A 288,358-nucleotide genomic window follows, 5' to 3' on the forward strand; every position below is an offset into this window, starting at 1 on the left:
TTACTCTTTGCTTCTGCATTCTGCAGAGAAGGATGGAGTCTCTAGGGAAAATAATAGAATTAACTGTGAAAATGCAATAATCATAATATGTGTTCCTTGACTTCCTTTAGGTTATTGAGTGGAAAAGTCCATGCCTCAGTTTTTTTAGTGACTGTGAGCAGGAGCTGACCCATACAAGTTAGAATAGACCATAGTCCTGGATTCCATCCAGGAGTGAACATTCACAGTTCAAAAAGTCCAAAGTGTCCTCAGAATATTAGGAAAACAGAATGAACAAAGATAGAATCGTAGAATTGTTAAGGTTGGAAAAGGTTAGAAGATATCTCTAAGATTTTCAAATCCAACTGTCAACTGCAAATCCAACTGCAAAGAAGCGTGGATAAAGAGGTAGCATGAGACTGGAGAAAAAGAAACTTAGTTACATTTTTTGGAACAAGCAATCCTGCCAATTGTTTTAAATTTTCAGTATCTATAGAATTGCAAACATCTTTTACAGCTCTAAACTGGGAGAGAAATAGAAATATTTAAGGAAAAACAGGTCCTTGGCTAGTTGATAGCATAAAATTACAAAAAATTCATGGTTAGTTTCTTAAAAATTGCATTTGAAGGTATTTTTCTGGTTATAAATTTAAAAGTTGCTGTGTGCTCAACATTTTTCAAATTAAGAGTCTTTGTTTTGATTTCCTAAAATAGGAATTTCAAAACCTTACTTTAGTTTCCTGATTATAAAATTCCTTGCTTGCATTGCCACACAAATCTGATTTACGTTCTTCGCTGCGTAGGAAAGCTCAAAAAGTAACCTAGAAAAATATTTGGTGTCACCTATTGCAGTTAAGTATTCTGGGTGGGGGGAAATCTGCATTTCTCTTTTTAGTTCCTTCAAAATTAAATGAAAGGGCAGGGAAAATAGCCATGTGATTCAAGGGAATTTTTAGAGCGTTACTGGATTTAAAGCACAGACCTTCATTCTGCATCTTCTAAATTTTCAGAGAAATAAAATCAAGACCTTTATGAAGTGTGTAGGTGACAGTAAAGAGAAATTATATGTACAGTAGTGCCAGTGGTACTTGAATATTGAATTAAAAAGGATTTATATACACTTGGGCAGAAAATGAAGTAACACTTGGGAGGAATAGAAAGAAATACATGTGAGGTGTCAGTCACAAGGAGTCCTTCTCTCTGGCATCTAATGATTGTGACATGTTTATGAAATAAAAAGATTATATTTAAGGACTACTGGAGCAGAGCAGAGCATTAAGAAAGTAGGCTATAAAGTACATTTAAATTAGGATTAAATATTAGATAATTTCTTCTACTGCAAAAAAAGAAGGCTGATTTCATTCATATAATTTAGAACCTGAAAAATAGGATTGCCAGAAATCTGAAAGCCGACTTTTCTGTGAGTAGTCTCACATTGCTGGTGGTGGTAATGGTGGTGAAGGTCTGCTTCACCCACCTTGCAGGGCCTTCAGTCAAGGAGACAGTTTGTTTCAGTGCTTCACTGTTCATAAAATTAGAGAGCTTATCCTAATGTTTAACCCAAATCTTCCTTGCTGTTGTTTAAGCCCATTCAGTCTTATCTACACTTCACAGGCACAGAAAATAACTTCTTCCTTTCCTCTTTACAGCAGTCTATTAGATAACTAGGCTGTCATTTGTGTCTCTTGCTTTTTCATTGTTTAAGCTAAAGAATGCTAATATTCATCCTGTTTTTATAGATCATGTTTTCCAGCCTCTTATTGTTTTCATTGATCTTCTGTGGACTCCCTCCAGTTAGTTCAAATCCTTTCTTCTGTTCAGTTCCCAAGAGTGAATGTGTTGTCTCAGCTGGGCTCGAGCGGACAGGTGGGACTGGTCTGCATACCTCAGAGGCTAAAACTGTGCCCTGTGTCCCAGGTTAGTGTTTGGTTCATCCATGGCCTATATGACTTGGGTTCAGTTTGGTCCCAGTAACCCCTGCATCCTTCCCAGTAAAACTGCTTCTAGCTGCTTCTTCCCTGTACTGTATTAGAAGAATTATTTCTAAGTGTAAAATATTCTGTTTATCAGTGCTTAGTGATATCTTAAGATTTTAAACCATAAGCTGAACTTGTCCAAATCATCTCAAATTCCAATCTTATCTGTCAACAAGATTACAGTTTTTCCTAGGGAGTTATCATCTGCAAATTCAGAAAAGAGGACCACACTATCCCAGGATAATTCCCATTGAAGGGCCCTCATTAGGTCATCGAGCCCAGTGTTCCACTCAGAACTCACTGCCCCATTACTCATCTCATTAGCTAAAATGCTGGAAAGAACTGGAACCATGCCAGAATGGACTCTTCTGTGGTCACTGCTATGTGAGAATGGTTTTCCACCCACTTTGACTGACTGGGTAACAGTTTTGCCTAGACCATATTTTTCCAGTTTACTTATGAAAATATCATGAAAGTAATGATAAAAATGTTACTGAAATCGAAATGTGAGATCTGCTGCTCCTCAGTCCACGTTGCCTGTTACTTTTTCATGGAGGGAAGTTAGACTGGGCTGACCCAGCTTCTTCTTGGCTGTGTTCACCATAACTGGTTTATTGTTCACCTCTGAGGGTACTTATAAACCAATGAATTGTGCTAACAATTTTCTGGAGAATGAAATGAAGCTGGTGATACTAATTCCCTTCACTCCTTCTTTTTTTGAAATCTAGGTGGTTATGATGTTCATCCTTCCCCAGCTTTTCCTGCATCACCCAGTGTTACCAGTTATGGAAGATAACTAGCCCTGTGATTGAATCAGCCACTGCTTCAAGCACTACTCAGTGATGGCTGTGATGCTCATGTCAGTTTAAAATATATAGCTCATAGATGTTCTCTCTAACCTATTTAAGACTGTGTACCCTTTTCTCTCTGGTGCCAATTTCGTTAATTATCTGATTATAGTCAACATTTTTAGGGATGGTTTTCCCTCACCACTAATTAACTGACCACCTGGCACCTTGACGTACCTCTTACTGCTGACGTACATCAAGAGTGACTGATTTTTGGGTTTTTTAATGTCTTTTGATGGTCAAGCTAAATTTTTTGCTTGGCCTTTCTGATTTCACCATTACGTGCTTGTACTATAGGTTATCACTTCTGTGTACTACCTTTCCTCAAGGAAAGAAGTGCTCATGAAGAGGAAGCATTATTAAAAGTTGTCCTCTGGCTATACTTCTCACTTCTCTGCAGTAAAAACTGACTTACTTCTTCAAAACCTTGTTTGAACTGAAAAAGAAACACAAGAAAATGTGTTACAATCCAAGCCCATAAAGTAATTTTAAGCTAAATATTAAAATACCTCCAACCATTTTTGAGAATTTCTAAAAAATTAAAGAGAAAATGGATTTCATGATGAATACTTCAAGATGGATTTCAAGAGATGAACTGTGACACTAAGATCATAAAGAAAAATTATGAAGAAAACAGTGTTTTCACAAAGCATATGTTTCTATCAAGCTAAAGCTAGTCCTGAAACAAAAAGAGGGGCCAGTACTGAACATCAGAAAATGAACTGCAATACTAAAGAAAAATTGTAACATAATAATGAGCATGACGTCTGTTTGATTTAAAACATGAAGAGCCTAATAGATTAAATCCCTTTTAGACACCATAAAAAAATAATTTCAAAGGACAAATTCACCCATCATAAACACTAAATTAAAATTAGCTGCACTTTCTCACTTTGCTGCTAATTTTGCAGAATTTAGTATTTTTTCACTGATTTTCTGTATACCAGCTATATAACTGGTAGTTATGTGCTCCAGTATTAAGATGTGCAAATGGGTACTAGTTCACTATTGCAGGATTTAAAATCAATTTAATGTTTGTTTTAACAGCGAAAAGATCTCTCTCACTTGTCAAGGAGCAAGAATCTATTTTCTCTAATATTAATATATGGCTTTGGGCCTCCTCATGCCAGAGGCATTACATGTGCATGAAGTAAACACTCTGTTTTGAGGGACAGTCTTGTTCAAAGCACGCACACAGACAAGAAAGAAAATCACTGGCATTATTTATGTTTGGATTTTTTTTTCTTAAAATAGATTGAGATTTGTTTGGAACTGGCAGAAGGACCTCAAATTTGAATATCCAACCAAAGTGCAGCAAAACCCCCACTGTGGCTGCTGCTATCAGTCCACTGCAGTGATGCCCCCCTGTCACTTTGCCAAGAAGCAGCTGTTGCAGAAAAGAAATAAATTCTCTAGTATTCTACCAAGCAGGACAGGTCTCAGCCTTGGCAGATGCAAGACTAAGAAAGAAATAAATGCTAATCAGACATTTAGAAAGGTAAACACTCCTTGTTTGTGCCTCACAAATAATCTCTGCTGCTTGATGCAAAATGTTATTAAAGAATATGCAGTTCACACACATGGAATTTCTTCTATCGAAGATCAATATAGAGAAGTAGGTTTATTATTGCTTAAATTATACAGTTTTATTAAAAGAGTACTTGGTATTACACAATAACCTTTTCTTATATTTCAAAATAATTATTATTTAGTTGTCTGTCTGCTTACACTCTTATTTTATATTTTACACTCATCTTCCTACTAAGAGGGACGTGAATTTGCCATATTCACTCTGAAGCAATGGGGAATGCAGATGAGTTATTCAGCACAAGCACATAAAGTGTCCCAAAGTACATGGGTGCTGTAATCATTATTACTTCTTAATTACATATACATTTGGTATGTCATGCATATGAATTATATCCTTAGTGCATAGTTTATCTACCAAAGATTTTTTCTGCTGAACATTATTACCCTAGTAGACAGGAGGACCTCATCCTAGGGTCATTATGGACAGCAGGCCATACTGACCAAGCTACTGAGTTATCTGTGTCTGGGAATGGTTGTGAGCTCCAAGGCCAATTGGCAGAGCCAGCACTGGGACTTCCCTGGAATGGAGCTTCTTGGCACTGTCCAGAACTGCAGCAGAGAATATTCCTACAGTGTATTAGTAGGCATGATTGTGTTTAAATGCTGACAAAATTCTTGGACACTTCTTTGTTTACAATCATAGGTGCAGCCAAGGTGTCCGTCAAGATGCAGAGGATTTATTTCCTGTACATGAGTTGCATAGGAAATGTGTGAAGGCACAAGCACCACAAGGAGTTTAAGATGCACCACTTTTAACCAGGTGTATCTCAGTCATCAGTAAATGTGATGGATCCTGGGCATACCAGAATCACTGCATGTGGACTACTTTTACCTTGACAAACTTTTACCTTGAAAATCTCAGGCAGTAATGTGGTAACTGAGAGTGAGGCTGAGCCTGTGCAAAGAGTTGTTTCAGCCTTTTGGTCTTACACTTTCTTCTGTCGTTTGCTACTGTGCTTTGCTGAAAAGCTATTAAGTGTTAGATTAACATAGTTGCAGATTTTATTCGTGATTTCCTTATGGTTGTGTTTCTCAGAGTTTTTTCTCATTCAGCTGCTTAGCACACTTATGTTCTCAAGAGGAAAATACAGATGTGGCTTGCTTATACTGTTGGGCTCAGCACTGCACATCTATCACCTCAACTTTATTTCAGTGTAATCTGGTTCTTTACTTCTCTCTAAAAATGACATGTTAGTCAATTGTTCTTCTGAAAGCCATAATTTGAATCACAGAAGGCAGAAAGAAAAATTAAGAACTCTAATAGAGAAAAGAATTCCTTTTTCCAGTATTTACAAGACATTTTGAAATTTTCATTGTCTTCTGCAAAATCTCAGTATTGTAATTTTCCTAGAGGCAAGAACATTCACAGTGTCAACACTCTCACTTTTTCATGATCTCTCCTCTGCCTCAGAAGTATAACTTTTCTCCAGTTCCTCTTCTAATCCTCTGATTGTCTCTTCCATACCTACTTTCCTTCTCATTTTACTGCTCTGACTTGTCCAGTGGTGCTGTGTCTGCTGTCTTTTCTCTAATTCTTTCAGTTCCTTGGAATTTACTTGCTCAGTACTTGTTGGCTGCCAACAAGTATAGACAAGTCTTTTAGACAAGTCCTCATTTCCAAGTGGTGTTTTTCTACGAAGGATAGTGGAGGCCCAGTTCAATGTGTCTTAAGATGAAGCATGATTTTTTTATGCATCCACAAGTCTAAAGATCTGCTTGGGAGAATCCCATGGGATACAGCCTTGGACAAAAGAAGGATCCAGGAGACCTGGCTGATTTTCAAGGACAACTTACTCTGACCTCAAGAAACTCCCATCCCTATAAATAGGTAATCAAGCAAAGCCAGCAGGAGGTTTGCATGAATGAACAAGGAACTCCTCTATTTTTGAACAGGGTCTTATCCTTTTTTTCTAATTTTGTCTAACACAAGGACTCTCCTTTTCTTGTATGTTTATTTTGGGCTGTTCACTGTATTCTGGTCTCTGAATTTAACTCCTTAGTATATGACAGTATGTAAAATCCACATACCAGCTTTGTTTGTTTTCTGTTTCCACAGTGTTGTATCCACAGAACTGTCACATGGAAAAATAGAGAAAATGGAGAGGAAAATTTCCTGCTAAGTCTAAACGGAAACTTTATTATAATAAAATAGTAAGAAAAAATTACTCTTGTAATTATTAGTTATTAATATTTACAAGTCATAATAGTATTATTAATTGTTATTATCTTCTTCTATTTTTCACTATTTATTTTTGAATATCCTTCTTTTCTTTGCTTCTTGATTACAAACTGAGAAAAACCCCAAAACTGTTTATGCAATATCACAAATCCTAACATTATACTTCTTATTCTTGCTTCATGTAAGCTGTGTGAAAACACAGTCCCACCACTTTCTGCTCACAGAACATGCAGTGAAGAATGGAGAAGGAAGGTTCCATCAATGAACATCCTGTTCATACCATCTCTGGCTTTCCTCAGGATTCTGTTATTCAAGTATATGAAGCAATGGAGTAGCTGGCCTGAGTACTAACTGATCTATCAATCTTGGTGGCCAAGATTTACGTCTGAATTATTGGTTCCTAAAACACCTGATGAGGGCATTTGATGAGCAGAATTTCAAAGTGTGTTTAGTATGCTGGAGAGGTAACTGTGGGTAGAGCCTAGATGACATTTCCAGTAAAAATCATCCATTTGAACACAGTATATACTATATTCAAGCGAAATAAGCCTGAATAATGATTCTAAAAAATGTGTTTGCATAGGATTTCATTGGTAAAAGCGAAAATCAATCCACAGTTCAGAGATCTGTGGATTCCAATAAAACTTACTGTAAAGTAACAACAAAGCACAGAAATCTAAGACTGAATGAATTTAACTTAAAATTCCTTTAGCCATTTAGCTGTAATTGCTCGTAAATCTAGTTCTGCCTCTTCTGATACAAAGTGCTGAATAAGACAAGTGTCTGCAAAAATTTCTTCCTCTTTTCGATGCTTTTTTATTGATTGGGAGGGATGACTGGACTCAAGGAAGTTATTTAACTGAAGGTGCAGATGTATAAAGCAACCCTTTGTAGGACTAATCACCTGTTTTTCTCTAGTCCACGCTAAGGAATGTAACTTTGGCTTCTCAAATCTATTAAGAAATTTGGATTTTGGATTTCGGGATAAAAAATCTTTTCAAAATCAGAAGGTATCTTGGTGGAGTTCTGACCTCATCAAGAAATATCCAAAAGGAGAAAAGTATTCTATTAGGCTATAATATTTTATGCATTCTTTTTCATTATGTTAATGATCTATACAAACCTAATATGGGTTAGTATTTAATTAAATAAAGAAAAAAGTGGACAGATATTCTGGGAAGAAAATGCTAATTCTTTACATTTTATTTGAAATATTTGACTGACTACATTTCCCCATTATTTAAATACATACTACACTTTGATATGTAATTAATGCTATCTTTATTTTGTCTTTCCTAAGAATAATACTGAACTTTCAAAAATATAATTTGACTTCCAGGAAACTATAGTTTCACCACAGTTTGTGTACTTATGCTGTCTATGAAAAGCAATTTATATTTTTCTCATGACAACTAAGCAACAATACATAGAATATTGGTCCAAGGTAAAATTTGCAAACACACAGACGGAGTTAAAAATTTATTACTCTTCCATGGGTAGTCATCAAATTTAATAGACTGAGTTTAACAAATTATTGTGGGGGGTTTTTTTTGGCAATAGACAATTCTGTTTAGATTTAAATTGGAATGTAGAGATGGCATTAGCTCTTTCTTTGGTTTTCATGCATCTGCTACTAAAATCCACCAATTCCGCTGCCCAAAACGAAGCAATAATGTTGAAAATTTGTTTAGAAATTGCCAAATAGCTGTAAAATCATTTTAAAACTAGAAAAGCTGGAGATAAAAGACTCTGAAGGTTCTTAGTATCTAAATATTGAAGGGAGTTAAAGAAGTGACTTGAATATGGATTATTAATAGCTCACTCTATTTGTTGAAGGTGAGCAATTTAAAATTATGTTTTTAATAATGAGAGAAAACTCATGAATGGTAAAGAGGTCCTGAAGCATCAAGGGTTGTGGCGGATTCTCCATCACCCATCGTACGTTTATAAGTCAAGCTTGACAGGACGTTTTACTAGATATTTTCTATTTCAACAACTGCAACTGAAGAGACACAAGTATCATGGGCAAAACAGTCTCGGAGGAATTTTTAATTGATTTTATTTATTGTCAATTAGTACCATCTTCTGATTCAGGTATTTGGTGGGGGGTGTTATGAATGAGAAAATAAACACTTAATCCTTCTTCTTTCCCAGGCTTATCTTAAAGCAAACAGCTCTCCTCTTATTAGTGTCATCTTGCCTTGGTTTTGCTGTGGATTACACTCAGTCCCTCCTGATTCATTTTGTGAGTACACAGGCAGGTCCTGCACATAATTGTTTCTTTCTGTTGTTCCTTGACCATTTTCCCCCTGCTCCAGGGAGGCCCACCCATGTCCACAGTGCCTCAGGGCAACCCAGGCTGCAGTCCCTTGAGGTTGTTTCCTCTCCGACATGGGTCACCTCTACGGCCCAGAATGTCTCCTTCCCTTGGGCTCCTCATGCATCTGCCCAAGATCATCTCCCCATGTGCCCCCTCACCTTTGTGGCTGCTGCCTTTTCTGAAGGGCATTTGAGCAGAGGAACCACATGCCCCTTCAACACCGAAGTTTTGGCAGGCAATGGATTGCTCACAGCAGTTTCAGAGCTGGATGGATGTACCTGTTACCTGCTCAGGGCAACTCGTGACCTTCTCCCAAGCAGCCCCCAGCTACCCAAATGCTGCCTGTTATGCTCAATGCAATAGATTAGCTTTTATTTTTCATATGTCAGTGCAGCTCAGGCTTTAATCAAACCATGGTCCAGCCTGTGCCTTAAGCAAGGTGGAACATATGCCATTTGTAGGGTTCCAAAACAGCTCATATTATGTGGCTTATTCTGCCTAATACTTCCTGTTACCACTGAATAAAGTCCTGTTTGGAAGTACCATATTCTTATGAATTTATGAGAATTATTTTCAGCTACTTTATCATCTTGTTCTATAATGACAAGAAAGCATATCCCATTATGTCCAAAAAATGAATGTAAAAATGTGTATTTTCTCTGAAACTAAAGGCAACCTTTCCATTTGACTTCTATTGTTCCCTATTTGGCCTAATCTCAGTAATTCAGAAACTCTTTGCTCGGTCCTGAAAACTTAGCTGATAAAATCACACACATAAAACCAGTTCCATTTCAGCAACACAGTTATGTCAGTGTATAACTATAAGCACATGCATTTAAGTCAGTCCTTTTCTTATCAGAAAAGCCCTTTTAAATGTTTAAACATTAAGTAGAAATTACATTCTTTCAGTGTCTGAAAAAAGCTCTTTTTTGAAACTCAAATATTGCTACCCTTTTGCAATCAACACTCCCACTGAGTACCATTAGGTGTCAAGATTTGGCCTTGGAACATAATCTTTTATTGGATTTTAACAAACAGAACTGTGAGGGCAGTCTGAATATGAGAGAATGAAACCTACCAGTGACATTTGTTACTGATGGTGTGGGGACCTGACAGATGATTCAATTTGAGAGTGCAAATTCAATTCCTGACCCACATGTCACTACACAGAAGGTTTATGTAATTATCATTAGTGTGTTGTTATTTATCCATGTGTACATCCTGCTGACTTTTTATTACTTGCTGCTGATGTTGTCATTAAAAATGCATGCCAATTAACATAATTTTAAAATGAGACATGAAAAATACCTAATTTTGCTTTAAGTTTCAATTCTTTCTTTGATTTATTTTACTTTCTTCAGCAATTTCAAAATAACAGTGTGGGTAGACAGTGGATAGGTAAACAGTATCCAAGTTTAGTAATTCTCTTACCTCTACAGGTAAAGGTGACAAGCTTCTCATTTGACAAGCTATCACCAATCTTCAGCCAGTCAGCTATTTTTATTTAAAAAAAAATCAAACCCTAGCACAAAATGTCATATTTTGTTGCAACATGGCAGTTTCAGGCCCTTCATGAATCACTTGAGTAGGTAAAACAGCATCTGTCAATTTTATTACATGGGATTTATTGAAACCAGGAAATTAGTATCATGTAAGTATGTATTAGTCTCTATTTGACACTTAATTGCAGTACTCAGTTATCCAAGATGGCAAATTCAGATCCGTTTACTGAAACATGGAGGTATATTTTTCTTTCCTCCTTTACTTGACTGAGGCGGCTTAATGATCACAATTTTATAAGCCTCTGTTTCTTATGACAGTAAAAGCCTTGGCATTTCTTTTTAGATCAACTTTTTGGAGCCTTATAAAGAGCACAGGTTTCACCTAAGCTTCAAGATGAAGATGGAAAGTAGGGAGTGATCTTAGCAGGGAGCTAAAACCAACAATTTCAGCACTAGAAGATGCTCACTTTTATCAGGAGAAACCCATTCCCTGGAACTGCTGCTGTCTCTCCTTTTCTGCCAGGAGGGCTCAGTCCCAAGGGCCTCCCAGATGTCAGAGAGAGTTAAGGACCAAATGTTAGAAATGCTGGAATGAACTCGTGGCTGGTGATTGGATCCCTCAGGCGAGACAGTGGGTTGCCTAAGTCTAAGTTTCTTGCTGAAGGACCGTATCTATGTACAGCTCTTTCAGTAACAGTAGTCACTTGTGCTTAACATATATAGCACCTTTGGTTAATGCTATCTTCTCTATTTTGCATTTGGTTTTAAGCAGATGGGAAATCAGAGCAAGCAAGGTCACAGGGTTGTTTTTTTTTTTCCAAAATGCACACTCTTGATTCATTAACAAGAATATAAATTGAATTTGAGAGTAAACATTTTTATACTCTTTCCTTGATTCTTTTGATTATTTGAATAGAACATGCTGAGTTGGAAGGCACCCATCAGGATCATCGAGTCCACCTCCTATACTTACTATAAGTTTGAAATACATTTGTGATTTTTGATTTGAACAGAGTAAAACAGTGAACACTGCTAATGCTAGAATATGCATCTTGTCAGATCCCGCAAACAGCGCTCCACCAAAATCCAATCTTTTATCTGGCCACTTGGGTCTTGTAAAGGCCTGGTATTTCACCTGATGTTGCTGTCTGGTGAAGTACACATCATGTTGCAGCTTCAATTGCTGTTCCATTTTTTCTGGTAGCTGAACCACATTGTGTATTATAAAGGAAGAGAGACTTGGATCTTCCATCCATAAACTCTTCAGTGTTTGGTCTTTTATTTCTTTTAGGATCCATTTCAGCAGTTCCATCTGTAAAGCCTTCCAGCATTTCCACTTTCTTTGCTGGTTTCCACAGTAAATGTCCCAGAACTGAAGCCATAGCAATCTCTGCCCTGATAGAGAACAAGATCCCAAAACATGATCTCAACCATATGGAACAGAAGTGAAACATGGTATTGATGGAGGTCACTTGTGCAATGGAGGAAAGAAAATGCTGACACAGTGAATATTTTTTTGTTTGTTTTTATCTATGCTAAGCTCTTGAATGACTTGATAGGAAAGTTTTGTCATGTATTTCAGTACAAGACACTCAGTGTTGGAAACTGGCTTTTACAAATGTCACTGGAAAAGGAACATTCAGCTTATTAAGTGGATACATAACAAGCTTCTCCTCTAAGTGGAAGCTCCTGTACTGTTCTGTTTTCCTGCTTTCTCCCTTTCTCTTTCTCCTTTTTTTTTTTAATTTTTAATATGTATTCTCCTACCAGGACTTAGTAGCAGATCAAGTGATATTTACTAGCAGTAGACCCATAATGTTTGCTGAAGCACAGTGACATTAGCCCAAGATATATAATATACTGTAATATACTATTTGATACTAAAATTTTAGTTCTTTTGACAGCACACTCAGGGCTTTGAATCATTATTCTCCTCAGTATGAGGAAGGCTAAGACAAAGATAGTGATGAAATGGAAGATGCTCCATTACAGCAATAGCAGAATATCAAAAGATGGTGATGTGTGGCTAGTGGATGCACACTGAGGTGTTCCTGGGAAAAGGGAACCTGTCTCCCAACCAGGTTTTAGGGGCAGGCTGCTGAGAAGTTGAATCAGAAGAGAAAAACTGAAATAAGGTGAGGACTGTCAAAAGTTCAATCATTTTTAACATTCCTTTTATATTATTTTTCACGATGGGGACCAAGTGACTTCAAAAAATCATATTGATTACAATTTAATTAGGCATATTTATCATGGAATGAAAAGCATTTATGAGAAGCGGAACAATGATAAGTATATATAGTGATCAATCAAATTCTAATTATAACTGTGTTAGCTTACTATTTCAAAAGTCAAATACTAGAAAAAAACTGTTATTTTGTATGAAATACATTCACTGATAGAAAAGTCCGTGAGTTTTAGTGGTTCATCTTACGCTTTCTTTTATTTCACAGCTTTAAATAAAGATCAGAAACAGCAGCTTCATAAGAGAGCTCTATGGGAGTAGGTTTATATGTTAATTTACAAAATTATCCATGAATAATTTAGAACAAGCATTAGATTAGAGAAGTGGAGCTTTATCTTCCAATAATAAAATTAAAGAAAAATTAAGAAACAGGTAAGTGTATTTCTAGAACCAGTGAAGCAATATTTGCCTGATGGATTAGTCCTATTTAATCAGAACAGCGAGCAGCTGGATAAATCCTAGCTAGGAGAATATTAGGTCATTTGTTAGCCCTTCAGCCAATTACAGCTGCAGCTGCTCTATGCTATCTTTTCCTTCTCATCATTGAGCTTCTTTTTTTTCCTTGAAAACACTAGATGATGAGCCCTCAATAGATAAGAATGTAGGGCAGAGAGATCTTAGAGCATCAGGGTGCTGGTGGATAAAATATGGTCCCTCTCATCGCCAATGGAGCGTCAGTGAAATTTGTTCGTGGAACTGAAGAGCAGCAGGACCAGGATCTAGTCCTCACTTGACAAGACAGATGAAGTACCTTTTTCTCTTCTGCCAAAGGAACTTCTTTTTCTTTTTCTTTTTTCTTTCTTCTCTGTCCTGAACAGAGCAGCACTGCTATGGATAATGTGCACAAAAACCTGCTCATGCAGCATGAGAAACCCAATAACGTGAAGTCATACAAATCTATGATTCTGGACTTGTTGCTCCAGCTGGATGTGCATAAATCTATGGGATCTTATGGGATTCATCCCAGGTTTCTGAAAGAGCTGTCTGGTGTCATGTCATCACAGAATCTCTCTACACTATTTTTCAACAGTCTTGGGAATCTGAAGGGGTCTAATTTGACTGGAAGCTGGGAAATGTTGTCCCAGTTTTCAAGAGGGGTAAGAAGGAAGGCCCTGGTAGTTACAGGCCTTTCAGTCTCACTTCAGTGATTGGTAAAGTTATGGAGAAGGTTATTCTGAGAGTTATTGAAAAACACTGGAGAGACAATGCAAGTCCTTAGTCACAGCCAGCACAGGTTCACGAGGGGAAAGTCCTGCTTAACAAACTTAACTCCCTTTTGTGACAAGTTCACCTATCTGACTGACCAAAGGAAGTTGTGGTGGTTTGTGGTTTTAGCAAAGTTTTTGATACTGTCTTTTACAGTACCCATCTGGATAACCTGTCTACCACACAGCTGGATAAACACATTGTGCAATGGGTGAGCAACTGGCTCACAGGTTGGGCACAAAAGGACAGAGTAAATGGGGTTATATTATACTGGTGGCCAGTCACCAGTGAGGTTCCCCAGGGTTCCATCTTAGGCCCAGTGTTCTTTAGTGTTTTTAGAAATTATATGGGTGCAAGAATCCAATGTACATTAAGTAAGTTTGCTGATGATACTAAACTAGAAGAAGCTGTGGACTCCCTCAAGGGTAGAGAGGCCTTACAGAGAGATCTGGATAGACTAGAGAGCTGGGCAATCAGCAACCACATGAAATTTAACAAGCAATTTCTTCAGCTGAGATAGGCTAATCCTGGTTATACACACAAACTGGAGGACAAGACGCTGAAGAGCAACCCCATGAAAAGAGATCTGGGGGGCTGGGTCGATGGCAAGTTGAGTAAGAGTCAACAGTGTGCCATGGCAGCCAGGAGGGCCAACCGTGTCCTGGGGAACATCAAGAACAGCATCACCAGCCGGTTGAGGGAGTGATTGTTGTGTTCTGCACTGGTGCAGCCTCACCTTGAATATTGTGTGCTGTTATGGGCACCACAATATAAGAAGAAAATAATGTTGTTAGAGTATGTTCAGAAGAGGGCGACCAAGAAGGCAAAATGTCTCGAGGACAAGACGTAGGAGGAATGTTGAGGCCACTTGGTTAGTTCACTTTGGAGAAGAGATAGCTGAGGGACATCTACAACTTCCACAAGGAGAGCAACAGAGGGGGAGGTGCTGATCTCCTCACTGGTGGCCAGTGATAGGACACAAAGAAATGGAATGAAGCTGCATCAGAAGTTAAGGTTGGACATTAGAAAAAGTTTCTTCACTGAGAGGGTGGTCAGTGGCTGGAACAGGCTCCTGAGGGAAGTGGTCATGGCACCAAGCCTACCAGAGTTTAAGGAGCATTCTGATGATGTCCTTAGTCATATGGTTTAATTTTAGGTAGCCCTGCAAGGAGCAGGGAGTTGAACTCAGTGATCCTTATGGGTCCCTTCCAACTTGAGATATTCTATGATTCTGTGAAGAGTTTGGACCATACTTTGGGGTTTAATCAGTTGTGCAAGGTAGGTAGGAGTCTGTTTCTTTAGTGTGCTGTAGAGGAAAGAGAGAGGTATTTTGGTGCCCTGAGCATCCCTTTGCCCCAGGCACTGTCCTCAGCTGCAGCTACAGCTCCTCCTCCTGGGCAGCCCCAGCTTGATCAGCCATATTTTATACCCTCTCTCACTTCCCCTCCTGTGATTTGCAGGGAGCTACTGGTAGTAGCTCAAGAACAGACTATAGCTTTGTAGCAGCCAGCATCATTTGGAGTTTATGGAATATTTAGTGGCAAATTATACCTTGCATTTTATTGACTAGTTCTGTCTTGTATGCCAGTTTTGTGCTGCAGTGCATCCCCCAGGTTACTCCACGTGGTAATAACAGTATGTGCTCTGCCTTGTACACGTTAATTTTAAATTATGTTTACACAGTTCATGATGTGAATCAATTGAAGCTTGACATTCTTATTTCAGGGTAGAAATAGCTAGTCAATATCAACTGATATTATTGATTGGGCTTTTTGCATGTCTGTTATGCAAACTATACAGGTAATGAATATCAATGTACAAGAGTCTGCTGAAATGTTTTATACTCAAAAGCATGGAGGCTGAACATGGAAGGCAGTCTCCCATGTTGGAAAGCATTTGCCAGTATTTTGGTACAATAGATTCATCTGTAATCTAAAGTATATATAAAAAATGAAATGTGAAATACTCTGTCTTAAAGGGAAAACATGAACATATGTTTCATAGTACACTTCTGACATGTGGTGTCTCACACTCCAGAGCGACTTTTTTTAACATGGGATGCAGAGCTGGTGTTAGAGCTACGGAGTTTCCAGGCAGAAGCAGAGGCACAGTGAAGTCTCTCTTCTAGCTCTACTCTACTGTCTTGCACTGCTACCTCCTCCAAATTTGGCAGACCTTCTGCCCTGTCCTTAGTCATTTGAGACCCTAAGCGCTTGCTCTGGTTCTTATCTTTAAAACTTGATCTAATCAGGTACATATTTCAAGGAGACAAGATTGAATAGTAATTGGAAATGGACAATATGTCATTACTGTAAATCAGGATTACTAAGCATTATCATAATGTCACATCATCATAATGACGCTATTTGTAGAAGAAGAGACCAAATCTATGGCTAGTAGGAGAAAATTAAGATTAATCATAAGCCAACTGTTGGCTTTATAACAGGGCCCCTGCAGCAGTCGTGGAGTACAGCTGGGCTGTCTTGGGAGCAGAGCGGGGACAGAGCAGTGACTCTGGAAGATGACATGTGGCTCCATACTCCCTGAAACATGGCATGGAAGAATTAGTTGGTACTTCCTGACTAACAGTAGATTGACTGTGCTGAGCGGTGTGCCGGCCGTGATTGCAGCACAGGCACCAAATCTATTGTTTTTAATGTAAAACCCCTCTGTTTTGCTTCTCTTATTTTGTTAACAGCCTGTAAATATGTCTATACATGTCCCAAGCAGATGTGAACTTACTTCACTGATGCTACAGCCTTACCTGAAGCTACATATCCATGCTAATGTGTCAACAACCTACAGCAACAAAAAAAATTGATTCTCAGCAAAGCTTATTAGCTTGGGCCCAGCTCAATGCAAGCATGGCAGTTTAGCTTTCATTCAGATCTTCTAGCTCTAGCTAACTCCAAGTGTGGGCAGAATATGATAATGAAGTATAGAAAATGCCATGTAGACATAACTTAGTTTCTCATGATCTTTAGAAACATAATATTCTTTTAACACTTCGATTTGAGAGTGGGTAACAAAAGGAAGCAAACAGATGAATCAGCTCTCCTGTTTAGAATGGGATTCCTCCTAGAAAAGTTGTGTGGTTTATATTTTAGGGTTCCTCATATGAAATCAGGCATGCCCATGCTGTCACTTCTTTGGAACCTAGAATGGCATTCTATGGTCTTGAGATAAACTTCCCATTGCTTGTAAATAGAGAAGCTAATAAGGTTCCAGGCACAGGGTACCAGGAGACCGATTTTTCTGTCTTGATGGCAATATGGGAAGAATAATATTGAAATGTTACATACACATTAAGCTACAAGTGACTGTAGCACAGTTTACATTGTAAAATAAGAAGTACCTCCATGGGAATAAAAAGCTTTTGCTTCCATCCACAAGGGGATAGAACCTTGCCCCTGTGAAGCATATTTGGGATTGCTGACATAAGGGCCACCAGCCTTTATTTTTGTCTCTCATAAATAAATGAAGTTAGAAATGGAGAATGGTGGTGTATCTAAATTTGGAGACATGAACACTAGTATTGTTCCGCATTGCCTACATTGCTTCTTAATCCTTTATGGAAGATTAAAGAACAGGAATTTTGATTTTTATTCAATGTTCTATGATGAATTTGAAGAATATTGAAAAAAAAATTTGAATTCTCCCTTGACACTATTTCATCTAACTGAATCCCAATGATTTTTTTATTTAAATACTGAACTTCAATTTCTTTTCTACTTTTAATCTGTCTCATGAATGCCATTCATTTTACCTATGCTATGATTTTCTGGAATGATCATATTGTAGAATTATTAAATATAAAGACCTTTGCCTTATCAGGCTTATCAACAGTTATTGGAGGGTGAGTTTTTTAATCTTTCTTGAAGAAAACAGAATGCTTTTAAAGTTGGGTAGTTTAGGGGTAAATGTATTGGTTTTAAGGTGAGGTGGTATTCCAATTAGTGACAGACTGTTACAGTTACTAGTTACCCTCTACCAAATACATTTCTTTGTTTACCAAAAACGCCAGCATGTAAGAAAAAAAACAAACCATCTGAAGTGCCTGCACCTGGAAGGTGTTGACTGCTTCGACAAAATGCTTCCTATGGGCTTGGTGTAGTTGGTCCATGTACCTTCAGGATCATGTCATTAGATATCCCTTAATGATTACAGTATTCTGGGGTATTTTCTCTTTCCAAATGATAGTCCTATGAATACTTTAGGTGACATGTCATTAGAAAATGTTGTTAAGTTTTAAGACACAACCTTCTCAAAGCACCAAACCAATAAGGAAGATGCTAGTAATGCTAGTAACATTTTTCTAACATTTCACTTTCTCCTCATTCTCCTTCTTCTTCTCCTTCTCTTTATTCTCCTCCTTCTCTTTCTTTTTATGAACTGAGTTTGCAGGTGACAATTTGGAAGACTGTATTTGTGTGTTTCAAGTAATTCTGCATTTGTCATCCAAGAATCTAACAAGAGAGAAAAGAAGGTGTCCGATGGCTTTTGGTGTAAAAAAATGGCCATTGGTAGGTTAAATTCAGACTTGTATGCCTCTCTTCTGTCACTGGACCAACAGAAAGGAATATTGTATGAAGTGCTTACTCGGCTGGCAACCTCTTTGGGAAAAAAATCATAATCAGTCATTCAATTGTACTATGCATAAATCCAGACTTATGAGGCACCACTTATTTTCAATTATTTGGCTAAAAAAGAGGTATCCTATACTTCGTAGGACATTCAGAGTTGCAGTTATCTAAACAAATAGATTAGAGGAGATGAAACCTGTGTTTCCACCAATCCCGCTGCTTGGGTATTCAAGGAAGATGAGCTGCTGTCTTCAAACTGGCAGTTCCCCAAGAGCCGTTATTTGGAACTCTGAATAGAAGAAACAGACTTGGGTTTACTTGGTATATTCATGTGTTTAAGTCATCTCTGTCATGTTTATCTTGTGCAGATTGCGTTGAAGGCAGTTGCTGCTCGCGTATGTGTTGCTTTTTTTCCTCCATTATGTATGCAATATGTGCATGAGAAGAGTTTTGGAGAACAGGTGGGAATGACACAGCCATGTGTTGAAAGTATATTCATAGATTACAGAGCCAAGAAGGAAGGCTGAAACAGTCTTATTTGACTTCTTGCATAATGCTCCTCTGTACTTGCATAAAATAGTTTGAGGGGAAACATCCCATTTTGATTTAGCCATTTATTTCCTTAGCTGTTATTCAGTAGCCATCACTACCAAGGGCCTCATTTCTCCTGAGGAGAAATGTTGAAACAGGAAGATGGTGGTAGGATGTTGAATTTAAAAAAAAACAAACGCACCCCATCAATGACTGTATTCCTCTCCAGGCCCACGCACCTGTCCTTGCCCTCTTTGTAGTCTGGGCAATTGAAAGTCTATACTTCAAATTTCTTGCCATTCTTTTTAAATTTTCTTCAGCTGTTTTGTAGCAGACCCCTTGCATTTTACTTACATTTTCTTTTACCCTGTGAGCTGACAATCCAGTCTCTGTTCCTCCAACGATTTGGCTTCTGCCTCTAGTTTTCAGTGGTAATTCTGTTTCCTCTCTCTCTACTGTTTGTGCCCAACCTCTATTTCTGCCTTCCCCATCTCAGCCTTGATTTTGTATATCAAAGGAGGAAAAAAATTGTCTTTTATATCTGTGTTTCTTTAAATAGTTCACAGCTTTGGCCATTTTCATGTGTCTCCCTCTTTCAGTGATGCAGCTTAGTCACTGTTTTCTTGCATTAATTTCTAATTCTTTTTCTTTTAATGACTTTTCTTGCATTTGCAGATACATATTTTCTGATCCAGACCTGCCAATAATCCTGAAGGTAACATGGGCCAACAATATCAAGCCCACATGAAGTATTTTGTCGAAACAGCCACCACCTTTCAAGTGCAACTGCTTCAGATGAAATTGTTTTTACTTGTAGAACATAGAATCATAGAATAGATAAAAATGAAGTACTCTAGAATCATATAATAGACAAAAAGAGCCTCACTAGTGAATTTTTCTTCTACCAAATGTGGGAGGGAGACTGCCCCATCTGGTTTTGTCATCTCTCTTTTTCTTCTGTGTTCCTGAATCTACTGATTTAAATATCTCTCCAACCTATTTCTGCTTCTCAGGTGTACCTGTTTTTTCCCCACTTGCTAAGATGGAAACCACCCCTCTTCTCAGACTCTAATGAACAAACCTCATCCCAGAACTCTCCTTCAGCTCCAGTTCTCGTGGGTGTTTTGTAATCAGTATTTTGAATTCAATTACTTCCCTTTTCCTGATTTTTTAAAACACTTTTTTTTCTTTCCCTGGCCTTATGCAGGAGAGACGAGTCTATTCAGCACCATGAATTGATAAACTTACTTTGGCTTGTTACAGGTAGTGGAGAGCTTAAAGCATATTCAAAATTTATCCTAGAAGACACTCAAACAGTAATGTGTGTCAAAAAAAGAGGAAGTTTTCTTGATACTTTTTTTTCATGCCTCCTGAGAAATACAGAGCATGAATCTTGTCTGACAGTTGTTGCTCCCCTAGAAGGAATAAAGAAAATATCCTGCACTCTGGATATATTTGTGAGAGTATCCCAAAACCTTTCTGCAACAGGGAGCTGGGACCAGCCACTAGAAGGCAACATGATCCCACAAACAGCCAAAGGTAGTATTCCCTCAGAGCTACTTAAATTGAAACCTGAACTTCTACTCAACAAAATCACTTTTGTCATTTGTATGTATAATTAGTAGGGGATCTATTAAAAATGCAGCATTTTTCTTGGGCAGTGATTGCAGCACTGCAGCATTTGAGAGGCACATCATGAGGAGGGGCAATGGTCACTGGTGGCACACAGGTGTTCAGTCTTGTGCTTTATCAGCATTTACTGTATTTATAATCAGCTGTGTTTGCAAAGCAGGCTGATGACATTTTATTGGAAAATAGTTAAATACTGAAAATAGTCTCTTGATCATTCACAGTTTCTTAGACCTGAAGTTCTGTAGTACTTTGTGAAGGGGATTTGCTGTGCCAGCTTGCTTTTCTGAGCTATCAGTAGCAAATAACTTGTCCCTGTCAGGAATTTAATGATACCAAAGCATAGTTAATATATCCCTATGTCTGGGTCGATATACAGCTAGAAAATAGATGCAGCACTCCTGCTTCACCTTTTCCTTTTCATCTGTCTTGTAGCTGAGAGACCCAACAGATGGTCCTTTCTGTGTCTGTGTGTTAAGTGTAGTGTAAGAGACGCCACTAAGTATTTTCTGCCATTTAATTTTGAAGAAAACATGTAAATGGAAGAAATCTTATTCTATGGATCTAAAGAAGAAAACCCAATTAGCATGGCTCTCTAGTCTCAGAGTGCTGCCCCAAACCAAGTCCCTTACAGCACCTAAAGGGACCAACTTGATCTTTTGTCACCTGTTTTTGGGGTGCCAGTGACATATTTTGTTTGCTTTTTTTCTAGCGTTCACCTGGAACTCCACTCTCTTAGCTGTAATAACTTGGTTTCTTTCTGTGGCTTTTGTCTTACATGTGAATAACAAGTACCTTTCTTCACATTTATGCCTTTTTACTCACTTGTGCCTCATGTGCAGCCTCTTCAGGCACCTGCCACTGGTTGGAGGCTGGAAGAGATGCCATGGTATCCCTCAGGGCGTGTCTTCTTCAACAGCATAAAGGGAAGGGAAAAAAAACCCACTTGAGGGGAAATATCCTGGCAGCAGATAAGCAACTCCTCCTCCTCACTGTTCCTCTTGATTTGGTAAATTTGCGGACCCAGGCAAGTATATTTACTGTAGAATCTAATAAGATGCCAAGATTTAATTGAACCTGAAAGGGGAATGATAAAATAATTGTGTATGGCTTTGAGAGTACCAGCTCGCCTGTTACAAGTCACTATACATAGTTTTCTCATGTTTGATGGCTCTACCTAACAAAAATTAGGCATTTTACGCAGCTTCTCTCCTTAGAGAATGAAAAGCCCTGTCCTGTACCAAGCCTTTGGATCCTCAGAAATAACTCAGAATTGTTCTGTACTGTATCAAAGAACTCTACAAGTGGCAGACATTTGGCTATCGTGCCATAGTAAATTTTTTTTTTCATTATTATTGGGCCTGTATGTCTGGGGTATTCTGTGTGCATGCACATGTCTGTGTGATGAGAATCATCCATAAACTAGAAATCTAATTAGGGAGACTTTCACATCTCCTGGCTAAAATACTCCTGAGATAAGGGCAGGGCAAACCTCTGCTGCTGAAGGACAAATCAATACTGATAGACTCCGACTAATCCCTGAGGCTGCTGTGTGGGGGGAGGGCAGGGTTACTTGTGTGCCCGCTGGCTGGCTGGGAGACAGGGTCAGCGTTTTGCTCAGGCAGGTGCAGAACCTGTTGTTTATTTAACAAGGTTGGCAGCAGCTGCTGCTACTGCTTCGGAGCAATTAAAGAATGTGTTGTTGGGTAGGAGGTTGCCAGGTGCCGGCTGTCCTATATGCTATGACAAGCAGGGCAAAATTTCATGCAAACACCTGCCAGCATCCCAGGCAAACCCGAACTAACAGGCCATTATGTACCTGCCATTAAGCCATTTGTGGGTTTAGCTGAGAGCAACACGTGCACGCCAGCTATCTCCAAGCAAGGGCTTGGAGAGATAAGATATACCTGTGTTTCCTTGCCTCCAACAGATGCCAGGCCAGGATGTTTGAGAAACACCAACAACCACTTCAGACTTTATCCTCTCCAACACATGGGGCCCAGCCCATGTATGGGGTGAACAAGTGCTCTGCTGGTGATGGCAGGAGGAAGGTACAATGCACGTGGTGGAACTCTTACATGGACCAGACCTGCCAACCACAGCCTGATGTTTCAGCATTGAGTAGTTTTTCCTCATGGATCCTGGGTTTTGGGTGGACTTTCTGGCCTCCACATGCATGGCAGGCAGGCTTATGGGTTAGCCCCTCAGCTTGTTTATGAGCATGTATACGATCTCTACTCTGTTAACTGAAATTGGTACAATTAGTGTCATTAGTCACAAGTATCCCCCTGAAAAGAACAGAAGCTTCTACAGAAAAAAATATGCCTCTGAAATATTTAAAAGCATATCTTACAATGATTAATACACTTCTGAAATGCATGTGATGCATAATGCTTCTGTTACTTCAGTGTATGAGACACCCAGATATTCTGCTGCTGTTGTCCTCTGAGAGCATAACTCAGGGAAAGAGGCCAAAAAGGGTTACAGGCTGAACCTTCCTTGGGGTGACTCAGAACCAGTCTCTCAGAGCAACTCTACACACTGTCTGTGGCTAATGGCCCTCAAGGGACCATGGACCAGCCAGAAATGGCAGAATGACAGGAGGGATGTAGTGCCTGCCCTCCTGTCCTGAATGATGCTGTAGGAGCAGACAGGAGGTCTGGTACTGGCGGGGGGGCTTTTCCATCTGGAAAGAGGGTCCTGCAACTTATAGAAATACAACAAGTAATGGCAATCATAACATAAGGAGGGGGAACTAGTACGTAGAAGGCTTTTCAATTAATTTCCATACGTTAGACCATAAGAGTTTATTTTTCCTTTGTGCTTTAGCACATAAATCGATGCTCTGCTTAATAAAGTTTGAGGCAGTCTGTGGATTGGTGTTTTGAATTGTGTTTTGTTCTGAAAGGAAAAGTAAAAAGCTTACTCAGAATGTAATTGTGACAACAGTTTCTTAAATTGCTGACCTCACTGAATTAATGAGTCCAGCACTAGTGACAGTGCTGCAGCCAGTGACCTACCCCCTCCCTGCAAGCCCCATCCAATCACTCCTGTTTTCAACTCTGCGTACACTCTGTGACTGTTTCCACGTTTAAGCAGATGGATTGTGTGCACACGTACGGATAATTGGGCATTTTGGTCTGTTCAATTAAATGATAGAATTTCACATATTTGAAAGATGTTAGAGGTTCCTTTTGTTTTGCAATAAGACAATCCTGATATTATTAGTAGACTAGTGTTCCAGGACTAAGTTATCTATGTTCCTTCATGGGAAGTGAATGACTCTAATTCAGGCTCAATTTCTGTGTATGGTGTATGTTTGCAACAGCAATTATTATATATGCATTTTTTTTCTTCATTGGAAGGAAAAACTGCAGTCTCTTGCCCCCTGCAGTTTTTAGTGAATACTGTACATAAATGATTTATTCTTTTCTTTTAGAGAGGGCTTTACTCTGCACGGCATCTGTCACCTCGGGATTTCCCCCTCCCCCTCTCGCAGAAATGTAGCTGGAAGCTGTTTGACTCAATCTAAGCACAACTGAAAATTGGTTGTATTAATTCCATCAAGCTTCAACTACTCTTTAACATTCTCTTTCATCTGGTGAGGACCTTCATTAATATGCACCACTTGTGATTAAGGTAGCACTTACAGGACCATCACAGGATTATGTGCAGATTGCTATACTTCAGAAATAGTGCCCTGCCGGTCATCCACAAAATTCAGATTTTGAGAATTTAAGAAAGAATAGTTAAAAACTTAAAAAAGAGTTTTTGAATCACTTTTTTATTTTTAATCAAGAAAATCATGCCAATAATTCCTCTCTAACACATGATCTCTTTGTTTGTTGTGGCCTGGAGATAAGCAGTGAGACAACATTTCAACTGAAGGATGTGTTGCCCAACACATAAATTAGGATGGATCACTAAAACTAACTTATAAGAAGTCCCAGCTCAGTGGGATGCTCGGGTTCGTTGCTGATAGCTCTTCTTCAGAGGAGAAATAACTGTGTTCCATTCGGTAGCACACAGCAGTAACTGTTAGCAAATGCTATGTATTGTGACTTTTACTTTTTTTATTATTTTTATTTTTTAAACAAAGTTCAAAGTAGCATTCTGAAACAGAGCCATCAGGTGAACTTCTGTGTAAAGGCCAAAGAAATGCAGTTCCTGGCATGAGATAAAAGACAGAAATAAAATGGGTAACAGGACAGAGAAACTTTGGAAGTAGATGATTCCAGCAAGGCAAAGCAAAGCAGAGGTCGATGGGGAAGAAGATTAAAGTAGAATAGGAAAAGTAAGCAAAGGAGGTCTCAAGCTGTTGGAGGGTAAACTACATGTTTCTGAGAAGGGAGTCTTTGAATCAGTAGATATACTTAGTGTAGTTATGCCTTTTCTGGTGGTCAAAACTGCTCACACTGAAGCGAGTTCAAAGATTTCAACAGATGCAAAACTGAGTCTGCAAAGAGCCTTGGCAGCATTACCACTGGAAATGGCAAGTGTCACCCACTGGGGCTTTGCTGATCACAAAGAAGAGCTGCAAAATAGCATCCAACACAAAGCACACACAGCTTAGCCATGAATGGCTCATGAGAAACCCTTTTTTTCAGGTGTGACATTACCAGAGGACCCAGTGCCAGCCACAGGTTGCTGGCACTTCAGTGGGGAGATGAGGAGGTACATAGGACAGGTCATCACAAGCCTGCAAAATGCTTCAGTGCACGATCATCATAGAATTATGATGATTAGAGAATGGTTTAGGCTGAAAGGGACCCCAAAGACCATCCAGCTCCAGCCCTCCTGCCATGGGCAGGGACACATTTCAATAGACCAGGTTGCTCAGAGTCCCATTAACCTGGCCTTGAACACTCCCAGGGATCGGGCATCCTCAATTTCTGGGTGTCTTGCAGAGAGAGAGACTTCAATAAGGGAAGATAGGAAGCATACAGATGCATCAAAGTGAAAGGTGAAGGTAATATGCCTGCACTGAGGTTGGAAGCACAGTAACTTGTTTAATGAGAACAGTACCGAGAATCTAACTTTATTTCAGCCTAAAGTAATAATTTCTATTTCAGTTATTTGGCAATACAGTTCTATGTCATGTGGAGGCCAGAGCAAAGGATCAGGGCTGGGATGTGAGAACACATTTATGAGAAGAGAGTTTTCAGGAATGTAGTGGCATGAATTCCATCTGAACCAAGAAACCAAGAAAAAAGTGGCTTCCTATGAGGAGGAGCGCCCTTGAATACGGGATTTATTTTTTTTTTCCTGCCCACTGTACCTATAAAAGGACAACTCTGGCTTTACAGAATAGCCCACCTGCTCTGCTGGAGTGTGGATGGATGCAAGGTTAGAAAGAAGTGTTAGTTCAGAACTCCCGAGGGAGTTCTTTACCTATTCAGCAGGGGTGTTACAACATGTTCAGTGGATGGACAAGTTCCAAGTTACCGCCCTGGAGAAGAAAGGAGAACAAAAAAATGACTAGGAGGATGAGATTATCCGTAAGTAACAGACATAAGGGAGTTCAAGTGGGACCCTGCAGGTTCATGCTGAACTACAGACTAAATACCTTCTTCAGCATGTGGACAGGCACATGGAGCCTGACTGCTCTCACTGATGGGCTGTGAGCGATGGACTGGAGATGTGCTTTGTGCTGCATGTGTACACAACGATGCACTGAGCTGGAAATCATTTACAGGGGCCTTTTTGGCTGAGGGGTTAGGAGAAAGGAGGGAAAGTGAGACAGACAAGGCATTAGAAATAGGAAAGGCAACAAAAGGTGAGATGGGAGCTTATGGCTGAAGTTTCTCTTCTCAGACCACATGGGCCACTTGGAACTGGGAATTACTTTCCCTGCCCTTAAACTCAAATATTTGTGTTTGTGCAAAGTATAATTTAAGGGGAAATCCAATGATTTTTATAAAGATATTGCAATTTGTGTATCAATTTGCGTTGTATGACTTATTTGCATACCAATCCCCCTTAGTTGTTCGTCCTGCATTTAAAAATGTCATATATGTTATATCTATAAGCAAATAATGAACATTTAGTAACTACTTCTAAAACCACCATTTAATCATTGGACCATGTACTATTTGTTCATGAGAGGAATATTACAGAATCACAGAATATGCTGAGTTGGAAGGGACTCGCAAGGATGATCAAGTCCAACTCTTAGCCCTGTACAGAACCACCCCAAAGAGTCACATCATGTGCCTGAGGGTATCTTGAATTCTGTCAGGCTTGGTGGTATGACCACTTCCCTGGGGAGCTTGTTCTAGTGCCCAGCCACTCTTGGGGTAAAGAACCTTTTTCTAATATCTAACCTAAACCTCCCCTGACACAACTTCAGGCCATTTCCTCGGGTTCTGTCACTGGTCACCACAGAAAAGAGATCAGTACCTGTCCCTCTTCTTCCCCTGACAAGGAAGTTGTAGACTGCAAGAAGGTCTCCCCTCAGTCTCGTCTTCTCCAGGCTGAACAGACCAAGTGACCTCAGCTGCTCCTCATACAGCTTCCCCTCAAGGCCCTTCATCATCTTTGTTGCCCTCCTTTAGATGCTTTCTAACAGCTTAATTGTGGTGCCCAAAACTGCACACAATATTCAAGGTGAGGCCACACCAGTGCAGAGCAGAGCGGGACAATCCCCTCCCTTGACTGGCTGACGACGCTTTGTCTGATGCCCCCCAGGCCCTCCTGGCTGCCAGGGCACTGCTGACTCATATTCAGCTTGCCATTGACCAATGGCAAGTCCCTTTCTGTGGCTCTGCTTTCCAGCATCTCATTCTACAGTCTGTACGAACATCCAGAGTTGCCGCATCCCAGGTACAGAATCCATCACTTTCCCTTGTTGAACTCCATATGACTGCTGATTGCCCAGTCCTCTAATATGTCAAGGTCTCTCTGCAGGACCTCCCTACCTTCAAGGGAGTCAACAGCTCCTCCCAGTTTTGTATTGCTTGAGATGGAGCCCTGTGGAACCCCACTAGAGACAGGTCACCAGTCTGATGTTGCCCCATTCACTGTCACCCTCTGTGTTCGACCCATGAACCAATTGCTCACCCACCACACGATGTGTTTATCCATCTGTGTGCTGGACAAAATGTCCAGAAGGTTCCTCTGGGAGATAGTATAGAAAGCTTTACTGAGATTCAAAAAGATTACATCAACTGGCTTCACGTGGTCAACTAGGTGTGTTAACTTGTCATAAAAGGAAATCAGGTTGAATAAGCATGACTTTCCTCTCATGAAGCTGTGCTGGCTGTGATCGATGACAGTGTTGTCTTTCAGGTGTTTTTCAACACTTCCCAGAATAATCTTCTCCATAACTTTACCAGGCACTGAAGTGAGACTGACAGGTCTGTAGCTTGTAGTCCTTCTTGCCCTTCTTGAAAATTGGGACAATATTCAACAGCTTCCAGTCAGCTGGGACCTCTCCCAATTCTCAAGACCATGCAAAAATCCTCGAGAGAGGTTTTGTGATGACATCAGCCAGCTCTTTGAGGATTGTCAGATGAATCTCATCAGGCCCCATAGATTTGTAGGGATCCAGCTGAAGCAGCAGATCCCACACAATTTCAGGGTCGACTGGGAGTAGATCATTCTCGCAGTCATGGTCTGCCAGCTCAGGGCACTGACACTCCCTTGGTCCCTCATCTATGTTGAAGACAGAGGCAAAGAAAGTGTTAAACACCTCTGCCTTGTCTCTGTTCCTGTTTGTGAGGTGACCATCCTCATCTTGTAAAGGGCTAATGATATTTCTGTACTGCCTATTGCCATTAATATATTTGAAAAACCTCCTTTAATAGTCCCCCACATTTCTGGCAGCTCCAGCTCCAGTTGAGCTTTGGCCACACGAATTTTCTCCCTGCAGTAGCAAGGAGCATCCCTGAATTCTTCCCGTGTCACTTGACCTTGCTTCCACAGAGCATAACCTTCCTTTTTTGCCTTATTTCCAAGACAAGATCCCTGTTCAGCCAGCTGGCCTTCTGCCTTACCTGCTTGAATTCTGACATCTGGGAATTGCCTGCTTCCATGCCCTTAGGAGGAGATGTTTGAAAAGTAACTAGCGCTGAGGGACCCCAGCACCTGCAAAACATTTTCCCAGGGGAACTTACTTACTAATTCCCTGAGCAGCCTGAAGTCTGCTCTCCTCATGCCCAGAGTTGAGGTTTTGCTGGCACTTTTCCTTCTGTCAACAGAGATTTTAAACTCGATCACTTCATTGTTGCTGTGGCCAAGACGGCCACCAATCTCCACTTTGGTCATGAGATCCATTCAGTTGACAAGCAGCAGATCAAGGAGGGCATCTTTCTGAGTCAGCTCCCTTAGGACCTGGTCCATAAATTTGTCATTCAGTTTTTTTGGGAATCTTCTTGCCCAGGTTGTACAAGTTGTGTGATGCTCCCAGTTAATTTCTTGCTAGTTGAAGTCCCCCATAAGGACTAGGGCAATTGACTTTGAAGTGTTTAGCAGATGCTTGCAAGACGTGTAGAAATAATAGTGGCATTAGGAAAAGTTTCTAGAGTGAAAACTAGGTACTGGTTTTATGGTCTTGACAAAGAATGTGTTGGCAGTGGGTAATGGTTGCTGCTGAGGTAGAGGAGAATTGCTATGATATCATGAGGACCTCAGCTTCAGAAGCTACTGGTTGGGGACACTGAGGGGCAGACAAGGAAGCAGGTTTAAGGAACTGCTTTCTGCAGGAAAAGAGAGCTTCAGTCTTGAAGGAGAACCAGGGAGTGCAATAGGGTAATGTAGAGTAATTTCTGCTTATGGGTATGATGACTAGCCCAAAGAGGGGATTTCTGTGTGAGGAGGGAGTGTACCGCTGGCCTGAGGGGTGGAAGGACCCCCAGGGAGCTCTAGGTAGTAGGCGGGACTTTATCAAGAATTGTGTATTCTTGGTGGTAGCAGAATTGTATATTTGAATTAATTTTTTAATTTGAATCTCGCAGTACTGCTGAAAGCAGCATCCATTCTTGGGGTTACTGTCTGCCTCAGAAAACAGGGCAGGTTGTTGAATGGAAGAAACTTGGTTGTCTCAGGTGGGACTGGGCAGTTCCTCCATGAATTGTGCTGTTTCCCACTCGGAACTGAGGACATGATAGCAAAGCAAGCTCTGATGAAAAAAAAAGAGATACCCTCACTCTTTTACTTCTTCCTCTCTTATCAACCTTCCCTTCCCCTGTCTTCTTTGCCAGTTACTCTCTCATGTGTTTCACCCCCTCTGTTGCCCCTATCTCAGGTCTCACACATGAAGCCTGAGCTTCTTCAGTGAGTGATAAGACACTGGAGTAACAAGGGGTTTGAAGAAAAGAAATACAAGCCAGAGAAAAAAATCTTCATTTGAAGAAGGAATGCCATATTGTTTGTCTTGTGTAGTGTTCTTGTTCAATGAAATTATCTGTACAGTCTCATAATTAATTCTTTTTTCTTGCAGTTATATCAATTAGCATATAACACAGATAAATTGGAGAGGCAGTGGTTGGTATTTTGCCTTCAGCAGCCAACAGTGTAATACATTAAGCCATTGAATCATCTACAGTGCTGCAGAACATTTCTGCCTTTGAAAAAAAGTGCCCACCATTAACGTGCTAGCAAAGAAAAATGAGCCAGAAGTTTATGGCAAAGAGGCAGTGCTTCAAATGTACATTTTATGCTGCTAAAGAAGACCACAGTACTGTGACCAAAATCCCATTAAATGGAACACTTTCTATTTAAATCTTCCCATGACATGATTCTGGTATTACTGTACCGAGGAGGCACATAACTGTCAGGCTTAAAGTCTGCTCTTCTTTCCTTTCTTGAATGGCTCTGCAGACTCAGGCTGTCACTTCCAGTTCAGAATCTCAGGCTAAGTGCCAAACTTCTGGGCAGAACAACCTCTGACTGTTGCTGAACCCCTTAGCCTGTGTACCTTACCCAGTGTGGCGTTAGCAACTGGGTGCTCAGTTAAGGAAACTCAAGACCTCACAAGGAAAACTGCAATGCAGTTACCTCTTCTCTTGGCCATCAGCTTTGCTGTGTTCCTCATGGAATGAACTCCAGCACAGTGTTATTTGTGAGTGCCTGCCGTGGTAGAGTGGTAGAGTGATGCTCATAAGAAAGAAGTAGCAAGTTGTTTATTGATATAAAACAGCAATTTAACAAAGTTTGATAGTAATTGCAACAACGGCTTAACAAGATTTGATGGCAGGGTACACTTGGTTATTACTGCATAGAGGGCAGGGTCAGACAAAACTGTTGAATTTGTTGAGCCATGAAGTTCATAAAGGACCTCCTTGCATTCTAAAATCCTTCTCAGAGGGAAGCTTAGATGCTGCTGGATCCAGACTTAGCCTCAGACTTCCTCAATGGTTTATGGCTAAATGATTGTATTTGCACAATCCATCCTTTATATCACTTAGCTAAGATATAAAAGTAGAGAAGGCTATTAATCACTTATTGAGAATCCACTGTGGCCAGGAATCTCTCTGCCTTGAGAAGTAACCTTGAGAGGCGTCCCTACTGAAGTGGAGATCCTGGCGTGCTGCCTACGGCTGTGCAGCAGGGCTTAACATGCCCCTGTCTGTCCACAATTTATGGAGTAAGATAATGACTTCCAGTCCGATTTGCATACCAGTTAGAGAAGTTAGTTTCTTCCAAACTTGGCTTGAGTCAGACCTTGACCAGGACTATGGTGGGGGAATGAGGGCGTGTTGCTCAGATTAGCCCTTGGCTACTGTGCTGTTTTCCATCTGCCTGAATCCACTATGAGTTGGATGCAGCCATCACAACCAGACTCATCCATTACGGCCACTACTGGTGCTTATCACTTGAGCAGCATTGTGGGAAATAAAGGTCAGGTTTTGGGGGCTGGGGAGAGGACATGACCACAGTGCTTTGCCTGTCTTTTTCCATGGATGGAAAGGCCTCTGGCAGTGTTAACCTGGCCAACATTGAGTGGAGTGCAATAACTCGAAGTTTTTTGTTGCTGTTTTTGAATCACCCTTTGGGCATTCAGGGCCTGCTGTGGCTTCTGACCTGTACAGAGAAGGGTTTCTCACCACAAAGGGCAGCAAACTGCAGTGAGTTACAATTAGAGTCTGTGTGCATCAACTGTAAACATTTGACATTATCTCGAATGCCACACTGAGCTTTCTTTCAAGAGCTGGTCTTGGATACACTTAGATACACTTAATGTTGGCTTACATTAAATTTTTTAACTGCTTGTAGTAATCCCAAGTGCAGTGTATACAGAGTGGAATACAGGAGCTGGTTCAGAGAAGGGTAAAAAAAGATGCTTAAATGAATCTTCATAGACTGTCACCCCAAGCTCCCCAAATATTGATGATGCTAGAAACAATAGTATAAGAGAAAAAAAGGAACATAAATGATAAGCTAAAATCTAGGAGTCTTACTTTGTCCACTGACAGGCTAAAATATTCCTCCTTTTTTTTACATTCTGTATAGGAAGGTCAGCTTTTTTTGCTCCCAGTTCAAGAGTTTTGGTGCAATCATAATTTCTACAATGTAAACAGCTATAGCACTATTTTCATAATTACCTAGCTGGTAAAATATGTAGAAAATTCATCAGATTTGGAATTCCTCCTAGAAACAACTAGCAATAGCCAGTAGATTAACCAGAGTTGTTTTAGTTAGGAATATTTTTCATGTTTGCATATTGACTTTGGTTTTTTGCATCTTGTGCTTGGATATCAAACTTTTCTTTTTTTTTATTATGGCTAGATCAGTTGCCTTAGCCTTGGTTTTCTTCCTTCAACCTAGAACTTTAGCAATATTGAAACAGGATTTACTTTCAGGTAACTATTCAGTGTCTGTCCAGCTAAAGTGATTTTACTCCCTCCTTGCAGTTTAAGTGGACATCACAGTTACTAACAACAGTGGTGAGCTCTCTGCAGGTCTCAGAGAGGACACAAAGACCTGAATCATCAGATATCTGATTTCCCATATCAGTCCTTAGTCACACTGGGCAATGCAGAAGTCTGAATGAATGTTCATCTCTTCTCTGAGTGAATAGGACTACAGAATTCTTCCTAATGTTCACTACGAGAGAAGTAAACTCAGCTAAAACCAAACACCCCCCCCCCTCAACCTCACAATCCCAAATAAGCTAAGAGAAATAATATATTTAAAGGGATATGCCTGTTAAAATATGGTGTCTGTCAGGTAACTGAGCCCATCCTTTGTTGCAAATATTTTTTATAATTTTTCCAGCCAATATAACTATTTGTCAAAGCTCTCTTTTGTTCAAACAAGCGCTTGCTGCCTGTCTGCTCAGTCCTGCAGTGCAGCCATTGAGCTGAATTTATGGCACAACAGTAATTACTGTGCCAAGCCCAACCAGCTGCTATTTAACAAAGAAATCCCCTAAAATCTAAGAAACAAAACCACCGGATTGTGCCTAACAATGCAGAATTAGATGGTAGCGGACAGAGAAGCTTTATTGGAGCACTAATGTTCACTGAAGTATCAGGGACACTGGAAATGAATGGCAGAGTAAGCAGCATGTTGAATAAATGTCTCCTCCAAGTTTATTCCACTGTAAGAGCCCTTCTCAATGTAGGGTGTTGCTGCAGTGTACACAGAGAGCCAAACACTCACTTGGAGTGAACAAAAGCCTGTCTCCCGCTGTTGCTTAATGCTGTAACTTTTATTAGCAGCAAGTGACAGCAGTTTAGCCTCCATTCTTTTTTCTAGATGATTACATTCTTAAGCCGATTGACTGTGGTGACTAAAGGCAGCTGTTGATCCACACTCTTACACACACAATGGCACACAAAGAAAAGAAACACCAGATTTTGTGTGTTCAGGTTATGCTTAAGGTTTTGATTGCCTTAGCAAAGGTGAAAAATTGGTTGCTGTGTCAGGAGCCTGGGATCCCTAGGGGCACAGTTTCCACCTGCCTAGCAAAAGCAGGTGAGGATGCTCTGAGTTTGGGAGCACAGAACTGAGCCTCTCTCCTAAAGTCCCTTCCCTCTTGCCCCAGACATGAGGGAAAAGGTGGGAAAGAGGAGCACATGTATGTATTTGGTTGGTGGGCTACTAAGTCACTAACCAGGGAAATCCCTGACAAGAAGAGGGAGAATTAGTGAATCAAATATAAATGCAGCCTACACAGTCTTTACACAGAGTTGAATGTAGATGTGTAAATGGAATTTGTTTCCTTTTTTTTTTTTTTGCTCATGGTTGTTTATACCTAGATCTCTTTTGACCCCCGAGTCCAGGCAGGTGCTTTGCTCCAGGCTCAAAAGACCTTCAGGATATCCAAAGTGGCAGCTGCCTTTTCTGTTAAGGTTTAGGGATGCGATGCCAGTGCATGGGGATGTAGACGGTGTAAAACGGGTGGTTCACTGAACTTGCAAGCCGTTCTTTGAGCTTGTAAAGAGCACTACTATAGGGAATGGTATTGGGAAAGGATTCCTCACAGCCGCAAAACAACTAAAAAGCTGTTTTTTGGAGAGGTACTTTTGACTAACTTGTCTGTGTGAATTGGCATGAAATTTTACCCAGGAGGAAAGAAGGCAGTGGAAGTGGAGTTGCAGCCATAATTACCTAATTAAGCTTTTTTTCAAGGAAAAACATGTCTTAGATATCACCTTATCTGCTGTAAATTAATGGAAGAAAACCAATTTCTTTCTGCAAAGATTTAGGAGACAAATTTCCTGGCTCAGCCTCTATTGGCTGCAGTGCATAGTAAATACACCAGTTACAGGCCTCAGGAGAGGTTGACATAACAAGAAGACTCCTGCCACTGTCTTATCTCAGGTGAGAGGTAATTTGCTGTTTAAAGGAACATCCAAGAGCAAGGCCTCATTTACAAAAGGAAAATACAAGTGAAGGAAGTGGTGGTTTGGTTTTTTTTCTTGTGCACAAACCAATGAGCCTGCAGTGAAAAGGATCTAACCGTAAAATTTGCATTTTCCTCCCTGACAAAACTGGGGTATCTGCTTAGGAGCCTCTCTAGCTAATACAAAAACACACACTGAAAAAGTCTTCCAGGTGAAATCCAACTGAATGCAGCCAAGATACAATCGCAGCTTTTAAAGGGATGGTCATGTGGGAAAAAAATATTTTGACATCTCAAATTGGAGCTTTCAAAAATGGTTAAAACAAAAGGTACTTTTTCTACGGGGAACCTGTGCCATCTGTTTTACTGCTTTGGAAGCTGCAATAGGGAAAAAGTTCCTTTCATGTGCTAACAACAAATGAGAAATGCTGGCATCCTTACTACCTTTTGCTCTTCCCTCTCTCTCTCTCTCTCTCTCTCTCTCCATATACCTAAGCTCCCATTCATATTTGTGTGACATAAAATTATTTATGAAGTATTGGCCAGACACACAGCTTGTAAACTGATGGAAAAGCTGCTTGATTCTGCTTTGTGCAGTGTGCAAATAGATTTATGCACAGTGGAAGAACTTAACAGGGATGACAATTTGATAAGTGACATTGTTGCGGTAATATATTTAGAGGAGAAAACCTACGCTAGATCTCAAAAGCTTGAGTAGACATAGATAATAGCTCACTGGTAAACCATATCCTGAGAAATGAAAGTGCTGCCAGTGTGCTGTCAGATAGGGAAAGTCTATTCAATAATGGAATGACACACTAGGGAAGCAGGTGGCTTTCAAGGTGGTAATAGAAGTATGAGCATGGGTCTGAGTTGGAAAGGTCAGAGTCCAATAGAGTAAGCACCAGCGAATGGAAAGATCCTGGCTTTTGTGCACGTGCCAGAAATTTGCTTGGTTTAAAAACATTTTGTAAAATTCTGCAGCTATTGATGGAATGATATAGTAAAATATGGTATTTTAATTTCAACCCATCAGTGCCTGGTTTTAGTTCATACAAATCTGTTTTCTGCGTGGATGATATAAGGTGAGAAGGTCTGTAAGTCACAAAAGCTCTGATGATGATAACCATATAAAAGGGTTAAAAGCTCAGTTCTACTGCTTCTCTTCACATCACCTTTAATCCATCCCCAGCATTTTCAGAATAGTCCATCGACTGTTACATCACCTCAAAGAAAAGAAATTAAAGCTTACCTACAACAGCATGTGTAGAACATGACTGTAAAAGCTGCTTCCCCATGATGAGTTTTCCAAAGACCTGGGCTAAACCGGCAGCTATACTTTTCGGGTAGGGGTGGTGTCTTTCACACAGTCCCTTTAACTGAAGCTGAAATGAAGTGGCTTCTCTGGACTCCAGGGCACAGGAGCAGACTATGCAATACTGCCCTGGGCCACACTGATCTGGGCTGCCTGCACCTGCCCATTGCAGACACTGTCGTGTTTAAACACACCACCTCCCTTTCCAAGCTGTGGTGTGAATGTACCTACATCAGTAATCCCTTCAATGGGAAACAAAAATCCCAGTGTTGGCAGAACCATCTATTTCATTATTCAGAAGGAGCTGCATGTATTTATTTTGGTTATCTCTACCAGTAGGTGTCATAATACAGCAATCTGTGAAAATTCTTGGTGGAGTAGGAGATAAAGTGGTTAAATAAACACTAATAATTATGGAATTTTATTGAAATTATTGGATGTCAGTGGTTAAAAGAGTGTTTAAATTTGCTAAATGCTATTACACAGACATTACTCTCCTTGTTTTGGGAGTTCTGCAAATTAAAACCCCTGTCATTGCGCCAAAAATTACTTTTTGATGCCTGTGGAATATATCAGTTCCTCTTGTTCCAAGAATGGTACCTGCCCTTCAGTGGGACATGCTAATAATGGGGTAGGTAAGTGACCGAAGAATTACATCCTCTAAAGGAATTAATTATAACCTCTCCTTTGAAGAAAGATATTCAAAATGAATGCTACACACATTTGCTGTGTCTAAGAGCAGTCCACAGGTGTTTTTGTCACACATTAAAGCACACTCTCACCATGTCCGTTTTTGGGATGACTCTGGTTTCATCCTTCTGGGTGAACAACAAAAAAAGCTGTCTACTCTGGGAAATCAATTAAAAGGAACTGTAATATGTCAGATAGTCAACAAGGTGCCTGGGGTTACTAGGAACATGTCCACTCAGAGGTGCTGCAAATTACTTTATGACGTGCGTTTTCTCTCACCTTCCCCGTACCAAGCCTGCAGACCTGCAGGTACTCAGTGCTCATGGATATCCATTCATGCATCTGAAGGTCCAAATTCCAAACAACGTGTTTAGCTGTTTAGTTTTCAAGCCTTTGCCTGCACAGGCATGTTGCAATTTAAGAGAAGTAAAGTAGAGGTGTTTTAAAGCTTTACCCAGTTGCTGGCCTGATGGCTTCTGAATACATCTTTCCTTCTCCCAATAAAGGCATCTGTTAAAATGTTTTTATGTTGTTTTGTTGTTGTTGGGTTTTGGTTTTGGTTTTGGTTTTGGTTTTAATATTTATCTTAGCCCTGTAAAGATTGTAGTTGCAAAAAACCACCCCTATCACATTACATGAAAGGGCCTGTTACTATTCAGTGAGGGAAGAAAAACCGAAGTGCAAAATCTTATTAGAAATGTATAAACACTCCTTGGTCTACTCTTGCTTCATGTTTGCAGCAAAGTTCTTACTCCAATCCCCAGGGATCTTGTAAATCCATTCTGGGTATTTTTAATGATTTTTGTAATCCATATTTTGAAGATATCCTGTGTTTTTAAGGCATTTGTGTTTACAGCTGAATTTCTACATTCTTAAGGGGTTAATATGTGAAACTAAATGGAGCCTCATCAACAGGATTCCTCAGGACAGATGGAAGAAAAAATATTTAAGAATATGCGTTTTCTTTTAGTGAAAACCCCAGCCCTGCAAATTCAGGAGAGTGTAAGAACAAATACAGCATGAGGTTAAGAGGGCACCATGGAAGCATATAGGATTAACCATGAGAAATATGAGTGACTTCCAGTCAGGCAAGAGTTGATGGAACTCCTTAGATCAGACTCACCAACACCCACAGAGAAACTCTTCTGGACCTCTGACCTGGAGGGACTGATTACCCAAGTCTTACTTGAATGCTGGCTGTAACACAACACTGCAATAAGTGCTGCCATCTGCAGAACAGAACCAAAACTACTTAACTGGTAATGTGGGTTTTACACAGCACACCTCCACCATGTCATATTGTCACTCTTGAAAGAAATGGGACAAGATCACTACATTATTTTTGTATCTCAAAATACTCTGGGAAGAAGTCTGGTCTCTTTTGAATTCAACAACAGTGAAATATTAACAAGGCAAAGCCACCACAATGAACCTGCTTGTCATGACTAGTGATCACTTCAGAGTGGTTTACTATTTATTAGCATTCCAGCTGAATCTACTACTTGGCAACTAAATTTTACAAGTGAACATACCAAATTAGCAAGCAGGTTTCAGTGCATGAACACAGAGTCTCGCACCCAAACCAAATGCTTACCCTTTTTTGAACTGAAGGAAATTCAATCAGTAATGAATGAGCTTTTAACCTTCATCTTAGAGCTGTCAGCTTTCTAGAAAGCAACATATAGTCACAGAGTATTTGATGCAAGCCTCCCAGCTCAGCTGTGATCACTGGAAGAACTATTATAATGAGAGATATGTAATCAACTGTCCTGGTTTTGGCTGGGATAATTTTCTTCCCAGTAGCTGGTGCAGTGCAATGGTTTGGATTTAGAATGAGAATAATGTTGATGACACACTGATATTTTAGTTGTTGCTAAGTAGGGGTCAGGGATTTTTCAGCTTCTCATCCCACCCCACCAGCAGGCAGGCTGGGAGCCACAAGAAGCAATGACTGAGCATGGCCAGGACATCTGACCCCAGCTGGCCAAAGGGATAACCCATACCATATGGCATCTTGCTCAGTATATAAACTAGAGGGAACCAGGACCACTGTGCAGGAGGTGGCTGCGTTGTAAGCAATTGTACCCTGTTTGTGAGGTTTGCTAAAGCCTGAAGCTATGGCTTAGGTGAATGCTTCTCATTTCTATAAAGATCTTCTAAGCTCTCAGCTTGAGAGCTGCTCTCTGTTCAACAAGTCTCCCCCCTTTTCCCATTCAGGAGTAGCCTCAATAGCTGTTATGCACAGCCTGGGACAGGATCTGCATGATTTGAATTGTAGGTAACTCTAATAGTTCACTAATATAAATTTAGTGAACAAAATGTTGACAAGTAGAGTAAAATGTGACTATTCAATATGTGTTGAGTTGAGTCTTGACTCAAGTAACTTCAGATGAACAGATCTGGGTCTGCAGAGTCCTTTCAGGGGTTCGTGCTCATTAGAACACCCAATGTCTACTGATTTCTGTCATCATGTCATGCTATTCACACTGTATTACCATAACAATGACATCCTCTTATTGGCAGGGAGTAGTAGAAGGCTAGTAAAAAATCAGTATCCTTGTTAATATTCTCATTTTCCCCTACAGAAGAAAAGAAAAAAGTGTCCTTTTATAGTGACAAGGATGGGCAGATGGCCCTTTTTGAGCAAAGAAGCCTAATTTTCACTTCTTTACATCCTAAAAATGTACCATCTAGCATGATGTACAGAGGGACAGCTCGTAACCACATTTCTCTCTCAGTTTCTTGGCAGTGGAAGCCTCTTTCAAGTTCTAAAATATCAGCCTGAAGTCCCAGTGACACTGGAAGATTTTTTGTACTACCACTGAAACTTCCTCAAACTGCCCACAATACTTGAACTATAGCATTTCTCAGAGATTTTCCAAAAACTTCTCAGTTCAAGCATACAGAGAATACCAAAAGGCCATTGGGAATGAGAGCTTTTCTGTAACATCATAACAGCCTACTCCTATGCATATTCTAGTAATGGGTCAAGAGATTGATTCCTCTGGGATGCCAGAAGTGGACCAAAGTTAACCTCATCATGCTCAACAAGGTCAAGTGCCAGGTCCTGCACCTGGGTCGGGGCAACCCTCAATATCAATACAGACTGAGGAATGGATGGATTGAGAGTGGAGAAGGCTTGGGAATACTGGTGGATGAAAAACTGGACGTGATCCAGCAATGTGCACTTGCGGGCCAGAAAGACAGTCGTATCCTTGCTTGCCTCATTAAAAGTGTAGCCTGCTCTGGAGTCCCCCATACGAGGAAGACACAGACCTGCTGGAGGAGGTTCAGAGGAAGGCCAAGAAAACAGTCAGAGGGCTAGAGCACCTCCCTTATGGGGATACACTGAAAGAGTTGGGGTTGTTCAGCCTAGAGAAGAGAAGGCTCTTAGAGCAGCCTTCCACTATATAAGAAAGACAGAAAGGAAGTTTTTATCAAGGTCTGTAGTGACAAGCAGCAATGATTTTAGACTGAAAGAGGGTAAATTTATATAGAATATAAGGAAGACATTTTTTACAATGCAGGTGGTGAGGCACTGAAAAAGTTACCCTGAGAAACTGTGAATGCTCCAGCCCTGGAAGTGTTCAAGGCCAGGTTGGACAGGACTTCAAGCAAGTGAAACTTGTTCCTGCCCATGGAGAGAGGTTGGACAAATGATCTTTGAAGGTTCCCTCCAACCCAACCCATTCTTTGATTATATGATTCTACCAGAATCTAAATGATTTGGTGTTCAAACCAATAAACTTTAGTCAATAATCATGTGGTAGTTTTTCAATGGAGCATGATTTCAAGCCTTTTATCTTCATTGTTTGTAAGGTAACAGGCTGATGAAGAACTTGGCAGGGAGACTAAATGGGATGTGCTGCCTTCTCGGACACCAAACAAGTCAATCAAGTCCTTGAGTCTAAAGAAAAAGGTGGATTTGCACTGTAGAGATTTCCCCACATAGCAGAAGAAATCTGAACTCTTGGTACTGTAAACAAACAATACTAATAGTATTTTTTTAAAAAGGAGAAATCATATAATTTTATACTTTACCCTGAGACAATTAAATTTTCCAACTCTATGCTGGATATTAAAGATTTCTATTAAATCCCTAATTTTATTTTTGTTGTTATTTATAGCTGAAATTGATTTATATATATAGTTTAATATAGTATAAATAGACTGGACAGAGACATTAGCCCATGCCTCTAATTATTAGAATATGGGTCTGCAAGGTAAGCATCCCTTGGAGCTTGCAATTTTCAAATATCTGGGGCAGCCAGTGAACACTGCTGATAAGGTTGCTTGCTGGTTAGGGCAGTAAGAGTTTTTCTCAGCTAGAAGCTATTCCTCCACAGAGGAAATCCTTCCCTCCCTGCTACAGAATATGAGAGAGAATAAATAGGTCAAGCTTGTGGTGCTGAAGCACTGTTAGCTGGCAACCATAACTAAAATTAATTTAAAACAGTTAAAGAAAGACGTTTGGAATATTAATAATACTTGTCCTTCCTATTTTTCTAGTTTTTCCTACTGCTTTTCCTGCTATGAGTGCTTCACTGTGTTGTGACTGAGTGTAAAAAAAAAACCCAGCATCAAGAACTCATTAGTAACCCTACAATAACGAAACAGCAGCTTTGCAGGAAAAAGGGAAAAATTAAATGACATAATTTTCCAGGGGAGCATTAGGAAAAACTTGAATTAAAAAGTTCTCTTCTAGAAAACCTTGAAAATTTGGTAACACTGTTTCTTTTTAATTAGCTACTGTAATCTACCTCCCTGCTGAGTCAAGAAAACCACAACAAGCCTATCCATTTGCTGGATCCTTCTCCCAGCTCTCCTTACACCATAATTTTATAGTTGGCTTACCACAGCAAAGGTGTACTTACAAATCAAATTATATATATATAGTCACAATAATTAGAACTCTTCCTTTGTGTTTCCACACATCATTAGGAAAGGGAGTAAAAAATTTTGCATAAAATATCTTTCTCCATACTTGGACAAATTAACTGAATTAGGTGGCACAACATAAAGTTTCTATTCACAAAGCCATTAGTAATTTTATAACCTTTCCAGCTCCTTTGTGCTCCTTTATTCAGTGGTGAAAGAGAGATTTAAGCAGTTAATTTGGGTAGGGGTAAAAAACCATTTCTGTACCCTCTTCCACAACATTTGATTTAGTCCTGACAATGGAAAGGGGTCAACAGACCCAGGCATTCACAGGTTGTACCTCCTCAAGCAACTCATTTCTCTTTTGTGATACTTTTTAATGATATGCCATACTATAAGACTTCATTCTTGGCAACAAAAATGTGGGGGGAATTATGGCAAGGTATGTGTCCAAAGTAGCCATTGCTTGGGGACCTGCTGGTGGGAATTGGTGAGGGATTGCCTTTGCATCTCTTTTTTTCTTTTTTCATTCTTCACTTACTCAACCCTCGTTTTTTCCCTCTCCTCTCCCTCTGCCACTGTGGGGAGTGAGTGAGAGGGAGAGTGATTACCTGCCTGCCAAGGACAACCCACTGGAGCCTCAAGCTATTGTAGGCCATGGATGTGCATTTAGAAATTCTTGCTAAGTGCTTGCTCTGTTCCTCTGGTCTGCTATATCTGCACAGTTTTATCTCTTTTATACATTATCAGAGACAGAATACCAGGGTGTGAACAACTGATCTTGTCTAGTACAGAAATTTTATATTCTTACATATTTAATCCAGTAACCACCTGTATGTCATTGCTTGATTTCTGCCATTGTTTCGCAACTCTTTTTCACGTGCTGGTAAGTATTTTTCAGTAGTGGTTGGAGTTGGGACTAGCTCCTAACTCCAGGATCTACCAAGATCAGCTTTTCTTTATATAGAAAAACATATGTCTTCCTTGTGAATGCCTCACAAGCCCTTCAAAGCCAAATTCAGAGGAGTTTCAACAAATTTATAGCAAGTCTTTTAACACAGTGCTAGGAACTTGAGAGATATTAAATTGTTCCTTATTTCAATGGAGTTTTACCAACAAAACTTACCTCCACCTAAACTGTACTCATCAGGGACTCAGGTCATTACAGCAAGAATATTCAGTCACTTCAGTATAACTCTGTTTTCCAATTATTTTTATAACCACAGTCATGTATGTATTCATCTGCTTTCTATCTTTCAGGAAATTTCTTCTCCATGCAGGATGGGCAGCTTTAGAATATGTCAAAACTTGCTTACTTACTTACTTGATTACCTATATGTAGTCTTTCTGTGGCTTTTGATACTCATCATGGCTGGTACAGTGGTGTTCTCCTTCGATGACAGGCAGCAAGGTGCCAATCTGGATAAAAAATTTTGGTTCCAGATCTCTTTTCATGTTTTCTGACTCCAGTTTCCCAGCTGGCATCAAAAGCAGTAAACAAATCTGGTTAGTTGATAAGCTGGTCAGATTGTCCACTCTCACAACCCAAAGTTGCATCAAAAGAAACTATCCACAGTGGCCTGCCCTACCAATGAAAACTACCCTGGAAATCAGGGAGACAATGCTTTTCTGAAGGCAGCCTTAAGCTTGTGTACTCAGGGGACATGCCCATGCTGGAAGGAGCTGGCCTTATCCTAACAGCAATATTTAGGCTGAGGTGATCAGGCATTGATTACAGAAGATGTGGATAAGAGAAGGAAATAACTCTGAGGTTATTGCTGGGTATCTGACTAAATACATAGTTGGAGCAAGATCTTCTCCCCTTGTGCCTTTACTGCCTTAGAAAGTTCAAAGCAGACAGATTAGGTGGCTCTGAGACCTGGATTCAGGAGACGAATTTAATTGCGATGCTCTAGATTTGCACACCCAAAGTGGACAGAGATTTACAGTCTTTTCTTCATAGGATAGGCCTGAAATTCAGTACCCTCTTAGAAGAAGAGGAAGTTAAAACTATAGTTGAATCTCTATGATCGTTCCAAAGAAGAGATGAATAAACCCAGCACTTAGAGAGGGAAACAGCTGTAGAGTAAGAACTCCATCAGTCTGCTGGAATTTGGCACAGATAAACCACTTGAGGATACTGTTACTGTTGAGTATCTGTATGAGACTTTTGAGGAGGACATCAATTGCTCCTATAATTGAAGAAGGCCCTTAATATTTCAGAGAAGGCTGAAGAAGAGGATACGTGCAGAAGACATACTGGAGAACACACACTCGGAGAACTATCAAAGTAGGCTGGGAAGGGAGCAGGAGAAAAGGAGAGATTAGCCATAGACCTCAAAGGTTGTATAGTGACCCCCAATTTCCTACTTCTCCCTCAAGAGAATGAGTAATTGAGGGAGAAGAAAGAACAGTCAGAAGGTAGAACACTGAAGCAAATTTCTTGCTTCATCGTCTAGCTTATTGGCTTTATCTGGATTTACCAAGACAGCTTGAAAACCAGTGAGGCTTTCCTGGCTGGCAAACAGCCTCTTGGACAAACTGCTGATTGCTACTTAGTTGGCAGTTCGAGGCACAATGCCCTGCACAACTGGACTAAGGAAACTTCAAAACCTAGGCATAGTTGTCAGTCTTCTCTGTGGAAGATGTATGCCAGAGCTTTTCTTTGGATGAGGCCAAGACAGTGACCTGGCACAAGGTACCTGCTTCATCCCCTCCTGGCATGCAAGGGACAGAAGAAGGTGTAAATATTTGAAAGTGGAAGAGAGGAAAAAGGCACATGGCTTTCAACAGGCTTTTGAATGCCTGGTGAGAGAAAAGCTGAGGCAACCTCACATCTCTGGTAGTGACAAGCTGTAAGCTTTCACGAGCATGGTGAGGTGATGTTAGGAACAAACACACCTCCCAAGTGACGAGTAGCAACTAGTAAGAATTTGCAGCGATATTCTCATATCCAAGAATAGGTGCCTCTAAAAAGACATCCAATAGATTTTTAAGAATAAAAGTGGAGTGACAAAATAGTGTTCCCTCCAGCCAACTTTAAATTATAAAATGTTGTTGAGTCGTTCTCCTTATTTATAGACCACCCACTTCTGCTCTTATTGAGGAAATGCTTCATCAATACAAAGCTCCAGCTAGATCAGCCTACTGCATTTACTCAATAGTTTTGAGAAATGATGTTTGAGCATCTGCATAAATTGGACAGAAGGCCCTTTTCCCTGTTTAAAGACAATAATAGTTATATCTTCAAATACTATTCAATTTAAATGTTACAATGTTTCACAATCATGTATTTAAACACAGAAATCTGTTTATTTACCCAAACAAAACAGAGGAAATGATTCCAGCCCTCAGGTTTTGAATTCTCATTTAAATACGTGAACATCAGTCCACAACTTAGAGATGGTTGTGTATCTATGTACCTCCAAAATACTCATATTTCATAGGCTTTTTCACATTAATATTCACCAACAGTATCACAAAAGTTCTTTTTCTTTTACATAACTGTAAGCAACAGTAATTCTAGAAACACTAGAGGAAAAAAAAAGCATAGCAATGTCCACAGTTACAAGAAAAAGTGCACATTACTTGGTCACAATCACAGTCATTACTTGGAAAACTATATGTAACAAGTAGATATAAAATATCACTGATGCCTTAAACTCATTGTCAAAAACGGAATTACATAAAATTTTGTACATGAAATAAGGCAAATTTAGGAATGCACAAGAAACTTGTTATTCAACAAAAGCTAAACAATAGAACAGATAGTACAGTAAGCATAAACTAAAGTACTTTTTTCTATATACTTAAAAAGAAGCCTGCCTTAGTGCACAAAGAAAACACCATTAATGTGTAATCAATATTATAAAATAAGAAATAGAGGGGTTGGGAAGAGTGGGGAAGGGGAGAGAATAGTTTTATTATAGTTGCAGCTGCATCCATTTACAGTTTTGTACAGGTTTTAGCTAGGCCTGGGAATTATACAAATTATACCAGAAGTGTCAATGACCTTCCTTGGTAAGAATTTTGTTTAAATTAAGGAAAAAAAATAAATACACACAAGAGTGCAAATTTTCAGATTGTCACTTGCAACCTCTTAACATTCATCATCTACATCCAATCACAACTAGAGGGACTTGTATAAGACAGCAGCAGTGATCATGGAGTTAGATGAGTTCACCGTAAGAAATCAATTTATCTTTTTTTTTTTGTCAACGATATGTCTTTTTAAAAAAATGCTCAACTCTTTATTAATTGCTAATAAAGCTGCAATATATTACAGAATGGAGTTGAGAATGGTATGAATGCAGGAAATGCATGCTTTTTTTGGAAGGTATTCCATAGATGACAATTTACAGTACACAGGGGAGGAATTATCCAGCATCAAGAGTTACTCGTTGTAGAAAGAATATGAAGTTGGGGAGAAGGGCACAGCTGGGGGTTCAAGAGAGGAAAGGGGGACTTAAAATAGCTCCTCAAAACATTTTCAGGACCAGTGAAAAAGTTTACCAAAGTAAAAATGAAAAATCTTGAATGAAAACAAAAATCATTTGTCTTGTTTTTTTATAAAAATTACATTTTTTTAAAATACAAGATCCTTTTAATTGCAATTGTGCCCTGTAGCAACAGGACATTTGGCAATGTTTTGCCATATACTGCAGCTTTAAGTCCAATGAGTCAGTATCACATTCCACTAATATTGCACTTGGATCTTGAACCACTTTTTTGAAAAACCATCACAGCATCTTCTGTTTCCTCCACTTGTTAGAATGAGTTAATTCTAGCCACTTTTTCGATATTTATGCTGACACACTAAAACAAAAGCAATAGGCTGGACACAGTAAAGTACCTCGGAAATACCAGAGGTCGAAGTTCACTTGAAGCACCTTAACACATCACTTTATGGATCAAGAACAGTGTGGCAATATGGTAATTAACTCTCCTAAAAGACCGTGCAGTAACTGAAGTGTGTGCTCTGGGAAATCAAAATGTCATTAGTGGAAATTCTGAGATAAGACCAGGCCGATGTGAAGGTCACATGACTCAGTTCTGCTGCAAAATAAGGTTTTCCAGTTCATCTGCAGAACGCAATAAAAATGCGGCTGATTCTCGATACCCTGCCACAAGCTGCCTCACTGCATTTATTTCAGTTGGACTCAGCTGGGGTCTAGAGCTTGAACTACTGGAGGATCCAGAGCTGGTTGCTAATTGCCTCTTCATACTGAGATCTGTTGGACCTGCAGATAGCAAAGGAAAAGAAAAGAAGCTTCAGATCTGCTGTCAGAGGCATTTCACAGATTTGTAGCTACAGATGCAGAGTAGTAAAATCTGCTCTCAGCTGAGTGTCAGTGAGAAGTAGGAGAAATAAGCAATAGCTGTTCTGTTACCAGTTGCCTTGACAAGAACCACAGAGATTTATATTTATGTATCACAGACCCCACTTACAGAACATGAGGAGTAAGTCTTGCTGTAGCAGAAAACTACCCTCCGGGAGGGTATCCTAACAGAGTAAGCTACTTGCACCCCAGCACTGTCCTGGGATCTGATGCTGGTGAGCAAGCAGAAGGTTCGTCTCCTGTGCCTCCCCCAGCTCCAACTGCCATTGTAAACTTCATAGCAATTTGTACACTTGCAATTTTTATCACAGAAAATCAAACTTATGTTTTCTAGATAGCTATTTTATGCTTCAATCAGCATGGGACCAGATTGTGAATCCCTCGCAGACGTAGATAAATGGTCATTCACATGACTAGCCTGACGCCGTCTGATCACTTACATAAATAGCTGCTCACGAATGAGATTAGGCTGGTGACAATCTGGCTGCTACAGTGAGGAGTACACTATCATCTGTGAGGGCTGCATACAGCTGGCAATATATTGCAAGGATCCTGTAAGGCCGGAACACTGACAAGAGAGTCTGTAGCTATCACTGTGTTGCATTGGCAGCTTATAGCAATATGCTTAGCACTTTTCCTCACAGAATATTCTCAAGACCACGTATGCTGCATGCAGAAGACAAGCAGTCCTGAGAGCAGTCTGCAGGTTACTGTGATCAGTAAAAAATCTGCCATCGTGAACTTCAGCTTTGTGTGGAATTTCCTTGGATGCTTGATCAGTTATTAACCAGCTAAGATGCATGGTGCTTTTATGAAAGGTTTGCATTTTCCACTTTAAACGTTTTTTTCTTCTTGGAGCATAAACTTGGACAGGTAGAATTGGACTGAGGACTTTTTAAAGCCTTCATAGAAGGATACAGATGGCAAGTATACCTATCAAGCAGTATATTATGCGCAAGTCTGCAAAATACTGTGCATTCATTTTGACAGCGTAGCAAACCTATACTTTTGGCAGGCAGAAGATCAGACTAGCCTGATCTTAGTACTCTCCTGGAAATTTGGGTCTAGCTATCCAGAGCAATGCATCTTGTTTTCCTATGAGAAAAATTACACTATTCAATTTGATTAGGACAACATATGTCAATGCCAAGGCTTCCCAGAAAAGACTGGAATAATTTAAAAATTTAGCATATTCAACTCTAGAAATGCAGAAGACACCAATTCATATTCTGGAAGTTCTCCTAAATAATGCCACTAAATCACAAGATTCAAAACCAGACTCACAGTCCTAAGCACTAATGGAAAGAGAAGTCTGATTTCTAGAAGCTTAAGATCTAGTCATAAACCTTACTTTCTTTTATGTTCATGCAGAGGTACAGCCAAGACCACAAAGAATGTAGAGATTCTTGTCCCTAGACTCACTGAAGTTAATGAAAAATCTTCCCTTGAGTGAATGAAAGCAGAGCTGGAACTATGAAAAGAAACTACTCAAACAGAAAGGGTCCTATTAGATCTGGCTTCCTACTATACAACTAGCATGAGCAGCACTTATCCTTACAACTGTATTATCCAGTTTTACACTGGCATAAATGAACTGACTTTTAAATGACTTCCAGTGTACAAAGGATAAATAAAAGGACAATTAGCTCAGTGAATTTGTTTCGGTGTGACCGCACACTGCAGGAAAACCATCACAGTGTGAAGAGGCTCAGAGGATATTTCTAAGTAAAATCCTAACCCAGCACAGAAAAGAATGGTATACAAATCACAAAGGCAGTTGGACTGAATGGTTATAAGAAGCCATTAAAGACTTCTATATTTATTGAGGAGGTAGTGAAAAAGCTACCACTGACATATTGAGGGCATTGTGCTCCATATGAACCTACTTTAACTTTTATGTTCTTTCCTTGACTCTCATTCATGTAACAGCCAAAAACACACACACACAATAACTGGCAGAACAGAGTTTCTGCAGCAGAGCATATCTTTTTATGAGATGTAGCTGAAGGGTTTTTCTCATTGGTAATCAGATTTTAAGTAAAGAGATAGGATATTGGTTTATTTCACTCATAGGTAGAAAATTCATGGAAATGTTCTCGGAAATCTCTCATGGAAATCTCTCAGGTTTTCCTTACAAAGCTGGTAACTCAAAACACTGCTCTGAAACTAGAAGACCAGATGTACAGCATGCACAAAACAGTCGAAGTCCTCACAAGTTTATAGGGTCCCAAACTGAAGCTCTGGCCCTATATTCCTAGATGTCTGGATTAACTATTATGAGGAAAATTTTCGTAACTCTTCATAATGTTTATCTTTGCATCCCTGAAGGTACTAGAAATACCTGGATAGCAGTGTGTATACACAAGAGACAGTCAAGACCCAAAACCATTGGTCTGGGAGATTTCTGTTGTATCAGAGCTCTTGTATACAAAGGAAATATGATATCTCAGATTTTAATTTACCTCAGCTACTTCAAACTACTTGCTGGTTTGTTTTGGGTTTCTTTTTAATTTCTATATACTAGGAAAATAGGATTATACTTCATTCCCCAACTCCTGCTTTGCACTTAACATGTCTCAGTGCTGTCCTCCTTCCCCTCAAAGAAAAGCCCCCTGAGAAAAAAAGCAAACAAATTCACCCAGAGAGAAAAGTCTCCATGGCTATGGTTTTGGGACACTAACTACACCCATGCTTTTTCAGGAAGGGAAGCTACATGTGCTGGCAGAGAGCTGAACAGAAAGAGACCAAGCCATGCCTGATGTAGGGATAAGGATTTTAGTTCTTTTAATTGTGTTACATGACCCCTTCATCTCACCTTTAAATCTTGCCTATGAGAGCCCAAGCTTTATATCTGGGTGAATATCTCACTCAGAGATTAGTCCCAGGATGTATTATATTGGTCTCAGCTTTTAACAGCTATGAGAGACACTCACTGGCAGTAATAGAGATTCTCAAAGATTGTCCAGGCTGCTAAATAATAAGATGCTATAACTTATTTGTAGCTTCATCAGTCACTTAGAAAATAAGAAATAAGTGCACCTTATTTTTAATAGTGTAGATTTTTTTTCTGTGTAATTTTATGAAAATCAACCACTGAAACACAGAAACCTAAACTTTATTCACATCTACCACATCTCTTTAACCAGACTAATAAATCACAGCTATTCTAGAAGGCTTAAAATAGCTAGTTAAGGTAGACACTTCATGTACATCTATCTCTAGAAGCCATCACTACAGATGATTAAATCTGGGAAAAGCTGAACAGCTTCACTTCTTCTTTTAATTCACTTCATTTCTTTTAATAACTATCTTTACTATTTCCTTGATGTACTTAACATTATTTATTAAGCTGCCAGTCCTCACAGGAACAAGGAAGTGTGTACTTATACAGAGGGTAATATGAATATTTTTGTAGTGAATTTTGCAGTGTCAGATTCCTCCAAGGTGTTATTGCACATTTTAGCATACTGCTTCCTATTCTGGAGCACTTCACAGCAATTAAAAATCTTGATTGCCAACATTATCAGGTTCCACAATGTCTGTATGTGCAAGCAAAGATTAATCATATATCACAGAGATTAAGACAGGAAACTTCATTTTCTTTCTTTGTTACTCTTTGTGCATACTATTATAATGCAAAGTTGTCAGCTCCCATGTTTTTATAACAACACAACATTCTCCCAAGCAGTGGGCTAAACAAATTGCTGAGACAGATCGTTTCTTTTATACTCTTTCAGAAGACTAAAGTATTGTTGCTCTGCCTCTTGTTCAGGCCACCCTATTGACACTTTAACATGGGAATATTTTTTATTTACTACCTCTGTTGAGTTACAAGGACCTAATTTCCCCTGTGAGGTGAAATTGTTCTTGTTGGAGCCACATCAAGATGAATATAAAACTCTAAAAACCCACTTCGTGTGCTAGACAAACATTTATCAAATTAGCTGCAAAGAATGTCTGCCATTAAATACACTGTGGAACAAATGGCTTTTCTGTAAATTGCAAGACTTTAATGGAACTAGTTATTGCCTCATGCACTACTCATTACCAACGTGATTTATATCAAATTCCAAAATATGGGTCAGATGTAGATGTGCTGATACTGATTGCTTAGACACTATCAACTGTCTCAGCAAAATTCCCTTAAGAATTGTATGTTGTCACTGAGTAGCTACCAATCTCATAATTAACAACTACTGAAAGAATAATAAATGCGTCAGTGACTCTCAAAATGCTTATCACTATTGTAGATAATAATGTAGAATAAAAAAATAATCTTAAAAAGCTTTATGTGCTTAAGCATCTGTGCTTCTACATTTTCATTAATAGTTAAGCAACCTTTTTCATCAGTGAAGATGCAAAAAGCAGTGACACTTATTTATAGAAAAAATACATTTGCCCATGCTTTGAAATCTTTTGCATGTATCTTTTCTATGGCACCTATTCTCCTCTCCCCATTTTTCCCCATGATTTGCTTTAGAAGGGAGTATATATTACATTACCATATACTCCAAGAAAACTAAATTAAAAAAAACTATCAAAGTATGCTATCTTTTTCTCAATATCAGATGTATTTATTATAGCACAAATGTTTCATTGTGATATTATGCATCTGTCAATGCTTCTTTTCCTCCTGCCTTCAAACAGAGCAGATGTTCCTAAAAGTATTGTTTCAAGTGCCAGGAGAGATCAAGAAAAGAGGGATTAATGAATTGGACCTTTTAAGCTTCTTTCTCCCTTCTATACATTTCCCTCTGGAAAACACACCTTCAGCTAGTTTTGCCTGAGGAAAGAGATATGAAAACACAGAAATGCCTACAGCGACTGAACATCATTCATTTTCAATGATCTGCAAAAATACTGGTCTGTGATTAAATGATTATGTGAGATCCTTTCTATCCACCACAGGGGTTTAAGTATGTGCCATATACCTGTGATACCTTAACAATTGTCTCCTCAGCTTTGCACAGAGACAGAAAAATAGGATACTGCCCAATGTATCCACAGACATTCCATTTCCATTCCTATATATAGTGGAAACAGACTAATACTTGCATGTGCCATGTATCTAATAATTTGAAGAGGATGAGGAAGGAGAAAGAGGAATCTGGGGAAGATTTTAATTCAGAAATTCATCCAGCATTTCCCAGCAAGAAATTCTCACCTTTGCCAAAACATAGGTCAAACCATTTAACTTCTTCCAACCCCATGTTTTGTCTTTTTTTAAAATGAGATTAAACACACTGTCCCAGGTTCCTAACTCTATTACTCTTGTTCTGTGTTTCTTCATGCTCTCAGTTCCAGCTGTGTCAGAGACAAGCTGCGTTGCCCTGATGTCATCTGAGAACACAGAAGACTGTGCAAGAGTAGAGGTATAAAGAAGAGGTGGAGCGAGCAACCACAGCAAAAATCTCATTCAACCTGGCTAGCCAACCTGTGGGTTTAGCAGGGAGGGGTGGGAGTCCAGCAGCTACTGGCTGGACCACTGGGCCACTGGTCATGGTCTGCAGGCCTGCCAGTGAGAGAGGAGGCTGAGGATTTGGCTCAGGATTTGCTTGTGGTGTGAACATACTTGGATTCGCCAGAGGACTCACCTGAGCTGGAAGGGGACTGGACGTTTGTGGTGCCAGGGATGCAGTGCTGAGTTGCGGCCGTGGTGGAGGTGGGCTGCAGATCTGTACAGAGAAATGAAGACACAACAGCTGCTTTGTCTTACCATGACACAAGAGCATGTCCTGCAAGGCCAGTCTGACATTGAGTCTGAAATACCCTCCTTTTACACACACAAAGGGAAATGACTGATATTTCTGCCTAGAAAACCAGACAATGATGCAAAAGAAACAGCCCCAAATCACCTTCAGGAAACCCAGCAATGGCAGCAGAAACACTTTCCACACCTCTTAAAGAAAATGTACTTCAGGAATTGAAGTGGCTGTGAAGAATATTACTCCAAGAAGCCCAACATGACTTTGGAGAGTACTGACAGCTGACAGTCATCAGGAGAGGGCAGACAGAGACCCCCTGAGCAGAAACACATGGGGAGACAAGCCAATTCCCCCCCCCCCCCCCCCATCAGGAGAGGCTCAGGCAGCATGTAGGGACTTTAGCAGCTCCTGGCAGCAGCAAGAGATTTTGCTCCCAAACAGTATCTCCTGTCCTCACCCTCCTGCCCTCAAGCTGGGCGTTCTTCCAAGCTCAGTCCAGGTGTGATGGAGGGGGGCCAGCCTTTGTGGCTGGCTAGGATCTGGCAAGCAAATTTTGTTTACATCCACTGAACTATTCCACCTTGGAGGTTTTCCATTCAGTTCTGTAGCAGGAACTGCATTAGCCTTAAAGAGAGCTGTGGAAATCCACCCTTCTCAAAGAGCAGCTCTTCTTTAACATCTACAGGCTGACGGATTCTGTCAACCCACAGACTGCTTGCTGAAGATTTCCAGTTGAGCTGGATTGGCCTAAAAAGTTTAAAGGAGGGGGAAAAGATGCCTTGGTGCTATAAGCCCACAGCTTTTCCTTCTGTGTTTTTTCCCAGCCCATAATAAAGGCGGGGTCACTGTACAAGCTGTTGCATTCTGTTTGCTCATATTGAGCAGTTGCATGAAAGCTTGCCCCATACAGTTGTGTAAGTAGCTAATTATGGCTCTGTAATTAGCCATGTGGAAGGACAGACCTCCACATGCGGAGGGAAGCACTGCAACAGCAGGCACAGAAAGGTCCCTGAGCCAGAGCCACCAAACAGTTGGGTGAACAGATAGCTAAGTCTGTAAGATCAGGGTAGCGATGAACTTTATAGAGAGGAAATAACCAAATTAAATGAGTCACAGAATACAAAATACATGCATCAGTTGGACTACTAGATTAAGAGCTAATTGGACACACTTATTATAGTACTGTGGGGGAGGGTCCAGAAATAGGTATTCAAGCAGTGAGTTTTAGATAGCTATTGCAACTTTTTTTCTGTTTTAGCAGATACACAAAACCAGACCATATTTGTTTATACACACTTTCTGACTGTGGTGTGTATTTATTTTTACACTAGAAGAACATCTGTAAATGCGACAAGAACATTTGATAGGTTACTATATTGGAAAGGGAATGCGTTCTTAAGTTACTTCTTAGGTATTGAAAACAATTTGCAATCAAATATCCTGTTCTCCAGAGAAGTAAATCATTAACTATCGTAACGGCCTTGCATATTGGGAAGAAGAGTCCTTGAAACAGCGTAATGAGGAGACTGTGAGGTCTGTCAGGTGGGCAATGGTTATCCCTCTCAATTGCAGCTCCATCCACTCCTCTTAGCTAGAAATGGACATATTAGAGAGGATTGACAGGTCCCAAAGAACTGGCCTCCAAGTCTTCGCATTTCTCCTGTAGGGAAACCAGCTACCAGAGCCAGAGCAATTTACCCTCAATAGCTAAGAGATAATTAGGTTGGTTACTGATTGGTTTTGTGCCAATGAAACTAAGACATTGATGGAGTTGCCTTTCCACAACTTTCCTAATGATCTTTCTGAAATGGCAAGTGGGTCACAAATCAGCAACCTCATTAAACTGTTACCATCAACAACTGATTTGAAGTCCTGGCACACAGACTTTGGGTTCGTGGCGCTTACGTACTTTGGATCCTGTAGGATCCCTGTAGAGAAGACAGACACCTTTGCACAACCTTCCAACTATGCACAGCCATATAGAAGAACTCACTGGTCATCCAGAGTAAGAGGACATACAGACAAAATTTTCCAGTACAAGTAGGGAAAGGCAAGGAAAAAGAAAAGTTTGAGCATATCTGTATGTAAACCTATCTTGAGCTTTAATTGTGAAAAAATACTAGAGTTGTCTATGTTAAAAGTACAAAGAAAAAGTTGCAACACTAATTTATAGTGTTTAATTTGTACATCATTTTTTAAAACTGTATGCTGAAGTTGCCTAAATCCCACAATTCACTGAAAAATGAGTTATGAAAATGTATCCTATTACAAGATATTTGAAGGGAAAAACAAGTACACAAACACAGTTGCATTTCCTCACAGTTTAAGATTATATAAACCAGGACAATATTGATGGCTTTTGCTGACAAATAACACATGTGGAGTTTAATCCTACTCTTAGTTGGGTAAAGGGCAAATGCCAACTGTTTTCAGTGAGAACTGGCTCAGATCCTCTCTGGTCACAATGTAAAAGACAATTTTAAAGTTCTTGTGCGTTTTTGCAAAACAACAGATTTCCATAGCCTGTCTTACTCTTAGAAAAATATTTGATCAGAGACCATATTTGGTACCTCAGATGTGCTTTTCACATGTATGGAAACACTTGTAATCATAATTCAGTCTCTTTAAGTCAAAGACTTTTGACAACTAAAACATTATTTTTTTAAAAGCTGTTGCAAACTTGAAGCAAATCATTCACAGATCTTTGAGAATTTTGGGGGGGGGGAAGGAAGCAGACATGACTGAAGGTCCCCAGGAAACCACATACCAATATCTCCTTGCAGGCGGCAGCTCTGACAGCGTTTTGAAAATTGCTGAGCATGCTGAATATAGAGGCTGTAGCTGAACAATTACCATCTTGCCTAAGTCAGCCCATCTACCTGGAAAGGCACTCTTGTCAGTCAGAGAGGGATCAGCCAGTGCAAAAATCCAGGGATTTCTCCATCCTCTGAGATATTTTTTTAAATACAGTTCTTGGAAGCAAAAGATCATCAGGTTTCCAGAGTAATCACTTTTCTCTGACAGAGAGACAACACCCTTCTTATCAGAAGGGTATTGCTTTCAATTTGTATGAAATCAATATGAAGGACTATTTCAAACAAATACTACAAATTGCTTAAATTTGTTTGTTACAAAAGTATGTCAATGTAAGAAGAAAGGAATGTTGTCTAAATAAATGACACCAGTGTTTTTTTCAGGGGGCATACAACCTCATGGTGACACATATTTACCTGCATCATCTTTAGTTTAGAGTATAAATGGATATGCTGATTTCTCACTTAACACTTGGTATGCCAGATCCTTATCTGCAGTAAACTAAAGTAGCTGGTGAGACCACACGAGAAATCTACATCAAATCGTTTATGTTACACAATATAGAGTTCAGCGTTTTCAAACCTGAGCCAAAAAGAAACTACTGGCCTCATTTTGTGATCAGCATAGGCAAGGACAATAATGACAGTGTAAGTTCTCATAAAGTCACACAGATCAACTGAAGGTCTAACCTGGCATTTTTTTTACTCAGCCATGTTGGAGACTTATGGTTCAGTCTTGCCCTATTGTGCATTATTCCCCTGAAACAGAAAGGAGATTAGCATGCAGTGAGCAAGTATTTTGCTCAGCAGTAGCTGTTCGCAGGATTCTGTTCCTGCTCATTATGCTATAATAGCCTATGGATATTGAACCCCTTGGACTAGCTTTTTGTACAGCAGGGGGAAACATACACATGAGCACATATACACACAGGCACATTTTGTAAGGAAACTCACCACTGCTAGAAGCATCACTGAGATTTAGCAGCCCTCCTCCGAGTCCCCTGTAACTATGGTAACTGTAGGTCCCGTTGCCGTTGATGTACAACACCTCCTGTGTGCTGGAAACAGCTGATGTTGAGTAAGTGACCTGGGCTGGCTCCTGTTTGTACTGCTTGTCAGCTGGAGCAGCCTCGTCCTACAAAAAAACAAGGAAAGGTTTTGAATTATTGTTACATTTTTACCTTGCATGAGAGAGCCTTTTCCATTGTTAAGACTCTACATCTATTGCTTTCAGAAAAGTATAATACATGGTAAACAAGCACAGATATGTTTCTGATTGACCAAATATCAGCTGAAAATAAACGATGGAAATAAGCAGGAATAGAGGTTTCCTAAAAAACTGATAATATTCATTTATTTGTGCTCCACAAGCCAACCATACTGTTTTTCAGTGGAGAAGATGTACCCTCTCACTGAAGAGCTCACAGCCTTCTGCAAAAGCCAACTCTGTCCAGAAACAGTGGGAAAGGATAGGAAAAAGCCATTCCTTCCTGAGTACCAGAGTGACTCTTCCAAGTCAGAGAATCACACATTTCTCAATAAGATAAACTAATACAGAATGCACCAACTACTTATTTTGATGTATCGGTCTCAGAAATGACAGAAGGAACAGAGGAATGGAATAAAAGAGCATTTCATATGTTTGGGGAAGGCTGAGTGAGTGTCCTTCCACACAAAAGTCAAAAGGTAGGGATGCTTCTACCTGCTATCTGTCTATGAGCCGTGGATGTTTGCACACCGTGAGTTTTCCTCAATGCTCCCTTGGAGCATTTGCCTCTTAGATGATAACATAATATTTAACAGAATAGCACAACAACCCTTAAATTTTCCCCTAAAGGAGATGATGTTTCAGGTGAGAGTGTATTTTTCCCCATCTGCACTTACTGTAGCTACTGCTTAGAGCACCTTACCTCCACTCATTATCACAGAATGCCCCTGTGGCAACTTTAGTAATGACACGTGAAAAAAAAAAAAAGAAAAGCATTAAGAGAAGATTTAATGCATTTTAGTAGTTGGAAACAAGGAAAACCATCAGTGTGTGACTGCTCATCCCACTACAGGGACCTGAGTGCCAGATTTTCTATTTAGTCTGCAAATGTATTTGAACATTTTCTTTGTTTCCTTTAAGTTTTAGATTTTTTTATGAGTCTGATTTTACACTTTCATCTGATGAAAATATATTTCAGTGATTTAAATAAAATGGATCTATGGAAGATCTGTATTTAAAAGATCTTTTCAGAGTAGTTAACTGAAGAAAAAAAAAGATCTGCTAGAATTATCTTCCCTTTGTGTAAGATTTTGTCTATTTTATGCCTCTGTTTTCTGCACAACCCTTTAATGGTTGCTAAATATACCAAATATATTAAGAATGCTATAAAATATCTGAAACCTTTTCTACAGTTTTTACTTAGAGAGATCAGATAGTTCAAACAGTGTCCAGTCTTCGTGCTGAAGCAAAAAGGGTTGTGAAGGAACTTTCTTATATGCATTATAAGTTGTTGGTTCCACTCTCGAATAAGACACTACCAAGTTTTCCAAGTTGAAGACACCCCTGTCTTGCAGATATTTATTGGTGAAAGAGACTTAGGCACAATTGACAGCAGAAAGTATGTATATTATTAAGAGAAATTTTAATATTTAATAAAGAACACTGAACCATCAGACAATTAATTCCATAAACAATAAGAATGGGGCCTCTTGGGTACTAACACAGGCTAAGGCAAAGCTTTGCATTTTTAAGAGAGTTGGCCAAAGTGGTCTCCTCAGCATTTTCTTAAGTAATAATAATCTTAAACAAATGGCCAGAATTGCAACATATTTTTCCCGGAAATTCAACTTTAATATAATTTACCTTTTATCTCCAAAGGTCATTGCTGCCTCTTATGAGAGAAAATGTATTATTTTCTCTGAGAATATTCATAAGCTATACAGCAAAGCTCTATCTTGGCAACATAGCTTAACTCATGGTCCAAAACTTTAGCACTCTCAAGACTCAGATGTTCTGTATCCTTATGTCTAAAACTAGATGATACTTCCTGCCATAGGCTCACTCAGGGCCTCATTTTATTTTTCAGATCAATCAGGGATCTTCTTCAAATTTATCAAAACCTAAACTATGTTCAAGGGGCGCAGTGTAAACAGGAATAACTCCTACAACTGAGCAGAGTATCTCAGGGCCTGTCTCCTTATCCTCACCAGAGGACATCCTCACCCACGAGTCTGCTGTCCCCGAATTTCTGTGCCCTCCAAAGCCCCTCTAGTCAGTGCACTGAAACCCTAAATGTGAGTTCCTTGCAGAGTGGATGCACTGAGCTTCCAACAAACCAAAGAATGCAAAGCCTGGCTGGAGGACACAGCAAGGGCGCTTGGTGCACCTTGGTGCACACCAGCCCACGTGCCAGAGCACATGGCCAAGAAGTGGGAGACAAGAGTTCTGGCTCCTTGTTGCAGTACATGGTGAAGAGGCGGAAAAATTGGGATGCAAGGTCTCTGCTTGCTGTGGTGAGGAGGGGACCTAAACTCAGAGCTGCCATCTCCTAGCAACCAGGCTCAAAGCAAAACTGAGGTGGGAGTCATTGCTGAAGCTGTGCCACTGTGTAGAAAGAAGTGCACAATTCATAGGGACGCAGAGATAGCAAACAAAATGGGAGCATGACTCAGTTCCCTTTCAGAAGTGCTGCCCTGGGAGGCTTCCAGCCCTGCTCCCTTCCAGCTACTCCCTAACACAAATTTCACAAGCTGCTCTAAAGCCAGGAATCCAAGGTTGGAGGTGTGCAGCTGAAGGGGGATCTTTGTAGAGAAGTAATTGCAGCCCTGTGCGACACCACAGTGTGCCATAGGCTGGGGCTTGAGATGGAGTCCAGGCATGGTGGTGGGGAAGGCATTTCTCAGGGAGGTGAAAAGGATCAAAGACGATGCCGAGCCCCGGACTCCTGGTTCTACATATGAACTCTAATCTGTCCACCTCTATAAAAAAGGCATCTTCTAAATATTACATATATTTTTAAAGAGTATACCGATACCAAATTATTCATCACTGTCCCTAAGTGATGAATAAGTTGCCATACATTTCAGACATTAAATCTAATCCTTAACTGTTTACTTCAGTACTTCAGGATAACCAAATGCAGAAGCAGGGCAGAATTTTTGGCAATTTTTCTGGGTAGGCTCAGGTGTCAGCCCTACTGGTAAGATTATGAACCATTATCCCAGTCCTAGGCATTTAGGTGTTGCCTTTCATATATTCCTCTGGGACTTAAGCATTTTTTGGAAATGTTTTGTACTTCAAAAGACAAAACTGTGTCTTGCAGCCATACCAAGGATAAAGAAGCCAGGTCCTTTTTTCTTGGGGAGAGAGAATATGAATATCATGTTCACTTTTGTATACCTGAGATTTATTCTTCACAGAATCATTCTCTTCTTTCCTCTCATCTGAATTGCCTTTGATTTTAAACTAATGTAGAAATTAAATACAGTGGTGTTCCACTGAGATTGATTCCACTGAGAACTGAGATTTTTGAAATATTGTCTGTTAGTCATTCAGCGCCTCTTGTTTCTCCTTATATAATGTTTACACTGGAAAGGCTTATTTATTTAAAATGTTATTTTAAAAATACTTTCATTTAATAATAACCATTAACATTTAACTAAGCATTTAGTAACGTTTGACCTAACTACCTGGAACATACACTGTTGTAATTCATAACAAATTTATTAAGCCTTTGTAGTATTAACTAACAATTTTTAAACTATTTATAATTTACCTTTAATAAAAGGTATGAACAAGTTGCAGATAAAACATTTGCTCATCTAGAATTTGACACATACTATCATAATTTTGTATATGGCAATGGAAATAAGTCATCCTAATAATATCTCTCTTCTGAACTTATTTTGGAGGAGAAGCAATTTAAATCTTGAGCATATCATCTGGAAAATTATGGAAATTGCACAAATGGAAAAACACCTTTTAGGTACAAAACATGCTAAAATAAAAATTTATCTGTTGTCTTGAAAAGAAGCATGAAGTTCTTACTGTGATCCTCAACTTGATATATACCAGAGATGCTTTTACCAGATACATCTCAGTTTTATGTCAAGGTCTGTACTAGGAGAACACAATTTTTTTCCAAAAAAAAAGCAGACAGAAACAATTTATTAGCTTTTATTTTGAATCATGGAAGCAATTTAGTAGCCACCTAAGGACAGTACATACTAAGAAAAGATTCCATGAACTGTATACTGAAGAAACCCTGCTCTGCTCTGACAGATATTCTGAGCAGCAAATGAATAGTTCACAGAGGAAACACCATCCACAGCAACACAGATGCTAGTGCAGATTGTCAGGACTGTGGTATAGAGAGCAAGGCTTGCTGGCAGTTCCCAGCCTCCTGTTCTCCTGCCAGCATAGGCACAGCACACACATCTCTTTTCAAAAAGTCTGTCCTTCGTGGAAGCACCTTTAGCAATGTCACTGATCCTTTCTGTTCCTCATCTCCTTCACCATCACTAAAATAATAACAAAAAGCAATAGTTTGTTAAGATAAAAAGCCCTGGAAAATCTGTGCTTCACTGAGTTTTGATCCCATATACACACAAGTGTCAGAAATTGTGTGCTCGCGTTAAGAGAGAGAAGTGCTACTGCCTTGGCTTCCCTGTTAGCAACAGGCATTGCTAACATGAAAAATGTAAATCCTAGAAGAGACTGCGTATGCAGATCTACTCACATGGACAACACTAGCTGACCACAGAGCTAATAAAACTTCTGCAAAGACAATATAAATGGTCATGTTCCCAAAATGGCAAAGACGGCAACGTGCAGTTAGCTACTGCTTTCATGAAATGCAGTGTCCACCAGAGTGACAAATTAACAACTCTGAGAATGACAGCTTTTAACTGCCTCCATGTCAATGTGATTTTTTCCCATCAATTAGAAAAGAGACAAAAAGGCAAACATATTTTTGCCTCATATTTCTTGATACTTTCTTTTTTAATATGTTAAACTGAAAAATGTGGATTGTTCATTGTTCTTGTCAATAAACTTCTCTTAGAATACCACTTTGAGGTTAGGAAAACTCAAATGCATATAAGTCTTCAAGCAAATAGGCAAGCCAGGGACCCAATATTTGCATATGGTCTTCCATCTTTTCACAGGAAAAAAATTCATTCACATGAAAAAAAGAAAAGAGGCTTTAATTTTTTTTAGGCCTCAATGGCTTGTAATATGGTTTTAGAAGAAAGGAGATAATGTTTTGTATATTTTTCCCATTTGGAACCCACTAATTTAATTCTATAATTTTTGAATCAAAAGTAAAATAAATTGAAACACATGATAAAACCACATAGCACTTTTCAAAGCACACCCAATTAATCCCTACAATACTCTTGTTAGATAGGATTTTGTCACTGCTTTTCAGATAGTGAGATTCTGGCAACAAAGGCAACCTTAAGCCAGCATTACCTAATATGTAAACAACTGACTTCTCTTTGTGTAACTTAATTTTTAAAATAATGGGAAATAACTCAGAATTTTTATCATAAGGCACCCTGCTGAATCCACAAAGGGGTGTGGGGTTGTCTGCTCATCTCACCTCTTGCATGAGAAGGTGCTACCAGGGTAAGCAGCCATTATCATCTGCATGGAACAAGGTATTTAAAGGAGGATGAGACACAGTATTCCTGGCTCCCATTGCAGGGCCCAGAATGTGGCCCCTTAGACACCTGGAAACCTCTGCTGTTTCCTTGATCTGATCGCATATACCTTGTTCTCTGTCTCTTCAAACTTATTTCATACTGTCTCTTCAAAATCCATGACTTCTCACACCATCTTCCTTGCTTCTCTGGTTTCATCTTCTACCCTCCCTCTCAGTTTCAGTGTTTTTGCCCAGCAAATCCTAATCTCTCCTTTCCAAACAAGTCTCTTGATTCCAGGTACCTGAGCAACTCCAGCAAGTCAAGGCTGTTTGTTTCTAGTTTGTATTTAATCAGTGTCACATCCACTGATGGTCCCATCTGAGATTTTCTCTCCCTTCTCAGGCTCCTGTCAGCATATACCTGACAAAAGCCCCGAAATCCTGTCCTATAGGGAGCAAAGCCAGGTTCCACAGTTTGCCAGGGTAGCTTTTGTTTTCAACTCACATTATTTTTCATTAGTAATATCTGATCCTCTTTCACAGCTAGTTCTTTAATTCACCCAACCATCAGTTTCCATCACATTGTCAGTCTCAGCTATTCCCTTCCTGATTCAACCCCATCTCATAATGTCATTTTCCCTTCATCTCTTATCTCTGCCCCTGCCAACACTTACAAGGTTCCAGCCTCAACACTTTTCTCCTCCTTTCTGCACTGAGATCAGATTCCTAGTCACACCCACTGAAATTCAAATAATTTGGGAATTTAGCAACTAAAATACTTTGATTGTGTGTATCCAGTGTCACATCCCTGGCATACATGACACCACTATATTGCCAGGAGCAAGCACAGAGCCTGTTTGGTTTGGGGTTTTTTTCCTTAAGAAATGGTAAATACATTTAAGGATCTTACTACCCTTACAGGACAAAATTTCCTCATTCTTGAAAATGGCTGCCATTCTCTCTGATAGAGTTCAACAGGTGGAAGACATACATAAGTGCAAACAGTTGAAGGTCATGAAGTTATCACCAAATTGCATACCCAGTATTATAATGGGAAGTGTCAGGTAATCTTAATAAGTGATGATACTACCGACTGCTTGGATGACACACATGGTTCTGACAGAACACTGGAACTTTTATCAGCTTTAATTACATTAAAGTAATTATCTAGTGTTTGTCCCAGCTTTTAATTTTATGACCAATATCCTGGAAGCCTAGACAGTTAAACATTATTTTGGCACATCACAGTAGGCTAAATTTTTCTTTAACGCTGCAGTAAGGCTGTTGACTCACTGTCCTTATCAATGGTGGAAATGGGATTTCAGCAAATTATGGACATGAGTTTTCACTTTAGTTTTGGTTTTCATTGCACATTCTTTCTCCCCTCTGCAGTTGCTAAGGTTTGTGTTGGGATTAGGACTCACTAAACAAAGCCTGTTCAAGACTAGTGAGGCTTGAACAAAAAGAAAATAGACCTACATAATTCACTGAGTTTGAAATCCAAACAAAGCTTCACAGTAGTCCTTTGCACTAGCTGACCTTCATATTTAAAGTACTGAATATTTATAGTTGTTTAAAAGACAACATCTTTTAATATTGTAGGAGATGGTCAGCATGGAGGCAATGTAAGGTTAGAGCAGGAGAAGAACTTCTGTGCCCAAAAGCTGATCTAAGATAGTACCTTCCCCTGAAACCCTCATTTCTCTTACAATGCAATAAAAAAAAGACAGATTTTCAGTTAACTCAGCAGTTAACTTAAACAATGAGAAAAGTCAAGCATTTGCTACAGCCTCTGATGAATCTGCACATCTAAAAGATAACCTGTGTGACCTGTTTGCCATGCAGCACCATGCTTTCATACCTCAAAACTACTTTGAATGAAGTTCTACGAAATTTCCAGTACCTATATTAAGGGATTATTAACAAAAAAATGAACATCTAATTGAGATTTCAACTCACCATACCAGACCCATAGCTGAAACCTGAAAAATGAAAATGAATTGCTAGAATCTTTGTACTCTGTTCAGGAAAATACTTAAAACATAACACAGATAAATTTTATCTGAGGGGAAGAGTTATTTTCTGATAACTTTTCAAGACTCATTTATATATATATATGTGTGTGCGTGTGTATACATTGCACAATATCTCTTTAAAATGATGCATCCCTTGACAGTCCCACAACCTGTTGTCCAAAATCATCAGTACAGTTAGATGTAAACAATACTTGCAACTCTGGAGAGATTCCTTTCCTTTTAAGTTTAGTTGTCCTTCAATAAACAGCATTGCTGTAGCAGTATGATCCAAAGAAAGAGTAAGCTACAAGTAGGCTATACAGTAGTGCAGGGGATACTCCTTTTTGGGCTCTGAAAGAGGACCTAGTGAAGACTTGAATCACAAATAGAGATACTTTGACTCAGGACATCTTTTTGAGCCTTTTTTCAGACGTTTGGTTTTCGGTACTGTTTTTGGAACAGGCAACAGCCCCGCTTGATTACTTGGTTAATCTTTGTTTTCATGTTTCTTTTGTTCTCTTGCAACTCCAAAAGTGTTAGAGAGTACAAGAGCGACAAGAGAGTATGTTTGGTTTAGTGTGATACTCATAGCACCATCTTGATCAACACAGTATGGGCATACACAAACATTCAGATGTTAGAGAGTCAAGGCTAGTTCTTACATCTGTACTTCCCTTTTCCGCATTTTGAATAATGTCCAGAGGATAAGGCACTAGATTTACGGATCAGGTCTGTGCACAACCAGCAGAAAGACCCCTGAGATTTTATGCAGAAGTACTTAGTGTAAATTTGAGCAAGCTGACTAAAATAAAACATGAAGTAAAGTCCAAATAATGTCACAGAACTCATGGTAGCTATTCTTTAGACTAGGAAGTGTTTTGATAATTCAAGAGTGGACTTAGCAATGAAATCAAGAGGGACATAATTGCTGTTCTTGGGTATCCACACTACTTCTCTTCTAAGGAGCAGTGGGGGTCTGCATAGTTGTTTTCCACCCTCTTGTTATCAGATCTAGACTATGTTCTTCTCTACCACTCTCTCTGCATTACTTTCTTCACTTTTACTTACTTAAATCAAGCTGTAAAAAAAATTAGAAAACCCATTCTTGTGTGACATACTACTCAATCTGTTGCTCAGCTGGGCATTCCAGCTAAGCTGAACATTCATGCTTTAGTTGTGAGCCTATCATCTCATCATTACATGGAGAGCATATCAGTCTCAGCATAGAATTTTCTGGCATAAATGTGAGATTATATGCAAAAGTACTCTTACCATGCAGAGGCAACTGTATCTCTCAGGTTACTGCCAGAAGTCTAGGTATTAATGATGATTTTGCTTTGAAATCCAGTATAAAATGTTTTTTTCATATTTTAGATAAAAAATGATAAATAGAATTTTTGGATGGTGAGGAAATATTGGTACAGTCTAATTGAGCTAAATCAGTGTAATACATAGTCCAGTTATGCATATAAACTGCCTGTAATGCCAGTGGTAACATGGAAATTTGAAGAGTGTCTATCAAAACGTTAGCTGCCAGCAGTTTGAGGATCTCCAAACTGTCCTCCTGACACAGGGTACAGAGCCAAGAAAAGAAAGCACCATGCTTCAATTTCAGATTAGAAGGGCAGTAGGTTCCTTTTCCTTGCAGATTATTAACACTGAAATGAACTGTCAGCATCAGTGTTGTCACCAGGCATCAAAAATGACATGAGCCAGTGTTCAACAAGAAATGAAAGCATGAGACTGACATGGAAAAAGAAAGTCAAAATAAAAAGGTGTTATTGTGTAGAAGAGAGATAAATGAACCTAAGTCTTTGGCATTTCTGATAGAATGACACACTATTTAAAGACTGGAATATAATAATACTCTTAAAAAAAGGTTGGTGTTTTCACATTGCATGTTTGAGTCCTGTTTTTTCACCACTGCCACTTCACCTGCAGTACAGAAGAGGTACTTGTAAGGCTGTTGCAAGGAGAATCACTTTTTTGGACCAATACCAAAGCAGAGGGATCATTGTTTATAGCCTGTCAGCTTTAGCCGGTTCATTATCCATTGCGATAGCAGAAGAGCAACATGAGCTTTAAGAGGTCACCAATGCTGCTAGATGAGCACGGACATATGGATGAATTACTCCTACACTGTGAGGCACGGTCACTGAGGAAAAAGAAACTGTGTTCTACTAAAGACCATGTCTCACTGTCCAAATGGAAAAGGATAGAATTTATCTTTTCCTGTGGTGCTTGAGATAAACTTACTGTTCTTTAGTGAAGTTCTAGATAGTTGATTTTGGTGGGTTGGTGGTTGGTTTTTTTTGGGTTTATTTTACATCAGGAACAAACGAATGTTAAAAAGCATAACTCAATGTAGAAATCTCATTTGAGGTGAACTAATGACAGAATGTGTCCTTGCAAGCTAACTTACTCTATAACTCCTGCTGTTCTTGTCTTAGTTTGCAGTTATCACCATAAACTATTTCATAAATTATATTTTACATGGTCATGCTCTTTATTTTTCTAGAGAATTTTAATACATGTAAAAATTTTTTTAGCTAATGGTTTCACCACTATTAATTGAAATTTGTCTCAATAGACAAGACAGGTGCATAGAGCAAGACTGCATAGTGCACTGCAGTGTATGCACAGCCATGACTTCCTCAGCAGAATTTTAAATCACATATTCAACAGTGGCCAGCACCAGATTACAAGAAGCTACAGGCATGTAAGAGGCAGAACTGGACCTGACAGTATATTTCACAAAATGCATGTGACACTTCCTAGAGAGAAAGTGGCACAAATTCAGACAAAGGGACAAAGGTGTCATACAAAGAGAAGAAGAGTCTCCAGCACCACCACCTCCTGCCTTGCAGTGGAACACCAGAGGAGAGATGGCAGGTGGAACTTTTTTTCCTGCCTGTTGTACCAGCAGAAAAGATTCGTTAGGGCCCAGGCCTCATTTACAGAATTTCTTCCTGTCAGGATAGGCAGAAAACAAAAAGGCAGACTTTTACTGTGACCTAAAGAACAGCACAGCATGGGCCTTTCCTTGGGCCATATGATAAGTTATTGATTGAGCCTTTGTTTCAGTAGTCAACCTTGAGAATCTTCACCTCCTCTATTTGCACCTCCCCACCCACTCTCAGTCCATATCTTCTTTTAAAGGAAAGTCAGTTTCCCTTGGAAGAGGCTCCTTCAGCCTGCCACAGAGGATGGCACCAGAGAGAATAGGAGAGGATCCTTTCCTTCCCTGTGTCACCTCCACAGATCTCTCAGCCTAAGATCACTCAGGACACAGGACAACGGGCCCAGGTTTGCTAAACCTGTTCCTTCCTAAGAGGCTTCATTTGGTACGTGCCTGATCCCAAAAGTGAAGCACTGCATAACGAACTCCAGGATCTAGAATGCCCCTGCTGGAATTAGATTAGCTAAAAATCTGAAGAAAATAAAGGTAAAACCTGAGTGAAAATGAAGTACGGGTTATCTCATGTTTGTTCTTCTGTTGCCACATGTACCCTCTCATCCTTTCAAAGCCAATTTCTTTGCTGAGGCCAGCACCTTGCAGAGGAACATGGCTACTGATCATTTTTGCTGCCTCTTTATTGACAGGCAGTTCAAATGGAGGAGTCCAAATATCTGACCTTTCTTCTAAACAGAACCAACATAAACTGCAAGAAAATAATGTCATCTTTTCCCATCCCAAGAGCAGTTTTGCCTGCAGGTAATGGAGTTGAATGAATCGGTGTATTACTGAAACTGATGCACGACAAAAGCGTAGCAGTACTTACTGCTGAACCAGAAATATGCAAAGTGAAAGAAATTCCTCCTTCATGGTGTATTCCTCTCATTCAGAACAAGCCTTGCTATACCTCAGGCAACTCCACTTTTATGATCACAATCAAGCATTTTTCTCTGCATTTTTCATATTTATGTATACTGTCCTCAAGAAATTATCTCAGTGAGGCACTCCTGTAGGAGTTTCTTTCCCCCCTTGCCAACATGTCATTTTTCAGTGACTATGATAGGAAACACTTTCAGCTGGGATAGATCAGCTTTACTCCAGCAGGAGGACTGTGGCACCAGAGCACCAACAGAGAAAAATCTTTATAAACTCATGAATCAAATGTTTAGGAAGCACACAGGGAAAAGTGTGTGGGAGTACTTGAGCAATGCTCGTGCCAGCTTTGCAGATTTATTACTACAATATCATCATGGTCAACGTAATTAAACCTCCCACTATAGGTCTCTTCATCTACTGCACTACAGCTGGTATTACTCCCACCACTGACAGCCTATTTTCTTGACATAAAACAGCTTTCCATACACCTGCCAGATCTGGGATATGGAGATGCAACTACTGAAAAACACTTTATTGGAAAACTATGGGGTATGATTTGGATTTGGGGTGATTCTTCCTATTTCTCTTCTGCTCCACACTTTCTTTTAATATTACACATATTAAAGTGTGTGGCAGGGAGAATGCACCAAAGCACTTTATGTTAGATTCTAAATTAAATTCTTCTTCATTTAGAAACAGAAGATGATGGCCTGGACATGAAGCATCTGAGGTCAGTCCTAAATTGACTTCCTCAGTTTCAGCTAATTAAAAATGTCTGTGTGTTCTGCTTTGAAAAGGAAAAAAAAATAAGCAAGCAGGAGATCTCATCATTTTGCCATATTTACAGTGTGCTGTCTCTTCCACAGATAAATTCTAGTGAAAGGTATAGGTAGCTGTCTTCTAGAAAAGACAGTTTTCTTGTCTGTTTGAGAATGAGCAATTACTTTTTTTGCATTTACTTAATGATTGGTTCTTGTTTTCAACAGTTCAAATATTTTAAAGATATTTTCTCCCGTGTTTGATACATTCGAATGCTAATTATTTTATTTCAAATGTGCATTAAAACTTGAACTGCACATTTGTGCAAACCAAAGTTCTTTCTATGAATTCAATGCAGGATGTCTGTTTTTTAACATCACCTCAGGCACAACTTGACTTTCATAGTTTAAAAAAACCTTTCAAAAAAAAAAGGTATTTAAAAACCCTGACCTGCCCACCCTGTCTCTAATTATTTAGTGGAAAGAAAATATTTTGCTTCTGAAGAAGACCTACTCTAAATTTTTTACAGAATTTGGCGCACATCCTTTAACTTCAGTGCTGTGAGGATTCTGTATATTAAAAGATTCAGGAGATAAGAAGTGATGTTTTTGAGGATGGCCTTTTGATTCCACAATCTTTAGACCAGAGTAGCATATGCCAGTGGAAGAAACAAAGACATGAACTTTGACTGGCCTTTGGAGGATGCACTTTCTGATTTGGTTTATCAATGGAGACAGTAAAACAGAAGCTAAATATGAAATACCATGAGTAATAAGTATGAAATATGTGCACTGCAGTGCAAATGTGCTCCCCAAATATTCTCATTTCAGGGGAGAATTCTTTTGGCACAATGCCTAGGCTGTTGGCCACAGCCTGTTTGGCTGCCTTGTCCTGTGCCTAGCCTCTTCAGCAGCTGGTGCTGCTCCCAGGCAATGCATTCAGCTCTTGCTCCCACTGCTTATCATAGTGGGGTTTTTTTCTTAGAAAAATATGTTTCTAAATTTAGTTTAGGACATTAAGCCAGTTGTTGAATCACAAACATGTCCCTGCCACCAAACATAAGCAATCTGTGGATACGCTTCTACATGTATTTTCTGTGTGGAAAACTGCACTTTCTAACTGAGGAATACTTCTGAATCCATTGTGCAACTGACGTTTGGAATTTAGGAATAATTTATGACTTTTTAAAGCCTTCTAAATGTACCATTTCAATAACCAAAACCAGAATATGCCTCTCGAAAAATAAGAGTTTGCTCATGCACACTGGGTTTGCATTGATTTCATTAAAGCGGCCCAAACTCTCCATGATAACTGGCATTTACTCACCAGAAACATTATTCCCTGGCTGTGCTGTAGGCAGGAGGGCGTGTGCAATGAAGTTATTGGCTAAACACCGGAAAGACATACTTGTATCTGTGCTAGAAACATCTTAGGGGCAAGAAAACGCTTCCCATTTAGTATCGTCTTGCCATATGAAAGGGAGGGATAAGTAAAATGCTCTCTATTCCTGGCTTTCAAGATGGGAGCAGGAAGAACAGAAGCCTGGACTCTAAAATCTCCATCTTTGGGCCCGAAGAGAGAACTTTCATATCTACATTTCCACCAGCCTTTCCTCTCCTGCCTCCTTGGCATAAGATGGATACTAAAGACGCATGGAAAAAAGCTGTACCAGTTCCTGTTCATTTTCTTCCACCTATGGTAGGAAGGTGGATAAGGCTGTTCAAACGTTCCTGTCCAAGAAACAATCAAACGCTCAATTTTTGAGCCTTCAGCTTTATCAACCTCCAGAACAGAATACTTGTACTGGTATCAATTTTACTTCACGTTCAAGATCTTACTGCAGCTCATGGTGCCTAAAGTGTAGTCTGAAATCAGCAGCTTGAAATTCAACCACACATGTTCAGCACAAAGAACCTGGAAAAACAGAGCATTTTCTAATGTAATGATCTCTGTGTTGAGGTGAAAAATTAGCTGCTCACCTTAGGGCCTCATTGTAAATCTAAGGCATGAAATTATTTGCAATTGCATGCCTTGCACATTATTCCTTTCCAATGCATGTAACAAATTTAATGTAGGTTGGGCTGGTGTGTGGAAGGAAGGGAGTTGCCTTGTGATACTTGGCAGTCCTTTCCAGTTGCATCTGCTAATGATAGAACCCTATCCAGCACTGGTGAAATCAGGAATTTTGCCACCAACTTGAAAGACATCAAGATTTAAAATTACAATGCGTACCACTTATTTTCTTCCCCTTGACAATATGGCCAGTGCATTCTGGTTTAGGAAGCTAAGTTTCCCAATGCCAGTACATAACTTGATCTCTTGACAATAACACACATACAGCTAAATGGTGCCTGCATAACATTTTTTGCCTCAGTGGTTAAGGCATATCATTTGGAACCATAAAAGCAAACCGAAGACTAACCTAGAAGTAAAATAATCACTATGTGGGGAAGTCATGGAAGTGAAAGAGGCCTGAAATGCAAACTAGTATGTTGGTATCCAAGGACTATACAGTCATTTTAGTGACCATTTTGAACACAAATTAAAAAAAAGATAAAGTACTGAAGTACAGAAATCACTCTGATTCCTATTAAATACCAAATCACAAAGAGATGTCTGAATACAAAAAGCTATTATTAATAAGTTTCTGTACTGTAAGAGGCATTGAGCTCTATACAAGTTAAAGTGACATTTGCATTTGTGGATTTTGGGATTCCAATTTCTATTTGTTTGCTATATGTTAAGTGAACCATCTGCTTCCTTTTGCTCTTTTCTAGGACTCTACAAGCCTCCCATTCTGAAGTGAAAATCACTTTGAGCTGGAATTTTTCAGGTCTTATGTAAATATACAGTAGAGGGAGGACATGGCTCCATCCCTCATCACTGCTGCCACTTGGATGAAGTGCCTTTTCTTTCCCATCCTCTACAGAAAATTAGGCTCCATGAAACCCAAGAGGAATAGAACTTCTGATGCTTTCTCCTCCACCTCTTACAAGAATGTACAGTTGATGTGCTCTTCCTGCATACTGAATAGCTGTGGCAAGGACTTTATCTCTCTGACACAAACTCACTTCTTTGTGTTCCCTCTGAATTTGCAGATTTCCACCACAGAAGCACTGCCTCAGCAGGACATTCTCCAGGGTCAACTGTCAGCTCGGAGATATTCTTGCATAACTCCCTTTTCTGCAACCGATATTGTCCAAATCTGCCCTTGATAAAAAAACCCCAAAACTCAAAAAAACCAAACCAAACTAAACCAAACCAACAAAAAACCCCCAAACAAACCAAACAAACAAAAAAACCCCAAAACAAAACAAACAAACAAAAAACCCAATAAAAAAACAAAACCAAAAAACCAAACCAAACCAAAACAAAACAAACCAAAACCAAAACAACATCAAAATAAAACAACAACAAAAAAAGACAAAACAAACAAACAAACAAAAAAAACCAACCAACAGAAAACCCCCATTATAAACAACAGAATACAGAGAGAGAGCATTTAAGAATCCTACAATAATATTCTTCCTTCCTCCTGGAAGCTGCAGTGTACACTGATCAAGAAGGAGAACAACATGCATACACAATGTCAATCTTTCTTCCTTCTTTCCTCTCATCTGAAGGGTACTACAGGAAATAAATGCTCAGCGTCAAGATTTATAAACTGTGCATTAGTGACATAGCTGAAACACAAATTCTCTCTCCTCTGAATAGAAAGGTTTAAAGGTCTCTTCCCCCTCACTGCTGAAAGCCAGATACAGCAATCCTGCCATGGAGGTCCACGCCCTCACTGCAATTTAGATTTTTAATTAGTTTCTTCCAAAACAGTTTTACAATTACCTGTAATTTGTCCACCAGTAATTTCCTTCCCTCTTAATCAAAACACAAACTGCTCCTGGTCTGCAACAGCCAGACATCATTTCTGTTAATAAAAATGTGCTTGAAGAGTCTTTCTTTAGGTCAACCCCCTGTTACATGCAGTGAAAAAGAACCAGAAATTGTATGGGGGCAGATCAGTAACATCTCCTCACAAACCTCAGTTTCTTTAAAAGTGAACATTCAGGAATTAGATATAAATGGAAGGAAGCACCATTGCAGTTATTTTCAAATGGCAGTACATGTGCACTTTTATTAATATTCGGATGTATTGCATTAGCACAGAACCTGTATCCAGTCTGCAACCAGCGCTTGTATCAAACTGCTCTATTCAGCTTGCTGCTATGACAACTATCCAGAGGCAAATGTCAGGTCAGCTCTCAACATATGTGTCTAGGCCATAATTGCTTTGTCAGAAACCTAATAGCCACCTACTCCTACTCCTTTAACAGCTAAAAGCAATATTGTTAAAATTACTAAATGATGCAATATCCTTAACACCCTATTCACTGAAAAATTTAGATTTTCCTTCCTTTTATCCCTCAAAATAAAAATGGGTGAGGAGAATGTGTTTAAAGTGCCTATTTGCAAATTTATGTGCATTTATGTTTGAGTGTAATCCTGGGATCATTAAACTTTCTCTTCCTTGGGGGTTAGATGTTATCTTTCACTCCACCGTGATGATTATTGATATTTAATTTGGCTGGTTACAAATCACAGCGTGAAAAAAAATTACAGTCATCCTCTTGATGAGAGATTTCCTTAAAAATGCGTTCAGAGTTTATCATAAAGAACTGCTTCATAGCATCAGAGTGCATGATACTCTGTGCATAGTGCACAGACTTGTTCTTACGTTTAACACATCAAACCAGTTGTATACTGATGTCTGTGCAGTGAAGGCATGAGGACAACACCTTTCTCAGATTATAAAGTTGTACAACTGTTGTTATTTTCATCTAGTCTCTGAAATGAAAGAAAACTGTGGCCCTTAAACCCCTATTTTTTATAAAATGAAAATGCAGAAAACCCTTTTCTTATCATGTATATTCTATAAAATACTGACTGAAAAGCACCCTGTGAAGAACCTACTAATTCAAAAAAGACCAGCTCTGACTGAGAAATGCCTTCGTTAGGAAAGGAGATATGTAAGATAATGAAAACCTTCATTTTCCTCTGAGCTTAAGTTTTCCTTGGGCTCAACTTGTCATTTGCTATGTAACTACAAAAGAATCATACACTGCATGTCCGATTACTTAAGACATAAGGATGAAAGAAATGTACGTAGCTCCCTCCTTTGGCTGACCAAATTATTCTGCATACTATCGCAGCCTTTCCATGACATTACTCACTGAAATGGAGGTTGAATGGCTAAAATGACATATCCAGGAGAGAGTTGAATCCACTGGCTTCACAGTCATATCATTTGTGACCTTATTTTCCTATCTGCAAATATAATAACATATTCTCAAAGGTCCAGCTTCCTAACTGTTACAAATCAACATGGCACAAACAAAGCGACATCAATTTTCTAAATGATCTGCCTAACTATACATGACATGTCCATAAAAAGGTTCATATACTTCTACAGACAGTAGTACTCTCTGATTCAGTTCTTTTCCTTCTTTCCCATATTCATCCTCCCTCCTCATTTCTAGGTGCTGTCATTTTATCTTGATTGCCAAAAACTAGTTATTTCAATTAGAAGAAAAATGCTTATTCATAAATTTTGCAATATGACAGCATGCAAAAAAAATAAATTTTAAACAAAAAACAATGAAACAAAAGGCAGCTGTTACAAAAAACACTTGTGTCCAAGTAAAGGGGAAGGCAATTTTTTCCTAGTATCGTTCCTACATTCTTTTCCAAAGAAAGATTTCACCGTTTCAGCCTCCTTAGCAAAAATAGAGAGGCAGGTTCTCTCCCACACTGATATTTATAAACTGCTATTTCCTCTTACATCTTCCCTTGAAGAATTTCTTTTTGATTTCAGAAAGGACAGTAACAACACTAATCCACCTCCACTTTCCACAGAGCCCAGCAGTGCTTCAGACTGTTTTATGATGAGGTTGTATAAAAACTACAGCGCACACATACCTATTTGGAAGAAGCAGAGACTGACAAACTTCCATTTCTGTGATCGACAACAAGGAGAGCCACATTACTAAAGTCTCTGTAGCACATAAAGCAGGCATCCCGCCTCTCTGTTCACTGCCCAGGACAGTAAGGACAGGATGACTTTTCCCAGATTTTTCTACTTATTTAACCATTCTTCTTTTGTCCAACGAAGACAAAATTGGGTTTGTAAAGTGAAGGACACACAAAAGAAGTCATCCTGTTCACTGTATGAAATGAATGCACGTGAATCTACTTAATTTGTTTCATGACTCCCTCGTTGATAGTAGATCAGAACCTCTACTTAGTGCAACTGCTTCATGAAGGATTATCCCAGGAGAAAATTCAAAGATATCACTTAGAAACCCAGGAAATCTTAAGGATTCTGATAATGTGACTTCAATCTCTGACTGAAACAAGTCATAGAAGGTTTATCCAATTATTACTTTTACATTTTACATCAGCTGTGATCAAAAAAGTCCTCAGAATTCAAGACAGTTCCTCTTCAGCATCCTGACTCAGTAGAGGTGATTTGGAGCAAAACACAAAACCTCTGCATTGCCTCTGTACCTACCGCTTGATCTGGGCTAGAAAAGATTAACCCAATCCAGCCCAGTGTCACTAGCATTTCACTGTTCAGCAGTACTACCAGTAAAACTATCCAATTTCAACATATAAATCTATAAAATTTGTGCATCAGAATAAATTATTTTTAGTACCAGGCAGAATTAAAAAGTGGAAGTGACAGAACTCTTCAGTTGGGTAATAAGTATCAAATATATAACTTCTCAGCGCTTCAGTTTCTTGCCAACCAAATAGTGCTTGATCTCAAGATAATGAAAATGCACTGAAGCTTAAGAGAACACTTGAGTAACACCTAACACAGTCAGACAGCCAAAGCATTATAGTCCAAGCTACCATGACCTAGTAAACACATTTATATTCCTTATAGAGAAGTCTCACAAACTGACAATGCTTTTATTGTTGCAGTTCTTAAAAACTATGAGAAGTTACTAGTTTCCTGATGGACAAGATTACATTGATTTTCCCATTAGAAAATAAATTACTGCCACAAAAAAACCCCAATGTTGAAAATAAGTAAGTGATGCCAGTAAGACCAGATTTCATTATCTTATTTTTAAAATTGGATTTTTACAGGCAGAAATATTCAAGCATGGCTTCCTTGAATGATGGATGGCTTCATTTCAGACTTAACTTTATCACACTTAATACTATCCCTAGATCAGGGCTATATTAAGTATTGCAGCTATTAGAAATACTTCTAGGAAGTCATTCATAGGATGCAGTAGTTGTGTGTGCACAGACACATACTTTGGAGAGGTTTCTTCTGAAGAGATAAAAAATGTATGCACAGGGTTATAGGTATATAAACCCAATCCTTCATGTTTATTACTTATGGAAGAAACAGCTAATACTCATAAGCATGGCCAACACTGTCTGTTCAAAACTAAAAATGAGCTCTTAGAAGTTTCCGTAGTTTCGACTTTTAAGCCGCTTCTTTCTGATGAGCAATAATTGAGATGGTTTTTCATAAAACCACTGTTAAAATTAACACTGTAGGCAAAAATCTATTTAGTTGGGAAATTCATAATATTTTAACAAAGTACAGACTTTTATTAGGGACATACATGCAACATGCTCAGAACTTCCTGCTCAGGGGCAGTGTTGTGCCAGGGAGAGAAGGAAAAATGGAGAAGAGGAAAGAGCATAAACAAGACAAGCAAAGGAGTTCAGGAAGCTGCTAAAGCTTTGTCATCAGGATTGGGCATAACACTCGTGGTTTTAATACATTCACATTTTATAAATAATATTCCGAAAAAGGTGGTGGTGGAGATACAAACCACAGAATCACCGAACCACAGAATCAATTAGGTTGGAAAACACCTTTGAAGTCATTGAGTCCAACCCATGCCCAAACACCACCATGTCAACTACACCATGGCACTAAGTGCCACATCTCACTTTGAGGCAGATCACAGATCACCCTCTGGAGAATAAAAGGCAGAACTTCACCATACTGCATGCAAGAATAAAGCAGCTTTAATGCACTGCTTCCGTTCAGATCTAAGGGGAAGTGCTAAATGAGTGCTCTTGCCAGATTCTCTTAACAATCTACTTTCCAGGACTGTCTAATGTTTGTCCTCAATTAGAAGATGTCCTGATATAATTTATGACGCGATAATGTTCATTATCAGAATCTTATTTCCTCTTTCCTCCTCCCAAATTTTCACTGAAGAGCCCTCAAAGCCTGAGTCTACCCATTGGTATAATACCCAATTTTGGAAAACGAGGTGCCTTAAGAGCTATGGAACAGTAAAAGGAAATGCTGCACTGAACTTTTCCAACCTATCTCCATTTAAGAAAAAAAAATCCAAAGAAAATATTTCATTTTAGATATATTTAAGAAAAGTGAAGGAAATTTAATAGTAAGTTAAAAGTAAAAATAGGAAGAGGAGCAGAATACAACCCTTTTACCTATAAGTCAAACTCTCTGGATGTGAGGATACAGGTCCACTTCCCACCTCAGCACATGAACTGAGCACACTAGTGTGTATTAAATAGCACACGCAGAAATATTCCAGAATGCTTTGCTCCCAGTCAACTTTGTTAATGTCACATACTTGGAATAAATAATTAAATTTCAATGGAACTGGGGCTAGGACCAAGGTTTTCTATTTCTCTAATCAATTAACTATTCCACCCTGTAGGGCAAATTTCTCACTCTAACTTTTATGAAGCTACCTAACACATATTTCCATAATTTTTTCCAGCCACAATTATTCAGCATATCTATCATGAATTCACAAATAGTTTTCAGGCACCAAAACTACATCAACTCATCTAATTTACTGCTTGATAAATCAAAGGGCTGTGCTATTTGCAACGATCTCCACAGCGTTCCCAGAATTCACTGCCAAAAAGGGGAAAAACTGAAAGAAGCAGAACCCAACACCCATTTTTTATAGGCAGCTTTGCTACTTCAACATCACAGTTGTAATCAAGGTGATCAGCCTGGATACATTCTGACTACAGATTTTAATTCTGTACTGAAAAGTAAAGAAATGCTTCTCAACGCTGTTACCAAATCCTTCTGTGATAAGAATACCAAAAAAAAAAAAACCCAACAAAAAAATCCTACTAATAGGCTTTTTGAGTTCTGACTACAGTTTAAATATTGGTTTTTGTTTCAACAGCTCTCTGGCTCCCTGAAGACTATTATGGGATTCTCGTTTAAATCACTTGAAAACTCTGCCTCACCCTGACCGGACTAAGGAATTAAGCCATTAGTTTTGTGCAATGAAAGCAATTGATGTTTGCATGAGTCATTTCTAGTTCTCCTTGGGGTAAGAGCACGCTGACTTTGTAGCTTTTTTTTCTTATTACTGAAAAATCAGAGAGTAAATGAGAGAATATAAAACCTGCACAATCTGAATGAGCACTGCTTCTAAACTAAGCTATACTTAGTATTTCAGTCCCATATGATTTGTAAATCTTAAGGTAAATGTAGAACAATAATGAAAATACTAGTAAAAAACAGAATAGCAAAAAGAAATAGAGATATACACTTTCAGATCCTAAATTGTCAATACTATAAGGGTAGGAATCTTTTATACAGTTAGGGCATGACCTGAAAGAACTTAATGGACCATGTATAAAAGGAAAATGTCCCTTTAAAAAATGTTCCGTTCCACAAAAAAAAGTTCATCTACCATGACAGAAGCATATTTTGGAACAATTGACATATTACTAAGATTTTACTTTGTTACAATCATGTGGAGAAATAAAGCATAACAGTTTTTACAATAAGAATGTTAGACATTCACTTTATCTGTGGAACAAGTAAATAACCAAAGTCTGGAATGAGTTACCAGTTGGGTTTCAAAAAACTGAAAGAAAATATGTAATTTTCAGAAAGTTAAAAGTAACAAAATCCTAACATGCACTATAAAAGGTGAATAATAACTGAAAAAAATATATATGAGCTTTAAAAATTCTTAAGCATTTTGTTATATAGCACAATAACTTTTCTGTTTTGGGCAAATGGGTATTTTCAGAAACTTACAATTTTTCACCTTATATTTACAAATGCATACACATTTTGAAAGAGAATATGGGCACAGATAAATACACTGAGTCATGGACACATGCACCATTTCTATTATTTATGTAAATTACATATACTGTGTGTTCTGTTCCTTTTAATTCTACACATTATTCTCTGAAAATCTACAATCGTTAAAAAGTAAATATATAGCTTCAATCAGGTGGACATTACAAATACATTAAGACACCCTCTTACAGCTTATGTAAATATAGACAAAGACATGCTTGTGTATTCATTTTAAAAACTCCAGCTTTTGTATTTTAATTATTCTTGCTAGCAAGAAACATATAAGGGATTGCACCATGCCTCTGCATGGCATCCTATATAAATAAGTCCAGTGCATTTATAAATATGGATGTGGTAGACCCCCAAACAACACAGTACCTGCTGTCTATCCAACCGCATCCTTTTTGCAGCATTTCTGCTTTCACTCTCACAGGCGGAAGCCAGGATACTCTCTGCAACTGCTGAAGTAAGGTGTGAGGGAATAGGTCGTGACTATGAGAGAAAAAAAGAAACACAGAAATTATTTCTAGCATAATCCACGATATCCTTTTTCAAAGCACACCATACCATCACCTAGGCAGGAAAGTCCGCTCATTGAAATGCAGTTTATACCAACAAAACAGGGAAATGGAACTTGCAAAGATGAAAAATGAAACTAGTTAGATGTTAAAGCTGCAGCTGATCCACAGATCCACGAGAAGCCCTTTCCCCCCACAGCTCTATTGTCCAGTGTGTTTAGTCTGGCTCATTAAGCTGTACTTTGAACAGACAGTGGCATATTCTCTGCGTTCCAGCAGCACCCTGGCCGTCTGATTCTTGTTAAGAAAACTGAAAGGCTTTTTATCCTGTACAGCATGTGACAGAGATGAGTAGTGTTTTTTTTATAGTCATAAAAAAACAAAACAAAAAACCCCAAGTGATAGGGTTGAAACATCACTCAAAACCTAACAGATTGTCAGAACATTTCAGAGCAGCCTCAATCTGTAGTATATGAATATTTGCATTCCTTGCTGCAACATGACTGATGTGATTAAAGCGACTTTAAAAAAAAAATAAATCTGTTTTTCTTTTGATAATGCCAGCCTTCTAACACTCTAGATATTTTGTGGTTCAACTAGATGTAATTAATTTTTCCAATTCAAAACTTCTCATCACTAATTTCACAGCATTTACATGTTTTAGGTTAAAGGGGCAGTGAATGCCCAAAAAAACAAGGGAATGCTACAATCTTTTTAGCTTCATTGTTGATTATGAACTCCAACATGATCTTCCCTACCATTTCATTAAGGAGAATATTTAAACACTTTTTCCCCCTGATTACATGCAAAACAATCTTTCTGAAAGATGAAGCTCACAATAAAAATAATCTTCATTAATATACCAACATATATCAGAACTACCAAGAAAATAAAGGAAGGATAATAACAGAGATAATGATATACCTATAAGCCTGTTACAGAGACTGCAATTTATTGAACCCAGTTCTGAACTTCCATAAATTTTCAAAGCTTAATTGAACTCAAAAGTACTATGTATGTAAATTTTTACCTACTGAGGAAGTGGCCACATGTGTGGGGGTTTGGTGTGGTTTTGTTTGCTGTTGTTTTTCTGGTTGCCTTTTTTTTTTTTTTTGAAAGAGTTTTACTTTCTTACTCCCAAAAACATAGATATGATCCTGCTATGGAATGCCACATAATTTTGGAAGCAAATTTTGCATCTATTCCCATTCAGTTCCTAGACAATGTTAGAACAGATTAATTATATTGCCTCAATTGATTTTATGGTTTTCATAACATTTCAGAAACTTAGGAGCCAACCATTATTAATATTACATTTTTACCTTTAAAAATTAAAGTCCATCTATTGACTTTGGATGTGCTCTGCCTAATGCCAGTTTTTAATCTGTAACACATGGGACCACAGTCTGTCTGGGACCAGAAGCTGAACTAGCTTTTAGAAATAGACAGGGATTTATGGATCTTCCTCACTAGTGCAATATTATTTCTCCCCACTCATAAGAGAACAAGCTCTCTGGCACCAGCATAACAGCTCTGTCAGAAAGACAACCAGAGGCTGCAATGCTGCAATAAACTATACTTGGATTTATTTGACAACAATCTATTGTTTCTAATTTTGAAAATAAATCAGTCTAGGAGATGAGGGACACTGATGTAAACCCTGGTGTCATTATAGAAGTTAACATTACATATAGCACAAGCAGACACCTTCCTCAGAGCTCCAGAGGACGGAGTAAGTCTTTGTGGAAGGTTCTCACTGACAAAGCAGTATATTTATTATTCTGTATCCCTAGAATGGTGATGTTACTCTGAATTTGTTATTGCATCACACTAGATCCCTCTCTGTATTTGGTGGCCAAGTGACACTGTACTGGTTTATGCACATTCAAAGTACACTATGTTGGCAGCATGGGAATCTCATTATGGTCCTGTAAGAGTGGCCACACAATTACATTCTTGAAAAATGGTGAGCAAAAACCTGGTTAATTCCTCCAGCTCAGGTCTTTAACTAAACCTATAACAATCCATGTATATCAATGGATTTTTAGAAGGTGACACATGAGCCAAAAAATTAATGTTCTGACCAAAAAGTAGAATGACTACTAATTCCCCCATCTTATTTGTTTATAGGAGAGAATAGGTTTATGGAAGTGTTTTATAAAACAAAAAAAAAAAGAGAACCCATAAAAATGAAGCAGTTATCTTTTCTCTGAAAAGTAATTCAGTGGTTTTGTGCTCATTGTTGAAATATTGCACTCCAGTGAGCACCTGCAAAAAAAGAGTAAGTCTTCAGGTAATGGAGTATCTTTCTCTTGAAATACTTGTTAACCCATAATTTCTCTCAGTCGTCACTGTAGTTGGTTATCGATATGTTCATATCAAGAACTGTCTGGAGTGAACCTTAGGGAAAATGTAATGAATGCATGGCTGAGTCATCTGGGGAGTAAAGTACCATAACAAAGCACAGGAGAAAAATCATCTGATTAAGTTTGGGATCTATCAACAGAGCACTAGTTTGGCATTGACTGGGAAGATGAACACAGTTCTCTCTCACTAGGAGTAGAGCTGTTAAAAAGAAGATTTTCTGTTCCATGAAATTCCACATCTGTAAAATGTCAAAAAGGTCAATTTTGAAAAGCATTGCCTTAGAGGAAAAATTGCTTTGAAATAACCACTTCTAAAAAAGTGGTTTTTAATATACGAATTTATACTTCCATATTCCAAGATCAGAGGCCCATTTAGGTTCATCTTAACTTCCTCTTCTTCTTCACTTATTCATGATCTCTGTCTTGACTACCGCTACAAAACCACTTCTGTAAGAAGCTCAATCATCACAGTCCTTGTTGGTTTTTGAACTCTCTCAACTCCCGATCTGGGGGTGAGACACAAAGGCCTTGGAAAACATGGCAAAAGCAACATCTTTAGGTTCTGTAGAAGGGAGCCTGCAGATCTCAGCCAAACCAGCATTCTGTAGGTTCCAAGGCTGCCCTCTGCAGAGCTGGGAGCTAGTTCCTGCATGTTTGAGACTACAGCAGTAAATGTGGGAGCCAAGGAGAACTTTTTTCCAAGGGCTCCTAGAGTCCTCCCACAATCCCTGCATCCACAACCTGTGCACTGAACTAGCAGGAAACCAGGTTTCATTTTATGGGAATATGTCAAAACAGAAAACCCTTGACAAATTAACATTTCTGAAAGGGGTGGGGGGTGAGAGTGGGGAGGGGGGGAAAGACATTCTCAAAAAATTCCCAACCAGCTTTAACTGGCATAATGCACATAGTGCTGCTTGATATGCACCATTCACAGCCCTGATCTGGTATTTCTTTCACTTCACAGCAAGGTAAAGCAGGAAATAACTATATTGGAACTACCCATGTGTAAAACAACAGAAAAGAAACAAGACTCTAAACTTAGTCTACCAAAATAAGCAATTCACAAAGTTAGAAGGCAGGATAACATTTTGATCATTTTGAATTAATGCCAGACAGAAAAGATGTATGTGAAAATGTTATAGAAACTCTCAGGTGAAGAGACGAATAAAGCTTAGAAGGAATGTGGTGAACAACATAATACAGACCACCTGAGAAGACTATATGCCTCTATCCACCACACAAGAGCAATATACAGAATTCCTTTGTATTTACATGGAAACATGATACTGCTTGTGACTGCACTAACACAGCAGTCACATTTTAAACACACATCCATTTTGGGTTTTTTACATCTCTTCAGCTGACACACAACTAACGTTGAGCCCCTAAGATGTAAGGAAACCTTGCTAAGTTGCATGTGCACATGATTGCCTCTGTTTACAATAACTTTTGGAGTGACTGACATTCAGAAAGTGTTGGAATTCCCTCAGTAGCCCATGGGATATGACCAGCCACCATCAGTCCTCTCATATTTGAAACTGTATTTCAAGGTAATTTAACACTGAAATTTAAGACCACCACAGAGCCTGTAGATTATGATGATGACAAAAAAGCAACATGCACATATAATCACACTATTGGACAGGCACTTTTGCATGGTTTTATGAAAAATAATTTTTTGTACAAATTGATATGAAGACTATACACTCATCTCCTTTTCTATTTCTGAAGAGTTTACAAATCATTGACAGATACACTTTTGCAGGTTGCTTAATGAAAAACCAATTAGATGATACTTCTTTCTAGTCTAATAACTGTTGATCTGCTTTAAAGTATGTTAAATCTAATAAAGACCCTTCCATGGCTTTGCTGGTCTTTAGATCAGGCTCTTAACAATCAAAGCATCTTACAACAAGATAAAGCAGTCCTGCAAGGTTTCTGATTTTTTAGTAGTTGAAATCAGAAATCCTTGGCCCAGATCCTCTAGAAATTAGCTCCATTAGTATAACCTCTGACTCCTTAACAAAGAAGAGCCTAGTGTGTTCAATCTGCTGTAAAACACCCATTTTCAGTACACCAACTGTATATTACAGTATCAGAAAGTCTTCTGTTTAAAGGGAGGTACGTTTGCTGTATCTTCATGGGAAATACAAAGCACCCATTTTGGCATATTTACACAATTCTTGTATTTCTATATGGAATCTAAAAAAACTGCTATGTTCTAATTTCACATATACCTTTTTGGTATAAATCTACCAATTAGTGATGTAATGGATGGTTTATACTTCAGTGTAAACCACTAGGAGCAGGATATTCACCAGAAAGATTTTTGCAATTTACTGTGCATGCTGTTCCCCTCTGGTTAGAGATCTATTGTCTCTAAAGGTAATACCTTGACATTTTTGTGAGATCTAGTATAAACAAAAGCCAAAGTTGTTGCACAGAAGTTTGGTATACATACTCTTACACATGTTGCACCAGACTGATTCAGTTCTAAAAAAATACAGCTATGTGTTAGATCAGATAATGGGCACATATGTACACCTGCTAAAATGCCAATTGTTAAAAGCTGACATTCATAAATACTACCTTGTAGTTTAGGCCAATTAACACTGAAAATTATATCTTTCAGTATAACACAGTTGCAAGCACATAAACATACAAGTTACTTAATTTTTCACACAGAGACCCTAACAGAAATCATAGAATCACAGAATCATTTAGATTGGAAAAGCCCTGTAAGATAATGACGTCCAACCGTTAACCCAGCACTGCCAAATCCACCACTAAACCATGTCCCCAAGTGCCACATCCACACTCCTCTTAAATACCTCCAGGGATGGTGACTCCAACTCTTCCCTGCGGAGTCTGTCCCAATGCTTGACATTTTTGTGAGAAATGTTTCCTAACAGCCAATCTAAACCTACCCTGGGAAAAGTTGAGGCCATTTCCTCTTCTCCTATGGCTTGCTACTTGGGAGAAGATGTACGAATTCTAATGTATATGTGTGAATAACAAAGTATTTTAACTATTACTCAAACTTGAAAAAAAATAGTTTCAAATTTTCCAAAGTAATTTTGCATGCAAAAGTGAAGATCAATGCCTAAGACGCCTCACTGACAGTAACCAAGTTTTTCCAGAAGTACCACGAAGTACTTTGCATGTTGGGCTCCCAACAACTAGATAGTCTTTAGTGCTCTCCAGCATGTCAGCTTCTTCCTCAGTATTGCAAGACTAGTTCACGTCCAAAATAAAATATTGCATCTATGCCACAACTCTTTCATAATAAATTAAGATCTAACATAGTGTGTTAAAATCCCCAACAAGTTTGTAACAGTATGCAATATCTAAATAGCATTTTTCCATAGAAAATGTACAAAATACTTTACAAGACACAGAACATGTTACCTGAGTTTTTACTCAGCACAATGCAGTGAAATGCATGACAGAACTCTCCTACACAGCACAGTTATAAAGGACTCAGAAATCTTTCTACAGAGTATTTTTTAATTTAAAGACTGAATGAAGTACAGTACTGCACTATACTGGATGTACTTTTATAATGGTTTCAAACTGAAAAAGGGTAGATTTAGATTAGGTATTAGGAAGAAATTCTTTACTGTGAAGGTGGTGAGGCACTGGAACAGGTTGCTCAGAGAAGTTGCAGATGCCTCATCCCTGAAAGTGTTCAAGGCTGGGTTAGATGGGGTTTTGAGCAATTTTGTCTAGTGGAAGGTGTTCTTGGCCACAGTAGAGGGGTTGGAACTAGATGAACTTTAAGATCTTTTCCAACCCAAACCATTTTCTCATTCTATGATTCTACTAATTGTTAGTACAGAATAGTGACATATGAACAACTGGACTTGCATTTTAATACTTGTAGCACTGCATTTCAGTCTGAGTTTTGATACATTTTGCTCAGTCATGCAGTCTTGTGAAACACCTACTAAAGAATTCAATGAAGTAACTAGGAAAATTCTCTTAAATGGCAGAAGAGGCTTTTTGAAACTTTCGGTGATGTTCACATCACTTTTTTAAGTTTTCAGCTTCGATATACATTTAATTGAAACATTGTATGCTGCACCTAGATTATAACAGTACCTTAATATATCCATATATATCTTAACATATCCATATTCCTGTCTAAATGTTAAGCAAATGACACTTTCCAATCAACCTCCATGCTTCTGCTGCTGCTGCTATGCCTACATATGGGACGACTGATTTTGATTTAACAGTATTTCCTGTTTCCCCTAAACTAATACACTGAACTGTCTCCCTATCCTTAAACTATTGGCACAAACCAATTAATCAAGTAACATTGCCGCAGAGGTATCAAACTAAGTTAGAATCAGAGCATAAGAAAACATGAAATATTTAATAGCTTTTTTCTTCTGATTTCAAATAAAGAGTTTTGGTTTTTTTCTTTATCAGAACTTATTGTCATTTTGGAGGGGACTATTTTTCTTTTAAATCAGTAAAAAATTGAAACACACATCAAAATCACGTTCCTATCTTTACCTCTCTCACAGAATGTAGAAGATTAGGTGCTGTTAGGTTATTAGGTACTTTTCATCTTTTTAGTTTTAATTCTTTTTACAAATATCATGACTTTTTCAAAGCTGACTTCCCCACATTTTCCAAAGTTAACTGAAAAAGTGTAATTTCTTCTGCTGCACACTTTTCCAAAATTGAAAGTAAAAGGTATCTGAGACAGATTTAACAGACAGATCTTAAAAATCACATTACTATTCACCTAACTGTGCTGTGGTGAAAAAAAATATGTAAGAGCCTTAGGGAAACTGTTTCTAGCATATTTTTTTAAGAATACATGAGATCTAATGGTAAAAGTCAACATTTGTCTAAGAAGAGATTGTTTGCCCTTTTCAACCAGGTTGCCCATCAGACTTACGTAAGTTAACCACTGTCAAACTAGGGTGAGATGCTTATAAAGGAAAGCAACCATTGACAGAGCTTGGAGTGTAGTACAGAGCAATAACTCTATTATTATTTGTAGATCTTCATGTAACTGTTCTTGTGATAATTTTCTTAATGCTTCCCAGCTTGTTAATCAATTAGATATGCATCCCTGGATCCATAGACCTTCATCTTCCTGAAAACACTTATAATCTTTCCAGACATAAAATGCCTGGAGGACTGAAAGCCCATGTGACTGCATGAGCAGCTGGACTTTTCAGCACTAAATTAAGTAAATAACAAAAGCTTCCGATGTCTAAACCTAAAACTTAAAACCAGAACCTAGATACCTATCCTGAGTAATCTTAATGAGGCAGATTTCAGAAAACATACCCCCTTCTGGAAACCAGTCCCCACTGAAGTCACTCAATCACAATATAGAATCGTGACAAGAACTAGACATTCAAAACACCTTGATCAATATGAGCACAGTTGCAAACACCTTGTTAAAACACCTCTTACAGCCAGCTGGCACAACCAAATGACAGTAGCCATGAAAGATACAGAACTTATTTATTATTGAGGTTGGCGATAGGACAGAAGGAGCTGAGATGAACAATACTGGGATCTAAATGAGGAACTGTCTTCAGGCATAGTGTGACTCTTCTCTGACACATCCAAACTTGCCTTTGGACAAGGAAAAGCATTTATGATTAGCCTTTTCTCTCTAATACAGAAGAATGCTTCGCTCTTTGATACTATTGCTTTGTATTACTGTAGTATCTAGGAAGGAGGGTCTCCTTTGATTAAGCAAAACAAAGAATCTCTTCATGAATGAGAATTTAAAATCTTGCTCTTGCATTGGGATGCTCACAGAAAAAAAATGGCATAAGTGTGGAAAAAGATACTGTAAGACGCAGTTTCAAACAGAATGAAGGGAGACTGATTGCAGGAGATCCTGAAGATGGGAGGAAGCAGATGTAAGAAAATGTAACTATTAAGTCAATCCAACCTCATTGGATTATTTCTAGCATCTAAAATTTTTCTGGACTATCATTAAATAAACACATAAAACATATCCTCCACAGCTGTCTACTATTTTTTTAATTGGCAGTTCTCTATAGATACAGAAGTTGGGACAAGTTTAAACAAAGGATTTTAAAAACATTAGTGAAACAGGTCAACTGACCATTTCAGGGAGAAAATTCCTATTCCTCTTGCATAGGTCATAAAATATCTAATTATATATAGGAATTCTCACTGATATCACTCCTTTAAAAATAGGCATTATTTTTTTGCTTTTGTTTATGGGTTAATGAAATGAAAAAAAATAATTTCTTTAAGAACATCAAGAACTTTAAGATGTTCACAAAGCTCTATAGCACAGTGCACAATTTAGAAATCTCACCCAAAAGCCAGTGATATCAGTACTTGACAAACTTCTCTCCCAATGCAGGATTCTGAGGAAGATCATAGAATTTAATATGAGAACATTCTCAACAGTCCATTAGCAAGAGACAATGGAAGGAGAAAAACAATCTTACAATTCATGAGAAAAATTGGGGATTTACTTGTGAGGGATATACTTGTGTCAGAATGAAAATGGCACAATTACAAGCTGAACAGTCAAATGGACAAAGCATTTCCAATACTGAAAGGGAACTTCTCAAAGGCATATTTGTAACAAGAAGCTATGCCAGCTGCCTCAGAGTCCACAGACAACTATCTGTCATAAGTAGAAGTAGCATAACTACAAGCAATCTCTCAAAAATATTAACACTAAGAATCACATTAATTAACAATATGAACACAGGAGACTGGGCTTTTTCCATTGCCTCAAAGCTAGAACTGGCCTGTTATGCAGCAGAAACTGTCATATGGATTACAGATGGCAAATAATTGACAGAAGCAGGCTTCAGGCATGCTTTTTCATCTTTACCATGCAGTTTTACACTAATTTCACTTAGTGTTTACATTTTCACTTTGCTTTGCAGTACGATGCTGTAGGTAGCTGCAGTGTTCCACACACAGTCTGAACTCTCATATGCCACAAAAGAGAATATTATCTTTTTCTTGTGCAACTAGATGCTCAAAATGAAGCATTTTGAACCTGAACAAAATGAAAAACTTATATTTAACGTGTCCATAGCAAAAGACCTCTCCTGTGGAGATTATCTGACATCATATTTAATACGACAATGGTACTGGTATTGCTGCTGAGCAGAACATTATCCTGGTTTACTGTATTTGAGGGTAGCCCCTTATTCGAATCAACACCATTGTTGCCTTTCATGACTGTTTTGAAGAAATGTTATTATCCAGACAAAGTGATTCTTCTCCACTGTCAAAATGGTAAGTACATTTAAAACAATCATGCAGTCAAATGCCTCTGTCCATGGTAGCATTTTTAAAAACTGCTTATAACTGATTCACTAATTTAGAAATCAGAAAATAATTTTAAAAAAACCAAAGGGATACATATTAAATTTCAGAATTATTCAAGAAATAAACATAAAATGTTACCTTTTCTCTTACGAAATTACGGGGAGCTCCTACAGAAACTTTTGGATAATCTTTGACTTGTGTTCCTACCTGCAAACAGGGACACAGGACTGATATCCCTGCAGACCTAAGAGGACTTAAGTCTTTGGCCTGAGCTTCAGTGCCTTGTCACTTCCATTCATGGGCAAAAAAGTCAATGTTTTAGAGGGTAATTTGTTTTTTTTAAAAGAAATAAATCTCATCATAAACTGTCATGAAACATTATAAAACCAGGAAATATTTCCGAACCATAAAGATTGCCTATTTGGATCATATTCCTGGTAATCTCTGCTCCTTTTCCCCTCCCGGAATTAAATTTGATCCCTCAACCTTTATTCATATGAAAGTAACATTTGCAAATGTGCACTGAAATCAAGCCAATCCAGCTCTTATGGGTCAGACTGTAGCCCCTTGTTCATATTGCAAAACAGTTGCACAAGTCTTTCAGATGACAAAAAATGAGCCAGTTTACATAACTGCTCATCAGCGCGAATAATGAGTAATAAGGCCATAAATTGGAACAGCAAAGAGACTTGCTAGCATTGGCTGATTTTGTAAGTATTTTTAACTGAAAGTGCAGTAAAATAAAAATATCTGGCATTGTGAAAGCTGAACTTGATGTTGCTGAATTATTGTCAGCCAGAGTGACTAGATGCAATTTGATAATATTAAGTGAATTGTAGAAAATATTTACTTCCTATTTTTCTTTCTTTTATTTTGGATGGACAAATAATCTGATGTACACTACCAATCAATCTTTGGCACTTTTACCTGTACAGATGTCCTTTATTCTACCTGTCTTTCTTCATATGGGCTTCCATTGTTCAGAAACAGTGTTAACACAATGTTCCAAATAATAAAATCATGCAGTTGATTAGAATCAGAAACACATACAAAAATTTAGTTTCTGTCTTTGCTTTCTGTGTTATTAAATAGTAGTCTTACCCTACAAATAAGCCTGTTCTTAAAACTGTCAGCTTACATCTTAAACAATGTGTGGTACTCATAAGTATTCTGCAAAAACTGCAGGAAAGAGAAAGACAGAGGAAAAGAGAGAAACAGTAAAATTCGGTCATCTCCAGTAATTTTTTTATGTAGTCAATGGGTTTGCAGATGATTCATTAAAAAAAAATGATATGTTTAATCACTAAATGATATCTATTTGTAATGATGAGGTGATTTTTTTGTCATCTAAAGGCCAGAGAGATAGCTAAGACACATTAAATACAAGGTGTGTAGCTACCTAGTTTCTTCTGACTTTTCTCCATTTTGGAAATACAAAAGTTTTTTAGAGATAAGGAAGCTGCTGATTGGTGAGAAGACATTATAAACCCATCTTTATGCTACTGAGTAATAGTAAAATATCAGTGTCTGAAAACATAGTTGTATACCAACATAATTTTCATGAGTTTTGGTTCAATTATAACTACTAAATCATTGGGATACTCAAATTTTAATTTTGATGTCCCTGTTTTACAACCATTAAATATGTTTTTCACACCCATATATCAACTGAAAGATTTCAAAGGAGTAACTTTTCCTGATAAGTAATAGGCTAAGGCGTACAAGAAAAACCCAAAGCCAAACCCATTGCCACAATGTTGTTACTACACTGGGCATTTTCTTGGGTATAGCTTTTCCCTAGCAGGATCAATTTTTACAAAGCTCACTGAAATCCAGTTAGCAGAGGCATTTTAAAGAAAAATCCAACTTACTGCAAGACCTTTCCAGGCAAAAATCTGTAACTATAACTTAAAGTAGGAAATAAGTCACTGTATAGTCCATCATTCAGTTTCCCTCCTTATGGCTTGCTTTGTTCATTTTTTCCTATAGATCCATACTAGTTCATTTTGTGAACACTAGAGTCTTAAAGCACTTTTAAACCAAAGGGAATAAATTCAGGAAGAATGAAGGAGGGAAAAAGAAACCTCTGACCTGGTATTTAAAAAAAAAAATAAATAAACAAACAAACCAAAAAAAAGACGCTAAGATGAAAACAAAATAGTGCCATGGATTCACATATGGGGTTTTGATGGAAACTAGGGCTGGGTTTTAAGTCAAAACTCACCATCTCAAAACCACTTCTTTTCATCCGCCTGCAGGACTTGAGGTAAGTACGTATGCGTTTTCTGGCACGCTCTTGATACTCAGGGAATTGTCGCCTGCATGAGTCAATGATAGCCTGGATCTTTTCTTTGGGCTGCTTAGAGATTGGGACCATTCGGTCCAAGTTTTCATCTACAAACAGCCTGACAAACATCTGTTGGCAAGAGGGAGACAGAGGAGATGGGTTTGGAGGGTGGCTCTCTTCTCTTCCTAGCTTCCTGGCTTGATTACTGATAGGAAGACATTTTTTTTTCTATCCGCTGAAGAGCTTTGTAATGGGAAGCCAGAAATATTAAGCAAACAGTTCTTTAAAGGGTTATTTGGGGTGGGAGGGGAGGGGCTGATTAAAAGGAAAAAAAGACAAGAAAAGAATAGTCTATAGGACACAGAACTTGTGAGATAAACCAGAACAGATTGTGAAAATAGGCACTACTTAAGTTTCATTATTAACAATAGGCTGTGATTGCTAATCATTTTATTGAACTGACACACATTTTTTCTTTGTTTGAACAATTGCTTGTGTTTTCATGCATAATTATAGACATCGGGAAAGCAATAGAGAACATCTGACCACTGGAATGGTCTTCTGATAAACTAGCTATAGCCTCTTTCCATTCAATGGGTGAACATGCACACACACACATCCACACACATGGTCGCACATGCACAGATACAGAAAAAAAAGATTTGTTTTCCTCACTGGTAAAGATGGCACTCTGCCTTAAATTCTAAATCAAACACAATAAATCTGTCCTCTGTTAGTAGGAGTTTAATGTGCACTAAAATAATAATAGAAATAAATCCTGTAAATTAAATTAATTTGCCCTTAATGCTTTCAAACTTACCCATAAACAACAATGTAAAAGAAATAGAAGAAGTAAACAAGATGAGTGCAAGAGGGCTTACATTAAAAGCTTTCAGTCGCTCAGCTTCTACCCCATCTGATTCATTGACCTTCTCGGGATCTTCTTGCTCATCATGGTCATCCTCATCCTCATCTCCTCGATTCAGAGACAGATCTTCAGCACCTCTGCCTACACTCTCATTCTTGCCAGAGTCATAGCTTGAATAGCTATGTGCAGGGGACTGAAAAAAGAGAAAAAGAATATGCTTGTAAAAATTCATCACAAAAATAAAGTCTACTTTTCAAAAATGATAACTATTTAAAGATTCCATGATTTCTTTTTATTATTTTTTCAACATAAAGTGCTCCTAGTCCTTCTAAGAGCAAACAATTCAAATTATATTAATTCCAGTGCTTTAAAAATGTGACCTATTGCAAATTCAATAAATCTATTAACAAATTAATTACCTATGATAATTACAGTTAACACGAAATCTTTGTCATACAGCCTTGTTTAAGTACCATCTGTAGAAGTTTCTTACAAATACTAATCTATTTGTATTAGTCAAGATCAACTACCCAACTGAGGGGGAGTTGATTTTAACAAAACTATAAGGAATTAAAAATTACACATTTTAAGGCAAAGGGGATTCAAGTAGGAAACACTGATATTTATCCGATGAAAATTAAACGTTACCAAGAGTTGCAAGAAGTTATTCAAAACATGGAGATGATTATGTTTTAGTTTCACTTGCACATCCCCAGAATGAATTAGAGAAGTATAGCTTTGTTAACATTTTGAATGCTCTTCTGAGAATCATGTAGTAAACCCATTTTTGTTTTTAAATCAGCATTCAGGACTTTCCCCCAAGTAGAAGTTCAATTTGTTAGATAAAACAGATGACCATCTCATTAAAGTGTGTCAAATGGTAGGACCAAAAAGTTTCCAATTACCAAAAGTCAATACAGTGCATTTTCCCTTGCAATAACAAGTCCTCAGTCACCTGTTTCCACTGCATAGACTTCAAACTGCAGACCATAAAAAGGCATCAGTAATAAAAAGCCTTCTACAACTTAAAATTCTACAGCTTAACACTTCAAGATCAAAGTTTACCCCCAGCCACACAAAAATATCAGAGACTGTCTTCACCAAAGCTATCAAATTCACATTAAGGTAATTCAGAGCACAACTTTACTTCTATATTTTAATATTTTTTGTAATATTTTGATCTTTTTCTCTCTTGCTTCAAAGCATACTGTAGTCTGAACCAAGTGCTACACAATGTACTTCATACACATATTTAAGGATGCCTCCTCCCTTAGTGTCGTCAAATGTCAGGAGCTTAATGCCTCAATCAAAAATACATTTCAAATAATTAAAATTGTATGCCTTGAGCTACATTCTGAGCTTCCTAAAATTGTCTTTATTTCAGGGTATTTTTGCCAACCACAGAACTTATGGGCAGTGTGATAGAAGGGAAAGACCAACAAAATCATTCATCTTTAAGGTATATTCCTTGCTTTATATTCTTATTTCAACTTCATTTTTTTTCCCCTTACCCTATTTTCATTTCCATCTTATGTTGGTCCTCTGTACACCACCACTTTTGGAGCTCCTTGCCTTGCCCTAACAGCACTTTTACTCCGAGCCTTCCTTTTTTATCTATCCTACCCAGACTATATTCTCACAGCACAAATCCTCTGGAGTGCCACTTTTTAATCCCTAATGCTCCTAGTATCAGATCTTGCAGCCTCTCTCATCCTCTTCCTTGAGTCTCTTCATTAAACCACTCTCCATTCCCTAGACTGTTATAGTAGAGGTAGGAAAAACAAGAAAACATTGAAAGAATACAGAAGACCCAGACCCTGGATAAAAAACCTTCTACAAGTAGCAAGCTCAGCATTATCTCTTACGGGGCAAGAAATTAGCCAGGGTTGAGGATGGCATATTTGAGATGTCATGGAAAGATAAGACTTAGGAGAGCAGCAAAAAAAAAATATTCTTGTTCTTGATACACTGATATTTTGTCCTGTGAAGATGATGAGTATTTAAATTCCTGCCCATTCAGATAACTATTATTTGAAGGAGGTGTTGATTCCTTTGAATTATCAGGCTTGAGAAGAATATTAGTTCCATCCTGAAAGGACAAGATGGCTTTACCTTATCAGAGTGTTCAGCATATATAGGCAACAGTGCTTAATCTGCCCAATGTTGGCTACCAGAAGGCCAACAGCTGCAGCCTGGTACCCTGTTACAAAGCAGTAAGAGTGATTTCCCTTAACCCTGAAGAGATTCTCAGAAGATGTTTCTTAAAAAGTTACAATTAATTAATTGCTACAATTATTTTTACAATTGTAATTGTAATTGTGCTATGCAGTAGAAGATCTGACCTACCCTGCAAGACTTGTTCTCTTGTACGTCTTCGTTTCAGCTGTCACTACAGTTATACAGAACACAGAAGGCTTTGAGATAATCAAAAAGTCATTTCATATGCGAGGTATTGCATAAAGCATAGAAGCTACTGCCCTGAAGAACCCTACCAACTGAAACCCTTGTTGTGTAGACACTTGATTTCGCATGAGTCATCTCATCAGACTAAATCCAATTAGACTACTCATGTGCATATAGTTAAACAGATGCAAAACTGATTTCAGTGTGTACATATGTTTCGGCTGGATGCCAAGATCATAAATTATGCACCATGACTGAGATTTGCTTTTGTGAAGGAAACAAATTCAGGTCAAACTGGCTTAAGTATGTCTCTCAAAAATGCAACAGTCAGGGTTTTGTTCTGCTGTTTTTTCTTTAAAGAAAGAATTGCATAGAGAGCCTTGACCAATATCTCCTCAGACATTTTTATTTAAACAACAACAACAGCATCTTAAATGAACTGTGGGGAATAACATACTCTGAGAAGGTTGCATGGCAGGAATCCATATCTATTCATTATGGATTTGAAGACTGTGTACAGTACCAGGAAAAAAGTGGGGTTTTTTTCCTAGCTATTGCATTGGCAAACTGAGGGAAGAATTTGTGACAACTCATTTAAGAAAAAAAATTTCTACCTTTCTATATTTCTACAGAGAGGACTATTGAGTCAAAGAAGGAAGAGACGCTTCTCTCACTTGTGTTGACTCTGCAGCTGTGCAAAGGCTGATAAGCATTTTCTTTTGGTACTGTATCAAGAGCTGCAGTGGTAAAGAAACATGGAGTAGGACAGCAGAAGATAACTTTTTCTCAGTACGTTTCCCAATTTTAAGTCTTGTGCTATCCTTTCAAAAGACTGCTCCCACCTTTGCCAGATGGGAACTTGCTCCTCGTTCAGATTCCTGAACACCCCTTGACGTATACATTTTATGGTCCTGCAGTGACCTACAATAAAGAAGTGATCCTGTTAAAATATTTGGGATTGTTTGTTTGTTTGTGTTTCTTTTTTCTTTTTGCCAGTCAGTTTAAGGTCAGAATCAGTTCTTGTCTCCAATTCACCACCTGAAAGTATAAACCTTTTGTGCTGACAGGAAAGAGTAAGCATGGAAGAGAGGAAGCATATGTGTCTCTGCTGGCAGCAATGCGAGATTAAAGCAACTGTGGAGCATAAGCATTAGTAGACATAAGATGTTTCACAGGTGAAACTTTTGTACTTAACAAATCTGGGTTGGCAAAGAAAGTGACAACAATTTTAAATGAGAAATTATTCAAGGAGAAGAAATGAGGTCAAGGCTAAGGCCAAGGGTTTTGTCTTCCCCAAGCATTTACATTGCTGATTATAATGTTGTATTAAAAATACTGGGATGTTGATAGATATATTTTGACCACTTTGTCCTTAACCTTTTCTGAAGGTTCTGTGTTCATTATTTTAATCTCTTCCTCACAATAATAAGTATTATGCACTTCTGCTTTATAAAAATGAAAGTAAATGTTCATCCCTAACAACCTACTTTTATGAGTTTGTGACATGAAACATCAACCTCTTTCTAGAACATTACAGGTCAGCAACAACAATTACTCAAAGTAAGGTGTCAAATCATACAATAAAAGACCTGGGAGGACATCACAGTCTCATCTTGTTTATCTTGCTTCCACAGAACAAGGTCAGAAGGTCAATCCTGACCACTCTTCATCTGGCTGTTATCTGAAGACTTCTAGTGATAGGGCTGCCACGCATCCTACAGACAACCTGTGTGTTTCATTGTCTTTAGAATTATTAGAACATCCTTGACACCCACCTCTGACTTTCATAAGAGTACTAAGCCTATTTCTTTTTCATATATCTACCACATGTTGCAATGGAGGAAAGGTGTGGCACCTGGAGAAAAGAGCATTCTCTTTTGTTTTTACAGGAATCTTTCCAACAATTAAGGACTGTTATCATGTCCCCTCCCCTCAATCTTCTCTTCCCAATAAATTTGTTCATGCTATGAAACTCATGTTTTCCTCATTCTTAATCATTCTCACTGATCTGCTCTGTATGTTTTCCATTTGGTTTGAAACTGTCTCAAAGAGCAACTTCCAAAACTCCAAAGTGTATTCCATTTGTGGCCTTTCTATGAAAAATATATTTCTTTATTGCTTGATTAATTTCTAATATGCTTACAGCAGAAAAAGTTTATCACCTTATTTGCAAGATAAAAGAATACCCCATACATGCAAAAGACAGCATTGCAGAAACCCCATAGTTGCCAACAGAAGTAACGCTGTTATTTCATGAGAACTCAAGCAGAAGTAATCCATAACATTTATAAATATAAAGTCTACTGTAGTGCTCAGTGCCTGGTAGGCTTTGACACTGCTGTATGGCCATCAGACATGGTTTGGAGGATGATGACACATGAACTCACTGCAGGACGCTTCTCCCGGCAGCTGACACCAAGAGACTCTTGGCTGTCTTGGTGAGTGTACAAAGACAGCTCTTAATTACTCAACCAAAAGTGACAGAAAGCTAATTATTGAGGATAGTTATTTGTAATGACCAACAGCTGGGAAAAACATGTCTTTGTGACTTTTAAAAAATGCCAACAGGGAAAAAAAGACCCCACCTTTACAGGGAAAGGAACCCCTGCTGGAAGTGTAGCAATTTTTTTTTTAATGAAGCTTCATTTTTCACATTTACAATACATTTTACATTTACATTTAATTAGAGAGTTTTACATATAGTTGAACAGTGTGTGATTCTTTCAATTGTTATGTTAGATGGTCATAAACCACAGCACTTCTGCAAGCAAAAGAGATTTGGACATTTGAAGAACTGTCCAAACAGTAGCACAGGTTTCCATGCTGCACAGAAAGAAAAGGAGTTAGGAGGTAGGCAGAGATGAAAACACTCTGCTGGGTATACTCTATTCTCTTCTAGAAATCTGCCTCCACATCTGTAAAAGTTACCAGATTTTTTTAATGAGTAAATAAAACAATAATCTAAAGCTGAGAGAATTCTGTTCAGCCCCTCAGTTGTACCTCCAGCCCTTTCTTCTTTTTCTTACATCTCAGTATTTCTCCCTCTACCACTCAATACACAAAGTCTGCAATTTCAGCAAGTACTCTTGCAATTATGTGCACTTTTCTGCATATTTTCCCATGTGCTATTGTGAATACATATTTTTATAGCAACTATTCCTATGATCTAGAAAGGGATGATAATATTCTGATGACACTAGGTTTGAATGCTTTGAAGACTGTTTTTTTCCAGAATTTTTAATTAAATTAGAACTTGATTTTAATTTTTTGTTTCACATTTACATTTTTAACTGACTTTACATATGACAAAGTGTGTGACACTAGTTTTTGGTGAACTGACCATGAGTAATAAGCATGCCTTTTATCTGACATATAAACAAAATTAAAAGGTTAAGCCTGTAAGTTTAAGGGAAAAGTCATGTCCTATATCTTCCCCTTAAAAAGACATTTGAAATTTATATTGCACTGTTAGAGTTCCACTTCTTCCCTGTGCAAACTGAGTTCTCCATATAGCAGGGAACTTGCCTATAGGAGGTGATGGTAGGGGCGTTTTTCATTAAATCTATAAAATATATAATTTAAATTGCACATTAGAAAACATAAAATACATTTGGCACATACAGCCACTTTTGGTATTAAAAGAGACGAAATCATGAATTCAAACATTCCCATCTTTTTCTCCTCAGTTTAAACAGGAAAGGAGGAGGTATAACTGGAATGCTTAGATTCAGCTGAATCTAAGTCATGTGAATTCCAGCATCTCACCATTTATTTCAAGATTCAATTAACCTCATTTTTATAAACTCATCACATATTTCCTCATCTTACCCATATCTTTGCATCTGACTATGATCAGTTTGCTCCTCTTGTTATATCATAATTGGCCTTTCCAGCTCCTTCATAAAATTTCATCCTTGATAATGGGAAGGCATCACTGTGTGTAATTCTGCTATTTGGAGCATGAGGACAACAGCACTTTTACTGAAAAAATGGAGAGCTAAAATCTAGAGTCTCATAAGTTTGACTCTATAAAAGTGTTATCTAACACATTAAGTGCTGTAGAGTAGATTTTATAAGACTTTTTTACACAAAGCTTGTATTACACTGAAATATTAAAATATGTTTTCTGATTACTCTGTGTTAACAATGTGAGCTCCAGAAAGAAACTGTTCATTTATTAACAATAGGAACTAAGAAATAGAAAAGATTTTTCTCCTGAATTATTTTTGACATAGTCTTTTCTCCAGAGTCATTGTTTTTACAGTAGTCTCTGAGAGAACAATGACTATTACTGAGACTATTTGTTTGTCCTTTCTCAGTAATTTGCCAGTCTATATCATACTAGGTTTGCTTATAATATGCCTTTCAACAGAAGCACATTTATTAGAACTTACGAAACTGTAAATAACCCAGACACTTTCATTCCAGTGGGTTTTATCTGGATAAGCAGAAGTTCGGATAACTGAAAAATAAGAAATAATTGAAACATCCCATGAAACACATATCTTCCTTGCTATATTTTCTCCTTTTACCTAAAATACAGTCTACCCTAGCTTTATCCCCACTGGTACTGACTGACAATAAAATACATCACTTTGCCCTATTAGAAATAACTTCAGAAATTAAGTAGAGAGTAAAAACAGAGAGGCAACTGAGAATTCTCAGCCAAGTAGAAGAATAAAGTATATTTATAGGCAATAATTTAATGAGCTTCTTTCTAATTTGTCCACAACCAGTCTTTATTACCTGATTCAGCACCTTCAGGAAAACTCCTGCTCCTTCCCCAGCCATTCTGGAGGAGAAGAATTCTTGGGGGAATCAGAATAAGTGTGTCCAAATCACCCCAGTCTACCAGTATTGAGAGTACAAGGGTAGAACTGATTTAACAGAGCAGCAGACTTGCCTACTTCTCACAGCTTTCATTTTACGAAGTTGTTTTATTAATGAACTTCTAGAATTCCTATCACTGATGTAGGAAGACAGATATTTTTCAACCATATACTAAAAGAATGTAGTTATATAAACACTAGTCATATTGCAAAATGTGACTGCTGTGTCCTTGGCAAAAATACAATGTCCTTTGTGGGAGTTGAAAAGTCAAAATTAAATGCGGATAGGCTCAAATAAAGGCTTACATTATTTTTGGCATTGTACACTACTGTTTTGATGCTTTATTTTGTGTTGCCCTCCTTTATTTTGTGTTGCTTAGTCACAACTGTCACATGTCAGAATAGGTGAGAGGAGACAATACTGTCACTCCTTCTCTTCTGATCAATCATTTACATCATCAGAAGTACAAATTAAAAGAAAAAAAACAGTAACGGTAACATATTGACAGATTTGCGCAAAAAACCAAAGCTAATTGATTAATGCAAGCCAAAATAATTTTTTCAGTCCTGAACAGCCATTTACAACTGATCCTGGTAATAAAATGACATATGAAAGATTGCTTTCTCCAGGGGAAAGCTAGGAATACAACAGTAATTTGTTGCATATACAATAGAAGAGCATATTGCTTACAGAGAAGTATAGGGTTCAACTTGAGAATGAAGGACTAGCTTGTTCTTGCTTTTCCTTTCTACCTTTTGCCTCTATCTGCAGCAACTATCTCTTTTGCCTCTATGTCTATAGCAGCAACCTTTTTTTTTCTTTGTTGACCTTTAAAAAACTCTCTAGAGGTAAATCACCTGGATTGTGTTAGTAACTAGCCCTGGGAGGCAGAGGCTAATGGCCTTAATTATTGCTTAAGGGCCAGGTGGGGAGATTTAGAACTTGAAACCAATCTAGAGGGGTCAGATGAAGACAGGGCTCCTGAATCAGGGTGGAGAGGCTGTTTGCAATAGTCTGAGTAACAGAGGAGCAGCTGAGACATCTGTAGCTGATGGAATAGATTACTGATTAGTTCCCTACTCATGTAAGAAATGCACCCAGTTTGACCCTCCTTGTTTAGGGGAAGATAAATAAAACATTTATCATAAGAGTAAACCAGAAGCATTGCTTGAGGTTAAGAGCAATCACAAGAATGCTACAGGAAAGTTCCTCATAAAGGTGTTTTCTACCAATTAGTTCTACAGACCACTGTATCCTTAGGCTTGATACAAAAAGAGCACCAAAAAATAGAAACAACAAAAGAATCTTTCAGTTCTAAAGCTACTCAGGCTGGGCTTCTGTTAAAGGCACAGTCTGACATTTTGGGGTGGGGGACGGAGGACAATATGAAAATCACTAAACATGATTCTCAAAAGAAAAGACAATTCCTGCTCAAACTACTCAGGCAGCCAATTCTAGCAAACAACACAACTGTGTTGAAGAGCAAATGCTCTTCCCTAGAGGAATCAGACAGATCACAGTAGCCTCCTAAATCCCTACCAGTATCATTAAGTATCTCTATTGAGTGATAGCTTCCATGGTACCATCCTGAAGAAACTGAAACTCTCACTGTAACTTTACCTGCTTGAGATGGTACAGCACTTTCCATCTTGTACAATTGTTTGCATATATTTGATACAAACTAGGAGAAGGACAACTCTAATTCCAAACCTGGCCAGATGGAGCTCGCTTAGCCCTGTAAGGCCATCCAAGAGAAGGTCACTCTAATTAAACCTACGTTCTAAGGACCTCGCTGTCAGTGTCCAAGCTCGCTCGGCCCTGGCAGATGAACCTTAGGATTAAAGGGTGGGTCCAGTTCTGCTCATGCTGCATCTCACCTAAAAAATCCATTGCGCAGGCTCAAGGGTGATATCCACATTTGTAAAGCCATGTAGCGACAGGTAAGGGTTGAAACAGCAGGTGATAAGGTGCACTGGAAGCCACAGACCCAACCCTGCCTGCAGGTGGTTCAGAACATTGGTCGCTAGAGACTGACCAGAGATGACAGTCTCTTTGGGCAGCATCCCAAATGACCAAGCAGCCTTTTCAAGGACAGCACTGCTTACTCCACTCGGAGAGGGGCCTAGAAAAGGTGGCCTAACCAAAGCTCATCTCCACCCTTCACCCGGTTGATTAACTGCGGCCAACGGGCATCTTCTGATGCGATCAAACAAAGTCTAAGAAACAAAGGCATACACCTGCCTTCAAAGGTGTACCCAAACTGACTCTTGCATGCTGGAACATCAGAACCATGCTTGATATTGTGGATAGTGGATGTCCTGAGTGTCGTTCTGCCCTAATTGCCCATGAGCTGTCATGTCTCAACATCGACATTGCTGCTCTCAGTGAAGTTCGTCTCCATGAGGAAGGCAACCTTAGTGAAAATGGTGCCGGTTACACACTCTTTTGGTCAGGTAAACCCAGAACCAAAAGGTATCTTTCAGGAGTTGGCTTCATGATCAAACACTCGTCCCTAAACTCGAAAATCTGCTGACAGGTCACTCTGATTGCATTATCTCCTTACACCTTTCACTACACAACAAGCAACACATTGTCCTCTTTAGTATATATGCCCCGACTCTCCAAGTTGACCCTGCCAAAAAAGATAAATTTTACACTGACCTGCCCTGCCTTACCCAAAAGGTTCCCGCACATGATAAGATCATTATCCTTGGTGATTTCAACGCCAGAGTAGGAAAGAACTTTGAAGACTGGAAAGGCATATTAGGCAAGCACAGTGTTGGAAATTGCAACGATAATGGACACCTTCTGCTAGAATTCTGTGCGGAGCAACAGCTCACCATCACTAACACTATCTTTCAGTAGAAAAATAGTCTGAAGACAACCTGGATGCCTCCCAGATCTAAGCATGGCACCTCATCGATTATGTCTTGGTGCGACAGAGAGATGTTTGCTATGTTCATCACACCCGCGTGATGCCTAGTGCAGAATGCCAAACAGGCCTTGTGCGTTGTAAACTTGACTTCAACCTTAAGTTCAAACCTAAAAGGGGTGGTATCCTAAAGAGGAGACTCCATGTCAACAATCTTCAATCAGTCACAGTGAGAGACAGATTCCAGGCAAATCTTCAAACTAGGCTCGAAAATCATTCTATAGATTCTACAGATCCCTCTCCTGAAACACTTTGGCAACATATTAAAAACAGCATCCTGCAGTCCTCTGGGAACTAGGTGAACTACCATCAGACCTTCATGATGCAGTCATCATCACTTTGTATAAGAAGAAAGGAGATAAATCAGACTGTTCAAATTACCGAGGTATTACTCTGCTCTCCATTGCTGGCAAAATCCTGGCAAGAATACTTTTGAACAGACTAATACCCGCTATAGCAGAAGGAATTCTACCTGAAAGCCAATGTGGTTTCAGAGCCAACAGGAGTAGCACAGACATGGTATTTGTTCTCAGACAACTGCAAGAGAAGTGTAGGGAACAGAACAAAGGTCTCTATGTAACCTTTGCTGATGTCACCAAGGCTTTCGACACTGTGAGCAGAAAAGGTCTATGGCAGATTTTGGAATGTTTAGGATGTCCCCCCAAGTTCCTTAAAATGATTATCTTACATCATGAGGATCAACGCGGCCAAGTCAGATATGGCAATGCACTTTCTGAGCCCTTTCTAATTACCAATGGTGTAAAACAAGGCTGCGTTCTTGCACCAACTCTATTCACAATCTTTTTCAGCATGATGCTCCAAAGGGCCACGGCAGACCTTGATGAAGAAGACAGTATCTAGATTCGATATTGTACCGATGGAAGCCTATTCAACCTAAGGCGACTGAAGGCCCACACTAAGACCATAAACCATCTTGTCCGGGAGCTGCTTTATGCTGACAATGATGCCCTTGTGGCCCACACAGAAGCAGCTCTGCAGCGTTTAACATCCTACCTTGCAGAGGCTGCTGAGCTTTTTGGGCCGGAAGTCAGCTTAAAGAAGACTGAAGTTCTCTATCAACCTGCACCTCAGGAAGTCTTCCTTCATCCCCACATCACCATTGGCCAATCAGAGCTCAAATCAGTCCAGCAGTTTAATTACCTAGGTAACCTCATCTCCTCGGATGGTAAGACTGACAGAGAGATAGACAACAGGTTAGCAAATGCATATAGTGCTTTCAGAAAACTCCATAAAAGAGTTTGGCGAAATAAATACCTGAAGAGAAGTACAAAGATCAGTGTTTACAGAGCCATTGTGCTCTCTACTCTTTTATATGGATCCAAATCATGGGTCATCTGTCGCCACCACCTGTGACTCTTAGAATGCTTCCATCAACGCTGTCTCCGTACAATCCTAAACATCCACTGGTCAGATTATGCGACTAATACGTCTGTTCCAGAGCAGGCAGCAGTTACAAGTATTTGAGGCCATGTTGTTGAGAACACAGCTGCAATGGGCAGGGCACGTCTCAAGGATGAAGGACCACCGCCTCCCTAAGATCTTGCTTTATGGTGAACTTGCCACTGGCTGCTGCAAGAGAGGAGCCCTGAAGAGAAGATTCAAGGACTCCCTGAAACTACATCTCAGCCTTGGCCATATTGATCAACATAACTGGTCTACTCTGGCCTCCAATTGGGAGGTCTGGAGACACACCATCTATAACACTGCTGCTTTCTTTGAGAACACACACAGGGTCACTCTTGAGGAGAAAAGACAACGTAGAAAGAATCATGTCTTGCCGATACCACCTAAGGAGTCTTTCTGCTGTGCCTTTTGCAACCGGATGTGCCTATCTCGTATTGGCCTTTTTAGCCACCAGTGCACCTGTAGCAAATGTGGGTAGAGTACTTCTCAAATCTTCGTTCACGAAGCCCAGCCATGGATGGATGGATTTGATACAAAAGCGAACTAGAACTTTTGCTTAACCCGCTTATAAATGAGCCCTGAGATTTCATATGCTGCCTGTTTAACTCTCAGGCTTGTGAGAATTGTCCTGTTTCCTCCAGGACAGCATGGCATACTGTAAGCTCCCAGAACAGCTGCTGTTTAGAAAGGAAATTGCACTTCCGAACTTGATTCCATGCTCTGGAACTCTGTGATTTCTTGTAGTTGCATAATCTTTGTTTACTGCAAAATGCTTCTGTCACTTGGTACTCAGAGCTCAGTTAGAGGGAACCAAGCAGCACAGAGGTTTCCAAGATGATCTAATAGACCTGATCTGTAAAAGTTCAAATTCATTTACAACAAACCTTCTATTAGGAGAGATATTTTGAGTTGTAAATTCTAGGGACCATTTAGTTACATGCATTCACTTTAGCCAACAAAATTAGTGCACAAGGTTCATCTCTTATCACTATCCAGCAATGGAGAATTCCACTAGCAGAGTACACAGCAGAGTATAAAATCCTATTTGGCAGAACTCCACATCCTCCAAACACCACATTCAATCCACCTTATTGCAGAGGAATAGTTCTATGAGCAAAACCAGCTAGAAGTATACCAGAAAAATGGAATACATCAGAGCAGACAGTGCATTTTCTCATATTGATATCATAACTCAACTCAATATCTGACTGTGGGGCACTGAATAGCTATCAAAACTGCTTTGTCTCATGCTCCAAATCAAATGATTTAATCTTCCACATCCTGCTACTAAATCTGGGGAAAAGGGATTTGATCTTATGGTAAGTCAGCTTATCACATGAAGAGAACTAGCTGAAAACTTCAGATCCAGATTTGAACTGGGTTAAAGTTTTAGAACTTTATGCCCCTTTCTATTGACTTTCTTATTTTATGTGACTACTACCTTATCCTTAGCTTCCACAGATGAAATTGAAAGAACAAAGAGGAAAATAAATTAGAACACAATTTTTAAAATAAAATTATCTATATGTCTATTTTGAGAAAGCGCCCCCCCTCTCGTGGTTCATCTGCCTACATTTTGTGCTCACCCATTCTCATCTTTCACAGAGCCCTACCTGAGCTTAAGGCATGCAGTGCTGTGATTTACAGGCAGAGAATCTTCTGGAGCATGAATACAGAACTTAACTCTCATCTGTTTCATTCTACTAAACCCAGGTACAAGAGGTACAGAATTTGAGGGACAGAAAAGGTTTCTGTGAACATCTCCCACCACTGTCACTGGAATTGGCATTGGTTCAGCACTGTTGTGTGGCCAGGCCACAGATTAGAAAACCTGTAAGGAGGAATTAATTTTAAAAACTGAAAAGCAGGATAATTTTACTAAAGTTCCCCTTCCCTAGTGAGTAACCAGATTTAATAGATTTATTAATAAGTAGAATGGCTCTTCTGCATATTCACTATCTGTTCAAGTCTTTCCCTTAGTGTGCCAGACCTGCTGCATGCATCCAGCATGATCCCTGCAGCTCTCTGAACTTCTCTGCATGAAATTTGCTTTCTGCCTAGTGAGCTGCATCAGAGACATCTCAGAGCTGATTAGACAGAGCAGAAGGCCATGTGGGGTCAAAAAAGCACCCATACACCTGAGTCTGGTTTAGCTGCTGGGATTTGCACTGTGAGCCATGCACCAAGAAAACATCAAAAGTTTTTATCCCAAGATCTTTACTGGTTCCTTAGGATCAACTAAGTCAACAATGCATGTGCTAAGGGTTATGGTACAGTCTAAATTCCATGGATTTAAGACAGCTGCACAAAACAAAACAAACTCATCTACTCTTCTTGTCCTACTGATTTTTGCACAAAAGTTTCTGAGATCCCCTGACATGCATCTAAAAAGCATCTCAGCTGGTTATCTAGATAGGTGCTTGTACTGGACATTAGGAGTCACAAGTCTCTAAATGTAAGATTTTTTCAATGAAATTGTGACTCAGCTCACCAGAAAGATTTTGTGGGGAGTCTGTTTATTTTGTAGCTAAAGGATTACAGGCAGATATTCTAAAATCCAAAAGACAATATTATGACTCAGAAAATGGTCCCCAGATGGAAGGTTTCTGGAAACCAGCACAATTTTTAAAGGTATATACACAATCAAGATTTGCAATACCAGAATTTATAAACCAACAACATTTACTTGTCTGGCAACATCTGTAATATTACTTTGTATATTTTTCTTTCCACTACAACTGGCTAAACTGACTGTCAATCTTCTAATCAACAAAGTCAATAAAACAGGATTTCCTTTTGTAGACCCTGGGCATACAACACCTATTGTATGACTCTATTTGAACATAATGATATGTTCACATGTGGCATAGTATGCTAATAGCTTGATTTTCTGTTATTAAAAAGTAACAGCACACAAGCAATGCAAGAAATTGGTTTTCTCTGGCAATTCTCTTTCTCTTCAGTTTTGTCAAGAAATTTTGCAACTCCAGTATTACTGTTTTTAAATGAATGCAATGATATGGGTTCAAGTTATCGAATTTTTCTATGCAGCAAATGTTTTCAACAATGCCACATGCAACAAACAAAATACAGAGACATGACTCATGCTGGCAGTCACAGCTCACCTCTACGAGTCCTGTGAAGGAGTAGCTTTAATATCTGCTCAGTGATTACTACACAGAGATATCCAGTATATTTAAATCAGTTTATCTTCAAAAAGTAGGACTGAAAAAACTTGACATCCTAATGACATATGTCCTAGATCCCCAAGTCCTCAGCAGCATGCCTTCTCCATTTCACTCCACATCTCTCTCACTTCTTACAGGACTAGAGTTTGTAGCTTGTTGAAGGCTGGGAGAGCACTCATTTCCCAAAGAGTTTCTGCCTCTCAAAAATCCAAGTCCCTCATGAAGGCAGTAACCTGAATTTTTCTACTTGAGTCAAATACAGATTTTCACGGCTCAGAGCAAATCAACATTGTCAAGATTCCTATCCAATGGAATTATATTGAAATTGATCAATATTTCAAATGTTATGCAGGGACAGAAAAACTGACAGAGCATAAAACACCTCCCTGGGAAACAAAATCAAGACAAAAAAAGACAGTACCTTTTCACATTTATAGAATAAACCATATGGATAGTGAAACAGTACTTTTTCTGTATAAAACTTTCCTTGTAACCAAGATTTTAAAAAAGATTTCTTACCTTGGACATAAGTAAAACAGAAACAGTCTGGCATAAAATCTCTAAATAACACTTTGCAGTTAAATGTAGTTTTATGGAAAGTCATATTTTGAAAAGATCTAACAAATATCTTATAAATTACTCCTCTAGGTAGAATGAATTTCAAAGTGGTGTGTGGGTGTATCCATATAGAGAAGAATCCCATATTTATTAGCAACTTCCATGGCACTATATACTATAAGATACTATTATTTTTCTGGATATAGGTACAAGTGGCATTATTAAGTAGTTCACAATACTGGATAAGTCTGAGAGATAATATTTTTTAATTTATTTAATATAATTTAACCTCATAGATTGACTGAAGGCAAGAATATAAAGTGATGACTATACAAAATCTCTTAAAGGCATGAAATAACTTTCATGAAAATGTTTGTGTAAGGTGATGTTCTGTAAAAGATTCAACTTTCCAAGCAGCTGCTTTTATTTAATAAACCTGTGAGAGGCTAACTAATGTAAGAAGAGGTATGTCTGTGCACAGCCATATTTCTTTTAATGTACTGCCTTCCAAGGCCCTGTTCTAAGACATTACGGGTGATAAATGGACCATCCAGTAGTTTTTAATTGCTAATAAATTATGCATCATGTGCCTAATCAAAATTCTATATGTGTATTGGGACATTCCCAGCTTTTTTTAAAACTGTAAAACCCACATTTATAAGCTGAAAGCAAACATTTTTACTATTTACCATTCAGCCTTCTAAAAGTAAGGGAAACAACCTATCATGGGACAAAACTTAAGACTTTCTGTGCCTTACATTTTGCAGAGGTCATGTTTCACAGGCTTCAAATAACTGGAGCTATGGAAACACTCTTTATATGCGTCAACTTTGCGCACCAAAAATGCTTGGTCCTTCACTTGATCTGATCACTGAAAACCATATTACCCTTAATTAACTAATTCAAGGTAAGATGTTGTTTGTTTTTTTCCTCTTAAAGGATGAAAGGCTTAGGGTAGGATTAGTGAGGCCTATTAATTTTTGAAATTAAATCCTGTCCTTTTGCTTTCCCATATCTTGGATTCTGCATTTCCACCAAAGTCAGAAGAAAACAGCTCTACTGTGTCAGATAGCTGGCTGTAGCCTGAGCACAGCCCATGGAAATTTGCCCTTGCAGAGCTAATACAAGTCCTCTCATGTGAGATAGGAAGCTAGCATCTCATTTAGTACCAGGGCCATTCAAAACCCTCTCATAATTTCCGTCATTAATCCATACCCTCATCAGGCCCCTGAGTGCGCTATCAGGCCTTATTTGTTCTGGCCACCTCTCCTGGGACCTCCACCTTCAGGCCCTTTCCCAGGAGCCCCACAGAAGCTGAACTATGCTGTGGGTGAGTTGGGGCCAGTGGCATCCCAGGCTGCTCCTGGCTTACTGCCTGCCCCTCCTGCCCTGAGCTGGGACCTGCACACCCATCCTGCTCGTCTGCTGGTCACTAGGCTGGCAGTATGACCAGCTATTGACAGCAGCCCTGCCCTGCCATTTGCTACATCAAGTCTCCATAACCTTATACAGTTTTTTATTCACTGTTTCAGAATTTTTCCTCCCTTTGATACTTTATCAGAGTTAAAGCAATGACCTGTAATGCATGCTCCAAAGACCAAATAGGAAATGTCTTCTATTCTTGCCAATGACATCACTTGTTCTAGGCAATAAATTGTCTTTCTGAGTCTTTTTTTTTCTGAAATGAACAATGACAAGAAAATGTCACTGAACTAAGGCAGTGTTAAGGTAAAACTCAGATCATGAACTGGATTTAATGGGCAGATTTTCTGACTCTTCTATTGGCTTTTGCTTTCATAAATTTTAGCAGAGGCGACATGGGAAACTTCTGCTTCTGGCAGAGGTGTAAGAGATACTGAAAGTCATCTGTTGGGACAATCCTGTATAAAGAGAAGATCACCACACAGAGTGGATCCACTTTTTGAGCATCACTATCTCAATAAGTAATTACGTAACAGATCACAACACAGTTGACTTGGATTAACTTGTAAGGCTGATTGAGGAATAGTTCACAACAGCACAGGAGATGGAAGGTAATAAAATGTCATTCATGCCAATTAGGAGGAACAGACAGATGAAGTGAGAGCCTAAAATGGCTGCATGGCAGCGGAAATGTAATGCCCTGGTGACAATGCCATTTCAAAGAAGAAGGAAAGAAGAGGAAGACTATTATAAAGCCAGTCTCTGATCTGCAGTTGAAGGACTCTGCAGAGCACTGAGAGAGGTAACGCGCTAGCAGATGTTCATTTTGGCCCTCAGCTCTTTATATTCCTTACTATTTAAAGTAAGAAAGCTATTAATTTTTAACCCTTTTTATGTTTTCTGTTACATGTTTCAGTTAACACTTGCCCAAAAACCAGTGAATTGTAAACATACATTATGCCCAGCTGCTATAACACCAGTAAGTAGTATGTGTAAGCTACTGTGGGATCTGTTGGTGTCCACCTTAGTTATATGGCTTTGGTGGGTAAAGCACATGAGTTTTAGGAAACAGGCTGCTGGAAAGAGAGTTTGTAATTTAAAGGTGTGTTTATAAAGGCACACTGTCAAAACCACTTGCCAGAAACACATGGAAAGTACACAGGCCTATTAAGTAGGACATAAATATAACAACTGGGAGAGCACTCAGCCAAGCAAGCCATATATAGCAGAATTGTGAAAAAAAGATTGCATTGTAAGAAGCAACATTTAAGGAGGAAGTCAAAGAACTTGCTAGATACAGGTACACATGCATACTCATATTTTGTACATAAATTGAAAACCTAGATTTAAAGTCCAATGCTTCAGCAATTTGAACTATTGTTTTGATTTTGACTTTTTTTGTCGTAATTAAAAAGCTAAAAAAACCCCAACTGCTAAGTAGCTACAGACAATTATTCTAACACTTTTACAGTCTTATCATCCTGCAGTTTGCTCAGTTTTGGCAACATACTCAGTGCCTAGTTCAATCAATGATTCAATCAGCAAATTAATGGCTGTATCCATTTCAACTCTGCAAGGCCAGAATCCTGTTCTGAGACACATTTAGAGAAGTTCAGAGGCTAAATGTTCATCTGCTATCCTCAAGAATATAAAAGAAACTACATCATCAATACAGGTGGAATTAACTGCAAGTTGTACCAAAGTACTCCAAACTTATTTGACTGTCAAGAGAAGAGCCCATGTGGATGTGCAAGACAGCCTGAAATAGAACCAGAGGACTACATGAAAGGCAACTGAGCCCCATTGCTATATTAGGATGGAATAGGAACACTGTATAATACCAGCAAATCTCACATAAGGCCAGCGTGAGAGGCACATCCTTCCAGAGAGGTTTATGCTGGGCACAAATACCCTGGTGTCCCCATAAGGGTGCCAAATGCTCATCCCTATACAACTGAATCCCATTCTGCTATCTAAAACCAGGATGAACTGCTACAGTCTCTAACTTCTGTATTATGTCAATAGACTATGCAGGGAAGCTATATGACTGAATCTAAGGAAAGCATCTAACTTTAAAGCAATTAAGGTTTACACACACATATATTAAGAGTATAGTCCATAGGCTCTCTTGTGCATACATATACATGTTTTCATGATGAGGCCTGGACAGATTTATCAAGACAATCAGTGAAATTTTATTCCTCAAGGTTCCAGCAAAGCACAAATGAAAACAAACATTTTAGAAACTGTTTTGAATTTTAACTATGCTAATAAAACCAGAGGAAACTTTCTAATGGCTATTCAATTGAAGTTGACTCAGCCTCTTTACCCCAGCTGAACAGTAATATCTGGAGATAGGGATTTGTACTTTGATTTATGTTCAGCTATAACACCCAGGAAACAAATGACTTCTCCAGCTTTCCTACAGATTGATTTGCTTTGGGAAAGTCAATGAATTATGTCATGCTTGCATTTACTAATCAGTAGACAGTGATAGAACACATTTGCCTCACAGGACCAATCCAATGTTAAACTGATATATTTTTATTGATGTTTTCAGACTCCCAAACGTGCTATGTAAATCCAAAGAATTAAGACACAGAAAACTCTGGTAATTAAAATATTGGTGAAGGTATAAACAACTTATTCATGTTGAATAAAGTTATTATGCAAAATTTTCTTATTAGAAACAGTATATTCTTAAACTTTTATTAGCTATATAAATTATAGACGTTAAATGACAAATGTAAAAAGTAACAGTGTAGTATCATATACAGTTAAAGGACATAACTTTCAACTAGGAAAAAATAGTAAAAGATGGAGCAAAAGTTTTGAAGATCCTGCCACTACTGACACTGCCTACCTCACATGGACAGCAAAACTCAAGTAAAAGTAACTGTGTCACAGTCAACAGGAGACTCATATACAGTCTATTTTTTTTTTATTTGATATTTGACATAAACAGCTCTAGGTATAAGGTCTACGTATTGTAAACATTGTAGCATTAAATATTAAAAAAAACAAATAAAATCAAAATCTAAACATAGAAATGGAGAAACAGGCTAAAAGCAAGCCAGCACACTCCCTGACAATTTTCTATTAAAAAAAAAAAGGAAGAATAAGGAAGATAAATTATCTCCACAGAGTTTAGAGATAATCTTAAAAACTTCTTACTTCTTATACTAAATACAATGATCTTGAATTGGCTTATGAGTGCAGTAAAAATAAATATTCTGTCCTGGATTTTACCAGATGTATGCAGGGCTAAGTACTGAAGACTATGAAATACAGACATTTAGGCCAGGTTTCTCAAATGCTTAGGCCAAGGAACAGGCAGTCTGAGAGGCTAAAAGCCTTTTTGGCTATTTAAGCATTCAAAACGCTTCTACAGATTCATAGACTTTAAGCTCAGAAGATAATGCCTGCACCACGGAACATGACCTGTTAACTCTTGAACAGGAGTGTACAGTTGTCACCACTTTCCTAAATAACACAATCATGCCACATAATAATTAACTACTTTCATACTTATGGTTGGTTACAATTATTGTAAAAATGTTTTACCTCAATTCCAACCTAAACTTAAAAAAAAAAGTTTCATCTGCTGAGTCTTTTAATAACTTTGCCTTCTAAAAAGATGACAACCTATTAATTGGTAAAAACCACTGAGATTTGTCATGAAATTATCATGGCTTTATCTCTAACAATGTAACTCCCTCTTTATGTAGCAAATTTTTCAGCTCCTCAGTGTTTTGTCACTCATTGAGATCCACTATGACTTCCAATATCTTTTTCCAGTATTACATAAACCTGTATATTATGTGTTTCTTGAAGGCAGGGTGGACACTTAATTGCATGATTATGTACATCAGTGGATTTTAAAAAGGATCTAATGAACCACACAGAAACATCAGTCTTGTGAGAAATCATTTTTAAGGCACAATTGACACAAGCAGCATATTCCAAAAGATGCCTGTATGTCATTCCTTCATGCCTCCCTCTCTCTGCTGAGCCAAGAGGGTATGAGGTATCACACAGGCCCCAGACTCATCTGACTTCTTTTCCTCTAAACACAGCTTTTCCTGCTAAGCAACACACTTGGGGAAACAGGTATTTAAAAAACTTTTATTTTAGTCATTTAATACAGTTTTTGAAACAGGTCCAGTCCCACGGGGTTCCATCTGCAAAAGATTTTTTAAGAGCATATGACTAACTGTGTGAAGTGAGACAGAGATACATACTTTCAGAGGTGGTCTGAAAAGCCACATATCACTGATTAAGTAAAAAAGGGCCAAAGAATATCCATGAGTCCTTTTGAGAGCTAATACAGAGTTCACACTATAATGTTGTGGACTGTGGACAGACCATAATGGGGCCATTCATGGTAATCCCTTAGGAAATCAACTCACCTTTCCCTGCTTCTCATGCAGATTCTTTTATCCATCCTGAGATGGTGCAGCTGAGGATCTCAATGGCAGAAGGTACAGGGAAGAAATTCTGAATAGTTCTGCAAGGCATCTTCCTGGTAGAGTCAGACAATTCCCAAATGCCATGGGAAACACAAGAGGAGGAAAAACATTACTTCATGACCTCTACCCAAATATAAAATGGAGTCAGAAGCAAGATATGAGATATCATCCCAATTTTAATTAAAACACACATGAAAGACAATCGCACACTCTTGTCTGCTAGAGCACCTGTATACAAATGTTAAATTTGTATCACTGTAGGTGCCTTAACAAGAGATATAAGCTCTTTGTATGCTCCTGATTCATCTGTAGGATTCCATCAACTTTGGCTCATGGCCATTGGATGACTGTTCTCATCAGATAAGGGGGAAAAAACATAAATATATATATATATATGCATGTATCAAGTGTGTGTGTGTCTGCATCTATGTATGTATGTATATGAAGAGAACAACATATATCATTTCCCATCAGATCTGGGGGTAGCTCATGGTATAATCATGATGAGAAGAGTTAGAAAACACAAACTGAATAGGTGTGAAGGGACACTGAGAATGACAGTCTGACCAAAGCAGCTGATGAGAAACATCATCTATATGAGAAATATTTAGTTGTACCATGCCAAGATCCAAGAAACGCCAAGATCCAAGAAACAACTGCAGTATTTCATAGAACCACTGTGAGCTCCAAGAAGCAGCAGCTTAGAGAAAACTCTAGAGATGCATATGGAATTCATCCAGTATTAAAATGTTTCATGATATGCCACACTCACATGGGTGAAATGAAAACTCATACCAGTAACAGACCCCTACCTCTGGCTATATGTTTTCATATGTTTTCATATGTGCTTGTGTTTTCATACTGTTTCATCAGTTCCCAGTGAAATACAACTGTTGACTCTTTACACAGTTTTCAAATACTAGTTTCCAGGACCTTTTATTGATTGTGCAAGAATACTGTTCTGTAATATTTGTAACAGTGAGTGGCTCATTTGTTACCACGAATTTTGCAAAATTATTTGTTTTCTGTCTTTTGACTGTGTTTAATAAAGATAACACACATTTCACAGCTTTCAATGCCTACCTACACCACCAATCCCCTCCCTATCTCAATAACTAATGTGGATGCTGTTTTTTTAAATTGTTTCTTTGAAGTATTCAAAATCAGTCACTGTTAGAGACAAAATTAAAAGAAGCATGTTTTGATGAAACATATGGCAGACAAAATCTCAAGTAGACTGATAAGGATTATTGGCAGTTGTTCTTTTTTACCTGTTATTCTGCAGGGAATAAGATACTGTTAGAGACCATCTGGGAAATCCACCTAGCAAATCCTTTGTTGTTGTAGGGATCTAGGACATCAGTGACGATTCCAGTAACTCACTGTTTTCCAGTGGCATAGCACATCTGCAACATTGCTGTTTTCTATAAGTCTGAAGGTTATTAATCAGAACTTCATAGACATTGTGAGCTGAACTGTTGCACATCCTCCTGGAGTAAATGTCTATTACCTAGGTTCTCATCTACAGAGGATTACATTCAGTAATTGAAGTGATCCATCACAGTCCTATTTGCTGGTAAGTAATACTATTACCTACATCTACTACTTTGTTCCTAAAAAAAACCAAAATTTCAGATAGGTCTTCCTAGGAGTCTTTGGAAGCAAATGGAGAACAGAGGAGAATTACCAGAAAAAGATGAAGCAGGAAAAGGAGGATTAAAAGGCTAGCAACAAAAGAAAGATGATAGAGAACAAAATAGTTAAATAGTTTTAAAGTTGAATTCTACTTCTCTTTCCCTCTTTTCTCTATTAAAAAATTGACCTGCTCACTTTTCTCACATCAAATAGCAAATCCAGTTACATGAATAAGTAAGTATCCAAAAAAAGCATTCAGTGTTCTAGTGTAAGTAATTATTCTCAGCAATTGCTAGGGAGAGCACACAAAAGCACAGTTTGAAGGTGTATCAAACATTCAGCAAGACATTTGACTACTGGCATTCATTCAACAAAAAACAAGATTAGAAAGAGAGATGCGTGTAAGACCACTAATAAAAATTATATTTATTTTAAAACCTCATCAATATGTTGTTATAAAACTGATTAAAGAAAAAAATCCTGGACTTCTTTCCTCCCTTTCTGCTGAAGTTGACTTGGCATATAGAAAAGAATTCAATACCAGAAAGAAACAATTAGGAGTAACATTCGTGATTATCAACTTCTTGAATAACAACATAGTCTTGCAGGAGTGTAATGTGTGCAGAAAGTGGCCAATTATCAAGTTATTTATCACAGATTAGTTTTAAGGATCAGCTCTTCAACCTCTGCATCTGAAAAATAAAAAAAATGACAGTTCATTAAAACTGTAAATAACATTAAGACTAAACACAATCACAGTAGGTAGCAATTATTGCTACCCCATTATATTTTGCTCAATTTACCATCAAATAGTATTTAATTTTCCAAGACCAAGATTTCTTCTCCTCTTCTTTTTCTAGTTCGAAGAGGAGCTGTGTATTTGATAACAGAAGGAGAAGAAAAAGCTGCAGCAAATCATTTGACATGGTAGGACTTCAACACAAATTTAATTTCCTTCCTAATGAGAAAAAAAAAAAAGGCACAACTAAACCAAACACAAAAGCTTGATTTAGGGACTGCAACAAGGCTCAGCCTTTAAGCTGCGTGTCAGGAACAAATCTAGGTTGAACCAAACAGGAATTTGCCTGAGTAGTACAGACATAGGTTCCCAGGTTGATGAATTATAAAACGTTCTTAGCTGTAAATGGGGAGGGAAGTAGTAATTTCATACCTTACCTCAGTGACTTCAGAGGTCCTTGATAGCTTTGTCTCTTGTCCGAACAGATGTCCAGCCACTAAAACCAGGTTGGACAAAGTCCTGCATCCCCTCCATGTACAAATGCTTCTTTTTCAATATGAGGGACCAAAGACTCCAAACATGAGTGTAAATGAGGATAGACAGTTGGATCTATAAGTAACACATATGCAATCTGGAATCAACAGCACCACTGTCTGATATTTGACCACCTTGCACTTTTTCCTTTAAAAAAAACTTCTGAGAACATTTATAAAAGGTCACATTAAAACTTATTCTCTTTCACTACATTAACTGGGATCTCATACACATGTTGAGCCAGATTGTATTCTCCATTACAGATATGTAAATCTAGAGTAGCACCATCAACTTCAGTTTAATTGATCTGGAGTTACATCATTGGAATGGATACCCTGCAGGAAACCAATTTCACTTTCAAGAGCTTTCACTGAACATGAAAACCTGCTACTAAACGTACTTCCAATGGGAAGAGTTAGACATAAAACTGTTGTAATAGACAAAGGACTTCGATGAATGTCACTGTTAGGGAATGCTACAGCATCCATATTTCCTGGCAAATACAGCACTGATTTTTTTCATGCATCTGTAGTTGTCTCTCTTCAAAATAATGTTCTATTTAGCCATTTATTAGAAGATTCACATCTGGAAAACACAGTGCTCTATAAAACCACAGTGCTTACACTTAAACAGTGCTTATTAAACCCTTAAACTAACATCGATTTTGTTTTTGGTACCAAAAAGCTTCTCAGTGGCCTACAGCAACTACCTTACAAAAGCAGCAAAAAACAAGAAAGACTTTTTTTCTTCATAGAACCACACTGCTTTCTCCAAACAACAAATAAACTGAATTTTGGAAACAGAAATTTGTGATTTTCTCAGCTTTCTCATTTTCTAAAAGTAGGAAAGAGTAAAATCAAGGTGTCTGATAAAGTGGTAAAGCTAAAGGACTCAGTCTTTACAATAGGAGCAACCTATAAAAATCCTATGTATGAAGTAGGGTTTCATAGGGAAACAGAAAATAGCCTAGTTTGTAGGTAAGTGGGTAGAAAAAAATTAGGTCACAAAACTGCTTTCACCCACTTTTTGTTCTCCTTTTATTAATGTTCTCCATGCATAGGAGAAGAGAATAGGCCTGCCTCCTTTTATTGTGGTATATCTATCACCCAAGAAGTTATGAAAAACAGTGTCATGGCTGTTACCTCTGCACAAACCTGAGTATAGTGGACAAGATGCATACTTCAAAACAACATTTGAGCCTGTCTTCCCACACCAAAGATGTGAGATACAAGCTTAAAGATGTTGTAGCTTTGTATCACCTACACATGATGGTGACAGAGTTGGATTTCATCCTCACTTCAATTCTTCTATAATTTTTACTTTTAATCCTCAGTACAAACCGTTTCCAAAGACTTAGTGTAGAGCAGCAATGATGGATCTATCAGGTAACAACAATTAAGTCACGGCTGCAAAATGCACCTCCTCAGTGCTATGGCTGTAATGCTGAGAGCAGACTGGACCCTTAGCTGCAGACTCAGTCTGTGCTGGTATCTTGTTGCTCCACAGAACGTGTATAATGCTGACTTTGCATTCTGCTCCACACCCCCCTTGTTGTTGTTTGGTCAAAATCTTGTTCCTTGTTGTAACATGTCCTGCCTATACCTGTACCAGACTTTGTGTCCCTGCTCATAAGTTATTCATTACAGTGGCAAACAGTATTTCATGCTAAGCCTTTTCCTGCTCCTAACAATTAAGTCATAAAATAAAGCTGTCAAATCCCTGGACTGTAGATTTTTAAGATATTTGCATTAACAAAACAATAGTCAGTAAAATATAGCATTGCTTTAACAATCAATTTCTATCTGACCATGGAAATGAAATAAAATATAACAACCAACCAAAACCAAAACAAAACCAAAAAACATAATTTCCTCTTATGCCATATCTAGGTAGTGAGATCCAGCTTCAAGCAAGGGAGATGGTGAAAAGCTCTCAGGAGCGGATGAGTTGGAGTCAAAAGCTCGTTTCTGAAAGGTTTAACTTTCAATTCAGATTCATTATTTAAACTTGGGCATTTAGCAAAATAAACTAGATGGGCAAAAGGCTATTTGTACAAAAAAGCCAACATGCAGCATTTAATGGCATCCTCAAAAGGACAAGATCCTTCTATCTTACTCTTTCCACCTTCCTTCCTGCTTAGAGCTAGCTAGATCATATAAGCACCATATGACAATGCTCCCATTCAGATGAAACCTATCTATTCCACTTGACTATAAATAATCAATGACGATGAAAGAAAAAATGTTTGAATTATTAAAAAAAAAAGAAAACAAATAAATAAATAAACAAACCAACACCTCCAACACTGTTCTTCAACATGCCAAATTCCCAAAGCCTGCATTTTAACTCTTGCTTCAAGTAGGTGCACACTTGTTTCACATTTCATTAAGAAAACATTTAAATAAATTACTTCCTAAGTTGCTCAATAAGCTACTAACTGTCTCCATAAAAGCCCACTGTAACTCCTGAGGACTTCACTTGTTTTAGAAAAAGCCAAATGCTCCCTTATATTCTGACCATCACCACTTCCCCAAGGAAACCTGCAGACAGAAATACAGGCTAGACATGTCTCAGAAACACTTCAGATGTGATGATCTTCACTGGATATAAGGAATGACATTCCACTTTTTACTAAGACACAATCATATCTTTTAGAGAGAGTGAGAAAGAAACACATAGAAACTCTACCTTACTCCTCAGAGATGGTGTCCATCTGTGGCTAAATTCATGTACACTTTTGGAAACCAGGTTCATGATGCACCAGCATATGACAACAGGTTTACCTGTATATTTGTATATTTAGGTAAGGTTGCTGGGACGGTTGGGCCTGGTTTCCTTTAGTAACAATGATCTCCAGTAGAGCAGATATTACAAGACTCTACAGTTGCACTAACCACTGAAGATGACTAAAGTTTTAACTAGAGTATCATGAAGGAACTTCAAATGACTCTTCACCCAGGACCTCACATATGCTCTGGGTTTCAGATCCCATGCAAGGTTACAGCCTTTAAATACCTTCTTAGAACCTGTCTTAAAAGCAGACAGTGTGCCAGGCTAACCTGCCACAGTGTAGATACATCTGTTACAACACTGGTTTGAAGCTGCAATTGTTGGAAGCAAACAGCCCCTGGCAGCGGCCCATGACAGTAATACTGTTCTTTACATCAGGCAGAAGAAACACTTCAAAAGTCCAGCATTAAAGGAAGGATAGAAAGATTTTCCTTTTACTCTACATGAAAGCTCTGCCTTGTTGTGAACAACTGTAACTATAATGGCACACACATTAGAATTCAGTATTATAATTAAAGGTCATGGTATGCAGCAATCATTATTCACTGTTCTCTTCTATAAAACCGTGACTTTCTTCTCAGATTTAGAGTAAAAATTTTTTACCTTGTGCCATTCTGCAAGTAACCAATTACACACTTGAGCTAAGCATGATGCATATTAACTTAGACTTAGTTCCTCTGAGTCCCTTCAGAGGGACTCCAGCTGTCCAACTTTTCTATCAGAATTTTTTTCTGGTAGAAAGAAATAAAACCAACTGTTTGCAATTAGTAGGTATCCAGACAAAATGGGCACATGTGTGTAGTCCTTGTTACCTTATTTTAATGCATCTCCTAGGCATTTATGATCAGTAGCATGTGTTTCTATCTGGGAAATTCCAAAGAGAAGTTGTTGCATAATAGGAGCATCCCTTGCAATATAGACATAATGAACTATTTATTAATCAAGGTAAAATACACGGCACAATGTAGATATGACTGGTTAGCTCAAAAGCCTGTTTTCCCATATGGTATCACAATGACCTTGTTATCCAAATGCAGAAGAGACAATATCATTTAAAAGGAGTAGGCTTGCTATATTTAATGAAATAAATAATGAAGAAAAGATAAAGCTATATCATGACTTTTCAAAATAAAATATAAGGTCCAGGAAGTAGCAATAACAAAAGAAACAGCAATAAAAAAATCTCAGTGCTACAGAGACTTCATACAGAAATCCAGCAGGCTCACACATAAGTAAGCATATAATGATCTAAAATAATTTAGATATGCACTTAACTGAATTCATAGAACTGCATTTGCAGAGCAGTTGCCCATGAAGACTTTCTAAGTCCTTTGTACTACAAAGACCCAGCCCTGTTAAGGTAAATTTATGTATAGATTTTTGCAGCTATGCAAAATTTCACAGACTTCAGTTTAGTCCTAAATGGTTGTAGAAAACTCTACTGCTGTGAACACCTAAGTCTTACTGGAGGTTCTGTTCCCTAACATAAGCTCAATAAAAGCACATATATAAAGTGTATATACATACATATACATACTTACATATATGTATTTAACGCTATGAAAACCCATGTTCATCCTTGCGCAACATTTTTTCAGTGAATGGTAAAACATTTGCAAGTCATATTCTGAAGTGTTAAATAATATACCCTAGTAGTTTAAAAAGTTGAATTAAAATTTGTTCACAGGGTTATCTAATCCCCAGTTATTTATCCTATTCTTTTCAGGCAACCCCCCCTTGATTTATTATAAAAAAACCCAAACCCTACATTTCTTACAAACCACTCATTACCTCCTCTGTGTACATTAGAGAGGCCTGATTTTAGAAAAATGTTAAGTATCCCTGTTTTGACATCCATGACTCTTGCAAAATAAGGCCATTACGTAGCAAAGTTCTCCTACAGCTCAAATAGGTATGGACAACATAAATATTCCAAAAATTGAACTTCCACAAAGGAGTAGCCATTTTCAAAAAACATTTGACTATTAGCTGTCAAATTTACAAAGAAAATATGATAGAAAAAATACCATTTTTATCTCAACTTTTCCTGATCATATTTCTGCAGCACATGCAAAATTATCTATCAGAACGTAAGCCAAGAGATCTTCCTGGCTCCATCCCTTTGCCTCTGAGTTTCACAGAGTCCTGGCTATCCCAAAAAATTAACATCTTGTACAGGCTAAATAGGTCATTTTAGAAGTTGGAGGAAGCATAATGTACTTCTTCATCCAATTCTAGCCCAATAATTGAAATATATTTCCCTTCTTTTAGAAATCAGATATTTTCTTCACCAACTTCTCATATAACTTTTCTCAATTCTTTGCCAAATAAAGATACCATAGGAATACTACATTATAAGAAGTGGCATATCAATTTTATATCTAATGAATGCTGCAGATTATTTTTCTCATGAAAACATTATTAGAGGCATCATAGTTTAGGAACAGTATTCCCCAATTTAGTACTCCCACTAAAAAGACAAGGAATCACTTCCCTCCCCTCCTAAATGGGAGGCACAAAAGGCAGAGATCACGGGTTGAGATAAGAACAATTACTGGAAACAGCAATGAGATAAGAAAAATGAACAGTAACAACAACAATACTAATAACAAAAGTGTACAAGGAGAGGGTGATTTACATGCAAAATGCTGACCAAGCCCAGGACAACGAAATAACAGTGGGCAGCTTCCCTCTGCCCACCACACTTTCTCCACCAAAAAAGGAACGCTCTTCTTCTTGGAAGCAAGAGAGAGAGTCCCTACCCCTGGCAAAGGACATGAGATGGTATGGAATAATATTATGGTCTTGGTCACTCCCACACAGCTCCAGGCACCACCCCTTTGCAGCTACTGCAAAAAATTAACCCTGTCCTTAGCCAAAACCAAGGCAAGAGGTTGCACTAAACACATTTGCTTACCCATCACTACCAGTGATGCCATTATTCAGGTCCAATCATCTCTGGTAACTGTATGACTGAATGGTTGAGAGAGCACTGGGACAGTTTCCAGGAGACTTCAAAAAACATCCCACATACTTGGTGTATTCTAGGTAAAAAGGACATGTGAGATATGGCTCCTAGTTAACAGTAGCACTCTGTTAACCTTATATGTTCTTTATTTTCTTTCCTTCTTTTGCAGAGAATTAGAGTCCAGGCTAGTTGTAAAATATTTTTGACTGTTCAGTATGTAAGATACCATTTAAGGTAAAACAGTAGTAATTATTTATATGACTGTATATATATATGCATATTAAATTCTGAGATGTTGTACAGTCACATTCTATTCTAATACATTGATGGGTTTTAACCCTTACAAAAGTATCTTACAACTTTTTTTAGATTTAAAAAATAAGAGTAGAATTCATCTGTAAAACACTAAATTGGCCAAAAAATATTCTTTTACTCTATACTCAACTTACAGATCTCTGAAAATTTTTTGCTTATCCCAGGACTGCGTTCTTTCTGAAGTATTTACTCCATATTTAATAATCTTTATTGCATACCTAATAAATCATATACTTAAATGAACTGTGAACATCAACATGAGTTTCACTAGGACAAAACGGGGAGACAAATCTGCATATTATTGGCAGTATAGAGTGGGTAGGATGACAGTGAGTGTGAAAGAATGTATCAATGTGGGGGATGGTTCTGGTGTCTTATAAGTTGTAGATTAACAAAGAATGAGATGGCTTTGATTGTCATCTCAATTCATTACAAACAGATTTTTAACACTTTTTGATACATTTTTTGCATCTTAGTTGGAACTGACCGAAATTGGAAATTCAAGCTATGTTCTTGTCTTAGCTACAAATGAGTTCCACATTAAGACTCCTCCTTTCTTTGCCAAGCTTATTTGTGTATTTGCAAGAGTGATGGCAGAAGCAACAACCTATCTCAGGCAAAAGGGCCTGTGTGTCTGCCAATATTTGGGTGACGAGCTTCATTGGAACAATGTTCCCTGAAGCAAATGAAGATACCATCCATATTAGCCAATTTGGTACTCACTGTGCAACAGTGAAAGGACTGAGTAAATCCAGCATTGGAGTGTATACGCACACTGAGACTACAGATAGTCAGAATATTTTCCACAATATAAAAATTTGTAAGAAAAAAAAGTATTCCATGCAGATAGACAGTTTTCCATGAAGATTTTATGGAGAAGGTTTGGGATACACGATTTGCTAAATTGGAATGGCCACAAGAAAGATTAACAATCTCCCATTTAGTCTCCCTTTCTTCTACCCACCAAAACTCAGACACTTAAGTAACAAACACATTTCAAGTTTTTATTTTTACTCCACAGGCAATGAAGACAGAGGGTAAAACTTTAGCATAAACAAATGTTCTCTAGGCATCAGTCACGTACAATCCCTTTCTAGGTATGCCTAGAAAAAGTGATTTTCCATAACGCTCCTCTTTCAAAGTCCTGTAAAAAGATGTGCCGATTCAAAGTATATCTATGTTGTCAGGCTACTGAAAGCTAATGGCTAGTATTAATAGTACTTGGATCCACAACTAACATCCTATTATTGCTGCTGTAAAAGTGGTAAGCCAGTTGTTTATCAGATAAAAAACAGGAACTTGTCACCAGTAAGATCAGTGGCTGAATTCTATGACACAGGCCATTTCTTCACCCTCCCTTACAGTAGGTCCTCATGACAAACACCTTCTTAGAAAGCTAATGAACCTAATCTATAGGATCTGTCTTTGTTTACAAAATAACCACCCTTACTTCCCCTTACCCACATAATAGAAACTAGAGAGAAAAGCCCTCAGGAAATTCCAGCTTCTTAAAGCAAACTTGTCAGTTTTAATTCAGGTTAGGTGCCTGCATAACACAATAATGAAGGAAAAAAGTCAGCTCCTTTTGGATGTTGATAATTCATGTGTAGTAATTTTCTTGGGTATAAACGCTTAACATTCAAATGGATTCACTCTTGTCCTGGTTTTGGCTCAGAATGAGTTCATTTTCTTCCTAGTAGCTGGTACAATGCTATGTTTTGGATTAAATATGAGAATAATACTGATAACACACTGATGTTTTAGTTGATACTAAGCAGTGCTTACCCTAAGTCAAGGACTTTTCAGTTTCCCAGGCTCTGCCAGGGTGCAGGTGCACAAGAAGCCGAGAGGGAGCATGACCAGGACAGCTATCTGGACTGGCCTAAGGGTTATTCCATACCATAGAGCACCAGGCCCAGTGTATAAACTGGGGGGAGTTGGCCAGAAGCCACCAATTGCTGCTCAGACACTGGCTGTGGGCATCAGTCAGTGGATGGTGAGTGATTGCTTTGTTCGTCACTTGTGTTTTTGGATTTTATTCCTCTTTCTCATTTAGTTATCTTCTTTTTCATTACAATTATTAGTAGTAGCATTATACTTTATTTTATTTCAATTATTGCACTGTTCTTATCTCAGCCCATAGGTTTTACCTTTTTTCAATTCTCCCTGCCACCCCAGCAGAGTGGGGAGGGGAGTGAGTGAGCAGCTGCAAGGTACTTAGTTGCTGGCTGGGGCTAAACCATGACAATTCTACAGATACATAATACATGTGATGAGATGGTCATCTATAAATATACATACATATATGTATCTCAGTATTTATACATATATATATGTATCACATTATATACATATTTATATATATATATATTTCAAATGGGTAAGTAGACACTTCTCGATAAATGAATTGATAAAATTCATGTCTGATGGAGAACTGCACCATTTTTGTCTGTGTGTCAGCACAATATACATGCCTATACATATTTATTCACCCATGTACATCCATGTACACTTAATGTATATATGCATAATATACGTGTAACAGAGCATACATACCTATATATAGCATTTAAGTAATGATCCAACAGACATTAAGTGCTTACGTGGGAATAACCTTTAGTTTGGCCTCACAAATCTTTTCCTTTTCTAAACTACACACTTCATATCTGGAGCATGTGGAAGCATCTTACCTTGCTTCCATTTTCTCTTGCCTCCCGTTCCATCTTGAGGTCAGAAATTAGGAGAGTCTTGTATTTGTTCTTTCCATTACTGCTGTGATCATCTAGTCTGTATTCTGAAGTCAGCTGAGCAGAGAGGGGACTGTCACTCAGGTTCAGAGGCTGCTCATCCTGCTCCAGATTTGTTTTGCCATTACTGTTGGTTTCTGCCATCTCCCTGCAGTGTGTTCCCCCTGAAGCATTGGAACTGTGTCCCACGGTCTCATTGCCATTAAAACTCTCTGCGGCTGAATCATCTATTAAAAAATATATATTTTCAGTCACATGCCACATAATCATCTCTGTCCAGTTCAAACATAATTTATATCTTCACAATTTTTTTCAAAATAGAATGAAAGTGGTTTATATTTACTAACACCAGTACATTTTTGCAAAATGTGCACACACACTTCTCCACATTTGCAAGTAAAAGCTTTAAGTAAATCCATGAAATATTACTAAGTTAAGGGAAATTATCTGGGCTGACACCTTAGTATCACTGTGTACGAAAAAGATAAGTATCACAAACGATTTTTAGGCACAAAGTGACAAAATCTGCCTTAATCAATCTGTCTGTCCATATGTCTATTTCTTATTTCAGATTCTTATACCATGCTCATTACTGTAGTATTGCACATTTCCAAAATCAGCAGAGGTGCACATGGTACTCAGAGTGAATCTAGTTCTCAGGTTTTAAGTGTGCAGAACAGCATGTCGCATCCATAAACATCCTCTTGCACAGCCAAAACTTAAACACATCTGATGTATTCACTGCTGGCAGTAAAGATATGCAGGAAGAGTGGACTCCAGAAACAAAGATCCTCTCTTCATTTTGGTCACGTGCCCATTCACTTAGTTAATTCATTGTGTGTTATAATATATGTAAAAATACTGATCAATAGTGGATTAGATTATAAATCTGAAAGCTACATCCAAAAATTCTGGATGTGTTGTTGTTACCCCCAAGATTTCACAGATGAATTGTATGATTAGTATGTGTCTTCACATACTTATGGGTTTGTGTATCCTGTTGTCAGCATTCGAATTTGCTACCTGTGCTACTACCCTTTACATCTAAGCACTCTTTTCACCAACACTCTATGTAGGAAAACAATTCATCCTTCAGTGGGTTAAAAGGCAGCAGAATTAGGCACTCAATTTGCTTACTTCTTGTTCTTCAAAGCACCTGGTTTTTAGCAACTTACATGGTTTTGCTAATGGTGCTACACACCTGCCTAGGGCTCTACAAGCCTATGCTTATTGCAGACAGTGAAGCTGGAAACAAAACTGGGGAGTTAGTAGTCAGGAATGTGTTCAGATTGAAACTGGAGATGCAGGATGAGATGGACCTTAATATTTTAGCACCTTAATATACCATCTGCTTTGGGCCCTTCTAAACAACTTCCATGGAAAGGAAGTAAACACATTTATACACATGTGGTACTTAAAAAAAAAAAAATCAGGACACGTTCTTTAATGGATGAGCTCAGAAATACTCATACTTAAACTACATGAATAATCAAACTGTTGACTCACTATCATTATTAGAGTAAAAAACAACTATTCACTGCACTCAGATCAGATTTTTAAAAGGGAATAAAATACTGTATAAAGGGGGGTGATCTAATTCAATTAAATACTTAGAAAGTCATAGAGAAGACATGATACATCAGTGCCTTGCTTGCTGTAGTCATCCAAAACTTTTATGTCACAAAGTATACAGGACTGGGCATATATTATGAACATATTTTTTAAAATTTCTTTGTTTTTTAAACCTGTAAAAAATCTAGTTTCACAAAAATCCATAATAGGAATCATAATTTAAATGGTTTTATTTAAGGAACATTTTTGTTGTTCTATAAAATGCTTTATAATTAATGGCTGGAGAAAAAAAAGGTATGCTTTGGTATGAACCACTTTTATATGACTTCTTACAAATACAAATGTATATACTATAAAATACATAACATTCCTAGAATAATACTTTTAAATGTGTACACGAACCAAACTTGCAACAGAGCAATGCTGCTTGGGGATTTCAGCTATGCAAGTGAATAAAGTGAGCAGAATTTATCCTTGATAAACCTTCTATCATGCCCTGAGACTTATGTCTTAAAGAGCATAACCAATAAAAAAGGTTAAAATTCTAAATAGAGTTTCAGAAATAAATATGCAGTTTTACTATTACAAAAGAGAAAATGAAATTCCAATATGGAGGCGTTATTTTTTTAAAGAAAATAGCCATATTTGCAATACATTTTAAAAGCTCTGAGATATCAGAAAAAAAATCCAGATTTATTTAAGGGAAAACACTGATTACTGCTGATTTCTATTTAGGACTGTTAACAGATAATTGGCTTCTTGATTATCAGTTTAACAAGGGATAGTTAGTTTCAAATTAATTAAATCAATTACTGAATTGGTCACAGAGTGAGGGATGCTCTTCCCTTTGAAGGGCTCAGAAAATTCCCTACTGTTGGGAGCAAAGAGAGAAACAAGTGAGTAATCAGAGGATGCAAAGAACCACCTAAAAGTTGGGGGCACTGCCTACTCTGCACCACACAAGTCTGATCCCTAGGGAACTTCTGTGTGCTGGCACTCAAGTGTCCCCGCTCATGCAGTGCAGAGTCACTACCGGGACACAGACAGCTAAATGGGAATGATGAGAGCTGTGCTTAGAGCTAGATCCAGGAACAGCCAATTCTCAAGCACAGCTGTTAGTTTTACCTTGTAATCATAAGCAATAATTATTTTATTTCTTTTTTTCCCCTTTATGACAAATGGTTGACAACTAAAGCTTACACATGTGAGAAGGTTACAATGCAGAAGAAAAAAAATCTTATATTTGTTCTAAAACATGACCATTGAAAAGATTCCTATGCTGAGTAAATGCAATCAAGCATTATAATACTCTGAAACAATAAAAAAGTATTTACAAGATTTTGTCTTTTCTTAGCAAAACTTAGTTACTTGATGGTAAATCTCAGTTTCTACTATACAGTCAAATATTTGTTTTTACAGTCATATAACCTGGCTTGTTAGAAATGGGAACTGTTGTTTGTTGGGTTAATGCTAAGGAAAATGGCTACCATGGGTATGGTATAAATCATGAGTTTGCCAAGTAAAGAGAAATGTGTATTTCCATAAAAGAGATGAAGGAAAAACAAAAAGTGGTGGAGCACTAATAGTTTCTCACAGATGTTACCAAGGTAACTAGATTACAAGGTTTAGTATATTCCTCATCCCTGGGCAACCATCTATTTTTGCCAAGAATAAGGCTACTTCAAAGCAAGAGTTGCTCAGGAAAAAGTCAGGAGGGTCTGGCCCAGGAGAGGAAAGACATGTTCACCTTTGGATACAGGCAGTCACAGCCCAAACACCTCCTGACTGCTGGGCCGAGATGAGGTCCACCCCTTCCCAGTGCACATGGGGAAGCAGCCATGGACTCACTGCACAGCTCCCCTCCTGCAGGAAGCTCTTCGTCCCCACTGCCAGTCACCAGCCATGACTGCAAATGATGCCCTCATCAAATGCTGTTTCTCACTCAGGGCAGGACACATCTTTAGTAAATGTGCAGCTTTCAAGCCCTTACCCCAGGATGCTGAAAGACTGGAAACACATCTACAACTGTTTTTGTTACTTAAGACTGAAAAGGGCAAGTCTGACTGCAAAATATGTATGTGTTTCACTTCAGAAATACAGCTGGATGGGGCTTGCCTCACCTATGCAGAGATCCTCTTCCAGGGACTAAAGAGCATCACCTCTCAGAAAAATACTCCAAGAACAGACTGCTGAATCAGACAGCAGCCACCTTCTTGCTGAAGCATAGAACAGTCTCCAGGCTTAGGCAGAGACTTCTCACTCATGAACCGGTATTTCTTACACCTCCTTTTCCCACTTGCACACTGCTCCACACTGATCATCTGCTCTGACCAACACCCTTTGGATACTTTCAGTCCAAGTACTCTCTGTGTTAAAGGTAATTGATAGGACAAGGGGTGATGGCTTTAAACTGAGAGGCAGGGTTACATTAGATATTTGGAAGAAATTCTTTACTGAGGGTGATGAGGAGCTGAAACAAGTTGCCCTGAGAAGTTGTGGATGCCCCATTCCTGGAAAGGTTCAAGAGCAGGTTGGATATGCCTTGGGCAACCTGGCTTAGTGGAAGGTCTCCCTGCTCATGACAGGAGAGCAGGAATTAGATGGTCTTTAAGGCCCCCTCCAACTCAAACCATTCTATGGTTCTATGATTCTAATTCTCAAAACAAGAACTGCAGTAACTTTTCTACTTCAAAGTTAGTTCCTTAATCATCACATTGCATTACAGCTTCCAGCTCCTCCTTTTAGATCCCACAGAGACCAGCAAGATACAAAGTGACACCAGCTTTGTTTTTGAACACATGAGAAGTCTGTATTCCTGCTGTGAACCTTCCAGGCTCATTGCAATCATCACTGTGTTAGTTTTCTCCCTGCTTTTGAAGGAAAATTGGAAATGGTGGAAGAAAAGACAACGCCAAAGAAAGCTCAAGCAAACAGATGCTCTGAATATGAATTTTGATTCTCAGAACTATTGTATCCTTCACTTCAGTTATCTGACACAGACATTCACATTATCATGGCCTAAATCTCCGTCAAAAATCAGTGGCAGTTGGTATTTTAAGGAAACTCTGATTTAGAGCACGAAACTAGGTCTTAATTTATAGGAATATATTTTCCTTTCAAACAATATCCAGGTTTATGAATGGGCAAACAACATAGATTGCTAGAATTAGAGATTCTTCTGTTACAGGTTAACATCCAGTTGTTCTACTCAGAAAGAACTGTCTTCAGACAAGATATGTCAAATGCTCAATGCAGTGCTCAATAGAAGTGCTTTCTTAAAGTTGAAGTGAGCACCAAAGCTGGCTGGAATAACAAGTTTATCAAATACCACTTTTCTGAGAGCACAAATTTAAGATCTGAACTCTAAGTGTCATTGAAGTACTGTGAATAGCAAACCAAGGTACATATATATACTCTCATTTATCTCCTTGAGAGAAAAAATGACCAGATGTTTTAAAGGATCTCTTAGGTATCAATTTTATACTCTAAATCACCCAGACTTTTCATATTCCTTGCAGCTAGGGAGGAGTTAAGTCAGGGAGGAGTTAAGAAGCCATTCTACATAAAGACAAATCTCTGAATAAATCCTCACCCTCTCTCAACTCTAGTGTGAGAATGCAATTAATATTTAGAGTATGCTTTAACAGTTTATACAGCTGAGATTTCAGCTACCTGAAACACATTTTACTAGTGAGTAATCCAAAGCACTGGGCTTCAGCTCTAACAGCAGTAATGGGCCCAAGCCTGCAACCATATGGCCACGTGGAACCTCAGATCCACTGAAAGGGCAGAGAGTTCACTTAGGAAGCAGACAGAAAACAAGGGAAAGACAATTAACCTTACACCACTTGTGGCTCTTTTGAAATAGTCTGATTATATGAGGGTGTCCTACAAGTCAAAATCATTCCTGGTAATAATTAATCACACCAAATGAACAAGGCATTTCTTGGGGCCACTTTGTTCTGCCCTAAGGATTGGAGATATGAGAGGACCCCATACACAGCCCAAACAGACAATGATGCCTGCAGACTCCAAGGCAGCATGCATTCAGGTTAAATGAACTCTTTGAGTGGGCTACCTGTTGACAGAGCATCTCTGAGAGCAGCAAGATGGGTAACTGTTCTTTCTAAAAGGAGATTGGAAGCAAATGAGCTGAGTAGGATGAGTGAGACTGAAACTTCTTGCTGTGCAAATGCAGACTGTCATAACACCCACTCTGAAAGATTGTCTACCAAAACCCTGTATGCTGAAGTTTGCTTTAATCTTGTTGGGCTGGACACCATCAGGCCAGACCTTGCCAAACGCCACTTTATACCCTGAGCAATCTGATTCATTTAAAGAGAATCACTTGCAAGAGACAGTAGTGCAGACCAGAGTGACAGGCTCCATATCAGAACTATGCTGTCCTCCTTAAACTTTGGCTTCAATATTTCACGTGTTTTATTCTCCATATGTTAAAATACAACTTTAATGTAAATAATATGTTACACAAGTAACCATTTTAAACTAAGTTAGTTACATTCCTTCCATAATCTACAAAACCAAGGCAAACCTTCCCAATAGGAGCTATTGAAAAAAACACTCTACCAACGGCATCCAACAGCAGGCAGTTTGGGGAAAGCTACACCATGAGTCAGGCAAAAGGTGGTGTACAGTGATGAGTCACAGAAACTTCCGTAGTATAAAATAATTATTGAGAGTTTTCTAAATAAACTGATGAAAGGCAAAGACACTTCTCACTCACAGCACTTTTCACAAGGACCATTTAATACCAATTTGTCACAGTTATGTATTTGGTTATGCTTCATTTACATCACAAGTCATGTTTCGAAAAAACGTTCAATAAATAACTTAAAAGCCAGTCAAAATCAACTCTGTCTATTCATTATCTTCATTCCCTTTCATATTATGATAAAGAACAGGGGTTGAATTAATGGAGGTACAAAGGTGATTTCAGATGCTCTTTTATTCTTCATTTCATAAAGCATAAGAATGGTCATAGTTGGTCAGATAAAAAATGCACTTTGTCCAATATCCTGTCTCCTGCAGTAACTATTAGGAGATGTTCAGGGAAAAAAATTTATAGCATATATAAAAGCATATATAATTCTTCCTCCTATGGATTGCTGAGCCCTTAATAATTCTAAATTCAAGGTCTTTTTGACCAGCATGTGGTTTCTAGTAGCACACCAACACTCAAAAGATTTTTTGATTTCCAAAAACTCAGTCTTTATTTGAACCTGTGTAAAACCCAAGCAACCTTCTCTGCTCCAAAAAGTTACTGCCACTATTTCTGTTTCCACTAAAATGTCAGTACGGTGGCAAGGAAATAAGGAACAGGAATGAAGAGGTAGGCAGGGGACAGAACACAGTGAAGTGCACAGAGCTCAGTCCCTACATTCACAGTGAGACTGCACTTGCTCCATATTTTATTCAATTACAGTGTCAAATAACAGAGCAGTGAACAATTGCCACTCCATGACATCAGCAACTATCAGAAAAATAATACTGCCCTCTCAGTCACAGTGTTATAGAAGGGCTCATTTATAAAGCTTCATGAGTGATTTGCATGACTACTTTGCCTGCAGAGCTCCTGTCCTTGCATATAGATAGCAAGGAGATGAAGCAGAATGTGTATTGGGAGGATACTGCACATGTAAATAATCAATTGGAAAGCTCACTGGGTGCACAGTTATCTTATTATCACTGTGCATCTAGTTTGTACTTGTTCTTTGGCATTTACACTTCAAAACACATAACCCTTAAGGTCTCTGGGGAGAAAAATCCCTTACACTGGAGAAACCTTTAGGGCACATTTTGTAACAAAGGCTCTGTCAAGCAACTGTTAATATAGAAAACCTGCAATTCTTCTAAAAGTTTTTATGCTGTGTATAGGATCATATTTGACAGGCAAAATATCATCTGGCACTGAGAATGTGGCTTAGAGCTCCCTCTCTGGGCAAGCACTCCAGGAAAAACTTCTCAGTTTGATAACATATGAGCGATGCTAGAGGTATTGCCTTATGCTCATCCTGAAGAGGACTCTGGATGTCAGAGCAGTTTATTGATAAGAAGCTAGGAAGTGAGGAAGGCTGGAACACAGGCAGGTAAATAGGGCTCGGGACAGACTAGCTCTTACTTTTGAGAATCACTAAAATTCTGAAGATGTACAGAACTTATCAGCAACAAAGACATTTGAGTCTGCAATATATTATGAAAAGGAGAAATATGAAGCCTTTTCCTTAAAGTAAAAAGATGTAACCTAGGATATCTTACACCCTCCTCCTCCTTGCCCATTATGGAAGAGGTTTATGCTGCCACAGCTAAAGGCTGCTGCAGGTAGCAGCAGCTGCTGCCATTCCTAGCAGCAAGAAGACTCCAGTGCTGTGCCAGTAACAGACAGAGTAGTATGGAAGTCCGTGTTTGTGCCTAAACTTCAACCCAAATGGGGCTGAAAGGAAACTTACTGTTAAATTTATCTGCTATTGGGACCTAGTGCATATGTGCAATATCTAATTTTACTTCATCAGGATCTGCCAGAAGACAAAAGAGAGGGAAGATCAAATTGGAATCATCAGAAGAAATTCTCTGCAGATTGGATGCCCCAAAGTCAGGAATTTTTAGTAAAGCCCTGTAAAGTCTAAAATGCAGCCCACCAGTTTCAGTGTGTTGTTCACTCAGTGATATCAGTCTGTATTTCTTTCTAGAAAAGTGAAGCCCTGAGCACAAGCAAGATAAGTAATAGCTTGACAGCTTTGCATCCCCTCAGCAAATTGCTGCCTACTCTTCCATAAGGGCAGCAAGGCTATGGAAAGGCTTGTTATACTCCCTCCATCAGTAAAACTGGGAGAGAAAGGGGGAAGAGGCCATAAGAACAAATAGAAATGGCTGCTTTGAGGTGCATATGTCCTTAGCAACGTTTAAACCATACTCTGACTTGGGGCCCCAAACTTTACAGTACAAATTGCTGGATTTACCTGAATGCTACATTCCTAGCAGAGTACTGAACAGAAGTTTCCTCTTGAAATATGAAAAATTCATATGTCTGTTAATATTTTACCTGTCACTAGATCACTACAGTGGAGTAGAAATAAGGAAAAATTGAAAAAAAAAGAGAGAGAGAATTGGGAAAATTTACCTATACATGCCCAAGCGTATGAAAAGGAAGAGTTCTGTTGAAGTTCAACAGATGCTGATATTGTATTTTAAGTTTTATTTTAGAACCATTCTGACGAAGTCTTCCAAGCATTCCTTATTTTATATTTGTAATGTATACATAATCTCAGTAGATACCAGCTGCTATTTAGATGCATAAAGCAAAGAGCAACTTAAATCAAAATGCCCTGTCAGCCCAACATTTTGGTCACCTCTCTAATAATAAAGATAGTTCAACTGAGTTGACAGCATAACTCTCAGTAACAATATTTCTACAAATAGTTCAGATTCATTAGACTCTTCATCAACTGCTCTACAGTTAGGATTTCAAACTTACAATATAATTTTATTGATTTTTTTTTTTTACACAGAAAAGTATGATTTAAAGACTTTTATTACTTACTTTAAAGCAATTTTAGTGTTACTCATAACTGCATACTAAAAGCTAGGACACAAAAATTCTTCAAAACTAGAAGTGAAAACATTTCCTACAGTTTTTATTTTTTTTCTAGTTTTCATTTTATAATGATGGTAAAATTAATTGATTTTTAGCAAAAAAATTGTTTTTCACTTTGGAACAATTCTGTCGCATCCTTTCCAATCAGTTATCTCCACTCACTTTACCATATAGGCTTTCAGGAAAATTTCCTACCTCAGCAGAGAGTAAAATAAGTGCCTCTAATATTCACATACTGAAATTCAGTTTAAAAATAGGTAATAAACATATAACTGGGAAGAACTAGAAGATAAGTATGTAGAATAGGAAGTAGGAACTTACAGCCTTTGTATTTCTATGTAGTTCTAGCATTATCAACAGTTAACTGAAACTTCCTCAATACATTAGGAAACTAGATGTTAGTGAATCTGAGAAGTCAGAACAGTAAATATCCAATTGTCAGACTCCATAAGGGTTGCTGTTTCCCCATTTAGTGAATGTAATGCAATTAATGTTTTGCTGAGACAGAGTGCCTGTGAGTCAAGTATAGGATTCTGCTACAGATAAACTGTAAATTTAGAAATTCAAGGAATTACAGAGCTTGGAAAGCTGCTATTAAAAACTTGGACAATAAGCATGTTCGAGGCATATAAATTACATGTCCCTTTTCAATTCAGTTTGCTTTTTATTCTGCCACTTAAAAATGCTTATGAATGTCCATGGCAGCATGTACATTACTGTTTCCTGCTTTGAGCATACCATGGGTAACTACAGCAAGTGGTCTGCTCACTGCTTGAGGGAAAACACTATTCTGGTCACATAGGCCACCACTTGATAACAAACTTGGCCTTCCTCCATCTGGCGAGCAACCATTTTTGAATGTTCTATCCATTATGCTTTCCTATTATATTTTTCACAGTAAGTTAAAAATATTCAGCATGTACAATGCCAGCCCAAACACCAGAAAAAGAATGCTAAAGATTCAGCAATGCTAAGAAACCTTTACCTGAACACAAAAGTATTGCCATTGAGGTAAAGGGCACACGCATATTGGGAGTCTCTAGCATGTTGACTATAATTACAAGGCAGAAAAATAAGCAATGCTGATAATTGAAGTCCCTTTGATCAGTCTGAAAAATTTCTCTAATGCAGTGAATGCCAAAACTGCCAAGAGAGATGTATAGACATTATCATACCCAAGGCATTAAAATCTGCTTGGAAGTTTACAACAGTTAATGCTTTTTTCTACTGAAAAATGGCCCAACTCAGCAGAATCCTGAAACACGTAATATAACTTGGGCTGAAAAATGGCAGATTTGCACACTCTATCTACAAACATCCATGATTGAGGAATTTTACACCAATTGGGTACCACAGAACACAGCAGACTTTCTATAAGGTATTAATACTACAGGAATGTCTCTTCTGCCTTTCCTAAAGTCACCACTTTTAAATCCCAACTGCCTTATAATCCTACAGATAGACATGTTGACTTCCAATCTGACTGGCAAAGTTCAAACATTCTCTTTCCTTTTCAGAAATTATTTTCAGGGGAAAAAAAAAACTCAACCATGTTCTTTTATCAAAGTCAGTAATTTTTTTTACAATTCCCAAAATATAGCTGAGCATTTGGTCACACATTGGCTAAAAATGAACTAGAGTAAGGGGTATCTGAAGACAAAAAAAGAATGATTCTGTTAGATGGTCTGTTGTCACAGTATCCCTGGCAAACCAAGTAAATATGATTCAGTGCCCAGAAAATTCTTAAAATCCAAAGGATCTGATAGATAGTTCTGGCATATCTACTGCTATTCCTCACTAGAGCTGCGGACTTGAAATTTTCACTGCCAAGCCATCCAACTAAGCAATGCCTCCCCTGTTTCAAACTTTCCCTCCCACTGCAATGCAGTGGGCTGCACTTGGGTGGGAAACAGAGCAAGTATGAGAGGGTGCAATGAACAAGAGTGTAAATGGAAGATTAAAACTTGAAAACTATTTGAGCTTGAAAATTTTTGCATGAAGACTATAATTTTACAGTTCCCTTCTGAGAAGCTAATGCCAACAGAAACACTACAGGTTCTTGAACTTAATATTAATGTAGGAACTTTCAAAAATTTTCTTCTCATCAAAGGCAGTCACTTTGCCCTTGCTGAAACATCACTGAGAGCTAGTCTCGAAACCAGATTACTCAACAAGGCCAGAAAGTAGAGCAAACAGAATACCAGCCTTCAGAGAGAATACATGAACTGTTCTGCAGTTCTTTGCAGACTGGAGAGATTTCTTAAGAAATAAAATAACTGGTCCATTATTCTAATTTACTTAAGGGTTTCTGGTAGCCCAGCTGAATTCAGCAATGGGACGGTCCACACACAGAGTAATTGCTGCATGTGCTTTTACTGTGCTTTACACTATTAATAAGGTACCATTACCAATGAAAATTTAAATGTTAATCACAGTGAATCAATCCTATTCTCACTAAAATTCCACCTACTAATTATGTACAGATTGTTGTTAACGATCAGAAAACTAGAAAGGGAAAGAATAAAACCTTACCAAAGTGTCCAACTGTAATGCCTACTTGGCCTCCTTATCATATGGGACTGACTTGAGAATGAAGGGCAGCATGAAATTGTAAAAAATTGACCATTTGTTGAGCTGGCTCAACAGATCTCTATGAGGAAACCAGCAGGCTGCTCCTAGTAAACCAAGTGTTTTAAATCTGCGTTCTGTCCACAAATGATGTTCTCTGTTGCAAAGCTAGCTTGGGGAGGAAGGGGAAGCCCAGCACTCACAGAAATGGCACTCACAGAAATGCTTGGTGTTATTCTAAATATAGAAGTAAAGACAATGTTATGGCAAAATCGGGTATATAATTTGTCTTCCCTTTACAATCTGTAAATAAGATTATTTGGCCCATGATAGGCTTTGTATTTTGAAAGGATCATCATTGTATAGCCACTTTAATCTAATTGAAATGCACATTAGAAACAGAAACAGATCTGTGACAAATAGCTGTACAGCAAACCTTTTCCCAAGCTTCCAAAAAACTTAGAAAAATAGTGCTTGCAAAAAAAAAAAAAAACTGACAAGAAAGAAAAACACTTGCTAATAATCTTTCTCCTGCTTCAATAAACTGTAAATGTCCACAAAAACAGCAGAATCCCAGGAGGTTCTTTCAAATCCCAGATTATTACTTTGCAATTCTTAAGATCACCTTCATAAACTGATCACCTTGCTTCCTAAATAATAATTACAGAGCAGTTCTAAGCAAACCGTGTTTTCCAGAAGCTTAGGTTAAAATTTTTTGAAGCAGAATATGGTTTTGAAGATGGCTTTGAGAATAGGTTAACATTATTTCTTCTGGGTGGAAAGTTTTTACCATTGGATCAAGCAGAAAAGTTACACATGATGAAACACACTATTTCAACCCTGATCATGAATAGAATGTTATTTTTAATAACTATTACAAGCTTGCTGTGCTGTCATCTTTCACATCCAATGTAAAAGCAAACAATAAGACCAACACTCAACAGCATGAAATGCCTAGTGTGCTCTCTTTCACAGAACACCAGCAGGTTTTTCCTTTTCTGCAGTTGCAAATTACTGCCATCGGAAGAAATAATGCAACCAATACAACAACAACAAAAAAACAACCAAAGGGGAGCTGTCAATGGTAAACACACTGCAATGAAATCTATTAATTGCACTTCAAACACAAATTTGATTGGGAAAATTTGTTGCTGATGGCACCTGGTGCTCCAGGTATGACATATTCTGAGACTGTTCCTTATTCTGCATGTAGGAATCAACAGAAACTTCAAAGTTAGATATTAAATTGCTTCAAAAATTATAAAACAATCTGTGGAAAGCATGGTTTTACTACCCCTGCTTAAGTGAGTGTGACAGGCTTCAGAATACAGAAAAATATTGACACAAATGGATTGCTCAAGCTATATATGTCAGTTCGGTACCCAAAGAAATTTCAGCTGTCTAAGCAAAGAAATGGTTACCATCTTTGAGTCTCCAACACATGAATAAAAACATTTTGGATGAACCAAAGCACAGTCTTTCTAAAAGAAAAACCCTTTCTTTATTACCCATTTCGAAGGCAGTCTAAGGCTATTATCTTCTTTAGAAAAGTCTGCAATGCCTCAAAGATATTCTTGGCATTCCCCTTTACGCAAACAGATAAATACAGATTTTCAAGTTCCTGATCTTGCCTCCCAGTGTTACCCTAGGAAAAATACTCTAGGAAGCCTTTGACATTTTGGTCCAAAATCTTTTAAGCTCACTCAAGAAGCCTTTGAAGATGAACATTTTCTCAGAACTGATATAATTTCAGCATTATCTTCTTCTGTTGAAGAACACCTGGGATAGCTCTATTTTGAAATATTTTCAACAAACGGCAAAATCAGTTAAATAATGTGGTGAAAATCACCAGAAATCATTGATGTGGAGCCCCTTTTACACAGATGTCATCAGCCAATTCTCAAGCCGTTGTTTTCCCAAAAAACACTTCTTTTTAACTTCAGCTTTGAAATCTGCAGTTTCTGCAGATTCCTACACCAGGAGTCCCTGCCAAACTCAACACCACAGCTTGTGATGCAGGAAATTAAGATAAAATACAGGGAGCAGAGGCTGAGCTTTTGCATCAGAAGTGGACATATGCTGACAGCGCATTTGCAGACAGTAAAAGAACTGGTAACTGTTAATGCATCACGTGGTAACCACAATAGGAGCCATTGACAGCAATCTTCAGTAGTTTATGTAGTAGCAAAGAGAAGAATGGAAGGATATTAGTGAACATCACAGCACTTTTGCTCTTGGACTTGAATATCCAAAACACGGTTTTTATCAGATCCCATTTGGTTTACTGCTGGCTGAACAGAATCGCGAATCACAGATGCAATCAGAAATGCTGCTGCTGCTGCCATTAACCCACATATACAGTACTTGACTTCTCCTCAGCATGTTTCAGAAAATTTCAGTCATAACAACTAGAGAAATGACAAATTCGAAATGACAAATTCGAAATGACAAATTCAAAATGACCAATTATTCACCTAAAGACAGACCATTAAAGGGGTCCACACCAGGATACAATAACTAATCTATTGTCAAGAATGAATTCGCAATGATAAAATAAAATGCACTACATGTGAAAAGATTGATCACTCATATCTTGAGCTCACATTCATTCTCCTATCCCCTGTAAAACTTCCGGTGGACTCTTCTGGCAACAAAACAACAGAAACCCTGGATTCCCTTTGTATAACTCTACTGCAATTGCAATTTTGATATTATTGGTATTATTAACATTTGATATCCTGATATTTGGAATCTAGAAAAAACACAGCATTGCCCTGGAGGATGTATGTGCATGTCTCATCCTCCTTATAGCCACCTGCTGTCATGACCTCCCAAACAACCTCTGGAGAAGACCAAAAATGCTCCGATTGCTATGGTTGACAGTACACAAAACTAGAATAATGGAGCTGCAACAAGAACAACTGCACTCATTCACTCCTTTCAATATTAGAGCTGCCAGCCAGACAGCACACAGTATCTCAACTACCGCTAGAAACACAGAACTTGCCCATGAAATCTTGGTTTGTGTCCGGCCTTTGTGTTTGGCCCTGTTAAAAATGAACATTGTTGTTTTGCTTAGCTCCTCAGCTAATATAAAGAACTTATTACACAGTAAGCCACAAAGCCAGCAGCACAGCACTAAGAAAGCACATTTTAATTAACTGCTACAGAGCTGGCCGGAAGAACATCATACACGGGGTTGAAATCTACCTTTGGATGCATATGAACTTAATCTCACTAGAGTCAACAAAAGCCAGCATGTGCAGCCTGGGAAATAATTTATTCCATTAAATTCATGCAATTTACATACAATTAGTGGTTTCAGAGTTTTATTTTTAGGAGTGGAGGAAGATAAAGGAGGTTTAAAATAATCAAAATATTCCCATGCAGATGGCTATCACTCTTTCAAATTAGGGAAAAATGTCAACTCAAAGATATTTTAAAACCTTGCAGATTTGTCTAAAATAAAAATATTAATCAAAATATTTGAGCTCATGGGTAAAGACATAAAAAATTTCAATAGATTTAAACTTCCTGTTTCAACTGAAGATACACTTGAGGTCCACTTCTGCTACCATCAAATTGACCATTTGTAGTCTCTTTGGAAACATTATATATATATATATATATATGTATATGTACATTTTAAAGGAAATAAAGAGGCAGAGGCGCCTCAGAAAACAAGATGCCTTGCAACCAAGAAAAAAATACCATCACTATTACTCTTTTCTTACTATAATGTGCAGGATAAATCTCTGATATGGAGAGATACACACATTGTGTGTAAAGTTTACATATAGTATAAAAGTATGATTTCTGTTATTGATTTAATGAGAATATCATCAGCAAGATCCCTGCTGGGACAGAGTAGAGTTTGTGACTTTCTATTTGAGGATGCTAAAAGACAGCCAGGTTCTGTGAGGTCCAGTGTAACAGGTACAGTGTACCATCTGGAAAGTGTTGAACATCTTACCTATTTTTCCCTGAATGAGAATGTGAATGAAAGAGGGACAAATTGCTAGCCATGAATTCCAAATGGAGACTGTAGGCAGTCTCCAAGCTGTGTTGTACAAGTTTTAGGGGCTGTTTTTGCAATCATGAGAAATGTTTCAAGGTAAGAGAACGACACACTATTGACAATATTTTTCTGATTGGTGTCATAATTCAAAACCTTGATTTGGTGAATAAGTATATACAATAAATTATCCTATTTTTATGCATGGAAAAGACACATCAGAGAGCATTATGTTAGCCAGCTCAACATCTAATCAGCAGACACCCTTAACACAGGGACACAGGAAGAAGGCAGTTCTGGAGGAGTGTAATACCTGTTGGGAGTGGGAATGCTGGCCAGAAAAGGAATGAAGAGAAAAGCCTGTGTAGAAACTCACCCCCTGCTGTGGGGAAGCCAACAGTTCTCAGAACAGGAGAGTGCTGAACAGAAGCCCTGGCAGAATCTGCTATTTCTATTATTTTTAAGAGTTTAGGAACTCTGACTTCTTTGTATACACCAAGCAGAGTCATCTCTGCTTTTTAGTTTCTGGTAACTCAAGGACTTCCAGTTTATTTAACCGACACAGAGTTTATACAGGAATTTCCTCAAGTTTGGTGGTCTGCACTCCTGAGTGTGGGCAGTCTCTGCCAATTGTACCTGCCTGTGTGCAACACAGTGCCACTACTACACGGAGTGTCCACACCCTTTCCCTGGAGAGGGAATGCAGACAGGTTATGGGTTTGGATGCATGCTTGGAACGCCACTGTGCTTCCTCACAGGCAGTTATTCCTGTTTACAGTTGGTGCTTAAACTTGTCTACATGTGTAGATAAAGAATTCAAGTGCCTTTGTGAAAACTCAGTCCTAATAAAATTTGGACCAGTTTCCTAAAATCACACACTTTGTAGAAGAAAAAATAAGTTGACATAATGTTTCAGCAGCCAACATTATTCCATTTAACACAAATTAAATGCTGGAGAAAAATAAATGGAAAAAAAGTCATGGCCTTGAGATAAAAAAAATCCAATTTATCGGTTAATTAATTTAATAAAAGGACGCGCAAGGTAGAAAATTTGCGCATTTAACAATCTCAATTATTTTAAAAGCTGTAAACAGCTGTGTTAAAATGTAAAACTACATCCTCACAGAGGTGGTGAAAATATACAATAAAACCTCTGCCAAATCTTTCTTAGTCGATTTTTATCACAGAAGGGACTTTTGAATCAGTAATTTAATTTGACAGATATCCAGCAATAATTTCATAGTGCTCTTTCTAATTAAAAGCATTTATTTGATGAATTTTCTCTTACCCTGATCCTCACTTTGCTTGGCACTTCTGTGGAATCCCTGTCATCCATATGTCTACCACAGATTCAAGGGCCAGCCTAAATAATGGCTTTAAGCTTCCAAAGCCTTTGTTTCTACAGTCTTCCATAATAGACATACACTGGCTACTGAGTTTTTTAACTACAAAGGAGACAGACAGTGTCTTTGATTATGAATGCTCTTACTATTTGGTAAACCAGCCCAAAAAAGGAAGTTTTAAGGGAAGACTGCTCTTACACTAACCAATCTGGAGCTTATGAGTGACTCGTTCTGAGCTGTCCTGGAAGGGAGGAGAAAAAAAACAACTGTCCCTTCACTACACATTCCATAGACCCAGATCTCTAGAAAGGCAACACAGTGTTCTTTCATCATTATCAGTGAAGATGCTTCCCCTTTTAACTCTAGAGACACACAAAGAAATAAAACATATGCTGTTTCTTTAAGCAGATTGAGTGTGTTTATTAGGATTTTTCAATAATAAGTATTTCAGAAAGGAGAAAAATACCTATCCTGCAAGTTGAAAACAGGTCTTTAAAATCCTTGGTGTTATATTATCATGAATCACTAACGGGCCTCATCAAAACAAAGACTGCAAACGTATACGCATATATTGTCTGTATTTGTATATGCACATATGTAGTGCAGAAACACACAAGTATGCATACATTTTATACATGTAAAACACATATATGCATAACAGAATTAAGTTAGAGAACACTGCTATATAGTAACCAATAATGAAATAAAGTTGTTTTTTTTTTACCAAAACCAGAAAAAGCATGCATACGAAAAATGCAAAAATACATAGGCTGAACATATAAACTCTGCTAGAAAAATAAGTTTAAGAAAAGCTGACAGTAACAAAAAGCAGACAGTTAAAATCTTACTGCAAACAGTCTAGTTTAAAGCTGGGAGTCTTGAGCATCTCTTTAAGTGAAATGCAGGATCATATCAAAGAAAGGTAGAATATTAAAATAACCAGAAATGGAATAGCTAGAATACCCTCTGTCCAACTCTACCAGCAAGAAAACAAACACTTCACATGCTGCATCATGTCACACACTATCTTAATTCAGCTACATTAAAATGAGTTTTTTCCTCAAAGAAAATATCATGACTACACCTTTAAAAAGCTCATGTTTTCTCTGTTGGGTTTTTATATGATGAAAAAAAAATTAACCAGGAATTGTAAATTTTCATGCTTACTTTCATAGTTCAGCATGAAAAGTTGAGTTTGCAGCTGAGTTTGCACAGCACACACAGACCGGTTTCCTCACGCTTTCCCGCTTATTTTGCAGCACTCAGGAATTCCTAAGCACACCACACAGTGCATACACAATTTGTAAGCCATGCTCATCGTCACTTGTTCAGCTTTATGCACCAAGTGAGACACACTTCAGGTTTCTAGGTGCGCATCTCACAATGATGTTTTAAAATTTTATCACCTAGTTTCCAGGGAACTGAGGCTTTGAACCTATATTTGAAATACCACCTGAACAGGTGAAACATATTGGTATTCCACACACAGCCTCCTGCTGTCATTCCACTGTTGGCATGGGACAGTCTTCACCAGGACTTAGAAAACCTCATTTAATATTCCTCTCTGGAGGATCTGACACTTACTGTGAATTCTGCTCTTCAACTTAAATACCAGTGTCTGTGGCAGGCCAATTCTATCATTGCAGATACAGCATCCCTCAGGCGAGGTCCAACCTTTCTCTTGCAGTGCACCCAGGGATTAGCTTGACTTCCCCTAAATTCTCTCCAGTGCACAGTACGAGCTAATCTTTCCTGTAGGAAGCAGGAGATGGGGTTGCCATGACAACAGAGCACATTCTAGCAGTGGGACCACTGAGATGAGCTGAAAAGACGACAGTGAAACATGCACTCAGCCTTCCTCCAGGGCTATGGGTTCCTTCCTCCAGGATTTAATTCCCCTGCAAGTTTACTGACAGGCTAGGAGGTTGATTAGCTATGTATTTTGCTATGGGGAGATTACTAGTTAAGAATATGGTTGAGAGATCATAGCATTATTTAATGAAACTGCCATTCCTGCTTACATTAAATTGCTGATTTAAGCGTGGCTGCTTTTAAACCACTACTCGTTCATACACAGTAGTCTTAGACTTAGTCCACACTAACATCTTACTCTAATAAGGAAAGTCACAAGCCGAGTCTTGCACTCCAGTTTTGGTTTTCCAGCATATTAGCCATGTTTTTGTGCCCTTACACACACATGCTCATACACACACATGCACACAAAGAGCACAGAGTAACATCTGTGTTTGGAGCTCAAAGGGTTCTGCTGATGGGGGATGGGGCACCAAGAAAAGCAAATCACAGCAGCCACGTGTCTTATACAAACGGCACAACCACAATAGCTTTGGGAGCCCTGTTCATCAGGCAAAAGAAAATTGAGTAATCTATACTGTAAATATCAGCTATTTTCTGCCCCAGAATAATGTTTGAATCCTATGTGTTAAAGATTTTTTTTTCTCAATGAGAGCAATAGAAAGCTTTTACAGTGCCTGCATTTCAATTATTTACATGTTTTTAATTGCTCAATCAAATTTTCATGTAAAGGGTTTTTCTTTGTGTTTTAATTTCTCTTAGAAAACCACACAACATATTACTGTGGTAAATTCCTGGAGGCTTGAGCATGACTGTGTCTTCTCCTATTATTTGAGAAACAAGCACGTCTCAGTGAGCTTTCACATTGAAGACACAGTAACCAAAAAGGTAAGGCCAGGCTGTAATCATATTTTTAACCATACATTTACACAGGACAGATTCTACCCTTCTTTGTGCCTTCGCTCTCAAGCATATAATGTGTGTTACATGCTGCACACTCAACACTGACAAGCTACAGTCCCCTCAGCACCTGTAAAGGCTTGACCTATGTGAGTACTGAAAGAGCTGCAGATGAGCCAAATCTACACCATCTGAATCCATTTTCCTCTTCAGAAATTTTAAAAGTAAAGAACCTCTGTGATGGTCTCTGACACACGAAAGAGAAGGAGCCCAGGGATTGCATTTAGCCAGAATTCCTATACACAGGGGAGGTGGGGGTGGACAAGATAGTGGGCAGAGGTATAGCAGCTTTCCCTCCACAGCAAGTTATACAGGACGGTTGGCAGGTTAGTCCCAACTAACTTAGTCTTGGCAAACCACATAAGGCCAGGAATAAGGCTTTGGCTGGAGAGGGAAGGTATCTTCTTGGGGAGGCAACTTGCTGCCTGGAATGGGTAAGGAAATTTTGGGGAAATCTGGGGGGATGGGGGCATTTGGAAGCCCAGGTCAGGATCCCCAAATTATTATCAAATCACTGTTTTTATCCTAGTACCATACTAATCGCATTTACAGTGAGAAGCTTCCAGACAAAACCCAACCAAAAAAAAAGCATACAATTTATTTTCCATGCCTATGCAATATTGCACCTCTGTAATCTTGAAAAGTATTCAGTGTTACACAACCCTTTAAAATTTTACCTTAACTTGGATTTTAGCATGTGTTTGGAAAATATATGCACTAAACAGTATCCCTCAGAATCTGCTGGCTCTGACTCTCCCACAGCTTGCTATGAAGATGAATTACACCCCACAGTATAGCACCTGTATTTATTATCATCTAATTAGCATTAGGTTTTACTTTTTTTTTCCTCTACTTTTCCACTCAAGTTCTATCCAACTGGAGAAATGCCAGATCATGTAAGCGACATATGGCTTTGCTTTTGAAATCACCCAGACAGAATTCCCAAATACTGAAAAATCTTTGCCTAAATAATTTTCAGCTTGAGAGACAATATTTTACACCTTCAATTCCAGTGGGAAATACTGATATTTGTAGGTATGCAAATTGGTGTTGAGGAAAAAGGGCATATAATCAGAAGTTGAATGATGTTACAGATTTTTCCTGTCACATGCTGTCTCCTCACAATGTAAAGAGAACAGTTAACAGCAAGATTAATGTTGTGAAAATAGCTAAACCACTATTATGGTTAATGAAAGCAAAGTTCTGTTTCCTTTTTTTTATTTCACAAACTATGACTGTAGAAATCAGTAAATACTGCCCTTAGAATGCAAACATCCATTTCATAATGCTAATGTGCAGAAATTCCATTTAATAATATTGCATCCTGTGTTTCTGGAAATTCAGTCTTTCAACCAAAGGCAAAACTTAAGTACTGTGTTCCTTTAGTTGTTGAATAGGGAATGGATTCCACTGCCAGCGCCTTAAAGAAGTAGCACCCAGTTACTAAAATGGGTCCAAACTATCCCTGACCTTCTTATTTCTGGCAAAAACTTCTTGGGTTTTATTTCAGATTAATACCCAAATCACCCTCTCAACAGGAACACATCCTCTTGCACACACATGTGAAGAAACAAAAGCACTTTAAATGAGCAAAGTTTGGAAATCTCCTGGAACATCCAAGAGTTCACAGGTGTTCCTAATACATCCCTTAGTATACCCAGGCAAAGGCAACTGTTTTAGTGCACCCAGGTCGAGCATGCCAGAACAGGGGATAAGATAAAATGAAAGCTGAGGATGCATATTTAAGCAATCTACTCTAACTAAGGAACAACACATATGTGTAACACACCATGAGCAAAGCAGCACACTTCTGAGGCTTGAGCAGAGTAACCAGCTCTAGGTCCTTAGCAGAAACTGCCCCCACTGCTCTCATAGGTCTGTCCTACCTTCTTTGAAGGTAGAATCTACCTTTATCAAGGTTGGAGTCTGAATTTTGTCCTTTGTTTACCCTCTTGCTTGGAAGAGGATGAGAGGTGAATACACAACAGGCCCTTTTTCTCTCAACAGGATACCCACAGTTTAAAGACAAGACGTGGGAGCTCAGAAGACACATCCTGTCCTATGTTTCTGCATGAATTCACAGCTTTGGACATAAATGAGGAGTCTGAGGATTTCACATTGAAAGTAAACAAGAGAAAAGACAGGAAAATAAAACTATATATAGGTTCAACATGAAAGGTTGACATGAGAAAGTGAAGGTTTCTGTTTTGATTTCCTGTCTTTTTCTTTACTATGCTTAACTGTGAAATCATAATTGAATTCTCATTTTTATTATATAGTTTCTGTATAGAGTTGTTCACGGAGTCCTTTAAAATCAGTGGATGAAAGGAAATATCAATCTTCTTTTTAAGAACTATTCGAGATTAAACAGTGCTAAATGCTGAGCCCTGAACAAAAGCTTCAAGCTCATGTAAGTCTTGCTGAAATAGAGCAACAGTGCCCAGTATTTTACAGAATTAAACCTGTGATTTGGGGTTTTAAAACCCCTAATTCCCCATCCTTTCCTTTCTCTTTTTAAATATATCTTGATTACCAAGATCTTGCTCTTGTCAGATGAATTCCTTATATGAAACACTGAGGGACCTTCAGTCCTTGTGCAGTGATACATCAAGCAGCAGCCTACACCAGCGCAAGCTGTACCACCACTTTCTGACAGCAAACACTCAGATTTCATATTCTAAGCAAAGAACTAATGGTACAGAGCTAATAATCAGCATACACCTAAATATGTAAATGAAAAAGAAGTGTTTGCTTTTTTCCTTCAAGACTGTAACAAAACTGTTCTCAAACACTTTTTTTAAAAATGTCATATAGTTAAGCATTTTCCTCCTGTAATTTTACCAGTGGATCATCTAGGCAATCAGGACCTATTTTCAGTACGTCTCACACTGTTTTTCTCTCCCTGTGGTTTCTCTCAGTTCACTGACATTACCCAAGGTTTACAAATAAAACTAGGTGTTAGCAGAATCAGTGTTCAAGTATTTTTAATCAAATAATTTTGTAAGCAAGAACACTTTTCAGGAGATTTTTCAATATGCAAAATGATAAAAAGTGCTGTGATTTCATTCTAATAGCCAAAGTAATTTATCATGGCTGGGCTTCACAAACGAAGATTTGGGTAAAGTAATTAAAATGTTCTTTCAAATGTTTGTTGCTTTTACAGCTTCAAAAAACTGAATTTCATAACTTTCTTAAACAGTCAATGTGATTGAACTGAGCTATTGCCAGAGGTCCCTTCAGAATTCAACTATTCTGTGATTCTGTGAGTTACATGGGGTACTTTGTGACAGTACAGTCTCTGCTGAATGAGACCAACAATAAAAGATTACGCCATACTTCTGTCTGATAGACATTCTTATTTAAAAATAGCATATATAGAAAATAACAAGAACATTGAAATACATATTATTTCCAGCAATAAGCCCTTAACATTCTCCTGCAAGAGGAAAAGAAGAGATATCCTCTCCCAACCCTGACATGGGCCAACAGCTACAGGCATGACGGAGAACAGAGCAAGCAAATTTCCCTGGCTTACCCTCCCACCATCCAGCTACCTTTTTATAAAATCACAGAATCAATTAGGTTAGAAAAGACCTCTGAGATCATCAAGTCCAACCTTTGGCCAATCACCACCTTCTCAACTAGCCCATGGCTCTAAATGCCACATCGAGTCTTTCCTTAAACACCTCCAGGGATAGTGACTCCACTACCTCCCAGGACAGCCCATTCACATGTTTAACAACTCTTTCCATGAAGAAATTCCTCCTGATATCCAACCTGAACCTTCCCTGACACAGATTAGGGCTATGTCCTCTCATCCTGTCACTTGTTACCTGGAAGAAAAGGCTGACTGCCACCTGGCTACAACCTCCTTTCAGGTAGTTGTAGAGAGTGATAAGGTCATCCCTGACCCTCCTCTTCTAGAAGTGGTGGGGCAAAAGGGGATGCTGTTTTGCCATCTATTTCTTTCCTGGTGGGTCCAATTTTAAGCTTTAATATTAAGCTCTGAAGTGTCCTCCTTCAGTCTGCAATTTCATCAAGGTTTGTGTTTTGAAAAGCTTGCCTACTTTTTTCAACTGCACTATCTGATTCAACATCTATCTACAAGTCCTATTAAACCCTTAGCTTCAGCACTACTTTTTGGTTTGTGATCTTGAGTAATTCAGTCTTGTCAACAACATCTCTCACCTTGCTCTCCAGCCTTGTTTCAAACTATTTATGAATATTTTGGAACAGTAAGAACCCTATTGCCCTATTGCAAATCCATTTAGACTCCACTGACCTCTATCCACTCAGGGAACTAAATATTCATATTCTCAATTTCTGATTTTTCAACCACTTAGATACCACAGAGCCTTTACTAGGGACCTTATTAAAAGCCTTCAGGAAACCCAGATGGATTACATTTTCATTCCCATTGCTGAGGGCTACCTTCCTTTACAAAAGATATACACCGGAGCAAGCAAGTTGAAATGGCCCAGCACAGATCTTGGAGAGAGCTAACAATTAAACTGAGAGAATGTCTGGGTGTCCCAGTGCTCAAGCTTGCAGACTCTGACCCTTCTCTGAGCCTCACACAGATGTACCCTGCACCAGCCACAGGCTCAGCACCTCTTTCACACAGTAATACTTTTGACTCTTAACAGGTTTGAGCTGCTGACTCTTCCTCAGTTCACTGTTTTTCTGCATTGTGTTACTGTGCTCCTGCAGAGAAACCCTGTTCTTCAGGACAGTTTCTACTGATGTGACCAGAGAAGACCTCTGATTTCTTTCATCTGCAGCTCCCTGGATAACAGCTGCAACATTGCAAGATTCACATTTCCTGTCTTGCATTTCAATTCACATTTTCCTGTCTTGACCTTCAAAGATGCTTTGAAGGTCAGACCATTTTTTATCTACCTAAATGTAAGTGTGAGCATTAAACTATACATTCCCAGTCAGGAAATTCAAGACACGTGTACTTCAATATTAAAATTAAATATGATCTGGATAGTTTCACAAAACGGTTGCATTTAGCACCATGTTAATTTGGACAAATGAAAATGTTCAGTAATGTAGAACCTATTCACGCTCTGAGATAAGGGAGCTCATTTACAAATCTATGTTTTGCAAGTTCAGTGTTATTGCTGTTATACAGTGTTGAAGTATAGTCTCTGAATTTATAGCACAAAACCTGTCAGAGTGTCAGGTTCAAGGAGTGTCTGGATGACACTCTTAGTGATATGGTTTAGTTTAGGCAGTCCTGTGAGTAGCAGGGAGTAGGAATTGATGATCCTTTTGGGTCTCTTTGAACTCGAGATATTCTATTATTTCATGATTCTAATATTTACATTGAACACTATTAAAGAAGCTAATTGATTTCTGTTTGCTCATGTGACTTTTGCTCTACAACACTGTGTCTTTGTGCATAAGCTATCCAATTGGGGCAGGGTAGTATCCTGTGTTTTCAGAAAAAACAACATGAACATGACCAGAGTATTTATTGCTTTATTCTTTCAGTATTCATTATTTCAGCTGAAAAGCAGCATCTCTAACCATAGTCTTCAGTCTGGCTTTTTCAGTTGATTTTAAAAATCCAGGAAATTCAAGTTTTTATTGTTCAAGCCTTAAAGAAATTCAAATACTACCTTTAGTTAAGAAAAGAAAACTTAATCTAAATTAGTTTTATTGAAGTAATTTCTGCTTCATTGCTCATATTTATGACATTAGGGGACATTACCAGTATGATAAATGCTTTTTATAGTGCTCATGGTTTCAAATGAAATTAATTTTAGAAGCTGCATCAAATTTCCTTCCTATTACTCGAAATCATGTCACTGCAGTACTTTGGATGACCCCCTGTGCATTCTGTGTTTCAATGTGTTTAGGTCTGTTTTCAATGTAACAGGAAGTCTGATTTTCAATTTATTCAGTCTTTTCAGAAATTTACAGCTTCTTTTCCCATATATATCAATTTAAGTTACTCTTGAGGAGAAAGACTGATACTAGAAGAAGCTGGAAATGGATGCAATAACACATAGGAAGATGACAGAAAGTTCTGTAAACAGCTTTGAAAGACCAAAAATGCATTTTTCCCAATCATGCCAGGCAGGAAGTTCTATTTAAAATTCCCTGAATACCTTCATAGAATCACAGAATCGTAGAATCGTTTGGGTTGCAAAGATCATCTAGTTCCAACCTTGCTGTCATGGGCAAGGATACCTTCCACTCGACCAGCATGCTCAAAGTCCCATCCATAGACAACTTATCCAGGCAATCTGTTCCAGTGCCTCACCACTCTCACAGGAAAGTATTTCTTCCTCATATCTAATCCAAACCTGTTTTTTTTCAGTTTGAAGCCATTCCCTCTTGTCCTGTCACTACATGAATTATGAATTCAGAGCAGGAGAAAATATTTTAAGTAATTTCTGTCTTAAAGATCATGGTAAATAATACTTTACATAAAACATACTTGGTGATGATGTTTCTCTTGGAGCTGCCATTTATGACAGACACACAGAGAAATCAAGATGAGACAACAAGAAAAGTGATACCATATAAGTGGCACAGCAAAGTGACAAAAAAGCATGCAGTTACTTATCTTCTAAAATTTAAGGATAAACATTTGGTATAAGACCATGAGTACCAAAATCAAAAGTGAAGCAGTTCACATTTTATTACTTCGCATTACTATAAAGAGGCGAAAAGGATATGCTAGCCAGTTCTGGCTAGACAAAGAATCATAATCAAGGAACATACAATATGTGAAAAGAGTTGAATATTCACATTTTCATTGTGGTTCAGTATATGTCGGTATATTAGTAGGAAATTTAGTCATATTACCCCATGGCTGCTACAATGACAATTGAGGAAGAGAGTAAGGTGAAGTTAAGGAAAGTGCAAGCTGTAAAACATGCTTTTCAAACACCCAGTTAGACAGGTAGATATAAGACCTTTTAAGCATAGCTGATCTGTACACAAATACCTGCATCAGTTCTTTGCTTTGCTACAAAGTGAATCTCTGGAAGACTTGTACGAGATGCTGAAGCAATAGCATGTCAAGAGACATAAGAAAGAGTATGAAGAAAACTTTACTTCCTCTTGCTTTTTCCACCTAGTTCCAAAGCTCTGTTAAGCTTCATCAGCAGATATGGAAAAAATAATTCTTTGGCCCTGGTAGGAGGAACAGCTAAGCCAGTTTCCAGAGGGGAATTATGTAACTCTCATTTAAATAGTTATCTTACATTCTCACCATAGGAGAAGGCAGTTGACTGATTCAGTATCTCAGCTGGCATTAGACTCACAGAATTATATGAAGAAAATTTTCCAAGGACACCTAACCTGCAGTAAACCACTTATGCACTGCAGATAAGAAATACAAATAAACAAAGTTGAGACATAAGAGCATTACCTGAATCATAACCTTGGCTTACTTCATCTGCTAGCTAATGCTCACAGATAGATATTAATGTTAAGGAACATCTCATAGGGACAGAGAGGGGATAGTGCCATAAAACTGACCTAAGAGTATTTGCTGTAGAGGAGGAAGAAGGGGAAGGGAAAATGGATACCACGTCCATAGGGTATTCTAATGCCCAAAGCAAAGCATTCTCCATGTGTATAGTAAGGTAGCAGAAAAAAAATATCATGTCAAGACAATGACTGATACCTTCTTCCCTCTCCTGCTCTGAGAAAAACAAACATTTGATCAATGAATTTGTGAAAACCAAACTCCAATATGTTCCACAAAAGGGAGGAATAGCACTACCCGAATGAACTTCTATGGACTGTCCACCCTAAGACATCAAATAAAAAAAATTACATGGTCTTTAAGTCTTAGTTGAAGTAAAAACTTTCCCTATTGTTTCTTCTCAATGGTGATGCAATACATTACTAGATTAAGTACTGCTTTTATAATAAGGAAAAGTCCTATAGCAAAATCCATTTAAATCTGTGAGAATTACACAGTGATTTAAGTAATCTTTGGATATGGTACTTCGTGCAACATCAATACTTTAGCTGGCAACAGTTTGCACATTGGGGAAAAGGTAAAAGCATGTTATTAATTGTATTCTCTAGTCATGACAGCATAAATAAATTCTGTGTATGTAACCTCCAAAAACCCTGATTAACCTTGCCTTACTGCAGATCCAGTCCACTGCTCACCAATGTCATGAAGGTTTGCATTGGGACCTGAGTGCTTCAGATACAGAGGGGGGAAAATGAATTGACATTCAATATTAAGGACAGTTGGGTTGAGATTTACAAACTGCTCTAAGACATTTGGTCGAACAACAAAAGGATTGTTCAAAGCCTAACTAAGCAGTGACAAAACCATTTGGGGGTCCCACAGTGCAAACTGATTTCAGTGAGAAGTACATGACCAGGACTAGGGGCTTGAATTCCAATCATGCACAGCAGCTCATGTGGGTCCTGCATAGTCTGTCTCCTATGGGGGACTTTAATGGTACTGCAAACTTCCAATTTAAGAAAAACATGTAAAATTATACTAAATGCATGATGGAGGGGTTAGCCAAATCTTGAGGAATTCAAGTGTCACTTCCTTCCCAATCGCATGGCTGGTGCCTCTAAAATAGAAATGCTATCAAGTCTGATGTCCCCTATGCAAGACAAAATTGGTGAGGGTAACATTGATGACTAGTCTTGATACCAGCCTAGTCTCATCCATGCAGTGCAGTAGTGAGATGCAGGGGGTATTATCGTTAGTTCCCACCCAGGCATCAGATCTGAAACTCCCACTAGTAAACACGATTCAGGAAGACTGTTCCCCACCAACGTTCACATTACATAAGGGCTTTGATTACATCAAAATGAGAATGGTAACACTTTCCCCCTGCATCTCAGACTTACAGATTTTCACAAGCAGAAAAAGGTCCCTTTGGGTTTGGTTTTTTTTCAAACTTTGTTCACATTTTCTGCCACCAAATCACTAAAAGGTCAAGTACACACAGAGCATCACTTTCTAGATCCAGTGCCCTGGGGTACTGGTTCCTCAGTGAGAAGGATGGATATGTGCTTCTGATTTTTTTTTTGCAAAGCCAGTACACTGTTTTGACGTTGCCAGTAGGCACATCTTGCAGGGCTGCCTGTAACACCTGCGTCTCCACTGAGCTCTGCATCCAAGGCATGTATGAGTGTGTCACTCTTTGCACAAAAGAGGGAAATCAGGGATGGCACAAGCAGCCAACCTGATGGGTCCAGCTGCCGCACAGAGCAGCCACTAAGGAGCATGCCTAAGCACCTGAGTGCCTCTTTGGAGGAGGCAGGCACATGCAGTTCAGGCAATGATTCCCTCACAGTTTACTTTTTCTTTTAATGAACATCATCAAACAGAGTCAAGCTTTTGTTTTAGAGAGATTCCTCCTGCCATCTGAGAAAGGTTAAGGAAAAGAAAGTGAGAGTGTCAGCAGAGTACAAGAGGGGAAGTAAAGCAAGAAAAAAGGGTAGAAGTAGAGAGCCAAGGATTTGTCCTATTCTTTGTCCTCAAGTAGTTTTTCTTTTGGTTGGTTAGTTTGGGTTTTTTTAAGAATTTCTGCTTAACTTGTGTGCACATGTAAGTGCATTAGCACTTACACACTCTGGCTTGTATTAGATTACCATTATGCCAGGCATTGTACCCATACATAAGAGTACCCATAAACTCGCTGGTCTAAAATCTGCTGAATCAAGTAAGACAGGATAGAAAATACATGGATTTAAAGACATATTTTCACCTCCACTCTTCAGACAGGAAAAAAAGGCAAAGAGAAATCAAGAGATTTGACCAGGGCAAAGATTACCAGGAAAGAAACGCAAATCCACTGAATCCCTGGATCTGCATCTGCCCCTCTTGGGCTTGTACACTAGTCATTTCCAGGTATTTTGATGCGTAACCATTTCCTTCTATCACCACAAAAAGGATAATTTTATCAGAGGTACTTTGGTTTTGTCTGATATATTTGTTTCTTTGTGCATTAAAAAAAAAAAAGGAGTAGCAAATTGTCAACAGTTACAGACACTAAAAAGCCTCAGAATGGTTAACTGAGTGCATTTCTCCAAAACAATTAGGTACTTTTCGGTAAAGAATTCCACTTCATCGATAGCCAAAACCATATTAGGCAACAGGGAGAGGTAAGACAAAGATTCAGGTTACAGTAAGCCTTTTATGATGATAATTAGCACAATGTAGACTGAAAATCAAACAGGTTTGCAATAGAGCATGCAACTAAACACTGCTTTTTCTTCCTGTTTTGTTACAAATTATCTATCTGATGCTCTGCCAGGTGAAGGGACCCCCCTCACTGACTTTATCTGCAGGACTTTACTTCCTTGTATACCATCAAGTATTGGACATATAGATGTAATGCCTGAAAATCTAAAAACAAGCACAAAAAAATCACAGTGGGTCAAGCAAATATTCATCTGGCCAAATATGCCAAATCTAAGCAGATGTTGAGCAAAAGACTATAAGAACAGTAAAATATGATGACCCTTCTCTTACTACATCCTTGCAGCTTCCAGCAATTAACTCTTTATCATCTTCTCTGAGTAAAGATTTTTAAAAAGTATTGAATAGCCATCAGTTGATCTATGCTTCACTTGACTTTTGAATTGTTCTTTTTTTTCTTTTGCTTCTGCAACATTCTGTGACACTAATACCACAATTTAATGATGGCCTGTGCAAAAAAATGTCTTTTGATTATTATGATCTCACTGCCTGACCATTTTATTGTGTCCCAATTTTCTACAGCATGCAAAACAGTGTAGAATAATACCATGTTTACCAATATACACTGCTTAGACTGTACAGACTTTTGTCATACCACTCCCTCAGGTACATTTTTCTCCAAACTGAAGTGTCCAGGAGTTTATTTAGTGTTTCTTAATTTCATACCTCCTTCTATTCTAGTCCTTCTTCATTGTTTCTTGTCTAAGCCTAGAGCACCTTGTGATAGTATTTGTTTTATAACAGCAGTTTTCAAGGTGTGATAATGTAATTAAGTTCGAGGAAGCACACAGAACATAACATGATAATGAATTCGTATCGTGTATATAAATTTTTTTGCAATGTTTTAACAGAGTTTTAAGAAGCAGCAAAGATTTTTAGCTAACATTTCTCCTTAAGTGGACATATAGAGAAAAATTTACTTATATAAGATTTAGAAGCTGTATATTGGGAAGTTCAGATCTGCTACTCTTCCATATAAAGCTATCAAACCCTTCTGCAGAAAAACATACAAGCTGTTTTTACAGCTCACATCAGTCTCTCTGATGAGCTGGACCTACACTACAGACTTCCAGGATATACAGATATATATTTCCAGCCAAGAAATCCTATACAAGAGCACAGCAAATTGCTTTAAACTCTTCTGTCCTTTGCTTAGCACAGACCTGTAAAAAATATCAGAGAACATATCACAAAGTGAGGATGATCTCACTTTTGTATGGTAAATAAGGACAAAAAAAGTCCCTAAGAAAGCTTAGTCCCAAACAGTATGAAGTGTATACAACTGAAGTTACACATTGAAACAAGTAGTCACATTTACTGTTCAGTCAGTAAATGATAATGCATCAAAAAGAGGATGCATTTTAACTGTACCTTCACATTATAGATTCTATAGTTAAGGCTTTAAAATTTCACAGTGTGAAAATATATTGATAGTCATGCATTGGTTACTATTCTAGAAGATACCCAGGAGATGGTATTTATTTAGGTAGAAAACTGTTTCTGAGGACAGCCTCATGGGAGATTCAGTACATCTCTTCCTGAGCTTCCCAAGGGGACAGCAGTCAGATAACCTCACTTCAGCATCCTGCAGTACAACACAAACAACATAATGCAGGACATTCGCTCAGGACAAGCAGACAGCCACTGTCAGTGTCTCATCAGGCTGTCACGGGAATTAAAGGCTTCACAGAGGGATATTAGTATTCCAGCCACTGAATCTATGGTATATAGAAAACCCAACTTTTCTCTGCACATATTTATATGTATATTACTCAATACCAGAGGGAAACCCTCTCCAAGGCCTTCTTTCCCCCAGCTTGCAGCACACAAACCCAGGCCCTGTGTCTAAGCCACAGGCCTGAGGCCATTCTATTTATAGACACCCTAGCCTTAAGTAAAATACACAGTATGTCAATTCAGTTAATAAAGCCAGGACCATAGATGGCTTTCTCTAGCACAGAGATATCCAGTTCACTGTGTCTTGGGTCTTTAATAAATGCATTTAATATGAAAACAGCATCTAATTACTTTAAGTTGTCAAGGTTTGTGATTTCAGAGATAAAGTGAAAAGAACTCAAAAAAACTGAGTTATTCATCCATAAGTTTCACTTCCATTATATCGAGTGTTCCAAATTATAGGCCCAAACTTCCCAAAATTATTAGGGAAATCATACATATATACATAGGTATAAACAAATCCCAAAATCTGCTTTTTTTTTTTTGCAAAATACATTCTTACATTTAATTTAGGTGTTTCATTGGGTCTTGCTTTACTGAGCATTTCTGCTTACAGCTCTCCTAAAAATCAACAACACTTTCTGGAGAACTGAAACAAAAAATGAAACAAAAAAAGCTTTCATGGTCCTAAGGATCCTTTCATTGTGAATTCAGTCAAATTTGTTGGCAAAAACGAGGAGGAGCTGAAAGCCATTGTGCAGAGGGAATACTAGGACATAGTTGCCATCACAGAAACATGATGGGACGATTTGCACAACTGAGTGTCTACAGACACTTCAGAAGGAACGGGCAAGGAAGGAGAGGCAGTGCGTTAGTCCTGTATGTTACAGAGCATTTTGATTGTCTGTAGCTAAATAATGGTGGTGATAGAGTTGTGTGTTAAGGGGTAAGAATCAAGGGGAAGGACAAGGCAGATATCATGGAGGAAGTCTGTTATAGACTACACAATCAGGATGAAGAGGCAGATGAAATATTCTAAAAGCAATTGGGAGAAGTCTCATAATCACTAGCCCTTGTTCTTGTGGGGGTCTTCAACTTACCAGATACCTGCTGGAAATTCAAGACAGTGGAGAGGAAAGCAGGGATGGGAGCAGAGTGAAGCCCCCATAATCCAAGGGGAAAGGGGCAATAATCTTCTGCAGCACTGAGACACACACCAGTCTATGGGGCCAGATAGAATTCACCCAAGGGTACTGAGGGAGCTGGTGGAAGTGCTCAGCAAGGTGCTTTCCACTACCATCACTCCTGGTTAACTGGGGAGGTCCCAGGTGACTGGAGGTGAGCCAATACAACACCCATCTACAAGAAGGGCCAGAAAGAGGATATGGAGTAGTACAGGCCTGTCTGACCTCAGAAACAGGGAAAATCATGGAGTAGATCGTCTTGGGTACCATCCTGCAGCACATACAGAACAACCATGGGATCAGGCCCAGCCAGCATGGATTTAGGAAAGACAGGTGCTGCCTGACTAACCTGACCTCCTTCTGTGATAAGGTGGTCAATCCAGTGGATGAAGTAAAGGCTGAGGATGTTGTCTACCTGGAATTAGTAAAGCCAATGATACTGGCTCCCACAGCATTCTCCTGGAGAAGCTGGCAGCTTTGACAGGTACACTCCTGGGCCCAGCCATCCAGACAGTTTTTAATCCAGGAGTGTACCTGGCAGCAGGTCACGAGTGGTGTTCCCCAGGGCTCAGTGTTGAGGCCAGTTCTGTTCAATATCTTCATCAGTGATCTCGATGAGGGGACCAAGTGCACCCTCAGTAAGTACACAGATAACATTAAGCTAGGTGGGAGTGCTGATCTGCTGGATGGCAGGAAGGCTCTGCAGAGGGATCTGGACAGGCCGGATCAATGAGACAAGGCCAGTGGTATGAGATTTGACAAGGCCAGTGGTATGAGGTTCAACAAGGCCAAGTGACGAGTCCTGCAATTTGATCACAACAACCCCCCACAGCACTACAGGCCTGGGGAAGAGCAGCTAGAAAGCTGTCTGGTGGAAAAGGACCTTGGAGTGCTGGTCGGCAGCAGTTGAACATGAGCTAGCAGTTTGCCCAGGGGGTCAAGAAGGCCAATGGCATCTTGGCTTGCATCAGAAATAGTGCAGTCAGCAGGACCAAGGCAGTGATTGTCCCCCTGTACTCAGCACTCGTGAGGCCACACCTTGAAACCTGTGTCCAATTCCGGGCCCCTCACTACAAGAAAGACATTGAGGAGCTGGAGCGAGTCCAGAGGAGGGTACCTAAGATAGTGAATGGTCTGGAGCACAAGTCTTATGAGGAGCACCTGAAGGCACCGGGGTTGTTTAGCCTGAAGAAAGAAGGCTCAGGGAAGACTTTGTTGCTCTCTAGAACTGGTGTTAAGTTGCTGTCAGGGGTCCAAAGAAATCTTTCCAGTGAAGCTCATTAGAGCAAAACACATATAGGCAGAGTAGCTGGCAAAAGTGAGGACAAAGGGTGCCCATGCTCTCTGCCCATTTATCTATGCTGTTCATTAACATCCATTCACCACCTCATATCTCAGCTCCTGAATGAAGAATTATTTTATCTGTTTTCATCTAGTATTGAGAAACTGGATTGAAAATAGCTACAGAAAATTGCTATTGTTGTTACTGTTGCTAGTGTTATTAGTGTTAATATTGTTATCGCCATCATCTCTCTCTCTTAATAGTCCACAGAAATTGTTCTGGGTCCACAAACAGATTTGGTGATGTCTGTAGCTTCTGTACAACCCTGAATTGTTCCTAAAGTGCTGGGCAACAGGCAAATACAGTGTGACTGTCTGGCTTTCCTCCTGAATGTCCCATACTTGAGAGGAATGAATGCTTAAAAATGATTAGTGTGAGGGACAGAAAAGTCATAAGATACATCATGAGCATGGGCTATTATGTTTTTCATATTTAAGTAAAAGCAGATGTAAGCTATGAGAGGCTAATGGGCCATTACTTACAGAGTCTCAAGATAGCAAAACTAATGGAAACATTTTTCTTTCTAGCTCTAAAATATAGTGTTTAAATGGAATTATATGGCAGAAGGGGTGTAGCCAGCATGGCATTTTCTCCAGATGTTTGAATTCCTAGTTATCCTTTCCCCAGAAGTGGTGATTCACTTCTTCAGAGCTTTATTCCCTGCACCTATGTCAGCAGTATGCGAACACCTTCACAGCTTCTTTTTTGTTTCTGTAAGTAGTAGGTTTGAGGGGAAAAGGACTATTCAGACTAAAAAAAGGCATTTTATTTTCCCTTTTCCCTTAGACAAAATGTGGCAAATTTCCATCCTATGCCTCATTTTCTCTGCAAGGAGAGGAACAGAAGTCACCAGTCAGTTTATTAGCACTCACTATGGTCACTATTGTCTCAGGCTGGGACCTCTGCCAGAAGTAGAGGTATTACAATTAAATGAGAGGAACACTGTTCACTGCAAGAAACCCAACCCTTTCTCAAGTTTGCAGATATAGAATCATAGAATCGTTTAGGTTGGAAAAGACCTTTAAGATCATCAGTTCTAACCATTAACCCAGCTCTTCCAAGTACACCATTAAACCATGTCCTTAAGTGCCACACCTACACATCTTTTAAATACCTCCAGGGACGGTGACTCAACCATTTCCCTGGGCAGCCTGTTCTGATGCTTTAAAACATTTTCACTGAAGAAATTGTTCCTTATAACCAATCTTGCCTTGATGCAACTTAAGGCAATTTCCTCTTGTCCTGTCACTTGTTACCTTGGAGAAGAGATCAACCTCCACCTCACTGCCTTCAGGTAGCCCCAGAAAGGGCAGAGCAGCTCCACCACCTGCTCTCCCAGAGGAATCCCTGTTGGGATGCTGGTTCCAGACTCACCCATAGAGACACCTCCCAACACCACCCTGACTGAATTTGCTCTTTTGCACAAAGGACCTGAGTGATTCTCCAACTGTTCAATGAAGAAAGCAAAGTTATTCTTAAAAGAACTAATTTCACTGGTCTTTTTTATGCTCTTATGTGGGATTTCCCCTTTATAAACTAAAGGAGAAAAATGAAATATTTCCATAAAGGGCAATAAGTGAGAACCATCTTGGGCATGACTTACATACACAGTGGTCATTTACACACAGGTTTACCAAAACACTTAGTTGATGATTTACTTGTTCTGCTATCACACTAATGATTTCCTTTCTTATTAAAGAGGTCTACTCATAACAAGCACTCTGACTAGCACAAGGCAGGTCTGGATACCTTCATAAATATTAAGGTTGACAGATGTGGCCATCAGCTTTTTGCCCATTATAATAAATAGTCTGAAAAAAAGGCAGTCTTTATAGATTTTCCTTTTTTTTAGCTGCTACCCATCAGCTACTGACTTCACACACAACTAACTGAAGTCACCGCACTGTCACTGCCCTCATCCTTCAGAGAGTGAAGAAAACGATGCACAAGGTAATAGCTAGTGCTAGGCTAAGACCTGGGTGATTACAGTAGTCACAGTACAGTTAGAACACAGACAATATTTCATTACATGATCCAATACAGTACACAATATACAGTCAATATTGCCAGTAATTTATCCCAGTTCAACAAAGCACCTAATTCAGTCAAGTACATATCAGGAAAGTTTTGCAAGTGTGATGAACCAGGCCTTGTTTTTATCCTTAGCACAGCAGTTGCTTTCAGTGACATGGCCTGTCCCACCACCTTCTTTCCAAAAAAATCAAAAATAGCACCAAATAGGAAGCACTATCAGATGAAATAAGAGGAGTCTGACACTTTTTATGAGACTTACAGGCTACTGTTCCACAACTAGTTAGGCCACAACAAAAAGACATACAAACATTTTGCTGAGTAGGAACAGATAAAGTCATGTTTAACCATCAGTCAGGTCTCTGTATCTTCTCATGCCCAGCTTGAATCCCTACAAACACTATGTAAGGAGTTTGTGAATCACAGGAAACTGCAATTTACCCATTTTGTTTGGTTGGTTTGTTTTGTGTTTGTTTTGACTAAGAAGGAGAATTTGTCACCTGAAAGAGAAGTCACTGGGAAAAAGTCATTAATGTAACATGTCGCCCCTTTTGTCCCAATGAATACATTCCTGTTCTTGTGATTAATAACTAGGCCTACAGGAAATACAGTAATCTAATTCTCACTTGTTAGAAATTTACAAGGCATCATACTAAGGTCATTTAAAAAACAGTTTGAAGATTAGTTTATTTTTTGAGAAATAAAAACAATCCTCAAAGGCATATGGAATTCAATAATGCCATAAGAAGCCATTAATTGTAGAACAATTTAATTAAAGCTTTGTTTGCTTCAAGGTTAAAAGCTAAGAAATACATTCTATCCAGTGAATTACATTATAATATACTTACTTGGTGACTATAGTCGGCAGTCTTTTAAGTCACTTTCCAGTTGTTAATTTTACATTGCAACTCTTCCCTACTTCAGTAGTTAAATGTGACTTAATTAAAACCAACACTAAGAGGTTAAAAATTCAGATAATTAAAATTATACACTTCTCAAAGGAAACAATCTTTAATAAGAAGCATTTTCTTTTGGATGAAATATTTTTAATACTTGTGGAAATAATTGATGTTGGCAGAATTTTGATATCAGTAGACCTCTAGTGGTTATTACAGTAATTGATGATTACATTACTTTTTAAAAAAACAAATATACTCTTCAGAAAACAAAACAGGAAAAACTCCACAGAAGCAAAACTGGAGCAAAATGTTATTAGAGTTATTAACCCATAATAAATGCCCTATTTCACAACTGTTATCTAACAAATATATAGAGGCCTGGTTCTCATTGGTTTTAATAAAATTACACAGCTTTGCAAATTCAGTCATCAAAATCCAAATCTGAATCAGCAGTGGATGTTTTAAAATTTTCTGAGATTAACCCATAAATATATGCCAAACACTCTGAGGGAGTTTTTACAGGTCAAGTCTTAAAAGGGACAGGAAAGCACTTCTCTTCCCAGCAAGGGCAGGTGCTCTCACCCTGCCCATGCACCATCCCTCCTCACCCTGCTATTTGCAGGGAAAGACCTCAGACCTAAAAGGCTGAAACAGCCTGCAGAGGCCTTGGGACAGTCCCCAGTCTGGACTAGGAGCTGTGGGACAGGAGAACATTTGTCATATGGTGTAGCTAGCCATGACTCTACATAGAGCCAGTCGCTGTCGGTATTTGGTAAGTCCATTTTAATGATTTTTCATTCTTTTTGGCTAAACTGTCACATTTCAGTGCCTATCAGCAAGTATAAAATAGATAGGATCCCCTGTAGTAATTTAGTAAAGGAACCAGCAAAGAGCAAGCCTTGATGACCTTTGAAAAATCAGTCTATGTTAGCTTAATGCAATCTCAAAGACATGGATTTGATGCCTAAATAAGGGACATTCAACCTTAAAGTTGAAGCCTTTGCTCATTTAATTTGCTTATTTAAAGTTTTTGTCATGACATTACATTTCCCTACATTATCTGAAATGCAGTTAAGGAGTCTGGGTATACATTTACCATTTTTATCTTTCTCACGCTCCTCAATACGAAAGGGTCAGACTTTTCACAAAATACAGAAAGGCAAAGAGGAAAATCTATACAAATGTATCTGAATATTAGCAATCTTATCCTTGCACATGGGACTAGTTAAAAGGCTTTTGTGATATTTAGGACCAATAAACACTTAATGGCTTTTACAGATAGTATTAACTATCTTTTTCTCAAAGGGAATCCAGAGGGAATCAAGGGTGTTTATCTCCTAAGGAGATACACTTAGACTCATACAGTATTAGTAAGAAAGCAGTATGAAAATCAAATTCTCATTGCATGAGGGCCTCCCACTTGCCTGTTTAAGAAGCTACACTTTGGTTAGTTTGTGCACACTATTTCTTTCAGATATACTTTAGATTCAGAGTATTTATGTTCCTCACATACTGCTGAATCTTCACAGAACTACTAAATTCAAAGAACTCTGCCCAAAGTCAAAATTGTTCAACAGATTTTTGTGTGACCTCCTTCATATGCTGGTGACAAAAAATGATAAATCATATGTACAATCAGAAAAGTCGATTCTTATTTAAAAGAAAATCATGTCCACCTATGCATGAAATCTACTGCCTTTTGATGGACCTTTGTGCCAAGGTGACTTTGACAACTTAAAATGGTCACAAAAATGTAACTCTGCACCACCTGTGTAGGTTTAGAAATTAAACAGTATCTAGAAAATGTCATCTATTTTATTGCACATACTTGTGTACACTAAGAGAGAAAACACAACACTCTCAAAAAGTTGAACCCTTAACATACCACAGGATTTTAAAAAAGAATTGAAGGTCTACATAATTAAAGGCAGATTATTTGAATGAAAGAAACTCTGTGAAAATGAGTCCAAAGAGATATGAGCACACACAAGGAAATGCAGTGATGTAAAATGTGCAAAAATCTCTCCCCTTGAGGAATATTTTCCAGCACACACTCACTGAAGCTATTCTTGATTATCACAGGCTGAGCAATTCAAAAAGAACAGCTTTAAAACATTTTGTAGCTAAGTATTCATACTTTTAAAAAGTTCAGCAGATGATCTCTTGGCAGACTATGTCCAATAGTTGTCTATTCAGATAGATGGTTGTTCATTATCAAATCAACTCTTTGCCTAAGTTTGTTGCCAAACTTGTTAATGACAAGTTTAGCTGAGCAACCTGGATAACACTGCAAGAAATATTACCCTGCAGAAACTTTCTGTGCTGTGTGCCAGCAGAGATAACCTGCCATTGCAAGGTTGGTAGAGCAATGTAAAGAAAAGTGACAAGTATTGGGGTTTTTTTTAATACAAAAAGAGCCCTGGGTGATTTTGTTAATTTATTTACGAGGATTCTTTGCATTGCTGAGCACACAGCTACAAATTGGAAACTGAAAAGTGTGTTAGGAGAGACTATGGTAGCTGCACCTGTTTAGTCTAGAGAAGAAAAGACTGAAAAGGGATTTCATCAATACACACAAATATCTCAAATATCTCAAAGGCGAGTGCCAAAAGGATGGTGCCAGACTCCTTTCAGTGGTGCCCAGAGACAGGACAAGGATAGTAACGGTCATAAACCAAACCACAAGGAGTTCCACCTCAACACGAGGAAGAACTTCTTTACATTGAGGGTGGCAGAGCACTGGAACAGGCTGCCCAGGGAGGTCATGGAATGTCCCCCTCTGGAGAAATTCAAAACCCACTTGGACATGTTCCTTTGTAACCTGCTCTAGATGATTCTGCCTTGGCAGGGCGGTTGGACTAAATGATCTCGAGAGGCCCCTCCCAACCTTAACTATCCTGTGATTCTGTGATTCCCAGTACACTTCTCAGGATACCATGGAAGTGCACTATTTATTATTCTTTAATCTCTATTAAAACAATATGTTCCTTTCTCCTCCAAATCCAGGAAGTATATTGTGCATAAATGAGAGGTGCTTACTGCTCAGAGGATTCTTGACACATCCTGCCAAGACAAACGTTCATTCAATCAGCTAAAGTTCCTGTTCCTTACCCTGCTTCTCCACGACTTTCTCAGAAGCTGGGGAGAGACAGCCTTCCTGGACAATCTTCAGCTCTTCCTGTATGTTCCTGGTTACAGTCTCTTTGGAAACAGAGCAGTGAGACTTGTACAATAGGGAATAGCTTCATTTAACCGAGCAACTAAGCACACAAGCGCCTCCACCTCAGTATGAAGTCAACATGAAGTGGCAAATTCAATGCAAAGGGATTAAGTTTGAGCCCCCTTCCTTATGTGTTTTAATTAGTCTTGAAATGGAACAAGAAGGGTCAGAGTGTAAGCAGCTTCCATTTGAGAACTAATAATAAAAAGCTGTGTGTTTGAGGCATTTTCTGTGCTCAGCTGATCCTGAGGGGACACCAGCCCAAGGCAGACGCTGCAGCAGATGGAAGATCTGGAGTCAGAGTAAGTAGTGAAACTATCCACTCCTGTTTCTGCTACCAAAATCCTTTGCATGCTGCAGGGTTCATCACTACTTTTCAACTCGATTAAAACTCATTTGGGCTAAAGATACAGATGTGCAATCCATGAGGACCCAACACTAGCTAATAAAGACCTTGAACCTGGGTTCAAGCTTAAACATCACAGACGTATTTTTTTAAAAAAATTTTTTTTTTAAAAAGGGTTCATTGATGACCATGTTTAAAGCAAAGAACAAAGGAACACACTGGTTTTTTATGGATTTGCCAAAGCTTACTTGCACCAGATCTATATAGGTATAAGGAGAAACTCAAAAGCAAGGCCTCAGCCCTACCTCGAAAACATTAGCATTTCACAGCTTCCCTACAGCTTTTTATGTAATTGTGTCATGCAGTCAACGAGCTCTTACCAGAGATAAAGCTCCTAGTCTATCCTTCCTGTACAAATGTGTCACCAAAAGTGCCTGTCACACTTCAGACTGAGCTGAGCTGTAGCAGGCAGGAAAAAAAGGCTCCTATTTCGGATACCTTTGGCCAATCCATATGTTCTACTCACTCTTATATTTGGCGTGTTTAGAGAATCTAATTTAGAGTAGTAAAGACTATCTCACAAAGTGTAGGTGGATCTTAAAATATCCTCCAGATTTCTGGCTTAGTGTAAAAGCTGTTCCTCTTTAATATCAAAGGAGTGGATTTATTGAAAGAAAAAAATATTACATGTATAGTCAATGCTGAATCAGTGTGAACATCCAAGTTAAAAAAACAAATACAGTTTTCAACGTTCAGGGCTGAAAACATCCTTTTCTTTCAAAAACTGGTCGCATTTCATTAAAGTGTAGTTCAGATTTAAGGTGGATTTTTTTTTCCCACTAACCACATTTTTTCGACTATTTTGTTTTCTTTATTTCACAGTCTGCAAGGTATGTTCTAGCCTTCAGTCATACTGCTGACAATTTCTGATATCTCCAGCTTCTAAATAATACATGTATTGCTGTGATACAAGGCAACAGACATTCTTCTTTTGTCCAAGTCCCTTCTTCTGGCAGAAGACCCATCTTCCGTCCTTCTCTCATTTCCCCAGCTCCACTAGCCTTCTGATTTAACTAGGGAGATGGGAGAGTAACCTTTCTGAGCTGTACTATCTCTGCTAATCGCTATAAAGCTTCTGGATTAATGATGCTCTGAGTCACTTGAAAAGGCTGTCACTCTTGTTGTATGGATGAGCACATTTAACAAAGATGGTATTACTCCTTCAAATGCTCCCAATTAAAAATGCTTCCTTTAGTACTACTACTTCAAACAATAAAACTACTGAATCAGACCTTCAGTTTAAATGCACAGGCAGACACTCTCAGATTGCTCTGAAAATATACTCCACAAGCAGAGGGTGGGTGGAAGAGGTGACAGCGTCTCTTTCGGAATGCAGACAACATAATAAGGCACATCATTTATGTCATGTTACTGACTTTCTGGTATTCCAAAACACATTTTGTTGTACTGAAATCACGCAGGCATTTACCACAAACATCTGTGTGGTTTCTTCACTACTTGAAGGTGAAAATAGAGAGCAGGTGGACATCAGTAGGTTTGCTTTACTACCATTGCACTTTGGATTGATAAATTGTGCCTAATAATTAATAAAGTAAAGATCATATTTTTCATGCTTACAGGGATGCACTGACAATTATCAACTATCATAGAAAGCAATACTGCAGACAGAAAATAATAGCTCTTTTTTAAAAAGGTCAGAACCTCATTTGCTATAAACCAGTGTAGGCCCACTGAGAATGTGATGCAAGACGTTCAAATTTACCTGTGCTGATGTTTTCCTTTTACACATTGGCAAGTTACACTCTTTTAAACAGCTTCTTTGGAGAGTGACTAGAAGAGAACTAGCAAACCTTCAAGAACACTGGTTTCAAAGAGTGGCAGAAGAGTGCTCTCTCTCCCGGTACTTCTCTGCAGGAGTCAGAGGTCTAACTACCACTTATGCCTCTGCCAAGACCATCACTACTAACTTTCTTCCTGTCTGTCAGACAACTCTTCAGAAAAGTGGTTTTCCTTGCTGCTAAAACTGACTTTCTGATCTCATGCTCGGAATCCAAGCCAGAAACCCGCATGAAGATAACTTACCTTTCCATTTGCTCTACACCACTCCATTGCCATGAAAGTATATGCCTTTCAAACACCAGCACCCCTTCCCTTACTACCATTCTCCTCTCCCATGACATAGTTTCAGTTGGCAAATAAGCAAAGATGAAGTATTGATGAGAAGTATTTCAGACTTACTTAGATTGAGAACTAAGGATTATCATAAAAACTGTTTCTCTCCTGCCAAAAACCACACGTTAGAGAAAAACAATCCCTCAGCATTCTTCCCCAATAACTACATGAACTTGTGAAAAAAACTGTTCCTTATCACCTGACACCAATGCAGAAAGCTTTTTATTCCACAATTCATTTCTTTCTCTAGCTGTCTTGATGTTTAAATGATACAGGAAAAAAAGGCTTTTAACAAAAAAGGCAGAAAAATGAAAGGTGGTAGGAGAAAGGAAGCACCTCCTGATCATCTTCCAGTAACAAGAACATCCAGCTTTAAATTATTCAACCCACTCTTCAATTTTAGGACCTTTCAAGAAGCTATCTTATTGGCTGCCCAAACAGGCATGGCAGCAAAAAAATCTTCCACCTGCAATGATCCAGGAATCTCCTTTCTATTTTGTCAGAGGCCTTATAAGCTGCACTGTATTAGTTCTCACCTTGATTAGGGCAATCACAGAAATAAAGGGTGGTTTGGGTTGGAAGGGATCTCAAAGGTCAATCTAGTTTCAACCCCCTGCATGGGCAAGGACATCTTCCACCAAACCAGGTTACTCAAAGGGTATATTGTCCAGAAAGTTCTTTTCTTCCATTTTAGGCAACAATCTCCTCAGGGCTCTTCTTTAGGTGGTTTCATTCTTAAATATAATGATTGGCTGTGTACACAGAGGTACAGTCAATGGCTCAGTGTCGAAGTGGACATTGAGCAGCAAGTGGCGTCACTCAAGGGTCCATACTGAGACCCTTGGATATCTTGGATATTGGATATCTTCATCAACAATGTAGTCAAAGTTTGCCGATACCAAACTCAGTGTGGAAGTGGACACTCCAGAAGGGGAGAGCCATGAGGCAGGAAGACCTGGATAGGTTGGAAGAGTGGGCTAACAAGAACCTTATGAAGTTGAACAGAGACAAGTGTAAGGTCTTGCACCTGGGAAAATATAATTCAGGAGTACAGCACAGTCTGGGATATACCCAGTTAGGGATCAGCTCTGTAGAACCTGGGGGTCCTGGTGGATAACAAGTTCAATATGAGTGAGCAGTGTGCTGCTACAGCACAGAAAGCCAACAGGATGCTGGGTTGCATCAACAAGAGCATCACCAGCAGAGATGTACTCTACTCAGTGCCTGTGAGGCCACACCTGGAGTACTGTGTACAGTTTTGGTCCCTGCTATAGAAAAAAGACGTGGACAGGCTGATGAAGGTACAGAGAAGGGCCGCAAAGATGATCAAATGACTGGGAAGCCTGCTGTGTGAGGAAAGGCTAAAGGAACTGAGTTTGTTCAGCCTTGAGAAAAGGAGGCTTAGGGGAGACCTTGTTGCCATGTTCCAGTATTTAAATGGGTGGTGACAAAGAAGATGAAGACTCTCTTTTTTTTGAAGAGTCACATGGAAAAGATGAAGGCTAATGGGTACAAGTTACTTCTGAGGAGATTCTTATTAGATACAAGAGAAAAAAATTTCACAATGATAGCAATCAGCTATTGAAATAACTCAGTACCTGGACAGGGTTCTGAGCCATGCTGTATAGACTATGACCAGATGTTCCTTGAGGTCCCCTTCCAACCTGGTATTCTATGATTTTATGATTCTATAAGCTCTTTTATTTTGCCCACAAGATTCAAAATGTATACTGCTCTGGTTGGATTTAGCCTGCACAAAATTGCTTCTTTAGAAATTCAGGCCCATGGTATTTCTGAGCTGAGATCATCTCTAATGAGAGTACAGTAAAATGTATCATCTGCTTAATAACAGATTTCCATGCCATTAAGGTCTACCTCTCTTCAGTGATCAGTTCACTTTATTTAGAAATAGACACCTATATAAAGATACATATATATATGATAAGAGAAAAATAGATTTATAAATATGTTTATAAAACCTGCAAATAGAAAAATCTATTCATAGTAACAGATACATCTCTGTAAACTTGAATTAGATTTGTACTTGTTCCATATTGTGTAACAAAATATAAAACAGGGCCAACATACAACTCAATGCTAACCTTATTTTTAATAAATGCTGCTGAAAAAATAACCTTGGCAAGTTCAATCTCAGCTACTCCCTAAGCAGCCTTCATAACCCTCCACTCTCTGGATTTTTCTTCACATCTGTGTGACAAGGAGAAACAAATAGAAAGGCATCCACCACATTCTCATATAGAAAAGCAGAATAAATAAAATTTTCCTGCCTTGAAGGGTGCTGAAGGGGGACAGTTTTCACTCTGAGCAGGAATAATGGAGGAGTCAGAAGAATGGTTTTCTCCTCATTTTTTCATTCAGGTTCTAAGTGTAGCCAACTGCAGTATTCCCAAGTGTTAGTCAGACAGCATGGTTGACTAGATTTCTTCCTGACCCACAAGACAGGAATATCTCTAAAGAAACTCTTTATTATCTTTTCTCTCCCTCATACATGTGTACTTGATGATCAGTTAGGCTTGGAGTCTTTCTGGCCAATGTGCTTATGTATGCCCAGACATCAGCCAGATCATAGATAGCACAGGGTCCTACAACCTACTTCAGCTAAGAAGCAAAGGGCTACCGTTCTATTAAACAAGCTCATTTGGTGGGCCACATGTCTGATTTGGGACATCCCTGTTGTCCAGGACTCAAGGAAAAAGTATGAAGCTGAGTCAGGGGAGGTTTAGGTTAGATATCAGGAAAGGGGTTTTCATCCAGAGAGTGGTTGAGCACTGGAACCCAGGGAAGTGGTTACAGCACCAAAATTGTCGGAGTTTAAAAAGTATTTGGACAATGCTCTCAGGCACATGGTGTGATTCTTGAGGTGTCCTGTGCAAGGCCAGGAGTTGGATTCAACAATCCTGATGGGTTCCTTCCAACTCAGCATATTCTATGATTCAGTGAACTGGACTACTCAAAACCAGGCACTACACTGGAAGGGAGTTTAAGAAACAGACAAGATGAATAGGCTACCACTACCCACTCAAGTAAATTACCCATGAAGTAGAAGTTCTGCTTAAAAGAATCTGTTCTGCGTGGCTACGGCAGTGTCGGAGTTGCCTGTAAAAGGCTAGAAAGCTGTGAGTGTACGCAGTTTACAAGGTGGTGAAGAATTATTTCTCAGAAAAATAGTAGTTTTACCATGTTTACTCTTTCCTTTGAAAAGCTGCATTTAAGTAAGTGTCCATTGGAATCAACACTTTACAACGCCATCAGAGATAATTAAGTTCAAGAATCACCATGGAACACTCTTTCTGAAATTACTGTGAAAAGCTTGGCCAGGCTGTCATTTCGTTCTTTGAAATCTACCTGTGCCACATGCCTTTTAATGCTGTCACCACCATTTCCTCATCTCCTTGAGCAAGCAATCATTTTAGGCCCCTTATTTTTCCAGGGAGCGAAGGGAAGTACACTCCTGAGTAACTGATTCGGAGAAGAGAAAAATATTTGTCCTTGCTAACAGGCTTTACAACATCTATGTGTTTAATTAAAATAGGGCATATTTACAGAAAATACAATAACATGTGCAACTGCAAGTCTATGACCACAGATGTACAGAAATAACCAGGGAGTATAGCCTGCTCCAGGAATGTAAAATGAACAGTTCCTAGAGAGCACACATAATTGCAGAAATGTAGCAGAAAGAAGAAATGAAGACATAGCAACAGACAGAGCTTGGCTAACTCACTGAATTAAAGCTTATCATCTCTGCACAAACTGCACTGATGGTTTAATCAGAGTCAGTAGCAATTTCAGCACCCACATTAACTACTTCAGGATTCATTCAACTACACAGAACCTATAATGAAAACACGAAGGATGAAACCTTGTCTCCACTGAAGTTCACAGAAATTCTTACGATTGATTTCAGTAAGGTTTTCCTTGCATCCATGTATTTTGGACATGATCATGCTGGATAAAATTTCTAAAAACCAAGTCACCAAAAGTCGAAGCTCTTTCAAACTTTTTATACAAATACGATGATTGTACAGTTACCTCAGAGGGATATCTTCTAAAAGTTACCAATTACCAACAGACAGAAATCCTAGAAGATGCATGCAGACCTGTAAACTATTCAAAGAATTTTTATAGATTCTTTATACACATGCAAGGAGCTCTTTTAAAAACCAACTTGAAAGCATTGATAGCTTCCATTTACTTTCTAGCTCTCTAGATCACCCTGCTGCTCTCACTAGTTGTACCACCTCCTTTTGAAGAGGACCTATTTCTTCTATTCCAAGTAATTAACATTAAGAGTTCCACATCCTGTAGTTCTGTCTCTTCATTCTTGTCTTTGACAGGTTGCAGCATCAGCTCCCTTCAGAATAACCATCCAAGAAACACTTAAATAGTGTGACATAGCAAACACACTGCATGTCTTTGCCAATTAAGTCGTTAAAATTTTAGTACAATTCATATTTTGGTTCTTCCTGGAACAGTAACTTTGTATAACTGAAATGTCACCTCTCTATTTTGTTTTTGCAGAGGAAAAACATAAGTATTCCCTGTCTGTATCTCCTAATTTCTTTTCCCATCAAACCAGTAATACCTATTATCACACTTAATATTAGAGTAGTCTGTTGATATCATGGTTTTATCACAGTTTCTCAAAGCACAAAATCAAATTTTCTAATCAAATATTGCCCCAAAGTATCTATTACTGTTGCCTTATTTAAAAGCTGCTAGTGAACCACATGCTTTTTTTCTGGTTTATGATCTTATTTAAATCTCCTTAATAATGCCTATGCTTATGTGAAATTCAAATTTCAGAGTACAAAAAGCTAAGCACAGAGGTTTGAACTCCACATTCCAGTCAGAAGGAATTACTAATTTTACAAAAGTTTAACAGCAGGGACCCTGGACAGTTATTAACAAGGATGACTCTGCCTCCTGCTTAGGGAACAACTCTACCCAATAAAGCATATGGGAAATCAGGACAGATAGAATTTCAGTAGAAGCAGTCACTAGTTCTCTTGGAGAGGCATCAAACTGACTGCTTGATTCATGTCACAAGAAAAGAAGATTGTATAAACTCTGAAAGTAAACTGAAGCACTGAGGAAGGACTTTTACACACAAAGATTCAACTATTCCCATAAGCAGGAACTTCTGCAGTAGAGACTGTTCTCAAAGCAATCCTAAAGAGCCACATTCCAGCTGCAAGACTAGTGCCATAATGAGTTGTTATCTGATGCAAATGGAGAAAAGCTTCTTGGAGCTGACTTAAGGCATCAATTTCTCTTCATTTCCGTGCATCTAAGTCTGAAAATTGTATATTATATAAATTAGAATTCTTCCTTTATGATAGCTGTTATCTGAATTTATTCTACTGGTAATGCCAACCCTTACAATTGCAGTTCTGAATTGATTTCTCAGCATCACACATAGTACAGCCAGCAAAGGCAATTAAATAGTGGGCTCCTCCACATCTTTTCCTAGAGTGGGTCTGAGTAGCTACTGAAGTCTGTCAGTTTGTCAGTCTGGAAGGGTGCTCCTTCAGCAATTAGAAGTGGTCAGTGTCCACCAGGCAATGGAGAGAGTGCCTGAGCCTCACACATCTCTCAGCAGGCTGTTAATTGGTCACCAAGTGCTAAATAAACCTCTAAAACTAGTCAAGCTGTATTCTAATCTGTGTTGACGCTAAATTTAATTGTTCTTGTATGTTTCTGTCTCCAGTCAACTGTAAACCATCACTTCTATCTTTCTCACAATAATCAGGTGTAGCAGTTTGAGTCACATTAAAAATCTAAAATCCAACTTCCAAGCTTCCCCCATCCCTTCTCAACAATTTATCCTAACACCGGAGAGAGAAACTTTCAGGCCAGAGGTTTCTGTAGGCGAAGGGGGAAGTATATACATTTATTTACACAAATAAATACTATACAAACTAAAGGCAACTATATATATATATATTACATTACTATCAGTCAGTCCTTTCAAGCCCCTCCTTTAACTTTAGCCCAGGAGCAACCTTTAAGGCTGACATGTAACACAGTCTGCCGTGGGAGTGTTCTGGGCTCCTGAACACTCCCTCCTCACCAAGTCCAGCAGTTGTTTGTTGTAGTCTCTCCTCCTCATGAAGTCCGAGAAGATAGCTTTGAGTCCTTGCTCTCCTGCTGCTGGTGATCTCTCCCTCTCGGTGTCCCACCTCGGTTCGTAGGCTGCTGCAGTGTAGCTTATCAAGCGTACGGGTACTGGAATCTTCATTCCTCTAAGTCAGTTTTTGGTTGCCTCCGATCAGCTTCGGCAGACAGCTCCCGAGCCTCTCTTGGCCCGTCTCCAATTTTGCCTGGGATTCTTCTCCCAAGCACCGAGTTGATTTTATCAGCCCGTCCACTTGGCTCTGCTCAAGTGCTGAGCCTCAAAATCCACCCCCCACCAGCCTAAATGCAGTGTGGGGGAAAAAGCCCCCTAGCCTTGGCCACAGGCAGCTCAGTTCAGTTATGCACTGTCCCAAGCGTCCCACAGCTGCAGGGGGGAAAGAAGGCCTGGCCTCCTCCCTCTTACCTCAGGTGCTGTGAATCTCTTCCTTCACAGCACACACTCCAAATGCTGACTCTAATTCTAGCCAAAGGCTGAGTTGGGGGGTCGCAGGGCTTCCCTTTTCCCCCCCAGAGGGGAAGAGAGGGAGCCCAGGCACCCCCTGGCCTTGTCCTCCTACACCCAGCAGACACCAACAGCAAAACAACCAAGACTGCACTGCCAACCCTTTCCGGTGCTGTGTATATATGATTTTGAGCAGAAGTGAACAACATGAGTGGTGACTGGCTCTCCAGGGAACACTGCCCTGGCACTCAATCACCTCTGAGCCCCCCAAACTCTGAAGGGGGGCCAATTTCAAACTGTGACACCAGGCTATCAGTGTTCACAAATACTTGGAGGACACCACTGGAGTTCAGCCTATCTTGAAATTTTCAGGATTATTGCATCATTTCTTCCTTCCTGTTATTAAGAAGTGCCAGAGATGGCACATCCCTCTGCCTCCAAATAAGAGATATGGTTACTATTTGGTGACATTAAACCAATTATTTGAAAACATCACTTCAAAAATCTCAGGAAATATATATATAATCACTTCCTATGTGTTTTAATATTAAAAATCATTGTAGTGCTGAAAAAGTACTACTCTCTTCTTGTAATTGAACTATTTGAATTTGGTTAAAAAAGTACTACTAATTTTAGATATCCAGAATTGCAAATATTTTATCGAACAAGAAATACTTCAAAGAAATTTCCATTAAAAATATCTTTCACAAGACAGTCCAATGTCTCCAGGGAATTTCCTCCTCAGAAAAAAAAATAAATTAATAGCTTCCTTAATTAAAATATAACACAGTGAATAATCAATGGGTAAATTTAATTTTCTTTAAAGCACATTTTTTTACATTCCTTTTACTGTAAAAACAATGCTTTATTATATTATTCTAAAACAAACATAATAGGAAAAAAGAAAAAGCACAGTCAATGCCTAGCATGCATTTTAACAGTAGTTATGAAAAAAATCTGCACCTATATTGCTATACTTTAAGGAAGTAGACAAATTAAATCAAACAATCTGTGCACATAGCCCCTGCTAAGGTAAACTGGTACATATGAAAGGATAAACTGGATAAAGTGCCTGCAGTGGAAAGCAAAACTATATCCCCGCAGCAGAATGTCCCTCCTTTATTTTGATGTTACAGAGAAATGGGAGGGAAAAGCCTGAGATATGCTAAGATAAGGGAAAAGAACACAAAATATCAACCAAAACCAACCAATGCTTTCAGAAATCCCACTAAGTTTAGTTACAAGGACTTGCACACGAAAATCAAAAGCAAACTGGCTCCCTTCGGTACCTGCATAAGGAAGCAATGGCTTGGTTGGTTAGTATTATTGCCAAAGTGAGATATCTGTTGTTGGAGGACCTGTACAACACCAGCGCAACTCACAGACCTGTTTTGAAGATGCAAAACAACACAGGTCTGCTGCTAGCCTTTTGCACAGGTGTAGGCTTCACCACTAGATTGCTGATGTAAAAATGAGTGGCTGTGAATAGAGTGAACGGTGTGCAAGCATTTTAGCATTATTTGTGAAAAGAAAATTCTAATTTCTCAGCTATTATTGGCTGCAAGTATTCCCTGATGTAATTATGGAGTAATAGCTGAGAACTTGATTGTAACCAACAGTTAGTAGTTTGTTGCTAACAAGGCAAACATGACAAACAATTTTGAGGCAATTATTGTCATTACAAGCCACACTCAATTGTTCAAGGCAAGCATAATAGAAAGTGACAGTTGTGCAGCTGGGAGGATGGTACGGGAAACAAGATTGTTCCCTGGTTGCAACAGACCACTCAGACTCTAACAGAGACTCTGCTTAATGCATAATTCATGTTTAATAATATTTTAGTCTCCAAAGCAAATTACAGTATAAGATAAGAAACAAACAGAGACATCAAAAAAAGAACACAAGTTACTATAAAATGGAATAAGACACACGGAAGTAACATGGAGCAGGGAGAAGACATTCAGCACATCCAACTCACAAGATGCTTGGAACTAGCAAATGAAAATGCAGTAACTCTACATATTAAAAGAGCCAGTTGTAAAATTAATTAATTTGCTATGCTTCAGGATGGATGCTCATGTCCAAATCCTGGTTTGGGACCCTTGTATGATTAGGTAGGTCCAGCAGGAAGGAAGGAGTGCTCTCCATTGAGAAACACTGAGGCTTAATTTTTAACAAATTTGAGTTACATAGGAAGTCAAAGGAAGATTTTCATCTCTCATACAATAGGAGTGCTTCATATATCAGCTCAGTATTCTGATGACAAAGCAAACAGCAGCTGCCTCGTCAGCAGCCAGTCCATTAAAACACTTGATTTGCTGAAAATTTTACCCAGCTCTCCTTAACGATGTTAAGGGCTGAAAGTTTCTAATGCAGCTGCAGGGACATTTCAAGCTCTTGCCCAGGCTCAATACATTGTCAATGACATTGTAGCCCTATTCAAGTGTCATTACAGTGTCACTCACAGTGCCTTTTGCACCGATAAGGTATCATTTCTAAAGAAGCCATTAAAACACCACTGAAATTAGATTTCCACTACTCTCTGACTTTCTTGTTTTGTTTCACCATTTTCCTCCTGTCTTAAATCACAGAATCATAGAATGTTTCAGGTGGAAGGGACCTTAAAGATCACATAGTTCCAATCCCCCTGCCAATGGCAGGGACACCTTTCACCAGAATGCATTGGTTTATGCAAATAATAACATATCAAAACAAATCTGATGAGCTAAATCACCCTAGGTGTAACTCCATTGAAGTAAAATAGCACTATGTGCCAGGTTCTCAGGTACACTTTGACTCTGCTTAGGTGAAGACGATACTGATTTTTGCAGACAGAGCAACATATTTTAACTAACTCCCTGTCTAAAGAAACCTCTGTGATTTTGACATCTGTGAGATAACACATAGACTTACTCAGAAACATATATGTTTGATTGTGCTGTCTTCTGCTTTATTCAGTAACAAAGCTGGTGTTTGCAAAAGGTGACAGATCAACAGCTGCAGAGAGAGGAGAGCTTTGCTTACCCTCAGAGTAGATTGCTGAGCAGATGAAGAAGAGACCTTCCTCATTCTCTCTTGCCAGCTTGTCTCAGCCCTGGTCTTTGGGATGCAGTTGTTGCCCTCACTCAGCTTCTGCTACCTATGTTTTGTTTCCCAGAATAGGAGAAAGATATAACCTGTTCATCCAGGTGGGCTTTCCTTCTCAGGGAAGTTGGAGTGAGATCACAAAAGACTGCATAAGGTGCTGTATTCCTAGTATTGCCTGGACATTACTGTATAGAATCATAGAATCATTAAGGTTGGCAAAAACATCAAAGATCATTGAATCTGTACTCCTTTTCCACTGCCATGAGATAGGCAGGTATCTTAGATCTCTTTCAGAAAACTGGCATTTATTGTTTCACTCTTAGTCATAAGAAGTGAGATTATTGCCCAAAATGTTGTAAATTTCAGTGGCCTGAGCAAGACTGGAAGGTTTAAATATATCACAAAATTCAGTCATATCTCTTGGTCCTAGCTCAATTGTAATTTTAAATGATCTGCCGTTTTACCAAAACTATTACCTCACTATTAAGCAAAAATTACTTTTTTCTTTGGAGTAAAATGCTTCTTAAGTTTGTATGTCCAATGTCTTCTATAATGTATAAGCATAATAACCAACTCTACTAGCATTAAAACTTTGCTAGTATAGATGCACAGATTGCAAATAAAACCAGTGAAGTCACAAAAAATCCCCCAAATGAAAAGGCTTTCTAAAAGTATATGAGATTGCATGTAGGAAAACTGACAGACTGGTTTTGAGTTTATTTTTAATGTTAATATTTTAATATTTAATATTTTAATAAGGCTTTATGACTTTGTGTGGTAATTTCACTCTATCCCATATACCACAGAAATGTCAGGTGCTTTGTTTTAAAGACTAAAGAAGTAAAGGTTTTAAGCAAAAGACACCTAAACTCTGCAAACAGTTCAGCTAATCTTTAGTGAGGCTTTACTGAAGTCAAGTGGATTTAGGCCTCATACGAAACAAGCATATTTCTAAAACTTTTCAGTGCTTGAAATTAAAAGCACAATACCCATTGATGTAAATTGATTTTTTAAATTAATGTAAAATAACATTTCCACTGAAAAGTCTTAATTACCAACAAAAAAGTTGCCATGGATTTAGTGCTGGGAATCATCTGCTCTCATGTCAACTTTTTGACCGCTCACTTTACTCAAGATCAAGAGCAGGGCCAATACGTAGGCAACAGAAGAGACAATTTACTCCACTATGCTGCTTCACCAATCCGTCTTCACTTTGGCCTGTAGTTTGTATTTGAACTCACATATCTTGCACTTAAATTGCTTTGACAAAAAGAAAAGTCACTGTTTTAAGACAGGGAGTCCAGGTTACAGTGGAATAAAGACAAAAGCAGAATGAAGTATGACAGTACAACCGCTTCAGAATGGGAAGATGGATTAAATACTTAGTTGGACTTAGTTCAGAGGGGTAAACCAAGTCAAGTCTGTACCCTTGACAACTTAATCAGCTAATGTTACTTGTTTCGGGTGAAGCCAACGTGTAAAGATTATAGTTTCAATGCAGAAACCAGGTATTTAGATGACTGACTCCAGTACTTCTATCTGTCAAAAACACCAAATGAGCAAAAGGAATAGTTAATGTAAACAGCCAGGTTTCCTACATCTATATTGTATTAAAGCTGGCAATTTGAACATGTTGGGGAAAGAGAACTGGCACCATCTAAGTGACCACAAACTACTTGAAGGTATAATCCTCCATTTCATGACATTATTATTGTTCAATTTTCTATAAATTGAAAAAAAGTACAACCAGGAAAAGCTTATTAGTAATCTCCACAGCTAAAGTGATATCACGACCCCTGTTAAAGGTTGAATCCTGACATATTTTGTCACAGCTAGCTGCTAAAAGCACAGTCCCCATATAGTGCCTGTGAGATGCAGTTCTGTATGAATATGTAACTATATTTTTCTAAAAGCTAGATTGAAGAGAACACAGTCCCTCCACCTAAATCCAGACAAAGCACTGATATGTTTTAATGTACCTTAGTACAGTGAGAAATACGGAAAATAAATTAATTCTATTTCTTTCACTGAGTTACAGTCAAGTAGTCTCATCCCTGATTTTTACTTGATAGCTCACATAGTGAAAAACAAAACAAAAAAAGCAATGTAAAATTTATACTTAGTTCTTCTCACTTCTAGAGTTGTGCATGTTCTTAATTTCCTCTAATCAGAGTATCCCCCTACACATCTCTCATGAACTACCACTGTGCAGAAGCAAACACACACAGCTGTTCTGCACAGGGCTCCAGCTAACAGGCAAGGGCAACAAGAGTCCCAGGGTAGAAGCTTTTTCTGCTCCACTGACAGATCTATCTAGAGGCCAGTTTTCTGTAAAAAAAATCATTTTTTTACAGCTTGAACTACTAACTTCAAAAAAAAATAAATACAAGCTCCTTTATTTCCAACTCAGTTTGCAATCCTTGCCTTGTCTGTAGTCTGAGATTAGGACATCTTAGGACACTAAGCTGTGGCATGTCTGGGAAAGCAAGAAAATAGGGGCAAGCAAGGAGAGAGGGTGCAAATTTGCAATTTGCAGCTCTATTATCCAGCTGGCTGCTACAGAAAACACCTCTGAGGCACTGCTAAGCAGAGAGCTGTAGCCTACTACTAGCTGGGGAATGGACCAATTACAAATTAGAGATGCTTTCCTTTTCTAACTCCCCAGGGAAGAGCAGCAGCCCTTTTCCAAATCCCTCCCCATCCTTATAGCAGCCCTTCAGGTGCTCAGGATGCTACTGTCAGCCATTCCTCAGCAGGCGTGACTCAAGGCCCTGTTATTTAAAAGCGTACAAAGGTTAATTTAAAGTGGAAACTGTCCTTAAAAGTGTACAAAGGTTAATTTAAAGTGGAAACTGTCCTTAGCAGTATTGTGGCAACTTCAGTACCACAGATACAATGCACCGACTCTCCCCACTTTTCATTTCTTCCTCAATTCCCTGTTCCCTTTCAACCCAATATTCATACAAGGAATATTATGAAGCCTCAGTCCATTTGCAGATCCCAGGACTTTTGTGCAGTACCAGCACCCACCTACTGTGAGCAAATATGCACCTTCCATCTCTGTGTCCTCCTCCTCAGCATTTTTCTTACCTACCACAGCATTTCTGGGCAAAGAAGTCTATTGCTTTCAGCTGATACTGTAAGTTGCTCTCATACTTCCCTTTGTTCTATTTAAGTTTAAACAACCTAACCATGAGAAACAGGATGCAGTACAAATGAGCTCTCTAACGGAGTCCCAAAGACCAATGCCTGTTTAAAAAGGATGCAGGTACACCCTCAAGGGGCAAGGGTATGAAAGCATCTTATTCCTTTTACGTAGACAGTGTCAGCATTCTGATGCTCTGACAAACTGAACCAGAAGAGGAGCATCCATCTGTCCCTCAGTGGCATGGCCCAGCTCACTATTATGTTCCTCTAGGGTACATAGATTCTGTTTATATTCTAGTACCAAAACCAGTTGAAATCCCTGGGAAAAAAACAATGGGTGACCCAAAATATTCTCATGCTACCTCACATGGAAAGCCAGGTAAGCAAAGTGAAAAAACACATCACTTTTCAGTACACTGGACCTGTCACTAATCTACCCCAGGCAGCAGTTTTCCTAATGATTCCCATCAGCAAATCATTCTCCCAAAGAGGGCATGCTTGGGGCAGCAGAATACCTGTGCTGTCCCATTCTACCACAGACACCATTTCCAACTGTGTGCACAAGCAACCTTACACAACAGTAACTTTTCACCTGCCAGAATGCAGCAAACACATTTCAGATGAGCCAAATGCCAAGTGTCTTTATGGACTGAATGTGATGGCTGACATACAGAATGTTTGAGGGAGGGGAGTAAGAATCACTTTAGACACACAGATTCATGCTTTGGTGATGATTTTGGGGGGTATGTGCTATAATTTTGTATAAATTTGTAAAACTTTACAGTGCAGTCTGTGACAATAAAAGGAATTGTATGGCTAAGTTCATTTGAGTTCCCTTTTATTTTCCCACCTTTCTGTTCCCACTTCCATCCCTCCATCCCTTATACTCATTTTTCTCTTCCGATCTTCTTTTTTCCTGCCCTCTCCTATCATTCTTCTTACGTCCCCCCTTCTCTAATGTCTTTCTGTTACTTCTTCAGCCTCTTCTCCCACATCTGAAACAAGAGTGTTGCTCTAACTAGCCACACTAGGTTTGCTACCTAACAACAGCTAGCAAAGGAAAACCATGAAGCCAGAAGAGAACTGCTATTTCAAATCCCTCTATCAGCAGATGCTTTAGCAGAAGATGAAGCAAAAAATAGGATTGCTTTAGGAAGGTGTGCAAGTACCATCTGGGAAGAAGAGAAGGAAAGCTGAGAGATTTAAGGCCATTTTGTAAGATCACACTACCTGCAGTTCAAACACCACAGTGCATTTATTTCCCATACATTTCAAATAGCAAGTGACAGATTTGTGGCATTTTATCATTCATACTTATGTTCTAATATGATTGGATGTGGCACTTGCATCTGGTTGCAGCAGGTATTAAGACATGTATGACAGGCATTTCTTCACAGGTTACCGTACTGAGATACAGTTTTTATTTCAGACATACTCATGCACACAATTACTATTAGGAAACACTATATATATGAAACATTGACTATACAACCTCTACAGCACAGTATTGCACTGAAAGCCAGATACATAAAAATGCCACCTTCCTAAGTATCCCTGAAATCTCTAACTTAGCAATATTATTATATTAGCCCTGTGAAAAGTCAAACTTCAACAGGAACGTGAACTAGCTTTCCATACATCATGTGCATCAGAACTGCTCCTTTAGTGAACATACGTTGACAGAAATTAAGGTAAAAGTCGCACAGATTTTGTGGTAGCTTGAGGACACACATACAAAAGGCAGCTGTGGTTAGAACCTGGCTTATCAAATTATCACAGACTCCTTTATTTGTCCAGAGAGCAACCCAACAAAAGGTCCTACCCATGACCAGATCCTATCAGCCACTATGCACCACACTCATTCTCATCTAAATATCTCACCAACTAGCATCATGATGCACAAATTGCAAAGAATCCAGGTTAACTGTCAAATCCCATATATTTAGTGTTCTAGAGAAACATAAGAAACACTTCTAAACTGGCACATATGATCAGGAAATTACCAAGTAACAAGTACAGGATGTCAGTGTGTTGTTTCTAATACCAATAGAATAGACCTGCTCTTTGGGTGTTGTGGATTCACGTTTCACTCACGAGCCCATGACTACAGACTGCCACAGTCTGTAGTAGACAGGTTACTTGTGAGCTCCATAACCAAGGAAAAAGTTCATTCCAAACCAGGCTAATCTAACTGTTCTATAACAAGGGCTGAAATCAAAGACTACACAGCTATGTAACTTCTATGCAAAGTAAAACTTTCATCTCTGACTAAGAAACTAGTTTTGTGTTGTAACCAAGAAATAGTTAACATTCAAATTTACAATGCTGTTCGCTCCTTTTTCTCTTACCTCTGTTTCATTACTGGAGTTTGTCATTTTCATCCTTTCTTCTGAATATCACATCCCAGTTCCTATCTCTCAAATATTATCTTCTGTCACACTACTCTCCCTCCTTTTAACCAGCAAAAACAACTTTCTCAGCTTTTTGGATTGCCTCAGAAAGGTTTGAGTTTCATTTCCTTTTAAGTCTGTGTATGGTCACACACACACACACACACACATATATATATATGGTAAAATAATAGTACTTAATATATAATGGTTGAAGCACTCACCTGTTGCCTAAGCAACAAATAAATTAGACTGCAAAAAACCCAACTTCATCCTCTTCACGCTGAGATATAGGGAACATATATTTCAAATTACCTAATGAAACATCATGAAGAAAAGGACACAGCAGGTACTAAATGAAAGCACAGAGTGGGAAAAAAAGACAAGGCAATGCTGCATATTCCATAGGAAATGGGAGCCTTACCATCCTGCTGGCCCTGGAGGTTCTGAGGACTTTGCATTCTCTCCTCCAGATTTGAGCTGAGGTCAGAGTTCACAGCTGACATCCTAGTTGAGTCACTCATATCAAACTCATCACTTTCTATAGAGCTTTCATCCTGCAAATGGAAAGATTCAGAGACATGTCAGAAAACATCATGCACTCTTCACATTATCTGTGCAGTTCACTCTCCTTTCATTTGTTTCCCTCACACCTGGTGTGTAGTGTAATCATGCTAAATCTTTGTGTATATAAGCAAACAAGCAGAACACATAAAGAAGAGCAAGGAAAACACTGCATTATGATAATATGACAGATTCAGCTTGTTCAGCTATGAGGATACTCCATTACCCCACTCTCCTAACTGTTTCCACAGTATTTTTCAAAAAAGTACTGGTAACTAGAGACCCCATAAGTCCTTGTTATTCAAATTAGATTGAGGAGACCTCTCTACCTTCCCTGCCTGAATCCTCTACTTTTCCAAGTGAGGTCGGTAGCGCTGTGAATGACCACTGTCCTGGTTGTGGCTGGGATAGAGTTAATTTTCTTCTTAGTAGCTGGTACAGTGCTGTGTTTTGGATTAAGTGTGAGAATAATATTGATAACACACTGATGTTTTTGTTGTTGCTAAACAGTCCTTACCCTAAGCCAAAGACTTTTCAGTGTCTCAAGCTCTGCCAGCAATAGGTGCACAAGAAGTCATGAGGGAGCATGGCCACGACAGCTGACCCAAACTGCCCAAAGGGATAGTCCATACCACAGAACATTGTGCCCAATGTATAAAGTGGGAGAAGTTGGCCAGAGGGGGCCAATTGCTGCTGGGAGGCTAGCTGGGCATCATTCAGTGGGTGGTGAGTAATTCTATTCGGCATCACGTGTGTTTCTTGGGTTTTATTCCTCCCTCCCTCTCTCCTTTTCATTACAATTAGTAGTAGCAGTAGTAGTAATAGCAGCAGTAGTAGTATATTTTACTTTGTTTAAATTATTAAACTGTTCTTAACCCATGGGTTTTTACTTCTTTCTGATTTTTCTCACCCATCCCACCAGAGCAGGGAGGGGAGTGAGTGAGTGCCTGCGTGGTACTTAGTTGCCAGCTGGGGTTAAATCATAACAACTACTCACATTAAGACATTTCCAAATGATAACTTGACCTAGTAAAAATCCAATATCAAACTCCCTTGACATGATGTCACCCTTACACTGTTATTCTGTTTAAAGAAGCATCTATGAAAATTATACAGTTTATTACAGTTCTGAGCATGGTCAAATGACAGTCAATGGCAAACCAAAGTAATATTATCACATGAGAATCACTGCAAATTTATTTTACATTATACATCTTTAATATGATTTATCCATCAAGTTTAATTACTTATGTCCCTAGCAGCTAACTAGGGATGATAACAAAGGGCAAAAAGTCAAAATCCTGATCATTGTCCCCATTTATAAAAGCAAAACAGGTTTGGACCTAGTTTCCAGAAAATGTTCAAACAGTTGTTTGACTTCAGTTGCTTCAGTCCCAATAAAGTTCATGTGTCCACTCATGGATTAAAAATTAAGCATCCGCAAGTCTTGCTTTGTAAATCGCTGAGGCAATGTACAAACCTAAGGTGATATATTTTCAGAAACAACTTTGCTGAGATGGTTACTCCTGTTATGAAGAACAGTATTTTTAAGAACTTAGAGAAAAATATGTCAAATAATTTTGTGTCCCCTGAAGATCAGTTTAAAATATTTCTCCAATTAATTTTTTTACATTTTTTTAACAAAACCAGAACTGACAGAATTCTGACTATTTTTCTGAGTTGCTCACCAGAACTCACGTAGAAAAATAGCAGTCTTTAGAATATGATTTACTATGTACTTGTTATGAACGGGTTACTACAGATGTGAATATAGCTTTCTTCTTTCTGAGTGCTTAGCCCTTTAAGTTCCTCTCCTGAGTCTCAGCAATGTTTCCAGTTTGCACGGGCATTCCTCCTGTTTTCAGAAAGCAAGTTCCCTGCAGTCATGACTCACGTTAAATTGGGATGAAGCACTGCCAAGTGCCATTCAGGAGCAAGAGTAGGCCAACACACAAGGCAATGACGTTCTGCACCGTCACACCAGGACAATGACAAATAATGAAACAAACATACCTTGTTCTCAAAGATTTGTAAAAAAACTAAATGGAAGAGTGAGGACTTCTCTAGCAGGCACCTATCTGTCTTGCCTTACGTAAGGAAGGAGCACCCCAGTTACAGCAGCAGCAAACACCCAAACACCGCCCTCACAGAAGAACCGTGGTGCCTCCCACCCCAGACAGACAGGGCCAGGGCACATGCAAGCTGGTTCTGAAGTTTACAGAAAATGAACACTGCTTGTTCGAAGAGCAATATAAGGAAACAAACGCCCCCAGACCTTCTGGAATGCTGTGCCTCTATTAAAACACAGGGGTATTTCTCATTGAATCCTGCAGGAACCAGCAAGCAGCAGCTTACATTTTTCAATTGTGAGGTCAGGCAATTTTCATGTGCTCCCAGAAAGGGAGCTCTGGTTGACTCTTGCATAGGTATAAAATGACACACATAGGCAGATTCTGTTTGCCTCAGGCACTCTGCAGAATATCTCCACCTCACTTCCCAAACTGTGTACACATGTACCTGAATCTTCATGGACACACAGGCATGGGAAGAAAAGCTGGCATCCTTATACTAGCTGCAGCATGGCTCTAAATTCCCACACAGTGATGAATTCTCCTTTTAGATGAAGCCTGTTTCCCTTTCATGGATGGCCTCAGCTTAAAAATGTTGAATCAAGAATGAGAAAATTAGGAGGCTTTCAGTCATTGTGCTAGCTAGTTGTGGGATCCAAGTTTACTCCTGTCTCAATTCCACCCCCTCCACAAGAATACAGATATGATAGATGAAACCTTGGAAACAGAGCTTTCCTACAAATTCAAGAATGTTTTTTAAGTACATGAAATAGTTTGAACCAGAAATCCTGCTGCTTTGCTACAATATTTTCACTGTCATTTTGTTCTCAGGACAACAAATGTATGGCCCAGGGAAAAAAGCAAATCTTGGCAAAACTCTGCTTTGAGAAAAGCCATAAGGATTGTCCTGAGAACTTTTCTTGTGGCCACTCTGCCCTGGAAAAGACACTATTACTAAAACATGTAAAAAATTACTTTCATAAATCCAGTACCACAGTCATTTCATACACAGTAACAACAGAGCTGCAAAACTGAGCTGGTCAGAGGAATACCAAGCAATGGTACTTCCTGCTGCCTCCATATCATTGCCACTGGTTTGTCTAGATGAAAAACAGGTTTAACAAAGATTTCAGTCATCAGATCAGAAAGACTACACCAAAACATTCAGGCTATAGAAGCACTGTGGCAGGTGGCCCTGATGCAGCATGAGCATTTGACCTTGTTGTGGAAGTAGCAATTCTCAAAGGGAAGAAGTGGAAAAACCAAGGAGTCATTTAAGTCCTAACTCTGCTGCAGGAATAAAGCTTCTTCTCTCCTGCTACTTGAAACCCTGCTGCCAGATCCTGGAAAAAGGGTAGCATGTAATGTGGGACTCAATAGGAGGGAAAGACGGCCAGGATGTATTTGTGCACAAAGAACTTTGAGTTGGGAATCTCTCCCTACACACTCTCCAACTGAAAAACAAAAAGGTAAAAGCAAAAAAAGGATCTTGATATTCTAGAAGAGTGATGAAATCCCCATTCTGTGGACTGTTGAATGATTCATGAAATCTCCACCAATAGTCCATACATATTTATTAGGAAAACAAATCTGGCTGACTCTGCAGAAGTTGGGAGTCAATCAGGGTCTTGACATAATTCAGCCGCGAAGTTTGATTTTGGAGGTTTTCTTTATTTAAAAATATAGTCAGGCAGAAAGACAAAGAATGTAGAACTGCTTTTTGGCTGGCACATATCTGAGCTTCTATTTGGCAGCTCAAATGGTAAATGAACAAATTTTTAGCAAAATGAGGTTACTACAAATAATTCAATAGGTGCCATTCATTTGATGAAGCACTTCTTAAGATGTGGAAAAAATCTGAATAAATCAGAAAGAAAATTATTTTTGAGAAGAAATAAATATAATTCAACCTCAATTCTCTCTGAAGAAGCTTGATTCTCCATCTACTTCTCTTCCATCTTTTTTCTCTCTTTTTATTCAAAATTTCAAAAGCAACCCCTATTCTTACTTATTAAGGTTTTTGCCTTAAAGATTTTAACAGAAAACCAAACTTAAAAGATTTCCGGTTTTACCTCATCTTGTTGTGAATTTAGTAGTTGGAGCTTCATGTGTTTCATATAAGCCATAGTAATGGGCATGTTGTAATCAATCATACTGGTCACCAAAGTTGGAGGTTTTCCATTATCTGCAACAAAAATAGTTATTATGCATTATATGTTGATTATGGAGGCTATGTCAGCCTACTCTGCAGTCAAAGTCAGACTGTTAGGTCATTTAGTTCTAACTTTGGTATTTTCAATCTCTTTTTAGGCTGTACAGATGGAAGTCTCCCAAAGAAAAAGCAAAAACAAGTTCAAACCCTGAAAAGTGATGTGTTCTTCTACCCCAAGTGACTCCAGCACATACGCCCTATCTATTCCTTATGCTTACGCCCCAATATAAACATTTCTATAGCAAAATAAATTGTTTCCGCCAGATAAAATCATCTTTCTATCAAGGGTGCATATGGTATTACACTCCATCCTTAAGTGAAAGCAGAAGATTCACTACCTTCCAATTTAAGTAAATGAGATGATCTGACTTATTGAACTGTTCCAGTCTACCAAATTTTTATGAACCCTCACTTAAGCTAGGAAAATATAAGTGGGTATTAGAAATAAAATTACTTTACATCCCACTATTTGACACTAAAACTACCTTTATGATCCGCTCCATCTGGATTTAAATGCATTCTTTTCTGGCACTCTGAGCAGCTCATTAGAAATCGTGTCACCGCTTCTCTCGGTAGGAAGGCATAGGTCTCTGAAATCTGAAATGAATAACAAAATATAGGTGTTATTATATAAGCTGATTGAACATGATTTAACAGAACTGATCATCATATTTCCAAATAAGGCATATTATCTTTTAATGCCAGGAAGCACAATGAAAGCATGTTCTGCATACTATGTAGGATTTCAAGAAACATCTATCCAATCTGCCTATTTATCATCTAATGGCTCCTAACAGTTGGTACTGAACAAAATTCCACTTATATCAAAAGGGGGGTTGTTTTGTTTACAGTTCTTTTCAAATTCCTTTCAGCAAAAAGATTCATACATAACAGCCACCCTACTGTGGACTGTTCTAAAAAAAAGTTGAAAAGAGACCTCTTTTTTTATAACCAATGCCAAAAGAAGAAAGTGCTTGGCTTCTGTGCTCTATATATTTTTGTTGTAACAATATGTAGACAGATATAGGACTCAGCAATGACAGTTTCCTTACTATTTTAACTTTGTATTTAAATGTTTTGTGAAAATATTTTTGGAAAGCTTGTGATTTTATACTATGGAGTAAATATGCTATTTTTACTAACAGTTACAGAATTTGGGAATCAATTGATTTTAAATACTCTGTTTTATCTGGAGATACCTTGAAAAAACAGATTGTAGTTGTTTCCTGGTTCAACATTATCATTCTTTCCAATCACATACTCACAAGGAGGCATCAGAGGGATTATTTTTCTTTTTTGAAAGGGGAGAGGAGGAAGCAGTTATTGCTGGTTTTAAAGATTGCATTCCCCCCATCCTCAAGGATACATATATATTTATAGATATCTTGCCTTGCTGAGGAGGACCTGGAGGTTGGTGCCAAGCTGAAAATGAGCTAACAGCATACTCTCTGATCACAGATAAACTACATTTCACACTGGCTATGTTAAGTGTATGGCCAGCAGATCAAAAAAAGGTATTGTCCCTCTCTACTCAGTGCTGGTAAGAAAGCAGCTGGAATAATGTGGCCAGGTTTCCCCTCACACTTCACAGTTCCCCTCCACACCTCAAGAAGCAGGAAAGGGCCCTGCAGCAGGCCACCACAGCAGCTGGAACCTAAAGGAAACCTTGAAAGAAAGGCTGAGGGATGTGCATTTGTTTCATGTAGGTTATGAGGCCAAGAAAGATCTAATCATAGCCCACCACTGCCTGAATGGGAGTTAAAAAACTGTAGAGAAAAACTGTTCAGAGTGTAAAACCACAAACAACAGCAACAACTGTGGCTTGAGACATTCAAACCAGATATCAACAGAAAATTCTATACTCCAGTGCACTGGAACAGCTTTACCAGATGGGTTAAGTTGGATGAAAACATTCAAACTTTGATGTTTTCAACTCAGTAAGAGACAAAGCCATGGTTTTTCTGTGATTCATTATATATGTTGATGTACATACACTGAACAGTGCAAGTGTTGTAAGGAATCTCGAGCCTTTCTTTTCCCAACTAAGGTGGTTATCTTGCCATGGACATAATCCTTAAAGAAAGACAAAGTCCCAGCAAGAGAGATTAAGAGAGTCAATTGATAATCTGCTTGTACTCCCTTACTGTTAAACCTACAGCGGGATTTGATTTCCTATCAAGCACTAGGCTGATGCAAGTCTGTAGGAAGTACAGGAGGATGGAGATGGGATGTATGAAACTGCGGCTACAGAAAAGACCGGATAACTTTCTTTAACTGGATGTAAATGGGATTACATACTGGCCAAATCACTCCTGCCCCTCACAAGGGTACCAAACGGAGGAAGAATGGTCCATTTTAACTCTCTTACACTCTTCCACTCTGCTTGTCACCTACTTAACCTGTGTTGAAACTTAGGTTTCCTAAAACTCCATGGATCAAATTTATCAGTTGACAGTATTTTGAAAAATAGGCACAGTTTAAATTAGCATATGTTGATATGACATGTGTCATGGCAATACATGAAAATGGTGCGCTATAAAATTGGAATGCAAATTATACCATCATGTTTATAATATTGCTGTTTAGGCTGTTTATTTTTGTCATTTTCTTATATATCAGAAATCTTATTTTGGGAGGGAGAAGGGGATTAGTATAAAAGCAAAAATTGTTCTGTGATTATAATTGGCAAAGATATTTTTTGGGCCTGAAACAAATAAAATTACAGCATTAAATGAAGCCACTTTTGAATGGGAGATCCTACTAAAAATGTATTTTCAGATTTTTTTCCCTGTTTTTTATGCCACAGAATAGATCCTTATTTACCTTTCTAAATATGAAAACACTCCTTTATGGAATCTAAAAAAAAGAACTTAAAATCAGATGAAATTTAGCATTAAGAAAATTGGTAAGTGCGCATACACAACAACCTCTCTCTTACAACATTTAACACGTTTAGCACTATATTGAAATTAATAGAGCCTACCCATGGATTCATTAGTTGCCTGAATTTGATAGGAATGCTCCATTTATTATAATCAAGCATCTCTGTCAAAATTCCAGTTCTGCTCAAACAAAATGAAAATCTTCCATGGAAACCAAGCGAGCTAAGGCCTAGATTTGATAGGTATGCTCCACTGACTATAAGGGAACCAGGTTTTATAACTAAATTTGTCCACAGAGCAGATGCTAGTGTCTCCAACCTCCCACTGCAACACAGTTTTAAGGATGCCCTTCCCTAAATAACATCAGATTTCATCAACTTTCTCCCCTGTTTACTTTGTAATTTGAATCAATCACTTACATTCCTAGACTTCAGCTTGTATAAACTGGCATAACACAATAGGAATGATATTAAAATAGATACATAGGGGATATAACCCACAGCTTTCCTTAAATCATCTTGCCTGAATATACAGGGGAAAAAAGCTCTTTCCAATTTTCAATGCCAGAAAGCTTACAAAAGCTTACCTCACCCCCTTGCAACTTCACGTCCTCAACAGTGCAGAATCTTTTTTGCCTTTCTCATTACAGAACAAGATGCAAATAGCCACTTGCTCCCTCTGGCCATGCTCTGAACCAGCCGTAGTCAGGAGGCTCTCTAACCAAAGTAGCACAAGACTGAAGACAAAATCCTATATATCACCTCTCAGCAGAGTTTACCAGCTTGTGCACAAGACTGGACAGATGCAGTTAAAGGAACTGGTTTGCAAGTGTGTATTTCAGAGCCCAACCTGGAGGCCTATGACACTTTTTAAGTAACTATACCGAAATACTTTAGTGGTCTGACCTCATCAGGAAAAATTTTCTGTCCTCTATTCTATCTGAAAGAATGCACTAATGACTCAGTCCTTACTGATGCTGTATACTCTCACTGCCTTCATCAGCCCTGCTTCTAGTTGTCTTAGGCTGTAGGCTATTAGCTACACAAAATATATAGCCAGACCATCTTATTATAAGTATACTTTTTTCAAATACAAAGCTCTAGAAGTATCCTTATAGGATTCCTTATTCTTACTGGTGCTTTTACTGCACATTAGTACATCTTCTGCTGCTTGTAGAGATGTGTTATCTTGTAACTGGATGTATTCTGTACCACAAAATAAGCAGATTCTAGCAGGTTGGTATTTAGGTATTGTGCACTAGGAATAGCTCTTACAGCTTTTTACATTGTAAAGAGAAAAAGTATATTAAGAAACTAGGCCTTTGAAGTATTAAGCAAAGACTGCAAAAATAATACAGGGTTTGTTTTAGCCTTGGAAATTACAAGATAAGAAGCAAACATTTCATAACAATACAGTCCATGCACACCTTCATTTATTTTATTTTAACTCTGAACCGAGAGGAAAATAAAGTGAGTTGACTTCAGTGATTTCAGAGTCAAAACTTTTATGACCTTATTTCACCATTCCCAAGAAGTCTATGATATAGATTTGACATGTGTGAACCCATCCAAAACATCACCCAGCAATGAAGGCCTGTTTACTGGATCCCATGAAGAGCACAATAAGGCAAGTAATCTACTACCTGAGCATGTAATCTGACTTACATTGGAGCTAAGCAATGCATGCCCTAATTGTCTATGGGAAGCCTATTGCATTCCTACTGCATCACTGCAGGCAGAGAAAATGGGTAAATCTCCTTTATGCTCTCCAATATTCAGATGATTTAAGTGCAGGATGTTGTGATGATGTAGATTTCAGAGCTACATTTTTTTTTGGAACATTAACAAGTCCTAAACTGAAAGGCAGATTTTAGGACACATATGGCAGAACAGGAAAGACAAGTGTGAGGAGAGGGAGTGAAATTTTGCAAGTGAACCTACTAACCCCTGAAGAATTAACATGGAGAATGCATGTGTAGTCTGGAAAGATGTGTCAGAATAGAGACTCTGTGTATGTGTTTGTATTTTTTTAATTAAGGAGGCTAAGGGGGAAAAGACGATCTAAAGAAGACTTCCAAGAGGAAAGAAAGAGAGAGAAACGATAGAGAGTGAAGATGGTAATCTGTCCTGGGCCCACAGCCATCAAGCCAGGTGGCAGAAATTGGTTTCTTGATGACAGGAGGGTGAGCCAGCCAAGGAAAGTCCTCTCCTTTCCTCAGCAAGAGGTCAGAATAGAAGACTGATATAGAAAAGCAGATATATTACCTCTGGGAGTTTTATCAAGAGCTCACTACCCTGCTATACTGGAGAAAATGTTGTTCCTTCATGTGCTAAACTTGCGCTTCACAGCTCCCTTTCCTCCCCATATAGCAAAAGTCATTTTCTGTGAGGGAAACGATGGGAAACGCCTGTTAATGGGACAACTGCCAGGACACTCAACACTCGCCCTTTGCACAGAAGCAAGAACAACCCATAGAGTAAAAGTGCACAAGGCTTGGCTGTTTCATCACATACACAAGAACGGCAGGGATGCAAGAATTTAAGCATGTTTAGGCCCTGCACAAACCTCAAGTTCTTCCCATTCTGCAAGAACAAGGTCTGCCCTATACAGAAACCAGCCAGGCTCCAAACCTGCTTTAGCCCTGTTTGATCAGGAAGGAGATGATAATTTTTCCCAGTGCAACCTGTCAAAACATTCTTTCCCAAGGAAAACACACCCATTGTGATGCTCAAAGGGGACTCACAAGCTCATTCTGTTTTGGGAGGGAAAAAGAGTGACCCCATGTTTCACAATGTGAGGAAGGTTTTTCTTAGGGTGACAGGAAAGAGGGAAGCTACTCAAAAGCTTGATCCCAAACCAAGAAACGTTTATTACCACAACAGCTGGATGAAGTACAGGACCCCAGATATTGCCCCACATCCAAAAAAACTCCTGTTGTGCCTCAGATGTTACATATTTATGTAATATCTATCTGATGAGAGTCTTGCCTCAAGCTACTTTCCCTTGACACATCAATATCTTCCCCATGTTTTACCAGCCTGCTTCTCTTCCAGCTCAGCAGCCCGGTAGCTTTTTTTCATTCATGAGTTGGGAGTCTTATAAACTGACCCATTTCTCCTGCTCAGACATCACAGCCCTCACTCACAACTCAAGTTCACAGCTGTAACGTTTCAAGGCTTTGCACAGTGGCTACTCAGGCTCAACAGGCACATATTAGATCATTCTTCACAGGTAAAAAGTAGAATTTAAGGTGCTTAAGGTAGCTATGAGGCTTTCACAAACAGTTCTCAGCCAGATGATGCACTTAGTTGTGGGAAAATGTGTCCAGATATAACATAGAAAGGTGAGGCACCTACTCAATTGTTTAAATGAATGAAAATCTAAACCCTTTTTTAAGAATATTTTAAAAAGTAAGGAAAATAAAATCTGCTCTGAAATATAGGGCTTGATCACTAAATCTGGCCTAACTGTACCCATACCTCAGCCTGAGTGGTAGCATAGACATTTTACATCTTCAGTCTCATCACAGACCATTGGTGTTTCTTGAAAAATGTAATAAGGCAATTTTTTTTCCTGGTTTGCACTGAATCACAGAGTTCTCCTGACAGCTTGAGCCTGTTGCATTATGCTGCTACTGTAGCCACAACTTTTCCCACTTACTCCCACCTCTGATATACCCCTTAGCACTCATGTTTAAATTGTAGACATAGCTAAATAGTTTAAATCAAGAAATGTAGCTCTACAAAGGCACAGAAAGTCTGCTATGCACTTGTTGCTTATCTTTCCTAATACAACCAGTTGGATTGTTTTCCTTACCACTTCTGCCCTGTGCATCCCCACCCCCACTTTGATGCCGTGGTTCTCCTTTCAGGGTGGGATGCCTATACAAAAATAACTCCCTTAGAACAGAAAGTGAAAAATACTATCCAAAGCAATGCAGTTCCTCTTGGACACTGAGCTGTAGCAGCAACTTCTAGCAGAGACAGCCCTATGAGAATCCTTGGTACTTTCTCCTGACCACATTCCCTGCATCAGCACATTTCACCCCACCTCCTATGGAGCCTGGCAGAGGACCCAGGGGGAAAATGCACGACAAGCAGTGACCAGTTTGGGCACTTCTGCTTTCCTTGGCCCAAGGAACATGCTCTTTTCACCTTCCGCATCTTCCTAGTCACCTGTGCCCCTGCTGAGCAACTGCCTTGGCCAGGCCCTGTGTCACATATCCTGCCTTTGTGAGGGAATTATCTCCCAGATCAAGGCCCTCAGTGTTTTTCCTGTTTGTAAACTTCGTGGGAACCAGGAAAATAGTTGAGATTATAAGCATCATATTAATTATTCCTTCAGTCTGGCAAACTCCGGATATGATTTAAAGTTCTTAGTTTCGTTTCACACATATAAGTCATGCCTGGTTTTTTGCTGGTGTAGACCTACCTACAGTTATGCTGGCAAGGAACACAGCCCATCAATCTTACCTTGTATACACATGAACTGAGCACAAAACCTACCAGTTAAATAGGACACTGGCTCTCTTTTGCATATTTTCAAAGTTACTCTCCCACATCATATACACAGACTTTGTACAATTCCCTTATGATGTTTTAGTGCACTAAAGAAGAGAATGGGACCTTATTCTAAACTTAAATATTGAAGAACAGTTATCTATAGGGTTGGTGTCAAAAATCCCAAAGTTTGATCTTGGTACGTTGCTGCTCCAATTAAAACAGAAGGGCTCCCTTTCTAATATGCTGCTCTTTTAGAGGTACAAACTACCATATCCTATTTATCTTCCTGCACAGCTCTGCCATAGGAAGTCCCACACAAATCAATCAGTTGTAAAAATGCCATTCATTTCCACACAGTTAACACAAACAAGGCAGTGCAGTTACAGATTCACTAATTGCATTTGTAAGCTGTTCTGAACACACTTTCAGAGACACATACTGATGTATATGAGCACTCCAGCGCCCAGGGTGACTCTATCAAAAATTAAAAAGGCTCTAGTTATTCCTAGTTTGTTACTCTATATAAATGCAAACAATTGTTAATTAAGTCACCTTTGATAATTTCATTACCCTTCCAATCATACTTGAATGTTATTAAAAATTTTGAGTGCAGGAGGTTCACTACTGAAAATAGAGGCTCACACATATATAAGCAAATTATGCACTTGAAATCAATACACTGCAATTCTTAGGGCTGTGCCATTAACTTTTCAGAAATACTCAGATACTGAAAATCCATGACAATATTTATGAACTTCAGAATTTAGCAATTTTGTACCAAATTTGTGGTGATTTTCTCTCTACAATTTCTTTGTTAAAATGTTTGGGTTGTCCAGTCAGAGAACAGAAGCAACAAGACCATCACATGCCAGAAGTTATGACTAACAAATAGTAGTTGCAGCATACAGTTTGTCAACCATCTCTCCTGTAAAAATTCTTCACTCAAACTATTTGGTGAATACTCATGCGTGATAAATACATGCAGAGATCTCAAGGATGATTAACTTTTGACATGTGAATAAAGAAACAAGACTAAATTATTCTTGTTCCAAATTCACTTAATAAAATTAAACACCACCAAAGTACTTCAGTTTGATTTATAAAGCTTTTAGAGTGTAACGTTTTGTAAGACAGTAATCTGAGATATTACCTTTTTCCTCCTTACAGTGCCACAGAGAAGGTAGATACTACGTGGCTTCCTGGAACAGACTGGCACTACAGCTCTTAATTTTTAGTAAAGGCATCTTAATGGACAGGTCCAATAAAAGGAGCATGCATTTCTCCAGATGATCTGGTAGAGTTTGAGGTCTGTTTACTTAATCTAATTCTTACATCAAGATAGAGAGCAAGAATTGAAATTAGTTTCTTCTGGAGTCTTTTTTACATTTTTTTAAATCTATGGAAGTCTTTCAAAATTATATATGTGAATCCCATCACTGGAAAATATGACTCAATGCCCTTAATAAACTAATACACAATGAAATGAATGCACAAATATTGCAGACTTCGATAATGACACAAACTTATATTTGGGCATCCTTAACAATGCACAGGTTCACATCTCAATTGCAATAAAATTGGCATTCAATGAAACTACTGAATCTGCACAAATAGTTCTCCTCGCCAAAGTTACACTAGTTGTCTTTCATGCTGTTCACAATAAACAAACTTCTTATCTGACCTGCAATCATAGGATCCTTACAGTAGTAAATATTACACTTGGCATGTATTTGTAGGATGATGACTTGAAGTATTGTATTTCTGGTTGGCAGCATTCCTTACATTTGTATATTATTCTACAAAGTTTGTGACCTATACCTTTGAGCAGATTACTGAAGTAAAACAAAATAGAAAGGCCAATGGAAAATATTACTTTTCTAATGCTTTCTAAAAGAGAAGAGCAAGTATCAAAATGGCTGAGGTGACAAATGAAAATTAATTTAGACAGTTTGTGTTTGTTCACCCTGAAATAACACTCCAAGCCTTACAAAAGCACATCCAGATGAAAGATGTTTTCATATATCTATCTTAAGGTCAATACCATTGGGAAAAAATCATAAGAAATTTTGCCAAGAGCTTATCCCACAACAAACCATCTGAAATAGCCTATAAATAAAACATCTGTGAAGGGAATCAAAAATACATAGAAAAGACTGTTATATAGGTGAAAAGGAATAGTAATGGAAGAAGAGCTATTTCTTACAGCTAAAATTTAATCACAAACCTGGAGTTCTCGCACATTTTGGTGACCCCTGATGAAAAACAGCTGACATAACTGCAGGTTGCTTTTAAGATGAAGAACACTGTGTTCAGGGTGACAGGCCACCTCAGGATCCTGCACACAGCCCCCTGCCAGCCTTGTCCCACTGGGACCGTAGGGAGAGGTACCTCAGATGCCTTGCACCCTGGCCAGGGCTGCGTGATGGGCTGGAGGCCCCTGCCCTGCTACTCTGGGTAGCCCCTCCTGCTTCAGCAACTGGAAACAGCTGGGCAGGTCATCGAGATCAGCCTCTGAGTGTTCCTGGTGCTATCACAGCCCTGCACATGCAAGGCTGGCTATCCAAGTCCAGGCAAGAACACACGTTTTAAGCACCTTGCAAGAGTGTAGCAAATGTTTCATCAGTTCTCCATAAGAAAATAAAGTGTTATATTTGTGTCACTAACACAAAAGCTATTTATAGCTATTTTAAGGTAGTGACTGAACTGATTAGGTCAAGCAACAACATGCAATTAAAAATCTTAGAAACGATAATTTTTCTCTATTCAGTCAGTTTATACAGGTGTGACAGCTGCCCTCTCAATACTTCCCTTATTATACCTAGTAGCTTTCCAGCCCTTTGAATTTAGAACATTTACAAGTTTTCATACCATTAAACCATTAGTTATACTTAGTCTTCAGCTGTAAACGATAAGGCAACTTCATTCATATGCTGAAATAGAGCAACTCATTTAGACAAGTTGTGGCAATACCTTCTAAGTCTTCTTTCACACTTCATCCTTTTAACAACAATTAATTAAGACAGAGTTATTAGAGAAATTGCCAAACCATTACAGAAATAATAAATTTTTTTCTTGTACCAATGAGAGAATCTCTATTTAAATCAATGGATCTGGCCCTTGTTACACAGAAAATGTGATTTCTAAACTATATGTTTTCATGCATTACTGAAAGATGTCTGAAATCAATTTGAGGGTGAGGGTTGCAGTGCTAATAAAGTTGGAAAAAAACCCAAAACCACAAATCTCATGACATGTGACTAAGCCCAAATAATTCACATTCTTAGAGACTCATGTCCACTTTTAGTTGTTTTTTTACTTACTGCTTTATACGTTCTCTTTTGTCCAGCATGTTTTCTGATTTGTTCTCCATTAGGCCCAGTCTCAACATGCATGGAATAGATAATGTCAAAGAAATCTTCTACAACGGCCACCCGCCGTAAAGATAGCTTCTCGTCTACACCTACTCCATCCTGAAATGAAAAAAGAAAGAGAACAGAAAAAGTAAGGGAGACAAGATGAATAGATAAATTATGATAATTATGGAACACATTCATCTTTTTTAGCAGGGAGTTTAAGGCCCTTCCATTGAGATTGGGAGCTCGCCCACCCTGCAAATGACCGACAGAGTATTGTAGGAAAGCCACGTGATCAGAAGGATCACATGGACCCTTCCAAGTAGTCCCTTTAGCCAAGCCAAGGCATTTAGCCTCTTCCACTCTAGTTTTTAAAAAACAAAAAAAGTATCTGTGTTTCTTTCTCCAAATGCACAAACAAGATTCAAAGGCAGAAGCGGTCCCAAACACATGGCACAAAAATGCATTATGTGGTTGTTAGTAAGGACGCAAGAGTCCTTTTATCCTCTCATTCCTTTCCCAGTAAATCTGTGCCTAGCATTTCATAAAGATATTTAATAAAAGGTTTTAATTCACAGAGCTGACTGTAATTATAAGTATAAAGGAAGTTGTCACAAACAATTTAACCTTGCAAAAATTGCTTGAAGACATACTACATGAAGACACATCACACCATGAGGAAAAGAAAGGGATGTTTTTAAAATTTGATACTTTGCACACAGATGTCCGGTTGGAAGAACTGACAGAAAAGTGATGACACCTACCATCTGACTTTTAAAAGTCATAGTGCTACAGTAGCTAAAGACTTCTAAACAGAAACACTCTCCAATGTCTCTCAAATTAATCAGTGCAGTTCAGTTCCCACTTCTTTAATAGGACCATCCATATGAGGTTTTATTTGTTTTACAGATGCCCATGGACTCAGTTCTAGAGAAGGGGCAGGAACTGGGACTCTTGTTTTTCCAGAATAGACATCTATCAAGCAGGTTGCATTTTATTACGCAACATCAGTATATGAAGAATAAAATAAGAATGGCCAATTCACTTGTACTCCAACAGTGTACTTGAATTTAGATCTCTGGAAGCAGCAGTGTAACCTATCCTTTACTATGTATTTTAAGCAATAAGGGTGCTCCAAGCTTAATATATTTGATAATACCATTACTGATGCTGTAATTCATGCCACAACAAAACTGATTTACATAGACACTTTTGTGACAAAACACATGTAATTATTGCTACAGTGACCAAATAAAGACAAAATATGAGAAATGAAAAAGTAATAACCATGTATGACTCCCAGTTGCTGTCCCTTTTTCATAATTTCTTGCTAACTCATTCCACTAAGTTTGCTGGATGTGGAAAAACAGGTTTCATTTTTCTCACTGCTCCTATTTTTATTCCACCCTTAATTACTTTAATTCTTCATATATTTCAAGGAAAGAAACCAAATAATCCCAATGGCTCCAAATAACCCCCTAGGGTGACACAGAGGAGCTCTGACATGTTCCTAATAGCAATGGAGAAAATGCCAGTCATTTTATAGCATAACTTTCTAAATTTGTATTACTCCAAATGATAGAGGGTTAGGAGGTGTTGATACACTACCAGCCAGACAGGTTTTATCCTGTCCTGCTCCACTATGCCCAACCTTCTTCAAAGAGGTTCCTGCCCAAAGCTACTGGTATCTTCCATCTGCACAGCAAGTTTTGCTCTCTATCCACTGGAGACAGCTGGACCAGGGCAGAACTCCAGCACACATGTAATGAAAGAGCTGCCACAGCCCTGATAGAAATGACTGTGTTGAGGATTCAGGGTGGAGGAAGATGAAGAATTCACAGTGCAGGTTCCACCACACGTTAAAGCCTCGGAGAGATCATCTGGGAACAGCTGATCTGAGAAAGCAGCAAGGCTCCCAACCCATGATTAGTCTCTAAAATTTCACCAACCACCAGCTCAAAAACTTTGTGGCATTGTGACAAGTTTTGGTACAACCATCATTAAGAGTTTGCTTGGCACTACCCACCACCATTGCCTACTATTTAAAAAAAAATTTGCTTTAGAGATGGGAACAACATAAAATCCAGATCTTCACATCTTTAGAGGAATTCACATGTGAGCACTGTAGGGGGGCCCATCTTCAATCATTATTTTCTCACCACCCAAACAGCACAGTGGGATCCCTAATAATTTCAAACACTCTTAGTATGACGACAGTGTTATCTCACACCGCTCTCCAAACACTCAGAAGTTTATAGTGTTGATTAACTGATAAAGATTTAATCTGTTTATTACTAATGAGTTTTGTTTTATGAAATTTCCTATGAGGGAGCTCTCTTTTTTAATTAAAGAGAAAGGTATTACAACGATATTAATTTAAAACCTGAGAAGCCACCTCAGCAGAGCTGACACAGGCAAACATTACAAATACATTCAAAGAAGAAACTCGAAAATGAAACTCATTTGCTGCTTTTGGTGGCCGTACTGTGCAGTGCTCTTTCAAATGGTCCTCCTACCTCCCTCCCCAGACACGAACACCCAAAGCATGATGTGGGGGTTCTCTTGAAGCTGCATTTCTCCATGCAGCTGAATAAAACAGTAAGCATTGCTATTACTTCTAAAAATGCACAGACGTAAAATCTGCACAAATTCTCTGTCATGACTCCTAACTGAAATGTCAGAAAATGAATACAAATTTTCCAAATTTTGTCAGTCAAAAAGGGTAGGAAAGAAATGGTTTACATGGAGTGGAAACTGCTTCAGGGAAAAACAGAACTATTATTCATCATCTACACCTGTAATTTCACCATAACTTTATCTGGTGGGGCCTGGACATGATTAGGTTGGGCTTCATTCTGTTTGGTGCTGCATAAGGCAATAAGGTAGACCTTGTTTCAGAACTCCTGCAGTGCTGTAGAAGGTGCTGAGTTGCTGTGAGAAAACACTTCATCTGGCAACATGCAATGTTGTGCAGAGATGTAAGCCTCAGCTGCAGAAGCAATACACCAGGTGAGTAACTTGAATAAGGTAAATACTTACTGACACTTTTGACATTCAATACTGACATCCCAATGAGTAAAAAGTTGGGCAAATGATACAACCTCAAGTCTCCATTTAAACCATGAAGTCTCTGAAGTGGACGCAGTTGTATCAGGCTTTCCTGCCATATGCCATTACACTACACTTTTATCCTGAAATTGCTATTTGATAAAGGCATTAACAAAGAAGCTCTTCCTTATAAGCTAGCTTTGGGTATAAATTTTCACAGTGCCTAAGGGGACATTTTTTTTCGCTTCAGCTAAGGCCAAAAAAAGTGAATGAGAGAATACACGGTAATGCTATTCCCATGACCGAAAGGCAATGAAATGTCCACAAGGGACAGGACAAGTAATAGGCTTAAACTACACCATGGGAGATTTGCATTAGACATTTGGAAAAACTTACTATTGATGTGGATAGTCAAGTACAGTAATAGTTAGCCTGGGGAGGCTTTGGGATGTATGTCACAGGGGGATTTAGAGACCAGGTTAGGCAAATATCTGTCAAGGGACAGTTGAGTAAATCCTGTCTTGGATATGCTAGATATTAATTAGGTTCCTTCTTGATAACTCTAGGACTGAGAAACTTAAATAACACTTTCAAAGTGACTTGGGCACTAACAACTCTGGAATAGCAAAGAGGATATTTATAAATCACTGAGGTATTTTTAGGACTTTTATTCAGCATGGCAAGAGTCCAAGACTCACTTTCAAAAATGACTTAGGAATGGAAGCCTCGCTGAAGGTTTCACTTCAAACATTGGACTTAGACTCTTAAATCTTTTAGGCTGAGTTTCATCCCACTTGTTTCAGCCATCACTGAGGTTTGCCATGCCCTTCTCCTAAACCACTCGTCTCAGATGCTCTCTCGCCAGCAGTGTGATAGACACTGACAAAATGCGATTCATCCTTATAGCTGCTGGAATGGTTTCAATCTCTGCCAGTGAGATGCTACTTAATTCTACTCTGCGTTACAGGTATTCCTGTTTACTCTTGTTTTTATCTATAAACAGAAATCTTCCTATGTTCTTAGAATACAAATAAATAGATGTTTCTTTTCATTTTCAGCCCTATAAAATCCATTTGCACGCTGAGATTAAAGAGAGATTTTCTTGTTTGTTTTTAGATACAAATACAAAGAATAAATTTCTGAACAGAAGTGAATTTTACAGAGAGTTGTGCACCCTTCAGAAAGTGCTAAGGATCCCTTTGAACAATGATGTTTGAGGAGATAGGCAGTCTCTTTTATTGAGGTGGAATATATGGGGCTTGTGGGAGTAGAGAAGGGAAGAAAGTTTGCCAGTAAAGCAGACAGATAAAACTCTTAAGACAGCAAAAAGATCTATTAAATGAAAGGTTGTCATTTTTATAGTTACTTTGCAGAGGAAAAAAAAATTTAATACAAGCCTTTAAAATTAATGCCACTGAAACAAAAGCGCTTGTAATTCCTTGCTTGAGAATACCTGCCCGATCTCATGTTAAAATTTCTTGGAGGAAATAGGTCTCATAAAACATCTTCTTGCTTTGTGAATGAATATAACTATCAGCATCTTGACAGTGTTCAAAAAATATTCCTATAAAGACATGATAGATGAAAATAGAAAATAAAAGGAAAGGCTTTGTTCATGGTTTTACACAAAATGTTCAGGTCTATAAAAAACCCTGTTGTAAAAGCATCAAAGCCAGAAGCACCTACAAAACATTAGGAGTAGATGTAAATAACAATCAACCTAAACATTTCTTTACATAATATAAATCATATATAAATCTAAGACTGCTTTGAATGCAGAAATATCATTTTTCTCATATAACCAGTTCAGACAACAGCAGAGTTAAAGCATATTTATGTCCCCACACATCTCCTGGCTAGTATCATATCTTGAATGTCCCCTGGATAGGAAACAAAGTCTTTTGCTGACTGAAGCTCCAATGAACAAAAAGTTTTGCACATAACCCTTCACTTTGTTAGTTTATACATAATGAGGTCCTGACATGATTGTATGCAGATGTTTTACTCCCTCTGGATTCAACACAGGAAAATTTTGTATTGTAAGTGTTCGGGGGAACCAATGGTAGCTGATATATAAATGAACCCTATATATCTGTCTGCAGAAACAAGTAAAAATAATTTCAGATTGAAAATCCCGTTACACATTATTTCCTTTATCTGCTTGCTCAGTAACTGTAAAAAATACTAATATTTTAAAAAAGGGATGACTATTTTAGAATGTCTCTTATTCCCATAGTAATGAATAAATCTAGTTACATCAGCCCATATATTTGAATTCCCAGGTTATTAGTACATCCATTTGAATATCTAACTCATTCCTGTCAGTGCAGTGTAAACACACAAAACATCAAAAGTTATTAGTATTTGATAGCTTTTATTAAGTTGCCTAAAATAAATAAATTGATCATTTCTATTCAGTTCCAAATGGAAAGTGTCTATAGCAGCTAAGGGGATATTTATTATTTGAAATTTATAGTTTCTGTTCCTCATTATATGATGTTTGAGCAGAAAATCTCATATTTTACCAGCAGATGGAGACAGGAAAAATCAGAGTTATATTAAAGCAGAACCATTTCCAGCTAACAAGTTCTCCCTCTGGAACCTTTAGAGCAAGAAACCCTACGAGGACTAAACAAATAACCTAGGATATAGCAGCAATGAGTCAAACTAATTGTAAAAATAGATTATGAAAATAAAGAGAAGTAAAATGGCAAGTAGATTTGCCATTTGAGATGAGAGACTAAAACTAACAACAGATACAAAGTTTGGGGATACTATGAAAGTTGTAGGTAAGAAAAAGTCCTCTGACTGTCTTTATCTGTACCAGTTCAGATGATGGTAAAGCACCAAGGCCAAATCTCTGTCCATAAACAGTAAGGGGTGTATGCTGGGTGCCATATAAGTCTAAAATATCCTGCCCAAAAGGGCTATTCTATTGTGTCCTTTCAGGTGAGGTCATCATCTGGTGTCAATCACTAGCTTTATTAAATTAAACACTTGCAAATAGAGAAAATGGATTGTGAAATCCAGCTTGCCCAACTGCAAAGGGAAGGTCTGTCATTTTTCCTTCCTTGAAGTGTAGTAAAATGGGCCTGGAGATCATTTCATGGTATACAAGGTACTTTCAAAGGTATCTTCAGAGGTCCCTTTGGCACAAACAGGATAATAACCTGACCAGTTGTCTCTGAGATAAATACTTAAAGCTCTTTCCCCACTGGAAAAGGGTAGAAACTTCTCTTTTTCATCTTTCTTCAGAAGGGGCAACCTGATGCAAAGGAAGTTCAACCTGAACCTGAGGAAGAACTTCTTTACTGTGCAAGTGACCACACACCGTAACAGACTGCCCAGAGAGGTTGTGGAGTCTCCGTCACCAGAGATATTCAAGAACTGTCTGGACACAATCCTGTGCAATGTGGTCTAGGATGACCCTGCTTGAGCAGGGAGGTTGGACCAGATGACCCACTGTGATCTCTCCCAGCCTTCCCCATTCTGTGATTCTGCAATAGGAAGATCTATCATCGTCCGTGTTAGTGCAGGAGGAGAGATCTGAAATGAAACATGGAAAGTGGCTGCCAACTCTTGTGTCTCCTACTGAAAACAAGCAAGGACATGGGAAGTAGAGGCAATTTTAAAAAGATGCCTCAAGATGAAGGGCATGCAGAGCACTGAAGGAATGGTAAGAAGACCCCGGTGAGGAATACAGGGACAGGCAGAGCCCTGGTTACACTTTTCATAGTTAAGAATTACTTCTCAAATGAGGTCTGAATACTCTTTTCTCTCAGCACACTAACACTTGATTATTTTTTTCCTTAGGTATTTAAATATTTACACAACCATTCTGAACAAAATCAGGTCACAAGACAAGTCACACTTCACTATTTGTGAAGTCTGTTGCTGCAGGTGAACCAAACACCATGAGCTGTTATCTCCGTGAACAAGTGGGGCACCACAGGAGCAGCACATCTGTAGCACAAAGCAGTTGATACCAAGTATTTCAGGCTGTCTCTAACCTGGTCCCCTGCAATGGACACACACATTCTGGGTCACAACCCAGAACACCTGGAACAAAGAGCAGTTTTCTTTTACTAAAAGAAATCAATTTATGCACTGAAAAAACACTGCAGTATGAAACAAAGCCCAGCAAGGTGGTCTGTTCCACAGACCTATTCATTTTCCAGACTAAAATGTCAGTCCAGATGCAGTTGTATTTTCCTTAGCAAGACAACAAGATAAGATTTTTCACACAAACACAAACACACACACACACACACACACACACATTGTGGTGAACACTACCCAAAACGATGAGGAAAATACTTAAGGATCTAGCTCAGGAACACACATGGCCCTGGTGTGACTAGGGAGAGCAGAAGGATAATGAACAAACACCTGTTCTGAAGTAGAGACCATATTTGCCACATTACTCCCTCTACACGCCTCCCTCTCCAGACAATTCCTGCCTCCCTAGCCTGTTAAAACAACAGATGATACTGCCATCATTAGATGAAGTCTAATTTGAGCTGGCCTTTGTTCCTTTTCTTTACTTTTTCACAGAGAAAGTAAATTAATGCTCTATTCTGTCTACAAAAGTTTGTTGAGTCAGTGTATTTAGTACAGGAAAAATTAACCCAGGCACTACATGCATCATATTCAGTGAAATGCATGTGACAATTCCATTCAAACCAAAGCTAGAATTGGACAGAGAGAGAGAGGAAGTGCACATATAGCACCCATGGGGAAATGGCAGTTTTCACTTCAAAGGTGAATAATTGAAAAAAAAATGCAATTTATTGCATTACCTTTTTTTTCACTTGAACTTAAATATAATTTACCAATTAATTCTTCATTTTAAAAAATCAACTTGAAAATAATTTCTGATCTAAGAAAATTCAAGAGTTTGTTCTGAAGTTTATATATTTTAAAAGAAAAGCAATAATTACTTTTTTTTGATAACCAGACTGTATTATTTCCTGTTCCCTGAAGGGTGCCATATCTTTTCTAGTGGGTTAGTTTTCTATTAGAAAGAATTAAATTTTGACTTTGAAGTTGTTGGTTTTGGGGTTTTTGTAAAATACTCAATACAGTTCTGGTAACATCCAGCACACTTCACTTGCCCACTTCAAACTCACTATTTGGTAAGCAGCTGAGAGCTAATAAACCTAGCTTGGACATTAAGGATAACTGAACTGAGTGTAACACTGCCAAATTTAACTGAAGCATTTTGTTTAATTTTACATTCATGACCAAAGTTTTAATGCATGTATTCCTTCTTGATGACTCATTAAAGGAGTCATCTAGGTATGAGGACCTTCTACCAGAATGTTCTGTAATTGTGTGAATTCTAAGAAATTGCAGTTTTTAAGCTTAAAAAACTGTCAAGATTTCAGTTCTACCATGAAAGGGGTTGAAAAGGTGTGAAAATTCATCTCATTAAAGTAATGTTATTCTTTTACTGAAAGTGAATTTGAACATAAAGGTAAGTATTAAGATAGTTATAAAATAATGTATCTCCTAACTAAGACACCATAAAAGGTTCAAAGAAAAGATTCTGAGGTTGGAGGTAATCTTTCTGTGTACAGATTTCTTCAGCTGTTCCAAAAACTTTAAACATAGCATCAGGCTTAGTCAAACAATAGAAAGATAACAACTCACTGAAGCACAAGTCTCCACTCAGTGTATGAGTACTGAAATGACATTCTCTTTTTCATGTCTTCCTACTCTTCATACATTTTAACTACATATGCCAAGCTGTAAACAGTTACTCCAAGACTTTTCCAGAGAAGACTGCAATGCCAAGCTAAATGCTTGGCAGGGGAACTGCCTTTTCAATCCCACAGCTAATCTGCAAAGGTCAACTACTCTTGGTGAGTATTCCAAAGGGAAGGGACTTCAGCTCCCCACTCCGACAGCTCAGCAACCTGTACATTAATTCCCATGAAACTTTGTTTCTAAAAGTTTCTAGCAATTACAATGCATAAAAAACTTAGTTTTACTTTAGTTCAAAATAGACAGTTCTTTGTATCTTTGATTAGCATGAAAAGATTTGATTTTCCTGAATAAGGGTACAAGGATAAAACAACTAATTCTCTTCAAATATTTTTGACTGAAGGAGATTTTAAAATGAATAGGCATGAACCCTGAGTGGGCCTGTTTAGTATGTTTTGGGTATTTTTCCTAAATTATAATATCTGGTATTGTCACCAGCTCAGCATAAGAGAAATGGACAAGCTACTAATTAAAAGTTAACTCTTAACATTCCCATCATGCTCAAAAAATGAACAATCCCATAATTGTATTTTAAAGTGTGCTATACTTTACAGGTATTCAAGCACTAGGGGAATGCAATGTAGATCTATAATGCCACCTTTTTTCAGACCGATGAAATGCAACTACTGCATACCAAAAGTAACCTAATTCAGAAATGAAGCTTAAATAATGAGAAATCATTACCCCAAAGCGCTGCCTGCAAAATTAAATGTATATTCTAAAGTTATATTCAAAATACTCATGCAGGGGTGTTTGCAGAGGGCACTTTTTTAATAAATAATGTGATATGCAAGTACCAAGTGCTACATGCAGCAATCAGGTGCTATGAGGATACCACACCACAGATCAACACTGCTCAGTGACAAAACTTCTAAAAAAAAATAAATTGCTTCAAAATCCTAGCCAATTGATAAAATACTTCAAAAAGTCAGGGGAAGGGGATGAATCAGAAGACTGCTAATGGGATGTAGTGGTTTTGTGTCTAGATCTCTGGGTGCAACTCCAGCAAGGGCTTTTGTCCCTTAAAGTTGCGTCTTCCTTTCACCTGCTGCCTACTGCAAGGAACAGCCCTTGCAGGGTGGCAGGGAGATGAAGTGTGTGACCTAATCTCTCCCATCGATGTTTCTATAACAGCTGTTCACTTGCTTATACAAAATGAGTTCATGGTCTCAGCCCAGCTCCCAGAGGACAGCTGTCTCCATCACCAAAACCACTGCTACAACAGACCATTAGGTGCCATTAATTGGTAACCTCATTAGCATCATCAGTAAGACACTGAGGATCAAATTTTAAGCTGCACTGGTGCTGTACAGGCAGCTTATGGTAGGGACAGATGAGAAAACATCAGTGACTTTGTGTGACCTGTACAAAGCCTTGGCGCTGATACAACCCAGGCACTGGTTCAGCAACCTCACTTGCAAGGCCAAGCACAGAATAAGGACAGCTGGCCCCAGTTCCAATGCCAAAGGGAACAGGAGTCTCCAGGGCACCCATGTTCATGCGTGTCCTGGTTCTCTGACCACATTACCAATATACTTCCCACACTGGAAAAGAGCTGCTTGTTTCAGGGAGCAAAGAGGTACTTCCCAGACTAAATATTCCTAAACTAACAGCTTCCAATGGAGATCCCTCTAGATTTCTGCAAGGACAAATGAGTAGGGATTATGAAGGGGCTCACTGTAATTGCACAGGTAATGTTACCTGACATGGGATAGAGGCCACTGGGGACTCAGCAGTCTGCATGGGTCACTGACTTCTGCCTGTATGTGGTTTTAGCAGCAGTGGTGTGACAGCCCTGATGACCTACAAACATAAGCAAAGTAGGAACTGTAGGGATTAGGGTCTGTTCTCAGATGAAGCAACACAGTACACAAAAAAATCAGGCAAAACACTGGATACTCAATCTCTCCACCAGGTCTGAAATAGAAGCAGCAAATATTATGTCATATATTGGCAGTAAGGTTTTTGGTGTAGCCAACAATGCCATGGACCAAATATATAACCATGGTCTTCAGGAAAATTCATCCCAGAGGGGTGCAGAAGTTATCCTTCCAAAAATACACAAAAAAACCCATAACTTATTTCATCCTCCCTCTGACCTGAGGGAGGGCATCATCAAACTAAATTAATTGGTTAATAAAGAATATTCCTTTCTTAAATTAGTTTTGTTAATATTTTTGTGTGCGTGTACAGACCCAATTTTACAAAATGAAATTATCTCACAGACTTATGTGGGGCTTTTTAATAACTTATTTGTTGGAGTTTTCTTTAATTAAATTACATTTCCCTAATTCTGTGGTTTTTCTCACTCCTGCAACGCTCTTCTGTCCTGGGTAACCTAGGGAAGAACAAGTGCCCCAGGCAAAAATCCTGTGCTCCTGTGAGGAAGCATTGTTGCAGATAGTCGGATCATTTACACCACTTTTTTCTCCATCTCTTCTTCCTCCCTTCCTCAATCATAAATAAAGTCCACAGCATGAAGAGGCAAATCCTTGCCAGCAGAACCAAGTTTTGAAAAACACTGCTCCGCCATATGTTCAGTCCCGACCAGCGTGATAGTTAGGAGGCTGACATCTGCAGATGGGGAGTTCATACCACCATTCAGCACAAACATGCTGCTACTGTACACTGAAGTCGGTATTAGCCAGTCTTTGCTTAGGAGAAATTTTCAGCTCTGATCTACAATTTCACCTTGCCAACTAATTTTTGTTACAGTGTTGTAAATGAAATAGATATAAAAAGAATCTCAGAGAAAAACAGTGGCAGTGATTGAAAAAGGGAGCCCCTATGAATCCTTTTGGTAATCTCCTTTAGAACGAAAATTCTTCGGTATCAGATATTACATTGAAGCCGTTTGTGTAATAGGAAACATTGTTAATGTTACGCATGACGAACCTTCATGAAAGTCCACCAAACTCTATTTGGTCTTAGGCTTATGCATTTAGAGAATACAACCATCCCAGTCTCCTGGACTTCTTTGCAGACCCAGAAAAATCAGTTTTTCTCTAAGATGTATCAACCTTGCAGTAAGCACTTAAGAATATAAGTTATTCTTGTCTTCCTTAATGCCCTTCTGAAAGCAATGAGAATAGTCTACTTAAACGTTTGTAGGAGTGAGAATGATTCTTCTTAGAGAAGGAGTAAGATAAAATACATTTTCCCTGCTACTTTTTAATTTCTCTCCCCCCTGCTCCTCTCTCAGTCCATCTGCAGCTCCTCATGCAGTCCAAACATCCAAACATGACTTTTTCCAGGGCTTAAGCAGATTTATGGTTAGCAATTTCCACAGGGGTTGTGTGCATGTTCTCCCAGGCATGCTCAGGCACCAACACTCATCAGAGGGCTGGAAATCAAAATCTGTCTGTTACGCCACTGGCAATGAAATTCAGTGGGTTCATGTTTACTGTGTGCCTCATTCAGACCTTTGCTGCATAGCAGTCCCCTTCTTCAAAAGGCTATACCTAAAAGATATGCCTCTGGGTGAATTTTCTTTAAAATATTTTGCAGTCTTATCTAATATGATTATTAAATGGGAGAGTGAATGGAACTACTTTCCTTTATTATATTGCTCTGAAACTGAACAGGACAATGTCTGAACTGTAAATTCCCAGTAGAAAGGAGTTCGATCTTCAGTTACACAGTTTCCTGCATCAAATCTGGAGCACACCCTGAGCAGCAAACAGTTCAAACCAGTGATCATTACAACACTGACCTTGCAAATGCTGTTTTATCAGCTAAATTCAGCTTTTTAGTTTTTGTAAGTAACAGCTTCCTGGGTTTTTTTAATGCAGATAAGAGGTACACTCCAGTTCTGATCACTAATTATGCTGCCCACCATCCCTTTTCCTTTTAACAGAATTAAAGAAACAGTCAAACCATTATTTTCTCAATACTACTGCAAAAACAGGTGTTTTGAATAAGCAGGTAACCAGATTTACTCAATATTTGATGCATGATAAAAGACAGGAAATCAGAGTATTTGCAAGTTGAAGACTCCCTGTTATTCAGATGTTTGAGAGTCTCTGCCTTAATCTAGACATGCCCACAAATTTACTACCATTCACTATTGCTTTGCACGCTAATATTAGTATATATACCACAGATGATGAAAGAAAAGGAAAGATGCAGTTGAAATAAGGCTGCTCTGTCTAAAGTTCATGCTTATTTTCTCATACCTACAATGATTAATATGCAAACTATATGAAGTTTTGTAATTATTACTACAATTCTGTGCTCAAAACAAGAGCCAAACAATATATTAACATATGTATCCTTACATATTAACAATATGCATCCTTACTTAGACTTTCTCTCTTTATATAAAAACGATAAAGTTTTAAATTTCTCAGCTGTTTGCAAGAACAGGAAGAAAAGTTGAAACATAGGATTAGAATTCAATTATGTATTAAATGCAGTATAATGACTATACTATTCATCAAGTTCACAAGAATTTGGTGCTCTGTCACCCAATATCTTAGTTTAAACCACTACATTCAAACTGTAGCGAAACCATAATTCACCAGTATTAAGTGACCTGCCCATTTTCTCACTCCTCTGTGTATTCTGGCTGCATCAAGTTAATGGGACACAGCGCTCGGATGTCTTCAGTAATGACAGTAATGTTTCTCTTCCTCTCATGACATACACATGATGTGTACAGCCTGGACGATGGACATGGCCATCCAACCCAGAGCCCACTGCAATTGATGGTTTAGCTTGCAATGTGATATAGGATCTCTTGAGAGGGATAGAACTACACAAAACCAGGGACAGATGAAAAAAAAAAATCAAATGGTGACTTAGTCCATCCCCTGACAGAAAAGGGATTGCCATCTGTTGCTCATGATGTATTTTCTTGTCTTAAATGACTCATCTGAGGTAGGTTTCCTCATTGCCTCTGAGAGACTATTTGACAGACTAGTAGAGGTAAATACAGAAACTTTGGCTGAGCCCATGCCAAGAGTCTGCTACAAAAGGTTTGTAGACTGTTGTCTTGCTGTTTCTTAGTGATGTTCACTTGGAAGACAGACACAACACTAACCCTCTCTAGTACTCATTTGGGGAATAAAGTTTCTCTGTCATACTAGATCATATCTGCTGAGAAGAAGTTAGCAAGGGCCCCTTGGTGGCAGTGAGAAATAGGTGATCACCTCCCTAAGGCTTTGCCATGTCACCGCCTTCTTTATTTCCAGTGTATCTCCTAATTCCTGCTCTGCTCCTGCCAAAAACAGTTTCCCTTGCACGGGGTCCAGTACATTCTTTCTTCACAAATAATAGCATAATTTAAAATCCCATTGAAGACTCACATTGATTTTAATAAACTATGGCTCAATCTCACAAATTGTCCTATTTTGTCCGAAATGATGCTCTGCCTGCAAAGGACTAGGGACACACCATCAACAGTTTTAGTTCCTCAGCAAATACAGAAATCATAGTTTCACATACACAATAGAGATGGCTAAGGGTATAAAACTTCAAGTTTATCTTACAAGGAAAGGCAACATTTGTTTTCATCTTGCTGCTGCTGACAACATGAATATTTTTATTCTGCTGAACAAAACATTAACAAGGACTGAATTTTCAAACGCAATATTTTTTCCTTTCTCCATCAATTTAACATGAAACTGCATCTTCTGATATAGTGCTGTGCTTACAAGGAGCTGCAATTTGCTTTTCTCAAACTTTCACCTTTTCTTTACGTCAGGCTTGATTCTTCCTGGACTACATTTCCCAAGACACACTGCAGAAGGAGATCATGTGTTTCATGACACATTTAGTACAATCAAGGATGCCAGTGTAGTAGAAATTCTTGTGTCACATCTCTCTCTTTGTAAATGCATTGCACCCACTCATTTGCTTGCACTTTGTAGCAACCACTCTCCCCCAAAAAACTGAGAAGGCTTTGCTGCACTTGCACCAACAGAGAGAATCAGCTATGGGGACTGACTATGTACTTTATCTACATGATTTAAGCCTTGTCTGCTCTAAGAGAAATATGTTATTACTTTATTTGATGAATCACACCTGCTACCCAAACCACATACAAGGCCAGTTCTCCCTCACTAGGACAACTCTAAATTCAAAATCTGTGTCTACAACTGCCAAACTAGCATGGATCACCAAGAGGATTTAAAAAGACCACGCAGGCAAGCCCTGTTCTGTGCAAATAGCCTACTACAGTACTGTATTTTGTGTGTGCTACAATCTTTAAAGGGAAATGACACAGTCATTTCCCTTCAAATCAAATCATTTCTAGCATAACTTTTCATTGGGGGTATTCTGCATGGATCCTGGAATTCGCTTTCTGAGGAGACATCAGGCACAGCTGCATGTCTGATAAATATGTGGGCTTGTTTTTCATGCAGGAGGGGTGTGTGTGAAATTAAATTCAATTTGATTCAACAGTATTTTACTGGCATGGCAAGCTGGCTAAACGTAGCCTAAGAAAAATGAACAGACCCTTAAGGTAGCTGTCACCAGCTGATACAATGCATTTCAGATGGGGTTTCATTCTGTATCTGGGGTTTTAGCCCATCTATCTATTCCCCACTACAGCCCATTTCCCATCTTGTTCAGTCATTTTTAATAGTAACCTGCCATCTGAGAGCACTTCACAACACAATGCCATCATTACGCTCTCCTCCAGGGGTCAGAAATAGTTTTTTCTTCAGTTTTTTTTGACAAATACATTTTATGATTTCTGATGATACCCCCAAAAAAATCCTTTTGTTTCTCCCACAGATATTGAATGTTGAGGCAAAAGGCTTTGCTCTATTTCATTTTTCCTAGTAGGTTTTGTGCTCAGATGCTCCTTTTTTTTTCTCCCCCATTTTTTTGTTTCCTTGTTTCTGCTTATACCGTATAGACATTCCTTCTCCATTCAGTGTATGTTTCAGCCTTTGTATTCACTGAAATAAAAAAAAACCCTATTACAACAACAGTACCCAGTCTAGCATCCCATTGTTTGCTTTCATCCTTCCCAGACCTCAGTTAAACCGAGTATCATGAGTTACAGAGACAGAATCATAGAACCACAGAATGAATTGGGTTGGAAGGGACCTTAAAGATCACCTAGTTCCAACCCCCCTGCTATGGACAGGGTCACCTTCAACTATATCATATTGCTCAAAGCCCAATCCAACCTGGCTAAAACCCAAACCAACTTCTAGGGATGGAGCATTCACACCTCCCTGGGCAACCTGTTCCAGTGCCTTACCAACCTCAGTGTAAAAAATCTCTTATGTCCAGTCTAAATCTACCCTCTTTCAGTTTAAAAGGACTGCCCCTTGTTCTGTCACTACAGGCCTTGGTGAAAAGACTCTCTCTGTCTTTCCTGAAAGCACCCTTCAAGTACTGAAAGGCTACAATAAGCTCTCCCTGGAGCCTTCTCTTCTCCAGGCTGAACAACCCCAGCTCTCTCTGCCTGTCTTCATAGGAGAGGGGCTCCTGCCCTCTGATCTTCTTCATGGCCCTCCTCTGGACCTGCTCCAACAGGTTCATGTCTTTTCTGTGCTGAGGACACAGTGCTCCAGGTGAGATCTCATGAGAGTAGAGCAGAAGACTCACGTCCCTCAACCTGCTGTTCACGCAGTGGTGATGACTAGAAGGAACCATCACAATCAACTCAGCTGATGCTACGTATAACTCAAGCTACCTAAATTCTCCAAATTAATTCTTGTGAGTTATTGATGCTGTACCTATTGTAACAATTTATTTTGCATTTTCGGTCCCCCAGAAGTCAATCTGTTACTATGATGAGGCCAATAAATAAAGGTTTTGATGTTGCTTTCACACTTGATCCTCCTGTGCTCCTGTGTTGCAGCAGAAGGAATGTCTCCTGCTTGTGGTGAGACAGGACCTGGGAAATAGGGTCTTCAGCGAGCTGTTTACTACAATGCTCTCCTTCTCGAGGTCTTGCTTTATGATGCAGCATACTCTGGGAATTTTTTTCATATTAAGCTTTTACAATCTGATTTGTCAACTTCAGAAACTGAAGCTTCTAGACACCCCTATTATGAGGCTGAGCTTTATATAATTTAAGATGTATTCAGTGTTCCTATCTCTATAATTTAATTTGTCTCATTTTATATTTTGAGCACCTTCTGAATTTTTTTCAAAGAGCTTACTAGGCGTTACGTTGAAAGGATTCTGCTGAAATTATATCCTTTGTTTTCTCATCTTTCATTATTTATGGCCTTTGTTTTAAGGATAATTATTCAACTGATGTTTGAATTAATGAAACAAGGTATGGAAAATCATTAAATTGGCCTGAAAAATCTTACGAGTTAGGAAAAAAACACACTCATATTATTTCCTTGTTTCCAAGTGTACAGGGTCCACTTGGGATATTTGTGGAGTTTAAAGTGAAAGTTCTCAAACAGCAGCCTGCAAGACCATTTGTGGTTTATAAATCAACAGTATCAGCTTCTAGAACCACACTAATCACCTGCACGTTATACACTCAGCAGTCAAAAGGCTGATAATGAAATATCCACGGTCCTTGAGAGATTTTGAGAACTGACAGGGAGTTGTTGCTAAGACTGACAATCTCTTCTGTACAGTTGTGGGGATTACTAAAGGATTTTTGTCTGAGTTTTTTTAACACAAAAGTAGAATTTTCACAAGCATTTGACTAGAGATGGGATTTTTAAAGAAAAAATTACAAACACCATGGGACTCACAATGAAATTTTAACAGTTGATAACACTCCACTTTGGAGCTATTTTACCACCTATAAAGAAGGAGAAAGTGTCCTGTTCTTTTTTGACATTAACTTCTTTAGGACACAGATACGGTTTTGTAGTTAGTTTTTCGTAAAGGAGTTCAATTTTTATTTTCATGTGTGAAATTATTATTGGTCAGATATTTTACTATCTTTTTAGATCCCAGCTGTTTTCTATTAAAGACAATGACAGTCCTGCAGCTGTATTCGATGACACGCAATCCAGCATTTAGTGAAGCCGATAAAATATAGTTTTCTCATATTACAGCTAAAAGAGAAACCTCATCTACTACCTGGGACTAAGGACATTACTCCTATCCACTCCCTTTTCCCAGTTCCTGGGCTGCCCTCTCAGCTACAAAGAAGGGATTCACAAGCCTTCTTCAGGGGACAGACCTGGCTTCAAAATATATCAGGTTACTACTTGCATGTCAGGGATCCAAGGGGACATTTTCCTATCATAACAATATGCAAACATTTTTATTGCCTGTAATAGCCAATTTAGTACCTTGAGGGCCAAAATGGAGCAACACTACTTTTCAGCAAGAGCTATAACTATATACTGCACTACATACCATATAGCCACCCACACATAGTAAAAGACCACCAGGGCTGGTAAGCAGGAGGTATCTCAAGTGCTGGGTTCTGGCAAGAGCAGAAAGCGAGGTGAACACCAGCAGTGACAGTGGTGCAAGCTTTTATTTCCATTCCCTGCATCTCAAATCATGCCAGCCATGACATTTTTGTCACTATTTACAGCAAGTATTTGTAGCTGCCGTAATACTAGGCAGCCCTACATGTGTAGTGTAGTGTGTCATACATCTGCTAGAAGGGTCTCGTGTGTCATCATGGTGAACTTACTTAGGAGACCTGGGGCTTGCTCCCAAAGTCAAGGGCTTCCTTAAGTCAAACTGATAGTCCTGTGCTAGACGGCCATGTTGCAAGTGCACTCTAGGAGTCCAGGACAGCCCTGATGAAATAGGTACCAGATGTATCCCCTTATATGCACACCAGCACCCATCCTTTGCTGACAGGGTTGGCTGGTGCTGAAACATATCCATGGCTGCCCACACAGCTGCTTGGACAGAGGAGGGCATCACAAGCAAGTCCAGAGGAGGGCCACAAAGTTGATCAGAGGACTGGAGCACCTCCCCTGTGAAGACAGGCTGAGAAAGTTGGAGCTGTTCAGCCTGGAGAAGAGAAGGTTGCATGGAGATCTCATAGCAACCTTCTGGTGTCTGAACAGGAAGCCAGAGAGTGACTCTTCATCGGGAACCGTAGTGATAGGATAAGGAGTAATGGGGAAATTTAAGTCAGATATTAGGAAGAAATTCTTTACTGTGAGGGTGGTGAGACAACTGGAACAGGTTGCCTGGGGAGGTTGTGGATGTCACAACCCCAGCAGTGTTCAAGACCAGGTTGGATAAGGCCTTGAGCAACCTGGTCTAGTGAAAGGTATCCCTGCCCATAGTGGGGGGTTTGGGCCTAGTTGATTTTTAAGGTCCACTCCAACCCCTTAACATTCTATGATTCAATGCTTCCATCACCCACCCATCTCCACCGCTAGCATTATTCAGGGTGCTACCAGTGCCAGCAGTAACCACCACGCCGGGCAGGCACAGGGTATTTGCTGCACTGAAAATACACCGGAGCTGATGTTTTACTTTACCGCACGGTATTCCCTGCCCGCCGTGGGTGCTGGCTGACGGCTCCGTGCTGGCTGGCTGACGGCTCCGTGCCCACGGCGGGGGCAGAGGATCCCCCCCGCCGCCCCTACCACCCACAGCCCTTTCCCCGGAGTGCTGGCACAGCCTCGCCGCCCGGGATGCGGGAGGGAGCGGGGGGAGCGGGGGCCGAGGGGGCGGCGATGGCCGCACAGGTGCTGCCGCAGCCCGTCGCCATGGGAACGGCGCTGCCGAGGGCGCGGTGGCCGAGCCCGGCCGGGCCCCCCCGCCCGCGAGTGGGAGCGAGGAGCGGGTGTGTGCGTGTGTGTGTGTCCCGGAGGTATTGCACTGTTTCCATAGGAACAGGCGGGGGGAGGCGATGGCGGCACGGCCGCACCCTCTCCCCGCTCCCCCTCCCCTGTGCCCTCAATGCCAGCCCGAGCCCTGAATCGATTAGTGGAGCCGGCACTGGGCTGGGAGCGGGGAAAGGGCTGTGTCCCCCTCGGGGCAGCCCCGGCACCCAGCTGGCGTGGCGGCTGCGCTGCCTCCCGCGGGGGGACCCCAGGACGTGGGGTGGCCCCGGCAGATGGTCCCTCCGCAGCCGCCCCCCATGCCCGTCCTGTGCCCGGCACGGTGAGTCCGGGGACAGGCGCTGGGGAGCACCGGCCGCACCCCGGGACACCCGCGGGGAGAAGGGGCGGGGGACACGCAGACAACAACAACAAAACCCCGTCCCCGCACGGCTGTTTACGGCACCATATGGCTGCAGGGGGAGGGGTGAGGGACATGTCTGCCGAGCCGCCGCGCTCATTATGTCCGATGGAGTCACGGTCACCGCGCCTCCGCCCGCTCCCGGGGCTCGGGGGGACACCCCGCTCCCGGCACACACGGGTGGTGGGGCACGGCGAGCCCCGGGGCGGAGGGACACCGACAGCCCTGCGATGGGCACTCCTGGGAATAAACACACTGCCCGGGTGCAGTCGGGGAGGGAAAATTCAGCCCCTTCCCCAAAGTCTCTCTCTATTTCTGTTAAAATCTATGTATATCCTTGGCGTAAAGAGGAACGTATGGGACAGAGCTCGTATGGATCACGACGGGGCGATGCTTGAAACGAAAAAAAGGAAAATACAAAATAAAAAGGTTGCCTGCATTTTTTTATCGATGTGGTTTGACACGAAAACCTGACCCATTTGGGGGCATTTCAGTATGTGGTTGACACGTATGAAGGACTAGAATCGAAGTCCTAGGCATCAAACGCTACACCGAGATCCACAGCGATTAAGGCTATTTTTTTCCGAGCGAGGCAGTCATTCATTTCAGAGTAATCCTTGCTGCACAACGCTGATGGAGGCATGCTCCGTGCAGCGCATCCTGCCTCTGGAGAGCTTTCTCGACTGGGGCAGGGGAAATGCTCTGAAATGGCTTATGTCTTTCCTCTCAATGATTCATAAGATAGGTGCTGAACCTCACCATTATTAGAGAGATAAAATCCACAGACTATGAGGTCTGATAATAGGCAACTATACTGCTATCCATATTACCTTGTAAAATTGAAGTATTGATTTTTTTAAAGCATGGTTTGCTACTTAGCAGACCAATCCCACTACTATTGTAGTCAGTGGGATTTTGCTATTGACTTCAGTGGGAACAGCTTTTTGCCTTTAACATGGTCTATTTCACATTATTATGGTAATGTCATTCAGCAGTTCTTAAAATTGGCCTTCTTGGCCTTAGACATTTTAAAAGATTAATGTACAAATTATTTCAGCTCAAATTATTCACCTCATTTCTGCTCATGTTATGTCCAAAGTTTTGTTTGGATAAATTCAATAGATAACTTAGTGCTCCAGATGGTTGTGGGTGGATTGGACCTAATAGATTCTCCAGTTACAAGTTTTTAAGGGTTTTTTTTTGTTTTGGTTTGGCTTTTTAATTTTACAGAAGCCTTGATTTAGAAACCCATTTGTAGATCTCCTCTTGTGTGCAGCTTTTACTGCATTTGGTTGCTCACTAAAATAGCATGCCTTCCAAAGCAAGATTAAAAATATTAAAATGCAGCCAGTGCAGGGAGTGGTTCAGTTCAACTGAAGCCACACAAACGGGCTGATCCTCCTGCCCACAGATAATATAAATTTGAATCTTGGCACGTGCCATTGGATTGGAATTCTAAATGAGAAACAGCAGGCCTTGAGGTCTGGAAATAAAGGCAATACAAGGAAAAGAAACAAACCTGTTCTCTGCCTATTAGTAAATAATAAACTGCAGCAGCAAAGACAAATGACAAGGATGGAAGAAAATGCATAGCACTGCAGACATCAAATAGATATTGGGACTGTGACATAACAGGAAACACGTCCAAATTCAAACTGCAAGGTGTATCTAGCAGCTATAACACTTATTTGGGTATTTGTGTAACTACAAGTTTTTTAGTGTCTAGCAACATTCTGCTTAGCTACTTTTTCTATATCATGCTGTGATACTCATTGAGCTAAATGTTGACAACTAAACTGTAAATTGTAATAAATAATTTGGAATAGACACAGAATTTATCCAAAAAACCTGCTGAAGTCAAGAAAAATGCCCATCCCCAAAAAACATGCTTCATTTTCCTCACATTTTCCAGGCAGGAGATCTTAAGGTTGTTCTGTGCTTATAGGTAGCTGACAGGTATGCCCTAGCTGCCTAAATACTAGGTTTGAAGATCAAAAGTAGTTTATTACCAAATTAACAGGAAGCATCAGCCTTCTTTTGCCTGGTTTACTTCATTAGCTTTATTATTATTACCATGAAATGTGTAATAAGTGTTCTCCAGGCTTATTTTACTTTCCTCAGCCTCCACCTCTCCTGAAGCTGACTTTCCTGCTTTTGGATGAGCTCACAGGAAGCTATTAAGCCAAAGTTTGTTTATACTTGATTGGCTTTAACACTTCACTCCATTTGTTCTCTCATCTCACTTTTCTTCTGCTCACATTAGAAGCACGATTGCTCTAATGCAAATATAGTTCAAAGAGACGGGGAAAAGGGAAAGAGATCTGAATTCTCCCCACAGCAGATGTCCTAATGTGATATCCATAGGAAAGGGAGATTACTAAAAAACAAGTAAACAAACAACGTCAATGGTGTAATTGAGGGTGAGTGTATATGTTGGGTATGTTTGGATGGGAAGGGGACAGGATGAGAGATGCTCCTTTAGTTGACTTAAATACATGGAGAGTTTGAAGGACTGAGATAAGTTCATTCCCCAAGTTGGTTTTTCCCTCGTTAAACAATCAGAACATGGGGATTTCAACAAGAGAGAGCTGTCTACACAGTGTTGAGTGTGACTCCGACACTGTGGGAGATAATAACCAAAGATATGGGAGCAGGGTGCTCCTAGTATTATTTTACAGCTGAATTTGGCCTTTCTGTTATTAAACCTTTTTAGATATTCTTATACCTTTTATAAACTTGCCTATGCATTTGCTAAGCACTGGTCTAGCTCATTGGAATATACTGTGGCAAAATCTGATAGCAGTTACAGCTAAATTATTCTTTACAAACAGAAACACTTTATCTAAACGTATCCTATTGAGAGTTCAGCCACTGCCACCCAGTCAACCTCTACCAACTGATAGGGGCATTGAGTGCCCAGGGTGGTGGACTCATCCCTCAGGCACTGTCCATTGCAAAGCCTATGCATCAGTTAGGTGCTGCATTATGTCTTCAAAACAGGGGCATAATCTTTGTGCCAAAGATTAAAAAAAAATTATTCACACACCTTCTGATGGTCCTATTCCAGGAGGGGATTTTACCCAGCACGATTTAGGATGACAGGACTGGTCCTTCAAAGCTTCACAAATTTCACCAGCTAAATTCCTTCCAGCTTCCTCCAGCTACAGTTTTTCAGCTTTTTTTATAGGTTTGTTGGTTCACTCTTTGGCTCTATTAAGCAAAATACTAATTTATTTTAAAAGACTTTCACTTAACTATCTCTATTGTACTTAGTTTATTTGCTTGCTTTCAAATTACAGCAAGCATGATGATGAAATTTGTTAAGTTTTTTGAAGTCTGTATATGTGGAATTTTTCCTGACTTTACATTTATTGAGAATTAAATTTCTCTTAAAAAAATTTGGTAATTACCTATAAATTCATTAGAGTTCAACAATAAGTAGCAGAAGAATACATAGTTCATTAGAATTCTATTAATTGAAATGTTCTACTTCTTAATAAAACTTGACCCGCTTTCTCCTATTTAGGAATGCTTTTTCCTACTCAGCTTTTGAAAGCAGGCCTTTTGGTTCAAGTTGAAAATGTAAGGTTCAATTAGGAATACACGTAAAACAATATTTTCAGTTCCACAATTTCCTCAAAGTCTGATGTATCTTGACAGAATTGTGCTGAAGAGAATAATACTGAAATTTGCTATATAGAGGATCAATTAAAGAGGAAGAAAGTAGTCTTATTTTGACCACCTTTATTCAGTTCTAGACCTAGCTTTATTTATTTTGCTTTATTATTTGCTTTGGTGCAAATGTAACTCTTCGAAAGCTCCTCATGTGCCCGATTCAACTCTGTTACACCAAAACAACGATAATGAGGCCTTGTGCATGGGTAACACATGGCAGAGGATTTGTGTAAGTTTTCTAAAAAACACAGGGTCAAAGTGCAATGAGTTTACAATAAATGTGTTTTTGAGAAATTCTGGTTTTTGCTGCTGCGTTCTATACAGAACTTACTATCCCATCTCCTTGTTAGATAAGCCCAAATTGAGACAAAAAAGGATAAATGTATGAGGTCTATCTGAACCACAGGTTTTAGAAGGATGCCTGGCATTTGAATATAGCACTCATTAAAAGGAACCTGACTGTTTGCTCACTACAAATGAAATACTTCAGTATTACAGCAACCATAGCCAGGGGGCTTTGCTGAACTCTCAGAATATAAAAAGATAAAGGTTATCAAAAGATGTCATAAAAAAAATTTATGACTATGTCTAGATTAAGGGAGGAACAAGTGAGTTACATTCTTTTTTCCTTTCCGTTGCAGTTCCTTGAGAAATGCAATGGGGCAAGTCATCTAATTATATATATGCCATACTTCCTGGTCACACTGGTGAAAAAGGAAAGTCTTCCAGAAATTGTCATCATTTGAATGAGCTAATTTCCTCTCATATTTGCCATTAAGTCTCTAATAATTCTGTTCTTTTCTCTTTTCTTCCCATCATGGTAAGAGTTTGGTAGTAGTTGCAACAAATACACACACACAGAAAGCTAGCACGGGTAGGCAAAAATACAGAGATGAAAATAGCACATTCCTTCTCATCACAAGTGCAGCAAATTGGAAACTAGAGGTAGTTCATTGCAAATGTTCTGTGTAAATCACAATAATGTCATGCACTGGTCTTCACAGGCTGTTGATGGTTTCCCTCCTTCCTCCAGACTAGTAATATCACCACAGCAACAAGCCATAGAAACTGCTACAGTCAAACTGACCAAAAAACCATCTAGTACCAGTCTGCAAAGAAGTCTGCAAAAGATGTCAGAGCTCAATAATTAGTAAATAAACAAATTCCTAAATAAAATACAGTACATTACACAATAATGACTGATTTATTTTCCTCTGCTAGCTTCAGTCAACCTAAGAACACATACCTAAAACTTAATAATCTATTCATAAAACAAGAGCATGAAGGCTGAGACAACGAGCAGTGGTAAAATTCAGTACAAAGGGGAAGGGGATGGGAAGATTCTGGGATTTCACCACACCATACAAGCCTCCCCTTGTGTCGACTGTATGGGCTGAAGCGTGACTAGCCCTGATAGATGGTCTGTGGGAAAACACCTGGGGAGGTGCTGCAAGACTCCAGGTGAGAGCCAGGCAGCAGGTCCGTGCCATCACACCAATGCCCATGCTCCCAGTGACACAGAGCAGGCAGGGCAGCAACATGACCTTGTCCTCCCTTCTGCTCCTGACAGCAAAGCTGAACTGACATAAAGAGCATACTACATCCTTAGGAGAGCCACAGAGCTATCATTCTCCTGTAAAATTCTTGGGAAAAATTTTGGATTAATCAATAAGGGTTTCTCTAGGGGCACTAATGCAGACTTTCCATTTCCAACAATATCGGTTATAAAACAATGGACTAGCTTTGAATTTACCTTCTGAGATGGTTGTTTAAAAGAGTCTTAGGAGATGGAATAGAATTAAAAAGGGTTACTGCTGAATCCTCTCTCTCTGCTGTTCACCACTATTTACACCACACTATTTCACTCAGCTTCTTTCTACCTCTTTACATGTCTGTTTTCTGCTGTGCATTTTCTCTTAATGTTTATCTTTCTGAGTGATAAAACCATTTAAAACTATTTCTCTTACAAATATCCCTTTTCTTTAATTAGCTTAGTTACCTTCCATGGACCTTTCGTCTGTCATGACCTTTTAGAGATGAGATAAATACACTAAGCATGTTATTAAAGGCAAGGATATACCATTTAGTTAACAAGAAGAATAAGTTTTCAATGTTATTCTCTATACTTTTCCTAATGCCAATTTTTATTATACCTGCTGTGCATGTTTTAGATACACTTATTGATTTCTTTGAAACTATTCCTAAATATTTCCCTCAAGATGTTATATTAATTCCATTGATTTTAAATGTGATTGAAAAGCTTGACTTCTTCCTTTCCTTTCAAAAAGCTAATGTCACAATGCCATATAAGGCAGATTATCTGGCAATTGTCTGTATAGAATTCTGCCTGCCATGATTTCTCCTTTTTTTCCTTTGTTATGATATTTCTATTTTACGTCCCAAGTCTTCTTTCACTTGCTTAACCTAATTAATTTGTTTTTCCATCCAGTATTGAAATGCCTTAATTTTCCTCAGTTTTTTGTGTACCTATGTATACATATATACTTATATGTCTGTATATATACACAGTGGACTGCATTGTATAGCTCTCAAACACTTCCTATGGTTTCCCAACTCTTCACCATTTTTAATTTGTCATCATAGCCAAAGTTTCAACCCTGCTTTAATAAAGTCAGTGTCAGACTGGTTTCATTTCAGAAGGAAGTAAGAACCAAAGTTTCACCTGAAAATTTTTAAGATTCCTGAACACAACAAGTTAGAAGAACATAATTAACTGTCACAAAATCCAAATTAGTTCCATCAACCAGGTACAGTTATATTGACACTTAATTTTTAATGATTCTTACTGATTTTTTTTTCTGGTGTTGAAATATGGTTCACTAGTCTGTCATTTCTATGAACTACCTTTATCTCCTTGTTTTTTCACCTTGTACATTTTTGGCCATACTCCAGTATCATTGCCATGTATAGTGGCAAATGGTATATTTTAATAATAGTTTCATTACTTCATTCTCAAATTCTCTAGTGTTGTTGAACTTGTATTAGTCCCAGGGATGCACTGTAATTTAATATCGCCCCTTTTTTTTATTTTTCTATTTCTGATCATTCTTCAGTTTCATCACCTGAAAAATGTAACCCCAGGATAGGTATTTCTTTATTACCCTGAGCACACACTGAAAAATTAAGTTCTGTGAAAGCTGTTTATACTTCTTGTCTTTCCTGTCTGCTGAAACCTCTGGCCATACCTTAGCTGCTCTTCTCTTATGTATCTAATTACTTGTATAATTACTTGCTTGTTATTCATCTTCTATCAGTTTGGGGTAGTGAGAGTCTACTCCTAAGTGTGATTTTCCATATGCCAGCATGATGCTGCTTTACCCTACAGATGGGTCATTATTTAGTGGCACTACTTCAGCTCTGGATCTGCCTTGAACAAAAGTTTTCTACAAAATCCACCTGGCAGTATTAGTAGTGGTATGTATAAGTCCAGATGCAACAAAGAGAGCAATCACAAGACATGCTCATTTAAAAATTGTACAGTGAGTTAGAGTCATGTCATTTAAGTGCAAGTAATCTCACCGCCTAAATTTTCTTAAGTAGTACAGTCAAAATGTTATAGCATCCATGTCTTGTTGTATTAAAAACTCTGGGGTAACAAAATGTACAAAATCATCAGACACACAGACCTTACTCTCAATAAAACAAATAAAACCTCTCTTTTCTCAAAGGAGCTTAATTGCAGGTTCTCACATATAAAACATTGTATGAGTTTTATCCTAGGCTGAAGTAGTTCATTTGATAAAAATTGTCCTTCCAAGTCTATACAGAATATTTGTTTCTGACAAAAAGTCTTTACTTGAGGTTAACTCTAACATAGATCAGTTTTATTAAGTAAACTGTTTTCTACAGATAGCCCCTTAGGTTGAAGAGTATCCACACATACAACAAAATGTTTCAAACCCCACATTTCAATTTCAACAACTAGCTGTAATCCCTGCAGATGCACACAGCAACTCAGGTTTTGCAGCTTGCAGAGTTATTGAATAAGCAGTTAGAAGTCTGTACAACTGTCTGCGATAAAGTTGATCATAACTAAGAAAATCCATTTGCATCTGGAAAAATGCTCAATGCCATAACTTGTAGCATGTCTTTCCTGGATATTGACAATGCCTACCTGGGTATTGTATGCCTATAAACCATTAAAAAATACCTTGCTAGTGGAACTGTAAGGTTTTGAGGCTCATCTATTTAAAGAGAACAAAAAGGTAATTTAAGCAAGCTGCAGGATCACTTTCAGTGCTGTTGTAGGACAATGCAAACAACTCTCATTGCACCAGGTAATACCCCCTGAGTTTTCTAGTCAGAGAGGCTTCCGGTAGGTTTAAAATTACTTATACAAGGCAAAAACATCTTTTACATCCTGGAAAGCTCTACTAACTTTGAAGGCTGTATTGACCAGAGTCAACCTACTCAGCAAGAAACAGAAGATCTCTGTGATGCTCTGTGGTGCAAGGGAGGCTGCAGAATCTGGTATGATCTTCCCTCCTGGAGAGTGTGTTTCCTGCCATGCTGTCTCATTTATATGCCCTGCTTGTTTTGTTCCTCTTTTACCAGCAAACTCTCAACAGGTGTATCCTGCATAACAGGGAAAGATCAGCACCCAAATAGCTTCCTTCAGACCAAACTTAACAGCTGCTGGTTGCCTCCTTTCAACAGCAGACTAAACTCACAGTTCAACGTCAGGAAATTTTAATTTATTTCTGTAGCATAAAATGAAATTTGAAGCATTAACTTCCACATTCATCCAGCATTGGCACTAGCCTTTTTCCCCTAGGGGCTCGTGCATGAGAAGCCTTCTGTATATGGGGTCTCTCTGTGTAGTCTCTCCAGATTGTGTCTCCTTTCAGTCTCAGATGTTGAACAAGAGCAATGGTGATCACCCAAGAGGTTAGGGGAAGAAAGTTTCTCTGTAACAAGATCAGAAAAAGTCCCATCATGCTGTACTGATGTCTATCAGCCCATTTAAGCCCTAACCTTCCAGCAAATACCTGCTTATTTCCCACTTATCACATAGCTATGTAGCCACAAAAAAACCACTCAGTACGTCTAAAGAAAATAGGGTTGGAGCATCTGAGCAGCAGTCCCTGCATCATGACCAAATCCAGTGCAGCTTCTCTGACAAGAGATCGAGGATGAGAGTGAAGAAACAAGTTCACTATTGCCTCAGTCTTCTCGGCAAAGATTCACAGCATCATGAAAATTAAACTGGGACTTCTTATTTCTGATTATTGGAAAGATTTGGGCTTTTGAGCCCTTGCCCAGGTGCCCACTGAACTTGTCATCCTGTTTCTCACTACATGTGTAAGATGGGATGGATATACCAGTGCTAGTTTTTGTTTGTGCACTGCTACACCCTATTTAATGTTTCTAAAGTAACATCAACATATTCTACCTTAAAATACTCGGGTTTTAAAAATCTGCTCTCTTTGGCTTATGTTTCTTTGAAAATTCCAACTGAACATTGTTATTAAGAAATCTCAGCTCCTCCTCTCCTAATGCCTCTCTCACAAATGTGTGTGGAAATGGCATCTTACATATGGCCGCTTTAACATTTTTAAATTCCAGGACAGAGTTATTCCCTTTATTCATGAACACTTCAGTGAATGCCTGCATTAAGAGTTGCCAACTAAACCAGTTTTGTTCCATCTGCTATGACCATTTTCCAGCACTGCCTGTGTGATTCACCAGCATCCCTCCTCACAGAGTCCATCGGGAGGTCTGCAAACAGCAGGGCAGAGGCTGCAGGTAAAGGGAGGAGACAAAGCTCTGCAGACCTGAGCAGAGGTTAAGGAAAAAGGGGTGGGCAGTTAAAACCAGACAGGGTTCGAATACTGCTCCTGAGCCTGGAATTGCATTTAATGGGACACTAAACTCCTGCAGAATTGTACCTTGAGATAAATTACAACTCACCCTCAGCATCACCTTTCTGCAGTATTTACTGCCATTATGTGCTGGCAGTTCAGCAGGCTATAGAGCTACCAATATGTATTTGACAAAGACTTTTATACATTTTTTTTAATATTCATGACTACAAAAATGGGGAGAAATGCAAAAAAAGATGCTTATTTTCAAATTGTTATGAAATGCCCTAAAATAATAAACAATATAAAACATAAGATAATTTTAAGCAATACATTTTGACATATAAGCTATTTATATGGTGATCTGTTTTTTCTATTATTCATGAACAAAGTGATTTATATAAAACCGAAAAGAACATAAACTCATATGTCTATCTACTATTCTTCAAGTCCAACAGAAGAGGTGGGCTGGGATACAGCCTGTTCCTTTGAGCTGACTGGCCTGTAATTTTAAGCCCTAAATCCTGTAATCAGGTTCAGTAGTGCAGCCCTGCACCTGCAGGGAGCCTTGCTGCTCTGCTAGCAGCAACCCATGAGGTACCAGATCCTCCTGCAGGATCTAAGTATTTAACTAAACTGAACAAAATTTGGTGTCAGAATCAAAGTTCATTCTCTCCTTGTAGTTGGAAAATATAAAAGAAAACACAGGAAAAATCATACATTAGGTCTGTGATATCATTAAAGTCAGTGCAGTCATTCTAAATTAGTAATGACATAAAAGTAATCTGAACTTGGCCTTTGAGGTTAAGTTCTATTAGTTTGCTAATATTGTGTAAATTCCATATTTGAGAGGTAGCCTGCAGTCATCTTGGCCCTTCTCTTTTAAAGGAAAGTTCTGCTTAAAATCTGCTGATACCAGCTCAGGCCATTATTTTATAACTTCTTTTTAAATCACGACTGATTTTTAGGGTCCATGCTTATGTTTACAGGCAACATCAAGCCAGAGAAAGAAGAGTGGTGAAAAGAAATTTGTTTTCAAGTTGCCAATCAATAAACGGTTCTAGCTAAAAAACTATGCAAAAAATAAATTAAAAAATATACCATAAAAATCATGTATACCATTAGAAAGATTATCATACTAGAAATACTAGTTCCGTGCCTCCTTATGGTTGATGAGTACCAACCACTAGAAGTCAATACTATCAACCATTTGGCATACTTGTTGGCCTAACCTGTTTTGTTTATACAGTGTGTCTAGGCTAGGCATAATTCCACTGCTTGCAGCTTGGGCTTAATGCAGGAAAATCTACAGTGGTAACAGGAGCAATCTGAAAAGTTGCAAAGTGAAATACTTGCTGGGTTGCCTATAGGAATACCTTAAGCCTATAGGAACACCTTACTGTGTGTTGTCCCACTCAGGACCTAAAATGGCTGTTTTGCAGGGAATGTTGTTGCCTGGTGACCAAAAGTGCATCTCCTAGGCCACAGAGGGATGTGAACATTCAGAAATTGATTTGTTCCTGTTGCTCTTGAGGAGACCATACCCGTAAAATAGATTAAGCCAGCACATAATCATCTATGCAGCCTTCTTGCTGGCATGCTTAAACTTGATACTGAAAACAGGCCTGTGATTTTGAGCTACTTATCAACCAGGCAAGGGAAAAATAGAATAATACCTTGTGCGCTACTGCCCACAGAATATGAAAGTAGACCAAGCCTCAGCCTCTGTGAGACTGCAAGACACCCCTGCTTCAATTAAGTCTGTGTTGTACATCTAGCCTGTTCCGGTGCAACCTCCCAGTTGCTATCAGGCTCTCTTTCTTTCATTAGAATCAAGTAGTTAATTAGCCCCAGCCTGTCCTCTCTCCTTCTCTCTTTCCCTTTAACGCAGCAGTAATGATGTCTAATTACCAGCAGCAGTGGATTACAGCACCATCAGGAGCAAATCTCTCTGGCTGACAGCAAAGCTGAGCAGCAAATCTTAAAGCTTCAAGGAGAGAATAATTCCTAACGAAGTATTTGAATATTTGCTTATTTTTGACCAGCTTGTGACTGTAGAGTCCAACTTGTAATTTCATCCATCCTGTTACTGCACAGGGAGTGCTCATGCTGCCAACAGTGATTAATTTTAAATTGAAATTGCTTTTACCTATGGTGAGATCAAGTGATGGACAAGAAGGGGGAGAGAATGAGGGAGAGATTCACAGTTTGGGGCTTTGTTAGCATTTTGGGCTCTCTCTGCTGACTGGACAGGTTCAAATGTATGGGATAATAATGAGAGATGAGGGAAAAACAAAACACAGTGGGGATGTTTCTAAATGGTCATAAATTAATAAACTCTTAAATAATTAGTAACAGTTAAAAGAAATGAGAGAATGGGCTTTTAAGGCTTACCAACAATTACTGTCTGATGAAAATCCATTTTTTTCCCCCCAGTAACTTATCATTCCCAGCTGGGTGAAATTCTAGGCCTCTTGAGTCAATAGGAGCTTTGCCACTGGCTTCCTTTGGGCCAGGGGCTGCATCCCTGTTTTGTCACAGAGGTTCTTTCTGAGCTTTCAGTGCCCTGCAGGTGCTGCCCCAGCTCTGAAAATAGCCCATACAAACCACTGCCACCCTGCAAGTCTGCTTAAATACTCCTCTGCCTTTTGTGATGGGATAGTGACACTGGATTCACGGGTTTAGGAGAGGGTGGCATTTGTTTCTCAGAGCTGAATGTTTTATGGGAGTGCCAAGCAACACCTTTTCTCATTTGTGTTGGACAGCAGATTTACATTTGCCAGCAGGAAGAAATTGTACCTACATGCAAGATCTCTTCTATAAAGGTTTATATGTCATTGTTCAAGTAATATACAGATATTCAGGAACTGCTTGCAGATAGGTCATGCTAACTTTCCTTTCTTAATTTCATTAGCAGACATCCTTATTTTATTAGAATGCCTGCTTGGTTGCTTAAGCTATCCAAAAAGAGTTACTTCTGTATTAATATAAATACATATAAAGGGACATAAAGAGACATTCACAGCCGAGGGTTTGACTCCCCAAATGCACAAAGGTGAGCCCAGCAAGATGCTCGACCTCTGACTGAAATCCCTAGTGGGGAAAAAATAAAATAAAAATTGATTTTGTGTTCTTAAAATAGAAAACAGGAGGCAAGGTGGGACTCCAGGCTTTCATGGCCTAGCAAAGGTGAGAGAAAATAGACAAGCTGATCATCACTGAATCTTGTGTTTCAGATGCCCAAAATAGCACTTAATTTTTAAATTCCATCTTGTAAAATAAAGGTTAGCCTCTTTTTTTTTAGTAGCAAAGTCAATGTAATTTTAAAAAATACTGAATTTGCTTACAGTTTTGAACTTGCAGTGAAAAGGATAGTCTTGGAAATAAATAGTCTTGCTCACTGGCTCACTAAAATAATTATTTCAGTAAGCAGAAGAGATATTTAAAAATACCGACCTAATTGGAGACTTTTGCTTTAGACAATGTTTTTGTTATAAATTGTATCTACATTACCCTCTGGCCTCAGAAATTAGCAGTCATCTAACATTAGAACAGACATCTGCCAAATAACCTGAATCTACAGGCAGACCTGGAATAGATCAGTGAATAAAAACCATAGAGAAGGAACAAACTCTGTCCAGAGCTGCTTTTTCATTTTCAATCTTCAGATTTGTAAACTCCTTAAAATTAATTTCCCATCTCTGCCTCCTCACAGCCACGACAGCGCTGATGACAAGGGGGCAAATAGAAGCCAGCCTCTGGGAATGCCCAGGTTTATGACTTCAGCAAGGCAAAGAGAGGCAGATTTCCCCAGCAGCCTACGTCACAACCCAACCCAGAATACTTTCCAAGAAGCCCCCTTTGCTGCGCCACTTAGCAACATTCCCGTTAGGTCCGGATAAGCTGCCACTCCAGGAAAAGAAAGGAAAAAAAAAAAAAAGGAGAGAATATTGCTCATCCAAGCCAAATGCCCAGGCAGAAATATTTTTAATTGCTGGGTTTCCTTTCTCGGCTCCCCCTCCACACCCGCCCCACGCACAGACAAAAGAAGCTTAGTTTGCGTGACCCAGCACATAAGAAGTAAGAATAATGATACATTAAGAGAGTTCAATAGGCAAAACCTACTTGCAACCAACAGCCCCCATCTTCTTAAATAGGAAAATCTGTCGCTCCTGCCACCACCAAGCATAATAGCTCTCCCGCTGTCAGACCTGCACCGAGTCCGCGGCGCCAGCGCCTGCCGGGGATGCCACGCTACCCTAGCGCATTGAACGGAGTGCTGAGGGGCTCCCGCGACCCCAAAAAGAGTCACAAAATACACCCTTCCCTCGGTCATGCGGAACCCCGTTCTCCCTTTGTTGAGCATCCTCTCTCTCCCCCGCCGCCCCTTACGAGCGCAGCCGGCCCTTCACAGCCAAGCCGGGCACATTCGTGGCCGCTCGGCGGCGGCTCCAGGGCTGCGGGCTAACAATAAAAAAAAAAATAAATAAAAATAAATAAATAAATAAATTATAACCCCCAACCGATATCGCGGGGAACCACCGCCCGGCGCCGCGCCTGGCTTTGTGCCAGGCAGGGTACCCCCGTGCGCCATCCATCAGCCCCGCCGGCGGCGGGGGCCGCTGCCCGGGGCGGCAGGGCCCGGCACAATGGCCGGAGCGGCGGCGGCGGCGGGACAATAGCCCACCCAAACCGCGCCGCGGCGGCCCGGGGGAACGGGGGGGACAAGGAGGATGAGGAGGACGAGGGGAAGAACGACACCGACCCGGCGGGGTGCGTTGTGCGCGCGATCGCTTTAAATGAAAGGACCCACAAAGACCTCGGCGGTGTATAATGTGACAGGCAAACGCAACATGGTGATGATGACTTGGGGGAAGAGGGAGGAAGGAGCCAACTGTGGCTGTGGCTCCCCCTGCGCCTCTCGCTCCCGGAGCGGGCTGCAGCGGCCGACATAGAACAAGGAAGACAATTCTCTACTAACCGTGGTTTTGACTGGCACGTACAGCACTTGCTTCCCTCCTCCAGCACCACCACTGACCTCGTCCGAGTTGCCGAGCTGGAAGCCTTTAGATTTGACCCAGAATTTGAATTTGGCATTATCCGTGGAGCTCGACTCGGAGCCGTTCAGGAGCTGGACGATCCGGTCGTATTTTTTACGGGTCACCGTCTTGGTTTTTCCAGAGTCCCCGTAAGTCCTGAGACACCAGTCTTGAAACTGGCGGTACATGTCCCGGTCGCTGCTCTCCATAATCTCCTAGTACACACACGCACACATGCACACGCCGGGGCGCACACACACGCACACACACACACACGGACAGACACACGGACACGCACACGAAACGGGCCGGGGTGCGGGGCCGGGCCGCCCCGCCGCACTTTGCACCTGTTCACCCAGCGCTCATGAAAAATGCATCCACCTCCGAGCCGGAGCGAAGGAGGTCCCGGTGCAGGCAGATCCCAGCGGATTTTTTTTTCTTTTTTTTTTTCTTTTTTTTTTTTTTTTTTTGTTGTTGTGGTGGTGGTGGTGGTTCGGGGGGGGGGTGGGGGGCCGGGAGGGGGATGGGGGGGGCAGCAATCAATTCAATAGTGTGGCAATGTTCTCCTTCATTTTTTTTTTTTCACAGGAGGCAAAACGGGTCTGGTGGAGGCTCCTCTTATCCTTCCACTGTACGTGATCAGTCTCTTTAATAATTGTGCAAGGCAGGACTATCCCACTGGCTCCAGCAGCGTCTTACCCGGAGAGGGTTCGGTTAGATAAATAATTAAAATCCTATCCCTCGGCTTAGCGAAAAGAAAATATTGACTCGGATCCTTCTTCTTTTCCATACATCAACTGCACCCGGATTCACCCTGGATAGTGCAGGTGAAGAAAAGAAAAAAGAAAAAAAAGGGGGGGGAAAGAAGAGGAAAAGCCCACCCTCCTCCACCCCGGCAGCCCTCGGCTGTCTTCTCCGAAGGCTTTCTGGGTTTTCTGTCTCTGTCCTGGCGGGCTGTGCCTCTTCCCAAAGCCGCCGCGCCGCGCAGGATGGAGGAAGCACTGAAGGGCACACTGGTCTCTTTGCTCCCCCTTTATTCCAAGGCTGGGCGGCTTTGCATCAGATATCCCCGCTCCGGGCATGAAGGTACTGGAAAGAAAGTTCTTACCTGCTATTTTCTAAGCCTAATGCATCCGATCCGCGTTTAAAGTACATATTTTTTAATTAAAAAAAATGGTCTGTGACCATTCACTTCCTCATATTGAGTCCCACTGAATTTTAATATGCCCTTTTAGGAATTTTCCTCTATTTATTCACTTAGCAATCCCAGCCGATGGAGGGACAAGGAAAAAAAAAAAAAAAAAAAGGAAAGAAAGAAAAGGCCAGATATATACAAGATAGGCTCAGATATTGGACCAAAGGAGAGATCAGTCCCAGGAGGATGTTGGTACAGGAAAGGAGGCGGCTCTCGTTGCTCTGCCAGTGTAATGATGGTGCTCACACATGTAGGACTCCTCGGGTGCGGGGTATCCTTTGGTCTCTGGGCTAAACTGGCTACAAGGCATTCAAGTAAGTTTGCGTGCGGATGCTGAGCAAAACCCCCCTTTTTTTAAAGGGGGAAGAAGGAAGAAAAAAAAAAGCAATCCTGATTTTTTTTTCCCCTCCCTTTGCCACAGTTTCAGTTCACGCCGGAGATCTCCGCGCTCTCCCCGGTCTCCCCCGCCGCGTCAAGCAGGACACCCCCTCCGTTCGGGGGGAAAGGCTCCGCCGTGGCGCTTCCTCTCGTCGCCTCTCCGCGGCCGCGCCCGCCCGCGCCTCCGCCATCCAGTGCCCGGCTCCGCGCCCCCGCCCGCAGCCGTGCGGCACCTCCGGGGCCGGGGAGCGCGTCCGGCCCGCGCACGGCAGGGGATGCGCCGGGGCCGCCGCTCGGCTGGGCTGGGCTGGGCTGGGCTCAGGCGCTCCGCTCCGCGCTGCGCTCCGCGGCGGGCTGGCGGCGGCGGCGGCGCACCGGGCCGGGCCCAGCGCCGCTCCGCGCCCCCCCCGCGCCCTGATTGGCCGCCGGGACAAAAGTTTCTGTGGCGACGGCGGCGCGGCGCCGTGACGGGCAGCGCTGTCCCATGTCGGGATGCTCCCGCCTCCGCGGCCGCGCACCCTGCCCGGGCCGCCGGGGACGGGGAGGGGGGGATACGCGGGGGGAAAGAGAGGCGAGGGCAGCGTTTCCATGGCGATGTCTCGGGGCGCAGTCCCCCCCCCCCGCCTCCCCGCGTGCAGACGGAGCGAGTGGATCAGCTGACACTTCATTAGCTGAGGACCTAATTATTGCTTATTGGAGCAAGAAACGCGCGCAGGGCCGCGGCGGGGGGCTGACGGCCTCCGCGCCCCCGCCGGCCATCCCCCTCGGCAGCCTCTTCCCCCGCGCTGCCGGCGGAGCGCAGGAGGAGCGGCGGTACCACGCACTTTGCGCCGCACCGGCCGGCGGGGCCGCGGCGGCCCCGGTGGGGTCCCTGCGGGACACGTGGCCGCCGCCGGGCCGGGCTTTCCCTCGGAAACGGAGAGCGAAGCCCCCCCGCCGCCTCCCCCGCGGCTCGGCCCCCGCTCGGCGGAGCGGAGGGGCCGCGATCCCCCGAGCGCCCCCCTCCAGCGCTCCCCGCATCTCCTGCCCAATTGCGGGACCCTCCGCATAGCCCGCCTCCGCGGAGCAGCCGCGCCTTGGGCTCCGCGGGCGGGAGCTCGGCACCGCACCCCGCGCTGCGGCGGTCATTGGGTGGGAGGGGAGCCCAAAATCCACCGCAGCCCAACCACGTGCCCTTTTCGCCTTCAGTGCGCTGACACGAAGGAGGCCGCGGACCTCGCGTGCTGTAGCTCGGGTGTCTTCTGCGGAAGTCCCACCTGTGCCTGGGTATCCAGCCTCTCGGGACCTGGAAGGACCCGGTGCAAAGACAGCTGTGTGTTTTTCCTGCCCAGGCTTGGGCAGTGGCAAGCACCCTCCGCTTTCACCACCTTGGATCCTGCAGGAAAAGGATGCAATGGGCTGTGGTGCCAGCAAAACTGTTTATACCGAGCCTAGATTTCTAGTGTAAAAGGGGAAGGTTCTCAGAGTGCCAGGAGAAGCCATTCATTGCATGCCCCAGCCAGGACATGGTGGTGCATCGGGCTGGCCCTGTGCATGAGCACCTTAACCCTGGCCTCCATCTCTCCACCTGTCCCAGTTCGCATGTACCTGTCCTCTCCTCTCTCCTCTCCCCTCTCTTCCCCTTTCCCACCTCCCATCTCCTTTTTACCTCCAGTCCCGTGTTTGCTTTTCTGCTTTCTGTCTAGAAACACCACTGCAAACGCAGGCAAGGCCAGGATAGGACTGTTGTTTAAAAGCAGCGTGCTGAAGGATGTCTGTGCCAAGACCTTTCCTGGCATCTGTAAAATCTGAGAGGACAAGCTGGCACAATGGGCAGAGAAAAGTAGGACTTAGAGATAACCCAAGGAGGTCTGAGACTTTTTGTTGGCCACAGGGCCCGTAAATTATCTTGGCAGCCCCGTTTTAGTGTTAGAGGAGCTCAGGACTCCCGTTCCATCACAGGATCTGGAGGAGAAGCAGTAACAAAGGAACTGCTGTGCAGAAGGGAAGCAAGGGGAACCTCGTTGAACCCTTACCCAGCAGGCTTTATGAGATGTAACATTACTTTAATGTGCCATTAGATCTACATTTAGAAAAAGGGTCATAACATAGATTGGGCTGCACTGCTAAACAATTCTGTCGGATAATTGTTCTCAACCCAGCCTCCTGCTGAGGGTCTCAGTAACTTCTGTATCACACTGATACTGTGCTATGCCTGAATCCAAAGTATGCACACAGAGCAAGGAGGGGAAAGGAAGATGTGTCAGAGACAGGAGTTACAATCCAGACAGTTATAGCATGGTTGAGTGAAATGTTTGAAATAAGTAGGAGTGGTTTAGTATATCAGAAAATAATTCTATGGACGGGAGTATTACTTTGGATCATGTAACGAGCCCTATGTCTTCCTAGCAGAGACAAATTCCTAAAATTCAATCAAGTTTGGACTATGCTTTAAAAAAAACCCAGAAATATTAATTATTTTTTCAAACTGTTTAGTGACAGGAGAGAGAATCATAGAATTCTAGAATGATTTGGTTTGGAAGGGACCTTCAGGATCATCTAGTTCCAACTCCCCTGCCATGGGCAGGAGCACCTTCCACTAGACCAGGTTGCTCAGAGCCTCAATCAACTTGGCCTTGAACACCTCCAGGGGTGGGGAGTCCACAACTTCTCTGGGCCACCTGATCCAGTGCCTCACTAGCCTTATAGTAAAGAATTTCTTCCTAATATCTAATCTAAAGCTACCCTCCTTCAGCTTAAGGCAATTCCCCCTTGTGCTACCACGACATGCCCTTGTGAAACAAACATGGATGAAAAACACCTGTTGTGTGAAGTGGGAATGGAGAGTAGAAACTCAAATAATATTTAACTCATCTGGATTTTTTTCTTTGTTTTATAGTTAAGATTTTTGATTCATGTTGATGAAAGGTATGGATGTTTTATTACTGCTTCCATTAATCATTTGGCTAGAAGTCCTAGGAGCATCCTGGTACTCCACCCCACCAGGCAATGGATCAGCACAGGACACAAAAATTATGCTTCCCATAAAGAATTTGTGATCTAAAGAAGGTCAATTGCATGGTACATGATTTCACTTTTATATAAATATACATTGTAGAATGTATATGCATAACCTATACTCATTATGTATATATATATATATATATAAGCATATATAAATTACATATATATGTGTATAGTAATTTCAGCAGAATTTATATGGTGAATCTAGAATGCAGATTTTTAATCTCCATTTGAGATCCTCTGAAACTCTGAAATTAGTACTATAAGATTATATTTAAATACAAAAAATTACATGGGATTAAGTTCACTGTTCTGGTTTTGGGTTTGATGTTTGGTTTTGGGGGGGGGGGGGTTGTATCAGAATTAACAGGATTTAATAAAACACCTTGGAATCTCCTTGCAATGAAAAGGGCTTGCACAGACCCTCCTCCTGTTAAGAGTTCTAATGACACCCCATTACTCAGCCAAACTTGAAGAAACTCCCCTAGCATCCTTCAGGAGAGGGACTGTGTTGGTCCTTCGATGCCATGGGCTGAAGCTGTTCTGCATGCTGCAGAACTCACTTGTCTTTGCCAGAAAATGAAAGTTTTTCTCCTCTGGTTTGGAGACAGCAAATCTGTGCCTTGCTGGCTTGTTTGCTCTGCAGCCAACCCGAAACAATACACCACCGACAGATGTGTGAACTTTTCCATTCAGTGGAATGAAGTGTTAGCTGCAAAACAGAGTTTTGGTGATTTGAATTGCCTCATGTGCATCAAGCTGTGAAAGAGGTTTAAAATAAATCATGAATAAGTTACAAATATTGTATTTTTTGAATTATCAGCTCTAACAAGTCCACTGGCAATAGAAAGTGAAGACAGGCAGAATGGGGCCTGATGTCTCTCATTAAAGTTACCAGTGTTTCTAGATGAAATTAAAGTCTTGCATTGACATAGAACCGAGTCTGTGGAAGAAGCTGAGAAGACATTTTCAAGTTTTTAAAACTTGTTAAAAAAAGAGAGAAGGGTTTTGACTGAAACCTATCATCTTACTTCCGACGAAGAGGAGTGATTAGAAAATATGCACCGTATTTCAACCCAGTGCTCGATATGGAGTTACTGGGTGGCTAAGGGTAGTCTTTGAGGATAAGAATTTTCTGCCTCTTGGGTTTTTTTGTTCACTGACATACTACGAAAAAATTGTTTTGACACTTCTGACTTGCCATGTCCATGAGTTATGATGGAAAGTCCTTTTCTGTGCAGACTGAAAATCATCTTCCTAAACTGAGAGAAGATGTGCTGAGAAATAAACTGCAACTCCAAATGGCTATGTACCTGGTAGCACTTTTCCTCTCTTCTGGAGAGAATTTCAGTGGAAGTCTCTTATTGAGTCTTTTACAGCACCGTGATGGCAGCAACGATGAGCACTGCCAGCCCTAATGCTTGTGAATGCAGAAGTCAGTGTTCACACACTGTATGGACTTGTTTGTGCTCTCTTCCTTTGGTCTCATGTACACAACAAAATCGCCTAAGTGGTTCAGTAATCAGTCACCTGCATTTGGGGAGGTAGGACTCTGCTGTGACACAGCTTCCCTGAGGGGAAAATACTGTTCCACCCACTAATACTGCTGGCAAAGGATCATTCTAGAAAGCTGTTCTTAAAGATAACTCCAAGGTATTTGCTGCTTAGAAGATCAGAAACTAGAGAGTTGGATACTTGGTGGTACTAATGTATGAAAACTGCAAGCAAATGAATGTTGCCAATGATTTATCTACTGAGTGAGCTATCATGAAGCAAAGCCTAAACTATTAACTGCTGTTCAATATAAACGTTTTCTACACATTGTCTGTTGTTTCCAATGTCAATATTCTTTATTTTTTCAGAAGGTTTTGATCAGTTACTTCTTACTTTGGAAAATTATGGGGAGATAGACCAAGGCAATGACTCAGAGATGACTTATAAGAACATACTAGATTGCTAAATCTTTGGGGGAAAGAGGCTGTATGTTTCTGAGTTTATAAAGGCATGAGAGAATGGTGCCATAGTTCTGGTTAGGATCCTGTCACACAGAGTGATGTTGATGATGCTGATGAGAATAGTACTGGAATATATTCCGTCTTTGTTTTTAACAATCTTCTTTTGAGATATTTGAAATCTCTTGGGAAAATACTCAAACTCACTTTCCCTTTCTGCAGTTAGAAAAATTCAGACTCGGCTTCATTCTACAAAGCTGCTTTGCTTTAAGTAGCAGTTCTGCAAAACATAACTTCATGTATTTATTTTACTCTATGCTTATATTACTGAGAATATTTGCATGAAAACAGGGTCTTTGTTTAAAAGTTCCTGCTTCTTATTCATCACAGCTCGTTGGGTTGGAAGCAATTACAGTACCATGTACAGAAGGCTCCAATCCCTTCAGAACAGGAAAATATAAGAAGGAATCAACAATCTAAGAGTCTAAGCTCTTGTTTTCATGAAAATGTCTTCATTCCCTTAGTAATAAAGAAAGGAAAAGGGAATATATATATATGATGCACAATAAAAAAAAAATTGTTTTAGATGTCTTAAGGTTTGTAAACATTTTTTAGTGTTATAATGACGTTTTAAATTCAACCTTGCTTGCTTTCATCTTAAAGAAGGTGTGCACAAAGGATATTTTATTTGTGTGTAGTATTTTTTTTCTAGAGGTAGTGTATCTTTTTCAGCTATAGCAACACTGATATAAACCACCTACTGGAATACCACACAGTGTGTTGTCTAAACCAAGCCAGAACTAATAAGGCAGTGCTGAAAATGCTAGCAGTCTTTCTCTGTTACTGTTCACAACTTCATTGCCGTGGAGGAAGATGTGACAATTGCAAAATGTTCCAGAAAATCTTCAGATATGGCTCTACAGCCATCATGTCAGGCACTACTAGACAAAGTCAACACTGGAACAGAGTGTGGTTAACCAGCTGCCACCATCCTGCTTACAATAGGAGGAAACTATGGAAGAAGCAAAAATGAAGAAGATAATTACTTAATCTGAAATATTTGGCAAAATACAACATTAATCCCTGCCTGGTATAAAATACCATCCAGATTTTACTTTTATATTTGATCCATATATTTGCATCAGCAGCATGGGGTCCTCCTGCCACTTCACAACATTACAGAGGTTGCTAGCTAAAGACCAAAACAGAAGAAATTAGTGTCACATCTCATTGTAGATATTACTTCCTTCACTCTTTTATGGATTTCAGCTCCTTAACCTAGCAGATCTTGCTTCACAGGTGGAATTTGCTCAAAGTACTTCCAATTTTTTTGTCACTGTACCTTTACTGTAAACTAACCATGCTGTTTAAATGAGAACGCTGGGCACATTTTGAGGTTTTATCTGTAGGGTCCCAGAATAGTCATTAAAAAAGTGCCCTTTCATAAACTGTGATTACTGGTAGCTTTTGACGTGGTAACATTTAGGCAGTGTTTCAGTGTCCTGAGTAAAGTTATCATCAAAACACCAAATCAGCGTTGTTAGCATCAACTTTAAGCAGCAGAACAGTATAAATAGTATCTGCCCTCATGTGACTTCTCCCCACTCCCCAAATGCAGCTTATCTGTCACACACTCCTTACACTGGTCTCTTAATTCCTGTTAAACTACTGAATAATTTTTACTCAGTGGGGTGCAAATCTCCCACCTTCAAGATCATCTAGTTCCAACCCCCCTGCAGGGACATCTTCTGCTAGACAAGGCTGCCCCATCCAACCTGGCCTTGAACACTTCTGGGAATGGAGCATCTTCTCTGGACAACCTATTCCAGTGTCTCACCACCCTCACCGTAAAGAATTTTTTCCTAATATCTAATCTAAACCCTCTTTCAGTTTGAAGCCATATTCCTTGTCTTACCACCAAATGCCCTTGTAAACGTCCCTCTCCAGCTCTCTTGCTGTGCCCCTTTAAGTACTGGAACACTGCTATAACATCTTCCCGGAGCTTTCTCTTCTCCAGGCTGAACAACCTCAACTCACTCAGCCTGTTTTCATAGAAGAGGTGCTTCATCGCTCTGATCATCTTCATGGGAAACAGGATCAGAGCATAAGTCTGGGTAGATGACGTCAATGATTTATGGTAAGTAAAATTGGTTCAGACCTCAGAAGCAATTTTGGTTTGCAGGGTTCTCCTGGGTGGTCGGATTGGTTTGTTTGTTGGTCTGCTACTTGACTGGGTTATCCCTCACCCCTCAGGAGTGAGGAGAGGAACCCTGACCAAGGATGGACCCTGTGGGACCCCCCACCTGTAGGGCAGTGGGACACTGCCACAAATTAGGTGTAGAATTTCAAGGTATTGTATGTAGAAATGCCCAGCACAGGGAGCTGGAGATAGTTGTCATTGTGTGCTGCAAATCTCCCAGTTTGGAAATACAGGCCTGGAGAGGATCTCCTCACAGATCACACCTCCTGTAAGTACCTTGCAACTTTTAGTCAAGGATGGTCTACAAAACACCTGTTCCATATTTCCCACATGCTCTAAGGCTCTCTCAACCTTTTCAGCTTGTCAATCCAGATTGAGCCTTTCAGATATCAATCTGAAAACATGCAGAAAGAAACAAAAATCTGCAATAGTTTCAAACAACAGGAAACTAGTTGTGATGCTCTGATTTCTGTGTGTGCCTTTCTGCAAGCAGTGCCTCAGGGAGGCACTGAGATGACAGCACTCAGGAATTACACAAGGTGTGAGCCAAGGACTGTTCCTGTGTGTCCCCCTGGAGATCTGCCACAATCATGGCATTTATCTATACCAAGACCTTGTGGGTTATTTGCCATTAGAAGCAGGTTTATTTAGACCTCAGCATGCCTGTATGTTTCCTTAATCCCATATTTGTGTAACTCAGAAAAAAAGGCACAATCCTAGGACAGTGAGGTTTTAAATGGAGCCAGACATCACTATGATCACTCGCCCACGGACTCCTTTGATACAGCTCCTCACTCTGAGCTGGGATATGGAAAGAGAGAGAGATGGAGCAGAAGTCAGCACAAATTGTTTCAGGAAAGAGTGGCATTTCTCCACCAACTGTCCCCAAACATTTAATGTCCACTGTCTAGAATATAGAGAAATGCAGAAGTGTCTTTAGCAAAAATTATCCTGGTGCCTTATCTTTTGGATGCTTAAAAGTCTCCAAGGTACCTCTGAGGCTTGTCCATTGCTGCTAAAGCCTGAGGGATTCATCTAAACCAGCATATTCTCTTATATAATTATGATTTTTCTCCTTCCAAGAGGAAATGACCATTTGAGAAAAAAAAAAAAAAGAGCCCACTGGATAATGCTTCAAGGCTCTGAAACAGAAAAAAATGCTTAGTGAAGAACCTCGATAGTGACAGCAGTATGCCTGAAATGTGAAGGATTGCATGAATATTTCTATTTATGACCACTAGCCTATAGAGAACAATAATGCCTTAGCAAAGTCCTCACTCTTTTTAACATATACTGAACTTTACAGTGTTAAGCTATATATATTTTCATACATTTCTGATTGAACTTTGTATAATGGTTCTTATGAAAGAAAGTAAAACTGAAGGTCTCTGTACTTCCCACAGCTATTTTTCAAGCCGGAGCTGTACTTTGTTTTCTGAAATTGATATCCCCATTCAAACAAATATGTGATAAAAAATGTGTTCATGTGTGAAAAAGCCATATGCAGTGTTGAAATTCTGGCCAACTTGTTATACAGATACTACATGCTAGAGAAATGATGACTCAGTAGAGGAGTTTTACTCATCCTGTAACATGCTCAACTTCACAAGCAACACCTTGCCTTCACTACTCTTACTCCTGCCAGGGATCAGGGAGGTAGAGATGTGCATGGCCGTAGGCAGGGTAGCTTAGGAAGCTGTTCTACGGTTTCTTCTGTGGGTTTAGTTTGATTTTAAATGAGATATATACTTTATCTGTAAGATCAAGTACAGCCATGGTGCTTGTCAGTCTCTTAAGGGGAGGAAGAGGCCACTTTGGCCTTTGCCTCCAAACTTGCAAGACTCCCTGCTCTATAATCACCTACTATGTTGTGTTTAGCATTGGGCATATTAGTGACTTTCTATTCCATGCATCCATTTTGCTAATTAATCAGAGCAGAGAGAAAAAGGGCATAGGCGAGACTGAAACTTGTTCATCGTACACGAGCTCATGATGGCTGTCCCAATTGTTCACCTTTTTTTTCTATCATTTGTATTTACATATCTGGATTCATGACAGAGGTGATCCCATAGCCCATCCCTTGTTACAGGCCTCTGTAGAATGAATTGAAATACAATAAATCTGTCTGTAGATGCAGGATCCCTATAAAACAGACAGCAGGTTTGCAAACATACTGCAGGAAATAATCATGGTCTACTCCAGTCAGAGTGACTGGACTACGTCCAGCTCAGAGGGTCCTAAAATAAGGACGTGTCCCTGCCCATGGCAGGGGAGTTGGAACTAGCTGATCTTTAAGGTCCCTTCCAACCATTTATGATTCTGTGAAGGCAAACTGTATCACTTTTGTTTTCCAAACCTTCCCAAAGCACAGATACAGCACAAGTTCTCTCATCAGACCATTTTAAAAGGTGAGTTTGAAATATGTTCTAAAGGATAACTAAAGGTAAAATACTTTTCTAGATAGCTCTCTCTGTATATGTCTCCCTGGTATTGCTGGGTGTCCTGGCCATGGTAGATACCATTCCCAAAGAGGAAAAGAGACACATCCAAAAAGTGTTGCAGAAAAAATAATAAAAAAAAGAAATCCAAATTTTGTCTGGGAAACACAGCAGCATTCACAGCTCACGAAGTACACATGAACATAGTCTGTTAAAGTGGTTGCTGCATTTTGTTCTCTGTGCCATGTCTGAGGCAGAGTTTACTGCATCTAGAGAGGCAGTTGACATGTTCCCCTTCTGTAAAGAAATCTGAAGAAATCCTACCAGAACAGACCTGCTTCAGACAGAGCATAACTATACTTAGAATCTCTAGATTCATGTCAGGGCTCGGATAGATACAATTATGGTATTGGGGTGTAGTCCATATGGAGAAGAAAGCGAGAAAGCGAGAAAGTGAGAAAGCAAGCAAGAAAGCAAGAAAGCAAGAAAGCAAGCAAGAAAGAAAGCAAGAAAGCAAGAAAGAAAAAGAAAAAGAAAGAAAGAAAGAAAGAAAGAAAGAAAGAAAGAAAGAAAGAAAGAAAGAAAGAAAGAAAGAAAGAAAGAAAGAAAGAAAGAAAGAAAGAAAGAAAAAGAAAGAAAGAAAAAGAAAGAAAGAAAGAAAAAGAAAGAAATTATGAATAATTTGCTAAAAGTAAATTTTCAATCCAAGGTTGTGACTCAAAGTGACTCAGTGCCTATATCTGCTGCAGGAGTTCTCAGAGTAAAGCTGTGTTGCCTCTGTATGGGCAGAGGTGCAGTGGCCACTGAAGTTGTGTTTGCTTCTGGGGTCTGGTGTTGGGAACTGGTGGCCAGCAGATGGGTTCAGAGGAGGGCTACAAGAGGAGAAGGTATGTCTTTCAATGAGAAGCTTAAGTCCATTAATCTATTTAGTTTGACAAAGACAAGGTTAAGGGGAGAGTTGGATATAATTTATAAATTTCCTGTCTCCCTGTAGAAATAGAGGAGCAGAAATTCGATAATATATGGCATTTCGTTCAAGTGGAAAAAAGTCTGACAGGAACCAGTGAAATTTGAAACTAGACACATTTTAGCATGGGAGGTAATTAATTATTAGAACAATTTACCAGGGATTGTAATGGATTCTTCATCACTAGGCATTTTGAAGTGGGAAATGATTGATTTTCTCAGAGAAATTGTTCCTCTTGTTACTACAGGAGTTAATTCAAGAAAGTCCTATAACCTGCGTAATACAGGGAAAATGTAGATGATCAAAAATAGTCTTTCCGGCTTTGGGAACTATAAACTTGCAACAAGTAGCTACTGCACAGCTGCCTATGTCCTATATTCTCCTTCCGTAACTTGTAAGTATGGTTCCAACATTTTTCCCTTTATTTATGTTTGCTTGGGAAATTTACAGTGATGGACTATAAAATGAAATACATGCTTGTTGTTTGGGTGGGACATTTTGTCTGGCATATGGATTCAGAGGTTTTAAAGCTGTGAAACTACTAATTGTCAGGCCTGAGTACTTCCAGCACAGAGCATCACGTTTCACCCCACCATTCCTCCACCAGCTGAGGAGCTGATGTCTAATTGATGATATGAAACTTGGGGTAGTGGCTGATACACCTGAAGGCTGTGCTGCCATTCAGTGGGACCGTGATAGGCTGGAGAGCTGGACAGAGGGAAGCCTCATGAGGTTCAACAAGGGCAAGTGTAGGGTCCTGCACTTGGAGAGAAATAATCCCAATTACCAGTACAGTCAAGGAGTGACCTACTAAGAAGCAGTTCTGCTGAGAACTGGGAGTTTTGGAGGATGACAAGGTGACCATGAGCCGGCAGTGTGTCCTTGCAGCCAGGGGGACCAATGGTATCCTGGAGTGCATCAGAAAGAATGCGGCCAGCAGGTCGAGGGAGGTGATCTACTTCTATGCAGCCCTGGTGAGGCCACGTCTGGAATAATGTGTCCAGTTCTGGGCTCCACAGTACAAGAAAGGCAAGGAGCTACTGGAGAGGGTCCAGGAGAGGCTCACGAAGATGATGAGTAGTCTGGAGCATCTCTCTTATGAGGAGAGACTGCAGGAGCTGGGTGTGTTTAGTCTAGAGAAGACTGAGAGGGTATCTCATTAATGCAAATAAATATCCCAAAGGCAGATGGCAAGAGGATGGTGCCAGACTCTTTTCAGTGGTACCCAGTGACAGGACAAGGAGCAATGGTTGTAAACTAAAACACAAGAAGCTCCACCTCAATTGGAGGAAGAACTTCTTTATATTCAGGGTGGCAGCATACTGAAACAGGATGCCCAGGGAGGTCATGGCGTCTCCCTCTCTGGAGACATTCAAAACCCATCTGAACACATTCTTTTGTAACCTGGTCTAGGTGACCTTGCCTAGGCAAAGGGGTTGGACTGGGTGGTCTTCAGAGGCCCCTTCCAATCCTGACTATCCTGTAATTCTATGATTCTGTAATTGACAGCAGCCACTTCCAAAAGCCATGTGGGTTATAGTTTGCCATGAGGGTGCAGGGGGAAGCGGGATGCCTTGTCCATGAGTTCCTGATTTTTCCAGGCTCTTTTGTAAATTACATCCCAGACAAAATTTAAAGAATAAGATTCTGCTACTGCTTAATTCAACCTTGGATTTCAGTGAACTACACTGGATGAGCCAAAATGATGCTGCATTTGGCACACTAAAAATATCCAAAATTTTTAATTAATAGTACTCCATGGATTTTTTTTTGCAGAATTAAATATAAAGCAAGGCAACATTGGACCTCTATGAACAGGATCTCTCTATTCCTGATCACCTTTCACTGAGGGGTATTAAATAAAAAGGAAAAAATCTACTTTAAAGTAGGCAGAGAATTTTTTATTTCAAAACATGTCCAAGATCTTCCCAGCCACTGCATCAAACTGTACTGTCTAAACACAGCAGAGTGTCTGTCTCTGAGCAGTGCTCAATGCAAATGTTACTTGACCTAGAAAATTACTGCTCACAAGGAAAGGAGAACCCTTTCGACATTTTGATGGTAAGTCATGGAGACCAACTATACAGAGAACTGTAAATAAACATTACTTCAAAGTGTAGCTCTGGGCAGTTCTGTATAGTTCATCTGAAGCCATTACAACATTCATAGCTATATAAAAGAGCCAAGATATAGGAGGGAGTGTCCTTTGTTACAGCTGGAAAAAAATGATTATAACAGTTTTTCTAATCAAAGAGATTAGTTACTTTTTCCTGCAAACTTTGTGTCTTTGAACTGCCACAGCTACAATGCTGCCACTCTTTCTCCATAAACATTATTGTTAGTAGGACTGGTTTTACATACAGCACAGAATAAGTGAGAAATAAAACAAAAGCAATGATCATACACAGTAAAATGTGCACTTTAAAGCATATTGAGAAAACTATTTGTTTGATATTCTCACAATTTTTCTTCTTTTTTTTTTTTACAAAATAAGATTTCTTTAAAAAAATAATGCCCTTTACCTCTCCAGGATAGAAACAGCAGTTAAAAAATGAGCTAAAAGAATCTACAGGTTGACCTATTCATGTCAGTTTATTACTTAACAGAATATATCCTTTTATTAATTTTATCCATGATCAAGTTGAATCTATTTGCTATAAGCATGCACCATCTCTTTGTGAAGAAGGACCAACCCATAACTGCTTTTTTAAACTTCATATCAAGATATAATGAAGAAAATTTAAAAAAAAAATCTCTTGTTTTAACCAAACAAAAAGCAAGGGAAGAGGAGCTAGACACTGGGTATCACATTAGTTTTCCATGAAAGTTGGGTGGCATCAACACTCGAACAGAAAGGAAAACTATTCCCTTCCCACCTTTCTTCTGAAGCCCAAAACAGTCACTCATTTACTTAATGACTGTAATGTAGAGCTACACTTGGACTAGCATGTTAAGCACCTGAGCAAGAGTCAGCTTGCTCAGAGTATGAATGATTCAGATATGAGTGATCTGACTACTGCTGATGTGCATTAACAGCAGAGATTAGTCAGTCAGCTCTCTGCAAGTTTCAGGTGGAAAAATGAGTGATAAGTGGTGATGCATTGTAAGGCATTAGAGATTTTTGGAGGATGAGGGAGAAGGAGGGAAAATTGCTGCTATCCGCAGTGCAATTTAGCAAGTAATGTCAACTTGGGAAGAATAACAAGAAGACACTCAGAACCTCACCTATTTGCAATATTTGGTCAATTAGGTGATTAGAAAGTGAGCCCAGGTCAGGGTGGTATTGGTGCAATTCTTCTTTTGACTTCACGTTCTGCATAATTTTGATCAGGACATCCACAATGACCTGACTTTTTGTATTTCTCTTGCTGAATTTTTTTTTGTAGTGATCATAAACATTTAGTCAGAAATGTTGCTAATAGCAAGGAACAACTGTCCCTTTGAGAGGGGTGCTCAATGCAATGAGCACAGTCCGGACATTCAAGATAAACTCGCTCAGAACCCTGCAGTTTGTGGAAAAAACCCATTGCTGCAGGCCAACACTGACAGATCCCTGCTAGGCTGGGCTCTGGCACTGCCAGCACTTAAATGTTTCACACTTAACTTTTAAAAACAGCTTTTTATATGGGAATTTTGCAATCAGACCCCCTCACCCCAGAAGTCTGCTCCAGTTTCTAATGTGAATCACTGTTGCTAGACAAACCTACGCTTCAGTTTTATTGATACTGTGTGAGAAGTGTACTGGGCATAAGGGATTTGCCTATTCTGAGACCTCCACCCCCACTATCATACCTGTTTTGGGAACTGGATTGCTGCTAGCAAATATGGGTAAAAATAATTTATTATACAGCAAAATTTCTCAAGGGAATGCTGTGTCTGGCTGCTTTACATAGGCTCTGAAAAATCATTTTGAAATGATACAGTGATAAAATGTAAAAATCACATTTAGCTTGCACCTTGAGTCTATACATAGTGCCAAAGCTAAGGCCATGTCTACCAGGAGACATTGCCGTGTCCCTGAGTCATTGGGATGGCCAAAACTACCTGCTCTTAGCAGTAGCTTCTAAGAACCCACAGTGGGATAATTGTCTCCTCATCACGAGGCTTTTGACATGATAGAGTGATATGGACAACTTTTCCAGATTTTTGAATAAATGAAATCTTGCCTAAAATATTGGCACATACTCTTCAGAGGTCTTGCTGTGAAGGAGGGAGGTTTTAATGAGTGGGCAGCATCAAGTCAGGCCACTTTCTCCTGTTTATTTTTTTTTTTATAATTGCAATTGCTGTCAGCATCAGCCAGAGATGGGTGTAATGAACCTGATGCTGGATGGCCTCATGGCCTGGTCCACCCCTGCAGCTTCCCAGCAGAACAGGCCAGAGAGGCATGGATGCACCTTCTTGGAGGGGACAGGGAGGAAGATCACACTGCCACCTATAACCTGCTGGAAGACAACTGCAGAGCGTGCTGGCTGCAGCCACTCCCACTCCCAAAGCTAGTGACACTGTCATTCCCTGTCCCAAGCCCGGTGAAGTGTTAACACAACATTTTCCAACTCAGAGATCAGTCCCTCTGGAGACCAGGCACATGTGCAAAGATGCTCAACAGCAGTGCAGAAGAGCAAGGGGTGAGAAGAAACCTCCCCTGCAGTTCCCTGCTTTGAAGGGGCAGAAGTGGGGCTGGGGGTGAAGCAGCGAGTGGGAAGTGCCCAGCCACTGCATGCTTCACCCTTCCCATCCCCTTGTCCCATGCTCCTACTTTTTTCTACTTTTGTACTTTTTTTTTCAGTACACTTCCAAATATTTGTTTTGTGAATAACAACAGATGTACAGTTATATTTATCTGCAGAGGTGATTACTTTAGAAGCCCAAACTGAGCATTGAAAACTTAAAAAGCTTTCATTTGCCCATTCCTATAGGTAACCATTTTCAAAGAAATTATCTCCTTGAAAGAGACAGCTTAGCTTCTTTGTGACAATAACGCTTTCACGTAGGAGGGCACGTTTACAACTCAAACACAAGTGGAAACATTTCTTGTACTGCTCAAACCAAAACACAATCACAGTTTTTAAGAAGGAAAAAGCCACTTTCTCCTCTAATCCATTATTCTGTATAACACAAGTCACATAATTTCATCTGTTTTCTAAGTATCCATAACTCTCAAAGTATGTTGTGCTTAGGAAGATGGATATTTTCCAGACATTTAAAAAAAAACCCACCTCATCAGGTCACATGTGAGATGGGGCTTTCAGATGACAGGTTTAGCCTCTACCTGTAATTAATCAGCTGTCTCCCAGCTGATGAGATAAGGCTAACAAGCAGCTTACTTAATGGAGGGAGCCTGCCGTGGCTGAAGAGAATGGGTCATGTTAAGGATAAGGCTCTGTTATGCAAAACTGGGTGATCTGCCTGCTATCTAGGTGATGGTAGAGAGCTGGAAGGAGTCAGGTGGTAAGATCTGGCTTACCTATTTTACCTGGCTTTGAGTTATGCTCTTGATTGATTTAGTCCCTTTGGGAAGAGTCTTGGAAAGCACTGCCTGTACTCAGTTCAGCTAGCTGGTCTGCCAGTCTGCTCAAGGGAAACAGAGGACTGAGGAGATGCTCTTGAACGGAAAATGTTCAGCTTATACAAAGGTTATTTTACTACAGTAATTCTTGCTGACCTATGTGAGAGATTTGATTGTGGTTTGTGTCCATTGGCTTTTAACAGCAATTATGTGATTTCATAGGGTATTTTATCTATATTTCTGTCCTTGAACTATGTTGCAACTGTAAATGCTAATGAGGAATGTGGAGAGTTTTACACCACACAATGCAGAGTTCTGTATAGGATGGGCAAGGCCTAAAAACTAGACAGCATGTTAACCTCTTCTGTAGGAGTTCTTCTAATTCACTAGTGAAAGCATCAGTACCATAAGAGACTTCAAATCTTGCTAGAGCTTCCCTTAAAGCCTTGCAGTACCAGGTGCTGCACAGAAATTGGTTTGGTAACTACCTCCAACCAAGTTCTTACCATCTGTCATTGCAGCGCTCAAATGGGTCTCTTGATCTGGCAGTATGAATGCTCAAATCTATAGAGAGGCTTATGCTAGCACTCTCTTCTCTTTGAAGTCCAGGCAAAGATCCAAAAAAAAAAAATAGAGATCTGGGTACCAGCGTGTAAATCAGGCAGAACTTAAAGGCACAAAACCACTTTGTCATCTTTTACTTATATTTGCCATCAAAACGCTTCTGTGGCGTGTATGGGTTTAGTACCGTGGTTCTCTTTCAGTTAACGACTAAAAAATGCCTGGAGGCCGGCTCCCTTCCCTGTGAATGAGTGCCTGCACTACACTAGATGGCACTGCTTAATACTCACGTTTTTCTCTTGTCTCTGCTATGACGGTTCCCCGGATTTGGAGCATCCTGTAGCTGCAACTTCAGACAGTGCTCTGTGGTCGCTGGTGATGGGATGGACTGCAAGGAGGTATTGGGAGCAGTCGTGTAATAAGGCAGTAGCAATGGTCATCAGAATCACATTCTGAGTTCATCTCTTTACCCTAATAAATGGGTAAAGCAGAGTCTTTTAGAGTTTACACACAAATTAAGACTGAATTCTGATGTTACCTTTTACTCTTGCTAACATCCCTCATCTCCTTTCTCTCATGACTGGAATAAAAAGCATTGGTAGAATTCCTGCAAACATCAGGCATCTTAGAAAGCAGGAAATCTAAGTGATAATACAACTGTTAGATACTGATCAATAAATACAGGGAGAGGACAAGCTGTAGAGTAACAAGTTTCTGCTCTCATCAATAGCCTATAAGTTTGGCAGTAAACAGATGTGTTTGTTTTCAGAATAGTGTTCAGCTGATTCAGAAGTTTGATTCTTGCAAGGAAAGGTTGAACAACATTTAGGATTGCTGTTGAACAATCCTATATTGTGCCCTTCATTCACTAATAAATTGCTGAATACACCTAAAATGTGAAAATATAAAGTCCCACCAGTGTTTTATGTACTTTCTGAAAGATGATGTATGCTTACAGAAGTCAAGCATCAAATGTCACAACTGATGTATGGCCGTTTCATGACTTCAAAATATGTTGTACTAGTTGAAGTACCAACCTCCTCCAAGAGTAAGCAGAGAGCTAAGTGCTTTTAACCTAAGTTAGATACTTTTAAATCAGCTGGGCCTAGAATGTTAAAAACTAACTAAAGTTGTGGTAGAATACAACAGTTACTTCTGAAGGTGGGTGAAGTTCTGGAAAAGAGTAAAGGGGATGGGTCTCTCAGGAAAAAGATGGGAAAAGCAGACGACTTTGGTCACTGTAGATTGGCCACTCTGATCCAGTTCCTAGAAAGAGCACAGATAAAAAGTCTGGCTAAGGGAATTGCAAAGAAATAAGTAACAGCCTATGGGTGTGCCACCTTATTTTCTTTGTCACTGAAATGGACCTTTTAGTTGAGGTGAAGCATCAGGGACATCTTGGCTGTTTTCATGATGATTTGTTTGGTTTCTGACTTAGGCAGTGGAAGTGGGAATTAAACTTGAAGACTACTCCAGATGGGAAGGCATGCAAGTATACACAAGGGTTACTTAGAATTTAAAAGATCTGGAAAAATGGATTAAAAATACTGGGTGAGATTCAATAAAGATGCAACGCATTTGTTAGTTGATTATTCCTCCCCAGTAGAGGATGAAAAATAAATGGTTAGGTAGCATTTTTTCAGAAAAGGGTCTTGGGAGTATACTAATCATAAATCATAGCTGCGCTCTTGCCAGCACACCCCCTGAATCTCATAAGAGTGGGAGATACAGACAGAAATATAGATTGCAAGACACAGAGAAAGATCCTTTTTCCACCCATCATTGATCAAGCCTCAGCTGGAGAACTGTGACTGGTTTTGGATATTATACTTCAAGAGCAATGTGGCACACTTGGAGACCATCCAGAGAAGAATAACATGTTCTCCTTAGTAAAGAACATAACCTACAAATAAAATATTTCTAAAAAAAACCTGTCTAGATTAGGAAAGAAAAATCTGGGAGTGGAAAAAACAAGGAATTATCACAATTTTCAAGAATATAGAGGCTGTTTCAGAGAGAAAGAGGCTCTCTCCAAATATCGTGAATAAGAGCAACGGCTTTAAATTGGTTCAAGGAATATTGGAGCTTGACATGAAAAAATCTTGCAGGTATTGTTATTTCTGTCTTGAAACGGTGAGGTGAACTTTCTGCCCTGTTTTTCTGTTATGATATTTCATAGTAATTAATACAAACAATTTCATTTTAAAGATACAGCTGTGCCACTCCAGATCCTGCATCTAGTAAGCTGGCAAGGCTGATGCTGTATTTTTAGACCTTAACCTTGAATTATATTGGTGTCTAAACAATGTTCTATTTTATTTTCCTTTCAGCCATGCTGAATTACTCATCTGAAATAAAAAACATGGATGTGACTATGTTTTCAAGACTTCACCACTGAAATGTTACACATACTTTTTTTTTTACGCTCGTAACCCAGATTAAAAAATATGGTAAAAGGAAGAAAATAATAATACTTCAAATATGATTGTTAACATGTTGGGTTTTTTTCCCAGTGGCTCAGTAAGTGGTAGGTTAAGACTAAGCCTTTTAGCATGGCTACAAACCAAGCCTTATACCAGGTTTATAATCAAAAGTGTAAGTTAAGCTTTCTGGAATTCTCCATCCAGGCCTGAAGCTGTGTCAGGGGAGGTTTAGGTTACATGTTAGAAAAAGTTTCTTCACCCAGAGGCTGATTGGGCACTGGAACAGGCTCCCTAGGGAAGCCTGGTGTGACTCTCGGGGATGGTCCTGTGCAGGGCCAGGAGTTGGACTCGATGATCCTTGTGGGTCCCTTCCAATTCAGCATGTTCTGTGATTTTGTCATTCTGTGAAAGGACCTGGGGGCGCTGGTCAACAGCCAGCTGAACATGAGCCAGCAGTGTGCCCAGGCAGCCAAGAAGGCCAATGGCATCTTGGCTTCTATAAGAAATAATGTAGCCAGCAGGACCAGAGCTGTGATTTTCCCCTGTGCTCAACACTGCTAAGGCCACACAACAAGTCTTGTGTCCAGTTCTAGGCCTCCCACTTCAGAAAAAACATTGAGGTACTGGAGCGTGTCCAAGCACTGTCAAGCATTGGAACAGCTGTCCAGGGAAGTGGTGGAGTCACCCACCATCCTGGAGGTATTTAAAAGACTTGTGGATGTGGCACTTAGGGACATGGATTAGTGGTGGACATGGCAGTGCTGGGTTAACAGTTGGACTCAATGATCTTAAAGGTCGATCCCAACCTAAATGATTTTATGATTCTATGGCATGATGCAGCAAACAACTGCAGAGAGAAGTCACTTGATCTAGAAAGGTATGTTGAAAGAGTATCAGATTTCTGTGAGGTACTTAATTTTGCCAACATTAAAATGGAAGATAAAATGCCATGTTTCTTTGTCATAACATGGCAAAGGAGATAAAACAGGGAGACATCATTAAGTCAGGAAAAGTTTTCATCCTTTTTTTTTAGCAAACAAAAGGACTTTCTTATAATGCAGTATTTTTCTCTGAAAAAATGTTGAATTTTGAAATATTAAGTCTCAGTGATGTAATGAAAGTGAAGAAAAATTGGATATTAATATATCCGGTGTTTTATGAGGGTTTTGCAAACTAGCGCTTTAGTAAGAAATAGGAGTGTATACTTTAGGAGTCTTGTGTTATAAAAAGGACTCGTTCTGTTTTCAAAGCTTACTCCTGTCACGTTTGTTAAGTGCTGTGGAATTTATGCACAGCATCAAATGCAACATTGGAAAGAGTAGTTTTCTTATATGAGCATTGTAGGGCAGATGACAAAAGCCTGCTAAACCTTATTTTGAACCTCAGGTACAAATAAATTTTAACTTTATGTACAATAAGTTTTATAGGTGGATTTCAAAATTTATGTTTTAACTAGAATTAAGTATCATTTTGCACAATAAATTGAGACATAACTGATTGTATTTGAAGATGGTAGGAATGTACACTTAAAAGGAAAATATTCTAAGGAAATCATGTGCCCCTAAAAAGTAATGATAAAAAGAAAATATTTTGCCCTTCATGTCACTGTTCTTCATTTCTGCATGAAAAGATTATTTCAGTATGCATAATAAGGAGGATGGAATGGGTACCTCATAGGTCCTTCCTTTCCTCTGCTTACCTTGCCCCTTGTTCTTTGGTCTCTTGGGTTCCTTTACATGAGTGCCCTAACTTGGTTTGTCACATCAGGGAAGTCCTGGGCCTGGAAGAGGGTTGAGCTAGATGACAGGGCAGCTGGGTGCTGGCCACTAAAATTGCCAAAGATCCCTGAGCCTATAACCTCCCTGTTTCTTTCAATCCTGTTAGATCTTTACCTACTTAAATACATCTTCGAAATCTCTCTATAAATTACTTACAGGTGTAAATCCCATTCAAAATCAATAGCAAATTTTTTTTGCTGAAGTGATCAATTTTAAAATCCTACCCATAGCCTTAGCACAAAGATAACGCTTACCTCAGGTTCTTATGGCCTATATTTACTGTTAGTAGACCTCTGTTTTTGTAGAGTTACTGCCATCTGAACTCATCAAGGTAACTGTGATGAAGAAGGAATGCTATTTTTGATGGGAACAAACTTAGAGATTTTGGATTTTTTTTTTTCTTGATATTATTATGCTTCTGAAAAAGGGGACTAGTTAAAGGACAAAGCTCCTGTTTTTCCAGCAAAAATGCTTGTTTCTGGTTGCACGGAATCTGCTATGCCACAACAAAAGCACAATCAGAGGTGAAGTCCTAAATGCTGAAGTGCTGCAAATAGTCAATGCTTATTCTTCCCTGCACTTCAAATTGGTTTTGTTATAGAATCATAGAATCCCATAGGTTGGAAAAGACCTTTAAGATCATCAAGTCCAACTGTTGCAGATGTGCACAGGAGTCACACAGAATCACAGAATGGTTCAGGTTGGAAGGGACCACATTGGGTCACCCAGTCCAACCCCTGCTCAAGCAGGGTCATCCTAGAACACATTGCACAGGATGGTTCAGATGGTTCTCTAATATTTCTGGTGAGGAAGACTCCACAGCCTCTCTGGGCAGTCTGTTCTGGTGCTCAGTCCCCCACACAGTGAAGAAGTTCTTCCTTATATTCTGGTGGAACTTCCTGTGCATCAGTTTCTGCTCGTTGCCTCTTTCCTATTGCAGGCACCACCAAGAAGAGCCTGGCTCCAACTTCTTGGCACCCCCACTTTAGATACTTCTAGACATTGATAAGGTCCCCTCTCAGCCACTTCTTCTCAAGGCTGTACAGGCCCAGCTCCCTCAGCCTTTCCTCATGAGAGAGATGCTCCAGTCCCTTGATCAATTTTGTCGTTCTCCACTGGACCTGCTCCAGGAACTCCATGCCTCTCTTGTACTGAGAAGCCCAGAACTGAGAGCCCAGTCATATACATGTATATATGTAACACAAGCTAGACACTGAAAATTTCTGACTCAAGAATTTTAGCTCTCCTATGAATTGGCATAAATAATGTGGAACACTTTTCCTGAAACCTACTTTAATGATGAAAATATTGCTATTTTCAGAGCAAAGGTGCATCTGTTTTCTTTAGAACAATGCCAAAACTTAACTAATTATTTCACTTTGCAGCTAGTAAATGATCTTGGCTCAGTAATGAGTTGTCTTATTCCTGTGTATTTCATGCAGGCAGCAGGGACCACATGTTCATATAGAAAAATAAGGTTTAAAGGTCTTCTAGCTATTTGAAAGAATAATTGTGAAAAAGCTGCTCATAGCAGTCAAAATTTTATGGAGCATTTCCTATATTAAGCCTTTAATACTTTTAGCTTTCTGTGGGTTCTGTAATTTACTTTGATTTTTTTTCATACCAAAAAGTAGTGTTTTCTGCCTTTTTTGGCCAGAGGACTGTCAATAAACACCTATGTGAAATCAGTATGGTTGGATTTTATACCCAAGTGTAAATCAGTTAAAAAAACAGGTTGCTTGTTTTAAATGATGAAGTACAAAGTTAGCTACCTTTATAGATGAGGATGCTCCACACTGGGGAGACAGCACTGGCCTTGTCCAGCAGGCTTTACTTCCATATTTCCTGAAAATTAAAAGGGAGAGAAGAATTAAAGCAGGATTTCACAACTGTCCCCTAAAGGAGATGACTTCCAATTGGAAAGGGACTTGTATCTTGTTAAAAAAAATGTAACACTTCAGTCACGATCTGAATCTTGTTTCAGTGCTGGCTATTAAGAGAGCATGGCAAAAGGGTGGTTGTCTTGGCTAGATACGTTCACAAATCCAAAAGCATGGACTAAATGAAAACTAGCTATCACAAATGTTTTTCAGGCCCTCACTGCCAGCGGCTGCACATTCCCTAAAATCTTTCCTCCAAATGTGTTATTGTATACAAAAAGTTGGCATGCACATGCATAACACGTCTGAGTGCAGATGTTTTTTGTGATCTTAGTGGTGATTTTTCCCTCAGTTTTCTCCCTTTCTTTCTACGTGCATGTGGAGTAGAGAAGGAGATGGAACACATAATGAGAGTCTCATGTTTGTCAACTGTGGAAATAACATTCTCTTTAATGTTTTCTTCCCCTCAGAACCCCATATTTGCTATTTTAAGTGTCCCAGCAGCTTGCACTGGATAGAAAAAATGCCATATAGAAAAGCCAGGCTGGGCCACACTAGATCAGCTTGAGAAGCAGATACTGCTACCTCCCAGCCCAGAGATGAGGTGGCCTGAGAGACTGTGCTGAGTATTTTCTACCTGAAGGACAGAACAGCCTCTGTTTGAAAGAAAAAGCTTCAAACTTAGGCAACATCTCAGTCAGTACTGATTGTGCAACAAAATCTACATAGTTCCAATGAACAAGTGAGAAATAAATTCACTGTTCTGCAATTCACTGAGACTGTGTCCTGTCAAGTTTATCGCTGCTCTTTGGTGGGTGGTGGCTTAGTTTTTGTTAGCAGGGTGTCTGGCTGTACACACTGCAAGCAGTCTACTCTGAAGGGAGAAAAACATGCATCTGTCATGGTCAAACTACAAATTAAATTAATAAAAATACTGGTAATACGGTTTCAACTGCTAATACGCTCCCATGTATGTCACATATACCTACAGAATTGCCAGGAAATTCCACATAGCAGAAGAGGGCAACTTGCTGAAAACTGTATTTGGTGAGCAGAAGCTAATAAAGTACCACTGGCTGTGGAGGTTCACCTCATGCTGCATAGCTGCTTTTGCTCCTCATCATGAAATGCAACTAGTTTAACAACCCGTGGCAGTTTTGTAAGGGGAAGAGGGGGGGAGAGTCAAGGCTGTTTATAGATCAGATCTTCCCCAGTCACAGTTTATGTTCACATAGCAAATGGCACTGAATTATTCAAACAGTTTTGGAGTTGAAATTACCAGGCCCTAGTGGGTATTAGTGGTACCGAAGTGGTTCCTCTTTCATGAAATGGTGGAGGGGGAGGATGCTGCCTGTAAACTATATAACATGCTCTGCAAATGTCCCTGTTCCCCTCTCAAAGTCTGGACTTTCATTTTTATAGCAACCTGAGAGGTTAGTAAATGCTCATTTTACAGGCAGGGAAATTGGGGTTATTGAAAGACTGAAGCATTAACAGAAGTAACCTCTCTAGTTCTTCTATTAGTCCACACATGACCATTAACGTACCTACGGAGTTTTAAACCACATGTGTAAAGGCAATGAGAAATTTTATGTGGCTTTTCCACTTCCTGAACTGGCTTAAAACCAGTGTGCACAGGAAAAAAGCAAGAAAAAAAAAAAGATGTTCTGCAGGGCATCTGACCACCTTGTGCTTGTGAAGCCCAGGAAAATCAGCTGGCTCACTAGCAAGGTCACTGACTGCGTGCACGTAATTGTGGTTAAAAAAAACCTAGAAAATATCACAACCTGCAGCCTGTCAAGGATGACTCCAGAACAAGCTTCTTTTCATATAATAGCCCAGTAGCACTCTTTTTTAGGGTATCTCTTATCAGAGAAGCCTTTTACAGGAACTCAAAAGCAATAGCATTTTCTACAAACAGTACCCTCCTATGCCACAGTTTCTGCATGCTTGATTTGGAGCGTAGGCGGGAACTCCTACCTGCAATAAACCAAAAGCAATAAATGCCCATCCATGAACTGCAGTCATGATTTCACCTCTCCCTGGGGACTATTCCCTCTCAATACCAAATCATCAGAATGAAATGGAAAATGGTTTCATAGCTCTTGGCTCTTCAGTTAGCTAGGACTCAAATGAGACCACTGTTTGAGACCAGAGTAAGCAGCCAAGAATAATTCAGTAGCAAATCTGGCATCAGTTACACTTCCAGAGCACCTCAAGTGTCTGTTGTGGCAATTCTCAGGTAAGAGATCTCACAATTCTCTGAGAAAAAATAGTCTCACGCAGCAGTTACAGAAGGTGCTACACAAAGTTTTTTAAAGAGGACTTTGTAAAACAACTGTATTCCCTAGGGATAGAATGGTGAGAGAATAAGTTTCAGTGGTAGTTTACCCCACTCTTATGATTACTCTTATGGATGAAAATAATTGCCCGACATACAGACAGATTTGAGTACCTCTTCTTCCCATGAGCAGTAACCTGCTGGTATTCAGGTTAAGACTTCAGGAAGCAAATATTTCAGTCTTGATTTTCTTCTGCTTCATGAGAGCTGGAAACACATGAAGATTTATATTAGAGCAAATATGAAATTTTTAATACTTCAGCCTTTTATCCAAGGCAGAAGTACCCTTTTATCTTTTTAATGCTTCAGCCATTTGTCCAAGGATGTCAAACCACACTAGTGCCAAACATCAAGACTTGAAACTTGTGACATTATCCAATATTTTAGAAGTGGAAAAGCAGAAAAAGCATAGAAGGAGAAAAAAAATTTGCCTGTCATCACTGCTTCAGTCAGTAGGACATGAGAAAAGAGACCTCAAACCTTTGTAGCATAAAGTTTAGCACTAGAAGTGTAGTTGTGTAGGCTAAACCCTGGTAGGAGAGAGGACATGGATTGCTGTCTAGTGAGTCTGTATTGCACAAAATTGCTGATGGTTAACTGAACCTTATCTTCTAGACAAGACTGAAGACATAAAAAGATGAACAATCAGCTGTGCCCCTCAGTTCTTTCTTCCAACGATTTTCTGCGACATTAAAAACATGTCTAGTTTTGGCCTTACCTGTCTTTGGCTTCCCTTGTTCTGTCAGCCTCATTCCTTCTCCTGCCTTCTCAGGTAGGTTAAAGCCTTTTAGATTTGTGTTCCTTCTTTGTTAAGGTACTTTGCAGTGATACAGTCACTTCTTGGTCTTCTCTTTGAGAACTCCATCTGCTTGGTTTAGCAAAGTCTGTCACTACAAGGCATTTCCTCCAGCTGTCAAAGCATTTTTCCTGACTCTCTCTTTGTCCTTTTCAGTTCTGAACTTTTCCTATTTGTTTCCTGCATTTTCTTTTTTAAAGCACCGGCAGAAGAATGACTTGTACTATTTCAGTAATAGTGACCCCAATGCCCCATTTAGTGGTAAGCTCCCTTCTCCTTATAGGTTGGCAGTTCATACACAGTGCCCATCACCAAGGCAGGACACTGGGAGCTCCTGCTACCTTGTTTGTTTCTTAGAAGCCTCATGTCTTCTTACATGCTGCTGTTTCCTAAGCTGTGACTGTCCATTCTGCAGTTATGACCCCTATTCCCTTGTCCTGAGCATGTAACTTACATTTGCCTGCATTTTAATGTATGTGGTATGCATTACAAAAATGCACTGAAAATCAAGTAAATCTCTGTAACACTTCTTCTAACTCAATGAAGAAAATTTACAACCTAATTTTAAGAACTATAAGTATTCCCCAGTCTCTTGAATTTATTAGCTCTAAATATCAAATAAACTATAAAATCCCTCATTTTTTACTTTCAGGAAGTTGGATTTCTATTTCTCTGCTCAGAGATTAAAATTCTAGTTTGCAAAACCTTTGCAAGCAAATTACAGAATGAAGTGTTAAGGTACCAAGCAAAAAGAGAAAAATATGCCTGAAGAGAATTAACAACATTAATAAGAGGACAACAGATGATAGAATAATTTACTATTTCAGCACAAAAGGGTGTCTATTAGAACTAAATCCCTTTGAGGAGGGAAGAGAAAAAAGGCTACACGCTGTAAGCAAGAAAGTAACCAGCAGCATAATCATTGCTGGAATCTGATCTTAATAATCTACCCTTATTTTGAAATCTTGTCCACGTACAGAAAAGACGTGACTGCAAATTAGTAAAACAATTATAGTCAAAGGCTGTTTATACTTCATGACAAAACTCAGTGAAAATCTTTGCCTTCAGAGACCGTATGAGTGTTGAATTCCAGGTAATATTCCCAATGAGATTGATCAAAAGAGCCTAGTCTTCAGTGAATGTGCATCTGAGCAGTGTCTAATAAATCTGAGCTTCCAGTTAGATCAATGATTTCCCTGGTAAAGGCCAGAAATTAAAGGAGAGAAGTTAAAGGTGAACAACAATGGTGGTGCAAAGGACAGAGATCCCAGTACTTCACGGAAAGCTAAGCAGTCCCTGTGTTTGCACAGAGCTGACTTGAAGTCACAGCACTCCCATACCCAGGCTTATCTCAGGGGTCTCATCTAAATAGTGTAAGGAAAAGCAGCCTGCCCCACACAGAAAGACTTCTAGTAGAACAGCAAGTGGAAAGAAAGGGGGAAAAAAGAAGCCCCAGATCCTGCAGACCTGTGCACTCATCCATAGTTGTGATGTGCATTCATCCATAAGCTGCCCCATTGACTACATAGGGTTGGCAGTCTATTAAGTTTACTGGCAAGACTGGAGCCTGGGGGTAAACCTCCTGGGGGTGAAAGGGTCCATTTGGGTTCTGCCCACAAAACTTCTCAGCATCTGGCCTGAGAGACTCACAGGACACTAAGACAAATCAATTAATGATTATTCTGTCCTGACAATAAAACTACAACTTAAATACTGCCCCTTCATCAAGCTAAACTGTAGTATCCCAAGCCTGTGCTCAGTGCAGAGGAGAGGCAATGCCACCCTATACAGCCTTCTTGGACAAGGGCTTGGTCACTTGATCAGTCATGTCTGTCCCGGGTTAGAAAAGAAACTCCAACTAACTTTTTCCTGTGTGAGGAGGAAGGATAGTGTAGGACACAGAGTGGTCTTTGGTACATCCCTGCCATCCTGCACAGCCCCAGCCTGCTATACTGGATGTCAAAATTGAAGTAGCTGCACTGACCTGGACCATCTAAATGCAAATTTCTCATTCTGAAAAAAATACCCTCTAAGCCAATTGATAAAACTGGAGCAGGGAAAGCAGCTTTAACTCACGGGGAATCCATTCCCAGTTAAAAACAGGCTCCAGTAAAGTGGCTGCTGAGTCCATCGCATTGTGTATTGGTAAAAGTAACTTGAGTTTTTTATCCTATCCAAAAGCCTTCATTTTATGCCTCTGCTAATTCCTTAGCTTGCAAATTCCCAGAACAAGAAGTGTCCTAACAGGCTTTTCTGCCCATCATGAAATGCACTTATTACCTCTACATAGGAAAGTAATTTGGTTTTCTGATTTTCAACAGTGATTTCTGTGTGAAGCATGGTGACTCTTATCAGAAACTGTTAAAAGTTAATCAGTGATTCCATTCTTCAAGGCAGGACATATTATTTTTCTAGATTGATGGGTGTTTTTGTCTAAAGTAATGCAAAAAAAAATAGTTTTGTATTCTTTGAATTGTAATTGTACTAACCAGAAATATTTTCAGCCTTATTTTATGTTTGAGACCTAATCCCCTAGTGGACTGTGAATGGAAATATTGTGGGTTGGGTCTTTGTACAGTATATGAAGCAGATTCTCCAGTCTGGTCATGGTACTCTGTGTTACAGTAATGCAAAGCAACTGTGAAGTGTTTTTAACTAATCATATGAGGAGTTTTCAGTCCTGGACAATCTTCAGGAGGCGTGAGGCCACTATTGGATTCTTGCTAATCTGTACCCACTGCCTGATGTGAGGCACTGCTGTGAAAATACAGGTATTCCCAGTCTGAACCGTGGGCTGATGTAACTGTAGTCCTGTTAGGGGCATGGGCAGGCGGCATCAGCTGCACACTGGTCTACTAAAGGGCAGAAGGTGGGGAATTCAGAAAGGTTCTAAGGGTTCAGAAGGCTCTGGCTAGTGCCTCCTGCACAGCTTTTTCTTGACCATCAAAAAGACAGGTTATCTGTCAAGGAAGTTAAACCATTTCAGTTAATTCTGATATTTGAAGCTGAGATCTATTTTCCGGTCAAGTTCACCTTTCACAGACGACATTCCACTGGAACCTTCATAGGGTTTCTGGAGGTGAACTATAGCCCCAGAGATCAGTAACACACCCAGAAACTCAGTTGCCCAAAGGCTGTGATCTAAAGCCTATTTTTCAAGTGGAACCAAGAGAAACCAGTGGAAGCATTTCAACTGGAACAGAAAGCAAATATCTCTTTTGCTAGAAGATGTTCAAAAGGAGAAGAATTCTTGGCATCCTGACAATTCCCACATGACATAGACAGGAAAAGCACTATCAATGCAGGCCCTCTTCTGGATCAGCTTCAGGCTCTTTCCCACCCTTCCACCTGCACCACTAACAGCAGCAGTGATTGATACAGCTAAGGCACTGTCAATGCTTCAGAAATGCTCAGGTTTAAAGCAGTGTTACACACGAGCAGGAAAAGCCACGTAAGCGGCACTCATTTAATACAGTATTCCTAACAGCCTGCATGCTGGATGTGCTGTAATTACAAGAGGGCAGCGCAGTGGTGTGGCTCCGACTGCCCCCAACAGCTCTGCTCCTCTGGAAGAGCAGAGCTGACAGCTCAGGAATGAGAGCAGCAGAGCTGGAGGCAGCTTTCCTGGCAGCTGGCCTGCCTTCACACCGCTCTCACCCAGACCATGCTGGTGCATGGGAGCTTTCTGAACAACATGAAAAAGCCCAGGGCAAGAGGCAAACAAATTTCTTTTCTCTTTGGGAGAAAAAAGGACACTCAGATAATTTAATTTGCCAGGCTCTGCTGTAGTATGATGGTGCAGATGAGAGGATGCAGACATTCTAGGGCAGCCTACTTTCACATGGAAGCACTGGGAGGTTTCTTATACGGACAGTGGCATTAACAAGTCTGTCTTAGTCTATCTGGTCCAAAAGGTAGTATTTATGAAGTATAGATTACAAGTTTTGGGTTGGGTGTTTTTTTTTAAACACTAAAAAAATGGATGTGGGTTTTGAAATTATTGGGAGTACAAAGAGATCACAGCCTTTGGGCAACTCTCCAGACCTGAAGTAACAGAAATCTTGTTTTCTTAACTCCAAAATAATGGGGAACGAAGCATATATATATATATATAGCCAAAGCAAACAGAAGGACTATAGGCTCCCACTTATTTTAAAGGTTTCCAATTCGGACCTCTTATGAGAGGGTCTTACTGATTTCAACAGAAGTTATTTGTCCATAAGAAGAGGAGCTCTATAGAATGTGATTTCATATGATTGTCCTCTTTAAATGCATTCCCTCAGCTTCCCAGGAAATGGAGCCAGACAGGGTCCACAGTGTGCCCTTTTACTTCTGGGTATTTTATTTGGGATACTACAGTATTGCCTTGCAACTCGGCCACAGAGCTGCAGGTAGTTCATTTTGGATCGTGCCTACAATCACCTGGGAAATCTCCTTTTACTGTTGTATGCTCAGATACTATCATGATCCAAGTCCCTGGGCTGATCAGTGCAAATAGCTAGTGAATACATCTACAACCTCTCCTGATTATCATGCATCTGTACTGTGCAGTAGCTTTCCTCCATTACTTTCTCATTACCTGTTTAATGTTCCTCTGTCTCTCTCCTTTTAAAAGGGAAATCTTCTTGACCTCAATCAGTATTTCTTCAAACTCCTGCCTCCCCCACCCCTACCAAGTTCATGCTTCACCCTCAGCCTTTAATGCTCATTCACTGGGGCAGACTGTCCTTGATGACCTGCTGTAACTTTCTCACCCTGCCTTCCTATGTCAGAACATCTTCTATCCTGACATACCAAGCTAATCTCCAATACTGACATATATTCAGGATAGTAGTGTTAAGCAAGGGCAAGTATTTGCTTTCATATGGCAGCCAGAGATGCCAGGATGGTTACTGCCTTCCCTTGATTTAATACCACAAAGTTTTACTCTGAGTCTTGCTCTTTGATTTTTGATTTTCTGCTATAAAAAGGAATGTGTGACAAGGCAGGTGGTGGGTCGTTATCAGGATGTATCTGATTTGTTTGTTTTTTCATGAGATAACATTTGTTACTTGGGATCTCTACTTCCCACATGGACTCTCACAAACCATAACGCAGAGCTGGTACAGAGCACAGCTTTCCTTCTACCATAGAGGCTTTTGGCAGCTCAGGGGAGCTGTGCGGGGTTTTGGATAAGCAGTCCTCATAATCCCAAAGGATATTGTGTGTGCAATGGTAGAGAGCTTGAAAAAGCTAGTGTATTTGGTGTTTGCTCTGCAGCACATGCCTGGAGGGCACTTTTATAAATACAGATATAGCCTTGGACACCTCCAAAAGCAGTTAAGAAGATGTTCAAAGGGTATTACGGTAGCACTCAAAAAGGGCACAGGGTCACCTGGGCTCACTGTTTAACAGTTTCAGTTTCAGATCACCACAGCTTGGAGAGGTACAAGATTCCCCACCACAAACACATCTCAGCTTGGTGCTAAGGAAGACTTTTTCATTGACTTTACCAGCATAAGAGGGAAAGGGAATGGCTCTTCTGGAGGCTGGAAGTGTACACAGCTGTAGATAGCACACAGATTTGCAGAGTGTATGTCGTTCTCTGTGCTACTCTACAACAGAGCTTTAGCTCTTGTAGTGAAGTATCTGGCCAGGTAGTTTCTGATAAAGAAGATGAAAGAATTCAAGTCTATATATGCCTGAGGTTTAAACCTGAAGGTGTGATTGAAGAACTTTTCTTCCTTGTTCTCAACATATATACTCATTTTGTCATTTGTGTTTCCCCCACTCTTTCCCACATTTATTCACTAGGCACAGAAGCAGAAGACCAAAGATCCAAACATGGAAGTCTTATGCTTGCTGCCAACTCCCACCTCAGCTTTATAACCTCGTTCTTCAGCACTGGCCAGGATGAGTTTCACCCTTTGCAATACCCCAAACTTCTCATCATTTCAACATAGCTATATCTTATTAAAAAAGCAAACATTATCTTGTATTACCCACTAATTACCCCGACCCAGAGCCCCTAGCTACCCAGAAGTGAGCTCTCCCTTCCAATGAACTTGTCATTAACCTCTTAGTCCCCTTTTAAAACCCACCAGGTCCCCTGCTGCTGAACTGGTTCACTCAGCCCACAGCCAAGGACATCTGGGAAGGTTAATGGTTTTTCTCGCTTCTTTCAGTTCCTTGGTATGGTATGGAGGGATCCTCATCGCCTCTCACACCACTCGTTCTTGTGCCAAAACTGCTCTTTAGCTTAACTTAAATGGCCCTTTTCCCTTCATGCTACTAACTCTTCTGGATTACTTAAGAAGAGCAATAATATAAGCTCTACAGTCTTTTGCTGAGCTAATTACTCTTAAGCATATTCCCTCAGAGAAGAGTGACTGCCCCCAGCCATCACCTTTGACTCTGCTCCAGGCTGGCCATGTCTTTCCTGGCTTAGAGTGACTGGTACAAGGCAGCAGGGATGAGATCTCTCCAGAGATTTCTGTGACAGTATTAATAAGCCCTGCTCTCTGTAGGAGGTACCTTGCCTAATAGATTTTGTGGTTACCTTTTTTATCTTCACAGCCAACACATCTTAGTGCCTCATTGTCACCTTGTGACTAATAAAACCAAGACTTACACCTCCTGTGTCATTCATAGCAGATGAACTCAAAGACATTTCCATGATTAATCCCAAAATGCGAAGGCTATCCCTTTGCTGTTAGATAAATTTCCATTTCTACCCCACTGGTTCTCATGTTCATGCATCACGCCTTCACATAACATTCCAGCCCTCACCCTGTTGGCCATGTCTTCCAGTCTGGTGTCAACACTGGGCTGCTCTACCTCCTGTCTTGTGCTTCTACTGCAGCAGGGCAGCATTAAGTCTGATCACAGAGCAACTCCATCATTAATTTCCTTCCTTGCTGATAGTTTTCACTCCAAGAGCCCACATGGCCATCTCCCTCTCTGGAGCCAGAGGAACAACTGTCCCAACAACCATGAGACTCATACACAACAGCATGAACATATCATCATCTGTGGGTGAAAAACTTGGGCAAAGGCCAGACCAGTTGCTGGACTCCAGGCCAGTCTCTCTGTTTGCCCTGCCTGATGCTGTCAATGGACCTGGCTCTGCATGCCAGGGCCTGCAGAGCCCTGCAGACCATGTGGGCCTGCACCCCGTTGCTGAGGGCACAGCTCATGCTGTGGTTGCCCTCATCTTCCATCTTATCCCACCTCACCATGGAGCCACCAGCCCTCGCTGTGCCCTGGCTGCTCTGCCATGAGCTGGCTATGGTCCTCCTCAGTTTTGGAATAGACATGGCACCAGGAGAGCCTGACACCAGCTCGGTGCCAGCTTCTGCTTCACCTGCCTTCCTTCTTATTGACAGAAGAAAGAGATCAAAGGCTTTATCTCAGCCCCAGTACATTAATTCCTGGTTTTAAAAGAGTGATTTCCAGTGATATGAAGAATATCTTTTAAGCAGTCTAGTGGACAGCCACATTTCTAAAGTATTAATTAAATTAGATTTTGGGGGAGAGGACAGGTTACCTGTCAGACTTTACACTAACCACACAATTTATAAATGTGTGGCTGCTGAGCATCATCCTGAATTTTTCTGCAGCTTGCTTGCTTTATTCCACACTTAGTCAAGTATTTAGACCACTCATTGTTAAGTATCGCAGTAATTTGCAATAACTGAGTGCAAGTTGTACCCCTTCATTGTCCACAAAGCTGAAAAAAGGTATTTCTATGCATTTTTGCATTCTGCTTTTTTTAAACACTGGTGTCTTTCCTTGCTCTATTTGAACTGCCAAGCAACTCATTTGGCTGATTTTGTGTGTGTGTGTCACTGCCCAGCATGTGTTATTTCAAAGTTGACATGATGACAAAAGCCACTTAAGGATGGCAGCTAATAAGACATCTGCTTTCCCCTAGCAAGTGCGAAGGGAGTCTCTCAAGGCAGCGGTCAGATGTGGACTGGTAATAGAGTGCGCTACCTTTAGACTCCGGGTCACTGCTTCACCTCTGATCCTTGTCAAAAATGGCCATAACTTGTTATCTGTCTTTAAATCACTAACCTAGGAAAATGAGTCAATGCTCTTTCCTTAAGTCCTGCTGACAGCTATCTATACTGCAATTAGTTAAAGTAGCTAAGACAGACTGGAGTGAGTGGCCCCTCTCTGTGGGGGTCTGGCAGGTCAGCGACAAGGCAGCTTGTGGGATCACTGCCTGGGCAGGCTCGCTGACTGCAGAGCTCCAGCACCATATTTTGGTGCTCAGGTACGAACCATATTTTGATATAAATAAAAATAGCAGCAAAACTAAGTGAATTTGCACAGAGTTTAGCTTTCTTGTTGCTTTCTGGAGAGCTGCTAACAGAAATCAGTGCCCATTTAAAAGAGAATATTTTGAGGAAGGGTGGGCTAAAGAAAAGAAACTGTAGGATAAAATGCAATCATTTTCAGGGGCCTTGGAGTCACAGCATAAAGTGATGGTTCCCTGTTTGTCTGTAATGTATGCAACCCTGGGCTTTGTGCTGATTTTGGCTGATTTGTGCTGTAGCCACACATATATCATGCCAAAAATGCCAGCCAGCTGTTTTACATTTGCAATGTAAGACATTATATATATCATTTTTCCTTTCTTTGTGTATCTTAAGATAAGGCATAGGTAAGATATAATTCAGGAGGGGTTTTGTTATTATTTATTAGTAGTTATTTTATTAGTTTATTGCTGTTAATCACTGAAATGCAAAATGCTATCAGGTGGTCAGCATTTGCCATTTTCACAGCATGTAATTATCAATATCTTTTTCAATTTCAGCTTCTTGCAATTACCATAGCATGCATATAGATCACTGTATTTGTCTGAAGTCTTTCTAGATGTCAAAATATAACCAGAGTTGAATCCCAGTAAAAAGGCATATTGAAGACCTCCATTTGTGGTGATTGAATCATACATTAACCCAAGAGAACAGAAGGTCTGACATCACTACCAGGTAATGATTATGCTTCCTATTGTCTCCTAATATTATCTTGAAAATGGCCATGTCAGGATGCCTAGTAATCCCTCAGAGCACCTTATGCTTTTTTGTTTTAAAATGTCCAATTGTAATATATGATCAGAGAGAGAAATAAGAATCAGTTAAATACTCTATTAGATGTAAAAAACTGAGGGCCAAAATCTGCATTTTTTTTAGTCAGTTCTCACGCAAATCTCCAAATACTTCTAGGGTAAGCTCTTGCTGAAGATATTATTTCAGAGCAAAGCAGGAGCAAGCAGACCAAAAGATCCCACAAATAATAGAAAAATATTTATTTCAGGAAGGTATTCCATGGGCTTTGGTGGGAAGAGCACAGGAAGAGCCACTCAGGCTCCCCTCTGCTCTCTGCCCTGACAGGGGTCACAGCAGATGCTTGGGAGGGATACCAGCAAGGGGCAAGCAAGTGAGAGTCTTTCTGCTCCCTTAGAGACGGGAAAATGGAGGCCTCAAGAAAAAGGACATTTGAACTCAACCTATATGTGAATGTCATTCAGTCTTACTGGTGCAGAAAGATTTTATGGCCTGGGAATTTTGTGCTTTGGAATCAATCCATCTTCTTAAACCAGCATAGTTTTTTAGCTCATAGTTCCAATATATACTTGGTTTTGTGAGACTCTTTAAGGGGGGTTAGATGCTGGGTGCTGTAGCTGTAGCAAGGCTCTGCTGAGAAGTGGGAGTGCAGAAGGAAACTGCCTTGTGCTGGGAAGATGCCCAGGGTGCAGAATAAAGATAGTAGAGAGTATGGAGGGGCACAGGGCCCTGGAGCACCCATAATGTGATGCAGCAAAGCCAGGCAGTCTCGGTCACGGGTGAGCAAGGACAAGGCAGGGCCTTCTAGGGAAGAGAAAATGCCAGCACATCACCATGGCACATCTTTGGCTCAGCCACTTCTACAGAATTTAAGCTAGTGTTTAATTGAGATGCTTAAAAAAATGGATTCAGTTTGATAAAGTGATGATTAATCTTCATTATGCTCCTCTGTGATCATCACAGCAAAGAGCTTCACTTTTATGTCTGCTTATCATCTCTTCCAAAAATCTTCCTGGTAAGGAAAGGCTTGATGGATGATTAGATTTTTGTCATCAAATCCCATTTTTGTTTACATGCAAAAAAAAAGGAAGGTCTTGCTTTTGACAGAAAAGGGAAATAAAAGGAAAGCACAATTGCTGGGCAGTTATCTCTGACATTCATGTAATGTAGTGTATGTCCTTAAGTGACATTTATGTGAGAGAAAAAGAAAGGCATCGATTGAAAAAGGTTACAGGAGTTCTTCAGGCATGAAGTCATCTCCAGGCAGCACAGTCACTGCAGTTTATAAACAGGTTCTGCTCTCACCCACTGCATTCACAGACTTAGGGCACCATTTAACCCATTTGCTTGCTGACACTTCTTTAATTCCCAGCTTTGATTTTCCTTTCCAACGGTATGGGGAACTTTGTCTCCAGTTTGTTTGGAAAGTGTAGATGTCACTCAAGAGGGATCTTCTTTCATCCCTAGGCACGAATTGCTGCAAAACTGAGAAGTCAAACAGGTGGACACAGGACACGGACACAGGCAGAAATGGCAGGCTGAGGGTCACCACTTAAACTCTGTTCCAGTTTTAACTCTGCGAAGACGAAAATCCAAAGCCCTTTCTCAAATAACCATTACATCATATATTTCAGTAGCAGTCACTTTTCTTTCTGTTTATCTCTGGTTTCTAAGCACTGGGATTGACTCATGGCATGTCTTGAGGTTCCTTCTATTTCTACAGGCACAGCATCTACAATATTATCTCCATTCAGCTCAGAGCACATCATCCTGCAAAAAGCTGTGTAGACATCCTCACAGTCCCTAGGACTGGCAGATCTTGCACAGCCAAAGTTTCTGAAGATGCAAGTCCATTTACAGAAGCGTAACCAAAGAGCTGTGGAAAAACTGGCAATATATTGATAGAAAATCACAGCAGAGATTGATGCCTCTCTGTTTTCCTACCCCTGCAGGCTATCTAATTTGTCTGAGGTGGCCTGGGGCTTCAGGTGGTCCCACTTCATGGCTTGCTGCGGAGACCAGCTGTTTTTTAGAGAATGCAATACCCTGAGCAAGGGTGGCCATGTAACAGTGCTAGAGCTGCCCTTGCAGTTTCTCAGTGTTGGCATGAGTTTGCCAAAAGCACAAAAGGTGGGAGTGGGGCTGCCTGCTGTTTGGACTCCTAGCTGTAGCCTGTGCTTGCAGATGAAATTGTCTCTGTCACAAGATATAAAAGATGCATGATAACAGTTGCATCTTCCAGCTTATTTAACTGATTATGAACCTAAAAGAAATGGTAACCATGTAAACACAGGCTTTTACGTGGCACATAGGCAATAGAGAGACAACTTACTCCCCAGGGCAGGTAACAATGAACACATGAAATGTGGGCTCATGAAATTGTCTAAGTTCAAATGGTCTTCAGTGTCTTTCATGATATCATTAGTTTGCAGTGTGTGGTGAAGGCGCATGAACACTCAACCAGAGTGACCACAGATCTGCCTGCACATGTGGGAGCATTGCCAGCCATAAAAGCTTCCTTTTAAGAGACAGTGCCTTCTGTGCAATTTTATTTTAGCTAGAATCTGAAAAAGACAAGCTTTATATCCCTCACATCCAAAAGGAAAATAAAATAACATGCATTGCGTAGGCAGTGTTCAATTAGAGTCATAAAACACAGCATTTGCTACTGCAGACAGGGGCACAGGTACTTTTTGCTGCATTGCTATTTGAACCCAGCTGTCCTCACGTTTTTGTTGAAAAATCTTATTTATTTCCTCTTACAGGGTGCTATTTTACCATGATCTTACAAATGTATTCCTAGTTCTCTTTATGAATTTCGTTCCTTAATTGAGTGCATTACCTTCTGCTTGCTGAAACTAAAGATGGGTAACATTTCTCCTTCGCATGCCCTGGACAGCCTACTCCTGTCTTGTTTAATTCCAAGAATTCTTTTATTTTTTTAGAAGGAAACACCCAGGTTCTAGGGAAATTCTTTGTGAAACTCGGGATTATGAATAAGGGTGGCAGGACTGTGTCTAATGACTCACAGGTGCAAATCTGTACAGCCATGGAAAACTGCTTAAAAGCCGTTTGTGTGCCTGTGTGAGAAAGTCTGGAGCTAAACACTCCTCCGACTCCGCAATTAAGAGCACGGTGGAGCTTCGCGAGTCTGTCGAGAGGTGGAACAAAAGCTTCGGGGGATGCGCAGGGACCTGCTCCCTCTCCTGGTAACAAGGGCAAAGCGTCGGCTGAGTAAACCCGTTTCCTGCCCCTGTCCCTGTCCTTGCCTTTTCCCCTCTCCCTGTTCGTCCATCCCCGCTTCCCGGGTGCCGCTGCGCTCCTGCATCCTCCTAGGAGGCGGCTGCGCGGGGAAAGATGGAGGTGACAAAAGCAGAGACGAAAGGACTGAAGTGCTGGAGTGTGTCCAGAGAAGGGCAATGAAGCTGTTGAAGGGTCTGGAGCACAAGTCATGTGAGGAGCGGCTGAGGGAGGTGGGGTTGTTTAGCCTGGAGAGAAGGAGGCTCAGGGGGGGACTACTTCTCTACAGGTACCTGAAAGAAGATTGTGGGAGTTGGTCTCATCTCCCAAGTGACAGCAGTGGGACAAGAGCTGTGCTTGTCAGCAGGAGCTCCTGAGGAATGGAGGAAAGACAACATGGCAGGAGAAAGGGTTTTGTAGCATTGTTGTCAATTTGCACTGAGTAGTGGGAACCAAGAATTAATATTTAGTGGTCTGATAAAGGAGACTAATCAGAGTTTGCAGAGGAATGATATTTCACACTTAATGTGCACAGTTGAGTTTGCTGCTTGTTTTCCCTCTCTTTATAAAGCTTTCTCCTTACAGGACATGCTTGTTAGTTTGGAAACCCTTGGCAGTCTGAGTGTCTGCATACAGGCTCTCAGGTGTCTCAGGAGATGACTGAATTAATTTAATTGTCATTACATGCCACTAGCTCATGCTGCTGATCACTTGGAAAGCCATTCCTTGTCTATGGTCTCTCCCATGAAGACAGGCAGAGAGAGTTGGGGTTGTTTAGCGTGGAGAAGAGAAGGCTGTAGCAGCCTTATAGCAGCCTTCTAGTACCTAAAGGGGCACAGCAAGAGAGCTGGAGAAGGACTTTCTACAAGTGCATGTAGGGATAGGACAAGGAGAAATGGCTTTAAATTGACAGTGTAGGTTTAGATTAGATATTAGGATGAAATTCTTTCCTGTAAGGGTGATGAGACACTGGAAAACCTTGCCCAGACAAGTTGTGGGTGCCCCCTCCCTGGAAGTATTCAAGTTCAGGCTGGATGAGGCTTTAAGCAAACTGGTCTAGTGGAAGGTGTCCCTGTCCGTGGTGTGGGGTTTATAACTAGATGATCTTCAAAGTCCCTTCCAACCCAAACCATTCTATGGTTCTGCAAATTCCATACATATGTAACCATCACAATAATTCATTCAGTCATTTCTGGAACAGCTACTGCTTTAGTATCTGAATTTGAGGGAAGTAACTAGCAACTAGACAATGATTTATTACCACAAACACTCTAAGGAATAATATAGATAAATTCCAAAAACTCATCAGAGCTGGGAAGTCAAAAGTAACTGCAGGAACAACAAGGAAATGTTCAATACTGTAGCTGTAATGCTGCAATGCATAGTGAGGCCCAAGTTATGAGAAAGTGAAACTATACACTAAAAAAGAAAAAAAAAAGCAGACATTAAAAGGATCTATCTGGGGGAAGATAGACGTGGCTATATAAAACTTCTGGTCAAAGCCACAGCAATCTTCAACAGATTTTGTGGTGTATCAGTGAGCTCCTGTGCTCCTTGGGCATGCTCGTGCACTTGGGCACCTAATGGTCCCTCACATGTAATATTGTCTGCTCCACACATGGGGAAAACATCCCTCTGACTCCTGTGCCCCTGGCCTCTTCACTGGCTGCCTAACTCCTGGTCTGAGCTTCCTTGGAGACATATAAATGAAAGACCTCTTGGGAAATAGGGACATTGCACTTTCAATATAAAAATGGGTGTTGCTGATTTCAGAAGTATGACTCAAAGATGATTCTTATTCATGAATTTCAGTACAGCAGGCTGACTTCTCTCTTGGTTGTAACGTGTTAAAGATGATATGACTGACTTGGTACCATAACAGTGTGTCAAAATATGTTATCATGGTAAGAAATAGAAAATAGTTTCTTGTTGAGACCTATGTTCAGCAGTCTAGCTGCATTTGGCGAAGCACTTAGATGTTTGTTTAAAATTATATTTATGTCCCACATCAGTGGGACTGAAATAAATCCCAAGCTTCACTTAGCTGAGAATTCAGGCTTAGTTTCATAAGCATCCCCAACACTACTGAATTCAGTGGAAGCTCAAGGAACTTGTCATCTAGTAGGAAAAATAATATTTTACAAGGTATGATCTTAATGAAAAAATTATGTCTCTTTTCCAACATGAGTGAAAGAGAGAAGTGCAAGGCCATAATACGCTTATTTGAATAAAAGAGCAGCACACTGGAATGCAGGGGCATATTAGAAAAGCCTCCAGATTTTGTATATCACTAATACATGATGTTACCATAAGATGCAATTTCTGGAGGCTGGGAGCTGATGTAAATTAAAAGAGGAAAATGAAGAGCAAAAAAGCATGACTGTGGGTTTGGTATAATGTATTTAATAGTAGTAGTTGCATACTACGAAGTACATAAATTCAGAAATCATTCAGGAAATGTTACATTTCTGAGAGCTAAGGGACTGACAGTCCAATGCTCCTATTTGTTCCATGGTTTAACAGGCTGCAGGCAACTGTATCATGTATTTGTCTTATAGGTAACTTTTTTTTTTTTGAAAGGGGATAACCACCAAGCTTATTCAGCCTTGGTCGTTTCCTCCACAGATCCTGGTTCTGCTGGATAGTTTTTTCACTCTGAACTAATGTCTGGAAGGAACTCAGCTGAAACCACAGTTTTTATTATACTGATGACATCAGGCTGGACAGGAACCGTGACATGAGTGTTTGCCCCACAGCTACCCTGAGGCACACACTTTCTCTTTTGGACTGACCCATTATGCCTGGGCACATCCTTTGGGGAGTTCAGTGTGACAGGACACCAGGAAGGTATTCTGAGCGTGATCTCACTGCTAAGCATTTCTATTGCCTTGAATCATACAATTTCCACTGTGGAACTATGAGAAAGTATGGACAAGAGCCTTAACTCACATGTGAAAGATACATTACGAAACTGAGTAAGTGATTGATTTGAGGAATAGTAACTGCTCACCTCTACAGATCCAAGGTAAAGGCAACCAACAGAAAAGAAAACAGCAAGACTCTATTCTGTATTTTGGTCTTTATTAGCTAGCCTGATTTTGATAGTCAGATGAACGGGTGGAGATATAAAGAAGGGAATGTTATGTTTCACACTGTGCTTTCACCTTAAACAATGTCAGAAAGCCTTAGGACTGGCTCTCCTTTCGTGTATGAGTGCTTTGGGCAGGAAGAGCATCTCTGCAGCCACCTAGCACTCACCAGCCTAAAACCTGCCATGGGTCTGCTGAGCCAGAGAAGGAGGGTGACCAAAGGGGGCTTTAGCCCATATATTAACACCACCTGATACAGTATATCTCCTCTGGGGCAAAATGAGGAAGATGCCTCAAACCGTGACCATCCCAGCTGTATCCAGCTGTATCCAGCTGTATCCATCCAACAAAACCCAGTGAAGAGTAGGGCCACAGGGATAAACAAATCCTTCAACAACCTGAGCCACGCATTCTCCATGCACAGCCACTGAGCTCTTCATTCCCCAATGCTATCAGTAACAAAAATAGCCACCCTGATTTAAAAAGCTGTCACCTCTGGCTACATATAGGCTGTTCTGTGTGTGGTCCAACATTGAGCTTTTCACACACATTAATATCTCATTGTGTCATGCAGGGAAGTTTTAGCATTACCTGCTGGCTAAAGAATACAGCACACAAGGGAAGGCCACAGCCCTATGAATAGTGATTCACCTGTTTCATTGCCTTAGGAAAACAGTCTCATGAAATCAGTACGTCTCATGAAATCCATTATGTCCCCAGGTGCCGCCAAGTCTGTGGGATGCAGCCTGAGTGCTTTGCAGGAGAAGAGCCACTGTGATACATGTGGATGAAAACTGCAGTCACTGACAGAGAGGACCTGGATGAGGCTCAGATGTCTTCTTGTGAATGAAGCTTATGTCCTGGAGACCCACCTCAAGCAGAGGGGGAAGAGAGGGAATGTTACTAAATATGCATTCCCAGAAGCAAACAGAGTGCAAACTCATCATTCCCTACAGAACACACATGCGTGGAGTGGCCCGGAAAGCACCAGACCCTGCTTGTTAAAAATTGGCATCTCTTCAACACAGCTACCAGTGATTTTTCTGTAAAACACATTAAGATTCAGTATAAATGCCTTTATGGATTTCACACCACATTAAAAGGAGTGAGTGATTGACTACATTCCCAGTAGCTTATTTTTCATCCTTTGACAGCTGTTAACCAGACAGAAGCATTATTAGTTCAATTTCTCATGCTGTAAAAATATTTGGATATAGGGATGTGGCCAAATTTTTCCTCCTTGTTTCTGGTTTCCTATGAGAGTTGGTTAGATTGTTTTGACAAATCTTGAGTGTAACTAGCACAGCATCTTAACATGAATGCTGGTTTTAGAGCTAAGCCTCCAGGTTTGTTAAGCAGATTTGAAGAAAGAGGCACAAGCTCTAATTACAGCACTCCTAAGCAAAGTTTCAGGGTCATCAGGGTTTGGATATGTTTTTGCTCTTCACAAAAATAAGTGCTTCTTATGGGATAGGGGTTGTCTGGTTCAAAAGAAGGATCTCCCTGCCACAGTCAATAGACTTCATATGAAAAATAGATATTGAATGCTAATGCTAATTTGAATCTGTTTTTATCTTGTGTAGGCTACAGACAGGAGAATGTCCTTCCTGTTCATTAATTTCTTCAGTCTTTATTATTTAAATTGTCTAAGAAAACTTCAGTTCTATCTGTGTGTTTTCTGGAATTTTCTGTCTCTTAGGGCAAACTCCTTTGCAATCAAGTGTTGAAGTTCTTACAGTGTAAAGTATGGAAATAAAAGAATTTCCCAGATGCCTCAATACCACTGGAAGAGTTTATAGCATCTGCTATGGGCCCCAGGGAATTTACATTACCCAGGCATTATTCATCGTTTCAAGCAAAACAATTGTGCAAAATCAGCAAGGTGATAGTTACACAGCATTGAAGTCAATAAGCTGCTTTGCATTTAATTCAGAGGAGCCAACAGCAAAGCCTGAGTGTTTCTGAGACGTTCAGGTGTCACAGGCAGTTCCACTTCTCTCCCTTGGGCTCTGGGCTCCACCAGCCCTGTGACAGGAAACCGAGGGACTTGGTAAATCACAACCATGTCTGAAAGAATTTCTCATGTTCTGGGAAGCAAACACTTGAACCCTTCTCAGTGTATTTATCTGAATATGAATTACACAAGCTCGCAGAGCATACAGAGAGAGAAAGTTTTGGACTGAACATAGAAGCAATTTTAAAACCTACTTTCTTGGAATACAGTTATTTTCAAATCAAGTCTGAGTTTTGAAATTTAAATGTTACAAGTCAAAGCTAAATTACAAAATTCTGTTTTTCAAATGTTTAAATACTTTCTTTTTTTTTTAATAGGCACACTGGAGACAGGCACATTGCAGGAGCATGAAGCATTTACTGGTGAGCAGCGTAAAACAGCCATTGCAACTATTAAGTCTGCAGTTTTAGCATTCTTAAATGATACTAAGTATTCTTGTTCCAACTAAATATTTATGGGTTTATATGCAGATATATAATATTCTAAGTAAGCTAGTGGCAGAGAAAGTGTACATTTACCTTTCCCTAAGCTTTGAGACAAGTTAAGCTTATATGATTCAGGTGTTTGCTTTCCACACCACAGGAAGAATAGGAGTGTAAATAAGGAAGTTCTTCCTTTAGCAAAAAATCCTGGAGAAGCCTCATAAAATGAGCAAACAACCAACCAAGGAGAAAACAAAGCTGTCATGTCCACCTCAATCATAAAGAATATTTTAGCCCTGCAGAGCATTCAGTTGTCCATTTTCTAGGTCTGAAAAGTGTTCCTGTTTGTTTAGGAGTTCCAAAAAAAGCAACATCTCATACTCTGAGGCTCCCTGCTTGTCCAAAGGCTTTCTGCCAGACTCTGACATGTGCAGGATGGAGCTATGTTAGGCAGGGCAGGGAAGATGTCCCAAATGACCACTAACTCTCCCAAGTAACAAGCTGTCAGGACAAGAGAAAATGGCCTCTAGTTGTGCCAGAGGAGGTTTAGATTGGATAGTAGGAAAAATTTCTTCACTGAAAGGGTTGCCAAGCATTGGAATAGGCTGCCAAGGGAAACAGTGGAGTTGCCATCCCTGGAACTGTTAAAAAAGAAGTGTAGATGCAGGACATGGCTTAATGGTGGACATGGCGGTACTGGGTTAATGGTTTGACTCAATGATCTTAGAGGTCTTTTCCAACCTAAATGATTCTGTGATTCTATGATTCTAACGAGCGAGCTCTGAGTAGAAAGTGAGATAGCAGTGTTAGTGCACTAAGCCCAGTCTAACTGACTCGTGCAAAACTAAGCTGAACAAACGTCAGAACAGCACTGCATGAAGACAACAATGCTGTGGCTGCAACCTGGCAGGGTACCTGTGTTCATCAAAGCACCATTCCTGTACAGCAATTGCTGGGAGCCAGCTGTGGTGCCCAACATTATGCACGAGTCTCCCCTCCCTGCACGACTCAGTTTCTTCTTTGCACCTGCCCCAGCCAACAAGGGCACTATGGAATAGTGAACCAGGTCACACAGCAAAGTAGCTACTGCCAAGCTCCACATATGAGGCATTAGGCCTATTACTCACATGAATTAAGACAGAAACCTACTTTTATTTTCCTAGGCTTATTCATATAATTAATTAATATCTCAATCAGCCAAGAACAGTCAAAGACGTAACACTATTTCAGTGCATTCCTTGGGGAAATGCTGCACAGAGACAGCACAATTAATTTAGACAAGATCCATTTAGATAGCAAGTTAATTTTAATGCCTAGAAGTAGACAGGAGAACCATTTTTCAGAAAACATTGAGAAAGTCAAATTTCCTTTCCCCTTACCTGTTGTCTATCTCCACTGAACAGGCTTTTGTTTGAAGGCAAAGACATGCAGAAAGCACAGGAAAACCTCTGTTGAATTTCTGCAGATTTCTGGGACATTCAGGCCAGGTAACAGAACAACCCATTGCTGCTTTACTGGGTAGGGAAATTTGTCCCCTAGCTCATCTACACATTGAAACCATATCAAAGCCTGAAATTACACAATGTCTGGCTTAACTATATTAAAATCAGTTCTCTTGTGTCTCCCCAGCATTAGAAATATAGCTTCATAGAGTTGTCAATTAATTAATTAGATATTTTTTAGCCTGTCTTGCAATGATCTGACTGAAGATGGGGGGGAAAAAAGTGGCAGATAATCCTCATCCAATTTATAAGCAAACTAGGTTACTGTAAAGTTGTCCCTGTCATGGAGTGCCAAAGTGCAGCATGCAGTTCTCGCCTCCTTGTGGGTTGCCATCTGCCATTACATCTCCCTCTCCTTCCTCTGGTTCCCTGTTGGGGTAAAGTTGATGTCAGAGGCTCTGGCAAGCAGTGGAAAAAAAATCCAGCACTGTGAGTTTTCTGCAGGCCAGTGCAGTCTGCTTCTAATATTGCTCCAGTCTGTGCCTTCAGGAAATGAAGTTAAACAGACCCTGTGCTGCTCTCGGGCTCGTTCCCTAAATCACTGTAAAACACTGGAAAGCCTCTGTTCAGCCCAGGAGATGAGATTTTTGCAGTGAAATATTCTGCATTTTCACACCATACTGCAACACTCATTGACTGTATCACCCTGTAGTCCCGGGCTTTTAAAGTTTGAATAATGCATCCTTGGGCATTTAAAAATTGCTTCCAGTGTTTGATTTCAACAACTGCATCTCTTAACAGCTCATGGGAGGCTCTTTCTTGCAGTTGGAAGTTCTTCTGCCTGTGTTTGCACAGGTCATTCATTATATTAAAGCACAGACTAGGCTCCACCCAAGGAAAATTCCATTTGGAAATCAGAAGGCAAAATGGGATCTACTGATTGCCACACAAAACCCAACAAATCAGATATGGAGAAAATATCTGCTTTCTCCCTCAACAGTCAGCTTGCATCCCAGGCTGCTTTTGCATCCCACCAAAAAAGAAAGTCCTGAGTGTTATTGACCAAGATCACACATTCTCTGAAACACAAAGCAGATTTTAATAACTGTTTTCTGCTATAGCTGGCCCCAACTAAGGTATTTATATGAAAGAAAAATTCACTGACCACAAATAAAGAGGATGCCTCTGTTTGCCCATGAAATCTCTTCTGTAGCCATTTCAAAACTCTTTACATCTAGATGGGTATTTGCTTTCCTGGCTTTTTAGGAAAAAGAAGGACACAGTGAAAGCTTGCTAGTTTATAAAGTGTTAGTTACAATTAATTTTTATGCTTGTGCAAGACAGAGCTTGAAGTTTTGGGGCAAGATTTGTTCTGTGAAGACCATGACATTCATGTACAATGTAAGGCCTGAGTGCTGGGCAAAGGGAATGTTCAAGAGAGGTTCTTTTATGCATGTGGCTCCGTATCTGCCATCATTTCATTCTCACATCACAGTACAACACAGGCAAATGAAGTCTAATGAGTTTTTAGGCAACTCTTGTTATAAACTATATTTTACTCTATTTTAAGTTGGTAAAAATGTAATTTTAAATGAAATAGCCATGTCTGGCTCTTTGGAGTTAAGAAGGCAATTAATAGAAATCTATCTAAGCACCCTGACTCACGTTCCCTGAGGCAAAGAGCTGCTGTGGCTTAGGATGCTCTATTTTGCAGATTAGTTCTTTCACAGCAGTGTCAGCAATAAAACATTTGCACCTCAGCCACAGCAATGCCAGAGCAGATGTATCACTGTAAATTCATCTTCATCAGAGGTTTAAACCGGTATTCCCACACAAGATCAGGAACAAATGTTTTCTTCTTCCAGCTCCTCTACAGAACTGCTATTTTGAGGTAGTGGGGCAAGGATGACATCTGGGAACAGCAGGGCTGGATTTGTCAGAGCTTCTCTCTAGGTGCTGTGCAGCCAGTGGGTGCAGGACTGAGTGTCATCATCCATGGCAAGACGTTTCTCCAGGTACCTGGTCGATATTTCTGTCAGAGCAGGGATTAGCAAAAAAAGGAAAGGTTTTTCTCTGAAGCCCAGTTCTCTGAAGTCTCTGAAGACTGTCCGTTTTTCCACACAAAAGGCAGCACTTAACTCCATCAGTGCACTGAAAAGGAATATCCTTGCAACAACACTCCCACAAAAGTGCCTTATTTTATGTAGGGTGTAAAAAGATTTCAAGCTAAAATAAATTAACAATTATTTGCCATGATGCAGCAGCCTTCTCCTTTCAGAGTCATTCACACAGTTTTACCTTGGGCAATATGTATAGATCTATCTGTCTTATGGCTATAAGTCTTCACACAAATCTCCTAGGCATTCAGCTCTAATACCCTTCACATGAGGCTACTGGTTCAGCTTGTATCTATTGCTTAATCAATGAGCAATAAAACTCCAGCCGCTGCCAAACTGCTGCTTCAGCTAATAAAGGCTTGGTCTGCTTTGCCAGAGTATCCTAATTAATAATAATGAAATAGCTTAAGTTGATCTGATATATTTAGAATTTGTATTTTTTTTCTTTTACCAAAAGGGGAACTCAGTAAGTCCTGGAGTTTTATTCCTTGCTGAATTACTCTTTAATTGGAACTGTGTGCCTGAGATGCTATTTGTAACTGCAGTTCTGCTTCTACTCAGTGTAGGGGGAAATCTTTAACATCACCACCTACAGGGCCGCAGTGTTTGCTGTGACAGACTGTGAGGTACTGAAATCCCTCCCTGGGTAGAGGCAGATTTAATACCCATCCTTTTGCCCCAGTGGGTTAGAAAAACTGACTGGTCGTGTTGCACCTTCTCTGGACTGATAAAGGTAATAGTAGCAGGCTTGGTTTGCACCAAGCAGGCTGTAAAGGGAGAGGCAGCAGGCTTATAAACACAATACCGGTGACAAATATCAATAATTTGTCGTGTGTTTCTGTGCCCTGTACCTCTGCTTTGCGGAGGGCACTGAGCTGAGCTTCTGCGTAATACGGAAATCTCTGGACTGGGCTGTAAAAGATCCTTGCACCTTATCACACAATTAACAGAGGCATTTTGGGGAATCCTTTCGGAAACGGCTCAATTCCTATCTCCTCAGGTCCTGAAGATTAAACAACTCTTGGAGATCCAGAAGTGCTGGAGGTCTGTTGAGATAGGTAAGCATACTTCTACTTGTCCTACAAGCAGTTGTTTCTAAATGGGCTTCCAGAAGGGCTCTTACAGAAACATTGCTCAGGGGCTGAGGGGAATGGATTGATCTCCTGATGAGTGAGCAGTGAAAGGTCTTATGTTGCTTTATGTTTCCGTGGCTTGAAAATATGCAAGTAGCTAAAATGCCTTACAACAAAAAACAATTACCCAGAGTAACACCCTAAATGATTATAGTGTAGGAAAGATGTTCATGAGAATTTTCCTGTATCTGTGCCCAGAGCGTTTTTTCCTGCTGGTTTTTTTTGGAGGAAGAAATCTCCCTGCAGTGTGTAAAACATTGATCTCTTTTAAAAAACCTGATAAAATATTTTTTAATTGTTGGATGAATTATATCTTTTTTAATGTGGTGTGCCAATGTTAAATGTGGTATGCCAATGTTAAATTATGCTTTTTGCGTAATTTCCAGTCATGCTTATTAGAAATACTTTACTGAGGAATGCCTGTTTTGTCCTCTGCAGATCTTCTGTTCTGTTGCAGATGGGGTAAATGGAGAAGTAGCTGCTGCTCTTTGGGTTGGGTGAGGCCTGGATCTCAGTGCAAAGGTTGCAGGAAATACCAGAGATGGAGTAGTTAGAAAACGTGCACGCATTGCATGTATGCAGGCTAAAGATGATTTTTTTTTTTCAGAGAACCATAGAATAGTTTGGGTTGGCAGGGACCTTTAATATTTTTTTTTTTTTTTTTACTCTTTGCCTGACCTATATTTCTCAGAACTGCAAACTCCACCAGTGCATGATCACTGCAGCCCAGGCTGCCTCCAGTCTTGACGTCCCTGATCAGCTCACTTGTGTCAGTGACCATCAGGTCCAGTATCGTGTCCCCTCTGGTAGGGCTGTCTATTACCTGTCTCAGGGCATTATCCTCTCTGCATTCCAGGAGTTTCCTGGATTGCCTACAGCCATCATGCTGCTTTCCCAGCAGGTGATGGGGTGGTTGAAGTCCTCCAGCAAGAAGAGAGCCTCTGAGCACAATGCCTCCAGTAACTGGAGCTAAAAGGCTTTGTCAATAGGCTCGCCTTGATCAGGGGCCTCTAGTAGACACCAACCATAAGGTTACCTTTGTTGCCTCAGTCTCTTATTCTTACTCACAGGCTTTCAACTTGCTCATGGCTGTTCTTCATAGACAACTCTTCCTTTTTCCTTCTAATCAGCAAGTAGCTTTAATATCAAGGCTTCTTTGGGGCTGGATTAGGATTTTCCTGAACAGTAAGAAACCAAATGAAATTTGCAGTGCAGCTCCATTACCATAAAGTTCAAAGGTATTCATGGTTATATATCAAAGAGGAGGATTATATGCAAATCTTGAGTTTAGATGATTATGCATGGCTCGGGTAGCAGCCACACCTGGAATTCACTTCCAATTCACACAGTGTAAAATATTTGTGCATCCATAAAAAGAACCAAAAATTATGATCCAGGGTAACAAAAACTGTTTTAGACCTCTGTGCTGGTTTTGACTGGGATAGACTTTATTTTCTTCATAGTAACTGCTTTATATACATTTTAATAGTAACTGCTATATACATAATAATATATATATACATAATACTAGTAAGTGCTATTTACACAGTAATGTGCTGTATTTTGGATTTGTGCTGGAAATGGTGTTGATAACACAGGGATATTTTAGCTGTTGCTGAGCAGGCTTTGTACAGTGTCAAGGCCTTTTCTGTTCCTTACTCCACCAGTGAGCAGGCTGGGGATGGACATGCAGTTTGGAGGCGATACAGCCAGGACAGCTGAGCCCAGCTGACCAAAGGGATATCCCACACCATATGGCATCATGCTCAGCATACAGAACTGAGGAAAGAAGGAAGGTGGAGACATGCAGGGTTACGGCATTTGTCTTCCCAAGTCACTGTTATAGGTGATGAAGCCCAGCTTTCCTGGGCATGGCTGAACACCTGCCTGCCCATGGGAATTGGTAAATTAATTCCTTGTTCTGTTTTGCTTGTGGATGAAGCTTCTGTTTTACCTGTTAAACTATCTTTATCTCAACTAATGACTTTTCTCACTCTTACCCTTCTGATTCTCCACCCCATTCTGCTGGTGGGGGACCAAGTGAGCAGCTGTGAGGGGCTTAACTCCCAGCTGGGTTTAAACCACAACAACCTATAAAATGAAGTTGTACTGGGAGAAAGTATAAGGCAAATTTTGTACTGTCTAGCATTGTGAAAACTCAAGGGAGGAACAAGCAGGCTTCATAAACACCATCAAACCAACAGCACAAATGAAAGAAGGGAATTATTTAGTCCCAGAAAATAGCAGGTCAAGAAGAAAGGCCCTCAAGCTAAGAGCAGGAAAGCTTAGATTACAAAAAGCTCTTTGTGGAGCAATTAGGTGGTCATATGTATGTACCTAAAAAGAATCTGAAAATATGTGTTTGCATTTTTTAGAAGTTGCCGTTAGAGTAACTGTATCAGAGAAAACCCCTATTGAAAATCGGCTGCACTATCACAGAATGGAACTCGCTCTTGGCTCACTGAATTAAAAAAGGAAGCTAACTCGGAAATAGCTCTGGTGCCTGAGTCACCCTGTACCCACTATCTTACATCTTTTGCAAAGTAGGCATAAAAATGCTAATATCCAGTCAGAGTAAAATGCCATTATTCTGGCTGCAGTGAGCCTCACACTTATTTTACTGTGTTGTCAATTTCTGCATATGGCAGCATCAAATCCACTTCTCTTGCTGTAGGTATTTAAGTACAGTTTAAAGAAAACAGAAAGTGCCTGTCAGAAGGCCAGACTGTCCTTACTGTCCTTTAAATATGTGGGATAGGACTGAGTGGTCTCAGTTCTGGCACTAGTATCTATTCCTTTAAGTAAATCATTCCTCTTCCCAGTGAAGTCAGTAGGAATAATGGTTTCCCCCTTTTTGTGGGTCACATGCCAAAAGCATATGATGTGGTATACTTTGTTGGGGTTTTTTTTCATTAATATCTGCAACGTAATCAGTAAAGCCAACAGTACTTCAGAATTAGCGTATGGAACTTTATTCGACAATAGAAGAAAGAATTGGAATGGATTCACATTTGTTAATTTGTTTTTTCCACATGGACAGCTCTTCCTGTTGTAACAGCACTTCACATATAATGCATTTAAATGGTTACTGTGTTAGAGCTTTTTCTGGTTTTCAGAAAAAAAGTAGTTGATGTTCTTTTCTAAAAAAGAAACAAGGTTAAAATGTGATTTTTAAGATGAAAAACACATTTCTTGTCATAGCAATATAATTTTAAGGCAGGTCAAGCTTTGAGATCAAACTAATTGGTAAGATTCCTTCAAATTAGTTATGGATTGTCACAGTCAAAATGTGTTTCCTTACATTAGCATGACATTTTCCATCCCTTAAATTCTCACAGGAACATACGTCAACTTTGATGACAGAGTTTTCAGAAAGCCTGCAAAATAGTCTGAGATGTGGATATAGTCCTCAACTATTTTTCAGAACTAGAAAATACGATGATGTGACATTAGGCCACTGCAAGTTAGCAGTGACAGTTGCTCAAACCTGTCCCTTAAAAGGCTGAGACTGATAATGATTGATTAACTTAGTTGGCTCTGGAAAACACCCGAAGACTTTCACATGTTTCTTATGCAAAAGAGATAAAATTCACAACTATTCCTACTTTCCTACATTTATGAAAGATAAGTACATCGAGTTCTTTCTGCTCTGGAAATGTTTCTGGAGAGCATATTCTAGATATATGAAGTACCTGGCTGATCTTACACCATGTTTATGTTATGTAAATAAAATCAGAATAAAGCCTGTCTAAATGAAACCCAAAATAAAGCCCTAAGAAAGTCCCTCCTCCCATTTAACTCACTAGGCCAATCTTCTACTAACGCTCAGTTCAGATTAGTCAGTGTATTGTTCTAATAAATAATTCCTTAGTTGCAGTCATTAAAAATCCTAATGACTTTACAACATTATATGAAAGACTGAAAGTTAATACATATTTCACTTATGTGGAGTACAAAATTAAGAACATTCTAAGGACACTGTGGGCATTCATCAGATGAGTGAAGAAAGATAAAGGCAGGTATGTATCATTATCCACTTAAATGCCACAACCTCATCTGTAAACTAATGAGAATTCATTACAAAGATACTAGAGGAAAGCAGATTACTTTGGATTTATGGCGAGGTAAATCTGGTTTTGCTTATTGTCTGTTTGTTTGTTTTCAAAGTCCTTACAAATGAACAGCCCTTACATTCTTTATTGTGCTCTTGTAGCTTTCCCCTCCCTGTGAAGTTGGAAATATTAATATTAGAAACCTGATTCAGATCTGATTGAATCTATTGATCTGCTGTTTGAAACACCTGAGCTTGAAGCAGGGACGTTTCTTCATTTGCTTTCACACACGACCTTAACAAGCATCAACTGGTGACATAGGATAAGATTTTCAAGTGACCACTGATTATTTATTCCTTTTAACATGTATGATTTTTCTGAAAGTGTTTTAGCACTGAACTGAAAATTATGAAGAAGGCCTGGAAGACACTGTGGTCAGGAAACACATAAAACTGGAATCATAGAATCCATACAATTGGAAAAGGCCTTTAAGATCATTGAATCCAACTGTTAACCCAACACTGCCAAGTCCACCATTAAACCATATCTCTAAGCTCCACATCTACACATTTTTTGAACACATCCAGGAGTGGTGACTCTACCACTTCTCTGAGCAGCCTGTTCCAATGCTTGACCATCCTTTCAGTGAATACATTTTTCCTAATATCCAATCTAATATGGCATCTAGAGAAAAGATGCAAACAGAAATGAGTTAGGACTCCAGTATGAGATGACATGTAGTACCAGCACTTCTCAGAGTATCCAACCCATGCACCAGCATTTCTCAGACCAGGTTTAAATAGCAAGGAAGTGGTTTCATTCTAACTCTCCATTTGATCAGATATTGGAAAGTCAAAATAAACATTTGTAAGGATACAGGAGAATGTGTGAGTGAAGAGGGGAGTTGAAGAGAAGGGTATTTCCACCTTCTTTCTGCCCCACCAGATGTTTACATTGATTACTATCATGAAAATTGAGTTTCTTTTCAGAGAGACTTGCTGAACTCTATGGATTGTTTTGGTATCTCAGATCAGGAAGAGGAGGGTGATATCCTCTGAAGCAAGTGAATGTGCATCTGAGGCAGCTGAATGTGTTTCTATGGGAAACTGGGAGCCTACAGAGAACTTTTGAAGTCAGAAAGCCTGACCATTGACTTCTGTGCTGGTAAGGCATATGTAGGTTCTGTGTTTGTACAAGAGCACTCTGCCAAACAGGGGCTCCTTACACTTGTTAGCACTCTACCACCTAGATGCTGTAAGGTGTCCATCCAGGTCTACAGGAGAAACATCATTTCAATAATCCCTGCTGATGCACAGCTAAAAACTTTAAAGCGCTGCTGTAAATTGCAGCAGTCCTGCAGCTGCTGTAA

At 39.5% G+C, this 288,358-nt stretch overlaps 1 protein-coding gene across 7 annotated transcripts; it reads right to left on the reverse strand.

Annotated features, from left to right (window-relative positions):
- Positions 1-44,552: 44,552 nt before the first annotated feature.
- On the reverse strand, positions 44,553-233,494 carry NOL4 (nucleolar protein 4). Of its 7 annotated transcripts, XM_051769961.1 has the most exons (13): positions 217,768-217,886; positions 209,078-209,179; positions 198,530-198,679; positions 188,311-188,422; positions 187,686-187,798; positions 183,405-183,537; positions 124,718-125,001; positions 91,833-92,012; positions 90,889-91,080; positions 78,854-78,967; positions 56,072-56,252; positions 52,194-52,274; positions 44,553-46,500 (listed from the first exon to the last, which is right to left on the reverse strand). In XM_051769961.1, the coding sequence occupies exons 2-13, from the start codon at positions 209,117-209,119 to the stop codon at positions 46,307-46,309; spliced, it is 1,776 nt and encodes a 591-aa protein (XP_051625921.1). In that variant the 5' UTR covers positions 209,120-209,179; positions 217,768-217,886; the 3' UTR covers positions 44,553-46,306. The 7 variants fall into 7 exon arrangements, with proteins under 7 accessions (XP_051625921.1, XP_051625911.1, XP_051625905.1 ...); XM_051769951.1 differs by lacking the exons at positions 209,078-209,179; positions 217,768-217,886 and adding an exon at positions 233,009-233,480; XM_051769945.1 differs by lacking the exons at positions 209,078-209,179; positions 217,768-217,886 and adding an exon at positions 232,952-233,480.
- Between the last annotated feature and the right edge of the window lie 54,864 nt (positions 233,495-288,358).

Source organism: Manacus candei, unplaced genomic scaffold (assembly GCF_025592945.1).
Source record: "Manacus candei isolate 608988 ecotype Guabito, Panama unplaced genomic scaffold, ASM2559294v1 h1tg000008l, whole genome shotgun sequence".
NCBI classification, from domain to species: Eukaryota; Metazoa; Chordata; class Aves; order Passeriformes; family Pipridae; genus Manacus; species Manacus candei.

Coding starts and splice junctions, on each gene's coding strand:
- NOL4 (XM_051769945.1), bottom strand. CDS start 233,218: ATGGAGAGCAGCGACCGGGACATGTACCGCCAGTTTCAAGACTGGTGT. Junction 92,013..124,717: donor CAAGAGAAAATGGAAGCAAG/GTAAGATGCTTC, acceptor CTCTTTTTTCAG/TCCCCTGCACATAGCTATTC. Junction 56,253..78,853: donor TGCGGTTGGATAGACAGCAG/GTACTGTGTTGT, acceptor GTTTTTTTGTAG/GACGAGGCTGCTCCAGCTGA.